General features: G+C 37.3%; 9 protein-coding genes and 2 long non-coding RNA genes across 18 annotated transcripts; 6 read left to right on the top strand and 5 right to left on the bottom strand.

Moving 5' to 3' along the window:
* The first annotated feature begins 12,747 nt into the window (after positions 1–12,747).
* Positions 12,748–16,823, top strand: LOC120467025 (uncharacterized). The gene has a single exon (XM_089119360.1). It carries the CDS (start codon positions 13,964–13,966, stop codon positions 16,076–16,078), a length of 2,115 nt encoding a protein of 704 aa, XP_088975486.1. The 5' UTR covers positions 12,748–13,963; the 3' UTR covers positions 16,079–16,823.
* A 4,415-nt stretch (positions 16,824–21,238) lies between these two features.
* On the top strand, positions 21,239–25,117 carry LOC120462141 (uncharacterized). 3 transcript variants are annotated; one of them, XR_016146456.1, is made up of 4 exons: positions 21,239–21,568; positions 21,877–21,938; positions 23,214–23,353; positions 24,879–25,117. It is a non-coding gene; the product is annotated as an uncharacterized LOC120462141 (long non-coding RNA). The 3 variants fall into 3 exon arrangements; XR_016146454.1 differs by having other exon boundaries at positions 21,243–21,568; positions 21,896–21,938; XR_016146455.1 differs by lacking the exon at positions 21,239–21,568 and adding an exon at positions 21,684–21,707 and having other exon boundaries at positions 21,896–21,938.
* An 8,783-nt stretch (positions 25,118–33,900) lies between these two features.
* Positions 33,901–40,530, bottom strand: LOC148973647 (serine/threonine-protein kinase pim-2-like). Its single transcript, XM_089119197.1, has 9 exons — positions 40,480–40,530; positions 37,508–37,664; positions 37,278–37,372; positions 36,971–37,018; positions 36,469–36,847; positions 36,129–36,305; positions 35,858–35,945; positions 34,321–34,393; positions 33,901–34,035 (listed from the first exon to the last, which is right to left on the bottom strand). Exons 1-9 carry the CDS (start codon positions 40,528–40,530, stop codon positions 33,901–33,903), a joined length of 1,203 nt encoding a protein of 400 aa, XP_088975323.1.
* Positions 40,531–47,543: 7,013 nt separating this feature from the next.
* On the bottom strand, positions 47,544–61,722 carry rer1 (retention in endoplasmic reticulum sorting receptor 1). Of its 4 annotated transcripts, none has more exons than XM_039669801.2 (8): positions 61,567–61,722; positions 59,158–59,243; positions 53,204–53,308; positions 52,880–52,979; positions 52,689–52,767; positions 49,304–49,439; positions 49,023–49,151; positions 47,544–48,058 (listed from the first exon to the last, which is right to left on the bottom strand). In XM_039669801.2, the coding sequence occupies exons 2-7, from the start codon at positions 59,236–59,238 to the stop codon at positions 49,062–49,064; spliced, it is 591 nt and encodes a 196-aa protein (XP_039525735.1). In that variant the 5' UTR covers positions 59,239–59,243; positions 61,567–61,722; the 3' UTR covers positions 47,544–48,058; positions 49,023–49,061. The 4 variants fall into 4 exon arrangements, with proteins under 4 accessions (XP_039525735.1, XP_039525737.1, XP_039525734.1 ...); XM_039669803.2 differs by having other exon boundaries at positions 49,097–49,151; XM_039669800.2 differs by having other exon boundaries at positions 47,544–49,151.
* Positions 61,723–63,906: 2,184 nt separating this feature from the next.
* On the top strand, positions 63,907–64,605 carry LOC148973646 (uncharacterized). The gene is made up of 2 exons (XR_016146418.1): positions 63,907–64,125; positions 64,237–64,605. It is a non-coding gene; the product is annotated as an uncharacterized LOC148973646 (long non-coding RNA).
* Positions 64,606–71,896: 7,291 nt separating this feature from the next.
* Positions 71,897–135,253, bottom strand: tp73 (tumor protein p73). The gene is made up of 14 exons (XM_039669857.2): positions 135,027–135,253; positions 130,535–130,630; positions 127,918–128,053; positions 122,638–122,883; positions 103,804–103,990; positions 100,049–100,164; positions 92,075–92,184; positions 91,676–91,818; positions 90,784–90,872; positions 87,627–87,751; positions 85,596–85,744; positions 83,050–83,182; positions 76,842–76,935; positions 71,897–74,200 (listed from the first exon to the last, which is right to left on the bottom strand). Exons 2-14 carry the CDS (start codon positions 130,591–130,593, stop codon positions 73,886–73,888), a joined length of 1,902 nt encoding a protein of 633 aa, XP_039525791.1. The 5' UTR covers positions 130,594–130,630; positions 135,027–135,253; the 3' UTR covers positions 71,897–73,885.
* Positions 135,254–137,434: 2,181 nt separating this feature from the next.
* On the top strand, positions 137,435–163,556 carry wrap73 (WD repeat containing, antisense to TP73). 2 transcript variants are annotated; one of them, XM_039669855.2, is made up of 13 exons: positions 137,435–137,590; positions 139,686–139,755; positions 139,890–140,042; positions 143,337–143,453; positions 147,499–147,571; positions 152,411–152,514; positions 154,503–154,589; positions 155,000–155,134; positions 155,226–155,303; positions 158,502–158,604; positions 159,629–159,754; positions 161,272–161,463; positions 162,935–163,556. In XM_039669855.2, the coding sequence occupies exons 2-13, from the start codon at positions 139,687–139,689 to the stop codon at positions 163,042–163,044; spliced, it is 1,347 nt and encodes a 448-aa protein (XP_039525789.2). In that variant the 5' UTR covers positions 137,435–137,590; position 139,686; the 3' UTR covers positions 163,045–163,556. The 2 variants fall into 2 exon arrangements, with proteins under 2 accessions (XP_039525789.2, XP_088975485.1); XM_089119359.1 differs by lacking the exon at positions 159,629–159,754.
* A 4,611-nt stretch (positions 163,557–168,167) lies between these two features.
* On the bottom strand, positions 168,168–178,915 carry tprg1l (tumor protein p63 regulated 1-like). The gene is made up of 6 exons (XM_089119358.1): positions 178,584–178,915; positions 177,120–177,211; positions 176,589–176,639; positions 176,377–176,502; positions 173,644–173,797; positions 168,168–168,502 (listed from the first exon to the last, which is right to left on the bottom strand). The coding sequence occupies exons 1-6, from the start codon at positions 178,782–178,784 to the stop codon at positions 168,308–168,310; spliced, it is 819 nt and encodes a 272-aa protein (XP_088975484.1). The 5' UTR covers positions 178,785–178,915; the 3' UTR covers positions 168,168–168,307.
* A 10,256-nt stretch (positions 178,916–189,171) lies between these two features.
* kiaa2013 (KIAA2013 ortholog) lies at positions 189,172–196,493 on the bottom strand. The gene is made up of 3 exons (XM_039669522.2): positions 194,978–196,493; positions 192,584–193,437; positions 189,172–190,217 (listed from the first exon to the last, which is right to left on the bottom strand). The coding sequence occupies exons 1-3, from the start codon at positions 195,963–195,965 to the stop codon at positions 190,200–190,202; spliced, it is 1,860 nt and encodes a 619-aa protein (XP_039525456.1). The 5' UTR covers positions 195,966–196,493; the 3' UTR covers positions 189,172–190,199.
* Positions 196,494–197,323: 830 nt separating this feature from the next.
* On the top strand, positions 197,324–221,220 carry plod1a (procollagen-lysine, 2-oxoglutarate 5-dioxygenase 1a). The gene is made up of 19 exons (XM_039669521.2): positions 197,324–197,555; positions 198,192–198,283; positions 198,376–198,509; positions 198,590–198,753; positions 202,594–202,706; positions 202,903–202,966; positions 205,381–205,478; positions 205,566–205,667; positions 207,203–207,334; positions 208,613–208,734; positions 208,891–208,995; positions 211,032–211,157; positions 211,371–211,512; positions 211,624–211,737; positions 211,864–211,929; positions 215,414–215,518; positions 215,614–215,760; positions 216,447–216,572; positions 220,581–221,220. Exons 1-19 carry the CDS (start codon positions 197,471–197,473, stop codon positions 220,734–220,736), a joined length of 2,193 nt encoding a protein of 730 aa, XP_039525455.2. The 5' UTR covers positions 197,324–197,470; the 3' UTR covers positions 220,737–221,220.
* A 512-nt stretch (positions 221,221–221,732) lies between these two features.
* On the top strand, positions 221,733–278,058 carry mfn2 (mitofusin 2). 2 transcript variants are annotated; one of them, XM_039669519.2, is made up of 18 exons: positions 221,733–222,119; positions 233,378–233,556; positions 238,950–239,085; positions 242,833–242,995; positions 256,047–256,171; positions 256,458–256,566; positions 257,784–257,891; positions 258,170–258,323; positions 260,443–260,510; positions 260,598–260,719; positions 265,503–265,629; positions 266,154–266,258; positions 266,573–266,675; positions 266,758–266,978; positions 269,301–269,456; positions 269,890–270,086; positions 273,015–273,149; positions 276,689–278,058. In XM_039669519.2, the coding sequence occupies exons 2-18, from the start codon at positions 233,382–233,384 to the stop codon at positions 276,756–276,758; spliced, it is 2,274 nt and encodes a 757-aa protein (XP_039525453.1). In that variant the 5' UTR covers positions 221,733–222,119; positions 233,378–233,381; the 3' UTR covers positions 276,759–278,058. The 2 variants fall into 2 exon arrangements, with proteins under 2 accessions (XP_039525453.1, XP_039525454.1); XM_039669520.2 differs by lacking the exon at positions 221,733–222,119 and adding an exon at positions 223,648–224,089.
* Positions 278,059–288,358: the final 10,300 nt, after the last annotated feature.

The following is a 288,358-nucleotide window of genomic DNA, read 5'->3' as shown; positions in this document are numbered from 1 at the left end:
TAGCCAACGTGAGATACCAAGGGACTCCACAATAGCTTCATACAGGAAACATAAATCTTACAATGTTGTACATTCTTACAGTTCATATCTCGACACAACAATCCATCTTTTGGGACCTTAACGTTACCCAGCAAAGCATCGGACTGATATACATTAACCACGATGAAGTTTAACAATTCATCCTCCACTATCACCTTCCCATTATCTGTTTTATAGATTGCAGGTTTTGTACGGGGACAAGCCGAGCCCCCATCAGCTGCACACGCCACCGCCGCCGTGACTAATTTCTGTTTATTAATTATTGTCATTAATGATTTATCAATAAATTATAACCGGAGGAAGAAGTGAAAACAAGGTTTTAGATGTACGGCAGAAGAAAAACTGTGCAGACTTTTGGTTGACACCAAGGTTGATCCACACAGGTCCACTGCTCCGCAGCACCTTTCCACTCTCGTTACAGTACCTACAGGACCACAATGCATGGAGCTAGTAGAAAAAATAAGTAGAAAAAAACAATGGTCAGGTCATGTACGGGACGTCCCATAGAGTGTGCACACCAATTATCTAACCATTTTACTGCAGCGTTTTGGAGATATAGGCCTCTCTTCTACTTTAGACACAAATAAAAACCTCATTTCTAATAAGTAGAAAAAAGCAATGGTCAGGTCATGTACGGGACGTCCCATAGAGTGTGCTCACCAAATATCTAACCATTTTACTGCAGCATTTTAGAGATAAACGTCACTATTCAAGTATAAACACCAATAAAAACCTTATTTCTAATAAGTAGCTATTAAAGCTATACTTTATCAACATGTATGGATTTGATTAAAATAGCTAATTTTGTTCAGATCAGCCAGAAAAAATACATCTTTTTTTAATTTTACCATTCCAAAAAAATTGTGCAAAGATTATTACTTCTTGATGATTTTACCAAAGATGTTATTATATAGCATTAAAAAAAATGCATCTGTTAATTTTATGAAGTCTTGTGATTTTATTAGGTACATTTCATATTCATAAAAGTAAAATTATTAAGTAATATTCTCTTTACAACAAAATTATGTATATATATGAAGAGTTCAGATGCAAAAGCCTCTAAGTGCCATTTGAAATTTTCTTCTAGAATGATCATTTTTATCAAGCTTGTATATTTAAGTTCAGTGATTTCACTTAAATGGCAATGATAATTACCTATTAATTGTTATTTAAGTGAAATTACTGAACTTAAATATACAAGTTTGATAAAAATCATCATTAAAGAAGAAAATTTCAAATGGCATTTAGAGGCTTTTGCCTCTGAACTCTTCATATATATATATATATATATATATATATATATATATATATATATATATATATATATAGTGTGTAACGAAGGGTCAGAGGCGTGCAGATCCATATGCAGTGTCTTTATTAAGAGTAGTCAAACAGGCAAGAGTCAACAATCAGCATCAAACATAGAACAGGCAGTCCAAGAACATAAACGATACCAGGCAGGGGTCAGGACAGGCGGCAATGATCGTGATCCAGAGGAAACAGGCAAGGGTCAGGGCAGGCAGCAAACAGAGAATCAAATCCAATAACAGTCAAGGGTCAATACACAGGGAATCCAGAATAATCGGTAGAGAAACACTCAGAAATGTCGCCGGGGCAAAACAAGACTTCGCACTGATGAAGAGTCAGCGGGCTGTTTATATAGAACCGGGAATGAGGTTCACCTGTGCCGGTAATCAGCGCTAGGTACGGGGCTTATGGGAAATGGAGTTTAATACTCAGGAGACGGAGCTCTGGGTTGAGCGGAGAGAGCCACAGAGGTGCGATTCATGAGAGAGCCCCCCTCCTGCGAGCGGCTCCTGAAGCGAGGATGCGTGCGACGCCGAGGTCTTCCACGGGGTCTCGGAGCAGGTCTGGTGGGGTGTTGCTGATGGAACTCAGAGATCAGTGTAGGATCAAGTATATCATGGGACTTTACCCAAGATCTCTCCTCAGGACCATACCCCTCCCAGTCGATGAGATACTGTAATTCCCTGCCTCGGCGTCTTGAGTCAAGAATCTCCTTCACACGGTATGCCTCCTCGCCCTCGATGATGATGGGAGGGGAGCTCGTCTCTGCGACCTCGTCCTGGTCCCTCTCTCCACTCGGAGCTCCGGCGGGTTTGAGTAATGAGACATGGAAAGTGGGAGATATGCGGTAAGTAGATGGTAGAGCAAGACGGTATGACACAGGGGTAATTTGTCTAAGAATTTTGAATGGACCCACGTACCTAGGACTCAGCTTCTTGCAGGGAAGACGGAGGCGTAGGTCCCTGGATGAAAGCCAGACCCACTGTCCTGGTTGATAGTTGGGCCCCTTTCTCCGATGACGGTCTGCTTGCTCTCTGAAACGTCGAACTGCACGTTGTAGATGCACATGAGCATTGTTCCAAGTCTCTTCACTTCTCTGTAGCCAAGCGTCAATGGCTGGAAGGTCCGTGGGCTCCCCTGACCAGGGAAATAGAGGCGGTTGATAACCCAGTATAGATTGGAAAGGAGTAAGACCAGTAGAAGGCTTCCGTAAGGAGTTCTGAGCGTATTCGGCCCATACCAGAAAATGTCTCCAATCCTGCTGGTTCTGGTTACAGTATGTCCGTAAGAAACGTGTGAGTTCTTGGTTAAGCCTCTCTACCTGCCCATTGGCCTGTGGGTGATATCCGGAAGTCAAACTGACATTAATGTTCAATCGTTCACAGAGAGCATGCCATACCCGAGAAGTGAACTGAGGACCCCTGTCCGACACGATATCCTCGGGTAATCCGTACATCCGGAACACTTGTTGCACCAAAGCTTCGGCTGTCTGTAGGGCTGTGGGAAGTTTGGCCAACGGAATGAACCTGCAAGCCTTCGAGAACCGGTCAACCACTGTGAGAATGGTGGTGAAATTCTGGGATGGGGGAAGATCAGTGATAAAATCAATGGCAGTATGGGACCATGGTCGTTGTGGTACTGGAAGTGGTTGGAGTAATCCGGCCGGTTTATGATGGGATGATTTGGAAATGTTACAGGCATTGCATTGATGTACAAAGGAGATTACGTCTGTTTGAAGTGTCGACCACCAAAACCGGTTGGCTACCAGATGAGTAGTGGCTGTGATCCCAGGATGACCTGCGCTGGGAGTATTATGCACCCATTCCAATACTCGGGTGCGAAGACGGGTAGGTACATAGGTGCGCTCTGATGGACACTCTGGTGGTGATGGTTCCTCGTGCTGTGCAGCCGAAATCTCCGTCATAATGTCCCACTGGATAGGAGCCACGATGAGAGTTGGAGGAAGAATGGGTTCTGATGTGCGAGGACCGATTGAGCTGTCAAACTGCCGTGAGAGAGAGTCAGCCTTGCCGTTCTTGGAACCTGGACGGTAAGTTACTTTGAAATTAAATCGGCTAAAGAAGAGGGACCACCTGGCCTGTCTGGGGTTCAGTCTCTTGGCGGTCTTGATGTACTCAAGGTTACGGTGATCAGTCAGAACGGTGAAAGGCAAATGAGCTCCCTCCAACCAGTGACGCCACTCCTCTAATGCTGCTTTCATAGCCAGTAGTTCCCGGTCACCCACGTCATAATTTCTCTCTGCAGCATTAAGCTTACGTGAGTAGAAAGCACAAGGACAAAGTTTTGCTGGATTCCCCTGCCGCTGTGACAGTATAGCCCCAATGCCTGTATCGGATGCATCTACCTCCACGATAAATTCCCGCTCAGGGTCTGGATGGTGCAGAATGGGAGCTGTGGTGAATCTCTCCTTTAACTGTTGAAAGGCAGAAACGCTTCTGGATGACCACTTTAACTGATGTCCACCTCCTTGCAGTAGGGACGTAAGTGGTGCTGCGATGATGCTGAAGTTTCTAATGAATCGTCGATAGAAGTTAGCAAAGCCCAGGAAACGTTGCAGTTGTTTGATGTTAGTGGGTTGTGGCCAGTTTACCACTGCTGCAACTTTACTGCTATCCATGGTGACCCCCTCAGCACTGATGATGTAACCTAGGAAGGCGATCTGCGTCTGATGAAACTCGCACTTGGGTGATTTGGCGTACAATTGGTTATCCATGAGCCGTTGTAATAACGCTCTCACATCTCACATGATCCTCAAAAGTCTCTGAGTATATCAGGATATCGTCAATGTAAACAATGAGGTTCTGATTTAGCATGTCACAGAAGATCTCATTGACAAAGGACTGGAATACTGAGGGACTGTTGGCTAATCCGAAGGGCATCACTGTATATTCATAGTGCCCCGTGGTGGTTGAGAAGGCTGTCTTCCATTCATCTCCCTCTCTGATCCGTATTAAGTTATAAGCATTTCTCAGATCAAGCTTGGTAAAATACTTGGCGGTACGGAGCTGTTCAAGAGCAGCGGGGACTAATGGCAATGGGTAGCGAAATTTCACGGTGATCTCGTTTAGACTGCGGTAATCAATACAGGGACGCAATCCTCCATCCTTTTTCTTCACGAAGAAAAACCCAGCTGAAGCAGGAGAAGTAGATGGTCTTATGAAGCCCTTAGACAGCTGTTGGATGCTCTCAGAATGAAGGGTACTGGTCTGTAACGTGACTTCCTGCGATATATACTGTATCTCACCACTCCCCAACGGGCGTCCATCTAACGCTGCTACTGCCATCCGAGATGTACATGGAATGAGAGAGATATGGTAAGTTTTGGCGAAAGATAAATCAATGAAATTTCCTGCCACCCCAGAATCTATCAGTGCTGTGGTATTAATCTTCTCCCCTCCAAAGTAAAGCGTAACCTCCATATCAAATACATTAGAGGAATTGACAGAACAACAACACCACTTTAGAATTTCTGGGGATGGGTTGCTTGGAGCATGTCACCCTCATGTGGCCAGCTTCACCGCAGTACAGACACAGTCTATTGCGAACTCTCCTCTCTCTTTCCTCTGGCGTTAGATGAGTACAGCCGATCTGCATGGGTTCGCTCTCTTGACTCACCGCTAGCGGTAGGTTGACTCTGTGACTCTGTGGAACTCTCCGAGCAAGTATTAGGTTATCCAGACGAATGGACAGGTCGATGAGTTGATGGAGTGATTTTCCCTCATCCCGACAAGCCAGTTCTCCTTGAAGCTCAGCATTTAGACCCTTTCGATATAACAACTTGGGTGGATCATCACCCCAGCCTGTTTGAGCAGCGAGGGTACGGAAAGATAACGCGTAATCAGCCGCTGAAGAGGCGCCCTGGCGTAAAGATAGCAGCTGTTCACCTGGTTCCTTCCCTCGGGCGGGGTGTTCGAAAACCTCCTTGAATTGCAGCAAAAAGTCGTGATAGGATGGAAAGGTTAAATTACTTCCCTCCCAAAGTGCTGTTGCCCACTCCAATGCTCTGCCGGTTAACAATGAGCATATAAATGAAACTCGACTCGCGTCAGTCTGATAAAATTGGGGTTGTTGATTAATGAAGATGGAGCATTGCATTAGAAAGCCTTTACACTTGGCGGGACTTCCATCATATTTCTCAGGAAGAGATAAACGGGGATTGATGGTTGCATTACCCGCTATTGGAGGAGAAGGTTCGGACTCTGCCGAGGGAATAGCCGCTGCACCAGAAGGAGGCGTGAGTAACTGAACGGACTTCACCAGCTGCTCGGTAAGTGTAGTCAGTTTGACCAGTTGCTGTTGGTGAGATGCCAGGATATTAGCTTGAGTGGATAGTTCTGACGCTAGATGATGCATGGCTGCTGGATCTTGTCTTGGCGAAGTCTTCTGTAACGAAGGGTCAGAGGCGTGCAGATCCATATGCAGTGTCTTTATTAAGAGTAGTCAAACAGGCAAGAGTCAACAATCAGCATCAAACATAGAACAGGCAGTCCAAGAACATAAATGATACCAGGCAGGGGTCAGGACAGGCGGCAATGATCGTGATCCAGAGGAAACAGGCAAGGGTCAGGGCAGGCAGCAAACAGAGAATCAAATCCAATAACAGTCAAGGGTCAATACACAGGGAATCCAGAATAATCGGTAGAGAAACGCTCAGAAATGTCGCCGGGGCACAACAAGACTTCGCACTGATGAAGAGTCAGCGGGCTGTTTATATAGAACGGGGAATGAGGTTCACCTGTGCCGGTAATAGTACGGGGCTTATGGGAAATGGAGTTTAATACTCAGGAGACGGAGCTCTGGGTTGAGCAGAGAGAGCCACAGAGGTGCGATTCATGACATAGTGGTGTGAATACGTTTTGACCCCCATGCTAAAGTTGCCTAAAAAGAGGAATAAAAAATCATCTTTTGGATGTTGATCTTAATGCCTTAATTAGAAAAATGAGGAAAAGTCCAACCTTTAAGGACACACATTTTCTTTGTGAATGAATGATGAATAAATGTTTTTCCTTAAAATACAGGGTGCATAAGTCAGGGCACCCCTATGTTAAATTCCCATAGAGTCAGGCAGATTTTTATTTTTAAAAGCCAGTTATTTCATGGATCCAGGATAATATGCATCCTGATAAAGTTCCCTTGGTCTTTGGAATTAAAATATCCCCACATCATCACACACCTTCCACCACACCTAGAGATTGGCATGGGGTACTTTCCATAAGATCATCTTTTAATGCAAATCATACCAGCTATTAGGCTAACTTAAGTAAAACCATGCCAATTTCTAGGTGTGGTGGAAGGTGTGTGATGATGTGGGTCTATATATTCCTGTATTGTAAACTGAATTCTTTTAGCTGTGTTATGTTTTTGTATGTCCGTTATAGCTAGTTATGAATGTTTTACTATGTCTTCATGTTACAGTTTTTCTCAATCGATTTGGTACATTTCTCCAAACTCAGGTAACTGCTCTCAAAACAGTTAGCACAGCAAACTAAACACACTCTTATGTTGGCGAAACAGCTAAGTATTCGCTGCACAATGAAACACAGCATTTTATTCTAGTAATGCATTTATTAAAAATCAATATTAACATCAAAACTAAAAGTGTGTTCTCTGTTGATTTTGAAGATTCACAATCTCATCATTTTAATGTTGTTTTTAGTTTTTTTATTGTTTTTATTAACAATTATAATCATTAGTATTATGCATGTGATTTACACTTTTCATATACATTTTTTATACTTTTCATATATATTCATAATCATTTATAATCTACATTTTTATGAATCAAACTTTTCTGAATTCTGTATGTGGAAGACTTTTAGAGTTTGGGGGACTTGGGGGGAAGTTGAGTGTATTATGTTTCTTTCCGTGGAGCAGAATATACATTTCGGTGATTGATTGAGAGCAGATGTTTCTGGAACAGCTATATACTGTGTAAGTTCTTTGTTTGGACAGAGAGGGGAGAAAATACAGAGAAGCACAAGGACGATCTTTGCTGGTCCATTCTACTCTCTCTCCCTTATGTCTTATATAAATTGGTAAAATAAATAACATATATTGGCAGAATGACTGGTGTCTTTTCATTAAATTAAATAACAAGGGGAAACGAAGATTTTAAATCTACATTTTTGGCGTCACGAACAGGATCGCATACCCAGGCATTCGTCTCAATCATTTCAGGTAAGACTTTTTTTCCTTTCTAAAAAGTTTTAAGTCTGCCTGATGATTAGAGACAGTGACTGAAATGCTGAAAAGAACTGTGTTATTTTAAGTACCAGTTGTTTTGCCAATGAATATGGGACATAAGGAAAAATTATATAAAAAATAATCAGATTAAATAATCAAATTGAATTAGGCTTATTTAAGGTTCTCTGAAAAGTAAACCTCAGACAATATTTGAAATGCTGGGATAGAGATGGATCTTTTTTAGAAAAAAGACCATCTAGTCAGAAATTTGGAATTAGCTGTAAAACGGTTAAGCTAGTAAAATTTGCTTGGTTATAACTGTGACGTGGTTGGATAGTGGCGGGACTGTTTAAAGAAGGCAGAGTAATCCCTAAAACATCCAGCACACCGAAGATTCGTTCTCAGTAGGAGACGAGGGAAGTTGTAACACAGGCGATACTTGATTGACCAAAGCGGTTAAATGTGGCGGGACTGTTTTAAAAATGATGGCAGAGTAATCCCTAAAACATTGTAACACGCTAGAGTTATACAAGTATAAAAGGCGCCCTTGTAACTAGCTAGGATCGTGGGCATTCTGAACCTGACCGTAAAGCTGTTCAAATATTTGAGGAGACTGATCCGAGTTAACTTTAAGGAAAAAATAAATACCAAAGAAATTAATCTGAGATAAAATCCAAAATATTTGGAAAGAGAAAAAAAAAAGAAACCATTTTGAGTTTTAAAAAGAAAACTAAAATACTGAAAAGCATTAGAGTTAACTTTTCTTTAAATTTTTCTTTTGTTCTGTGAGTGAGGGTCAGAGAAAGAGAGTGAAGCAGCCCCTCCCTTCAGAATTGCCCTGTACCTTCACACACACACATCCAGTTGGTGAGGGAGAGAGGCAGGGAGCCCCACACACACATACTTAGACACACACACATAGGCTGCAGCTCTGAGCACATACACATACATATACAGACAGCCTGCAGCTCTGAGCACACACACATACGCATCACATAGGCTGCAGTTTCTGAACATAGGCGCACATACATAGCCCCCCCCCCCCGTATAACACACACACACACACATATAGGCACACATACATTCCTGCTGTTCTGAGCAGAAACTTTGGACACTTTGAAAATGGCAGCAAGTGTCTGTACCAGCAGCACAATAGCTGAATGGTATCTTGAAAAGAAGAAGAACAAGAAACTAACTAAACTTCTGAAAAAAGGACTGGACATTAATGCATCTATGAATGAGCAGTTAAGCTGGTTCGAGTCCCAAAAAGACAAGATAAAATCAAAAGCATTTCCAATTTTAGCAGCTAATTGGATTGTGAAACAAGGTGGAATTTGTTGTGATTTGAATGGAGGTCCGGTACCGCTTGTTGAAGTTATGAGGCCTCAGCTTGAAGCATACCACAAATTAAACAAAATCATGTCCATCACATGTCCAGAGAAGGAAAACACGACCAGTGATGATTTATTTGATCCAGATTGGACAAATATAATAACTGAAGCTGAAAGGAAATATTCACAAGCACCAGTGAAATCCGCGACAACAATAACGCCTCCACCTTACAAACCAATTTATCCACCTTTGCCTGAACAATATACAAGTTCATCTAAACCTCTGACGCAGCCTCAAGCTTCAAGATCAAACGGAGGTCCAGTTGACAAAATGTATATTGCATCTGCACAAGCAGCTCCAATAATAACGAGATCTAAATCAGCCCAGCCAAGCAGAGACATGATGAGATGTACACCAGCTCATAATTATGGATCTGACTGGGGTGATGAGACAAGAGATGATGACGTGATTACAATTGACAAAATCGGTCCTGAATTTTCTTCACCTGTGATTAAAAGGGAAGAGTCGCAACCTGAGATGATGACCGAAGAAAGACCATTTACTCCGGGAGAACGACAAGCCATTCTCTCAGCCTTGCCTCCTCTGAAGAGACAAGATCCAAACACAGAGTTTTGGCGAGAATTAGACTCCCTGGTTGAAGCACATCAAATGACACTAAAAGACATTCACACCATTGTGAAAGCTAAAATCCCAAGAGACAGATGGGAACGCCTGCCAGCGTCGATAACAACAGCCCAATGGGTAGACTTGTGGGTTGATGGCCAAGGACGACCCCTGGGTCTTTGGCAAACATTAGATGTATTCCGAAAGGAAATCCAAGAAATCTTGGGAAGCGGTAAAATTCCATTCACTTCAGTGACATTGATTAAGCAAAAGGATGATGAATCTCCAGACGAATATGCTCTGCGTAAGTGGAACACTTATGAGAGATGGGCTCTCTGCGCTAAGAAACAACCTGACAGAGATGATGTACAATTCACTGACACACTTGTGGATGGCTTTAGCTCTAAATACCAACAAGCGTTATCACTTGGAGTCAATCCAGGCGAAACATATGACCAAATTATGCAATGGGCTGGCCGTCTAGAGATGGCGATGAGATCAAACAAGGAAGAAGGAAACAAGACAAATCGAAAAGGAGTGGCGACAGCTCAATACAACATGGATACAAAGAATAAGATTGTTGTTTGCGGCAACTGTGGAAAGCGTGGCCACTCAAGAAAAGACTGCTGGGCTAAAGGTGGTGGAGCAGAAGGTCAAGGTCCATCATTTAAACAAGTCACTGCGAAAAATCATGATGAAACCTCTCAAGGGAAGACATGGACGGACGCACAAGTCCGTCAACTCATAGAGGGGATTATGCGTCCGCAATAGGAATCAGCGGCCCCCTGTATTAGTAAGAAAAGAGACAATCGCCTTTTCATCAATGCATTAATAGGGGGCCACCCATGTGATATCCTGGTTGACACAGGAGCATCAATTTCAATAACAGATCTGAACCTACCTACAACAGATGAAACTATGGAAGTTGAAGGAGTTGGAGGAGGTATCACAACATTTCATAAAAGTATCCAAGTTCCACTACAAATACATGAAGATGAAGTCGTATGGACATCTTTCTGGGTGGGACCGAATTCACAAGGAAGCCTCATTGGCATGGACATACTTCCATTGTTGAATATGGTCATCTTCACTGACAGTCGTCAAATCGCTACAACAGCTGGGATAATACCACACGAAGATCGCACATGTAATTTGAGTTCAGTTGGTGCAGCAAAACCAATCATCAGAGACTGGACCAAAGACGGTGTGTGGGGTCTTCTGTGCAGTTTACATCCAGAAGTTTGGGCTAAACACAAATTTGATTGTGGCAAAGCCAACATTGACCCTGTTGTTATTGAAGGGCCGACACATGCCCCTCATAAACAATACCCTATCCGACCTGAAGCAAGACGAGCCGTGGAAGAGATAGTGGCAGACTTGGAAGCTGAAGGGATCATCAGACAAACTTCATCAACCACTAATAGTCCTGTCTGGCCTGTCAAGAAATCGGATAACTCATGGAGATTAACCATTGATTACACAAGACTCAACAGTGTAACACCAAAACCGCATCCTATTGTGGCCAATCCTGCCACCATTCTGAATGATATTCCAGGAGATGCTAAAATTTTCACAGTACTAGATGTACTGTCTGCTTTCTGGTCTATACCTATTGACGAAAAATCCCAAGAGAAACTTGCCTTCACAGTGGGTGCAAAACAGTATGTCTGGAACAGACTCCCACAAGGACTTAATATTTCTCCTGTGGTATTTCACAGAACTTTGGATCAGTTCTTAACGGAGCAAAAAGCTGAAATTGAGAGTTCAGGAAGTGTTTGCCTCCAATACGTGGATGACTTGTTAATTGCAAGCCCAGATGAAAACAGCCACATATTTGCTCTGAATATTGTCCTACAAGCCCTTAAGAAAGGAGGATTCAAAGTCAACCCCGACAAAGCACAGCTGGCCAAAACCAAGGTTATCTACTTGGGCCAAGAAATATCTGTCGAGGGAAGGAGACTGACAACAGAGCGTGTGGAGGCATTACGGCAACTTCCAAAACCTCTAACAGTTACAGGAATGAGGAAAGTGATGGGACTTTTCAACTATTGTCGTCAGTATATTCCTGATTTTGCCAGCATCACCAGTCCCCTCATTGACTTGTACAAGGGAGGAAAGCCTGGAATGGAACAGATAAACTGGACACCGGAAGCTGAGGAAGCATTTACTTCAATGAAAGAAAAACTGACTTCAGCCCCAGCCTTGGGACTTCCTGATGGACGATTGCCGTTTCATTTGTGGACCAGGGTGGGAGATGAGACGTACTCAGCAGTACTGTGTCAAAAACCAGGTGATCGATACAGACCTGTTGGATACTTTTCCACAAAGATTCCTGTTACAATGATTGGTCAACCACGATGTATACAAGCTCTCGATGGTGCCACATGGGCAGTGGATGCTGTGGAAAATTTGATAGGAGCACAAACAATCATATTGCATACTCCACACAGTATAGTGACGTTGCTGAACAACACAAACACCAAGACCATTACTGATGCAAGGAGAGCAAAATGGGAAGCAACTTTGTTGAACAAGGATTTGAGAGTGGAAATCATCAGAGACACATCCCTTAACCCTGCAACGATGATGATCGAACCACACGAGGGAACACCACATGAGTGTGAAAAACAAGTAGAAGAAGAAAGTCTTGGTCCTGTTAATCCAACACCTCTTGAAAATCCAGACAAGGAGTTATGGGTCGATGGATCCAGTTACTATGTTGATGGAAAACGACATACTGGATGGGCTGTAGTGGAAGCTGATGGAAATGTTGTGAAGAAAGGAGCTCTTTCTGGGCATTTTTCAGCACAAGTAGCTGAGCTCATAGCACTTGCAGAAGCTTTCGAATTATCGGAAGGACAACGAGTCAACATCTACACAGATAGTCGTTATGCTTTTGGAGTGGTCCATGACTACCTTGCCCTGTGGAAAAAACGTGGACTTATCACCAGCAATGGGAGCGAAATACAACATGCTTCCATAATTCGTCGTTTGATTGCAGCATGTCACCTACCCAGAGAAGCAGCCGTGATCAAAGTAAAATCACATCAATCTGACAAGTCCAAAGAAAGTCAAGGAAACACGGCAGCAGATGCAGCGGCCAGAGAAGCAGCACTACTTCCTCTTACTCCTGTTACCTTGGTAAAGGAAAACACCGAAGATAATCCTGAGCTCCGCCTTCTGTCATATCAAACTGAGACAGATGAAGAGAAAGAACAATGGATAAAAGCTGGAGCGAAAGAGGATGATCAAGGTATCTGGAGAATTCCAACAGGACAAGTGGTGATGCCTATCGGAACAAGAAGGGAACTAATGCAGCTGTATCATGGAAAAGTACATGCTGGAGCAAAAGCAATGAAAGCTCAAATCAGCGAGACGTGGTGGTGGCCACGAATGATGAGAGACATTGATGATTACTGTAGAAGATGCTTGATCTGTCTGAAAGCAAATGTTGGAAAATCTGTAAAGGTGCGGATGTCACATGCACCCAGACCAACAGGTCCATGGACACATCTCCAAATCGATTTCACAGGACCTTTGTCACCCAGTGGAGGGTACCAATACATTCTAGTAATCATGGACAGATTTACTAGATGGGTGGAAGCATTCCCAACAAAAACCTGCACTGCTGAAGCAGCCGCACGAGTGATGGTTGAACAAGTCTTTCCTCGCTGGGGTCTTCCATATGAACTTGATTCTGACAATGGAACTCACTTCACTGGAAAACTGATGAAGGAAGCAATGAAATTGATGGGGATTAAACAGAAGTTTCACATCCCATATAGACCTGAGTCTTCAGGCCTAGTGGAACGCATGAACAGATCGTTGAAAACCGCTCTTACCAAGGCCATTCTGCAAACTGGCCAAGGATGGCATAAGTTGTTACCCGCAATTTTGTGGAATCTGAGAGCAACCCCGAACAGAGTGACGGGACTGACTCCTTTTGAACTGATGACTGGAAGAGCAATGGTTCTGCCTCCTGATGCTCCGCCGCCTGCGGGAACAGGAGGAGACTCTACTTTGTTCCAAGAGAAGCTACGACGCTATCTTGCAATGCTGGACAAAGCAATCAAAGACAATAATAAGAAAGTGCGAGAAGCTCAACAGCAATGGGATGAAAAACATACCACTACTGACATTCCACACATTCCTGAGTTAGGCAGTTTTGTTATGGTCAAACGTATTCCCAGGAAAGGTTTAGAACCTAGGTGGGAGGGGCCATATGAGGTACTCTTAACAACAGATACAAGTGTCTGCCTAAAAGGGAAGGGTGTAGGAACAGATAGATGGTATCATTGGTCACAAGTTAAACCTTGCTTAGTGAATGAACAAAATGATGAAGGCTTAGGACCTGAGATTGAGCACTGTTCACTCATTAACTTTGGGAAAAAGGAGTGATGATTAATTATTTTTCTGCTTCCATTTCAGGAATCAATTCCATTGACATTGATTAGAGATGGTCGCAAGTTATTCTCGATACACAACGACAATGGTATGCTTGTTTTTAATTTTACTTGGCATTTACCAAGGAAGCCAAGCTTTATGGACTCCTCGAGTTCAAGATATTACTCGGAATGCAACCCTGAAATCTGGCCAACGTTTTACTCTACCCTTTATTTCCAGATGGGGATTATGGGATTGGGTGCCACGTAATGATAAAGACCTTGCTAAATATCGAGTGGGCATCTACGGTGGATGTAACTTTCACCACCAATGTTACAAAAGCAGAGTAATTTGGCCGGTGAAAGATGGGGGGTATACCGGTAGTGCTCAAAGACGAAAAATTTGTTCAAAAGAACAATGTGAAATTGTGGGGTTAAACCTCATAACATCTACTGATGTGGAAATTAATTTCATTTTGAATCGTACCCACATGCTTACAATATGGGATTCATTAGCCCTAGGCTGTATCTATCCCATAGTGTTACCATGCGAGGGGTTTCTATGGGATGCTACCTCCAGGACAACTAGATTCAAGGGAAATTACATACGAGTTTGGCATTCGGAAGATGCGAATGAATATTGTGAGACTGAATTAGAAACTGGGGAAATTGGACGGTGTTTTTATCTTTCTGCAGGAAAGACAAACAAAGCTAAAACATGCCCAAGTACAACTATTGCACCAGCTCATGGTATATTGTTAGCAAAGGAAACCAAAACCTTGATAAACGAAGCTCATATGGTGCGACAACGCATTAATTATAACTTGATGTCTCTTCTTACTGTTTATGATCAGTCCTATTGTGGAAATTTCACAAAAATTAGGAGCTGGTTGGAAAAAGAAATTAAATATTATACCTCTAAGGATCCTCTTGGAAGTCGAAATCGCAAACCTCGAAGTATATGGGGAGACATAGCGGGGGTATTTGGCTCTGTCAATTCAATTAGTAATACTGCTCAGCTGAACCAATTAAGTGAGTACTCTCAGTGGGTGGGAACAATGACCGGCAAAGGACTTACTGAGACTCTTCAAGGTTCTCTACATATTATAGCAGCGGGTCAGCATCTTAATGACGCAGCGAGGGAATTGGCAGATGCATTAGTGAAATCGTCTAATTTTGAGACACATCGTGCAGCGTGTTTATTTTTGGCTCAGAATTTGAAGGATCAAATGGTAGAGGATATTCAGGTTATTCGAATGGGTAAAGTTCCTGAGCGAATAGCGGAATCTTTGTTACTAGTTTTCGGAAAACAACTTAATTTGACTTCTGCTAAACATGCTCCATTAGTTAAAATTGCAATCAATGAAGATTTGTTGTCAGGTTCTGGAACATTACCTTTGATTATGGTCTGGCCTCAATATGGGAAACGCAATATTATGACAGTTAGACGATTCCAATCAATGGGGGTTAGACAAGGAAATTCAGTAATTAGATTGGGAAGGAATGGATATTGGGCTGAAGGTGAAACACCAATGATTTCTACTACAGACTGTTGTGTTGAGGAACATGAGTGGGTAATTTGCTCATGTTCTACAATGTTTAGTCTGTCTCTTAATGGATCTGCAGTTTGGGAAGTAGTTCCTTTAGATCAAGCCACAGGTGCATGGCAGGTGTCAGAAGCACAGTGGTGTATATTACATGACGGAATAAATGAAAATATGATATACGGAGGAAAGCTATGTCCAATTCCTTCTGATCCATTTTGCGTTGAGATTCTCTATCCTCTTCAATTGGGTGGAATTCATGTTCCACATGTACAATTGTTGCAGTTAGATCCACAGTGGTGGAATAATGATTTGGTGGAAGAGAGGAATTATGAACTCTTTGAAATGGTTAAGAGAGTTAAAGCAAGCGTTAAGGCAGCTCAAGAGGAGGGAATTCAAGCAATGGGTCATGTTATCGTAGCGAATGGAGTAGCTAAATTGATGTCTGAGAGGAAATTAGCTCGAATTCCAGGGAATTTAACATGGTTGGAATGGATAGTTTTGACTATGGTAGGAGTTTTTGTGTTTCTGTTAGTAATAAAACTTATCATATATGTGATAAGAAAGAGAAGTACCAAACCTTTTAGATTGGTTATTACTAACAAAATGGATAGAACCGAGAATGGAAAATTCGGAGTGAGATAGGAGATTTTATACACTACACTACTTACAAAACACAACCTCACAAACAATGAACACCCGCTTACTGATTTACAACCCCAAGGGATAGGACCCTTTTAACATCAACGTTTATTTTAATTTCTTATTTTGGCTCGGAACTGGAGGAGTTAATTAATTAACGAGTTAATTAATTAATGAGTCCAGGCACGGGCAGAAGACTTTTTTTAGTTTTTCTTTTCTTAGATGATTGGGGTTCATTTTAAAAGCATACACATAGATGTTAAATAACACATAGTATGCGGGGACATAACATGGGTTGGGTTTTTGTTTGTTATTTGTTTTCTTTCCTGTTTCAATTCTTTTGTCTTCTATGTCTATGTCTTGGTCTACTATTTCTCCTCACCACTATCACTTCAATAGGTTGGCCACCTGGAGATGATGGTGTGGAACTGACGGCCGTAGTTCCAGAGGAGGGACTGAAGATTCACAATCTCATCATTTTAATGTTGTTTTTAGTTTTTTTATTGTTTTTATTAACAATTATAATCATTAGTATTATGCATGTGATTTACACTTTTCATATACATTTTTTATACTTTTCATATATATTCATAATCATTTATAATCTACATTTTTATGAATCAAACTTTTCTGAATTCTGTATGTGGAAGACTTTTAGAGTTTGGGGGACTTGGGGGGAAGTTGAGTGTATTATGTTTCTTTCCGTGGAGCAGAATATACATTTCGGTGATTGATTGAGAGCAGATGTTTCTGGAACAGCTATATACTGTGTAAGTTCTTTGTTTGGACAGAGAGGGGAGAAAATACAGAGAAGCACAAGGACGATCTTTGCTGGTCCATTCTACTCTCTCTCCCTTATGTCTTATATAAATTGGTAAAATAAATAACATATATTGGCAGAATGACTGGTGTCTTTTCATTAAATTAAATAACAAGGGGAAACGAAGATTTTAAATCTACAATTTGATAACAAATTCAGCTGAAGATACACAAAGAAATAAATGGAAATACATGTTTTTCATTAAGTTCTTTAATGATGAGTCCATGTGTATTACAATGAGTTGTCTTGGGTTTGTGCCCCAATATCTCCACAGGCCTCTTCCATCACTTGAAGAAGACTTAGTTGTATTCTTGTTGGTAAGATTTCCTCAATTTGATTCACACCACAACATTTGCTCCTGATCACCCTGCGGAAAGAGGATTTCATTAAGGAGATTTTACAGTTTTTCTCAATCGATTTGGTACATTTCTCCAAACTCAGGTAACTGCTCTCAAAACAGTTAGCACAGCAAACTAAACACACTCTTATGTTGGCGAAACAGCTAAGTATTCGCTGCACAATGAAACACAGCATTTTATTCTAGTAATGCATTTATTAAAAATCAATATTAACATCAAAACTAAAAGTGTGTTCTCTGTTGATTTGATAACAAATTCAGCTGAAGATACACAAAGAAATAAATGGAAATACATGTTTTTCATTAAGTTCTTTAATGATGAGTCCATATGTATTACAATGAGTTGTCACCCCACAAATAAATAAATAAATAAAATAAATTATGCAAAGAAATACATAGGTTTAAAAAAATGCATTCATTGAATCAATTTATTTATCATGCCTCTCAATTACATCTGGCCAGAGAATTTCATCAACATCACAGCAAATGTTTTTTTTTTTCCTGCGAGTCATGCATCGCAGGAAAAAAAGCCTTGAATGCAGTAGCTATCCTAGACACGTTTGTGCCCCAATATCTCCACAGGCCTCTTCCATCACTTGAAGAAGACTTAGTTGTATTCTTGTTGGTAAGATTTCCTCAATTTGATTCACACCACACCATTTGCTCCTGATCACCCTGCGGAAAGAGGATTTCATTAAGGAGATTTTAAAAATGTAGGAGCCTTGCTGTGTTGAATGGTCAAAAGAGAGCATTGTGTGCCATAACACCAGTTGTAGAAATTGTGGCACAGAGAGTGATGTTGCCTCCGCACATGTCGCCGATCACATTTCTCCCTCTTCTCCTCTTCCTACATCCTCAGCCCTTCTTTCTCTTTCTCCGACATCCTCAGCTCTTCTTTTTCTTTCTCCTACATCCTCAGCTCTTCTTTTTCTTTCTCCTACATCCTCAGCTCTTCTTTCTCCGACATCCTCAGCTCTTCTTTTTCTTTCTCCTACATCCTCAGCTTTTCTTTCTCCTACATCCTCAGCTCTTCTTTCTCCGACATCCTCAGCTCTTCTTTTTCTTTCTCATACATCCTCAGCTCTTCTTTCTCATACATCCTCAGCTCTTCTTTCTCCTACATCCTCAGCTCTTCTTTCTCCGACATCCTCAGCTCTTCTTTTTCTTTCTCATACATCCTCAGCTCTTCTTTCTCCTACATCCTCAACTCCTTCTCCATCTCCTCTTCCTCTTCTTTTCCCTCTACCTTGTCCACCACCTCTCGCTCTTACACCTCTTCCTTTTCCACTGCTCATTCCCTTCTTTTTATTGTATTTTCTCATCATTCATGTTTGTTCTTCTTCTCTTCCCCTTTTGTAGTTGTTATAATTAAGACAGCTGTGTGAACAATTGGGAAATTGGCTTTTTCTGTGTTGAGGGGATTATTAACTCTTCAGATATCATTTCGGGGTTAATTGAGGACATAAGGTGTGCAACTGACTATTTTACAATTCATAGAGTTTTGTTTGTTGAGTTTTGAAAATGGTACAAAAATGTTTGTGATCTTTGTGAAGACCAATGAAAAAGTTGCAAAAGTTTTTCCTGATGTATTAAAGATTCGGTTGGGTGTATGAACTGCTGTGATAACATTAGGGAATTTTGTGCACAGTGTTTTGAGAAAATTATGCTTTTGATTTGTAATTTGTATGAAATGAAGGAGAATTTACTATCTGTTTAGGACCATTACGAAGTGTACAGATCACTGTGTTAAATGTTTTGAGAGCAGTGACCTGAGTTTGGAGAAATGTACCAAATCGATTGAGAAAAACTGTAAAAATGTAGGAGCCTTGCTGTGTTGAATGGTCAAAAGAGAGCATTGTGTGCCATAACACCAGTTGTAGAAATTGTGGCACAGAGAGTGATGTTGCCGCCGCACATGTCGCCGATCACATTTCTCCCTCTTCTCCTCTTCCTACATCCTCAGCCCTTCTTTCTCTTTCTACGACATCCTCAGCTCTTCTTTTTCTTTCTCCTACATCCTCAGCTTTTCTTTCTCCTACATCCTCAGCTCTTCTTTCTCCGACATCCTCAGCTCTTCTTTTTCTTTCTCCTACATCCTCAGCTTTTCTTTCTCCTACATCCTCAGCTCTTCTTTCTCCGACATCCTCAGCTCTTCTTTTTCTTTCTCATACATCCTCAGCTCTTCTTTCTCCTACATCCTCAGCTCTTCTTTCTCCGACATCCTCAGCTCTTCTTTCTCCGACATCCTCAGCTCTTCTTTTTCTTTCTCATACATCCTCAGCTCTTCTTTCTCCGACATCCTCAGCTCTTCTTTTTCTTTCTCATACATCCTCAGCTCTTCTTTCTCATACATCCTCAGCTCTTCTTTCTCCTACATCCTCAGCTCTTCTTTCTCCGACATCCTCAGCTCTTCTTTTTCTTTCTCCTACATCCTCAGCTCTTCTTTCTCCGACATCCTCAGCTCTTCTTTTTCTTTCTCCTACATCCTCAGCTCTTCTTTCTCCTACATCCTCAGCTCCTTCTCCATCTCCTCTTCCTCTTCTTTTCCCTCTACCTTGTCCACCACCTCTCGCTCTTACACCTCTTCCTTTTCCACTGCTCATTCCCTTCTTTTTATTGTATTTTCTCATCATTCATGTTTGTTCTTCTTCTCTTCCCCTTTTGTAGTTGTTATAATTAAGACAGCTGTGTGAACAATTGGGAAATTGGCTTTTTCTGTGTTGAGGGGATTATTAACTCGTCAGATATCAATTCGGGGTTAATTGAGGACATAAACTGACTATTTTACAATTCATAGAGTTTTGTTTGTTGAGTTTTGAAAATGATACAAAAATGTTTGTGACCTTTGTGAAGACCAATGAAAAAGTTGCAAAAGTTTTTCCTGATATATTAAAGATTCGGTTGGGTGTATGAACTGCTGTGATATCATTAGGGAATTTTGTGCACAGTGTTTTGAGAAAATTATGCTTTTAATTTGTAATTTGTATGAAATGAAGGAGAATTTACTATCTGTTTAGGACCATTACGAAGTGTACAGATCACTGTGTTAAATGTTTTGAGAGCAGTGACCTGAGTTTGGAGAAATGTACCAAATCGATTGAGAAAAACTGTAAAGTAAAGGAGCTCAACCAAGTAATCACTGTAGCTCGCACATCCCCTCTGTTGGTGAAAAAGGATCATAACTACACGAGTCACGACTGTTCTGACAACCAGCAGTCTGATACAAGTCTGGCTTTCTGCAGACTTGTATGTATGTATTTTTTGGTTTTGTTTGAAGGCGCTGTAAAATGCGGACATTTCCACTCCATTTGACCTCTGGTCTAACATGTAACACCATTATTATTTACATATTATTACACCATAGCCTATAGGCCATATATTTGTTTTATGCCTCACGTGATGCATTACTTGAAACCACGTGATCGGACCCGATTTCCGATCAATTGATCGGATCGGGACATGCCTACTTTTTTTGTTTTTGTTTACAGAAACACCAAAATGAAAGTTTTCATTGGCCAAAAAGCTACAACAACAATAGTTTAATAATCAATTACATTTATTTAATAATCAACACTCAAGTGCAAATGGAATTGTAGAATTAATTTAAACATTTAAACTGCACATAAGGCAGTTCTATATTAAAGGGGTGATGAACTGAGAAATCAAATTTTCCTTGAGCTTTTGACATGTAAGAGGTCATCATATTATAAGAATATCCTGTAAGTTTCAGAACTGAAAACGTCCTTGTTAGTCCAATAAAAGCTTTTATTGACACAGCCTCTAAAAAACGACTCGTTTTTAAAAGTGGGGAACTATGACGACAAAGAGGATAAAACACCACCCCCACAGAAGATGATCAACGCCTGTTTCACCACGGCAGGTTTAGCCCCGCCCACCGATTCGCGCATTACACACATAAGTATCAACATGTACATGCTTACCTCGTGATGACAAACTGGATCGCTACCCAGATAGCAGCTGACTCTGGGCCGGATCCGCCTCCAAACCGGCAGATCCGTGTAACAGTCACCCCCGTTTTACTGCCCCATTCCAGATACGGCCTGCATGTAGTCTGTGTACATCGGGAGTAGGCGTGAACATCCATCAGTCGGCGGAATCATAATAGTTCTGGCCCGGACTCGTCGGAACGAGCGCGCGAATTGTTTCCTTTTTTTTTTTTTTTAACCGGTTCATTCCAGATCAGAAGTCAGTCGGCGGAATCGTTGTTGTTCTGGCCCGGGGCCGTTGGAACGAGCGCGTGAACTGTTGGTCATTTGGATCTTCGGACTGCAAGCTCCGTGGAAAGTTTATAACGGTAAGTTGAACGATATCAAACAGTCAAACAGTTTAGTGTGCTTGTTTTTAATAGCGGTGTAATGTTTGTTATCAACATTTCGGAAAGTTTTGACCGGGTTTTAACTTCTTACGATGGCTATTGAAGAAGATTGGCTAACGTAACGTACTCTTTTTAGCTGGGTTAGCTGAATGAACTGATAGCTAAGCTAGCATTAATAAACAACTAGTTTGTGTGTAGCTAGCTTAAACATTAATGCTGTTTAACGTTAGTTAACTTACAATGATGTTGTACACGTAGTTTTGAACAGCACTAACGTTAATTAACAGCACCTGTCTTCCTTTTTAGATATTTTCTTCACCCCTGGCTGCGAGAGCCCCGGATTAATAGGGTAAGTTAACTAAAGTATTTTTTTCCGACTTTTTTTTTTTTTAAATCCTTATCCTGCTATGATAAAGCACAACATTATGAAGTTATGATAGGTAAAGTATTAAAAATCAAAGCTAGAAGAAATTAGAATTTTTATCTGACATTAATTATAAGTTAACGTTAATTCATAGGTGTAAATTAATTGTTTACTAAGTTCACTGTCAAATTATGACAAATATAAGGTCTATGGGCGGGAAAACGCATCTCTCCATTTCTTTTCGTTGACTTTGTATGAAATCCCGCCGTGGTATTATGGTTGAGCAGTGCCTGATTCATTTGGATATTTATTTGGGTTATGGCAAGCCACTTAACATTTAATCATTTTAACCTACTAATCTCTATTTTCATGCTACTAGTACTTATTTTTTAGATATTAGTATCTATTTCATTAAGTACTAGTACTTATTCAATAGCTACTAGTGTAATTCTTTAGATACTAGTGTTCATTCTTTAGATACTAGTGTTGATTCTTTAGGTACTAGAACCTTTTTAAAGATACTAGTACTTAGATACTAGTTCTTTTTTATTAGATACTAGTACTTATTCATTAGGTACTAGTACTTATTGCGATAGTGACTGACTATTCTTTTGTGACTAAATATTGTGACTTTTGTTGCCATTGACTTCCATGGGGATCTGTCATTCAGATATCAACTATTCAGTTCTGACTAGTATGTATTCCAATTGTGACTAGTACATATACATTAGATACTAGTAGTTATTCATTAGGTACTAGTACTTATTTTTTAGATACTAGTACCTATTAAATAGATACTAGTACTTGTTCATTAGATATTAGTACTTATTCATTAGATACTAGTACATATTTATTAGATACTAGTATTTATTCCAAATGTTACTAGTAAGAATTTTTATTTTACTAGTTTTACACTACTAATAATGCATAATAAGGGATGCAACTTTAAAGCCAAAAAAAATACTTTGATAGCAGTGCTGAAATAGATTGCAGTCATGACAGAACTGGTTACTCACATAATCACTTCCTCTTGAAAAGGTTGATTTAAGGATGATCCAATACAATCTAGTTGTGATTAGTTATTCATTTGTTTTGAGTTACTAAATGAAAGTCTACACAAAATTAGGTATTCTGCCACACCAACAATAGTAAACATGGGCAACATCTAAAGCTTTTCTCAAAACAGTGGGTTATTGGCTTGACTTAGAGGTAATTTTCAGAATTTGTACCCATCAACCAATTGACTTTCTCTCTTAACAGAGGCTGTACGGAAGAACCAAGTTGCTAGCAGCGCATCGGACAACGAGATTAACCAGCACGCCATCCGCTGGTTCAACCCGGCCTCTGACCGCGGAGGTGGCCGCAAAGAACGTGCCATGGCCAGAGATGCATTAACCATGGTAAATTGTAGATAAATCATTGTGCTAGTCTTTTGTAGAAACATTTGTTTTGTGTTTAACTTTGCAAATTGTTGTTAATAGCATTGCAGCTACGTAGTACGTATGTAGGAACAGTGACATATTTTTTCAGGGCTGTCCTGGGAACGATAGAAATATTCTGTAGGATGCATCTATAGGAAGAAAGGGATTGTGTAAGCCTATGTGTTTATTTATTACGATCACTTAGCAAATGACAAACTAAACCAACTGAGGTGAACTTTTTTCACCTCAAACCAACATACTTCCAGAGAAAACATCTATTAACTTGTTAATTTTAATGATTTTTGTTTGAAGTTTGAAAATGCAATACAGATACAGATTTAAAGGACAACTCCGGCGCAAAATGAACCTTTGGTCTAATTACACATTGCTACCTAGTCAACTGTTATCTGAGATTTGTTTTCATGATTGCCGAATGTAAATAGTTTTATCTCTGAAAACAGTTTAGCCTATAGTGCTAGTATAATGCTAGTATATAGGGCATAGAGTAATGACAAGTAAAAATTGCTTGTTATTACCACTAACAAGGCTCAAAATAGCCCCACACCAACACGACAGCATAACAAAGGTCCCTACATTCAAACCGAAGCATTGAGAACTTTGTCAGTGTCCATAGAGTTTAATAAGAAGATATTTTATACACACAGTCAACTTCGCGAATACAGGAAGAAGCCATCTTTGAAAATTAGTCTCTACCAGTCGATCTAAGAACGCCGATCCAAGTGCGCTGAACTGTGCAGAATCTTATATGGTCCGTTGTTTTCGGAAGAAACACAAACACGAACCGTTTTCTTCTCTTCAATATGTACACGTAGCCAACTGTTCGCGCTCACATTATCACCTTATTCACATCTCACCGGTGGACATGGATCGGCGTTCTTAGATCGACTGGTAGAGACTAATTTTCAAAGATGGCTTCTTCCTGTATTCACGAAGTTGACTGTGTGTATAAAATATCTTCTTATTAAACTGTATGGACACTGACAAAGTTCTCAATGCTTCGGTTTGAATGTAGGCACCCTTGTTATGCTGTCGTGTTAGTGTGGGGCTATTTTGAGCCTTGTTAGTGGTAATAACAAGCGATTTTTACTTGTCATTACTCTATGCCCTATATACTAGCATTATACTAGCGTTATAGGCTAAACTGTTTTTAGAGATAAAACTATTTACATTCGGCAATCATGAAAACAAATCTCAGATAACGGTTGACTAGGTAGCAATGTGTAATTAGACCAAAGGTTCATTTTGCGCCGGAGTTGTCCTTTAACTACAAAAAACACCCCAACTACAAGTTAAGCATGTTTGCGGTACAAGATAATCATTCATTAGTTGTAATTGTGGTAAAATGTTCTCTTAATCTGGATTTTGATTTTAGGTCAAATCTTCCAGCCTAGTCCCCTTTAATATTACCAATCTCAGTGGATTTTCATGTAATTTGTGATTGCCATTATCAATTGAGTTCTTACACTCTTTTTATACTTTGCAGGAATGAACGCATCAGCCATCCCACACTCTTCCATGATGGTTTGTTGGACGTTATGTGACGGTTGTTCCAACAGTTGTTCAAGACAGAAATTATCTGTAGAAATGTGTTTATTAGACTGATTTTTAGTTTGGCAATTATCTACTTTGTTTTAAGTTTCTGTCCTGTCTTTTTTATTTTAGACATTTTAAAATAAAATTTTAAAATGTGTATTTTAAATAAAATTTTAAATGTGTCACTCATCTGTTCTATCACTTTCTTTGTTGAAATTCTATGCAGGACAAATAGAAACAGTCTGTGTAACAGCTTTGACTATCCATGCTTTGTGCTCCAAGAAAGAAAAGTAATCGGGTTTAAAATGCTAGGAAAAAAAAAAAGCAAGTAAAACAAGAAATCGTAAGATGGTGGGGGAAGGGGATTACGGTAGTAATATTTACTCATTACAATTGACGACAACATTGCCCAGTACAATTGCTCTAAAAGTTGCTCTGTGAATCATCAGCTTTAGTGTACTTTGAAAATATACAAGTCATTATTTGTTACACTTCTCAGACAGAAATGGTATACCTTCACTGATATCTATTACTAGGACCCATAGTACAAGCTGAATCATGCACAACATCTAAAACAAACTAAACTGCCCCTTTAACTGAAAAAAATCTGTATTTTTGTATATGGTTTGTGGTATAGATCAAGGTTATGACAGATGCCAGAGGTGGTGTGATTCCGGGCCAGAACTAATAAATGGAGATGGCCCAGTGCCTGTCCAGATCTGGCCCGGATCCAGTATGGAACTGGTCCAGATCTGGCCCACCTTTGGGCCAAATAACTAAAATAATTCTCATCTGTTCTGGAGCTGGGCCAGTGCCGGCCCAGATGTGAAAACCGGATCCACACCGGCATTGGCCCGTTGTGCTAAAGGACACCGGCCCGGGTCCGTTTTACAGATCTGGCCCAGAACTTCTGAAGGTTCTGGGCCAGATCTGGCCCGCATGATTTTTGCTGTCTGGGTACGGAGCAATACAGAATATTGTGCAGTGCCTGGTTGTGCAAGACAGTCGCTGCATAAGCTTCCTGTGGATTCCAATAGGACTGCATGGATAAACTTTATTTTTAATGACGTTCCAGCTGATGAGGTAAAACATCGTCGTCTGTTCGCTTCATTTCACTGAGGATTGTTTTGTCAACAAGACTGGATTTGCAGACCGATTAAGAGTAAAGAACGGTGCTGTGCCGTCTATATTGGATCTGACAGGAATATTGTGCAACACACAGACTGGGTTGAACATGTATGGGCGAATCCGGTTGCCATTTGACAACATAGGACGTTTTCCCCCATGTACACCGACGGGTGAGTGAAACTCATTATAATATGCAAAACTGTTCTCCACTCGCAGCAGTGGGTGTTTACTTCCAAGTCTTCAGTGCGACACGCCCATAAAAACTGACTGTTTTTTAGGTAGGCTCACAACCAGGGTACAAAATAGCCTATTACTTGTTCATTTTGATGTTTTTGAATGCAAAAACCAAGCGAACGTTATAAGTTGACCTCAGACAACAATATAATAACATTTAAAAAGCCAGTTCATGGCCCTTTAACTATTTAATGATACGTTCTACTCTAATTCATTGTTGAAATGTAAACATTTAGACAGGGCTGTAATAACATGTTTTATTGGCAGATTTATTAAAACATACATTAAAGGGCTGCAACAACTAATCGATAAAATCGATTATAATCGATTATGAAAATCGTTGTCAACGAATGTCATTATCGATTACTTGGTCTGATTACGTCACGGGGATTGTTTACATGCAACATGCGCTTCTTACATGCGCTTCATGAGGCACACAAGCAGTCTCTCTCCCTCGCCGCTCTACCCTGTCTCGCGCGCGCAACACGGACGGTTTGGAGCACATTATCTTCTGTCTCGCATGCGCACTCTTGATTCCATGAGTTTGAACTAATTTGCGGGCATCAGGAAACCGCTATCAATATGCAGCATACACGAAAATCATTCACCTTTCGGCAAATTCGCCGTTTTGAAACTAAAATAGGTGACCTACGTTAATCGTATATACTTTATGAAGCCATACTATAGTATAATGTGAGATATAAATGTGTATTTAAGTCATTAAATTCAAGTTAAAGTCCCCGTGAAATCAAAATTGAACCTATTTACTTTGTTAGCGCATATTACTAGTCTTGTGGTGAACAATTAATCCGTGCAAGTAAATATATATTAAAAAAATTTTTTACCTTGGTAATCTTTAATCAAAATCTGAAAAGTTACTTCCGGTCTGGAACGGTTGATGACGTAGGTTTCACAGTTTGGGTGGGGAAACGCTTAACCACTCCCCTCAAACCGTTAGTTTGCTATGAGCGACAGATGGAGAGGAGGAGCGCTGGAGTAAAACCCTGCCCTCTGTTCAATATTCCGTTTCACTTGGAAATACGTCACAGCACGGGAGAAAAATCGTTTGCAACTTCCGGTTCACGGGGACTTTAACCTAAGCTTTTCCCTCCACTGCGGCTGTCAGTCATTCTCTATTCGGTGTTCAAACAGCGCGTCGCATTACAACAGTTAACATGATGAAACTCTTTCAACATGATTCAATGTTATTATTATAATTGATCCGTAGATAAATGTCTATGATAGTTTTTCTATCTTGCTAGACTTTTATTGCTGTAACTTAATCACTTTCTACTGAGTGTCTGTTAGATCACAACACTAGAGTCGGCGCACTATAATTGTTCTTCACCTGCACAGTAGCCTAACTGAAATTTAAAACTGTTAAAAGAAAAGGCTTAATAAACTATTGCATAGATACTGTATAATACACGTGACAGTCAGTATGTCTTTCTCTTTCCTGGGTGCTTTTAACTTTAAAGGAAAACTCCACCGTTTTTTGAAATACGGCTTATTCACATTCTTTCCTACATTTAGATATGTGTGCAAATGCATTTTTGTCTCAGTGCATGCATTGTTTTAGTTTGGCAGGGTCGGCGCTAGCTTAGCTTAGCACAATTAATGGATTCCTTTGTTGCCAGCTAGCATGTCCTGAGTAAAAGTGATTAAAAAAAAATAAACAAACCCACGTAATTACTTCTTGTGGCCTGCGTTTTCACAACGAGTACAAATAGTGACGCAGATTAACACTAGGCGATTTCCTAGGCAGATATTGACTTGGGACTATATTAGGGGGAAGCACAGGCGAAGCACTGCTGCTAAGGCGAATCACTGCTACTTGGGCGCAGAGACGTCACGCAACACATGAAATCCCACGACTTCCATAAACATACCGGTGTTCAGCGCGTAAAAAAAAAACAGAAGAAGAACATAGCGGCGCGACCTGCAACAAGTGTCTTCGCTTTAGGAGTATTTATTTTGAGAAGTTACAGCAAACATGGTAATTACCTGCATAGCAAAAGGTTGTGAGAACAAGCAAAGAACTACACGAATGTAATGTTTCACAGAAACTGAGAAATAAATGGCTAGCTGCTCTGAAGATCTGTAGCCTACATCAATGCCACTCGACAAAATAAAACAGTTTTGTTTGCGAAGAGCATTTTGCACCAGAGGACTAACGTTACCCTTGAAAAAAATGGAATATGTCCCCAGAAAGACGGTAAAGTTACTACGTCTGAAAGATACGGCCGTCCCATCTATTTTCAAAGTGCAGGCAGAACAAAGTAAGTTCTTTTATTACTCTCTTCCTTATGTTTATCTGTGTCTTTATTCTGTTGTAAGATCGATGCTGAGAAGCTTTATCTAGACTACGAACGTCATGTTGAATTCTACCTGTTTAGCATGAATAACCTGTTATCGTTATAACTTACCCCATATCCATTTGGTCCATTCGGCGTGGCGCGTTTTTTCCAGTTCACCTTATCACACCGGAAAAAAACGAGTACTGCAGGATGGATCAGGGTCAGTGCCGTGAAATCCTCAGTAACGTTAGCTGTGACACAACTGCGGGCACGCTCATCTTATCTGACGCTTTGAGCCTGGCCATCGGCCCCACTCGCCTCAGCACAGCACAGTCTCTGGGTCTTGACTGTCTGAGAAGTCACCCTCTTCGTCTCTCACAAAATCAGCCATGTTCATCGCCAGTCATGTACTGTAAGGAAAATAGTCAGGTAGCTACTATTCAAGCCGGTATGTTTACGGAAGTCGTGGGATTTCATGTGTTGCGTGACGTCTCTGCGCCCAAGTAGCAGTGATTCGCCTTAGCAGCAGTGCTTCGCCTGTGCTTCCCCCTAATATAGTCCCAAGTCAATATCTGCCTAGGAAATCGCCTAGTGTTAATCTGCGTCGCTATCTGTACTCGTTGTGAAAATGCAGGCCACAAGAAGTAATTACGTGGGTTTGTTTATTTTTTTTAATCACTTTTACTCAGGACATGCTAGCTGGCAACAAAGGAATCCATTCATTGTGCTAAGCTAAGCTAGCGCCGACCCTGTGTCAAACTAAAACAATGCATGCACTGAGACAAAAATGCATTTGCACACATATCTAAATGTAGGAAAGAATGTGAATAAGCCATATTTCAAAAAACGGTGGAGTTTTCCTTTAATGCGGCGGACACTGAAGAGCTGCGCGCCGCCCTGTGACTCCGAGTTGCTTCAAGCGCATCATTCAGCGCTCGCGATGCGCATAAGCACTTTGTGCAGCTCTTTCATGATCATGTCATAATACTTTTGCACAATGAAAGCTTATTAATAGCCTTTCTTGTTCTGTCCTATCCATTATATTTTGCTTCCTCACTAAACAGCAGTGCTTTACATTTAAAACAGTTGTGCATCTGATTTTTACGATGTTTTTCATGAATGTATAACAACAATACAAAGAGCAATGTGTAACGTTTTACAAGAGTTTGTGCTACACTTATTGTCTCTTATTTGTTCCCCACTAAGGAATGTTTTTTTTTTCACTAAATGTTCAGATTTTATAAAACTATTGTGCACTTGTGATATTTCTAGGCTAAGTTTTGCTGAGTTATCCAGTAATCTAGTTTACAATAGCATTTTTGTCATAGGTTATGGTCATATATTTTTTTTTATTTGTTGTTTTTCTTTATAATGAAGTTGTCTGTATTAAGTAGATTGTTTAACACACAAAAGACTGTGGTTTTTAGGGTTTTATTTAGTTATAATAAACAAATAAATGAAATATATTTTTTTATCCGATTAATCGATTAATCGAAAAAATAATCGTCCGATTAATTGATTATCAAAATAATCGTTAGTTGCAGGCAGCCCAGAATGATAAAGACAACAGTTTAAGTAAAAATATAATAAATATGAAATAGTGCATATATTTATCGAACTGCTCGTCTCTATGGAGTGCTGTGCGATATAGCTAAAAAAAATTATCACGTTATAATGTTTCATTTCTTTCTTTTTTTTAAAAAGAGAAGAAGAAAAGTTCTTTATGTGTTAAAAGGTATGTGTTAAAGAAACTCTTGAACTTAAAATGTTACAAAATGTGTGCAATAAAAAAAAAGTGTAAACGTAGAACAATGTCAAACTTTGAGGTAGATCAGCAACTGTAATAAGTAGGGGTGTAATGTTCACAAAATTCACAGTTCGGTTTGATAGGACACAGTGGTGTCGCGGTTTGGTTTGATAGGACACAGTGGTGACGCGGATCGTACGTTTTTGATACAGCAAAAAGAAAGAAATGCTAGAGACTTTTCCTTGATTTAAAAAATTATAATTTATTAAAAGAAAAATTAATTTTAAATAAGTGAGAGTCTTGAAACTTTTAGTTTAATGAATGGGGGTAACCTTTGAAGGATTAACAAATTATGATTTGGTCATTACATTAAAAATAACATGTAAATATGATAATATTTGAGTTTCGAAGTGCTGGAAAAGGCTGTTACACCTACTTGAAAGCATTTTACTATTTCTGCCAAACTTTTAATGGTTACAGTTAGTGTTACTACATTAAATCCATGGTGAATGTTGCTGATCTGTGGACTTAAAACCTATATCTAGATTATTCACTGCACAATGTTTCTCCTGGTTTCCACGCCAGCGCTGTTTGATCTAACAGAGATCTGCGGTTAATAACGGAGAAATACTTTTGTGGCGAATTCAAATGAACCAAGATCTACGGGCGAAGCGTGCACATTTTAATGAAAATATTGAGCGCTATATCGAACACTTTTATATCATTACCGACAATGGTTTACGTCTATAAATACCGATACAGCTTTAATCGCAGTTTTTTTCTTGAGTTTGTGGACATTTAATGATTTTCCTAAGATCACTAATGTTTCATTAAATTGTTTACAAGGTGTTTTGTATTGACGTTTTGTATTGAGCGATTAAAGCAGAACTAAGTAACTTTTTTTACCTTAATTGAACAGCTTTGGAGTCATTGTAATGTTTATATTACTGAATTCGTGTTGAATGGTGATCGTCTCGCACCCCCCTGGTGCCTGTGAGCCGCAAAACCACCCTTGCAACTTTGGGCCGGTGGCTCGCCGGCCTCAGTGTTAGGAAGTATCGTGAGATTTCAGGTCTCGCGAGGTAACGAATTGCTTTACGGCACTATACGAGCACACGCATGCGTACACGTCCCCATCCATCCAGTAGCCGGCTAGCTATAAGAAAAAGGTAACGCTAGATATTGAGTTCTTCAAGTTTTCGTGATGGCTGATGTAAAAGAAGAAGAAGAAAGCTCGGACGTGTTTATCAGAGGAACAAAGAAAGAGAAAGCGGACCGGCTTTTTCAGAATAGAGAGAACTGAAAGAAAGCGAAGCCTGCAAAACCGATGCTGACCTGGACTTGCTGTTGCACTTGTAAGTATCTTTATAATAAACTGTGTTTAATGTTTGTATTTCTTGTAATTGTGACCTCGTGAGTCGGGATGTTTGCTATTGTCTGTTTGTTTTTGTTTTTTTATGATGCTCGCTGTCTGTTACCGGCTTACTAGTACGTCAGATACTGTAACTTAGATGTTAGCATTTTCATTAGCAAACAAACTTGCTTGTTTTCTGTAAGTTAGTGTTTTGTCCGTTCCTCTATCAGGGTTTATTTGTGTTTCTCAGATCGCCTATAAATCGATATGAAATTCTACAAATTATGCATTAGTAGCTTGTCGTCAGCCTCAGAATTAGTAACGTTATATACTGTGCTGACTTGATATAAACCGACACGAGAGCTGCTAGCTAATAATGCAACTTTTTATATTTATTTAATCACATTTACACAAACAGAACTATAAGTAAACGAGAAATTGCATTGCAACTTCACACATGCAACTCTGTGCTAGTTTGACCTTGTGTATAAATGATGTTGATAAAAGATTGATACATTTTCTTTTTCCCTTTTAGCTACAAGCGTTGGCAAGTGTCATCAACTCCGAGTAAGGGGCACTCCAGACCACCAGTACCACCGGTCTCAAGCTTCAATAATAAAATAAACAAACTTGTAATAAACAAAACGTGTTTGACTTTCTTTGGTCAATCGTTACGATAGACAACTCGGATCACCAGAAAAATGATAGAAGAATGTAACGTAACATTTATTTTGATAATGCATAATCTAAGTAGCTATATAGGCTAAACTAAAAATAAATAAATAGCGTAAATATTTCTTATGGTATTGATTTTTAACCATAATGTTACTGATTACGTTTGGTAACACAATAAAAATATACACTATCTCAACATAATAATATTGTTCTGAGAATCATACATACCTCAGTGGACATTGCTCGGGCGTCAGTTTGGTTTGAAATGTGCTGGGGACAGAGACGCATTCGGAAGGGCATTTTCAAAAGTGCTGGGTAGGCTACAATAACGCATTCATTCTTTTTTTCTCTTTCGAGTGGGTCATGTTTTGAAAGACGATGTCCTGTAGCTTCCTGATGCACATAAATAAAAATAAGCACAATGTCCGAGTATAGTGAGTATATAGAAAATATACGCCCTTGATAGCATACAGTGATGGTCCGTCCAGACTCCAGAGGTAGAATTCTACACTCGAATAGTTTTTTTTTTGCCCCTCATCAAAACCAATAATTTTTATCAGTGGTTGAATTGATATAATGTTTATCAGTGGTTTTACATGTTTTGATGAGGGGGAAAAAATATACGAGAGCGGAATTAGAACCCATGAGAAAAAGGGACACGTTTGTGTGCATTTTGATTTCTGATTTCACCGGAAAGAATCTCCGCCACGGATTGAAGCGCGTTTCTGAGAGAAGGTAACACATTTCAGTGCTAGATCGCCTGTTATTTAACAAACAAATGAAACGAATGCTGTTAACTGGAGATGATCTATTTGCATTGGTACATCTGTGCCGCGAGATGTTTCAAAAGTGGTGGGGACAAAATCGACCCTGTCGTTCGCCTATGACGCCTATGTTCGCCGGCTTCTCTGAAAACAAATGCACATGGCCTGAACGAGATGGGAGGGGGGGAGTTGACAACGAGTTTGCGACAGTTTTCTCATATATATATATACTACGAAACTGTAGGGGGAGCTCGAGAGAGAAACCTGCGAGAAAACAGCAAAGAAGTTCCCAGTCTTACTGAGCGCTGCTTTAAATATCTTTTGATGTTTATATTGTGCTGTAACAAGTAGTAAAGTGGTGGAGATTCATTTTCAGTTTTGGACGAAATAGTTTTGTAGGGCCAAAATCAAGGACCATAGCGGTGACATTTCATTAGCGCTTCTCGCGGTGACACGTTTTAAAGGGATAGTTCACCCAAAAATCTGTCCAAAATCACTCGCCCTCGTGACGTCCCAAATAAAAGATCTTCAGAATAAAAGCCTAAATTCAAAGCGATTCAGTCTCTTCAGAAAAGTTTTGGACTAAACCGCTCATTAATCTCTTTATGGACTTTTTGAAGTGTCAAATTGGTAGTTGTGAATTTTAACTATTGGGTGAATTATCCCTTTAAATGTGTCAGGGTCTATTGTTGAATCCTGAATATTTTTGGTTGCCGACATTTCAGTGTCTCACTAAAAAATACTTCATTATCATGAAAGACAATCATGATGATTTAGTTTTCGTTCTTCAACAGATCATGACACGCCTCAAAGGAGATCTGATGGTTTCCAGCAAGTGACCGCATCATTGAGCCATCCTTCTCTCCATGGTCATCACCCGTAGTCCTCGTCCCCAGGTTCTGTGTGGACTATAGGAGACTTAACAGAGAGACCATACCTGAAGCTTATCCAATGCCGCTTATTCATGACATCCTGGAATCCATGGATGGCGCCACCTGGTTCAGCACATTGGATCTGTAGTCAGGTGGATCTGGAGGAAGAGAGTAAAGAGAAAACTGCATTTATCACCAACCAGGGGCTATTCCAATTCTGTTTCATGCCGGCTCAGAAATGCTGCAGCCACTTCCAGAGGCTTATGGAGAAGGTCCTGGCAAACTCTGTTGCAAGACCCACCTGTATTGATGCAGCCTGACCTCAACCAACCTCTTCAGGAGCATACAGGTGCCAGTGATGTGGGATTGGGAGATATTCTCACCCAGCAAACACCTGAGGGGGAAGGAGCAATAGCATATGTTTCAAGGACATTACGAGGAGCAGAACTAAATTACTCCACATCAGAAAAAGCGTGTCTGGCTGTGGTCTGGGTGGTGGAAAAATAGAAGAATTACCTTCATGGGAGGCAGTTTGATATCTACAGCGACCAATAGCCTTCAATAGTCCCCAAACCTCCTCTCAATTGACCCGGCAGACTCTTAGGTTGCAGCGGTTCATCTTGCTAGTATATCACTGGAAAGGATGTCTCAACCTGGGTCCCGATGACTCGGAGTCTGTGGAAGGAGACGATGTGCACTGTTTGTTTGTTCTGTTTTTTTATGATACAGAAGTGATCTTTGTGAAATTGAAGATCAAACCAAAGAATATCTAAAATGGGGAGAACTCCCATTATCAGTAAACTTCTGGGTCCTGAACTGGTTGCAGTTCGACATATGAGGGCGCTCACATGATGAAAATGGAGGTCTATGGAGTTATACCCCTCAAAATACACTTTTCTCTGGAAGGATATTATTTTTTGTCTAGTAATTTGAACGTTGTATTCGAAAGGAGATGCAAAGCAATTACACATTGCTGGGTGTTGGATTTTTTAGAGTCACTTTTTGTTTTAAAAAGTCTTTAAAGAGTAACTAAACACTTAACCAACTTTTTTTAGTTAATGATCTGTAAGAATGGATCTTTATTAATACCAGTCATTGATTCGAGTAACTTTTTTGGCATTTGTTTATAAAGTGTTCTATTTCTACAATATATGGTGTAAAAACGTCTTAGTGCTGCCCTCTTCAGGTTGAACGGTGGCTACTGCAGTTGAATTTTCCTATTGGATGTTTGCGGTGGTACGTGACACAGCGGTTGTTGGTGACGTAGCAAGTTCCATACAAAGCAATGAGTCTCAGGTGCATGCCCCCCTCCGCTGGGCTCTGCCCAGTTTTCCAGCATTTTTCAAATATTGCCAGTGGGTGGAGTCAGGCTCTGACCAGGGTTTAGTTACCCTTTAAAAATGTCAATGACATCATACACGTCGTACGACCAGACAAATCTTCAGGCGCCGCCATAATGCGGAGGGCAACTTTCCCATTCCTCTCTTAGCGGGAATTGAGAAAAATGCCTGTTTCGTGCGCTGCTTGGCCGGGCTGTGCAAATCGCCACACAATTGAAAACAGGTCGCGAGGAATTAACTTTCACAAACAAGACTGAACAATTGTTTCTGGTTGTATTTGGTCATGACGCAATTATTAATAGTAACGTTCAAAGGAGAAACTCTGTGAGATTTAAAATACTACAGTTATTGTCTCACGAAATTAAGTTTTAATAGATTTTCAGTCGACAATGCAGTTGTTTAAAAGTCAAATCTGTGGTTTATTTATAAAGAGTTTTTAAAAATCCTTAACAGCGGGTGGTAAGTCTTTCTGTAGAAGGTCTTCTGATCTTTCTTCATAAAATCTATATATGAAGTACTTAAACCACTTGTGGAGACAGACAACATCCAATTTAAGCTGCTTTGATGGGTGTCTTTGTAGGAGAGAGCAAAGTAATTTGCAGCATTCTGTGAAGAAAGAGAAGAGAAGTCCTATTATTACCTTAAACTCCACACTTGCTCTCTTTGATTAAGAGTCTAAGCTGAAATATCTAAATATTACTGCATTACCCACACAACCATTTATATTACTTTGTTCTACTTTATATGATTTAGAATTGCAAGTGATCTTTGCTGAAATGTAGATCTCACCTTGTGATACGCCATCTCTTGTCCAGATGTTGTCATTTAGCATATCCAAGTCTTCTGAAGTTGGAAATTCTCCACACACCAGTGTAAACATGAGGACCCCGAGTGACCACACTGTCGCTTGTTTCCCGTGATATAGGCCGAATAACTTATACTCAGGGGGGCAGTACTCTTCTGTGCCTGGAAAAAAGATAAAAAAAAGTATTAGCATGCAAGAAATGATTTGATGCTATTGATTCACAATGGTGGATCCCATTACATGATACTTTGTAAGACCTTGACGGCTTCTGGCCCGTCATCTAAGTTTGAGACCCACATTACAGCTCTGTGGAATAATACAAACCAGCAAAGGACGTGTATCCCCGATCGGTCAGGATTTCTCCGCATCCAAAGTCAATCAATTTGACATCCAGCGTCTCCGGGTTGATCAGGAGGTTTTCTAACTTTATGTCGCGATGCAACACACCACGTTGGCAGCATGTTTGAGCTGCGACTGCTGCCTGATGCATTATAACCTTTGCCACGTTCTCTTCGATGTAGTAGTCGTGCCGGTCTAGATATTCGATCAAGCTCTCGCAGGGTGTAGGGAACTCTAAAACCATAATGTATCGATTTGGCTCTTCGTCCCAGTCCAGAAGCTGGATGATCTGGGGAACCCTGGGGCCTTTGTTGGCGAGAATTAGCAGACCGATCTCTAGAGGAACGGGTTCAGGATTATCCTCCTAGAAGAAAGACAATTCTTATGATCTTACTGTACATGGAGAAAAGATGTAGAACACTACTAAACTACAGACAATAGCAGTTTGTCCATTGAAAAAATGAACTGAGAGAAACAGAGTACTTACAATGTTGATCCACTCAATACCCGCGGTATCAGCGAATTTCAGCGCCACCTAATCAACAAAACAAAAAATGGATTTGAGTTAGAATTATTTACAATGTGTGTGCAGTTCATATTTCAGCCATCAACCTTGAACAGACGTGTTCAGTTTCATGAATTTAAATTCTAATCATGTAGAGCATGTCTAACGATTTAAAAAGGTCTGAGAGGTCAGGTGCTCTAAGTAGTGAACATAAGATACACTGAGAATGCTTGAAAGAAGAGTTATTCTAATATACGCTGATAGATAATGCAAGTAAAATAAGTGATACCTTAAGGCCATCTTTCAAGCGAGTCCCAGCATAAACGCTTCCAAATCCTCCTTCACCGAGCTTCCTGCCGACTTCATAGCTGCAGCAACCGACGTCTGTTAAAAGAAACATAAGAAGAGTTGACATGAAAACTGCTTTTTGCCTGAGTTGACATGAGTAAAGACATATATAATATCACAACACAAGTTTGTCTGTATTGTGTTGTGTCGGAGTCATGACGGTCAACTTACAAATAATCTCATTCTCAGATACAGCGTCCCCTGTCGGTCCGACATGGGGGACATCATCTCCCCAGTCTGACGTGGCACAGACTGGAACTGGTAACGTTGTAACGTTAGTGACAGTCGTAAATCGCGGGCTGTTTATTCCAGTGGACGTAAGTTGCAACTAAAACAATAGGAGGCAATGGCGCAACGCTACCCAGCAACAGCTCAGTAATGGCGCCCCGCTTACTTCCGGTAGTTTCGCCGGATTCGTCTATATGCACGCATAAGTTCCGCATTTGACGCAAGGATGCTCGTCCATTTCCGGTTGTGTAGATTAAAGCGGAGGAGAACCGAGGAAAACGGGATTATGGCAGAGTCTTCAAAATTTACTGTCCTCCCGTCTTTGAAACGAAACGTACATACGTTTAGATGTAATTTTATATATAGTTATGTTTATTTAATATAATTTTAAAAAGAAGCATAAACACAACGAGGGGTGTCTGTTTTATTTGTTTTCTTTATTATAACCATGGACTATAAAATTCAATATAAATTCTCTGTATTGCATTGGACTCTATACGATCGGAAGTCATCGAGCATCCTTAATCCTTCACCGGAAATACCGCCGTGCATAGAGCCCATTGATCACATCTAACATAAAAGTTTGTGCTATATATATATATATATATATATATATGTGTGTGTGTGTGTGTGTGTGTGTGTGTCTGTCAGGTGTGTATAAACAGACACGCACTCACACATACCGGTATATTATATAAACACAAACTTTTATGTTATAGGCCTATGCGATTAATTGATTAGACAACACTAATGTTGATATAGCATTTCTTTCCTTATTTACTTGTTGTGTGTCCCAAAATGCCTGATAAACAAGTCCTGGTGTCCTCTATGTGGACATGTATGAAATCAATGCCCTGTTTTCATATTCTGATTTGAAACTCCATAAGGTTTTCCTGAGATGTTTATTTATGACGCTCAATTTAAAAAACGAGTCACATTTTTAATAATAATTTCAAATATCATAATATTTCCATAAGAGTGCTAAATTTGATAATTCAGTTAATGTCAATATTTTTTAAGGAGTGGAAGCTGTTGTTATGAAACCAAACAAATTCACTAAAATATCATGTTCTTTACAAAGGAAAAAAGTATAATATGGTCTCAGGAGTATAACATACCATCAAATTTGAATTCAAACATATTAGTAGAGAGGTTAAGTGACTTTTGACTTCAAGTCATGATGCAAAGGTCAACTTTGGTAAGGAAGTACCTTATGGCCATAGAAATAAATTTATCCTAAGACACAAGTGAGATCACATTTTGTTTCTTATATATGCACATTTTTTTTTAAAATGGCCACCAATCATACTTGAGAAGCCCACATCTTTGCTTCTGTTATAGCTATAATGAAAAATTTGGTATCAACGTGTACATTGTTGTGGTCAAGGAGTCCAATAAAGTAGGTTCCAAAACTAGAAAACAATAATGTTGCAACATGACATCATGACTTTTGCGTAAACATATACACCACTTTCGAGTCAGGTGGCTTGTTATCTCTACGCATTTTGAGCTATCCGCGTGTATGCGTATATGTCTACGCCATTACCCAGATAGCAAACTGACATTCAATCAACGTGGAAATATGACATCGAAACAACGTTGATCTGACATTGTTTTGCTCATCGAATTAACGTTGAACCAACGTCAGACGCGTCATTCTTTCAAAACTAACGGAAAATCAACTTGAAATCAACGCGTTGTTTCAACGTTATGAAAGCAAACCAATTTTCGATTTCATTTAGCTTTGAAGAATGCCGCGTCTGACGTTGGTTCAACGTTAATTCGATGAGCAAATCAACGTTGTTTCAATGTCATGAGAGACGTCGTTTCCACGTTGATTCAATGTCAGTTTGCTGTCTGGGTAACGTCTGCGTCATTCCGCGTGTCTGTACACACAGTCAAATCTCCAGTCATAAATGCCATTAACCCCAGTGACGGTTAAGTTTAGGGATGGGGTTGAGGTAAGTCATATCTTTTTTTTACCTAGGATGGTAAGGGAACAGTCATAAATGCCATTAACCCCAGTGATGGTTAGGTTTAGGGATGAGGTTGAGGTAACTCATATATTTATATAACGTTAAGTCAACGGCGTTCATAAACACGCTGAAAGGCGATTATGCGTCTTGATAGCACGCCAAAAATGGAAATACGAATTGGCGTGTCATACACACGCTACTTCATGAGATCAGTCTGAATGTTGTCCTTAATTGGAGGTGAAGTATACAATTTTTTTTATCAAAAAAAGCATGCCAAACACACAGTCCATTGACAACTTAAAGGGATAGAGGGATAGTTCACTTGGAAATTAATTTTTGATATGTTTTGGCTTACCTCAAGGGCATCCAAGATGTAGGTGTCTTTGTTTCCACAGTAGTTTAATTTTTTAGGTCAAACTGTTTGAGTCTATCAGTCATATGATGGAGGTCTATGGGGTCCACCTCAAAGAGCATGCACAGAGAAGTCCAAATAAAACATGATTTAATGACTCGTAAATGTAAGTACACATTGATGGCCAAAGACACGAAACGAGTGGTTTGTGTGAGAAAACGAACAGTATTTATATCGTTTTACCTCTTGTAACCACAGCCACGTCCAAGTGATCTGAGGGCGCAGGCGCTTTGTGGCTGTGGTAACGAGGTAAAAACAATATAAATACTGTTCGTTTTCTCACACAAACTGCTCGTTTCGATCATGTTTAATTTGGACTTCTCTGTGCATGCTTTTTGAGGTGGACTCCATAGACCTCCATTATATAACTGATAGACACAAATGGTTTGACCTAAAAATATAAAAAAATGAAACTACTGCGGAAATAAAAACACCTAAATTTTGGATGCACTTGAGATAATCTAAAACATAACAAAAATTAATTTCAAAGTGAACTATCCCTTTAATAATTTCTGCTTCGCCTTTACAGCCTTTACAGCACTGGCTGAAGATGCGGGTCCCGCGTTGAGCACGGGCATCTGGTCGTTTATGTCTCAAGGTAACTCAGAACTGTATCACAGCTCTGGAGCCCTGTGAGGCGGTCGACTGGTATCAGACAGGTGTAAACCTGGGGGTAATCTCGAAACTGAAAGTGGTTTCGACAGATGCCTCCAATTTGGGCTGGGACGCCCTCTACAATGGCAGACCGACTTTTGGCCTGTGGTCAAGACAAGATAAGAGCTTGCGCATAAACTGTCTAGAGATGAAGGCGGTTGAGAATACCTTGCGGTTCTTTCTTCCCCCTCTAAAGGGCCGCACGGACAACATGTCGGTGGTTTCCTACATAAATCGCCAGGGTGGTCTGAGATCACGGAACCTTCATGCACTGGCAGAACGCCTGCTTGTATGTGTTCAGCGCAACCTACTCTCGTTGAGAGCGGTGCGTGTGCCAGGCCATCTGAATGTGGGTCCAGACAAGCTGTCCAGGGACAACGTTCCCCTAGGGGAATGGTCTTTCCACCCTCAGACAGTTCAGCTGTTGTGGGACACCTTTGGTACAGCAGAAGTCGGCCTCTTTGTGTCTCAAGACAACACTTAGTGTCCAATATGCTTCACAAAGAACAAGGACGTGCTGGCCCATCACTGGCCCAGCGGCCCTCTCTATGCTTTCCCTGTGATCATGCTGTTACCACAGGTAATCAAGCATATCAGGGAGAATGGTTCCTCTGTGCTTCTAGTAGCACAGTTCTGGCCGAACCAAGTTTGGTTTCCGGAGCTGTTGCAGCTTCAGAGCTTGGCTGCGTGGCCTGTCCCATTGAGGAGAGATCTCCTCTCACAGGCCGTGGGGACGATTTGGCACGACTCGAGCTTTGGGCTCTGCATGTGTGGGCCATCAACGGGTACCCATGAGTCTCCCCGACGGTGTGTTAAACACGATTACGCAAGCTAGAGCGCCCTCTACTAGACGGCTTTATGCTTCCAAGTGGTCAGTGTTCTCAAGTTGGTGCTCAGCCCGCAACCCTGATCCACAAGATTGTGAATTATCGGAGGTTCTCTCCTTCCTACAGGAGCTCTTGGATAAGGGCAGATCCCCATCCATGCTCAAGGTAAATGTGGCGGCTATTGCTGCTCTTTTCAAACATTCGCATGGCCAGTCACTGGGTAGGAACGACCTTGTATAGTCCGCTTCCTCGGGGGAGCTAGAAGGATGAACCCTCCTCATCCCCCCCTCGGTTACCATATGGGACCTTTCCTTGGTCTTTAAGGCCATGAAGGGTGCCCCTTTCAACCCTCTACAGTCTGTGGACCTTACGTATCTCTCATTGAAAACCGCCTGGCTATCGCCTCAGTCAAGTGGGTGGGTGACTTACACGCACTTTCTGTTAGCGCATCGTGCCTTGAGTTTGGGCCTAATGACTACAAGGTCATCCTCAAACCAAGACTTGGTTGTGCTACCATCTGGTTTCGCTTCACTCGGTGAAAACCAAGGAGCATCCTATCAAGCTCTGGCTTATATAGGCATAAGCCACGCCCATTCGCACGGGACGGGCCCCGGCGCCCTCATTGGTGCTTACGTCACAAGCAGTCCCTCGATAGGTTGCAGCAGTTGCCGCAGAGTGGAGGGCTGCATTGGGATTGAGTCCCGCCGGGTCCCGCAGGACCCAACGCAAATCACGCGGGAGAGGGCACTTTGAACTTTGCTGCGGGTGGGAATGGGTGGCTAAAAAAAAACTGCGGGATCGGGAGGTAGCCTAGCGACATGATGGAGATGTCAATAAATGATGTGGAAAAGATCCTCAAACGAGGTATTTACAGCACAAAACCTAAGCAAGGCAAGTCTGACATTTGGACTACTATTCATCTTCCTGATCAGTGCGTCAGAATACATGCAGGCCAGGGTAACAAAAAAAACAACCCCATGATTCTCTTTAATAATAGCAATAGAAATACTGTGGGATGGGAGAAGACACAAAATCAATGCATCTCTATTATTGTGCGGGAATAAATTCTCAGAGTTTTGCGGGTGCAGACGGGAGTGGACATATTGCGGGAGCGGGTGGGAGTGGAGCACATACGTTGCGGGAGCGGGCGGTAATGGTCAGAAATTCAGCGGACGTGGGCGGGATGAAGAAAACAGTCCAGCGCAGGGCTCTACCGCAGAACATCCAATAGGCGCGCAAGCTGCCTTGCCTAGGTCTGCTAGCTGCAGCAAGTGCATTTAAATTAATACAAATTTAAAGGTTTTCTTCTCCATCCAATCTGATGGAGTTTTGGTTCCTTGCCACTGTCGCCTTGCTTTTGCCTTGCTTTTGGCTTGCATAGTCGGGGTTATTTATTTATTATTTAATATTAACAATATTATTGATCTGTGTTGTACTACTTTCATGTTATCACTGTGAAGCTGCTTTGATACAATCTGTATTGTGAAAAGCGCTATATAAATAAATGTGACTTGACTTGACAAATTATAAGGATCATTTTTGCCTTTAGTATTCTCGAGAAGAGGTTTTCCCTCTAAGGTTTTTTTTTTTCCATAGTGAACTATCTAGCGAGTTATTAGTTATCTAACATTAAAAACATTTTTCTATTTAACAAGAAAGTCATACGTACCTTAAAGTGTTAACCTGTCACCTCTGACCTTCAACAGCTGTCACAGCTCCTGGTGAAGATGGGATGTGTTGTTGCAGGAACTGATTTGCTATAGGCTACTCCTGACTGGTCGAAATCTCATGCTACTTAGGACAAATGTAATGTACAGAAGTAGCTGCACTGCTTAAATACAAAATTAAAGTCACACTGATGACATAATTTTTCAGTAGCACCACAATGCAGAACATGAGATCCACTCGGAGGAGTCGGATCACGATCCAAGGGGTGGAGATAGGTAGGATTAGGGGTGGGTTTAGAGATTAGGGGTCGGTTTAGGGATCAGGGGGCGGAGTTGGTTAGGTTTAGGTGTATGTAAGGTGGGAGGAGTTGGATCTGGATCCGACTCCTCCCTGTGGATTTCATGTTCCGCAGTGAGCACCATCTCTAATTTTTACGTGAAATGTGCATATTTACCCCCAATTGTCATGGTATGGGGAAAATTATTTTTTTTTTAAACTTGAAACCAATTGGATTCCTTGACCCCAAAAATGTACACTTTGACACTAAATTTGGCATTATAGCGTGAAGGAAAGATATGGGCTCTAGAGTATTTTCGGCGCATTGGCGGCCATTTTTGAACAAAAGTGTGATCTCACTTGTGTCTTAGGATACATTTATTTCTATGACCCTAAGGTACTTCCATACCAAAGGAGACCTTTGCATCATGACTTGAAGTCAAAGACCTATTTTTTGGGCTTAACCTCCCTACTATATAGCAAATGGTTAACCCTCAGGTGCTCTTCGTTTCGGAGTCACACTTGTTATCTTCCCGGTCAAAAGTGACCGGACACCTAAAAATGAAACTTTCTCCATCCCAGTAAAACCAATGCAATTTATTTTTGTTCTATAATATTTATTCTTTTTAATTTAGTATTTTGAGACAATTTAATTGAATTTATTAATATTTATGCAATATTTATGGTTTATTTTTGCCATGGAATGCAGTATTAATGCAGTATTTTAGTTTAATATAGAGTCTAGGCCTTCAGAAAAAAAATATTTTTTGAAGAAAATTAGCACCATCTGGTTACAGTATAGAGAAAAAGCATAGAATCATAGTGTAACCACTAGATGACATGTGTTTTTTTGGATTTGTGGATTTGTATATATAGTTGAAACAATCTCAAAAACTATTTCTTAGAAAAAATGACAAAAAACAAATATTCACAATTTTATTTTCATTTTTTTTTTTTTTACAATTTCCCATTCATTTCCTATGGGGTCATTTTTTGACCAAAGACCACAAGTGTGACTATTTTTTTTAAGACCACTTAGCATGCTCAGATCATGACCTCAATTTTTTTATGTGTTCACATACATAATGCCATAAAGGTCACCAAGTTTCGTAACATCGCGATGAAGCTGTGATTTTTAAAAATTCAAAACATACTTTTTGTAATCAAAATTTATTGGTGTGTATGTGTATAAAAGTGTGTTTGTATGGGTGTGTGTGTTGGTGGGTGTGTCTGTTTTGCACTCTGCAGTCATGGTCAAAATTAATGGCACCCCTGGTAAATATGATGAAAACTGGCTGTAAAAAATAATTCTGGATTGTTTATCCTTTTGATCTTCCATTCAAAAAAATGGCAAAATTCTAACCTTTCATTGAAGCAAAAGAATTGAAAGTGGGGGTAAATCACACTATGAAATAAATGTTTTTCTCCAAAACACTCTGGCCATAATTGTTGGCACCCCTAGAATTTTTTTATGAGAAAAATATCTCTGAAGTACATTCCCATTAATATTTATTTTTTTAAGCACATCAGGATGACTAGGAACATGAAATTGTCCAGCTATGACTTCTTGTTTCAAGGAGTTTAAATATTAGGAAGCACAAAGGTCAAATTCCCTGAATCATCCATCACAATGAATAAAACCAAAGAACATGGTTCTGATGTGCATCAAAAGATTGTTGAGCTTCACAAAATAGAAAGTGGATGTAAGAAAATAGCTAAAGAATTGAAAATTCCCATTTTGACCATCAGGGCAATAATTAAGAAGTTATAATCAACTAAAGATGTTATGATTCTGCCAGGAAGAGGACGTGTGTCTATTTTGCCTTAATGGATGGTGAGGATGAAAGTTTGAGTGTCCAAAGACACTTCAAGGATCACAGATGGAGAATTGCAGAGATTACTTGAGTCTTACGGTCAGAAAACCTAAAATAAAAAAATATCAAACAATCCCTACATCCCCACATGTTGTTTGAGAGGATTTTAAGAAAAATGCTCCTCGCTCATCCAAAAACAAACTCCAGTATATTCAGGTGTCAGACACGACTGGATCTTCAAAAGAGACCGGATTCTATGGTCAGATGAAACTAAAAAAGGGGCTTTTTGGCAGCAAACCCAGCAGATGTGTTTGGTGCAAACAGGGATGAAGAGTACCCCATGCCTACGGTTAAATATACTGCTGGATCTTGTATGTTGTGGGCCTATTTATTTGCTGGAGGTCCTGGACATCTTGTTCAGATACATGGTGTTATGGATTCTATCAAATACAAAGAGATAAAAAATAAAAACCTGACGCCTTCTCCTAGAAATCTTATAATGGGCCGTGGTTGGATTTTCCATCAGGACAACGATCCAAAACAAAAATCAAAATCAACACAAAAATTAGTTACGGAGCATAAAATGAAGCTTCTGCCATGACCATCCCAGACCCTGACCTGATGAGTGGAGTGAACTGAAGAGATGAAGCACCAACATGGATCTGGGAATCTGCAGGATCTGGAGAGAGCCTGTATGGAGGAATGGTCTCTGATCTCTGATCAGGTGTTCTCCAAACTCATCAGGAATTATAGGAGAAGACTCAGATCTGTTATCTTGGCAAAAGGAGGTTGCAAAAAGTTTTTAGTAACAAGGTGCCAATAATTATGGCCAGAGTGTTTTGGAGAAAAACATTTATTTCATAGTGTGATTTACCCCCACTTTCAATTTTTTGACTTCAATGAAAGGTTATAATTTTGCCAATTTTTTTTAATGGAAGATCAAAAGGATAAACAATGCAGAATTATTTTTTACAGCCAGTTTTCATCATATTTACCAGGGGTGCCATTAATTTTGACCATGACTGTAGATGTTGTAGAGTGTCACCCCTTTCCTGTGGTGTACTTTTTCTTTAGAATTGTGGCCGATTTGTAGATTGTAAATACAAAAATTCAGAGAATTTTTTTTTGGTCAATTTCCCATTCATTTCCTATGGGTCGTCATTTTTGACAGAAGAGCAAAAGTGACAAATTTTTTTACGACCACTTAAATTGCTGGAATCATGACCTCAATTTTTTTTGTGTTCACATACCCAATGCCATAAAAGTCACCAAGTTTCGTAATTTTCTGAAGAAGCTGTGATTTTTAAATATTCAAAACAGATTTCTTTAATCACAATTTATTGGTGTTTTTGTGTATAAAAGTGTGTGTGTATGTGTGTGTGTAGGGGTGGGTATGTCTGTTTTGCACTCTTGATGTTTTAGAGTGTCACCCCTTCAATGCTGAGCACTTTTTTTCTGCATCGTGGCCGATTTGTAGATTGTACACACAAAAATTCTCAAAGTTTTTGTGTTTTTGTCAATTTCCCATTCATTTCCTGTCAGTCATTTTTGACCGAAGAGCACATGACCTCAATTTTTTTTTGTTCACATACCCAATGCCATAAAAGTCACCAAGTTTTGTAACATTCCGATGAAGCTGTGATTTTTAAAATTTCAAAACAGAAAATTTTTTGTTTTGACCAAAGAGCACCTGAGGGTTAATGGGATAAAAGTTCGTATTACATGCGCTTGCCAGAACGACATTATGCCAGTAGGATTGCTGTAGGATTGAACCCAAGTGTCTCTTTGGGGCTTCTGTACTGTAAATGGAAATGCAAAATGTTGTAAGATCGTGTTTATCAAATTTTCATAGTACATACAGAATTATAATGCATCTAATACAATACACTTTATCTTTGATTCAGACTCAACCAAACACTCTTGCAAGTAGAATACAGAAATATGTTACTATTATTTTAAGGTGTCCTTGTTAAAGTGTAATTATAGCATTAAGTGCAGAGTAATATTAATTAACATAAGGTTAGGGTTTGGTTTAGTAATGAGTAACATTACATGAGTAACAAGGACAATAAAATAAAGTGTTACCAGAATTATCAACAGACTTCAATTGATTTATCACTAAATTTACACAAACACACACACACACACACACATATATATATATATATATATATATATATATATATATATATACTGTATATATATACACACACACACACACACACACATATATATATATATATATATATATATATATATACGTATACACACACACACACACATACATACATACATACATATATATATATATATATATATATATAACAATAAAAACAAAAAAGTAATAAGCAGTGAAGGGACACAGCCTTTTAATAGCATTTGAAGTGAAAAATGTACACTTGGTTATTAAAATCATCTTGTTTTCTCTTAACCAGCAGCACAAGAAAACCTAAAACATGCAATGTCTTTAATCAGGAATTAACAAAGCTATTATTTTGTTTTGATGAAGATTAATTTAATACATTAAAAATGGCATTTTCAAAAAAAAAAAACAAACAAAAAAAAAAAAAAAAAACATGCTAACCATTAAAAAAATTATACATTATACATTTTTTTATATATATATCTCCCCTCCAAAAAAAAAACCCTGCAATCTAATAGGAAAAATGTATCCTCATCTCAAATGCTTATTGAAGTTATTGAAGTTCTCTACAATTGCCCAAAAAATATAAAATATATACTAGTCATGGCCCAGCTCAAAAAAAAAAAAAAAAAAACAGAAAAGAAAAGAAAAAAAAAAACAAATTACAACCTTCAACCCTCGCCATCCATTTGTAATAGTTAAAGCACTCAACTTTATGTTTCCTCTGTAAAAGAAAAAAGAGAGACAGTTTTAATTGGGAATGCTTGAACGATAAAAACATACAGCCAGTATTTTTGTATCAACATTTTAATGGAATGCACGTTTGCTTTAAAAATCCTGACGTACAAAGTGAGGGGGTTTGAAACGGTTTACCTACTGAAGAATAACTTACAAACAGCACGACTGCATGTGAATAAGATGGACAACTATCTACAAAAATTAAATACAATGCTACAGCACATTAATAGATTTATAAAGGTTCATAAAAGGCAAATATTAACATGTGGCAAGATGGAACTCCACTAAGTTCCTATGATCAATAATGTCTCCTCTCTCTTCATGGAAGCTTCTTGCATTAGTCTGAATCCAATGTTATTATCTATGAAAGACATCAAATGTACCAGGGTTCGAATATTAAACTTCCCACTATTTTATATTATATATTTACCAGGTTTGTAAATAATCAGGAATAGTTCAACCAAAACTCGTTTCTCATCATGACTATTTTCATCAGTTAAACACACACTGCAGAATCTATGCTGCCATTTTCCATAAAATAAGGAGCATGTAAAAGAACAGCAGGGACATTCTGTAAAATCTTTCGTTTTATGTTCCATTGAGAAAAAGTTATACGGGTTTGAAATGACATGAGGACGAGTGAATGGTGATGAAATTAGATTTTCCTTTTTAAAAACAAACCGGAAAGGAGTATCAAATCCTCTATGTATGACGAAGAATGGGGACCACTGAGCAAAAAATCTGTCAAATCTCATACTTAGTTGTCCAAATATATTAAAATTTGCCAGTGTAGAAGCTCTCAACAGCATTTCTCAAAGGCCCAAACGCTTAAAGGCATCGTTACAGTTTCAATGTCGATCAAAAGTTTCAACAGGCTTGGCTTTTTCTTACTCAGAAAAAGCAAAAGAGAAAAAAAGAAAAGAAAAAAAACCTCAACCCCCGTTACGCACCATTCTTCATCAATAACTTTAATTTCAGGAAGGGGAATTTTAACTAGCAAAGGTTTTCGCAGTCTCTTCCTTGCCTCTGTAAGTCCTCTTCCCATGTGTGAAGGGCAGGTATCTATACTTGATCATGTGCTGTAGAGGAAACACAAACAGAGTCAAAACCTCAAGTTAACAACAGTTTAGTAGATTACATCACTGAAACTCTAATTTTAGAGAACACTGCTTTTAACAGCTCAGCTATATGAACCAGAAATCTCTCAAAAGAAAAGCTTCTGTTGACGAACCTTGATCTGCCGCTTCATGGTGATGCAGAACAGCATGATGAAATACATTACGAGGATGGGCCAGAACACCGGAACGTCAAAGGCGTCGAAGAATGTGCAAATCATAGCGATGACGATGCCCTTTGTCGCTGAATGCCTGAAACGTCAACCAAAAAAAAAAAAAAAAAAAAAAAACTAAACTGAATCACTTGAATGGAATATAATAATAAATTAATCAAATATGCAAAAAAACAACTTTACTGTGAACTTATTCTAACATTGAAAACAATAAAATTGAACAATATATGGTGGACAACTGATATATTAGCAAATCACAATAAATCTGCAGACGTTTGGTATTGTTCTCCTGTTTTGCCGATTTGTGTTGGAAGCAAAACCTATCCCAGCACAGATGCTCATGAGATTTAAAGGTGCAGTAAGTGCTGATATATTTAAAGGGTACATATCATGCTTTTAAATCATTCATTTTTACATATAAATCATACCGTTGTGGTCTATATAAGGCAAGGCAAGGCAAGGCAAGTTTATTTATATAGCACATTTCATACACAGTGGCAATTCAAAGTGCTTTACATGGAAGAAATTAAATAATGTAAAAATAAATATAAAACATAACTGCAATGCTTGGGTCTGAATTCCTCATTATTATAGCTCCACAAGCCCCTTTTCTGATGTGCTTCTTTGAGCGACCCGTTTCAATGCGTCCCCTTTAAATAAAAAGGAGATGCGTCATACCCCGCCCACTCTCCAGGTCGATGAGTTCACGGTCAGTTCAACTCCCCACGTTCGGCCATTATTGTAGTTTGATTAGAGATATACGATTATATACGATACCTTCAAAGAACATTTTTATTCACACGTTAATAAAATGTCAACAACAGAAGACTTGTCCATCAAGCCTTACATATTCGAGCCAGAGCGAGCGAGTTGATAAAGACGACGACGAACCTGCAGAACAACCTCTTCATGTATTGGTATGCGAGTTAACTGTTGTGTTATTAGTGAAAGTCGACTATTTCTCTTGTTAAAACAAGCACACTGACAAGATAAATGACTACGGTCTAATCTTACCACAAACAATCTGTATTGATAATATGATACATTTAGAAAAGCATCAGAAAAGCAGCTAAATGACCATTGATGAAACTCAAGAACAATAATACTGCAGACGTGTAGCTAACGTTACTTCAAAACAAAAACAAAGAAAGACAAAGGTACTGCTAAACCATGACCACCATGTGTTTTAAGAAAGTAAAGTACTTTTTTTTTTATTAACGATATTTACAGCTTATGCTCTGTTCGTCGTCTCCAAAGATAGAAGGAATTTAACGTTACCTCTCATTCAGACGAAGTCAATAGGCAAACCCTTCTGTATAACGTTACTGGCGGAGGTTGTTGAAGTGGGAATCCTTGAAGTGCTTCAGGTCACTAACGTACATCCAAAAACCGAACATTTTTACTTGCCCTCTCGTAACTTCTGCATCATTGAGCTCGGACTACAAAATCGGAGCGAGAAATAATAATGGCGGATTGCTCGAAGTTTTGGACCAGTAGTCAATGTCTTTATTTGGCAGTTCCACTGCAAATACGTGACGCTGTAGTTAAAAAAACGTCATAGAAAACAGAAAAATCTGAACCGGTTGAAAAATATGACCAAAACAGAATATAAAGATATAAATGAAGCACCTGAAGAGAATAATTTCATCTTTTCTGTACTTATAAACAATCCAAATATACAACAAAATGCATTTAAAGCCACAATATGTAATTTTTCTGCTTTAAAAATAGCAAAAATAACTGTATCTATGTTATATATTTCTATTAGATGTGTACTTACATTATCCCGACAGTTTCCACCAACTTTCAAATACGGAGAAACTTATAGTTTAATTCGAAGACACGGGACGTTTCTTTATTTCCGTTTCGTCGCCCGTGTATGGCGTCATATAACCTTTGACTCCTCTATTTTCTCTAACTTCCTTGCGGAACCAGACGAAACCGCCAAACACAAAGGGGAACACTGGACTACCGCCAATAAAGCAAAGAAAATGACGAAGAAAAAAAAGTAGTACGTATTTTTATGTGTGTAAATCACGTGCCCGCTCACGAGCGCTCACTCTTAACAGACACACTGTCCCCGGTGCTGCTCACGCATAAAGCGCTCCCCGTTCACAGTAACCGTGTCGTCTCATTCAAAACAGCCAACTGTTGCTGTTAGCGAGCCGCGCACATTGAATACTCATTATGAGTCAGGCTGCGAATGTACGTGCCCGCTTCAGCGCGCTCATGTTTACTAAATAAACGCCTCACCTTCGGCGCCGCGCACTCACTACATTCTCTTTAGCCTTTAGCACATAGTGGATGCATAACGCAAACCCAGTCAAACGTTTGACTGCAGTATCTTATGAGCTTTATAATCCGGTGCGCCCTATATATGAAAAATGTTCTAAAATAGGTCATTCATTGAAGGAGCATAATATAAATATTTATATTCGTCTGTATTGTTGTTATGGACCACGATTACGCTTTGCCTGCACGTTCTGCTGCTACAGCCAGCTCATTAGCTAAAGCTCAAACGTACGGGTGAAAAATATAACCCGAGAAGGGTTTGGGACAGGAGAAGCATGACACAGGTAAACATTGGCGTTGCATTTAAAGCTTCTTGACAAGCTAAATCTACAGAGAGATGCCGTATATCCGTATATTTTGTGAAACGATGATGTCATGTCATGAGCTGAGCTGGTTGTCATTGACAGCGACAGCAACTCCCGTGAGCCCACGCTCTTTCCCGACGTCATCAAAGTACGTCTTTTGTTATTATTTTAAACGAGTGACCCCTGGTGACCAAAGCAGGAAGGCCTGAAATCGGATGCTGAGGTTTTGTCGTTTCTGCTTCATGCGAGTAACATGCTTTTGCTGTTTCACAGAACCAAAATATGCCGTTGTTGTAATGCTAGCTTTAGTAACAGGACAGTTCTGAGTGTCATTGTTTGCCTAGATCTGTGTGTTGCTGTCAACTAACAAACTCTTGCTTGCATACTCTTGTCAGTGTTTCCCCTACAATGTATTCAGCAGTGGCACAGCGCTGCAAAATCTTCACATGATCAGTACTAACACGAATTGAATGAATTATGCATTCATAATTAAATTTCTTAAGTAGCTTTAAAAATGATAACATGTACAGCCTTACTTTTTATTCATACTAATTTTGTGACATTACGTATTATACACAATTACATTTTTATCACTGGATTCTGCTAGTGGAAATAATTGGGCTTTATTTCTGGTCATTTCTGTATGTCACTGGATCAAGACAAAAAATATTCTCTGGAGAAAACGGCACTCATCAAGCCATTCCATGGGCTCTTGAAATGCGACAACTCACCAGAATTTGAACTCTGGCAACCTCCTAATGAATGGCCGGAACTCTTCATTCTGTTTTGTGGGTAGTGCTGGACCCTCATCTAGTGAAGGGAGATATTGATTAAAAAAAAAAATAATAATAAAAAAAAAAATTCACCTCAGCGAAGCAAACATCACTGATGATAAGAAGATCATTTGAAAAGCATGTCTTACCTGGATCATCAAGCAATGACGGATCCACTTTTGGTGAGAGGAAAGCAATGAAGAGGTTAAGGTGGTAGATCCCGAGAGCATATGTGACTATGTACCAGCCCTAATAAAAGACAAATGATTCAGTGCATTTGATTGTTTTGTGATGAAAAATGCAACAGTTACTCATATCAAATTTGTAGACCTGCAAGACGCAATTACACAACAAGAACATTATGATAAGTCTACAATTGCATAATAACTCTTCCCTCATTGTCAAAACATAAATGAAATAGATAAAATTGAAGTATTTTGCAAACATTCCTAAACAGATGGCGTTGTTTATACCTGTAGAATATATACTCTGATCATATATATGGCTGTTAGAAGAAGAGTAGCTGCCCATCGGAATGCTGAGAACGGTGTTGACTTGTCCAACCATGACTGATAAATCTGCATTTAAAAGAGAAAAAGTAGTTCTCATTATCCAACAACACTCACTATGGGTGGACGATATACCAGTAGACATGATTAACAGGTTGAGATGATTCTGGACTATTGACTCAATTGCAGTTACACTCATGTGACGCTGCTGTAATGCATGGTTAGCTTCTAGTTTTTTTAATCAGTTCATTCTTGTTACGCAGCACGTTTGAGTTGACAAGAACCAATGAGGTTCATTATCGGGTGTTACGCAGCATGTTTGAGCTTCCACAAGAACCGATGAGGTTCATTTTCATGTTACGCATCACGTTTGAATTTCCTCAAGAACCAATGAGGATCATTCTCATGTTATGCAGCAGGTTTCAGCTTACACAAGAACCAATGAGGATCATTATCGTGTTACGCAGCACGTTTGAACTTCACCAAGAACCAATGTGGATCATTCTCGTGTTACGCAGCATGTTTGAGCTTCTACAAGAACCAACGAGGTTCATTCTCGTGTTATGCAGCACGTTTGAACTTGCTAAAGAACCAATGAGGTTCATTTTTGTGTTACGCAGCACGTTTGAACTTCCTCAAGAACCAATGAGGTTCATTCTCGTGTTATGCAGCACATTTGAACTTCCTCAAGAACCAATGAGGTTCATTCTCATGTTACGCAACACGTTTCAGCTTCCACAACAACCAACAAGGTTCATTCTCGTGTTATGCAGCACGTTTGAGCTTCCACAAGAACCAATGAGTTTCATTCTTGTGTTACGCAGCACGTTTAAGCTTCCTCAAGAACCAATGAGGTTCATTCTCGTGTTACGCAGCACGTTTAAGCTTCCTCAAGAACCAATGTGGATCATACTCATGTTACGCAGCACGTTTGAGCTTCCACAAGAAACAATGAGTTTCATTCTTGTGTTACGCAGCACGTTTAAGCTTCCTCAAGAACCAATGAGGTTCATTCTCGTGTTACGCAGCACGTTTGAGCTTCCACAAGAAACAATGAGTTTCATTCTCGTGTTACGCAGCAAGTTTGAGCTTCCACAAGAACCAACTGAAGTTCATTTCCGTGTTACGCAGCACGTTTGAGCTTCCACAAGAACCAATGAGGTTCATTCTCGTGTTACGCAGCAAGTTTCAGCTTCCACAAGAACCAATGAGGTTCATTCTCGTGTTACGCAGCACGTTTGAACTTCCTCAAGAACCAATGAGGTTCATTCTCGTGTTACGCAGCACGTTTGAACTTCACCAAGAACCAATGTGGATCATTCTCGTGTTACGCAGCATGTTTGAGCTTCTACAAGAACCAACGAGGTTCATTCTCGTGTTATGCAGCACGTTTGAACTTGCTAAAGAACCAATGAGGTTCATTTTTGTGTTACGCAGCACGTTTGAACTTCCTCAAGAACCAATGAGGTTCATTGTCGTGTTATGCAGCACGTTTGAACTTCCTCAAGAACCAATGAGGTTCATTCTCATGTTATGCAGCACGTTTGTGCTTCCTCAAGAACCAATGATATTAATTTTCGTGTTACGCAGCACGTTTGAACTTCCTCAAGAACCAATGAGGTTCATTCTCATGTTACGCAACACGTTTGAGCTTCCACAACAACCAACAAGGTTCATTCTCGTGTTATGCAGCACGTTTGAGCTTCCACAAGAACCAATGAGTTTCATTCTTGTGTTACGCAGCACGTTTAAGCTTCCTCAAGAACCAATGAGGTTCATTCTCGTGTTACGCAGCACGTTTAAGCTTCCACAACAACCAACAAGGTTCATTCTCATGTTATGCAGCACGTTTGAGCTTCCACAAGAACCAATGAGTTTCATTCTTGTGTTACGCAGCACGTTTAAGCTTCCTCAAGAACCAATGAGGTTCATTCTCGTGTTACGCAGCACGTTTAAGCTTCCTCAAGAACCAATGTGGATCATACTCATGTTACGCAGCACGTTTGAGCTTCCACAAGAAACAATGAGTTTCATTCTTGTGTTACGCAGCACGTTTAAGCTTCCTCAAGAACCAATGAGGTTCATTCTCGTGTTACGCAGCACGTTTGAGCTTCCACAAGAAACAATGAGTTTCATTCTTGTGTTACGCAGCAAGTTTGAGCTTCCACAAGAACCAACTGAAGTTCATTTCCGTGTTACGCAGCACGTTTGAGCTTCCACAAGAACCAATGAGGTTCATTCTCGTGTTACGCAGCAAGTTTGAGCTTCCACAAGAACCAACTGAAGTTCATTTCCGTGTTACGCAGCACGTTTGAGCTTCCACAAGAACCAATGAGGTTCATTCTCGTGTTACGCAGCAAGTTTCAGCTTCCACAAGAACCAATGAGGTTCATTCTCGTGTTACGCAGCACGTTTGAACTTCCTCAAGAACCAATGAGGTTCATTCTCGTGTTACGCAGCACGTTTGAACTTCAACAAGAACCAATGTGGATCATTCTCGTGTTACGCAGCACGTTTGAACTTCAACAAGAACCAATGTGGATCAATCTCGTGTTACGCAGCACGTTTGAGCTTCCACAAGAACCAATGAGGTTCATTTTCATGTTAAGCGGCACGTTTGAACTTCCTCAAGAACCAATGAGGTTCATTCTCGTGTTATGCAGCACGTTTAAACTTCCTCAAGAACCAATGAGGTTCATTCTCATGTTATGCAGCACGTTTGAGCTTCCTCAAGAACCAATGATGTTCATTTTCGTGTTATGCAGCACGTTTGAGCTTCCACAAGAACCAATGAGGTTCATTTTCATGTTAAGCGGCACGTTTGAACTTCCTCAAGAACCAATGAGGTTCATTCTCGTGTTATGCAGCACGTTTAAACTTCCTCAAGAACCAATGAGGTTCATTCTCATGTTATGCAGCACGTTTGAGCTTCCTCAAGAACCAATGATGTTCATTTTCGTGTTACGCAGCACGTTTGAGCTTCCACAAGAACCAATGAGGTTCATTCTCATGTTACGTGGTACGTTTGAACTTCCTCAAGAACCAATGAGTTTCATTCTCGTGTTATGCAGCACGTTTGTACTTCAACAAGAACCAATGAGTTTCATTCTCGTGTTACGCAGCACGTTTGAGCTTCCACAAGAAACAATAAGTTTCATTCTCGTGTTACGCAGCACGTTTGAGCTTCCACAAGAACCAATGAGTTTCATTCTTGTGTTACGCAGCACACTTGAGCTTCCTCAAGAACCAATGAGGTTCATTCTCATGTTACGCAGCACGTTTGAGCTTCCACAAGAACCAATGAGTTTCATTCTTGTGTTACGCAGCACGCTTGAGCTTCCTCAAGAACCAAAGAGGTTCATTCTCGTGTTACGCAGCACGTTTAAGCTTCATCAAGAACCAATGAGGTTAATTCTCCTGTTACGCAACACGTTTGAACTTCCTTAAGAACCAATGAGGTTCGTTCTTGTGTTACGCAGCACGTTTCAGCTTCCACAAGAACCAACGAGGTTCATTTTCGTGTTACGCAGCACATTTGAACTTCCTTAAAAACCAATGAGGTTCGTTCGTGTTATGGAGCACGTTTGAGCTTCCTCAAGAACCAGTGAGGTTCATTTTAGTTTTACGCAGCACGTTTGAGCTTCCACAAGAACCAACGAGGTTCATTCTCGTGTTATGCAGCACGGTTGAACTTCCTTAAGAACCAACGAGGTTCATTCTCGTGTTATGCAGCACGTTGTAACTTCCTTAAGAACCAACGAGGTTCATTCTCGTGTTATGCAGCACGTTTGAACTTCCTTAAGAATCAATGAGGTTAATTCTCGTGTTACGCAACACGTTTGAACTTCCTTAAGAACCAATGAGGTTCATTCTTGTGTTACGCAGCACGTTTCAGCTTCCACAAGAACCAACGAGGTTCATTTTTGTGTTACGCAGCACATTTGAACTTCCTTAAAAACCAATGAGGTTCATTTTCGTGTTACGCAGCACGTTTGAGCTTCCTCAAGAACCAGTGAGGTTCATTTTCGTTTTACGCAGCACGTTTGAGCTTCCACAAGAACCAATGAGGTTCATTCTTGTGTTACGCAGCACGTTTCAGCTTCCACAAGAACCAATGAGGTTAATTCTTGTGTTATGCAGCACGTTTGAACTTCCTCAAGAACCAATGAGGTTCATTCTCGTGTTACGCAGCACCTTTGAGCTTCCTCAAGAACCAATGAGGTTCATTCTCGTGTTACGCAGCACGTTTGAGCTTCTACAAGAACCAACGAGGTTCATTCTCGTGTTATGCAGCACGTTTGAACTTCCTCAAGAACCAATGAGGTTCATTCTCGTGTTACGCAGCCCGTTTGCACTTTCTTAAGAACCAATGAGGTTCATTCTCGTGTTACGCAGCCCGTTTGAACTTCCTTTAGAACCCATGATGTTAATTCTTGTGTTATGCAGCACGTTTGAACTTGCTAAAGAACCAATGAGGTTAATTTTCGTGTTACGCAGCACATTTGAACTTCCTTAAGAACCAATGAGGTTCATTCGTGTTACGGAGCACGTTTGAGCTTCCACAAGAACCAACAAGGTTCATTCTCTTTTTACGCAGCACGTTTGAGCTTCCTCAAGAACCAATGAGGTTCATTTTCGTGTTACGCAGCACGTTTGAACTTCCACAAGAACCAATGAGGTTCATTCTCATGTTACGCAGCCCGTTTGAACTTCCTCAAGGACAAATGAGGTTCATTCTCGTGTAATGCAGCCCGTTTGAACTTCCTTAAGAACCAATGAGGTTCATTCTCGTGTTACGCAGCCAGAGTATGTGAGCGCAGTGGAGTGGGAGCGGAGCGGCATGATTTTGAATGGAGCGCGGAGCGGATTTTTTAAAAGTAGGAGCGTCGTGGTTTTCACTCGCTCCGAGCGCGCTCCACTACCGCTCCATCACGAGGACAATTCATGCCAACGGCTCCTAGAACTGCATCTTTTGTAAGGATCCACGTGTTAAACACATTACGCTAGCATGATACAGATGGATCACTCAAATCATAAAAAAATGTGAAGGTTATGATGACGCCGATGGACATGAATGGCTGCGGGAGGTTATAGTTATCAAGCCTGTACTGAATATGATCGGGCACCACGGACTCATGAATGTGCGAATCTATTTATTTCTCGTGCCAATTATATGCCAAAAAAAATGTTTTTGTGTGCAAATGAAGCACACTAAATCCCTTGGTTAGGATGGGTGTGAAGTGCGTTCTTGCCAAGTGCGTATCGTAGGCTATGCACACGAGAAATAAAATATGTGTTATAGATAGCCTACACACTTTCATGAGATCGGGCTGGATCGGGTGAAACACATTTTAAACAGGTAACATTCACCAACGCAATCGATTTCTCACTAATGCATTGCATTCAAACAAATGTAAATCATACAGTAGACTATCTGTCAGTATTTGCTTTTAAATAAGCATGAATCTGTAAGAAATGTAGCGACCCGACCCGTAAATAAATAACTGATGAAAACGTAGTTATTTTCTTCTTTACAAACAAAATGTGCTCTGCAAAAAGCAGCAATGATATTTAATTTATAATGTTGATAACCTGTAATAAGCATAGCATGTCATAGGAAAAGTTTGCACACTATCCAAATCCAATAAACAACATTGCAACTATTCTCCTAACGTTGTTTTTTATTATTTTGTTATTTTATTATTTTGTTATCTTTCAATTCATTTCTTTGGTGAAAATTATCGATAGTTACATTTTTTGTTATGTAAAAACTATTTTAAATGCAAAAATCGTGATCAATATCGTTATCATGAAATAAAATCGTGATATAAGATCTTGGTCATATCGCCCACACCTAACACTGTTACAATCTTAAAATTGCTTAAATAGTTAGATAGTGGCATTTCCAAGAGCCTCACCTGCCCGAGCCGTTTAAAGAAGTTTCCGATCGCTGATGGTTTCCCATGGATGGATTCACCAGCACTGTCTCCTTCTGGCATTCTGTCTGTGAATGAGGGGTAACATAATGAGGGTACAGTGACAAAAAAAGGATTATTTTTGCATCGAAAGTAAACGACCCAGAAACAACACAATATGGAGAATTACAATCTGATGCACTCATTTCTAAGTTTAAGCAAATTTAGAGTGACTAAATTGAGCCTTAATTTAACCTAATAAAAATGCGATGTGAAAAGTTCTCATTTTGTTTTATCATTATTATTTTCTAATTTCCCCTGATTAAAAAGTCCTAAAATAGCTTTTTTAAAGCAATCCCTTCTTTTATTATAGATTCCTATAAATCCAATTGAGAGACCATATAAAACCCAACCAAAAAATGATCCTAGTGGAAAATCTGACATTCATTTAGGATATTTTATACTTATCTAATTTTTTTTACAGCCCTATTGCATTGTGTATGGTTTACTATATCTCTTCTGAATTTTCAAAAAGATTCACATAAAAAGATAAAACAACTGAGAAATAATATGAAAAAAGGAAGTAAACCCTATAAAAGTAAAATAAAAAAGTTAGATTTTTTTTTTTTTTGTTACTCTTTTGTATTTATTTATTTTTTTGTTTGGCACCGTGAGGACAGTCAGCTGTTCTTCCTGTCTCCCTGCAACACTGTCTTAGACATCTTAAATTACGGATAGTGCAGTTTATTGTTCTGTTATTTATATATATATGTGTGTGTATATATATATAATGTTTATATACAAATTTTCGCTAGATAAGACCCTTACTCCTTGGCTGGGGTCATGTAGAGCCCTCTGAAGCCGCACTGAAATTGTAATTTGGGCCTTCAAAAGTCCACTTTATGGAGAAATATAATATAAGAAATATAAACATGAATATCTTGAGTGACATGGGCTGGGGTGAATAAATTATCAGCAAATTTTAATTCTGAAGTGAACTAACTAACTAACTAACTAACAAGTACATGTGCAATAATTGTTTACGGTTCATTGAACAAGCATGAAAAACACTGTTCAAACACTTTCAAATAAAGATATGTAAAGCTTTGACAATGTTCATTAATATACTGTATTATAATACCCGCCTTCCAGAAATCCCAATAGGAATCTTTTGATATCTTTTTTTTTTCTTTCTCTGGATCACCTGATTTACTCTGTACTGGCTGAATGACATTTCACAGGCGAGGATATGGGTGGTGTTGTATTACGTTAAAGTTCGTAGGTTTTAAAATCTAAATTACTGTTGACTAAATCATCTATCTTGCAGATCAGTGCATTTCCCCGTTTCAGTCAATAATAATATACGATTCACTCACGAGCGCGTTTAAAGGAATTGATTTCCTGGTCGTAAAACAGGGGAAGCCTCCGAGTGATGATGATAACCTACAGATGTAATCTGAGGCAAAGTCCAAAAAACACCACGTCAATGAACAAGAGGTTCTTCGAGGAAAATAATCAACCTAAATCAAGATCACCTTTAGTATAACGGCGCATAAAATGAATGGTTTGGTGTCTATGCTAAAGGTAAAAGCAGCTAATTCCCTCATCTTTTAGTCACTGCTGTCGGCTACAGTGGAATCGAATGCCTCATTGTAGTGAATACTAACATGTGTATTTATTTGCTAAATAAACTATGCCAGAGCAGAACCTGCGATTCTTGATCCAGATACGTCTAGCATATTTCCTGACATCTGAACCTAACAGGACAGTGCATGCAAATGAACACTAGCTAGAGTTCCGGTAACGTTACAGATTTGTTCTCTGTCTGTTGTCATCAGCTAACCAGTGCGACAGATACTTACCTCAATGTTTATTTCATAAACTCACTGTTAATGTAACCACCTAACTAGAAGGCTAGTGGTCAGACCTTGAACGCTAATTTGCTATTTAGCATCGGTTTGTTAGCCATAGCTGATTCCTTTAAGACGTAAAGCATGCTGGTTAGTGTAGTTTCTAAAATAGATCTTCTGCGTTTGACGCAAAAGATGGACGGCGACTTATAAACTACACTTCCCATTCTACTGCACAACAAGGCGGAAACGCACGGGTTGTAGTTTTCGGTTTCGACTTTGTAATTGAAACTACCTTTGGAAGGTATCGAGAATTAACTACAAAGACCAGCAGACACGCATAAAAGTGGACAACTCACTTCCGGGGAAATCCGAACGCAGGCGAGTGGTAAACTTTGCTAGCACTGCCTTTTACTGATTCTTATAGAAAATCTAATTTTACAATTGTCATGCCACTTGAGTGAAAATAAAATCAGGCGGACAGTTATCTTATTCGTGGAGTCGGATCACCTGTCAGAGGTTTATAACAGGAGTGAGATGACAGGAAATCTGTTTCTCTTACCCGGTTGTGCCGCTGTGTCACTCTCGGCTGCCGATCCGCGCGTCGCGCTGCTTCTCTGTGAACACGTCAGTGCTTCTGTAGACTCAGCCAAGTCAGACCGCAGTAGCCGAGCGCAGACAACATCGCTCCCTGTTCAACATCAGCCGAGCGTAGATAACATCGATCCCTGTTCACCAGATTCAAACCCATGTCCAAACCTCTTTTACTGTCTATGGTCAAATTTGCTATGGTCCAAACCAGAGCCATATATTGAGAGAGTTACGACACGCTTTGATGTCGCCGCAAGGCTGTCACGTGGTTCATGGAAGCCCCAATAGTTCCAAAACATACGCGGGCTGTCATGTTCTTCAGTGGACAGATAGCAGCGATTGCATTATTAAACGGTAAATATAAAATAAAACACACACCAAAGTACTTTTTTAAGCTTTTATTGCATTTGGTTAATGTCAGTGTTGCATTTTGAGAGGCAGGGTGTCAACTTAGATACGTTTTTAGGCTATATTTTTGGAGGGAAAAGCCTGTGTTCATGTTCGCATTGGTAGTTGCACTGGCTTTAGCGGCTGTAACTTAACTTTTCCATGTCATTCATCTGATAATGGACGTCTCATGATATTTATTTTAGCACAACTGGGCTTTATTAGGTTATACGCCTTATTCACGGCAGCGCCATCTTTGATTTTTAATGAGAATGAAAGCGAGGCTGTGAGGGATAGACTTGCATCTCTTCAATGGGCTGTACTGTTATTTAATGTGTTTTCGGATTGTTCTGTTCATGAAACACTGGATAAATATCTTTTCAAGAAATGTCAGTTGACAAAAAACTCCCGACAATGTAAGCTGTGGAAAATTGTAAGTAATCTAGCCCCTTTATTCAGCTTTTTACAGCTGATGCCATTGGAAACACGGTAAGTCTATCCCTCACAGCCTCACTTTCATACCTGTCATGGCGCTGCTCTGAATAAGGCCTATTGATTCCCGTGATCCGATTACAAATTCCGATTCAGCCATTCAGCCTTCATCCTACCCTAATCATAGACTAAACCATTCATCAGAAAACACACACAATACATTTATACGAATTTATACGCCTACACGTTTCAATCACACATAATAACTAACCCTACCCCCCCCCCATATATATATATATATATATATATATATATATATATATATATATATGCATGTGAATTTATGTATGCCTATACATTACACAAACACATGCATAACCCTAAACCATTTAAATAAATTGTGTGTGTATGTATATCTAATATTATATATATATATATATACAGGAAAGCATGAAATTTGGTTACATAAAAAGAATCCAAAACCACACTCCCCTTTTTATATTATTTGGCCAGTTGTGTCCAATAAAGGAACAGAACAGGGACTGATGTATTCAAATATAGACTTTATTAAACACGAAAGGCAACAATGTGTTGGTTGGCAATCGAGAACAGCAAATGTTCCTGTAGGCAGCAATAGACTATTTACAATAAATAATCACAGTGAATAAAAGTATCATAATACATAAATATAAAGTGAATAAATAGATACTACACACATGCACTTCAACACTGCAATACACTTCACACTAGTGAAAATTGCAGACTGAACCCTGTCCCCACAGGAAATATTGCACACTGCCCAGAGGCCTATTATGATAATATATAGCAAACAAACAGATACAACAACACAGTCAACTTAGCTGGATATCATAGCCGTCTTCACGTGACAATGGTGGCAGATTTTTTTTTTCACACACACATACATTTACAGGAATGCAAATAAACCAAATTATCTCAGGAAAAACAGTGACTAGTTGGACAGACGAAGACAATCCTCGTTTTCCCGAACCCCTAGACAAATTGGTACGGTCTGCACTGCACCAATGATTACCGGTGTGGATTGCTAACGGCTGTGCGCACCCCCGCCAGCGTTGCTTATTGCTGCATCCCCGTATAGGAATTAATTATTGCTGTTATGCGATCTAACTTTCAGTAGACTCATGACCAGTGAATGATACACACAATTTCCATACGCACGCCCAGACGCCAGGCGGAGATTGCTGCACCCCCATATAACTCTCACTGTTATGCTGTAACAGCTTGCAGTTACATTTGTCTTATTAGCTCTCTGTACTGTGTAATACTCCGTTCTACCACTAGGGGGTACTCTAGTAAGGAAGGTTCCTAGTAGCATAAAATGGTAGAAGAAGTAGAGTAAGGAAGGAATCTGATCATCCTGAGGTTTGAGGAGCTCAGTGTAGAAGCTGGAGGAGCTGAACACGCAGCGTCAGCTGATACACGAGCTCTGATACTATGGGATGTTTTTTTTTTTTTTTCTTTTTTTTTTCTCCTCCTTCTTAATCAGATCCATTAATCATGTGCGTAAGGTATACAGTAGGTGGCGGTAATACTCCAAAGGAGTGAACGGCCATGAAACAAAAAGAAGAAGAAGTAAGGAAGGAAGGATGTGTTAAGCACATGGAGAAGCTTCCCTACTAGTGTGGTCATGTTTTTCCCTGATTTGAGGAACCTGTGGTTCTTATGCTCAAACGTAAGTGTTCAGTTTGTACTTTGTTTGTATGTGTAATGTTAGGTGATGTGTCAGCAAATGTGATGTAAATGTGTTATGGTGGCACTCAGTTTGTTTGTTTGTTTGATGCAGAGGGTTCATCGTGCAGGCATGAGGCAGCAACTCATCTATAACTAAACCCTTGACCAATATGGAATTAATTGTCTACAATCACACCTTTGGCATCTGCTGTTTGTGCCTTGAACTACAGTTTGTCCTAGTATCAACCGCTGCCTGGACACTTGGATTCAGACCATTGTGAACTCTTCCACTCTGCGCTTAAGTACAGTTTCTTGTTACTTGTGGGACTCTAAGGACTGAACTCTTGGCTACCAAAAGCATTATTGGGAAGAGCTGAATTAGCCCTATTGTCTTGTAAATGAATGCCTCATGTATATTTTGTATGGTTACTGCCTGAATGCTGATTTATGGTATAATACACATGGCTCATTGAAATGTGAAGTCTCTGGTCCCTCACTTTATTATGTAGCAATCTTTCTTAGCAAGCTTTCTTAAAAGTAGATGTTACAATGCGATCGAAGTTTCAGTAGACTTGTGACCAGTGAATGATCCACACAGTTCCCATACGCACGCACAGACGTCAGGCCGAGGTTTTCCCGTTTGCACAGCTGATGCTCCAAGAAGCTTATTCTTCAATTCACGCCACACTAATGTTCTATCCATTTCTCACAACACATTTAAAGGGACGCCTCACTTGTGCCACCTGCTCATAATCAGCGGCAGTGGGCGGGGCTTCACACTACACTTCTTATCTCAACCACCCTACCTGCTACATTCACCCACCCCGAAATGTCACCGTCTCGGTGACAGGTGGCAACAAATGATACAACGAATCCTGTTGCCCAGAAGTTGAAGGCAGCTGATCACCAGCTGCGGTAGGAACATAACTGATCTGCCCATCCAGGTTAGAAGTGTCTAGAGTTACCAATAGCGCAATATCATTTGCATTCGCGCTGCTGTTCAACTCCTCCGATACCAGATCGGAACAGTCCAAATTGGGTTCTACATTCATGAATGCAAACTGAGGTGGACCGGGGTCCACAGAAAAGGGGCGCAACTCTTGTCGATGAATGTTCTTTTCTGGTCCCTGCTGGCTCCTTGGTCTGATTTTATAAAGGGTGCCAACCTCATCCAAACAGCTCACCACTTCGTACTCTGCATGGTCCCAATGATCATGAATTTTATGACGACCAAGCGGATGACTCCGGCGGTACACTAGTGTTCCGGGTTGTAAAATGGGCAGAGGAATAGCTTGATGTTTTGCTCGCTGCCTGGCTGCAACCTCAAGATTGGTTCGGGCCTGCCGATAAACAGCAGGAAGATGTTCTTGATGTTCTCGAACCCACTCTTCTGTGGTCAATTCTGATGGAGGGTCGACTGTACCCAAGAGCAAATCAAGAGGGAGGGTGGGCTTCCGCCCAAACATTAGTTCATAAGGTGAAAACCCAGTGGACTGATGGACCGTCGTATTGTATGCAAACAACACACAAGACAAGTGTTGTGGCCACCTTTTCTTCTTTTATGGGGGCAAAGTACGGAGCAAATCACTGCGGCACCACCACCAGGGACATGGCTTTGCCAGTAAAGAACACCACCATGTTCCTGTATGTTGGCCCACTGACGCATAAGCTCTACCACCACCGGAGACTCTTTGGCCCTTTCCAATGCTGTGGGGGGTCTACCTCTTTTCCAATAAATTAGAAAGGCCTTCAGAACCGGATCATCTGACTGAAGGAGTTGGAGGTCAGCCCTAGTCCTTACTGGAGAGGCATCAATGGCCTGGATGTTAACCGGCCCGAGGGGATGGGTTACAAAAACACTTTTGATCTCAGTGGTGACAGAGAAAAAGTAATTGTTTATATTTCGTTCTGTTGGTCGCAACCCCCTATTCGCGTAAGCTACTGGCCGCCGCTGCCCCCCCACCCCCCTGCTCTTGGGACAAAACAGCACCCAGTCCAAGCCCACTTGCATCCACCTCGAGAACAAAAGGCTTGCTGAAGTCCTTTGCTGCATCCTTTGAAACTCAAAGAGACCAAATGGGGTGTAAATGCTGTTTTTGCCCTATCCTTTTTTGCCACAGGCACCTGATTATAACCACTTGCCAAATCAAGAGTAGAGAAAAGGCAAGCACCTGAAAGGGCATCCAAGGATTCCTCAATCCGAGGCAATGGAAAGGCATCTTTTCTTGTCTTCACATTCAATTGTCTATAATCAACGCTTAAACGTATAGACCCATCCTTCTTTTGAACTACAACAATGGGTGAAGAATAAGGACTGCAGCTAGGCTTTACCACTCCCTGTTTCAACAACTCTTGGATGTGTGTCTTCACAACATCATACTGCGACGGTGGCAGTCTACGGTAGCGTTGCCGCACTGGTATCTTGTCCACTAGCAGGATTTCGTGTTCAATAATGTTTGTACAACCCAACTCCCCTTCGTCCCGACTAAAGGCTGCACTAAGCTTTTGAAGTAAAGACTTGGCCTCTTGCTGCTCGCAATACGCCAAGTTAGGCCAGGTCGTATTGGCGAGACCAAGAAGATGAGAGGTAGTGATCTCCATAGACTGAATAAAAGCCACAGGGCCCTGGTTGATATCTTCTTCCTGAAAACAGATGGGCCTATTAGCAGAACATACCTCAATCATGTGTAATTGCCCCAAGGTGGTAAGATGATGCCATTTTCATCACTTGCCGCAACACGGTGACGGCGGACTCGCATCCTGCTGCCACGTCTAAACAGACTCTGTTGGCAGGTAACTAAAAGACAGACAGCCTAATCAGCCAATCACCCGGGGCTGGGATCAAGGTTATATCTAGAAACATGTGGCCTTATCCACCGATCTTCCGTTCCCACATTGACTAACGGCACATTGACCGTGCCATCACCTATGAAAAGTAAAGAACTAGGAATGAGCAAATCAGGTGGCAACTGCCATCCTACCTCTCCTGGTTCTATAAACGCTGAGGAAATCAAAGGGCAAAGCCCTTGCCTGCATAAAGCTGGAATTAACTTCATCGACCCAGAAGGCACAAGAATGGAAGAACCTGGGGGGGTGGAGACCTTACCCAAGAAACCAGAGTTCGATAAATCTTCAAAACTTTGACACGCCAACAGAGCCTGTTGCCAAACTGCAGGAACATCTGAGGAAGAAGCAAACAAACTCGTACCCCCTTGACAGAACATATCTCACAGACAGGAGCGAAGCACATTCATTCCAATAAGCCCTGGGACAGTATTTTTTTTCGACTTTGACCCAGAATCCGGTGGATCGTGAACCAGAATGCCCATAGAAGGAAGTACCTTACCCAAGATTTCTATATCAAACTCTAGATAGCCTCGATAGGGGATGTCCAACCCATTGGCTGCCCTTAACTACAGCCATCCACAAGAACGTAGTTGGTTTTGCCCCTGAACTTGAAAGTGTTCCTTAAAAAATGAGTCTTTAATGGTAGATACCATAGACCCAGTGTCGACAAGGCAAGTGATAGGCACTCCTCCGATTTTAACTTCGGCCACCGGGCACTGCCCTATAAGAACAGAATGAGAAGATGGAATGGGGAGAGAAGAACCTGAGCCTGTTAAGGCCCCATCTAGTACCTGGCTCCATACACTAGAGGGTACTAGTTTCCCTGTACCCCACTGGGTTGAACCTCGCCTATATTAACCACCATTTGCCCAGAGTCACTCCGTACCCGCTGTCCCTGCCGACGGACTGTTGAACAATCTCTGGCCATATGTCCAGCCTGGTCGCACCTCAAACAAATAGGTCGACCATCAGCTTCAAACCTATAATGCTGAGGTACATTACTTGGCCTACTGTTGGGATTAGAATTCACTGGTCCAAAAGATAAATGTTTTAGAATGTTGTCCAATTGAGTTTGTTGCCTACGCATGCAATCTTTAAGTTCAGCCAATTCATCGTTTGGTTTTGCAGCTACAGCCTGGGTCTCCGCTCTCCATTGCCCCACCACCCCGGAACTAACGTCACAAGAGAAAGCCCTAGCGTGCCCTGGGCAGGCACCCTCCCCATCATCAGCCCAACGAAATGATTCGTCCAAGAACTGTGATTCAGGATTGAGGCGAATAAATTGTTTTAATTCTCTGTGCAGCATTTTATCTCTAACATTTTCCACAAACTGGTCACAAAGGACTGAGTCAGGGTTAGAAATAGCATTTGAATTTTTACGCTGACAAATCTCCATTAGAACCATTAACGAATGGGAAAATTCACGCAACGTTTCTCCCTCACGTTGGCAGCATTGGAAAAACTTTTGTTGGGCTTCAATGTAAGAGTGTGCACAGCCAAAAGTCTCTAATAATATTGAAAAATTCTCTCAGGGTCAGCCCTATCAGTAGATGGACGAAGTTTAATCTCCAATAATTTAGCCTTCTCCTCAAGAAGGTCATATACAAAATATGCCTGTTCACTGAGGGACATGTGTCAAGCCTGTAAACATTTACGAACCTCTTCTACCCATTCCTCCACAGGGGGACATTCTGGACTTGAACTACCAGAAAACTTGGGGTATTTGCGTTCCGTTGGGACATAGACATACCTCATACTAGATGAACCTGGCACTGACCGACTCGGCTCTCCCTGATCTGTATTCACTGGGGACGCTATGCTTCCCTGCCGAAGTCTCTCATTGTCGGCTTGAAGTTGTTTAATCTGTTCAGTTAAAAGTCTGACCTGGTCTTCCATAACCTATAATATTTAGGCAAAAGCAAGAAAAAAAAAACAACAAACAAAAAAAGATAGTTAAATGGTAAACACGCCACTTATTTTTTACCGTGTCGTCCCGGATTTCTCAGCCACTGTTTTTCCTGTAATCAATCTAACCTTGGTTATTGCCACACAAAAAAAAAACACAAAAACAAACAAAGACAAAAAAAAATTATACAAGGTCAAACAAAGTCAATGACAGAAAGAAAAAAGTTCACAGGATACAAGTTTCACAGTTCTACACCAGTCCCAATCCTACCCTGCCGACTACGCCAAATGTGACCATCAGGGGGCGCTCTTAAGAATCCAAAACCACACTCCCCTTTTTTATATTATTTGGCCGGTTGTGTCCAATAAAGGAACAGAACTGGGACTGATGTATTCAAATATAGACTTTATTAAACACGAAAGGCAACAGTATGTTGGTTGGCAATCGACAACATCAAATGTTCCTGTAGGCAGCAATAGACAATTTACAATAAATAATCACAGTGAATAAAACTATCGTAATACATAAATATAAAGTGAATAAATAGATACTGCAGACTGAACGCTGTCCCCACAGGAAATATTGCACACTGCCCAGAGGCCTATTATGATAATATAAATATTGCAAACTAACAGATACAACACAGTCAACTTAGCAGGATATCATAGCCGTCTTCACATGACAATGGTGGCAGATTTTTTTTTCTTCAAGACACACACATACATTTACAGGAATGCAAATAAACCAAATTAACTCAGGAAAAACAGTGGCTAGTTGTACAGACGAAGACAATCCTCGTTTTACTGACCCCCTAGACAAATTGGTACGATCTGCACCGCACCAATGATGTCTTACCGGTGTGGATTACTAACGGCTGTGCACACCCCCGCCAGCGTTGCTTATTGCTGCATCCCTGTATAGGAATTAATTCTCACTGTTATACGATCGAACTTTCAGTAGACTCGTGACCAGTGAATGATACACACAATTCCCATACGCACGCCCAGACGCCAGGCCAAGATTGCTGCACCCCCATATAGGAATTAACTCTCGCTGTTATGCGATCAAAGTTTCAATAGACTCATGACCAGTGAATGATCCACACAGTTCCCATACGCACGCACAGACGTCAGGCCGAGGTTCTCCCGTTTGCACAGCTGATACTCCAAGAAGCGTATTCTTCAATTCACGTCACACTAATGTTCTATCCATTTCTCACAACACATTTAAAGGGTTACTTGTGCCACCTGCTCATAATCAGCGCCACTGGGCGGGGCTTCACGCTACTCTTCCCATCTCAACCACCCTACTTGCTACATATATATATATATATATATATATATATATATATATATATATATATATATTAATGATGTATATATGATGATCAGGTTACCATAAGTTAGCTAACAACGTTAGTGAAGTGTTGGTCAAGTAAGCTATAGCTGCAATTTACCTATTATCTTCCAATAAACATTTACTAGACCTGGCTACATAACATATAACTACAGACTAGATTCACTAGAGGTCGGCTAATGTGTGTAAGAGTAAAAAATACAATAATTTCATTAATTTACCAGCGAGCGTAGCACTGAAAATGAATGGGGTTCAATGCTGGAACTATCAGTGGTTGGAACTATTGGCGGCTCTACGATACGCATTACTTCCGCATTCCTGAATTACAATGGCGGTCTATGGGAGTGTCGGAACTCTCTCAATACATGGCTCTGGTCCAAACCAGTCTATGATCCAAACTCAACACCAGTTATACCAAACTTGTTTTTTTCCCAATATAATACCGATACTTTTTGTTACAGTTGTAACGATACCGATTACATTGATACTTTTTTTTAAATGGGTATGTGATATATTGATTTATTTTTTTAGAAAAAGAGAAGAATTATCTTAATGCCCATCATCCTCAACACAAATCCATATGAACGTGTTCAAAAATCCAAGCATGGTAAGAAAATTGGGAGAAGTTTAATTTCTTTAAGGCAAGAAGCTTTTCCACTTTTAAAACACACACACACACACACGCACACACGCACACACACACACACACACACACACACACACACACACACACATTATAGTGCTGTCAAAATAATGGCATCTAACATAAAAGTCTGTAAATGCATAATGTGTGTGTAGTTATGTGAAATTATGCATATACTATATATATATATATATATATATATATGTGTGTGTGTGTGTGTGTGTGTATATATATATATATATATATATACTGTATATAGCCAACACACACACACACACATACACGCACACACACACACAATATTTATGTATATATATATATATATATATATATACAAATAATTTTGACAGTACATTGTGTGTGTATACAAGTATTATATATTTTCAAACTTTTGTTAGATCAGATGCGATTTGATAGCACTAGATAATGTGCGTGTGTGTGTGTGTACATAACCAAGTATTATACATTTATAAACTTTTATGTTTGATGCCTTTAATTGAATTGATCGCACTATAATGTGTGTGTTTTAAAGTATTATATAATCAATTAAAAATTTGTTTTGGCAATTATTTAAACTTGATTGACAGACCAAGAAGTAAAAAAGATTAATCTGAAAAGTATGTAAATTATTCTATGTCTTAAAGCCCAGAGGCATATGAATATATACACATATTTAGTTGTCAATATTTTAATTAAATGTCAGTAATATTAACTAAAATTGAATAGCCTATTATGTTTTAATAAATAAAGATGTCTGAAATGTACTTTTAACCCACAAATGTGTAGGCATTTAATGATTGTTTACTGGGCATAACCAGTTTTACTAGTTTTACATGGTGATAAATGGGCCAAAGGCCGGAAAGAGCACATTCTTCTCTCAGATAATTGTCAAAAGCCAAGATCTCTTTTAGATGCTCTCCACTTTCGTCTCATCAATGGCCAATATGAAATGACTGAAGTCCAGCAGTAGTGGGTGATCCACAACCAATACTGACCTTACCTTAAATAATTAAAACACCCTCAGTTTTACACACTTTAGTATTTATTTGAAAAAGAAATCACTTTACATGATAATTCAAACATGGCGATATAAAAAAGAAACAGCATAACAGCTCTTTAATGAAAACACAAGATATTAACTCTTAAAAACATTTCTAAAATCTGTAGTTGTCAAAATGACACAGCGTGACATAATACTGACTGATATTTACTGCAAATATAACATAGTTTACAATATCCTAAAGCCATAAAGTGCTTGGATCGATATGATGGCATTTCACCATCATGGCCAATTTAAAATCCTCATTTTGTCCTCATTTTGAACCTCTTGAGTGGCATCCAATTTAAGATGTGCTGTTATCATGTGAATAATATAGTTAACACTAGTTATTTACAAATGCATTAGCTTGTTGAATAAAGGTTACAGATGTACCTTTAACTATACAATCCACCAAATTATTAATGTTCAAGACAGCTCTTAGTTCAGTTTTATACACAGACTGTAGGAGTAAGACATATAAATTCATTCCTTATTTTCCATAGAGGACAATGTTCCTTTGATGAAGACTGAAACTCATCTGAAACACGTTTCTGTATTACGAGCAGTGGTTTTTGATGGGATCTGGGATCATACCATGATACTTGTGTGGGTCAGCTGAACTAAAGTACTTCAGACTTTGTCTTAGAACTATAGTTCTAGTGATATTAAAGTAAATCTGGGTCTTAAAGAGAACATTCAAGATTTAGTTATTTTGTCTTGAGACAGGTGAATCACAAAATGAGGTTCAGGTCATTTTCAGCCGCAAAATAAAAAAAAACATAAAAAATAAATTAGAATTATATTTTGATTAAATGCCAAATTTAAAATTTTAAGGCAATTACAAATTGTAGCACCAAAATTCTTATTGGGGTAATGCACATAATATGAATGTATTTATACATCATGGTAGTATTTGTTGTGCTTTATGTTGATTTAAAAATGCATTACTATGATTTTTCAAATAATGGCACAATGTCAAAAATTAGAATAGCCCTAATGTCTATGCAAAATTATAATTTAAAATGTTTTCTTTTGAATTTTTTTTCTTTTGATTCTGGTATGAAATGTGACCAGGAATTGTGCTTGTAAGATTCACCTTAGTACCTTGATTGAGCCATAATTAACATCAATAACATCCTAAAATTAGAGACAATAAAATGATAACATTTAACATAAGGCATCTAAAAAAGTAAAAATAGACATGATAAATAAAACCTTGTCCTGCAAGGCTAAAACCACAAAACAGGTGAACTTTAAAAGTCTGATTGTAAAGGCATTGAAAAAAAAATGCTTCTGGTGATACAGTGTCTCCTTTCAACAACATAATACTTAAGAAAATACCACTTCAAAAGCAGTAAAAGATGTCCTGTTAAAAAAAAAAAAAACCTGTTACCTATAAATTTACCTGCACTTCTATGGTGCGGTCTTCATCACTGTCATTGTAAAACTTTGATAACGTACAAATAATAGTTATGGTATGCCAATGTAATGAGACAATAAATCAAATACAGAATGCCTTCTGACATAGCTATACATATATAGCTTTGTCAAAATAAGTGAATATAAAGTAGGATTTAGTGGGTCAAAGTATCCATGTTATCTACGGACTTTACTTTACACGTTTTTTTTTCCTTTTATCATACATGATTGCACAATTATAATTTACAACAAGCCAAAAAAAAATAAATAAGGCAATATTTTTAAATCATACACCACTTCTAACCATTCATAACTACATCCTATTAATATCATTCATTTTAGTAATTTTTTTTTGAGTGTGTGTGATGTAATATTAGCATAAGGCCATCTAATAAAATGATTCGCTTGAACCTCGGAGCTCATAAAAAAGGAATTTATACTCATCAAATCATTCGTTGTCAAACATGGAAGTGCGACTATATGGAAAATATAAACCGTCCATTGCAATTTTAAGAACCCAGTACGGACAATATAGAGATGGAAAACGGTTCTCAGCGAAGGTCGCTTTCTGCAAACTCCTCCTTGATGGAGTGCTTGTGTATCCTGCAGTCGGGCATATCGAAGCCGAAGTCGGCCCACTCGTCTCCCCCCGTGGCCCCGCTGCGGTTCGGGATGGTGATGGTGTGACGCACCCGGAAGTGCACAGCCTCCATGACGCGCTGGCGCTGCAGTTCTCCTCCGGGGCCGATGGCCATCGTGGCCATGTTACTGCTGGAGCGGATGTAGTCGTGGCCCTGCTTCATGTCCTGCAGGCCCCTCCAGATCGCCAGCCGGAACTGTTCAGGGATCTTCAGGGCCCCAAGATCCTGAGGAACACAAGATCACAGGTAGTAAGTACATCGTGCTCACAGTAAACATCATGCTATGAATGTTCATTGTAGAAAAAAACAGGCCTTTGAGAATCATATCTTACTATAGAGTGCAAGAGTCGGCTTCTGGAAGTTAAAACTCTTTTAATATTTTTAATGATAACTTAAAGGGTTAGTTCACCCAAAAATGAAAATTAAGTCATTAATTACTCACCCCCATGCTGTACCAACCCCGTAAGACCTTCGTTCGTCTTCGGAACACAAATGAAGATATTTTTGATTAAATTTGAGAGCTGTATAACTACCACATTGGCTCCTAAGGGACTGCCTCTTGACGGCCCAGAAAGTCAATGAAGAAAATGTTTAAATATCCCAAGTGACTACCGTGGCTCAACTATATGTTTATCAAGCGACGCGAATACTTTTTGTGCGAAAAAACAAACAAAAATAACGAGTTCATTCGACTATTTCTTTTCTTCCTTGTAGGCCAGAACGAGAATTCCTTAGATTTCCACGACGCATGCGCGAGATTTGCGATCTGCTTACGCCAGCTTACACTACTTCAGATCGCAATTCTCGCGCATGCGTCGTGGAAATCTATAAGGAAGTCTCGTTCTGGCCTACAAGGAAGAAAAGAAATAGTCGAATAAACTCATTATTTTTGTTTGTTTTTTCGCACAAAAAGTATTCGCGTCGCTTGATAAACATATAGTTGAACCACGGTAGTCACTTGGGATATTTAAACATTTTCTTCATTGACTTTTTGGGCCGTCAAGAGGCAGTCCCTTAGGAGCCAATGTGGTAGTTATACAGCTCTCAAATTTAATCAAAAATATCTTCATTTGTGTTCCGAAGACGAACGAAGGTCTTACGGGGTTGGTACAGCATGGGGGTGAGTAATTAATGACTTAATTTTCATTTTTGGGTGAACTAACCCTTTAAAGGGATACTCCGCTTTTTTTGGAAAAAGGCTCATTTTACCACTCCCCCAGAGTTAAACAGTTGAGTTTTACAGTTTTCGAATCCATTCAGCTGATTTCCGGATATTTGGAAGAATATCAGTAACCAGACAGTTTCTGGTCTCATTGACTCCCAAATCGGCTGAATGGATTCGAAAACTGTAAAACTCAATTGTTTAACTCTGGGGGAGTTGTAAAATGAGCCTATTTCAAAAAAAGTGGAGTATCCCTTTAAAGACAAAATTGCTGTGAGCTACAAGGTTGTTAACTTTTTCGCCAGCGTTTTTGAGAAAAATTGCCAGTCACCACCAGCATTTTTTGACATTTTCACAAAATATGTATGAATATCTGAATATGCAATTTATCTAAAGAACAAACAGATCCTCTGCTTTTAAATCCGTTTTATTCTAGCTTAAATATATATTTTTTTTTTCTTTTGTCAAGACTGCATCCAGATCGAATTCAAGAAATCAAAAATGATGATCAAAATATAGATGGAGTAGATTGGGGCAATCAACACCCCTAATGCTTCACAGTAGCTCGTTCTGGGTCGACATTTCATTCGGTAACATTAGGCAGTTTTGATTTAAATGCTGTTTAATATTGATGATCGTGTTATTTTACGTTACGTTATATTTGCGTGTGCTTATATATAAGCACAGGTGAAGAAGACGCAGAAACAAGCGATAGAATATATATATTCTATCGCTTGTTTCTGCTTCTTCTTCACCTGTGCTTTTATCAGGAGACTCAGTACTCATTCAGAAGATGTCTAACAGCGCCCCCTACCCAGCGAACAGTGAAAACACAGAAAGCCGGACATATTTGTCAATGGCTGGGAAAGAGTTAATTGAAAGTATTTGGTTCTGTTGAAGCCTTCAGACTGCATTATTTTAACTTGTTTTTTAAAATAATCATTTAACAGATTAACGGAAATTGTGGTGAAACACTACATTACCCATGATCCTCTACAGAAAAGTCCACCAATCAGAGAGTCATGATAATCAAACGCACCAAAAGAGCTCTTTACTCCGCCCACTTTAATGAAACACTGTAAATGACGTAATCGAGTCTCCACGCTTTCAAAATACTTAAATATTTCTCAATCGTGTTTAATTCAATTATTCTGTTCACAAAGCTTCATGGGATTGTAGTTCTTTAAAAAAGTGGATGGGCACTGTTGCACTCTATTACATGACATATCTATGTATCCCACTAAATTTTGTGTTGTTATACAAAAATATTTGTCCACAAAAGAGTCCTGACCAATCAGAATCAAGTATTTCAAATCTGATTTAACCAAGTGCAACATGTTCCTGCGGATCAACATCTTTGTTGATAATGGATAAACATTCCAATCATCCAATCAGATCTGACGGATAAGTTTACAGGTTATGTTAAGCTCAGGCTTACAACCAGGGTTAGATGCTTCAGCATCAGTGTTATTTACCTATCATTTCCCTCTGATTCATTTTAGGGATAAGTTGCAGGGTTAGGTTTAGGATTACATTTTCAGACAGGAATGTTGTTCCAGGATCAACAAAATATGTTGACCCTATAACTTGGCAAAATCACAGTGGCAAAAATTGGCTGGACAGTGGACACTAATGCAGTCTATAAGGATAAAACACAAATGATTCAAGAATGAAAACACCTTATAGGCAGAACTGCTGGTTTACCTCCATAGAAAGAGTCTGAAGGTGGTACACACTCTGGAGTCCCTGGGACGTGAAGTAGTCGATACAGTTTTGGCAGCCCAGGCTGGTTAAGAAACTGTTCAGAGACAAAAGGAACCCCACTAAGACCAAGCGGCTGCGTCCTGTGAATTACATATTCACCCATGGAGAACATAACAAGCAAAGCACCACGGCATTTGCATCTGCACAGGGATTATTATCAATTACTGATGGAATTAATAATGTGAGTGTATTTATACAAAATACTTATTTAAAATAAAGCATTTGTATTGTAATCATAATTATCATCAAATCTTTGATTATACAAACACCAGTTAAATATGATGAAATGTTCAGCAAAAATGAATGTAATATATGCTACCATTTAAATGTTCGGTAAAATTTATAAATGTTTTTTTAAAGAAGTCTCATATGCTCACCAAGGCTGCATTATTTGTTATATAAATACAGTAAAAACAGTAATATTGTGAAATATTATAACAATAATTTAAAATTCTTCTATTTTCATATTTTATATGTAATTTATTCCTGTGATCAAAGCTGAATTTTTAGCATCAGTCTTCAGTCACATTCTTAATTAAAAAAATTCTTTATATTATCAATGTTAAAACACTTGTGGTGCTTAATATTTCTGTGGAACATGTGATAGATTTTGATGAATAGAAAATACAAAAAAAAACAATCATTTAATTGAAAAAAATATATATATATATATATATATATTTAAGAATGTAAAAGTTTTAGCTGTCACTCTTAATTGAATGCATCTTTGTTGAATAAAATAATGAATTTCTTAAAAAAAAATTTTTTGAATGGTAGTTAAATGAAATGCTGCATGCAAATTTATTTTCAGAATTTGCATAGGATTTTGTTTTATTAAAAAATGCAATCAACATGCAATTACATTAATGATGCATAACAAGTTTTTCATTGTGTATTGATCTTTTTATTATAAATATAAAAAAGATTTGTTTGATACAATCAAAACAGCAAATGTAGCAAATTTAAAGCCGACAGAGTTATTTTTAAGGCTGAGCAAATAAAACAAACAAAACTACAAGAAAGTGAGTAAAGTATGTGTAGCAATTCAACATCTGACCGTAAAGTGTTTTGAAATGGCTTAATGATCACAGTATCTGATTTAATAAAGCAATTTTAGTCATTTTAAACTAAACATATGCATCTATAATTATGGCATAGTTGTCATAATTATATGCTGCCCTTAATATTCACCCTGATACATTGATAATTAAATGGAGATGGAACATTGATAGTAATAAATAAAAAAAAAATTGACAATGGAGTTCGTAAAATAATGCAATGTGCATGGAAAATTTTAAACTAAAACACATTTAGTTTAAAAAAAAATACCACTCTAGGTGCCAATATATAAGACTTATGGTTGGAAAAGTAGCACAAATGACAATGCTAGAAACTTAATTAATAATGTAAACTGGTTCTGGGTGGCAGTGGACTGAAAAACATAACAGGGTGAAAGTGAATCTCAAAAAAACTGAATGGATAACATCATACATGGTCATATATTTTAATCAAAAAAAAAAAAGAAAAAATGATAGTTTGCTTCATCAACTGCAATCGAGGATTTTTTTTTAAAACCGTGCACTCAAATTTAATCGAGGAATCGTGACAGCCCTAGTTATAATTAAAATGTGTAATATATTTTTTAAATAACATTAATTATAATAAATTATTATAACATCATAATATTTTCCTAATTTTTTATTGTAAAACTGTAATAAAAAAAGAAATGAGTTTAAATACAATTGTAGTATTTGATGAATGCTTATACTGTAGGGAGAATTTAATGAAAAATTATGAGAATTACAAAAATAAAGTCCAGATCTGTGACAGAAATGAGTATTTATGGAGAAAATGTGCTTAATTATCATGTAAATCTGTCACAATGCACAAACCATTAACAGTGCTTCACCCGAAAATGTCAATTCTGACAAGTAATTACGCACCCTCATGACGTTCCAAACCCGTAAAACTTTCGCTCTTCTTCGAAACATGAATTAAGATATTTTAATGCAATCTGAGAAATTTCTGTCCCCAGAGAGATTCTAAAGAGATTTATGTTTCTTATTCCCTCACATTGACAGTTACTAATTATTACAATATATGAAATGACATAGGCCTGTTTTCAATTCAAAATGGTGACATTAGAAAAAAGTTTGCCTGATTATTTTTGTCAGTCGTTTAACACTTTTATCCTAAAACCGCTGTCAAATATGAAATGTTTAGTTTAGCTACTTACATCTTATCTCACATTTTATCTTACATTTTATGACTGTTTACTGAAGGGTCAAGTTGTGCTGGAATTAGCGGTCAGCAGCTTCTGTGAACATTAAACCCGCCTACTTTGATTTGATTGGTCACCTCAAATATTTTGACATTGACGAGCGATGTTAGTCTGAAGCAGCTCAGATGAGAAGATCTTGGTGCTGTGCAAAAGCCTTGCACCATAAAAATAGTGATAATACTATATTAAGCAATTATGTCACAACATTTATTACATAGCCTACACCTCAGAAAAATATTAAGATCTGGACCTCATAGCTAGCTATTGCCAGCAGTAAACAGAAGCTCAAGCATTCTTTCTTGTGTGCAAAAACTAATGAGGTTCATTCTCATGTTACGCAGCACTTTTGAGCTTCTGCAAGAACCAATGAGGTTCATTCTTGTGTTACGCAGCACGTTTGAGCTTCAGCAAGAACCAATGAGGTTCATTCTCGTGTTACGCAACACATTTGGGCTTTAACACCAATGAGGTTAATTCTCGTTTCAGCATGTTTGAGCTTCAGCAAGAACCAATGAGGTTCAACAATTTATCTCGCCCATCAAGTGTCTCATCATGTTTGATCGTCTGTTTATTTTCACTGATCAATGTTTATATGTGAATAAAAGCCTAAATTAAATCTGTTCATCATAAAAAGTGATTTTTAGAAAATTTGGGCTAATCTGCTCAATTCATATGGATTAGTTTTATGATCGCTTAATGAACTTAGTAAACGCAACTACCACATTCAATATCAATAGAGGGACAGAAATCTCTCAGATTAAATTAAAAAGATCTTCATTTGTGTTCTGAATATGAACAAAAATCTTATGGGCTTAGAACAACATGAGGGTGAGTAACTGATTACAATTTCTTCATTTTTGGGTGAACTATCCGTTTAAAACAAATCAAGCCAAATGTATTTTTTTCTTTTTGATTTTGGGGTGTACCAGACATGTTTTTGTGAGATTCACCTGATGAAAACTGCACAGGCCATATAGGCACCTCACCACCCCCTACCAAGCCCAATGTGATAAATAAATAACTGCATGTAATCGGCTGTATGTATAATGATGTAAAATGTAAACACATAAAGTGTTTGAAATTTGAATATACATATTAATGAAAAGGTGTGATTTAAAGTCAAAATGTTTCTCTGGCCAGCAGAGAAATATTTTTAAAAAGATAATACTCTTATGTACAAGTCTGAAATAGGAACCTCTTTAAAAAAAAAAAAAATTCATTACAATCAAAATTCTCTTTTGTGCATTAGCACAAAAAAAAGGATCAGTATACTGTAACTCGACAGCTGTAACTATGTAAAGATAGAAGATGAAGTCGTGGTGAAATGGAGATGCATCTAAAGAGGCATTTTGAATGATTTAAGGTTGCTCTTTATCTCTAAATTACTTTTTACACCTGTTCACTTCATACATTTTTACTGATCGAATAGATATCTGATTTGTTAAAACGGTTCCATTTACACATGGCCACATAAATGTGTCTCCGCAAAACGGATATAAATCTGATCTTCAATTCCCGTGCTATATGCAAATTTAACGGAGTTCATGTCAATGAATGAAACAGATAAACGCTGCATTTTATTTATCAATAGAATCAATAGGACCGCAATAGGAGAAAGGGCGGCATCAGAATGCATGAAGTGACTAGGTGTAAAAAAGTCCTAGTGCACATGTGTCAAAGTTAATTCACTGTCCTGCAGAGTTAAGCTCCATCCAGCTCCAAACCACCAGTTTCTAGTACCCAAAAGACCTTGAATAGCTGATTTAGCTGTGTTTAATCCACAAGTTTCCGAGGGGCGCTCCTGTAAAAAATAAAGTGGGTGAAACTTCTGGTGAGGCGGCGGAAGTAGCATTCCAATGGTATTTTTTGTGTTAGTTAGCGAAGAGGCTAGCTGTTTTTCGGAGAATTATTTTACTATTTAAAGACGCAAATCTTTATGAGAGATGTCGTTACGGAGCTCAGGGACAACATGTGCTGTTCGTGGTTGTATGTATAACCGGACTAAACTAATTCAGTGGTTTAAAGGTATAGAGGAGGATTTTCTTTTTCCGGGTGGGTAGTCTATACTATTGGTCCACCTAAGTGTCAATCATTCTGGTGATATGTTTACGTAAGGCCGTCGTACGTGCTCATCCCTATGTAGTTTTCACTTTCAGGTGTATTATGTCGGAGTTGCGGTTTCAGCCATTCCTTTGAAAATGGCTGAGGGTCGAAACAGAAAAAAATTTATACGAAGTGTATGATAAGAAGAGAATATAGAAACAAGACCAGAGAGATTTTGGGTTAATATCACACGCTGGCGTGCGCTAAAAGCACAGGTTGGGCTTCTCACTGATGCCGCAGTCGCGAAGATTCTACTAGACAGGTAAAGTTTGTCATGCTATTTGGAGAAATCAATTTAAAATCACTAGTAAAAGTTAATGCAAGCTACTTAGCAATGCTAGCCCTGGCACAAGTCATGCACCGCATAGTCACGGTAAACATCTCAATTTGTCTAAAGTAGCCTTTTGACCAAATGATAAATGGTATCACCCTGAAATATTCTAAAACCTTGTGTGTTCATGTGTTCATATTCTAAAACCTTGTGTGTTTATACACAAATGCAACAAGCTACTTCTCCATTACATATGCAACTATGTATAAAAATAACGTATTATTAACAATGAGACATATTAGGTTAAGGACCAACGTAATAGCACTGCTTATATGTTGCCATGTAACGTAATTGCGATTTGCAAAATAGTTTCCTCAGAACGTATTTCGTGTGATACAGGGTTGCACATACCATGTCTTGAGTCCTCGGTCACTCAATCGATCAGTATAATAAGTAAATAAAACACGGAAGGGCATTTGACATGTTTTCTTTTTTATGAATGTTTTTGAGTTAGTTTATAATTTGCAACATAATTGTGTAAGGCGTAAGACGTTCCCTCTCGGGAGCAAGAGTGTTGTGTTTGTCCATGTGCATTTTTTTTTTTTTAAAAATTGGAGAGGGCGGGTCTTCTCTAAAATTCGGAAAGATCCTCCGCTATACCTTTAAACATGATTGTTTTGAACATAAGCTGAAAACGAAATCAGAGTGATCCTGCCAGAGCCCGTCTCTGATCCTGCCAACGACTGTAACGTTAGTTTCCATCAACTCCCAAAATACGACGAATTTTCCTGTGTACATTTGTTTAAATTCTTAATATTTTATAAACTCTATCAGCATGTGATTGGCTGTTCGCTACTGATGTTACAGCTAAACTCAGGATCAAAGCCTGTGTTGACAGAATACCAAATATGCCAGTTAATGTATTCAAGTAGCACATTCATTTATAATTTTGAACTCCAAAGCACAATGACTAAGTGTGTATTTTTTATTTTAATTGTTTGTCAGCTCGCACAACTGTCTGTCACCATGCCTTGATGAGTATTGATTATTAATAATGTTATTATAATACTCCCAATCAACTACTGCGGAGGGTAAAGGTACTGTTATTTTACCCTTTTTAATTTCGTTGAGGTTGTGTTCCCACATCGTTAGCTAGTTTGGATCGCTATAACTTGAATAACTGTCAACTGTTGAATGAACGAGTGTCAAGCATGTCAAGTCACGCTTTGTTTACTTCGCGCCCACTTTTGACGCAAGGCCTCATGGGGCGTAGGAAACTTGTGGATAAGGGTTGGAGCTGAGCTCTGCTGGCCCTCTAAAACTGAATCTGACACCTCTGCTCTATAGAATAAGACAACCTGAAGCCACTCTTGATGAGACACATGAGGCTAATTTCAGTCGCACTGCTGTAAGAATCCATATGAAAGAAGCTGAATATCATTTGTAGTCTGTGTACGCGTGTGTCAGGTTGGTGCTACTGCAGGGTGAAGTACCTGACGAGGCTGGGGTCGGGGTTGTAAGGTGGGGGAGGGGTACAGTGAGAGGTGGACACTATAGACTGTGACGGGTGAGCTCCATTCACGTCGCCGTTAGACTGCATGTGGTGTCCACCCAGCATGTTGGTTCCTGCATGAAAAAATCCACAACAGCCAATCGTCAAAACCTAAATGAACACTCACCAAGCATCAAATGAGCATCACATGGGATTTAGAGATCAAATAACACTTTGCTATTAGCCAAATGTCTGGTAGATTTGCTATGCAATGCAAATGTCATTGCTAGAACAATAGTCTCGCCTTCATTGAACGAAAGCAAATCAAAATACCCTTGTAAAAAAGAAGTGCGCTTGATTGTATTGAATGTGCAATTGTAGTGTACTTCAAATCTTAAAAACTACTTGCAGTTATTACTGAAATACAAAGGTCACTTCAGTCTAAGTGCACTTTGTAATAGTTTTAAATGAATGTATATTTTAAATGTATGTTTTAGTAATCTTTTGCCGAAGTACTTGATTAGAATTTTAACTAGTGTTATTTGAGATTAAATTTAAAGTTTATGGGCTCTATCTTGCACCCGGCGCAAATGACTTTATACACTGACACATTTATCATTCCTATTTTGCACGCGCGCAAAGCGGGTTTTTTTTTCCTCCACAGACGCACGTCGGTAAACTAGGAAATTAACTTGCGCTCCCTGGGCAGGTTGGCGCAAAAAGGAGGCGTGTGTCGGCACAAACAATTCCTAGTGCTATTTTGCAGTTCCAGAAAACAATTGCGCCAATGACCAGAAAAAAACCTGGTCTAAAGTCAGTGGCGCGTTGCGCGTTGTTCATAATGCTATTTTAAGCGCGCCTGCTTGGCCATAATACAGAGAGTGAACAACGCGCATACACTGTAGATGATTCTCTCATCTACACAGATGCATTTTACTTTTTGCAAATGATACATTATTATAAGAAAAAAAATATAAACATGAGGGAAATCATTGTTGTGTCCATGATGATGGGAAAAATAGGCATAAAACTTACACATTTACCCAAGTTATTATATGCATGTTTAACCGAAGCTAATTTGGGTGGGTTTGTCCCATTCCCAATGTCCCTTCTCTTTCTTTCACGGCCCTTACGAGAACATCGAACCGATGTGAACCGATTGTGAAGTGCGCCTGGTTAATGCGCCGTTAAAATAGAATTGCGCCATGGAACAAGCGCACCTCGTTCATCACGCTCTTAAAGGGAATGTGATATGACGCTCTTATTGGTTTATTTCCGTTACGCCCAAACCACTATGAATAATGAAGCTACTCCAGACCAACCCCTTTTAGATTTGCGCCAGGCGCAAGACGCATTTATCCCGCTGGGAAAATAGCAACAGCGCCGGGATCCGCCCACAAAGTTATAATATATTTTAATTGTACTAAATATATTTTAATTGTACTAAATTGCAACTACATTATCACACATGTGCAATTATGAATATATTTAAACACATGAAGTACAAGTTTCAAATTAAATTTTTTTTTTTTTTAGCCTTTATTTAACCAGGAAAAAAATCCCATTGAGATTACTAATCTCTTTTTCAAGGGAGTCCTGGCCAAGACAGCGGCACAGATCACAACAATTTAGTACACTACAGACAATTTTATAACAATTTCATAAGACTATTTAAAACATTCACAAACCATAGATTTAATTTCCAAACCTTTGAGCAAGTGTTTAAATTGGCCTATTGAAACCAGGTCCTTTTAATTTCCAGAAATTTTGTAAATTGTTCCATGTTGTGGGGGCAGAATAGTGAAATGCCACCTTACCAGCTTCTGTGCGGACATTTGGTACAGACAGTAGCAGTGAGTCCTGTGAGCATAAAGAATACAGTCCAGCCCCCTTTGGTTGAATGTATTCACACAAATATGAGGGGAGCAGACACAGAATACCCTTATAAATAAACATATACCAATAACTGAGTCTACGATTTTCCAGTGCTGGCCAGCCCACACGTGTGTAAAGTTCACAGTGGTGTGTGCGAGGCTTACAGTTTGTGATGAACCTCAATGCGGCATGATAAACAGAGTCCAGTAGTTTCAATAGTTGGATCGGGGCATTCATATAAATGAGGTCACCATAATCCAGAATGGGTGTAAATGTTGCAGCTACAAGTTTTTTTTTCTAAAGTAAAAGCCAATTTTTAGTCTTAGTTTCCTAACCAAATGTTCAACATGTCCTTTAAAACTAAGACTGTCATCAATTAAAATACCTAGATATTTAAAAGATTTAACTCTTTCAATTTCTGCCCCTTGAAGAGTGACAATTGTTCTACAATACACATTAAAGTGTATTGTAGTCTAAATGCTTGTCAGTACAGTTGGGAGTACACTATAACCACATTTTAAAGACAACAGAATTATGAAATTTTATACAAAGATGTACTTGTAATTACTACTTGAGTGGGTAAAAAAAATAACCTCCAAATAAAGTAGTTTTTAAACTTTAACTTTTTTTTAAAGAGTTGGTTGGAGATGAACTGGTTGTGGAGGAGCTTACCCATATGTGACATGGATGCAGAGGGTCCTGCGCTCTGCTGAGTCTGTTGTGTCACCAGCTGATTCACTGAGGGAAGCTTGCTGATGGACCCGTGCATCTTGTTCATGTTATTGAGTGTGCCATATGGAGACGGAGAGGTAATATGACTCCTGTGAATCACATGAGAGGAATCACATATTTTATAGATGCTGAAGAATAAGCTGAAAGAGGCCATTTCATGGACAGCTGAAAATGCTTTTGATACGTAGACATACTTGATTATTCACAGTGCAAAGCAGTGGTGTAGTCTACGTGATACACAGGTATACACCGTATACCCACAAGAAAATGTCAAAGAAAAAGAAAAAGTGTTAAGAAATTAGGACAAAAGTATTGTAATTTTCATAGTGTAATATAAAATTAAAATGTAATGTAGACTGAGACTCTATATCATAACTAAAAAGATGTTTGAGCCCTCTTTAGGTAGGCTACAAGTCGATGCTTTTTCGTTGTTCAATGTGCACAGGTCATGGGTCAAAGCCAGTTGAAGCTCTTAATTTTGAGCTCTCAACGTGCACCATATTGATGCATTTAACCTTACAGACAACATGCCCAAATTTAAATGACACATCCAACCCCCGGACATTTGAAAAGCTTGCTACGCCACTGTCCATATACCCACTTAAAAAAGCGTGAAGATTCGTAACAACATCGTTTTGTGAAAGAACTTTCATTCATAAATTCACCCGCCTCCTGTGTTTGCGCAGCAACACGGATCGAATCACGGAATCCAGTCACAAATGTAACTTTGCCTACTTTAAAGCGGAACGTCACGCAATTTGGCCATTTTTGAATGAATAAATCAAAAGTAGGGATGTACAATGAATCAAATCTCGATATGTACTAGTGTCTATGAATATTAAAGTAAAATATTAAATATTCACTACAAAAAACTAGACTACACCACTGGTGCAAAGCCCTCTCATCAGTTCACAAAGCCATGTACTGAAACTGAGCTGGCTTGTATGACATTTTATTTATGGCAGTTATGATATTACAATCAACAGCAAATCATAACAGAGGTCATTTACATACAGTTATTCATCTCTCATTGCAAATTATGTTTATTGGCAAAATTTACTGACTTTCAGCTGTTTGCAATGAACAAATCAAACAAAAGTAATTGTTTGAAAAAATAGCTAAAAAAAAATTGGTTTCCCAATTTCAACTGAAAATGCAACTTTTAATGACTTATGCTGTCTCAAAAGTTTTCAACTTCTTGACTCCCTCACAACAGCACAAATCTGCAAAACAGATGTTGTCTCAAGCACACCTGATGCCACTAATCAAGGGCTTCATTAGTAGCTCCAGACGTGCTTGAGCTAGAACACATTAAATATCTGAACTGGCTAGGTTTGTTGAGTGCCACTTTTTACTACATGTTAGAAATATGGCCAAAGAAGGGCCATAAGTCAAAAGAATGGTCACGAATGTAACTATATAGTGTGTCTTAAAGTTACAGTAGCAAAAATGCCTTTTTTGTGCAAAACTTGACTCAAAAAATATAAAATAAAACAGAGAAGTGTTGTATAAATATATATACAGTACTGTTCAAAGTTTGGGGGCGGTAAGATTTGAGGTTGGTAATGTAAAGTCACCTAGGCTGCATTTATTTGATCAAACATACAGTAAAACGGTAATTTTGTGAAATATTATAACAATTTAAAATAACTGTTTTCAATTTGAATATATTTTAAAATGCAATGTATTCCTGTGTTGAATTTTCAGCATCATTACTCCAGTTTTCAGTGTCATGTGTCAGTGATCCATCTTCAAATCCTTCTAATATGCTGATTTGCTGCTCAAGAAACATTTCTAACTATTATCAATGTTGAAAACAGTTGTGCTGCTCCATATTTTTGTGGAAACTATTTTTTTTTCTTCCCAGGATTCTTCCAGGAACGATTGTCAAATGATTGTCAAATGCTGATTGTCTGTCACTTGACTCTGAACTTTTAAATATATGCATATGATGCATAAATAAACACTCACTGTCTCTGTAGGAGCTGCTGTTGTTGTTGTCTGTATGAGTCCACTAACTGCTGTGGTACAAACTCCACAAGTTCCAGACTGTCCTTTATCTTCATCAGGATGTCAAAATTCTCCCGACCACGCACCTGCAAATCAATCCAAATATATTACAATCAAGGTCAAGGTCAAGGTCACTTTTATTTAAATAGTACCTTAAAACAGCATTACTGCTGACCAAGGTTCTTCACAGAACACTATAAATACAATTGTCATACAAATTACATATAAAATTTTGACTTACTAAGGCTACATATCCACAGTTATGAGTAGGCCTAAAAGAAAAGATGCATTTTCAGAGCTGACTTGAATACATGTAAAGAAGAAGCTAACCTAACAGATTGAGGTAACGAATTCCACAGCCTCGGATCAAAAACGGAGAAGGCTCTATCACCTTTAGATTTCAAGCAAGAGTGTGAGACAGTTAATAATTTGTCAGAGGACGATCTTATGGCTCGTTTCCACTGAGTGGTACGGTACAGTACAGTTCGGTTCGGTACGCAATTATTTGCGTTTCCACTGTCAAAAGTTGTGAATGGTACCAAAAAGCCGAACCGTACCGTACCACTTTTTAGGTACCCTTCCGTTGGGGTACCTAGCGCAGTGAAAGGGTACTAAAAGGTGGAGCTAGACTCACTGCAGAACGGTGATTGGTGGACAGAGTATCGTCACTCACGCGTGCTACAAGGGCATTAGAAGCATACAGTTGAAATTTAATTCTATTGTTATTGTGCCACGAAATGTAGTTTCTCAGGTGAGAAAGTAGTTTTTGAAAGCTCAAATCTGTGGTTTATTTATAGATTTATGATCATTTGACTGAGATCCATTCCAAGTGATCACCGGACGCTCGCGCTCGTGTCCCCCGCCTGGAACAGCCTTTCCTCGGCTAGTCGTTCTGATGTTTGCCGCTGTCTCGGACGTCTCTGTAGTGGTTAAACATGAGATATAATTCGTCTTCTATAAACCTAACAGGTGATCTTTGGTCTTGTGAATCTATAATTCGTTTCCTGGCCAATAGTATTGGCAGAAGGCTATGTGAAGTTTCATATCTTTGAGCGCTGAATTTGTATATTTGACTGACTGAATTGTTTCTTTATGTTATTTAAACTTTACTGTATATCTTTTTGTACCTTTTACTTATACTTTTATAATGGCTATTATTGATAAAAACTGAAATTCAACAAAAGAGATAGTTTTGTATTTTTTTTTTTTAATTTTATTACAAGATCATCTGTTGTTTATTGCAACATTTGTACCAATGCGATATGCAATACATTACATATTGCCTGGAATATGTTTAATATTTTTAAATTTAAACGAAAAGAGGCAGGGCTGTGTTTTATATTTAGTTTTGTTATATATAAAGTTACATACATGCAGTGAATATAATCAATAGGCTATGCATTGCCTGAACCACATTTTCGTGCTTTATAATGTTAAAAATGTATTGAAATTAAATCGAAAAGAAGCAGAGTGGTGTTTTATAAATATTTTGTTTTATTGTTGCCTAAAAGGAACATACAGAGATAACCGGAGTCGCAGAGCCAGAGAGAGCCGAGTGCCGCGTTCAAGAACGCGCTGTTCCATTAGCAGAATTACTGGACTCGCGTCCTCGGGATCATTCTCCTGAGTCGGACTTTGCGTTGGCTACTTGGTATTGAGAAACGCCTAATGCCAGCGCTTGTTTCTAGTGACAAACATGCCGAGAAGCAAGAACAAGATCTGCTTTCTGTCATCCATTGTTGTTTATATATCGCTTTCTTCGCGCGAAAATGATGTCGATCGCTTCTTTCCAGCTACACCATGCCTATCAAGTAAGGGTACTGTTGACGGTGGAAACGCAAGTAGGATCATGTTGTACCCGACCTGACCCGTACTGTACTGTACCGTACCGTACCCCTCAGTGGAAACGAGCCATTAGAGTTCTTGGTGGAGAGTATGGACAAATAAGGTCTGAGATATAAACTGAAGCAAGACCATGCAAGGCTTAAAATACAAAAGTCAAAACCTTGTACTCAATTCTGTACTTGACCGGTAACCATTGCAAATGTGATAAAATAGGGGTGATATGCCAACGCATTCTCATCCTTTAACGTCATATAGAACGCTATATGACAAAACGGCGCTATACTACGCACATGGCACCCGTTATCGTTAATATAACACGTGCTGTGAGGGCTAAGTTTAGGTGTGGGGTAGGGTGTGTGTGTGTCATATTCACGCTAAAGGATTTATAACGTCTTGGGTTCGCGTGTTATATTAACGATAAAGGGTGCCATGTGCGTAGTATAGCGCCGTTTTTGCATATAGCGTTCTATATGACGTTAAAGGATGAGAACGGGCTGGATATGCTCACGTTTTTTCTTCCCCATTAAGAAACGAGCTGCAGCATTTTGTACCAGTACATTGCAAGTGCATTAGTGAAAACTGGTTGATACCAGCATACAAAGTGTTGCAATAATCCATCTAGTGTTGCAATAAGTGTTTCAATTTCTGTAAACTCCTGAGCTGGAAAAAACTGCCTCTGACAACAGAGTTTATTTGCTTGTCAAATTTTAACTCAGAGTCGACAATGACACCCAGGTTTTTTTTACATTGAGTGCGAATATTGGCTTTCAGAGGTCCTAAATTAGAGGTCAGGCCATCTACTAAATGGGAGGTGTCAAATAAAATAACTTCAGTTTCATTTTCATTTAAAGCAGCTCTATGCAGTTTTTTTTTTTTTTTACCTTAACTGAATAGCTATTTTCGGGTTGAATGTTGTGCATCTCTCCCCCAAGTCTCTGAGTGCAGAGACATGTCTGCGTGAATGCTATTTACGACAGTACAAGTATTCCACAGCGACTCTAGGACTCTAGTTTGACAAAAACGGAATTCTTGCAAAGTGCTGCTTTAACTGAAGGAAATTATCACCCATCCAACTTTAAATGCCATTTACACAGGCTAATAAATCTGATAAGGACTAAGAACCAGATTTTATTGGTATGCACAACTGTATCATCCGGATAAATATGATAAGTAACCTGATGAGATTCAAAAATGTAATGAAGGAGCATATATAATGAAATAATAACTTGAGACATTTGTTATTGGACATAAAATTGCATGGTTCCACACTCACTGGTATGTAATACATCTCTTCTTCTCCATGTCGCCTCTTCTTGATGTTGATGGAAGGCCCCGTAATATTGGCTGGATTCTGCTTGAAGTCTGTAAATTCATAAACAGAATCTCCAGTTTTAACCAGAGATAAAATAACTAAGGGTATGTTCACACTTGCACTTTGGTTTTCTTTGTTCTATTAGTCCAAACCAAAAAATAAAATAACATATTTAGTCTTGGGTCATGTAGCATTCACACTGTAATTTTTAACAACAAACCTAAAGATGCCAAACAAAAAAAACCTCTTTTATGACGTGTATTTTGCTACGGACATCTTGTGCGTACATATGTATTTTTACCAGTTGAGAAGTCAAACCAGCAACAGGAATACCTCCGTTGCACTCAAATTAAGATCTGCTGCGAGGAGATTGTGTTTCTGATGCCTGTACCAAACTCTAATGGGCAACGTAGCTCCTATGACGAGAAAAATCAGGTATGCTTGAGCATTCTGCCATTTTTAAGGCATTCTGTCCTAAATCCATACATTCTTGAGCATTCTGTCAACAAACCCAAAACAGGATGATGTTGTGACATCACGTCCTGTTTTGGGTTCTTTTATATGTCTTTGATCCGTGTTGCGTTCATATTTCAGTCGGACCATGGCAGAGTTCTTTTGGAAGTGGACTGAGACTTTTCTTTTCAGGGATTTCAGTGTGCTTGTTTGGTGCGCACCAGGGTTCAGATGGCAGTGTTCACACTTATTCAAATGAACGGCACTAACAGAGCAATCACACCAGGGTACGTTTTAATCGAACCAAACCTGCCAAGTGTGAACACACTATGAGAACATTTAAAAGATTAGAAACTTATTTTAAATATGATATGAAGAAAGCAATGCATTCATGGCTTACTTCGTTTATTGGCATTTCCATTTTTGGCCACGCTATCATTTAGCGCCTGTTGCTCCCTGAAATGATCCTCATCTGCTTTGCGGTCACGACCCGGACACGCACAAATCCGGCCCTCAAACGAACGCCTACCGAGAACCTGTCCACTGTGGGAAAAGATGGTAGAGTTCAGCTTTAACTTTTGGCATCACCAAACTGAATCTACCCATTCAGTTTTCCAAGTCATGTTTATAATTCGCATGTTGTTGTCATGCAGTTCATAGTTAAGAATTCATAGTGCTCATTTTTAAGTACATTTTGTTGACTTCTGTTTGTCTGAAGCAAAATAGTTTTTCAGTTTTTCAGCATGTGACAAGCAAGTAGTATTCATTGCTGAGGAAAACAGAAAAGGCGTTCACTCACTCTCGTGTCTCCAGCGTGATGATGATGAGGATGGGTCTGCGGTTCATTCCACCGACACAGCTGCTGTTGCACATGAAATTATATAGAATGGTTGTGAACTCAGTCCCCACCTTTGAGAAAGAGAGACAAAGAGAAACATATTCAGTTTCTAGCATTGCATTATGGCAAATATAGCATATCGTATGGCATTGGAAAGTCAAATTCACTTTAATAATTGAATTTAGCTTCACTCAGCAACACTGAAATTAACCAGTTCAAAAAACTGATATACGTAGTGAGATATCAGTCAATAATGTTCAAGATGTCCTTTTTTTTTAAATGCAGTGTTTTTTAGTCAGTCAATGTTTTTGAACACTTAATTAATTCATTTAAATAAATGCTTAAAAAGAACCAGAAATGTATTTATTTAACAATAGCACTGACAAAACGTAAGAAATATGTACCTCTAGGTGGCGCCACCAACTTGCCATTAAACTCAAAACAGTCAACAGAGGAAGGAATAGAGGAATAACTACACAGGTATGGGCTCTATGCAAAACTGCACTACTTCCTGAACTTCAGCCAGCTCCTTGATTCCTGTCTGCCATTATTGGACAATTTGATTAATTCAGGTGTGCTTGACCTCAGTAGTCACGACAACAATAATCAGACACACCTGAATTAATCAATGTGTCTGCGCGTGACGTCACCGTCGGCCGGCGTGCCTGCAGTTCCTCACAGTGAGTGGCAAAAAGACTGAGCGGCTGTATATGTGTTCAGCGTGAATGCCGCGAAAAACAAACACAACACACACAAATAAATTGGGAAAGAGCTTTGCGATTGACTGTAGGCCCACAACTAGATTTGACAAAACATCGGAGGTATATTTTTACAGACTGCTATAGAAAGAGGAGCAAATGGATCGCTGCAATTCACAGAAACAACTGGACTCCAGTCAGCGAAAGGTGGATTTGCAGTTATCATTTTGTGTCAATATGCTGAATTTAGCTGTAAAACCATACCCATATATTTTGTATTGGTATATACATTAACAGCTCATCAATTAAATATTTATCATTGCATATTCTGAATTATATTTTTTTAATAAACACTGACCAAAAAACTTATAAAGTTTTAGGGCTGGACGATATGATATATATATATATATATATATAGCTATATATAGCCTATATATAGGCTATATAACACTGATATAAGTGATAACCCGGATTTAGACCTACCTATATTATATTTATATAAAGCGTTCACAGGCAAATGTGCTTTATGTTTAGGTCTATATTGCCTTTATTTCCCCGGTGTCGAAATCAGGCAATAAATGTCAGGCAAAACGATTCCTGGCTGCATGTCAATATCCATGGATCACTGGATCTTTAGTAAGTTGTAAGGAACACTATTTTGAGTCCAACATTTAGTTTAAATTGATAAAATTGTTCGATTTAGTTGCATTTCCGCAGTTTTCCCCTATTAAATCCAGTCACGCAGCAGATCTTTTGCCACTCGGTCAGGCTGAGGGGGGTTGTCACGCGGGAAAGTCACGTGTCAATGCATTCCCTCTATAATGCCAGACAGGAAACAAGAAGCTGGCTGAAGTTCGGGAAGTAGTGGAGCTGTGCATAGAGCCCATTGTTACTGAGAATAATCCTTTGGCTATTTATAGCCAGTCAGAACATGTTAATCGTCCTGAACCAAGAGATCATTGCATGGTTTCACACATTTTTAAACAATCAATCATGTATATGTGTAAATTTGTGCACGCTTGTTTCATGAGAGTATGTGCATGAATGCACAGTTTGTTTGTGTTCAGTATGTGTGCTTTTGTGACTGCACATAGAAAACCAAAGAAATGTTCTCTCTAAAGCATTAAGCACGCTAAACTTGTACTTCAAGCTGTTATACATTTACTGTAAACCAGTTTCTTGGGGCTTATTGCTTTAATGCATGATACGACACAAAAGAGTGTGTTACTATTGGCACGTCTGTAAATCTCCACACACACACACATACACACACACTTGTGCACACCAGAAAGCCGCTTCAGACAGCGCTTGAATGAACAAAAACACACAAATGTATGCCAAAATCGCTGTTTTGTAGAGTATCCTCACAAACACTGTTAAATTTAGTTAGTACATAATGTACGTAGAGTTGTGAGAAAAAAAGATCCCTGTCATATGCGTCAGGTCTTAAAGTGACAGCAGCCTATAAACCAGTGCTGTGATGTCTCTGATTAATGTTAATCAAAGAACAAAAGAGAGAAAAATCACTCTTGACTGAATAACATTTGTAGCTTTAAGAAGAATTTATCTATATTGAATTTATAATTAATACATTGAAGACTGTAAAGTGATGGATAACTTTATTCAATTTCTGTATATATCCTACCTTTTAGACCTACTTAAAAATCTTAAAGCACTGTTAACAAGGTTACATGGGTATAAATAGGGATGGGCACAAGTACTCGAGTACTCGGAACGTGACAGCGACGTTCGGTCGATCATGAAAAAGAAGACTTAAAAAAAAACCTGACTGGTTATTTCAGCATTTTGGGTGGTACCTGAGGTTAGCGTTAGACAGCACGCCTTGCAGACCGGTGAAATAAAGTGAAGTGGATTTGAAATGCATAGACCCCTAGATAAAGTTAAAGGGACACCAGGCAGGAATCCCGTTTTTGTCAAACAGCGACTCCTAGAGTCGCCGTGGAGTACTTGTATAGTACATTGTGTTTAATTTGTTGTTTAATGAGATCTAGTATTTGTTGTTAGTGGTGAGAATTTTCACGTGATTAAATACATAGATTCGACAATTATCCCCATGAACTTTAATGGTCCAGAACTTTTGCCAAGTGTGTCATCTGGGTTCAGGGTTCTAATCCTTGCTAGTAGTAGTTTATTTTAAAACTGATTTTTTATTAGTGATTGTATATCAAGCAGGGACACATTTTTTGTGGTTTTGTGATTTCACCATAACAAATATAGTCTCCCAGTCCCCGCAAACTGATTGAAGTGTGCGTCCGTGACTGTGCGCGTCACAACCAGACTGTAAAAAAAGATGGACGACGCCCCTTCGCTCTTTTCCATCAGAGAGAACTGAAGCCGCCAGTGTCTCGATATGACGCTGACATCTTGGAACTTGAGTCTGCGCACTTGCGTGTTTCGGGACCAGTCATGCGCAGTCGTGAGCAGGAAGTAAAGCCGCGAAATCAAGGCCGCGCCCTCCTTCGCGCTGAATCAAACGCAAGCACACGCCCCGCACTTTCATTAAGTGTCCTCTGTCTGCTTCGTTCTTCTCCAATGATGTCTGCTGATTGCCGAACCTCGTTAAAATAAGGTAAATACAACTACTAACCACATAATCAACATTATTAAAAAAAGTCCGCTGGTGCTTCAGTGACTACCTCGCACAGAGAACCTGTCAATCACAGCTGTTTATTATACAAACTTATTTTAAAAACGAACACTTGAAATTACATCAACGTGATAGAAACTACAGTAAATGACAGAAACTATCTTTGGAAAAAGAATATGTGAAGTGTAATTTAATTGTTTAGTTGGTCTCGCGTCCCATTGAATAACATGGGGAGGAGGGGGTTATGAGCTACACTAGGTCCGGTCACAGGGGGGCGATCGAGACGTTTTGGCTTCACTTTTGAGGGCTTGTGCGGCACGCTTGGTCACAACAGAACACTGGCCCTCATTTATCATTCTTGCGTAGAAACGGCCGTATATGTTGGCGTAAGATTATGCTTACACTCCTCTCACCGCCTGATTTATGAAGCTGTGCGTACCTTTGAAATTTACCCTTGATAAATCCCGCGGCCGAAAATGATCATCATTAGAATAACGCGCCCCTAAATATTCAAGTCTCTGCTCCCCCCACACCCTTATTTTACGGCATGGACACACGGAAGACGGCAAATAAGAGAAACTTCTCCGACGTGGAGCCGAAATGACCTATCACAATGCATTATTTCACAGCACGTCTGTTGAATCAATATTCAGTTTCGAATCACGTCACATGTATTATAGTGATGATGATGATGTGATGTGAAGTATCATTCATTCACATTAATAATTGCATGACAATTTGTAATATTCTTATTCTTATTATTGTTATTATGATTTGTATTAATGACGCTTATTGTTATTCATAAGAAGGATGCCGTTATTATTTGTATTATTATTATCATTTAAAAGAAGAAGAATGTATTTTTTATTATTTTGTCAGTCTGAATAATTTTTTGGTCATTGAAAGCCTTTCATTACCGAACCCAGTCCGTGCGCACCTGCCGGGATAATCGTCAGGGTAAAGCACACAAATCAAATGCTTTGGTAAAGTCACACAAATTAAACATTGAAGTCTACGTTGCACAAAAATAAACACTGAAGTTTATAATTACTATGTTGTCTTTTTGTTTTTTTTGTTTTTTAGAGTGGGTTATAATATATCATATCTTTTAGTTTGTCAGTGCGTTTTGTGGTGTTAGGAATTTTTCTGCGCATTCCCGCACTAACTCAAAACGTGCGTACACCACCTCCTGAGCTGGTGTAGGATTTGAGCGTGCCATACGCCAACGTCCATATTGATAAATCTCAAAGTCACCGTGGTTTTGGGTGTACGCAAGGTGTACACTGGACATTTGGTGTACGCACTTTTGATAAATGAGGGCCACTGTATCTGCGCCACTGATCACAACGGCAAGCACTTTGGACTTGATTTAAAAAACAACACATTTCAGATCGCCTCTTATTTAACAAACGAATTAAATGAATGCTCTACAAGAATTAACTGGAGATGTTTTATTTGTTTGTATTGGTACATCCGTGCCACGCAATATTTCAATGGGGACATATCACACCCGCAAATTACGCCTATGCTCGTGTCTGACTCCGCGCTCTGTCAGTCTGCCGTTTCCTCTTTCTCTGTTCCTCCGACAATGCTTTCCTGGCTTTCTGCATCTTATATGCCAGCTCAGCCATGATGATAGTGTGACAAACTCCATCCCTCTCTACCTTGTTCCTGGATGGGGTGTGTATGTGTGCAGTGCCGTAAAGGAATATGTTACATCGCGAGAGCTGATATCACGCGATACTTCCTGAAACTGAGGCCAGACCAAAGTTTTAAGTGAGATTTTTCCGCTCACAGGCACCAGGGGGGGGCGAGACGGCCACCATTCAACCCGAAAGAAGTCATAGAACCATTTCAATAACTGTGAAGCTGTTCAGTTAAGCTAAAAAACTCAGAATCCTTTCTAAGTGCAAGATGGGCAGCGCCAATCTGTCATATACATATCAGTGTTGTAGTCGAGACCACCTCACTCGAGTCCGAGTCGAGACCGAGACCAGAGAGAGTCGAGTCCGAGTCAAGACCGAGTCCATAGAGAGTCGAGTCCGAGTCGAGTCCGAGACCAGAGACGGTCGAGTCCGAGTCGAGACCGAGACCAGTGAGGGTTGATTACCTAATTTACTTTTATTTACTTAGAAAAATCCTTTTTTTTTTTTACTGAATTTACTTAGAGTTTAAAAAATATGATCAGTTTAGGGTAAAAAGGCCACATAGTAGGTGGTGTTAAAAGTAATTTTATTACAATTTGTCATGCGCAGTTGCGCACTAGAAAATCACCAATCACTGGGCGTGTCAATCAATTTAAAGAAATAGTTTATTAACATACATTAATAATCATGAAAAATATTTTGAATTGAACTCGAGTGGACTCGGGAATAAGTCCGAGTCCTAAAAAAAAAAATGTTCGAGTACGAGTCAATTCCGAGTCCAAATGCACACGAGTCCATGACAAGACCAAGACCATTAAAATATGGTCTCGAGACCGAGTCCGAGACGAGTCCGAGTCTCGAGTACTACAACACTGATATATCATTAAAATGAGAGCACGATTGTAATAGATTAGAATGTTGTCAATTCTTTATGCTTGACTTGACCGATATCAGCGCACTGTTAATCCACAACGAGAGTTACACGCAAATTGTTAGTCTTATTATGTTGTCTATCTCTGATTAATCTCATTCAGGACATGTTTGGTTTACTGGTGTTCATTCACCCTTCAGTTTCAGCTCAAATGTAATGCTCGACACTATTGACTATGGGTTATTTGAGATGTTGTTTTTAGAAAGATATTTCTTTTTCAAAATCATTGATGATATTACAGTTTTTCTGAATTGCTAAAACACTAAACCCCATTATCTGAACTAAATTCTCAATAGCCTAAACCAATTTGTTGAATAAGTCACTCTGTCTGTAAAACTTTAAACAAGTTCCAGTAGTTAAAACACATTTTTCAAATCTCATGAACTCTTTTTTTTTTTTTTTGCAAAACTCTGAACACAGACAGGCAAAAGTTAAATACTACAACACAGTGTCAGCGATTACACATGACTCAAAATTGTTCACACTTATACATTTTTTCTGTAACTGCATGCTTTGGACTCTGTGTTCTCCATTTTTTGATGTAGTGTGATGTGTTATAATAATAATAATAATAATTCATCACATTTATATAGCGCCTTTCTGGACACTCAAAGCGCTTCACATAGAGGGGGGAATCTCCTCAACCACCACCAGTGTGCAGCATCCACCTGGATGATGCGACGGCTGCCATAGTGCGCCAGAACGCTCACCACACACCAGCTTACTGGTGGAGAGGAGACAGTGATGAAGCCAATTGGTATAGATGGGGATGATTAGGAGGCCATGATGGACAGAGGCCACTGGGCAAATTTGGCCAGGATGCCGGGGTTACACCCCTACTCTTTCGAAAGACATCCTGGGATTTTTAATGACCACAGAGAGTCAGGACCTCGGTTTAACGTCTCATCCGAAGGACGGTGCTCTTTTGACAGTATAGTATCCCCATTACTATACTGGGGCGTTAGGACCCACACAGACCACAGGGTGAGCACCCCCTGCTGGCCTCACTAACACCTCTTCCAGCAGCAACCTGGCTTTCTCAGAAGGTCTCCCATCCAGGTACTAACCAGGCTCAGCCCTGCTTAGCTTCAGTGGGCAACCAGTCTTGGGCTACAGGGTGATATGGCTGCTGACAATAATATTGACTCGTGTGTATGATCTGTAAGCATTGTTTGATTTTGAGCAGATAAAATGGTTTTGAGGTAATTGTTTGATTTTGCCAGAAAAGTCAGAGATTCTCTGCATGTGGTTTGTAATTTGGTTTTGTGTTTAAGGCTTTGAGAAAGTGAGTGATGGTTTCAAGAAATATGTTTAAGCAATTAGCAGTATTATTTTGTTGTCATATTTTTTTATTTTTTTTATTTCTCATAACAGACTTGTTTTATTTAAAGTTGTTTCTCGTTATGGCTTATGCGAAAATGCTCAGTGATGACTGTAATCACTTTGATCATAAAAAATAAAATTAAATAAAATAAAAAGATTTGCAGCTACAATCTCCCATATACACAGCATTATAACGAGAACAAGATTGTAATAGAATGTTGAAAATTCTTTGTGCTTAAGTTGCTCTTAACAATTCTATATTCGATTAATCAGATATATCCCTAACTATTACAACTTACATCTGCACAAAAGGACGCGAATGCGCATGTGAACTTGACCATGCTAGTTTGAAAGGGTAACTTAAGGGTAATTGTTAACCACATTCAAGTGTTGATAAAAAAAGAATGCATGAAGCTAGAATAAAAAAGGTCCGTTCTTTCTGATGATATATTGCATGTTCAGATATATTTAACAACCAATATTCTGGGAGCCATGACATTTATTGTGAAATTTATTAAAAATACAGGGCGGGAAAGAGTTAAAAGCATCCTCCTTGTTTTTCACAAAGGGTAAGTGTGAGAAACGATATACATTTTGTACAATTTCTGATGGAAATGTGAGTGATTCACCCTGGTTGCCAGGGTGTTGCTGTGGGGTTGCAAATGTATTAGGTTTGAGAATTGTTTAACATTGTGTAAGACACTGTAGAACTGCAACTGTTCGACTAACCTGTGGATTCTCATAGGGAACTAGCACACTCTGTCGGCCTGTCACAGGGTCATCCACATACTGACTCAAATTATTGCCTTCCACCCGTATCAAGTGACTGGCAGGAGCTGTCTGACCTGGACAAAGAGCAGGAAAACAAAGCTTCTCAATTAGAGGAGACAAGAGGAATATGTGTTTGTCTGTTTGGCAATCTTTGGAATAATATACCAGGGAATAAAGGTGAATAATAAGAATGATGCACTGTCGCTGGATTTAAATAGTCAAATGCTTAAGAGTCTATGATTGGATCATTATTGAAATGATTATTATGCTTCTAGCATGTTATATGTTTGGTAACAGTTCTTCTAATCCTAATTGAAGGAGTGGGTAGCTTTTCATTTCTTAAACAACCATGTAGGAAGACACACCATGGTAATATTCCAGGATGACAATGTCAAAACTCATCCGGCTTAGTTTGTGAAAGAATGATTAAGAGGAACATGAAGAATCATTTAACACATGTCCAGATTTTGAATGCATTGAAAGTCTTTGGGATGTGCTGGAGGAGACTTTACAGAGTCCTGGACTCTTGCACAGTCAATACAATATCTGGAGCAAATATTGATGCGCCTCTTGATGGAAATAAATGTTGTGATGTTATTTCCATCAAGAGGTGCACTGCATACATTTTTGGTCAAGGTCTGTTGCCAAACATATAACATGCTAGAAACATAATAATCACTGCGATAATGATCAAATCATATACTCTTAAAGGAACACTCCGACTTTTTGGGACTTTAGCCTATTCACCTTATCCCCCAGAGTTAGATAAGTCCATACATACCTTTTTCATCTCCGTGCGTGCTATAAGTATGTTTGACGCACCCACCGCTAGCCTAGCTTAGCACAAAGACTGGATGTGAATGGTTGCAGCTTTCATACTAATCCAAATGAGTGACAAAATAACGCAAACGTTTTCCTATTTACATGTTGTGGTTTGAATAGTCACAGAGTGTACAAATAACAAAGTCAAATGAGACACAGAACCGTATAAAACCTGGGAACTATTCTCTGAAGGCGAAGCACTGCTACTTTGACGGAGTGATAACCGCATTACCTGAGACACGCCGTGGTGAGGAGCAGTGTTTGCTCAGAGTTTGGGTAACAATTTATAAATAGTAAAAGCGTAGTTTACAGTCATGGGTTTTCGCTCTATTGTAAATAGCTGCGACAGTAAACAGGGGAGGTAATACCATGTTTCACAGAATTCCAACTAAAAACGCTGACTGGATGAAGAAATGGCTAACTTACTTGCTCTGGATATTGATCCAAACACACCTAAAGAGATTATCAAGGGACATTATGTTTGCTCAGTACATTTCAATGAGGAATGTATATTTTGAAAAAAAAAAATAGAATTTGCCACACGAACCATAATGTGCTGAAGAGGATACGGCCATCCCATCGATAGCACAGACAGGACAAGTGCATAACCTGCGGCTGAGGTAAGTGTTCCGTTATGTTTTTAGATGACCTACTGTAACATGCCATTAGCCAGAGCTAATGTAACGTTAGTGACACTATTATATGATTAGGCTATGAATATGTTTTTATCTTGATGCGGCACGGACGCGCTTGGAAAAAAACGAGCACGTTGAACTTGCACCCTGCGCGCGGCGCGCCTAGCCTAAATTTGAAATAACCATGGAAATAACGAACTTGAGCGTGCAAAAGGGTACGATAGGCTGTGAGTTCATTGTGCAAAAACAATTTGTGCTATTACTTTCCCCTTATTCTATCCTATAGTAATGCAATACTGTAGGCTATATGCTGTTGAATACATTTGGTTCAGCTAATAAATTGCATTTAAAATATATTGATTCCTGTAATAATAATTATTTATTCATGTTCTGTGATATTTATAAATCTGGATGCGTTTTTGGTTGGAATTCAATGAAACATGGTACTACCTGGTCTCCCCTGTTTATTGTCACAGCTCATACAATAAAGCAAACACCCATGATAAACTATGCTTTTCTATCTAACGTTAGTAATTGCTGACTCTTTACTCCAACACTGAGCGAACTGCTCCTCGGTGCGTCTCAGGTGATGGTTCACTCTGCCCAAGTAGCAGTGCTTCACCTTCAGAAAATATAGTATTTATACGGTTAAAAGATGTCTATGTCTCATATGGCCTTGATATTTGTACAGTCTGTGACTATACAAACCACAACATGTAAATAGGAAAACGTTTGCGTTATTTTGTCACTCATTTGGATTAGTATGAAAGCTGCAACCATTCACATCCAGTCTTTGTGCTAAGCTAGGCTAGCGGTGGGTGCGTCAAACAGACTTATAGCACGCACGGAGATGAAAACGGTATGTATGGACTTATCTAACTCTGGGGGATAAGGTGAGTAGGCTAAAGTCCCAAAAAGTCGGAGTGTTCCTTTAAGCATTTGCCTATTTTAAGGGATACTTTAGGATTTAGCATTAAGCTTTGTATTAGTAGAAAACCTGTAGTATTTTCGAATTACTATGCTTTCCACCCTCATAACCCCCTGAGACGAGAGATTAATTTTTTTTGTCTGGAAAAAATCGTCATTTTGCGTCATCGGAGGATTTTTTGGCTAGAGGCTAAAGACTACAGTCCATCAACTGCAAGGGGCTGTCCCGCATGTTTTCAACTCACACATAGAGGGTGGGATCTCACTCACAGAATGTACACATAGTGTCAGACATTGTTTTTTTTTTTTGGAAGCTAAGCTAGCAGGCTCTTGTTCTGTGGAGAAAGCTGAGTAGTAGGGGTTACCATCCACTTTTTCCTGGACATGTCCAGGCATCGATGTCCGGGATTCAGCTTTTGCTTTCTGCAGTCGCCATTCATTGTTTACATGCACACCTTTTATTTCAATCTAACTGAATTCATTCCGATTGGTGAATCTGAATGTAGTGTTTACATGAACGCTAAACAAGTGATCGGTTGATGTGCGTTTTAACATTGCTAAGAAAATTCCCGGTCCTCTGTGAGAGATACGAGACCAGTGCGTCTCACAGGTGTCGCTCATCGGTAATCACGCCAACGGCCTCGCACCTTTCTCCCACGGCCCATATAGCCTTGTCCTGCTCGTAAGCCAAAAATACATTTTTTGGCTTTTCCCAGTCTAGAAAGCACCAAATTTTTAGAAAGCACCATTTCTTCTACTTAAATGACCCATTTTAAATACACATTCATCTTTCCTGAGGTGAAGCATCCCTTTAAATCCAAACAGCGACTTTTTTTGGCCAGGCAGTTTTTATATTAGAGTGAATAATGCTAATAATAAAAGATTTATTTAAATAGTTGTTCAAATTTCTTTGTTAACCAATTGGCTTTATGCCCAGCTGCACTACTTCCTGAACTTCAGCCAGCTCCTTGTTTCCTGTCTGTCATTATTGGCCAAATTGATTAATTCAGGTGTGTCTGATTATTGTTGCCATGACTACTGAGGTCAAGCACACCTGAATTAATCAATTTGACCAATAATGGCAGACAGGAAACAAGGAGTTGGCTGAAGTTCAGGAAGTAGTGCAGCTGGGCATAAAGCCCATTTGGTCCATTTTTCACTTCATAACAGATGTCATCACATCATATACAGAAAGAAAGCATATTTACATTTTATCCCACTAACATGAACAGTCAAGCAACAGAAAAAGTTATTGCATTTAAACAGTAAAATGTCACAATATCAAACAGTAAAATGTCACAATATCAAACAAAAATGGAGTTTACAAACTTTCATTGAAGTCCCGTCCAAGTTCATGGTTAGGACAGCGTTTGACCACCTCTGTGACGTGTTCAGCCTTCTTGTAGATGGGCATGGCTCGTATCACGCTGCCGTTTGGGGGCGAGGAAGCAAGCTTGATCTGAATCGGACAGGTCTTGGCAATCTGACAGTACAGTTTCTTCAGCAACGGAGAGTACTGCAGAAAAAAATGGAAATAAACAATGGGTTATGCATAAGCATTTGAATCAATAATACTGCTTTAAGAGTGAAGCCAAGACAAAATGTTAAAAATGCTCATTTTTAATGGTCCTTCGTCCATCTTGGCAAAATGTTGGTCTTTCATTACACTAAACTCACACACATACACACACACACATGCCAGAGCTTGTCTAAAACTATAAAGACATCCCAGATATTCCCTCAAAAACCAAATGTACAGGCCTGCTTTGTGCGGACTTGTAATAATGTGATTCAGATTTTATGAAAGGGAGATTGTACACCAGGTGCGGCAAAAGAACAAATGTGATGAGCACTGTTTGCTGAATGCTACTGATGTTGCAATCATACTCATATCTTTAACTCATGGAGTTCATAGAGTTGTACAATTATGAAACTTAAATAGTACAGATGACATCTAACGTCTTTAAACCTGTCCCAAGTGTCAAGAATTGAACAGAAACCGCATTGTAAAACCAAAATAGTTGACTGAACTTGAAAAAAAAATATATATATATATATTATTTTTACTTCGCTTTAGAGAAGTAAATAAGAAACATGTTATAAATAATTACATATATATGTAACACACATATGTATTACATATGTATTGATTTAGTAGTAAGTAATCAAAAAAGGCCGATTTACCCCACAAATAAAATGAATGTCAAAAAATACTTTCCTGAAGTCAATTATGACTAAAAGGAACTTTTTCTTTTTTATGTATATATATGTATATATATATATATATATATATATTTACATTTCTTACTTAGTTCACAACACATTTTCTGGTAGAGAAACATTAATTTTATCTAAATATTTTTTTCTTAGCATCATTTTAACTAAAATTCAATGCCGCCAACAAAGTCCAACCCAGATCTGCCAATTTCATATACTGAATGATGAATTGATAATCTCGTAATATTTTAGTTAATATCATAATAAATTATAATATTTATAATATAATAGATATGAGGCATATTTAGGGATAAGACTATTATAGAGATTTGAACTGGGTCGGAAAGCAACCACCCAGAAAACCCTAACACATAGCATAGTAAATTGTGGAATATTGTCATTATGAGTTTAATTGTTCAGACCTAAACAAAAACGAAAAAAAATTTTCACTTTAATTAAACAATTCATTGTGATTTCACACCATTGATTTATGTTTTCTCTTCGACCTGATTGCTTCGTGTTAAACTGACTTTTTGGCTTAATTTAATGTTTTCAAATTTCATTTTTGAAAATGATGTTTCAATCAAATAGGTCAAAAATGAGTAGGTCAGTTTACTTAAAGGGGTCATATAATGGTGCATTTACTTTTACAAGTTGATTGTACTGCAATGTGTGTTGTCAGTGCCTGTACACAACCATCATTTAATGATAAAAATCCATCCAGTGGTTTTGTTTTAATCTCCTTATATGTTTTACCCTGCCTCAAAGCGAGCCGTTCGACCGTGTGACGTCACACGGTTGCACGCCCCTCCCACGGATGTTGATTGACAGCAGTGTTTCAACACAGACCCGCCCTGAGCGAGCTGTCATCATAGACGATAGTCCTCATTGTTGATACACTGGAGCAGAATGGCGTCTAAGCGATTGTGTTGTTCTGTTCTTGGGTGCAATAACAAACACAGAAATCTTTCTGATGTTCCTAAATTTGAACCGCTGAAGACGCAGTAGCTGAGTTTTGTTTACGAAGGGAATATTCCCCACGATCAACGTCAATACTTTCTTGTTTGTGCGAATCATTTCTCACCAGACTGCTTTATAAACGAGGATCAGTATAAAGCTGGTTTTGCTAAGAAGCTGCTCCTGAAAAAACTAATCGGTACCAACTATTTATGTTCCCTCTGCACCTAGAGTTTTATTAATCTTTATATTAATCTTTGCAAATCGCGGGAAAAAGTTTTTCATGACGTCAATCTGTCAATGAACTTACGTATAATGTTACATCTGTAAACACAGCGTTCGTATCTCACTTCTCTACCCTGCCTGCCAGTGCATACAAAGATAAATCAAAGTGACATTAGGTTAACCAACCATTCAGAAATGTCCTCAAGCCTTAAGGCCCGTTCACACCGCCAGCGACACGCAGCGACAAAGCGACAAGATCCCATTCATTTCAATGGAGCGCTGGCGACATCAGGCGACACGAGCGACAGTGACCGTTGGCGACAGAATGTGGGCGTGTCAAGCGACAAGAGACAAGCGACAAAAGTTGAGAATTTTCAACTTTATGCAAATGAGAAGCGATTTTTGCGAGCGACAACCAATAGGAAAGAAGACTTTCAGTGGAGCTCACGTCACCGTCAGGCAAGACAGAAAGAGTTTGAGGACGATTTCACTGTTTTATATGATTTGACTGTAACCACATACATGGATAATAAAATGATGCATGGAAAAGAAACTGTCGAAAGTCTCAGTGAGTTTAATTCATACATTTAACATTATAGTTCGAGTGTTTTCATTTTGTGATGCACGTTTAGCACTGCTGCAGTTCATTTTACAATTTCCCCTGCATGTTGACTATTAGGCACAAGAAAATTGATTATTTGTCAAATTCAAATGACGTTTTTATAATTTGTGACAGTATGAGTGAGTTTAATTTGTTCATTGATCGATCGTTGATCTAGTAAATGATTTAATCCACTGAACACTGACGTGGTAATATAAAAACACTCTCCCAACAGCATACGGTTTCTTTTTAGCCTTAAAAGTAATTTATTCCCAGTCAAATTAAAATTATTTAGTTGTATATATATCACTTGTGATGGTATTTTGTATAGATATGGCCAGACGCGCAGTCTACCAATAACATCAGAGCGACAGCACTGTGAACGCCCACAAGCGACATCACAGTACAGAGCCTAGCGACACACAGTGACCAAGTCGCTGGCGGTGTGAACGGGGCTTTAATTGTAGAACTTCTTTGCGGCCGTCATCTTGTTCTGGTGCAACTCCGGTTCAAATTGATACGGTTGCACAGTTGTGTCCTCAGAGACCGACTCCCGCTGCCATTCTCTCTCCAAAACCTTCAACTCTTGTCAAGGCAACACTCCACGTGCGTTCACACCCGCAGAACAGAGGGGTGGGGTTTATTATTTAAAGGCATATGCACTGAAACGGAGTGCTGAAAACAGAGCTGATTTTGACCAGGTAAAATTGTGTTTTCTTAAAGGAGCAAAACGCAAGTATCTGAGTTTTTGCAGAACTACGCCCCCTCTGGTGACAAGCAAAACTGCGTGCGCGCTCACACACACATACACGCACGTTTGCACGAGCTGTTCATAACTAAAGGAGCATCATGCGGCACACATCTTTTGTTACAGTTATAATGAGGTATTACAGTTATAAATCTGCAGGTCATTTAAAATATATGAAAGGAAAGGCATTCGAGTACACACTTATGTGTGTGTGAGGGGAAAACAGGGGTAGTAGAAAACTTCGGTTTTTGTTTCCATCTATCTCCATATTGAACTGTTTTATGTGCTTACTGTATCCACGTATGATTGTATAATTATGGAAACACGTTCATGAACAATATAAGTTATTACTTTGTATAGGACCCGTTTGAGCCCTAGAGCAGACCGGAGATCTCTCCGTTTGTTGAAAGCCTTCCCGATGTTGACTCTCGTCTTATTCCGACGCCTGGCACTGGGCAGACAGAAGTTGTATTTTCTTTGTCTCACGTGGAGTTTGCGTTGGGGTTTGGAATGAACTACAAGCCGGTCTCTTTGGGGCTGTTTACACCTGGCCACAATGTGTTTTCTCAGATCGGATAGCTATCTTATTTATCAAAACGATTCCATTACACCTGGTCACATAAATGTGTTTTTGCAAAACTGATATAATCTGATCTTCAATTCCTGCGCTATAGACAACAGAATTCATGAAGTGCACGTCACCGAAAGCAACAGATATGAGCTGCATTTTATTAATCATCGGCTAATTTCAAAATCAGCAAAGACGGCAATAAGAGAGAGCGGCAACAGCCCGGGTTGCCTGGTAAGATCATTTCATTTCTTTACTTTTAATGAAGATGGTAGTGTTAAGCATCTGCGACTTACTTTCACTTTGATTTGCGATAGATTGCGGCGCGCTGGCTTTATGAATAGACGCTCAGCTGCTCATCTAAGGTGATGCGCGTCATCATATATGACTAAAATAACATGACATAACCTATAGCCTGCTTTCAACAACCAGATGCATTTACACTTGCACAGTTTTGTCTGGAATACGGCCCAGACCACGTCCTCAAGTGATTTGAGCGATCGGATTCAAATCAGTCTCGAATGCGTTTGGGAGGGCAACCTGGTCTTTTCACGATCGAATAGCTATCCGATCACAGAAAACGCATGAAGTGACCAGGTGTAGGCTAAACAGCTCCTTTGAATCCATCTTCTACTTTTGTGGAAAGTTGACTAAAGTTGTCTTCTCTGATACGGAGAATGGCGGCGAATACCTGCAAGACATAGGCACATAGCCAGGCGAGCGTGAACGCGCATGACGTCACGGCCAGTGTCAGATTCGAGCCCGAATCCCTCTTTTTTATTTTACTGTACAGGATTATAGAGGCGATCTCCGTGATCAGAGAAGGGCTCATTCAGCCCATCAGGCGATTGTTTAAGCATGTATGGGTTAGAAAACGGCTATTTTTAACATGAAATGTTGCGTAATGCACCTTTAATGAGAATTTTTAATAAAAGTATATTACAAAGTTTTCATTTAGACCCTAAACATTCATATTAGCTTGTACAAAAATGGCATTATATGACCCCTTAAAACTAGATAACCAACACATTATTTTCAATATGTTGTCACTTGTCACAACATAAACCACTTTGCTTAATCCATTTGAGATGTTATCACATATTTTGTGCCAGTGTAAACACAGCTTAAAATCACTTATGCAGAGACTGACTAAATGATTTTAGGCTGTTTACACTAGAACAAAATATCAGATTTTTTTACTCACATCTGACACAGATCAAAATTTTCCTCATTGTTTTCTGCTGTAAAGTTGGGCATTTTAACATGGAAAGTCTATGGGATTGACTCTCTTTTGCATCCAGTCTCTAGCGGCCAGACGTTATTTCTACTCAAATACTTGAGGTAGGATGAACTTGATTGAATCAATGTTTAAGTTTACTCAATTCAGTTAAGTTCATCACATAATGTATTTGAGTAAGGGTAACATGTTTCCATTATGAGTTATTTTTTTATTCTATTTCTTTATCTACAATTTCCATAATAATAAAACACACCACAAAGTGATTTTATTCCCCTGCTAACCTAATAAATATACAGTAAAAGTGACAGTCTCTTTTCTGTCCAGTATTTTTTTTAACTTTGCAGTTACTTTACTGTAAGATCAGGACAACTTTCACTGAGTGATTATGTAAATGAGTAACATAAACACACATACACACATAAGAGAGCCAATGTACAGATGTGTCAGCACAGGGAGATGTTTCAACAAGCCCATGTAACACACACACACACACCCTTAATCACATCATCTTGCCACTGTTTTACACTTAATCCATCTGCTTTGGACATACACCATTTATCATTTGAATTGAGTTGAAATTATTGTTGAGTTGAAAGAAGAGTGATAATTAAAAAGCAGACTGATTTAAAGATAAGAACATTAGTGTGCTAATACCACTAACTGAAAAAGAAACAAGAAGAGCTCAATTAGTGATGCTAATGGATAAAGGTCCCATAAAGGTGGGTTTCACAATGATACAGAAGAACCATTTTGGTAAAACTTTTAGTGAACAGTTAAATATAAAACAACCATATTTTCTTAGAAAAACATTTAAATTGTCAAAAAGTCATTTTGTGCAAATGAAATTTTTCTTCAATGAACACAATTCTTATCAAGAACCATTTTTTTCTGTATTGGGTTCTTGAGTTGCTAATCATTCTACTTTACATTATAGGTGCTCCATATCAATGTATTGGTTTCTGGATTCTTTCTTAAAGAACTTAAAGAACCAGATAATTAATAGTTATTGGCTGGAAAGCAAGAAATAAAGATTCCAAAAGGGGGGTTTCATAACAATGTCATAGAAGAACCATTTTGGGTTCCCAAAAGAACCACTAAGTTCTTAAAATAACCACTTTTCTAAGTGTAAAGAACATTTTAATAATTTGAAAAATCTTTTGTTACTATAAATGAACTTTTGTGAAATCGAAAGGTCCATGGATGTTAAAGGCTCTTCATGGAACCATAAAACGTTTTATTTTAAGAGTGTATTAGATATTCAGAACTATTTTTTTTTTCTTTTTAAGAGTGCTTCCACTTCAAGGATTTTGATTCAATGAAATCTGTGCAACATCCATTAAGGGTGTTATTGTTGAGGGATCAAAATCATTTGCAAAAGCTGGACTCAACTGTCTGAAATGCTCAGTGGTCAATGATTCAGCTAATTAGATAATTAGATTGAACTAATAGAAATAATATGATATAATATAATATAATGAAGTTATTTATTTGAAGAATTTACATGAATACATGAATTTTACATGAATAAAAATACCCATCTACACTTTAAGCTATGCAACTAACAAAAAAACACACAAAGCCATTTGCACTGCAGTGCAAGCACAAGAAACAAAGTACGAAATGTGCACTTTGTAGACATCTTGCTTGATTATAATGCAGCGCTGCATCGCTCGCCTGCAGTGTGGAGACGGTCTAAGTGATGTAAGGTAAAATAAGATGATGGGCTGAAGGAAGGTGAGCATTGGAAAGGCACAGGTTCGGGCAGGCTCGCGGGCCTAAGTGATAATGACGAGTCTGACAGCCTGATGGACATGTTTCAGCATGCCACCCGCAAATTCAGCCAACTCCCCATCTCCGTCGATAAATTCACAAATGTGCTGCCTATGCTAACGGCTGTGAAATTGCAGCCAGCATCACATACTGCTCCATTGTCCCTCCAAGGACATGCTTTGGAGAAATAGTTGCACTCCACAAATAAAGAAGTTTATTATATAGTAATAAAGACTTGCATTAGCAAGAAAAAACATACAGCATTAAAAAAAACTGTCATCATTTACTTTCTCTCATGTTGTCATGTTTTTTTTTATGTCTGATGTCCATTGTTGTTTTGTATGTTTCCCTGCATATCATGAATTAAGGATTTGTTCCCTCGGTTTAGTTAAATCGTGACCTGTTTCCTTTTTTTTTTAATCAAATGAGGAAACGAACTGCTAAAACAAGGGAACGAATTAATAAGTTGTGGGAATTCATTCTTAAATTATTAGAACGGTAATTTTTTTTAAATGTTTTTAAAGAATGTTTTGCTCACCAAGGCTTCACAGCAAACCCAGTAATATTGTGAAATATTTGTAAGATAACTATGCTATTTATTCCTGTGATCAAAGCTGATTTTTTAGCATCATTACTCCAGTCTTCAGTGTCACATGATCCTTCAGAAATCATTCTAATATGATGATTTGATGCTCAAGACACATTTATTGTTATTGTCAATGTTGAAAACAGTTGTGTGCGATTTTCTTTCAGGATTATTTGATGAATAGAAAGTTCAAAAGAACTGCATTTATTTGAAATAGAAAGCTTTTGTACCATTATCACCACATTTTTAAAAGTTTGGGGTCAGTAAGAGGTCTTTTTTTGGAAAGAAATGAAAGAAATTAATATTTTTATTAAGCAAGGATACATTAAATTGATCAAAAGGGACAGTATAGACATCTATTATGTTGCAAAAGCTGTCTTTTTCAGATAAATACTGTTCTTTTGAACTTTCTATTCATCAAAGAAGTAGAACAGAAATAGAAACAGATTTCTGAATAGAATAATAATAAATGTTTCTTGAGCAGCAAATCGGCATATTAAAATGATTTCTGAATGATCATTTGACACTTTAGACTGGAGTAATGATGCTGAAAGTTCAGCTTTGATCACAGATATAAATTGCATTTTAAATATATTCAAATAGAAAACAGTTAAATTGTAAAAATATTTCACAATATAGCTGTTTTTGCTGTATTTTGGATCAAATAAATGAAGCCTTGGTAAACAGAAGAGACTTCTTTTAAAACATTAAAAAATCTTACTGTTCTATTTCTAATAATTTTGGCCACCACTGTATATATATTTTTTTCTGCATGTCATGTGCAGGGGCAGGGCTTCAAATTTTTGGACCCCATTGATTTCATAGTATGGACAAAAGTAGTTCTAACATAATCCAGATGGTCTTGAATAAAAGGTGGTGTCAAGGAAATATCTCTAAAAATCACCTATAGTTTTTCTCCATGTCATATCAAAACTAATATCTGGCTTTTTACAGCACACTGATCACATTTTATTCTCAGGTTTTTCATATTCACTAAACGTCTATTTGAGCCTCGTCTGAGTTCAGAGCACTTAACTTATTATTTCCATATTTTTGGAGGGACTTATTTTGGAGTTGCTGTTTGCAGACATGTAGAAACAAGTATTCTTTCAAGGGAGGGGCAGACCTTTTTTTTTTCTCTTAAAACAGTAATTGTTTTGTTAAAATGTTCAACATAAGAAAAGCTGGGTAGATCACAAATAAATTTTTTTGGACAAAATTTTAGGTTACAGTAAAAGGTTAAAATAAAATAGGCTATAATTGCAAAAGGAAGTGTAAAAGTGAGAAATATATATTGTGGAGGATGCTACTGATATATTTAGCAGAATGTCCAAGACGTACTTTTCCATGCAATGAAAGTGAACAGCCATCCATTGTTGCCATTCAATTTCACTAAATGAAAAAAAACACCATGTACTGTACAATCTGCTACATTTCCTTTTTTGTGTTTTGTGCAAGAAAAAAAAAACTCATGCAGTTCGGAATAACAAAATTGAGTGCATGATTTTCCATATTTAGCTGAACTATCACTCTAGTTTCATTGCAAATAAGGCAAAAACAAACTAGAAGAATGATAAGCTGAGGTTACATCTAAAAATGAACAAAGTTTGACATAGTGCATGTGCAAATTTGTAGGAAATCTCATCATTTGTGTGTGCTGTTAGGTTTTGTCATTTGGAGAGGAAGGATGCGCTGGGCTTTGGGGCGTGTTTAGACCCGCTAGCTGACTATGAGGGTAAAAACTAAGAAGAGCGGCCTCAAATATTCCAGAAGCAAAAACATGCTCAGGCTTGCCCTACTTATATGCCAAACAATGAAAAAAAGTGTTGGGGTCTTTATTGGAAAAGCTGAGGTGTCAGAACTCATTTTCATCCCTTATGACAGCTCATGCTTTAAGCCTATAATGTGCGTTTGAGAGGGAGCTTTTAAATAGTTATCCCTAACACACAATTTGTTTTTATGATTCACTCAGTGATATCATACTTTAATTGGGACCTAAGAAGACAGAGACAACGGCCCAGGCAGAAACAGACATGATTCAGGAAGATAACATAAAATGACCCTAAAAAAACACCTTTAGGAGCTTGCACAAGGTCATTTGAGAAAGTTGAATGAACGGAATGGTTCAGAACCAAGGACAGGGACGTGGTCTCTGAACTCTGCACCAATCCGACTGTTACGCACAGGCCTTGACATTAACACCAGCCAACATTTTTCAATTAAGTCTTTAAAAAGGCATCTGAAATAATAAACTAAGTGCAATTTAGTGTTGTCAAAAAAACATATCGATACTAAAATATCTGTAACACTTCCATTACTCATTTTCCACAGAATAGATCCATGATACCAGCTGCACTTTCTTGCTCTCTCATCTCTCTGACAGCGAGTTGACACATATTTTATGCACCCAAAATGCGCGCAGATAAAAACGCCTCTCAGCACTAAATTGAGTTCTTTTTCGTTGCTTATTGTGCTTAAACAGACAAATACACACAAAATAATGAAAAAAATGTGAGTCTTGGCACGTAAACACAGTCAGTAATGTTTTAAGTGAACGTAAACAGTTGAGAAAGAAAACGCATAATGGATCCAAGCGTCAGGTCTTAAAGTGACTCCATCATCTGCCAAATTATGAGATATTATTAAAAATATCTATATGGCAGTTTTTTTCCCCATGTCAAAATTGTGGCTAGGGAACATGCTCAGTGGCTAGTAACTTTGGAAAACCACTAGCAACAGTGGCTGGTAAGCAAAAAATATCAAGTTGCAAATAATATCAAGTTGCAAATGTTAAAGTCAAGCCCAGGTAACACTGGTCCATTTTGAGCAATTCATTCCAATTCAAGCATTATTACTAGGGAATGGAAAGGAGAAAATATTTGAATGTATTTTTTTTTTTTCAAACAACAATTCTTCAACCTTAATTAATTCCAAACCTGAATGACTTTCTTTTTCATTCAACACAAACGTATAGTTGTTTTGGGGCATGTCTTGTGCCTGTTTCTAGGGGAGTGGGGTGGGGGGGGGGGATCTCTAAATAAAGTATCATAAATAATACTATATTCTGATATCCTCTAAAATTATGTGGAATGACCTGCCTATCTCAAATAGAGCAGCTGAGTCTTTAGCCTTGTTTTTCGTATGCACCTGACCAATTCATTTCACTAGTATTTACCTTTTCTTTTATATTTGTTGTTGTTTATATATATATATATATATATATATATATATATATATATATATATATATATATATATACATGTAAACTTGCTATGTGTACTGTGCTAGACAGACTGAGACTTGTTGCAGCACTTGCACACTGTTGCCCTCTTGTTGGTCTGAATGCTTCTGTTGTTCTACTCATTTGTAAGTCGCTTTGGATAAAAGCTTCTGATAAATGATTAAATGTAAATGTCATGTGATCCATGTACGATGAAATGACAAAAATGTAATTTGTTATTCGCTAAAAATATTCAAGGAATAAAGAATTAAACTCATGGTCGCTTCTAACCCAAACCATATTGTACAACTTCAGAGTACTTGGAATATAGTGCAAAATTGCATCGACTAAATTTAATGTACTTTTCCTTTTTTCTTTTCTTTTCTTTTCTTTTTTTTTTTTTGTTGTAATATTGGAAATTTTTAACTAACACTATTAAAAAGTATTTACATAACACAAAACAATTTCAAATAGAAAACTTAAGCAAACATTAGAAATGACCTGAAATAAAACAAATTTAAACTGAAGAACTGAAATTACTAAAACTAAAAGTAAAATAAGTTCAATTTAAACAGAATTTTTTTAAAGCTAAAAAAAAAAGAGTTAAAAAAAATACACACACTGTTCCAAAAATGGAAAAGAGGAGTCAAGACATTCTGCAAAGCATCTCCTTTTGCATATTTACACATGTCACTCACACACTCCTTTAAACACGTTGTGTTCAATTCCTAATCATGTGACATGGCTTAATTAAAACAATTAATACACGCATATTATTGGCAAACATCACAACCAGAGGAAACATTACCTCTAGAATTCTAACAGTCAATTGTGCAATACTCCAGATTTACAAATGGTTCATCCATGAGTTTGACTAAGAGGAATGTTGTTTCAGGTAGCGGTGAGAAGCCCACTGCGGATCAAGTAGATTACAGTCAAAATGCCCCCATGCCTCTCCCAAAGCATCCCGAGGCTACACAAATCCAAGAGCATCATGTCTTAACCCTTCAGTTCGACACACAATGAGTCACTTCCCACTTACACACTAATCTCAGATATCCTCATCCTCCAACCCTTTGTATTATGCCTGGAAATTCCCTGAATTTGAGGTTACATTGAGATTTCACATATCATGACAATAATCCCGAGTCATTTTTACCTTTCTCTGTTTCTTTTGGAGGATAAAGTAAAATGTTTACTGGTCTTTAGAGTGAGTGGTGGAGGAGTGAAACTGAAAGTTATTGCAAAAAAAAAAAAAAAAAAAAAAAGTACCAAGGCAAGCAGCTTCTTGTCTTCCTGACATTCACATCCACTAGAAGTTACAAAAAAAAGGTGTTTCAGTTACAAACAATAACGAGAAACTATTATTTATTTATTATTATTATAGATATTCATGAAACTATGTAAACCATGGGTCTTCAATCTGCGGTCCACAAACACTAGGGGGTACGCCGATTAATTTTTTAACAAAAAAAAAAGTTTGTGATTTGTGATCAAAAATTAAAACATGAGTAAAAAAATCACAAAGTTAAATTTAAATATTAGCGCCCTCAAGTGAAAGCATAACCTTCAATTGATACTGTAATAATATATCTCTGGCCAAACAGATTTGGCAAACGCGCAGTGTGGTTTTGTGTTTACGCTCTCGAGAACGTCAATGATTTTTTTGCAGCAATGAGACATGTATCCAATCACAGCCATGTTTGTTGATCTCTTGAATGCAATGGCCAATCAGAGGCATTTAATTTAATCAGAATCCACTCACCACTCAAAACACCGGAGTTTTTGTTCAGAGTTCTGTACGCTCACGAATAATCTAATTAACAAACAAAGACACAAGAGATTCATTATGCAGTTTACACATCTTTATTGATTTTAATGGAACTCTGTGAGATCACGTCTTTGCATGCTTTCATATGGGGTTTGAATTTGGTCACAATTCTGCGTGCGCAAGATCATATTTTGAGCGCACAAAAGGGCATTTCACACGTGCGTGAACTGAGTTTTGCGGAGAAATGTCTCGCAGATAAGAAAATATTTTGAGCGAACGAAAATCAATTTTGCATTTAAAATAAGTATTTGGATGAGCACAGACGTTTTCTTTCGCATGTGCAAAGTTTCACTTTCTTGCTCATCTCATACCAGCCTTAAGCGCTCTCGAAGCACAGACGACTCGCGTGCTCAACACAACCCAGCGTTACAATATGCCATAATTCCAGCCAATCAGAGATGAGGCTGCTAAATTCTGATTGGCTGGCTTAAAAAAACAATCACAAGACTCCCTGCATCAATGACTGTGGACGAGGAAAAATACATGGTGGAAGATATGTTTAATTTAAATTGAACACAATTTAAGTTCAAGTAAAAAAAAAACATTCACAGCATGTTCTGTAAAAACAACTATCATGCTAAAAAAATATATACAATATATAAAATATATATAAAATATACTTATATACTATATTAGAATGGATAGTGTGCATATTTGGATGCAGGATTTTTTCTCACTGCAAAAAGAAAGGCATGTGGGTAACAATGCAATCACTTATGCAAATATAACTGTGAAGTGAAAATTTTGGGTGTGTGACCCACAAAGACTTCTACAATATGCTTTCATATGGGGAAAATATGCTTTCATATTTCAATACTTGCATAATTTGAATTTTTTTTTTGCAGTGGGGGGAACAAGCCTGCATCCCAATGTGCACAGCATCCATCCTAAAAATAGTATATAAGAATATACACTATAATATATAGAATATTTTTTAGATATTTTTAGAATGATATTGTTTTAACAGAACATCTCTGCTGTGAATGTTTTTGTTTAAATAATTCCAAGGATATGAAGTAGATTGATTATTATTTTACCGTTATTACATTGCATTTCTACGTTTATTTAATGGCTTTTTTTATTCTGATGCGAGTGATGTACCGTTTTTTCACACTAATTTCTGGCCTGGGTTCTCCCAAGGTTTTTTCTCCATCCAATCTGATGGAGTTTTGGTTCCTTGCCACTGTCGCCTAGCTTTTGGCTTGCTTAGTTGGGGTTATTTAATATTTAACAATATTATTGATCTGTGTTGTACTACTTTCATTTTATCACTGTGAAGCTGCTTTGATACAATCTGTATTGTGAAAAGCGCTATATAAATAAATGTGACTTGACTTGACTTGACTAATTTCATTAAAAGGGAAAAGTCTGTCCATCTTCATTTCTGAAAATATGTAACATTTGAAACCCCAGTTCAGTCACATTCAAGTTTCACTAATGTTAATTACATAACTTGCAGTTCTGAAAGAAGTTAGAACTACTAGCAAACAACATGCCATTAGTACGATTTGATTTTGATGGAGGGGGGGGGGGGGGGGGAGATTTGCAGACACGAAAGAGAACGTCTGTGCACATCCAAATACTCATTTTAAATGCAAAGTTGATTTTCGTTCGCTCGAAATATTTTCTTATCTGTGCGATTATCGTTTCTCCGCAAAACTGTGCAAAATGTCCTTTTGCGCGCTCAAAATGTGATCTTGCACGCAACACTTGTGACCGAAATCTAATCCCATACTTTCAAAGCTATATATAATACATGAATAAAAGTTATGGGTCTTTTTTATGCTTCTAAAAGGAGCGCCGGCTGCAAAATTTCAGAAGAGACATCTAAATATAAATGTGTGATTCACTCTCGAAATTGCAACTGACATAGTGATAACACGGGACAAAATAGATGCGCACAATGTAAACGCAGACTAATAGATCAATAGAAAAATATTCATATCAATGTATTTTTGATATTCAGTTCCAATTATTTGTAAAAGTAATGACTAAAATAATCATACATGTCTCACTGTAGTCGGTGCCGATAGCCTTGTGGACAAGTGTGCCGACATGTAGCGTCGTTGTGCTTCGGGCAACCCGAGTTCGAGTTCCGGCTTGTGGGCCTTTCCCTATCCTGTCCCCCCTCTCTCTCCCCCACCTCACTTCCTGACTAGCTACTGTCCTATCCTAATAAAAGGCAAAAACGGCAAAAATAAATCTTTTTTTTTTTTTTATAAATTTAAAAAAATGTTTTTTTTAAATCGCTTTTAGCGGAGCCGTAGCGTACATATTGCATCTGCACTTTACTAGAGAACCCAAACTTACGTTCATCTTTGGGACACATATGAAGATATTTATAATATCTTGGTTCCCTCCATTGACAGCTACGCAACTGCCACTTTGATACTTTAAAAACTTCATAAAGAGATCATAAAGTAATCCACATGAACTAAGCGGTTTAGTTCCATATTCTCTGAAGAGATTGATTGCTTTATGATGAACAGATTAGTTTCTTTTTATATTTATCATCAACTCACCCATCAGTTTTGGTAGATGAAGATGAACAAAAGTCTAACAGGTTTGGAACAACATGAGGTTGAGTAAATGATGACGGTATTTTCTTTTATGTGTTTACTAACCCTTTAAGCGATAAAGTTTAGGTAAATATTTAAATGTCCATTTAACAGGTACAATTAATATACATGACTCTGCAAATCCATTAAAAATAATTACAACAACTGTGAACGATTAATGAATTGTGATTTTGTTATGATGCATAAATCTCAATTTTGTTTTTTTCTATTAATTTGGAAGGCTACGTGCTTAATATATAAATCTTTTAGACACTTTTTGTATCGGGTTCCCGGCCCTGAAAAACATTAAAGACCCCTGATATAAAGAATATTTCAAAAACAGATATGGTTTTAAATAACTTTTGTGCCATTTGTATGTATTTTAGATTTAAGGCCAAAACACTAATGTGCTAGTGTACTTCCACAAGATATTAAATATGTAATTTAAGTTTTAGCAGACACATACTCCAAATTTACAACCAGGAACACAGACTAAGAATAATAGTCAATCATCTTGCACTTATGATAGATATTTCTATATAATCAAATGCAAGAATGCCAACGTTCCTCCCCCTAACACTACCTTTAGATCTTATAGGAGAACCAATACAAGCCTGCATATATATACTGTAAATATACTTAAAGATACTTATTTGTGAAATTGTATGTGAACTTTTTTTTTCAAAGTAAATCATCAAATTTGCTTCAGTGTATGATATCAGCTAGATCAGCTAAATATATCCCCTTTTTGTTTTGCACATGATCATACAGCTGTCATCTTGGGCTTATACTGACAACTAGTGGCAAGGAGGATCATTTGCATGTAGCGTCACGAAGAAAAAAAAAACGTTTGCTGTTTAGATATGGATGCTAAAAAGATATGGATGCCATTGAAGTAATGCTATTTGCAGTCAGCCATTTTTCATTCTGTAAGAAAGTGTCCAATAACATGTCATCTATTTTACAACCTTTTTTCATATTTTGTTAAGTGCAAAACTGTTTACCGCTTGAAAAAGAGTGCATTTTTATAGGGATAGTTCACCCAAAAATGACAATTCTGTCATCGTTTACAGTACACACTCTCATGTAATTTTAAACCTGCATGACTGACTTTCTTGTGTAACACAAAAGATTTAAAAAAATAAATGAAAAATTAAGTAATTTTGGTCAACATTGACTTTCATTGTATAGACAAATACAAAAACATATTAATCAAAATATCTTGTATTCCAAAGAAGAAAGAAAGTTGTACAGGTTGGAATTGGTTAAGGTTCAGCTAATAACATTTCTAAAAGTGATTTCTATATTATAAAAACAAATGTCAAAGACGAACATATACATTTCATTTACTTAAAAACATGTTTGTTTTTTTTTTACTTTTGACTGAAAATTAATAACATTAATATTTAGATTCATGCACATTTAACACTCCAAAACATGAGGTGATAATTCAAAGTCCAGAGAAGTCTGATCAGGAATTTGTGAAACAAGATAGGCTGATGTTTCAAACAGGGAAGGAATATTCACACAGACTTCCACAGATTTAATATAAAGAAAACAAGACTAAAAGCATGCATATCAGTATCGTTATTTAGCCATGGTGGTAACTGAGGTACCAAACGCACACAAATTTAAAGCCTGCTTCTCTTACCCTGAAAGGTAAACAGCAATCTGTGCTGGAAACTCCACGTATGCCCATTTTGGAAGCTTATCCTCCTTTTATTGTTGTTCACAGAGACCTAGTCTTTGAGAATGAAGCGGAACGTGGCGCATCAAAGGTGACAGCCTTCACAGGCAGACACTGAGTGATGGCCATAGCACTCACCTTCCTGAAACCACTATCACCTTACACATCCACATCAAGTCAGAGACCAAGCCTCACGCTTGACTTCCTCCAACAAACAACCTAAGAGCCACCGACACAAGAAAGAGCCCATCTCCTGTTTCAGAGGGTCATCTTCATGACAGACTGATTTAGCACCTTTCCTCAGGGCGACACTGGACATTGGGGAAAACATTGACTGCTCTCATTTTTTATCACTGTGATTTCAGTGGATGGAATATATGTCCAATATGTATAAGAAAAAAAGTATGAGCGCTATCTCTTTCACTAAATATCTGAACTAACCACTTAACCTAAGTATTAAACTTTGATGCATAATTCTTCAAGCAACCAACCAGAACACTACAGTAACCATCTAGCAATGCTGTAGAAACCACTTAAAACACCCTAGCATCAGTTAAGCAGCATTTGCATAAGCAACTATTTCGGACATACAAGGTAAATGTTGAAGAAGATAAAAAAAGAAGATGAAATTCAGCTCCTAAGTTTTATTAGTCTCCTTAAAACTCAAGAAGAACCATGTGGAAATCGTAACAGAGCAGATCATGATATCGATCTTTATAGTTTGTGAATAACTTGCTTTGAGCTTGAACAATTTCTAAAATCCAAAAACACATGTTGGACTAAAGAACTAAAGAATTTAAACTTTATATTTCTGTAATTTAAAAAGGTTTACCAGGGAATCTAGAATATCAAAGAATTTTTTGATAAGACAAGCTTTGTTGAAACAGCTTTTTGAATGATTGTTCTCAGAGAGAGAGAGAGAGAGAGAGAGAGAGAGAGAGAGAGAGAGAGAGAGAGAGAGAGAGAGCAGTATATCAGGAACAGTCTACTTTAGCAGTTTACAGTGGCAGTTTACTTTCAAAACAATAATCAAAGTAAGAATCCTGATAGAGACTTAATTATTTAAAAAATAAACGTTCATGGATAGATGACAAATAACATATCAGATGTTAACGGGAAGGAATATATTGCAGGTTTTGTTACTTGTCATCATATTTTCAATTCTTCAAATTTTAAATTTTCACAATTTTTTTTTGCAGTTTGCTGCTTGCATTAAAAGTCATGTTGCATGACAAGTGTTTTAACATTTTTATGTAATGAAGTGCAAATATTCCAAAAATGTGGTCATAATACTGCATAGAAAAAATTAATTAATATTTTTATTCAGCAAAGATGGATTGAGCAAAATTAAAAGTGACAAAATTGTTATATTTTAATTAAATTCTGTTGAACTTTATATTTGTTAAACAATAACAAATTGTTTTTCTTAAGCAAGAAAAACATATTGCGGTTTTCACAGTTTCTGAAGAATCATGTGACACTGAAAGACTAGACTAATGGCTGCAAAAATGTTTAGCTTTGTCTTCACAGGAATGCACATACAATATTTCACAGTATTAATGTTTTTTTTTTTCTGTTTTTTTTTTTTTTAATTAAATAAATGCAGCCTTGGTGAGCATAATATCCTTTTTTTTTCAAAAACATGATCAAACATTTTAAAGGTAGTACAGACAATAAGGAGATTCATAGCATCACACCACATGACACTGTTGTCCCTGCTTATACCCATACAGATGTTTACTTAAAAAAAAAAAAACATATTTAAAAAACAAAAAGCAGGAATGCAGCCAACATGATAATCAATAAGAGAAGCCGACATCGAAGAAAGGGCAAAGGCAACCAAAGAAATGTAAAAGTTCTGCGTGCATTTTGAAATGAAGATCGACCGTTTAGTGTGGGAAAGGCATGTGTGCATGGGTTCATACAGAAACACATGAGACAGTTGCTCTACTCACCGTCCAGGTGGCTGACTTGGCGGTGCTAGACTGCTGGAAGGTGACCTCGAAGTTGTGCGGCCCAGGGTAGTCAGTGTTGGAGGGGATGGCCGGGGCTGGAGACATGGCTTCGAAGGTTGAGTTTGGCTGAGAGTAGGGTGACGGCGTTGGCACGTTGGAGGTGGTCTCTGAGCTGTAGGGACTGGTAGATGCTGGTCTGTTCCCCAAACCTTGTTCCATACTGCTGCTCAGTAGGCTGTACTGAGACTGAGTGAAAAGGCAGAAAGTGAAGGAGGGTAAGACAGGTAAAAGAGTGGGAGGGAGACAGGTGAAGGAGGTAGGCAAAAAAAAGTTGATATTGAAGGAAAGAGGGAGGAGATGAGACTCCCTCCACTCCACTTCTACAGCTCCGGTTACACCGTGTTGGGACGTACAAGAGGGTAGGTTGTGAAACACAACCATAATCTGTCCAATGTCTAATTGCCTGACATTCTCTTCTCTAACTTACTAACACAAAACTTACAGATCACACCCACCACTCATAAATTATGTTTCCATGTGTTGGGCTGTGATGAAAAATGTGAGGGATGAGAGGGAAAAAACTCACAGACTTGGAAGCCGGAGTCTAAGCTAAAAATTATCATTTCAACGAGACTTTGGGTGGGATCTTTTAACTTGGGCCAGTGAAGACCCACCAAAAAACAACCCACAACAACTTAGAAACACCCTCGCAACCAACCAGAACACTCTATCCACCACATTGCAATGTCCAAGAAACCACAACACTCTACCGTCATTGCAGAGGTTTTCACGGACAAGCACCACTTGCATTTTCCACAGAAATTAAATGTAAAATCTAAATTCCGCTATAATTATATAAATATGATATAAAATGATCTTCAAAACCTCAAAAAAAAAAAGAAAGAAAAAAGAAAATGCTGCCATTATCACTTGACTCATGCAGTCTTGATATAATGACTCAAAGCTCAGGAAAAAAGCACGATGGGTAATGATTCCCACAAAACCTCTAGACCAATCAGAGACCTGTGAAACTAGATAACCAAACTGCAACACAAGTCAAGCAAAGGGAAAAGTCTTTACCTTCTTTTCTCAGATAATACATTGTCCAAACCAACAGAATCACATATCCTCTGCAGTCAAATGACACACCGATGAACCCATAGAAACCATAGTGAGTAAATCACTCATCTCTCACAGTCAACTCAACCTGAGACTTTATCACCTGTTCTCGCTCTCTTCAAGAAATCTCCGCTATGGAGTCATGATCCTTGTGGGACATGGTGAAAGAGAGCAGGTGGAGTCCAAAGGGACGGAGGTCAGAAACCACATATTGTCCTAATTATGGCATATCGGACAACGCCTGTGCAAGAATATACTTGCCGGTATATACTTTCTCAAGACTCTGCCTGTGTGAATAACACCATTCAAGCATGCACATGAGAAAAGGGAACAAGAGAAACGATAAGCGAATGGTTCAAAGGTAGAGATGAGTTTTCATGCATACAATTAATTGAAAACTAGAACCAAGTCATGCTTCCTGTAAAAACTCTCCAATAAAAATCCTAGAGTGCTGCCAGGATGTCACTAAGTGGTTGCTAGGGTGTTCTGAGTTGTTATTTACTGGCCCAAACCAAAAAGCTCAGTCCAAAGATTTATATCCCTCCTTCAATGTAAGCCAATGGGACATTTCAAACTGTTTTATCATCCACCAGGAGGCAACTGTATCTGACCACCACAAGCCAAATCTCTCCTCAACAAGTAGCAAGATTTGAGAAATTATACATGCTTGTAGCACAAAAGGTGCAGTTACACGCTTAAGTTTAAAACTTTAAGGTTTGTTCAAATTCATAACCCTAAGTATGTTCAGTACTAATTGTGATATGATGTACAGTATATCCTATTCATCATCATAGTTTTCTGAATTTAGTTTTTGGCTTAAATATAGGGGGCTTTCCATAAGGATCTGTAAAAATGAACAAGAAAATGTGAGAAACGCTGTTTCAGAGTAAACCACACATACACACACACTCAGGTGTGCCTCATCAGTAAGTCTCAACATGTTCTGTGGCAAGTTGAAACAGAACAGAAGCATTTTTGTGTGTGTGCATGTTTGTGGGTGCGTGTGTGAATGAGAGAGAGAGAGAGAGAGAGAGAGAGAGAGAGAGAGAGAGAGACAGAGAGAGGGATGTGCTGCCTGTGTGTGAGTAAATTATTCAATGTTTCATTTTTGGCACACATGCAATGTCTCTCTCTCTCTCTCTCTCTCTCTCTCTCTCTCTCTCTCTCTCTCTCTCAATCTATATATGATGAATCAAATAATTGCCGATTAAACTATAGTCTATCAACATTATCATATTTTTATTAAATATTAGTACTTTTTATAAAACTGACAACCATACAAAATAAAACCAAACTGACATTCATTCAGACAAGATTCAACTTGATAATGAAGGCAAATTTTGACAGAAAACACACATTTGTTTAAAAAGTTACACATTATATTATATTTAATTTAGTAATTACATATTTATTTAATTTTATTAAACGTTTGTTGGTCAAAACAATGGTGTGTTGCATTTTGCATCTTTTCTTTTTCTTTGTTAATTTACTTTTAAATAAATTATATTTTGCTCTACTTTCCTCATACAGTGTGAGAACATGTGTTCCATGAACTATGTGACAACAAGACCATGTATATCTGTCAGATGTTGCAGTAACAGTAAGCAGAAGCAGATGTGTCTGTGGGAAATGTTTGTATGATGATAAAATGTAAAAACAGCACCCTCTGCTGAAAACAGAAATAATTACCATTATCCTAATGAACATTTTTTGGGGGGGATTCCGTAAACAGGTGAGAGATGACCACGCTAAACAGCAAAATATTACTAAAACCAAAACAATCAAATTCTGCATAACAAAATCTCTGAAATCCCTCAAAGACGAATCAACACAATACCAAAGTGCACATCAACAGGTGTCCATCTTACAGATGTGCTGAAACTACAGCATCAATATAGGTTTTCTATCAAGCAAGTATATATGTATATTCACCAATTATATTTAAATTATTATTTAAAAATCAATAACAGATAAGTTAAACTGAAGTAACTTACACTGAAGAGTGTTACCAAAGAATGACATCAATATATGGTGCAATAGAAGATTAACTTATACATTTAAGTTAATATAATGATTAATTAATAAGTCATCAATAAAATGAAATAAAATACAAAATAACAAAAAAAAATACAAAATTAAAAAGTGTTATTTTTAATTAAAAAAAAATATATATATATATAAAATTAAAAATACAATTAAATTAAAATAAAATAAAAATGACAGCGAGCAAAGAAACAACATTCGGATGGTTCAGGAACTGCTCACCTACCGTGCTGTAGTAATGAGGCAGGTCACCGACACACAGCATTGTCACGTTCCCGCAAGGCAGGCAAAAGACAGGGGAGATTCTCCCACTGGTCTGGTCATGTGACCTCACAGAATATACAGGTGAGTTCTGCACGTCTCACCTCTTCACTTTAGATGCTCTGAATGAAACTAATTTGAAACAACAACTCCAGGAAAGGTAAACGCACTGCGAGTAGCTTTTTCTGATTTTCCGCCAGTTCTCCTTGCCCTGTCAGCTTCTAGATGCAGCCAACAACAAATCTTTGGCCCTCCCACTTTTTGGCCTCATGACTATTCATTACCTAAAAAAGCAGGCCTAGACTTGCCCACTTGTCTTTTAGACTATACCATTTTTTGCAAGGGGTTAGGTTAGGCTTTCCAATTACAATTTTTGGGGGATATTTTTTAAATGAATGGTGAAATTAACTACTACATCTTTATTGCTAGACCTCACAAGAGAGATAACCAACTGGTTAGAGCAATTTTCAATAACGGCCAAGTGAAAAACAAACACTTGAAAATCAATACATTTTTGAAAATGCTTATACAAGTGTACAAGTCTAAAGCAAACAACCAAAGGAAATCCATATGCCCCAGAAGAGATATTTCACAGAATTCTGGAACCACTGATGGAAAAAAGCAGCACAAAACCAATGCACAATATATAATGGTTTCATCTCACAAAAACACCATATTTCACTTAAAATAAATAAAATAATTATATATAGCCTATATAATGCTATTAATGCTAAGTACAATTGCCATTTTTATGCATTACAATATTTTCATAAGCATATTTCCCCCATTCTCATTATGATAATGTAAACAAATCTCATCTTATTGTATAGTATTACTATATTATCAATTGTACTAATTGAAAATATTAAAGTTCAAATTATTTTATATTTTTTAATGAAATATTTTATGTATTTGTTGAACTACTTTAATTTTTGCTGATTTAATTAAAATTATTTTATGATCAATAATTATAAGAAACAGTAAGAAATATGATACAGTAATAAGAATGAGATTCACAACTTAGAATAATGAAAATTCCACACAAAAAAAAGTCAAATGTTCGCTATGCATTAATATGGTAATGAGAAATGTGGGAAATGTGCATAAATGTCATATAATTAAAGTCACAACAACCTAAAATATGTGTTATAAAATATGGGTCCTAATAGGTTTCCTTTTTTTAATGCCAAAAAAAACATTTTTCTTTCTTTTTCTTATTTATTTTGAGGTGAAATGTGACCTTGTGAGATTTCGCCACCTATCCATCTATCTCTCCCGGCACGTGCGGCCCAGATGGGAGGCAGTAGCAGGTGTCGTGTTCCTGGCTTGGCTTTTCTCTCTAATTAAGGCATCACAGCCTCCCACTACACCCTCCACTCACATACTCTAGTCTTCGAGCCCAAAGGGAGGGAAAAAACCGCGCAGGAGAGGGAAACTAGGGACTGAGGAGGGAATCCTGATGGATAAGGAGGGAAAACCAATAAAGTTCAGTATTAAAGCCTGATGTTGTGTGTGTGTGTGTGCGAGGTTGACTTTGCTATATTCTAACTAAAACTCTTTTTGATTTTTGTAATTCTTTTACAACTATTATATTTTCAGTTTTACGTCACCAAATTTAATCGACAGATTACATGGAATTAGTTCATATTAATTATATTTGCACAACTGCAAACAAGCAAAAAATCAAAAATAAAACACAAAAAAATAAAATGCTAACACATCCTGATCCTGTCAAGTTGGATTCACTTCTCTTTGATTGATTTTACTGAGAATGTATTGAATGTTTGAGAATTCATAGATTGTAGCTGTTTGCTTGACACAAATCTGTACTCATAGAATTTTCCACCGGCTTCTTACCATGACATTGTCGTTCATGTCTCTCATGTGGTAGACGTCCATGCAGACTTCAGCGCGGTTGCTGGGCAGGCTGCTAGAAGCCCGGTCCCCTGAGTGTCCTGCCTGAGGAAGCTCAAAATATGTGCTGTCTGGCTCACTGTAACAAAACACAGAGACCGTACGGGAATCAAAAATCGATTATATGAGCAGGTCCAGTTTATATTAAAAGGCCATGTAAAGATTTCCCATCGTGAATCTTTTTTTTAAATTTTTTGTACATGTAATTCAGAGAAAACAAATTGTAGTCTATCTCGAAATAGTACAAATGGATTGTTACTAATATCCAAACGTGCTGCTGATTTCACAGACATTGAATGATAAATGTCACCAGACATATGACTAAGGGATAGTCTGGGTTTGTTTTTGTTTTGGATGGATTTGTCAAGGGTTTTAGTTGTGTGTCCTAGTTTTCAGTTGTTTTTTTTTTTGTTGTTGTTTTAATGGTTCGATTCGCACCTGTTGTTAATTTTGTTGATTGGCTTGTCTGTGCATTTAAAGTCCCCCTGTGGTGAAAATCGAGTTTTTAATGTTGTTTATATGTCTATGGTGTTTTTAATAAGCTTTAAGACAAACCATGTACAAAAAAACCCCACCATTGCTGAGTATTTTCTCCAAACTCCAGTCAAACAAATACAGTCTCAAAAACGCAGTTTGAGATCACCGGTGTTTCTTACGTCACAAACTAACTTGAAACCAATCAACGTCAATGTGCGGGTCGGGCTTCAGTATTTCATTACTATAACCACTTTGAATCAGGGGAGTCTCAAGAGAAGCCAGGTTTTATTTTTTTTGTTGATATGAAAAATGAAAAGCAATATAATGGGTGAATTATGCATGTATATTACGATGTTATTTTGAACTATGCATTTCTTCACTGACGTTCTGATGATCAAAGCGAGGCTGAATTTTACAAGGCAGCTGTTTGAGATGGCAAACACATGGTTTACGTAAAATTAGCAACACATAATTTGCTGTTTTATAAGCAAGGCTAATCATATTAATTACTGTTATGTGTCTGACGTTGTAAAGAGCGATACCATTGTGCAGCGTTTACCTCAGTAAGTTGACAGAGCAGCGAGTGGATCTCTGAGCTGGTGTGAGTGAGTGGAGGCGGGGCTAATTAGCATATTCATGGTTTTGCATATACTAAATGAAGCAAGGGTGTAGTTACATGCAAGCTATTTTAAGGCATGAAGAAATGTTTTTCATTTTGTCAGTAAAGATGAGTTTTAAGGGACACAATTAACAGGAGAACTTTAAGCTCTGGGTTTCTTTCTGTATTTGAGTATTTTGTTTTGAGTTTTGTTAATAAATGTTATACTGCTGCATATAGATCTGTGTCCTTATCATTCACAACCAAAAGCTTACAAAGTTAGTTTTAAAAGTAAAAGTAATTCATTACAATTATGAGTTAACTTACTACCTAAAAATGTATCTAATTGTGTAACTTAGTTACTTTTTATGGAAAGTAATGTGTTGCGTTACTTTTTCTCTCCTGAGCTGGACTTGCTTGTTTATTTTTTAACTACAAACAAAAGTTATATTTTTGGAAAATGAAAGGAAAGGCAAATTCACGCCTGTACAGTAGAGGGCGCAGCTCAAACAAACATTTCAGCTGTGCTGCCATTCTGGGGTGCGTTTCCCGAAAGCATCGTTAGCCAACTATGGTCGCAAGTTGGTCGCAATTTCCATTGAACTCTATTGGCAACAACGGAACTTGCGACCATAGTTGACTAACGATGCTTTTAGGGAAACGCACCCCTGGATAGCAGAAGAATAGGAGGCAGGAGAAGAAAGTTCAACACTCTTACTTCAGCAATAAAAACAAAATAAAACACAAATGTGATTTAAGTCATTTTGCTTATTAGTATGGTTGAGTTGGATCATCAAAGGTCAGCAGCAAAGACATTGGTTAATAAAGTGAGATTAAATACATAAAGGATATTTGTGTGATTTAATATTTTTAATCATTACAGGTTTGCATAATATTCTGAGTTTGCTCTTTTTATTCAATTTGAGCAATACTGAATCTGTTTTTGTGCAAGATGAGTAAATGCTCACATTGCATGGGGACAGGAGAAGTGTCTGTCAATAAATGAGAAAACAAAGTAACTTTCGTTACTTATTTTAAAAAGTAGCTCATATATATATGAAGAGTTCAGATGCAAAAGCCTCTAAATGCCATTTGAAATTTTCTTCTTTAATGATGATTTTTATCAAATTTGTATATTTAAGTTCAGTAATTTCACTTAAATAACAATTAATAGGTAATCATCATTGCCATTTAAGTGAAATTACTGAACTTAAATATACAAGCTTGAAAAAAATGATCATTCTAGAAGAAAATTTCAAATGGCACTTAGAGGCTTTTGCATCTGAACTCTTCATATATATATATATATATATATATATATATATATATATAGTAAATTTAAACGTGATGCGTTACTTTAGTTACTTGAAAAAGTATCTAAAAGTATATAAATATGATTAGGTAGCTTACATTATTTGTAATATGTATCCCCCCAACACTGCATACAACACAACAAAAATGCATGTAACTGCTGGTTAAACTCACAGGGTACTCCACAAATGTTCAAAGGTTGTACCCTCATCAGCGGTGGATGACTGGGACATTTTGGATGTTGAACAATCCACCGCAGGGCAGATCACACTGAAAACCACATACCAAACAAGGGTTACAAGCATGCATAAAAAAAGTATTCGTAACAAACAAAATCATTAGTAAAATAACCTGCTGCAGTCAGTTACAGTTTACATGCAAAAAAAGCAAACTAGATATGCAATATAGCGCACATGGACTTCTATACTACACAGAAAACAAATGGAATTGGAATAAAACTGGTTTTAGTACAAAAATATTATTTAATATCGCTGAATCAACCTAAATTAAATCAACAAATTAAAACAGCTTTTAAGGTAACACATTCTGCACAGGTTACAAAATTTTACAGTGAAGTACATTTTTGTCTGGACAGGATCTTGACTGAATGAATCACCATCCACTGTGTATGGGGAAAAACATCTTGTGTTACATGAAAAAAGGAGGTTTGAAATGGCTTGAGGGTTAATAAATTATTACAGAATCTTGATTGAAAGTGGTCTGAATACTCTAAAAAAAAAGGTTAATTCAAATGTTTAAAATTTGAAATGATTACATATTAAATTAAAGCTGCAAGCAGCATTTATTGGTGTTCAAGCAGTTCAGGCCTTTAAGCACAAAAGCATCAAAAGGCATTCAATTTTATTTAACATGCATTTATCCACGGACATAATAGATGTAAAACACCATTTACAATCAATACAGGCAATTTAACATTGGAAATGCATGGTTTTAAAGCTTTTTAACAGTTATAGTGCCACCTATGGTCCGATCTCCTTGAAACTGTGCATGCTTCTTCGGCATGTTATGAGACATATGCTCATCAATTTTTGTGAAAATTTTGAGTTTTCCTTTAGGATTTATATGATTTTGGGTGCATTTTGTCCCATCCCTTTTGTAAACGACCCTGTTATAGCCAATCAAAAGCAAAAGTTCTACTTTTTTTCGATAATTATTTATCTAGAGAGTCCAGAGAATAGTATTGGGCAAAAAACCAGGGACTAGTTCGCAAAAGTGGGTTTTGGACAAAAACCGAAATAACTAATTTTTTTTTGCTCCAAATGGAAATCCGAGATATACATCTTGTCCGTCTTGAGCCAGGGATTATTACAGTGGTGTAAAAACATTGAAGCTAAGTCAAACGGTAGGAGTTATGAGCAATTTAGTACTTTTGGTTGCTGTAGCGCCACCTATGGGCCAATCGGACTCATGCTCTGATAGCTTCTCCACAATTTGAGGCCCTACCATCTGACAAAGTTTCAGAGCTCCAGCCCTTACGGTTTGGGCTGCACGATGCGTTTTAGGGGATTTTTTTTTTCTTTCTAGCAAATAGGTTTTCAGCACTTCGTGCTTGAACACCTAATAATGAGAGACCTTTTTGACGATTATAGCGCAACCTATGATCCGATCCTCACGAAACTTTGCATGCTTCCATGTTAGGACACATATGCTCATCGATTTTTGTGAAGTTGTGACTTTTTTGGGGGGGGATTTAGGGGCTTTTGGCTGAATTTTGCCACAGACCACTATCTAAATGACCCTGTTACAGCCAAGCAAATGCAAAATTTCAACTTTTTTTCGATAATTATTGATCTAGAGAGTTCAGAGAATAGGCCTAGACTGGTTTGGTCCCAATTGGGCAAAAAACCAGGGACTAGTTCGCAAAAGTAGGTTTTGGACAAAAACCGAAATAACAAAATTTTTTTTGCTCCAAATGGAAATCCGAGATATACATCTTGTCCGTCTTGAGCCAGGGATTACAGTGGTGTAAAAACATTGAAGCTAAGTCAAACAGTCTGAGTTATGAGCAATTTAGTACTTTTGGTTGCTGTAGCGCCACCTATGGGCCAATCGGACTCATGCTCTGATAGCTTCTCCACAATTTGAGGCCCTACCATCTGACAAAGTTTCAGAGCTCCAGCCCTTACGGTTTGGGCTGCACGATGCGTTTTAGGGGATTTTTTTTTCTTTCTAGCAAATACAATAGGTTTTCAGCACTTCGTGCTTGAACACCTAATAATGAGAGACTTTTTTGACGATTATAGCGCCACCTATGATCCGATCCTCACGAAACTTTGCATGCTTCCAAGCAAATGCAAAATTTCAACTTTTTTTCGATAATTATTGATCTAGAGAGTACAGAGAATAGGCCTAGACTGGTTTGGTCCGAATTGGGCAAAAAACCAGGGACTAGTTCGCAAAAGTGGGTTTTGGACAAAAAACGAAATAACAAATTTTTTTTGCTCCAAATGGAAACCTTACGGTTTGGGCTGCACGATGCGTTTTAGGGGATTTTTTTTTTCTTTCTAGCAAATACAATAGGTTTTCAGCACTTCGTGCTGAACACCTATAAAAAAATGTATAGTTCTCCAAATTATATTTAATTTCTATAAAATGATTGCATTTTAATCACAATCGTTATACATTAATGGACCCAGTAATTTTATAACCGTGATTAAGGAGCACACTAACTGCTCTGAAGTCATGCTCTGTAAAATAAATGAATCACTGTAGAAATTGAACACAGGATTCGATTTTAAAGTAATTTCCACCCTGCTGCCCAATGCATCATCTGAAGTTTGAATCCCAGCAGAATTTGAGGCTGGATGCACAGATTCAGAATAAAGATGCCAGGCTTGACGTGTCCAAACCTGCCTGGCACTGTTCCACAGTGACCACATACTTCCTCCATCATACTCACAGGAAATGAGGACTAGAAGAGTATCCTAACCACACAAGAGCAAGTCAACACAGAAAGTGAGTCTGTTGCAGTTTTGGACCATCAATGCTGTAACATATAACACACCCAATAGAAAAATATCAAATTGCAAAGACAACTAAGATCAGTGGTTATAGTTTATGCCATTTAATTAGCAATATATTGGTCAAGATTTTTGCAATCAAATTATTTATAGCCTACTAGCCAACCGCATTTGCCTATAATACTTAATTTTTTTTTTTAAAGAAAGATAAAGAGATAAAGGACCCAAATAACCATATTAAATGCCCATAAATATTTATTATTACAAAAAAATTCAACATTCCTTATATTGCGGATGATATTTAAAATAATTATTTGAAACATGATTAATTTCACGCATATTTATGTATATTAGATCAATTTGAAGATGACAATCACAATGTTATTCCCTTTTGATACATTGTTGTTTCCACATAGGTTTAAACTATATATATATATATATATATATATATATATATATATATTCATATAGGAACAAAGCAATCAATTAATTTTATTTTATTAATTTATTTATTTATTTTTTACTTCAGTTAATATTTCTAATTTATTTTTAAAATTCAGTTTTGGTATGGGCTAAAAAAGGGACTGAAGATTCCCAAAATTTTAGTCTAGGAAAAAAAATTGTTGTAAAGTAAGCTTAAGTTTATTAAACGCACTTTGACTTTGAACCTGCATTAAACAACCAAGGTTCTTTAGCAAAATCTCACTAACTAAACACACACACACACACACACAGAAGAAATGTGAGAGTAAACTTAGCCTAATCAATTGGATGTATAGCATGTATGTATATATAAAATAACTATAGGCCTATTTTTGTTGTGAGAAAAAGGTTTAAAATTTTAGTTAAATAGCCCTACTGACCTGTGGTTTTATTTTGTTCACTTGTTAGTTATTACAAAACAAAAAGATGATATTATAATTGTAATTTAGATCAATTAAATAATTTAAGACATTTTAGAAAGTTTTTCGAAACGTTCTGCTATTAGGAGAACACATTTAATATTTTACGCAAGATATTGAGACAATTCTTGTGACAATTAGCCCGGTGTCCTCTTAATTTAAAAGACAGGTTTCCTACCTAAATCTAAATGTGCTAATTTAAAAATAAAATAAAAAAGAATGCTAAAAAGAAAAAAATGCTTTCTAAGTTGCATGTTGCTGTGTTGCTCAACGCGCTGTTCCCTCGGTAACGGCGCGTGCAAAAGACGGTCAATTGGAAAAGTGCATAGCCTAAGCCAAATTAAGGTTTACTCAAACAAAACTCATTTAAAAAGGACCTCATAAAACCATCTTTTGTCCTATTTTGCTTTTTCGGCTTGGATTTTAATCCACTCTTCCTAATGTCGGATGTAACGTTAAATTAACTTTCAACAAATCAACAAATGACACTGTTCTCATTAGGCTAAAAGCAAAAATAAAAATAGTTTAGTTTTTAAATAGCTAAATAAATAAAACAAATTGGGATGAGTGGAGGTTTTCGTTTAGCCTACTACTGAAGTAGTTTTACGAACGAGGCAACATCGTGTTTACTAATTTTGACCTGTATTCCCGTGGTAGCTGCCACCTGGAGAGGAGTTAAAGCTCTGCCAGCAATTATACACACACAACAGGGATTCAAGCAGAGAATTGAATTATCACTTGACAAAGGCCTTGAATTTTAGAACTGATGAAGCTGTATCTTACCAATGTTCATACCGAACAGCCGCCCAAAAAATTATCAGCCATAGTCAGCACACTAGAATACATCACCGGTTAATGCGTCATGGACCAAAAGTGCAAAATTCTTCCTTTATACCGTTTAATTTTTCAGGCCAGATTTTAAAATATACCATATATTAAAACAGACAGCCTAAAAGGCATAGGACATTTTCCGAAAATATTCATAAAGACAGCAAATTTCCTTCGAGCGACCATTAGGCTATTCAGCGCAGTATCTGGACTAATACAACAGCAGCCTTGACAACGAATAGCCTACACAAAAGCCGTCACACATCACCTGCCTAACTTTACTTCTTGTAGGCTGCTTGCTGTTTAATTAAAATCGATGAAATTATATATAAACTCTAAAAAATGCAGAGTTGTTTTAACCCATGTCAAATATGGAAAACCAACGGTTGGGTTTAAAATGTACACTCTAAAAAATGCTGGGTTGTTTTAACCCAACTTTGGGTCAAATATGGACTAACCCAGCCATTGGGTTAAATTTTTACATTACATTTTTAACCCAACATTTCGGGTTTGTCCATATTTGACCCAAAATTGGGTTAAAACAACCCAGCATTTTTTAGAGTGTAGCCTAATTCAAATAAAAAATAAATTAACGGTCGGGTTTGTCCATATTTGACTCAAATATGGATTGAAACAACACCGTATTTTTATATGTATATTAATATTTGGTCTTTTAATGTATTTATTTCATTTTCAGTCTAGGCCCATTGTTTGAAAATAATGTTTAATATAATGTGTCAATATTTGACCCAACCGGGGGTTGAAACACCCAGCATTTTTTATTTAATAGCCTATTGTTTTTTTTTTTTAATGTATTTATTTTATTCTATTGTATTCACGTATGTAGGCCATTGTTTGGAAATAATATTTAATATTATCATTAGACCCAACCATGGGGTGAAACAACCCAGTATTTTTTAAGTGCATATAATAGGTCTATAATATAATATAATATAATATAATATAATATAATATAATATAATATAATATAATAGCCTATAATATAATAATATAATATAATATAATTAATATAAAACTAAGCTAATATGGCTAGATAAACAGAAACAGATAACAGTGGCTTGTGAAAAAAAAAACAATCCCTCTCTACAGAAATTCATGTTTCTTATCAAGCATAAGGTTAGGTCTACTGTAATATTGACAGACATTTATCATAGTGAACTCTGACCACTGCATCACCTTTGTAGGACACTCATCGATTTTTCTAACAGATATACAAAAAGGTACAAATTAAATCGCAACAGTAGCCTACACATAGGCTATTGTTCTGTGTTTTTATACTGTCTTAATAAATAATTAAATTAGGTTAACGTTAGATCATTTGAAAAATAAATCGATCAATCGAGTGATTTAAACATATTATTTATACATTTTAGCATTAACTTTATATAGCCTATATAACGTTAAAGAATTAGAATGCTACATTTAGAAACTATTGAAGTGGATGATGAAAACATGAGATTTTACTGTTCACTTAAAGTGGGTGGGTTTTGAATGCAAGCGTTCAATACTTCAGTTGAGATCAAACGAACCACAAATACTATATTTATAATAGATTTACTTACCGAACAAGTTATTTCCCTGGCTTGGAACAAACTGTGGCGATGTTCTTCCTCTGACTGGATCCCCAAATCACTTTCCTTGACCTGCAGCTGACCCTTGTAAACTACATGTCTTTATCATGTAGCAAATGAGCTCCGAATTAAGCCATTAAACAACATGACGCAACTTGAATCATTCCTTATACTTTATAAAAAAGCAAGACGAGAGAGAGGCAGATGAGGCTGATTATGCAGGTATAGCCTATAGGGTAAATAGGCTCGCGGAGTGTGTGAGTGCACTTGGCTGTGGAGGGTTGGGTTGGTGGAATTAGAGGGGGACGGGAGGAGGCGTTAGCCGCCGTTTGGGCTCACACGAGCGGGAAACACTCATATCACATGAAGAGGTTGCTAAAATGCGATTAATGCGTGACGTTTACATTCTCACTTAAATATGTGTGCTTAAGATGAGTCATTCTTGTAGAAAGACTTCAATTGTCCCAAATACAATCGTAGAAAACGACGATTTACGTAAATTCCCCGCCTCTCTTGACACCATAAATAAACACGTTTTAGCATTTGCTTTGAAATGCATAGCCTACGGTAATGATTAAGTCATTCAAAACAAACAAGTAATAAAACTACTCAGTATGAGCTCGGTAACCTATATTTATTGTTAATTCTAGTGCATACTAGAAAATAGACAAGGGGAAACTTCATTTCCCACAATTCCACTGCGACGCCTACAATAAAGCGCGGCGCTGATTGGTCGTCAGCACAACAAATCTGACGTTGTCGAAAACGTCACTTCCGAAACATTAAGGTGATTCGGTTGAGACCTCTTTAGCGCTCCTCGGCCGAGACAGTTGATTCTAATGAGTGGCTTTTTTGTTTTTATCCATAAAAGGTCTTTAATAACTGACCAACAAACTCTTCGGATCAGTACTTACAAAACTCTGGAAGGTAAATTGTTAAAACGCACATAACGAGTCTTCTGTTAACTTAGACGTTAGACGTGTAACCAGTGTTTAACTTTAGTAAGCAAACTGATACGGAGCCGTTAACCTTTCCTAAGGGCCGTTACATAGTCAACGCATCGGTACGCATACGCGTCCGCATGGCTATGCATCGCTACGCTTTGGCCGCCATTATGCGTCGATGCGTAGCCAAATGTGTCGTCCTAGTTTTTGATACGCGACGCACTGATGCGCGCAATACTATGCGTTATCGGTGGGGGCGACATTGCAAGAATTGTACATTAATTCAAATATATCATGTTAACAGAAGAAGAAGGTTTGAATACAATGGCGGGCGAGGAGGAAAAATTATACGAGCTTATCCCCGCATTTATATCATCCGCATTTATACGACAGAATTCACAATCACAATTAGTAACGTTAGGCTACACTCAAATAAAATTGCGTTGGAAAATGCCTGGAGAGAGGTTGCAATCGCGATGGGAAAGACAGAATCAGGTGAAAACGGACTGGAAAAGTGCCCGTGACAAATTTACCAGCCTGGTTATATGAATTAATGGTTTATGGATATGAATTAATTAATTAAAATACCAAATTAGTTAAAATGTGTAATGGTTTTTACATAATTTAAATAATACCAAATTATAAAAAAATGTGTAATGGTTTTCACATAAAACCAAATAAGTTAAAATGTGTAAAGTGTTAAATAATAATAAAAAACTCATGCTTCAAATCGAACTTTTATCAATTTATTTGTCAGTGCTACCCAATCGTAGCACACTGTAGCCTATTGAAACACGCCAGCATCTGATAAAAAGTAATCAGCCAGCTGCTCCCTGACAAGTGCCGCTCTCCCGGGAGGGTCTGCTGCTGCCGACCGAAAACCGTGGTCCGTCGACCATGTTCTGGTCCCCCACAACGTGCTGCCTCCACTCCACTTCAGTGGATGCCAGAAAGTTGTGGAGAGCCACGCACGCCTTCACGAGCTTCACCGCTTTTTCAGGTTTGCAGTGAAAAATCTACTACCCCCTGTTGCGTGACCGGTGTATTGCATTTTACGCATCGCCCGTGACGCTTGCGTCTGCTTTAACACTATGAAAGGGAGCGCGTTGCTCGCGTCACTCGCGTTGCTTTCTCGCGTAGCTCGCGTTGACTATGTAACGGCCCAAGCCTGACAAAAGATAATGAATGGATAATTATGCTAGTCGTTTCTAAAAATCCAACATCATTACGAAGTAATCAATATATTCACATCGGTAGTAAACTTGTAATGATCGAAAAGTAATAATAGGTTTTGTCTTAAAAAAATATTTAAAGCACAACCTTCCTACCAGCTGACGTTACCTGGGTGCATCTCAAGAATTACTATAACGTTAGCAGCTAGCCGTTATCAATACATAACCTATATTTAGAATAACGCAAAATGTTTTTACAATTAAGATTTGTTTTTTTATTGTGACATTTTAATGTGTCCCAACCACCCCCTATTATTAATAAAATATAATTTGCATTACTGTACCGTGAAAACACAAAACATGAACTATAGTACTTATATGCATAATGGTATTATTTGTAGTAACGTAGGCTACATTTAAAATATGTAGGTTCACTGCCTTTCTGTACTTTTATTGTGATTACTGATTGATTATAATAAAATGTCTGTCTGAACAGTTGATTGATGTTAGATTATAAATAGTTAATATAGTTTAGTAATGAGAATCTGATAAGAATCAATCACCATTGGGAGTAATTATCATTGCAAATAAAAGTAAAAACTTACATCTTAAAATCTTAATGCTCTCTAAATAGTTTTATTTATTTATTTATTTTTACTTAATGTATTATGTTTACTTTAATTAATTTGATTTTTGGTGAAGAATTAGGTCTTTTTCACTATGGTTTTTGGCACAGTCTTTGTGTCTCTGTGTGCAAACATAACGTTTGGGTTGTATGTTACTGTCAGCCTTTTAAAGTATGCAACAACACAGTAGTCAATATATTTATATTTCATTTATAGTTACATTTTCATATTTGTATTTCCAGTCATAGAGTAATCAGTAATTTATTGTTGTTTCCAATAGCATGAATTTCTCCGAGGTCTTCAAGCAATCCAATCAATTGTGCAAAGTTTCTCCTGATGGGAAATATTTGGTAAAGTTGTTTTTCTTACAGCTGTCAACATTATCAGATGATACATAAAAAAATATGACTATGATCTAAATAGCATACCACCTTACTGATCTTCCTGTTTCTTGTTAATTACCACATTTAATTTGGGCTTGTAGGCCACCTGTGTTCAGTACCGCCTGGTGGTGCGTGATATCAGCACCCTTCAGATCATGCACCTGTACACATGTCTGGACCAAGTGATGCACATGGAGTGGTCCTCTGACTCCCTCTTCATCCTTTGTGCCATGTACAAAAGAGGACTCGTGCAGGTATGTCAAGTTGCCATTGCATTTATTGATGCACTCTTTCCTTTACTTTTCAGTCTGGGTATGTGCAGTCTTTATCCAGAAGGTCTTTAAAAATTTAATTAAATTAACAAGTGTTCAACTGATCCAGGACCTACTTGGACACATTCAAAGTAGGAAGGCATCAAACCACGTCCGAATCCAATGTTAGTTTGAGTTAGTTTGAGATACCTTAATCTAATAGATTTTTGAAGGCAGCATAGATGTCTCTGTCGCTACCTTTGATATCCCACAATTCTGTGCTTTTCATTCTGTGACAGTTGAGCTAATAAAAAATAAAGATGGCGTCTAAAAGTTGCGGTTAGTCGTCAGTTTGTGTGTAAATGTACGTTCCACCTCTGATGTTATTTCTAGTGGTGAATATTGATTTACTATTGTAGTAAAAATATTATATATAATATTCACAGGGCAGCAAGGCAACAAGTCAGCAGCTCCCATTTTCGGACTCAGCCGTACGCTTAACTGCTAGAGAATACCCATAATGCACTGTGAGGGTCGTTCTGAATAAATTCTCAAGTCTCATCAGAAGATGGCGCCCGCTGCTGAATCATCATCCATCCATCCATCCATTTTCCAAACCGCTGGTTCAATGTGGATGCAGCATAATATCAATCATATATACATTCCTTTTTGATTTGATTATTAAATTGTTTAATTTAGGTTTATATTACATACTAGTTTTCATAACCGAGTTACATACTGTAGCTGCCAGTTTGCTAAGTTTCAAATGATTATTAAGCAGCAAGCACAAACAAATGTGGCATCTCTTCTGGTGCTTACAGTGTCTGAATTATTAAGGCAACGATTTCGACACATTTAGTGTTTTTGAACGAATCTCTTGAATGAATGATTCGATGACATGCATTTTAAACAGTCACTTGTCGCCGCCTACTGGCATAACAATGTAATTGATAAAATATGCATTTAAAGCATCTAGTTACTTTCAATAGGTATTTACTCCTGGGCCGGCCCGTGGCGTAGGCGGCATGGGCAAATGCTAGGGGCACCAAAATGAGTGATTTTTATTTATTGTTTTTTATTTTATTTATTTATTTATTTTACTAATACTATATTAAAACCATTAATTTGAAATATGGTAAATGGTAAATGGACTGCATTTATATAGCGCCTTCATAGACCTAATGGCCACCAAAGCGCTTTACATTTGCCTCACATTCACCCATTCATACACTCATTCATACACCGACGGCGGTATCAGCCATGCAAGGCGCCATCCAGCTCGTCGGGAGCAGCTGGGGTTAGGTGTCTTGCTCATGGACACCTCGACACTTGGTCAGGTGGAACCGAGGATTGAACCACCAACCTTTCGGTTCGTAGACAACCCACATGAACCACTGAGCCACTGCCGCCCCAGAAATACTACAAAATAAAGCAAAACAACTCTTAACTTAACTCCGGTCCGACGCATCAATCTTCCCCCGCCCAGCGAGTGTTTGAAGTGGATCAGAAACAGAGAGAGCACGCTCGATCAGTTTACTGTTAATTTGTTGTGTAGTGTCGGCCCTCACCGCATCCAATGTAGACAGCATTGCTTTCGTTTGAGGGCACTGTAGAAATGGGCCTGTCAGCTCGAGACAGGTGAAAGTTTCCTCATTGTGACGGATGGACGAATTTTCATGACACTTTTAAATTAGCATTTAAATTGGTCTGCGATAGATAAAGTGCCAAAAAGATGAGATGATGATAAAAGGGGATAAAGACAGAGGTAAAGTGATGAAATGAATGAACAGTTTATCTAATTGCATATTCGTAAGATACAATAATTTAATGGCAGTTATTTACCTTAAACTTTATTATTTTATTAGTTAAGTTAAGTGAGTTATTCAGAGCCCCCAATGCGATTTGTAACAATCATTTCAGTTTTTTTTAAACGCATTTACTATCACTTTTATTATTTAATGTTTTACTATACAGTTGTGCAGGGGGGGAATATATGGCTTTTTTTATTCATGTTAAAATTATTAACAATATTTATAGGCTACAGGTTTATTTAAAGTAGCAATGTTTTATGTAAAATTCACCTTAAAGAAGACATTTAGCAGTTTCATTCATGTTGACCAAACATGAAACATGCCATAATTAAGTGGAAGATTGCTGCCATCAACTCCCAAACAAACACTTTTGCTAGTGCTCAATGAATAGTTGTATGAATGACATTTGGTTGCTTGAATGACATTGAATGTGCATGAATGATATTTGGGTGATGACAGAGTGGCTGTATATAAATTAAATACATTTTTATATTTTTTTTTACAACAAAATAAACCATCTCTGAACATACTTAAGATGGAATATGACACTATTTTCTTCTAGATCTGCTGTACAGGAGAAGCAAACTTTGTTGCATTATTTTCCTGTTATCACTGTAAAGCTGCCTTGAAATAATCTGTATTGTAGGCTAAAAAGCACATATGAAAACAAAGGGGACTTAACTTGAATGCTAGGTGTAATACTCTTGCAATATATATATATATATATATATATATATATATATATATATATATATATATATATGACTAAATAATCACCAACACTGATGGGGTGAAATGGGCGGCAATGCATGGGGCACCAGGTAAAATCTTGCCTAGGGCAGCAAATTGGTCAGAGCCGGCCCATTTACTCTATGTTGATACTGCTACCGTGTTTATATCCAATCTATAAACTTTTATCCCAGTACTTTATTGTATTATTGTAACACAGAAATAATGATACTGTGTGGTTGTAAAGACTGTTTGTGTAGCGGTTTCATACCTATTGCCTACATGACAACTGCTGTCTCTGAATCAGCGGCAGCTCAAATGCAGATTTGAATGTTCGCTGTGTTTGTACTTGTAAAGACTAAATTTTGTTGTCATTTAGGAATAACATTGCATATGTGTTTGAATCGAAATCACAGTCTTTTAAACGAGACACATGATTTGAGGTATAATTCATATCTGGAGCAACAATGGTACAAGCTAGACGGCAATTTTGAATCTTGGGGTTTCAAATAACCCATACTTCAGCCTAAGAATTCCTCTAAAAACTTTGAAATATTAGGTTTAAAATTTTAATTTTAATTTTTTTTTTCAACAATTAGATCAAATTTCCTCTATAGTTTAATTTACACACTAAATTACCTTACCTTTGTAAAGGGAGCCAGCGCCAGTCCTTCATGTTGAGCTATTGAACAAGGCAACAGGACTCAGATATGTTTGTTAGTGAAGGGCCTTTGTGTTTCTCTCTATTCCCTTTCAGGTATGGTCTCTAGAGCAGCCGGACTGGCATTGTAAGATAGACGAGGGTTCAATTGGACTAGTCTCCTCACGCTGGAGTCCTGACGGGCGACACATACTCAACACCACTGAGTTCAATGTAAGTACGGCGGTAGGAGGAGTCGGTTATGAACCGTGTCAGCTGTTGCTGCCCATAAATGAAGACCTTTCATAACAGACAGTCCATGGACTGAGTTCATCTCTGTTGGTTAATTCTGTGAGGTGACAGTGAGAATACACTGTTCTTATGATCTGGTTAATAATGCAAAACCTGAGAAGCAAAATACAAAAAGAACAAACAAATTATACCACCATATTTTGAAAAAAAAAAAAAAAATACTACTATAGACAAATATCATGGTATGGTAAAAAATGGCCATGTTCACTATTGTTAAAAAATTGTAAAAACACATCTCAAAATTATTGCTACGGATCCCAAACATTTTAGGACATACAAAAGTTTTGGAGACTGTGTGTATATGTGATGGACACAATGTGAGATTGTATTTATTTTATAATGTGAAAAAATTTCGAACTCAGTGTGAACTCAGAACTCTGGACCTTTATAGTTACTCTAGTCTTGTCAAATGATCTTTCAAAAATCATTTTAATGTTGAATCATTATTATGTGTCTCATTATCAGTGTTGAAAACACTTGTGCTGCTTAATATTTTTATGGAAAACAAAAAACACACACACACAAAAAAAATAGGATACTTGAATAGAAATATTTAAATTTTTGAAATACGAATATTTGTAACAAATGTCTTAACTGATGCTTTTGATCAATGTAATGCATCCTTACTAAATAAAAGTATTAATTATTTAATTAAAAATACCTTACTGAACCCAAACTATTAAATGGTAGTGTAATATGTAATCTCTCTTTCTGTCCGTTTGTCCCGATTACGCTTGGGCTGAGTGCCAGCATAGTCGTCTGTTGCTTAAACTTGATTCCAAGAATTACTTACATGTGTTGAGATGATGGACATCTGTGTGTGTTCACCATGCACTTGGAATGAAGTGTCTGTCTGAAATTCTTGCTGTTTGTCTAGAGAGTGTGTGAGGGTGAATGATGGCTGGACACTTGTCTGTGTCTTCCGTCTGACGTCTCTGTTACAGTCTTCCATAAATAAACAGTACACTGTCTGTGTTAACACATGCAGTGTTTATAAAAGTCATTTTGCAACGTTCATTTTTAAAGCAGCTTATGAACTTGTGAAAGGGAATGGTACATATTAATGGCTGTTTGTTTGAAAATTTGACAGACTGAAATCACATAACTTCAAGTCAGCTTGCTTTTCTAGGGTGCCACCTAAAGGATTCCAACTGAAAAATATAAAGTTGGCAAGTAAATACTAGATTTCTAATACTGTATGTGCTGACTTTGAGCAGAGCTTTATTGTTCACGGCAGGCCAGTTTACTGATTTATGACAGAATTATCATTTTTTGGGTGAACTATACCTTTAAGTTGTTGGACTGTTCTTTGACAAAAAACACATTTGTATGGCTAATTGGGTATAAAATATTTGTAATTATGCACAGGTTTCATGACAAATTATTTTTTAGGGGTACAAGCGCATAGCATTGCATAACCCCATCATCATTGTTAAATTTTCCTAGGATCAGCATTCTCCCCTAAAAGTGATCGGGCAGACCAAACCGTGAGTCTTGAAGACTTGTGAGGGCTGCTAGTCCTCACACCTTCTACAATGTCACCAAGGCTTGCTCTGATTGGCTTGACTGGCACTACAGCAGTGAAAAGTACAAAATAACTCATAATAACTTATAAACCGTCAGGCGTAGGCTCTAGTGTCTGATTTTACCAGTGCAGTAAGATTTTCTGGAGTCTGATCATTACATATCAAAAAAAGTTAACATTTTGATTCATGGTCTCTAATGGTGCTTTTCCACTGCATGGTATGGTTCGGTACGGCTCATTTTGCCACTATTCCACTGAATGGTACGGTTCAGTACGGCTAGACTCACTTTAAATGGTACCACCTCTGTTGAGGTTCCAAGCGTACCGTACCGATCATAGACTGTAAAAAAAATTACGGGCCATAAGTAGAGTTATTACATTTTAAAAGGTAAAAAAAACAACTATATTTCACTGATAAATGGCCTGAAAGTGCAAAAAGTGCTGTTTTTCCACTCTGATGTTAGTCTTTTCCATCTATAATCAGAGAGGTTACATGCTTGCTAAAATGCTAATTAAAACATAATGGGACCTATCTTGCGCCCAGCGCAATTGACATACACAGACACATGTATCATTCATATTTTGCACCTGTGCAAAGCGGACTTTTCCCACCACAGACGCACGCCGGCAAACTAGGGAATGAACTGCAGCTCCCTGGGCGGTTCAGCGGAAAAAAGGAGGCGTGTTCCGGCGCAAACAATCCCTGGTACTATTTTGCAGTTCCAGAAAACAATTGTGCCACTGATCAGAAAATAAACCTAGTCAAACCAACATTCAGATGCTATTTTAAGCACACATACTTGGCCATAATACAGAGTGTGAACAATGCACATACACTGTAGATGATTTTGTATCTACACGGATGCATTTTACTTTTGGCAAATGATTCATTATTATAATGAAAAATATTAAAACACAAGGGAAATCATTGTTGTGTCCATGACAATGGGAAAAATAGGCCTAAATCTTACATATTTACCCAAATTATTATATGCATGTTTAACCAAAGCTAATTTGGGTGGGTTTGTCCCATCCCCAATGTCACTTCTTTTTCTTTTACAGCCCTGACGAGAACACCAATCTCCTAGGTTGTGAACCGAATCTGAAGTGCACCTGGTAAATGCGCCGTTATAATTGTATTGTGCCGTGGAACAAGCGCACTGCGTTCATCACGCTCTTAAAGGGAATGTGATATGACTCTCTTATTGATTTGTTTCCTGTTACGCCCAAACCACACCTATGAATAATGAAGCTATTTCAGACCCACCCCCTAGATTTGCATCAAACGCAAGAGTCATTTATCCTACCGGTTAAATAGCAATAGCGCCGAGATCTGCCCACAAATTTATTTGCGCTTTGCGCTTGACACTTGTGTTTTAGAGTGTTCAAATAGGGCCCAATATCTTTTTACTAAATGCTTAGACTAGCAGCTATACTTTTTTTTTTTTTTTTTAGCCAATTGCAAATTTTCATCTACAGTCCAGTGGCAGGTCACCATTAAACTTCTGACCCGACTTATGATGTAGGAGTTGTGTAAGGTTAGGTAAGAGTAGATGCCTCTCATGGTTCAAAGAAACAGGACTGGGCAACAAACTCCTCCATCATTTCTCCCTAAAAATACTTGTTTTAATTTGTGATCTGTGTTTTATTTTGCTCTATCCTCTCAGAGATAGCTCTATCGGGTCAGAGAGGTCACTCTTCCAGCAGAATTAGACTCGCATACGGCCATTACTGGAAGCCAGTGATTATAGTTTATAAAACGCATCGCTTCTCTTCAGAAGGCCTTCAAAAACCTAAGGCTCTATTCACTCCCAATATAATGCTTGAAAGAGCCAGGATTTTTTTTTTGGTAACACTTTATTTCGATAGTCCACTTTAGACATTCTACTAACTATAAGTAACTTTTCAACTACATGTCAACTAACTGTCATTAGAGTATTAGTAGGCTGTCAGCTTAATATCTTCTAACACTTTATTTTGTTGGTCCCCAAACAGACATTCAAATGACTTTAAGTAACTTGGCGACTACAAGTAAACTTATTCCCCTAACCCAAAGCCTAACACCTAACCATAACTTAACAGTCTACTGACAGTCTACTATAATATACTAATACTCTAATGACAGTTAGTTGACATGTAGTTGAAAAGTTACTTATAATTAGTAGAACGTCTAAAGTGACTATCAAAATAAAGTGTAACCTTTTTTATATATATATATAACTCTGATTGTGATTGGCTGAAAAAAGAAATATATACATCTAGGGTGGCTTAAGGGTGAGTACATTATGGAATTTTTTTGGGGGGTGAACTAACCCTATAAACTTGTACACCACTGAATTATGTTTTAATCTCAAGGTTGACAACTTGAAGGTGGAAAATGGGTTTGTATCATTCATTTTATATATTTACTTTTCTATACATCGTTTTGCTTTATCTTCACAGTTGAGAGTCACCGTCTGGTCCCTATGCACAAAATCCGTATCCTACATCAAGTATCCTAAAGCCTGCCAGAAAGGTGAGTGAATGCGAGTAAGTGCAGACATTGAGTGTCTGAACTAGTCTGGGGTATAGCTAGTTTTATAAACTGTTTGTGGGAGTGGAGATGTAAGGACAGGGTCACAGAAGCATTAATCATGTGAGAATATTTACCTGTAATATAAGTCTTGTCCCTGGACATCTAGCCAGGCGTGAGCTAAATGGCACAAAGTCCTCATAACACTTCAGGTTCATATAATGTATTACTGCCATAGTTTGTCATTTTCTGGCCAGCAGAGTGTGGATTCAGTCATCTGTCACCCTGTCGCTCGTGGATTGAGCTGTAACCTTCAGATCAGCTGATGGAAAACTTGTGTTGAAAGGTGCTTCTGTGCTAGCATTGTGTTGTCTGTCTACCAGAGTGAATTATGACAATTTTAGCCATGTGTGCAGTCATGGGTCAAAGTTATGGACCACAATTCCATTCATAACATAATTGACGTCCGTCCAGTGTAGGGGAAGCTATGTTGACAATGTAGCTCATGTAAAGTAGTTCAACAACAATCATGGTACTTTTTGAAAAAGGAGTTTGCTACACCACAAGCTACTTGCAAAAATGAGCTAACTACACTTAAACGGTTAGTTCACCCCATAATGTAAATTCTGTCAGTAATTACTCACCCTCATGTTGTTCCAACCCCGTAAGACTTTTGTTCATCTTCGGAACTCAAATTAAGATATGTTTGATTAAATCTGAGAGCTGGATGTATCACTTTTTAAAGGCTTTTAGACATATAACCCAGAAGCTTTGCACTGTTACACTACGTGAAATCTCGAGTAGAAAATGAATAGTTGAATAAAGTCGTTATTTTTATTTATTTATTTTTTTTGCGCACAAAAAGTATTCTTGTCGCTTGATAAACTTAAAGGGTTAGTTCGCGAGAATTGCGATCCGCTTACACTACTTCAGATCGCAATTCTCGCGCATGCGTCGTGGAAATCTAAGGAAGTCTCGTTTCTGGCCTACAAGGAAGAAAAGAAATAGTCGAATAAACTCGTTATTTTTGTTTGTTTTTTCGCACAAAAAGTATTTGCGTCGCTTGATAAACATATAGTTGAGCCACGGTAGTCACTTGGGATATTTAAACATTTTCTTCATTGACTTTCTGGGCCGTCAAGAGGCAGTCCCTTAGGCAGCCAATGTGGTAGTTATACAGCTCTCAAATTTAATCAAAAATATCTTCATTTGTGTTCCGAAGACGAACGAAGGTCTTACGGGGTTGGTACAGCATGGGGGTTAGGGTTGCCGCGGTGAGGAAAATTTCCCACCGGTTAATCGACGTGTGACAACACCGGTAATCCCGGTGTCACCGTGGAGGGCAGGGCGGGGGGGTTAAATAGCTTTTAAATGCGTGCGCGTTATACTTTCACTTTCGAAATAAGCGTCAATTGCTTGAATGGACAAAAAAACAACAACTCGCTGATAATAAAACTTTTATTTATAGACTTTTATTAGCATAACGAACGAATAAAAATAACCCCATGCATAGGCTGAAAAAAGTGAAAATCGGCAAAATGTGGGCCCAAACAAATAAGAACCATAAAACGTTTATTAACGAATAAGAAAATAAAATAGGCCTAAATAGATTACACAAAGTTTAAATGAGATAAAACTAATTAAAAAGAGACGAATATAAAATAAAAACTTCAAAACGGACCTTAGCCTACATAAATGACATACTTTCACTTTCGAAATAAGCGTCAATTGCAATTCAGCGTCAATTGCTGGAATGGACAAAAAAAAAAAAAAAAAAAAAAACTCGCTGACAATAAACTTTTATTTAGACAGCACTTTTATTAGAATAATAAACGAATAAAATATAGACAGAACTTTTATTAGCATAACGAACGAATAAAAATAAAGTGAAAATCGGCAAACTGTGGGCCCAAAAAATAATAATAAAACGTTTATTAACGAATAAGAAAACAAAATAGGCCTAAATAAATTAAACAAAGTTTAAATAAGATAAAACCAAATAAAAAGAGACGAATATAAAATAAAAACTTTAAAAAGGACCTTAGCCTACATAAATGACAGCACTCTAAAAAAAAAGTAAAACACTATAAATTGGCATTTATTAACATTAATATATATTGGCCAAAATATTGCCAAACAGGCGCTTTTGCATTGCGTTTTGACACCAAATCTTCCGCCATTATCTTGCTTTTCTGTAATTTGACTCGTTCTCGTCTCCACACGTGCTAAATGGAATCCTGATGCTTGCTGATCTGTGACGTGACGGCACGCGTTGCGCAGTTCATTTTTAATTATAATGCTCTCTTCAGAACTAAATAATTGAAAATTATTATTTTTAATTAATTCAAATAAATATTTTAGCAAAAACGAATACTTTAAAAAAAAAAAGTCAAGACATCGCGGTGTCACGGTGGGAAAGTGATGTCACCGGTGATGGGGCTTAAAACCGGTAACACCGTCAACACCGTCTATCGCGGCAAGCCTAATGGGGGTGAGTAATTAATGACTTAATTTTCATTTTTGGGTGAACTAACCCTTTAAGATTGAGCCACTGTAGTCACTCGGACTATATTAAAGATGTCTTTCATAACTTTTGGGCTGGCCAGTTTCGAACTCTTACAAGCCTATGGAGGAGTGATCCAGCTCTCAGATTTAATAATAAAATATGTTAATTTGTGTTCCGAAGATGATCGAAAGTCTTACGGGATTAGAACAACATGAGGGAGAGTAATTACTGACAGAATTTTCATTTTGGGGTGATCTAACCCTTTAAGACACGTTCAAATGTTTTGGTGAATAAAGTTTTTTGTCCAGTGTATTTGATTAATAATATAGTAATACTGTGAAATATTATTACATTTTAAAATTACTTGTCTGTTATATTTTAAGATGGGTGAATACATTTTAAAGGGACTATGTGTAGGAATTGCTGCCATCTAGCGGTGAAAATGTGTTTTGCATTCAGAGACGAAGATTGTGCTCTCCAGCGCCTTGCTTTTTGAAATGCGCGTTGCATCTACGCCACGGCAACTATTATGTACCAAAAAGCTATGACAGGATTAGCACTTTGTGGAGTGTTCCTTCAGGTGAACAGGTTTGTTATTTCAAACAAACAGCAACCTTACATAACGAGTTAACTAATATTTCAGTGTGAATTTCTGACTGTGAAAAACATGAACGATTGTTATAAGTAGTTAAGCCTTCTTTATTCGTTATATTTTAAGAAGTAGCCTACGTGCATTAGATATCATCATCAACTTTGAACTATAAATGTTCATCTGTCTATATAATAAAGCACACAACAAAACAATGAAAAAAAAGCTTGTAATTAAGACTCTTGAACTCTTTCTCCTGCATTAGCTCTATCACCTGGAAAGAGCTATCCTGGTATTAACCCCTGTTTTTTGTAATCTCCGGTCTCATTTCGTTTTTCAATCTATTTTTGGAATTTTTGTGGTGACGAGGATTTGCAATGCAGCCTTTTAAACTTTCCAGGACAGTGAAGCATCTCACACCGCTCTGCTCCCCTGCTTCTACTGCTTTCAGACAGTCGCGTTGGCTCTGAACGAAAACATGCTGTGGAAACGCGTTGGCCTTGTACTTTATGTTCCTCTCTGCTATTATAGTATAGTAAGATGGCAGAATGACATGGAAGCCTCTGTGGACTTACCCATCCCATGTATATAAAGATAATAAATTCTTCGTTCACGAGGATAAGTCAGATAATTGGCAGAGGCATTTGTACACCATTGTACACCAAAAATATTGATTTTAAATAATAAATTACATAAAAGAAATCTGAATTTTCAGCATCATTACTCCAGTCTTCAGTGTCGCATGATCCTTCAGAAATCATTCTAATATGCTGATCTGCTGCTCAAGAAACATTTCTCATTATTATCAATGTTGAAAACTGCTGTGCTGCTTCATATTTTGTGGTGCTTCATAAAACTTGAGCAGTTTTCAGGATTCTTTCATAGAATAGAAAAGTTCAAAGGAATGGCATTTATTTGAAATAGAATTGTTTTGTAACAATGTCTTTTCTGTCGCTTTTGATCAATTTAAACTAAAGCATCCTTGACCCCTTGCCGAATAAATATATTAATTTGTTTTTAAAGAATCTCATTGCACCCAGATTTTTGAATGGCAGTGTAACTGTCAAATTATGTATTTTTTGCTTTTACAGTAACTGAAACCAGGCTTTCCTTACAGTTTTCTACAGTAACAGTATAAAAAAGGACAACATAGCTGTATGTGCATTTGTGGTCTGCTTTCACAATTTAATTTACGATATATCCAATTAATAATTGACTGGAATGCTTAAAAAAATTCCTCACAAATGCTTTAAAAATGAATTGTTTCCCCTTTTCACTTGTAATCCCTATTAGCAGTGTTTACTGGAATGTTTCTAGAGCTAGTAAATGCTAAAGTTAATGAACATTTTTGATTAAGGTTATCTTCTTATATTTTACAATACGTACATTATACAGTTATATTTTAACACCTCCGCAATATTGCTGCAGAAATTACGTTTTTGGTGTTAAATCATGGTCTGCTTTTACACTTTTCCTTATAATGTTTGATGGTTGAAGGCTGAGTAGAATAATGTCGTCTTATTGTTCACAGTTTTTAAAAATCCTTATTATTGTGTTCATAGAGCAAACGTTTAGCTGATTGTTTACAGTTTAACGGAAGTGGCTCCCATAATTCGCACAAAGCGTCACGGAACGTAGGGAACTCTATACTATGGATACTTTAACAGTGCCCCGGTCAGTTCATGAAACACATCTATAGAATATATGGTTGAGTATTTTAGGCTTTAAATGCATAAATGTGTTTCAGGTATGGACTTCACTGCAGATGGCCGTTATATGGCTCTGGCGGAGAGACGGGAGTGTAAAGACTACATCAGTGTGTTTGTGTGTGATGACTGGCATCTTCTCAGAGTGAGTACAGTTGGTAGTTGTCTATGGTAGTTGTCAATTGTGTCAAAGCTGTGGCCTAATGGTTAGCACACTTGCTTCAGAAAACCAAGAGAAGCAGGTTTAAATGCAGCCTACAGCATGTGCTGATCTTTCACACCCATCTTTCTCCTAAAATCTCCTGCCGTTTTGTCTATTGTCTTCATTAGTAAAAGTGGCAAAATATCACTTCAGATGAAGATGAATGACTTGATTCTCAAATACTTAAACATTTCTGTAGCACTTCACAATAAGGTTTCTTTTGTTAACATTAGTTAACATGATCAAAGCAAACAATGAGCAATACTATTTCACCAATTATTAATCTTAGATTGCCAATCTGAACCTTTACTAATACATTTTTAAGATCAAAAGTTTTGTCTTAAAATGAGTTGAATGTATGGCTTTTCAATCTTTGTAATGATATATTTATTTATTTTATTTCTTTTGAAATGTTTGTACTGCTTTTCTTATTTTAATTTGTTTAAATCAAGTTTTATTTATGTAGTTTTATCAAATTGTATTTATTAATTTATTTTAATCAAATGTTTTAATTTGTATTTTTATTTAAAATAAAATAAAATATATTTTATTTTTATCAAATGTGTAATTTTTTTATACCGCTTTCTTTAAACCTCTCCAAGGACCCCCCCAAGCATTCCCTGGGGGCCCCCAGACCCCAGTTTGAAAACCCCTGAGTTAATACACATGTGACAATGAACATTTTTATTAAGAAACTAACTGTATAAAAACAACAAAAAAAACTGTATATTAATAGTTCATGTTAGTTAATGCATTAACTACTGAGACCTTATTGTAAAGTGTAACTAAACATTCTTGTAATGTTTTAAAAGAACTACCCTTTGTTTGGGGCACAATTATTTTAGCATTTACTACTTTTTGGTTCATATTAAGTTTTATTATTATTTTATTTTTTATCACTTTTTGTAAATCAACTTTTTGGATAGTCATGAAAACATTTAAATTTTAAATGACTATATATTTTATATTTTATAGTAAATACAGATTGTTTATTTAATTAAAATCAGCATAAAGCCAGTACAACAAATGTTACTTAAAGGTTGTATCAGCGATTGTGAGTGATGTCACTTCTGTTTGTGTTTGAAGCGAGATCCCAAACCAAACAAGTTAGCTCGCCCCTCCCTCGATCATGCACGCGCATTTCTTAAAGCCACAAAAACACACTATATTCAGATTGACAGGCTACCTCAAAAAAGTAACTTTTTTTTCTCTCAGATCATTTATTTTCTCACTTATAAAAAGACACAATCCTAGCTCCATACGTTGATAGCATAGAGTTAATAGACCCTGGCTTATTCTTCAGCTCCGACTTCACGAGCAGGAGCCGTGCATGAGCGCAAAAACAAATAACACCCGCCCCTGTCGGTGATTGGTTAGAACACTGTTTATTTAGATTTTGAGTGGTGGTTGTACCTATTTGTTTTTGTGTGCAGATCTCAGAGCCTAGGCTACCTAGAGACGCGTTTTTTGACAGCCTGCTTATGAATTTTTGTTTGGGCCTGAAATCGCTGATACAACCTTTAAAGGGTAACTAAACCCCTGGTCAGAGCCTGACTCCACCCACTGGCAATATTTGAAAAATGCTGGAAAAGTGGAGGGGGGCATGCACCTGAGACGCATCTCTTTGTATGGAACTTGCCTACGTCACCAACAACCGCTGTGTCACGTACCACCGCAAACATTCAATAGGAAAATTCAACTGCAGTAGCCACCGTTCAACCTGAAGAGGGCAGCACTAAGACGGTTTTACACCATATATTGTAGACATAGAACACTTTATAAACAAATGCCAAAAAAAGTTACTCGAATCAATGACTGGTATTAATAAAGATCCATTCTTACAGATCATTAACTTAAAAAAGTTGGTAAAGTGTTTAGTTACTCTTTAAACTTTACAATTATTGCAAAAACTTTTTCCATTTTGTCTGTAGCATTTTGAGAGCGAGACTCAAGATCTGGCAGGGCTGGAGTGGTCTCCGAACGGCTGTGTGCTTGCAGTGTGGGACAACAGTCTCGAGGTAAAGAAAATCAATGCTTTTGTTCACAAAAGATTTCTTTCACAGATTTTGGTCATTGACCATACTACATAACATTCATTATTATTTGTTGCCTGGATGTGCAGTTTTGTGCAGATTTACTTGTCATATATAATTATTATTTGGACTGATGTACTAATTAGATGTGAGCGCAATCTACGTAATTTGTGCCACGGAATTTTTGTTAAATCCAGCCACTCAAATTGGAGCTTAATTTTGGTAAGCGCAATAAGCATCAAATGCTCTGTAAACGACTCATACTCAAACTGTCATATACAGACACAGGGGTTTGAATGCCTCTCATCATTGATAAACAGAATTGGACTTTTTATCATTGAAGCAATTTAGTTTTATAAAAATCTGAAGTATTAACTATCGGTTTCTCTCCGCAGTATAAAATTGTATTATATTCGCTGGATGGCCGCTTGTTGTCTTCCTTCAGTGCGTACGAGTGGTCTCTAGGCATAAAGTCTGTCTCGTGGAGTCCCAGCAGCCAGTTCTTGGCTGTTGGCAGCTATGATGAAAAGGTAGGCAATCTATTAAAGAAACAGATGGAAAATATCTTGTTTAATATTATACAATGTGTATAAAAGAGAGTTTTGATGGGCTTTCCATCAGGTTCGGATCCTGAATCATATCACCTGGAAGAAGATCACAGAATTTGAGCATCCAGCCACCATCGTAAACACCAAAGCTGTAGGTGTTTTTCTCCTGAGTGTTTTTCATGTCTGAGGGTGGGGGGGCTGCTATATGAGAGGCTATATTTACTTTAAAGTGCTTCTAGTGTGCTTAGGGGTGTGACGATAACCGCATCACCGCAATATTGCGTTCGTCAGATGCCTACCGCGGTGTGAGGTCAAGTTACGGGAGTGCATATGGTTGGTGTGTGATATGAACTATAAAAACATAAATCTATACTTATAATTTACTGTATTCTGCAAGTCCTATGTTCAAGGGCTTCTGGAGAAAAAAAATGCTTCTTGCACAAGGGAGGGACTGTCCATTAAGCTTGTGCGCACGGTATGGAGGCGCGGACGAGAACACTTGTATTTACCTATCAACAGAGGAAACATCATTATCTACTCTATCATTTCTGGTCATACAGAAAATAATAATAATTATTCGCAACTACTTTTATTTGTGTGTAAACTCACAACAACAAGAAAACGTTGTGCTTTTGTCAAATAAAATAAAACAATCAGGCGAGGTTTCATGATCTCCGTGAACTGAAGTGCGAGAACTGAAACAAAATATCGACGAAGGCTAAAGCTGGAAATGTCCACTTTAAAACTAACAAATTTGAATAATACTAATTATGTGATCCGTATGAAACATGCATTTCTCTCTGGCGCATCCGTCTAACAGCGGAGATGGAGATATGTTTTCAGACATATTTATTAAATAACTCGCCTATATGTGGTTATATGGCTCTTCTCATTCAGCACTCATTCAATAATTCTATCTAATTTCCAGGTTCTAATTTGGATTTATAAAACCAGTTAATATTAATTTGTGAATATTTTAAAGGGATACTCCACTTTTTTGGAAATAGGCTTATTTTACAACTCCCCCAGAGTTAAACAGTTGAGTTTTACCATTTTCGAATCCATTGAGCCGATTTTCTGATATTTAGAATAATATCTGTAACCAGACAGTTTCTGGTCTCATTGACTACGATAGTATATTTTTTTTCTACTATGGAAGTCAATGAGACCAGAAACGGCCTGGTTAGTGATATTCTTCTAAATATCAGAAAATCGGCTAATTGATTCGAAAATGGTAAAACTCAACTGTTTAACTCTGAGGGAGTTGTAAAATGAGCCTATTTCCAAAAAAGTGGAGTATCCCTTAAAATGTTTAATAGAAGGGCAAAAGGTCAAACAAAAATCTGAAAATTTGTCGATATTTAGGCCTATGTTTTTGCACAGCATTTGGTGTGTAGCCTACAGGTCAAATTAAAAATTTATATATTCAACTATGCATGCACACAACAACCGTTCATTTTTCGTTTTGCAATTACTGGTTATATAAGGAAAAACGAATGGACACAAAAGTACACTGAAATGGACATAATAGCCTATGAGTTCTTTATTAAATTTATAAAATAAACAATAATTACTGGAATACTGGATTCTAAACCTCAAATAAATGCCACAATCAAGACCTCGGAGCAGAAATGAGGGAGAAAGGGAGCAAGGAAAAAAAGACGTTTTAGACGCATAACATCAGTTAAAGGGTTAGTTCACCCAAAAATGAAAATTCTGTGAGTATTTACTCACCCTCATGTTGTTCCAAACCTCTATGTGTTTATTTGTTCTGCTGAACACAAAGAAAGATATTTGGAAGAATGTTTTAATCAAACAGATCTCAATCCCCATTGACTACCATAGTATGCATTTGTTCCTACTATGGTAAACACATAGAGGTTTGGAACAATATGAGGGTGAGTAAATACTGACAGAATTTTCATTTTTGGGTGAACTAACCCTTTAGTTTAATGGAAAGGCCGTCATTTTGCAATCGTTTTTTATCGAAACAATGAACAATTGTTTGTTATATTTATTTGCTATAAAAATAGCAAAAGTTTTCTTACTTTTGAAAAAAAAAAAATCCCATAGTCTGTTGTGATTGGTCAACCACTTACATTGTGAATCAGAAAAAAAACGGCCATTACCATATTTTAATTTTAGCTCCAGAGACTTCCTCAGCACTTGATACACTGGCAAACAAACTGTAACAATGACGTCGATTTTACAGCATTATAATTATAATTATAATTTGCACTATAATTTGTGCAGTAGAATAAACGTGCATGTTAATTCGAGCCTGAGTCCTCAACCTTTTAAAATGCATGCAAAGGGGATTTGCTTTGGCAGCATGGAAGACAGTGTCTTCTCAACATTAACAACACGAACCAAACTCTTCCAGGCCTCAGCTACAACTACTGTGTTTGAGTAGACAACATTCACCGGCAGCTAATGAAAACCATAGGCTGGCATTATGCAAATATATCACAAACCTACAAAGGTTTCGCACAAGAATTAAGACTGGAATTACTGTTGACTCGTTTCAGGCAGTTCAGAAACGGTTCTTTCTTTTGAGCGACAGTAACGTAGCATGACAATTTGCAGACCTTTTACATTCACAAACAGCTATATTGAACAATGCATTACTAGTAATATCCAAAAAGATTTATTTTGGCACTTTAAACAGCACTTCTACAGGCTTAACCCATTGGAAAATGTCTCTGTCTATATTTTTTCATAACTTCATAAACACCTATAACTAGGTGCGGTTGATCGATTAAAAAAAGACTTATTTTCGTGTTCCTTGCACAATACTATGTTAAGACCTCAAAACACTTTTACCATAGTGCATGATTTTAATACATTTTAACATTTTGCATCACATAAGCAGCTTCAAATGTATGACTTTTCTGACATGGTAAACGTGTTTGCATTGAAACCAGGGGCGAAACTACCCAGTGTCAGAGGGGTATGCAGCAACAATTTTTTTTAATAAATAAATAAGTGTGCTATGTATTAACAAATGAGATAAAATAAGTGCAAAATTGTCGTTTATTAATAATTAACATATTAATTATGTTGTCAGAATTAACATATTAAAATGTTGCCAGATTCATGTGCACCTGTTTCGGATAAAACTGAACACACTTTTCGCGCACACTCACTGGACATTACACTTTGAAAGTGTCACAATACATGCAAAGCAATGTAATATAATTTTGTAGAACTGTCGCCACATGCTTATATTTTTTTTCAACAAGCCCTAGGTTGCACAAACTAGACCAAAAAAAGTCCAAAATGTATGCAAACTAGAAAAAAAATCTGTATTTTTTTCATAATCTAATACTTTTTCTTTTTTTTTTTCTAGGTGGTATTTAAGGAAGTGGAGAAAAGACCGGTTGTGGGCAGTGAAGATCTTTCCATTCATCAGCTGACTGTGGATAATTCGCTATTTTGCACACAGAGCAAGTGTAAGTTTCATTAATGTTGTGTACAGTTCTTGGTTACAGTTAAACTACAGTATGTTCCTAATGTAAGGAAGGTGTTTGCACTAATATTGCCTGCTGACAGCACTGGCTCGTGGGACACCAAATATTTAACTTGGTGCCAGGTCATTAAGAATAAGTAACTATTTCTATTGCTGGACCTGGATTATTGACAAAGGTCTGCAGTTACACTACATAAATCTTACCAATGTCATAGTAATGGAGATCTCATGTTACAATCATACTAAGCCCCCGAACTCTTTACTCTTTGAAATGAGTATGTTGTACTATGTGTAGACATGCTCTCAAATTCACAGTGCAAAGCTCTCTCCAGTACATTCTTGAACATTCATTGAAATGTTTTGTCATGTATCGTAAACTTGAGCAAATGAACATATGAATGTGCAGGGCTCAACGTTAACGCTTGTCAAGTGGGACAAGTGGATTTTTGAAGGGTCGAGTTAAAGAGAATTTTACTTGCCTAACTGAACAAGTAGCCCAATTAAACTGTCAAAAACAAAAAAAATTACTAGGAAAATGGTAATAAAAAATCAAGATATGCTGCATTGGGAGTAATGCATCACAAGTAGCGCAAGTTACGTAATCCGATTACTTTTTTCAAGTAACTAGTAAAGTAACACATAACTTTTAGATTTGCAACAAAATATCTGAGTTACTTTTTCAAACAAGTAATGCTTTGTTTTCCCATTTATTGACTGACACCTCTCCTGTACCCATGTTGAGAGAAATGGCATTACTTTCCATAAAAAAGTAACTAAGTACGCAATTAGTTACTGTTTTAGGGAGGAATGTGATATTGTAATAGACAACTTTTAAAAGCTTACTTTCCCCAACATTGAAGATATGTTGGTGTAAGAAACCTACAAAATTGTAAAATATGCTTTAAGCATTAATGCACATAAAAGTGACAGAGGTGGGGAAATACAAATAAACTGTGAAAATAATGCTATTACATTTTGATCAGATAGACTTCAATACCTTGTTACAGATGAGATCACACAACTGCCGACCCTGGTGCCAGTAATCAAGCCCGATCCGGACCGTGCCAACCCTAAAATCGGCATCTCTGCCATGGCTTTTAGTGCTGATAATCGCTACCTTGCTACGAAGAATGGTGAGGTTGTGTCTGTAATGTATTCATGAAGTCCTGAATGTGAATCAAGCAGGGATCCCATACAGATCGCATTTTAATACCAGGTGTAAATGGGGTCCTAGAGATTGGCATGGGGTACTTTCCATAAGATCATCTTTCAATGCAAATCAAACCAGCTATTAGGCTAACTGAAGTAAAACCATGCAATCTCAAGGCATGGTGGAAGGTGTGTGATGATGTTGGGATATTTTAATTCGAAAGGCCAAGGGAACTTTATCAGGATGCATATTATCCTGGATCCATGAAATAACTGGCTTTTAAAAATAAAAATCTTCCTGACTCTATGGGAATTTAACATAGGGGGGCCCTGACTTATGCACCCTGTATTTTAAGGAAAAACATTTATTTATTTATGATACATTATTCATCCACAAAGAAAATTTGTGTCCTTAAAGGTTGGAGTTTTCCTTATTTTTCTAATTAAGGCATTAAGATCAACATCCAAAAGATGATTTTTTTATTCCTCTTTTTTGGCAACTTTAGCATGGGTGTCAACTTATTCACACCACTGTATGTGTATGTGTGTGTGTGTGTATATATATATATATATATATATATATTCACAAACACATTTTAAAAGATAATTGTGGCTTTTTATCTTACAATTGCAAGTTTCAATTCTGAGAAAAAAAGATTGCGAGTTATCTCGAATTCTGACTTCTTTTCTCAGAATTGAGTTTATATCACACAATTTAGACTTTTTTCTCGCTATTGCAAGTTTATATCTCGCAATTATGACTTTATAACTTGCAATTATGACATATCACACAATTCTGAGATAAAAAGTCAGAACTGATATGTAATCTCGCAATTACAAGAAAAAAAGATTAAAATTAAAAAAATTTATTCTGTGGTGGAAATAAGCTTCCATAGTTATATGAACAAAGCACCGTGTAAAAACATTTAGAATGTAGAATTTGCTGTATGTAAGGACTACGGAAGTAGAGATTTCAGGCTCAGTGCAGCGGAAAAAAAGTTGAAAGCATATATTGTAATTTAAATGTACTGATGCAAACAGATAAAGTGTAATAGAATAAACACATACATGTTTATTTTGGATGTTTTCTTTTAACTAGTCTAAAAGAAGCAAAAAGCAAATCACAAAATTGACCAGTGACTGAAAAAAGTGGTTTTGCCTGTAGTGTCTTGCCTTAAAAAGGTTGGACTACTCATTGATTTCCATTACTTTTCCATGCCCAGAGACACTTTTATAATTCACAGAAACGTTTCCTTTCTATCTTTCTGTGTAGTTCATCTCGATCTTCATGCCCCTTGTTCCATTTGGCAACATAGCCATTATGAGAAGCATTACATTCTGCCAGTGCCAACCAGAATCGCATTTTCAGAACCATTTGGTGCCCTGGCATCCTGGGAAATTCCCCTGCATTAAACAGACTTTACTCTTCCTATTCAGATGTCCTAACAACTGTGCTTCATGTTGTTGTTGAGATGCTGACGCTGTGTCCATCCTCTGTCAGATAACATGCCTCAGAGCCTGTGGGTGTGGGACATGCAGAGACTCGGTCTGCTGGCCGTCCTGGAACAGACGGGTCCTGTGCGCTGCTTCGTCTGGGACCCACACAGACCCCGGCTGGCTCTCTGTACCGGAAACACCAAAGTGTATCTGTGGTCGCCAGCTGGCTGTGTGTCTGTGAATGTACCAGTTGAAGGTAAGGATCCAGTTTCGCCACAGTTCTTGACTCAACATTATTTTCAAACAAGCTTTTACACTATTGCTTAAACAACACTTACAGTTTTGTGTGTTATAATAAAGCAGATAGCACCTTTAGAAGCTCTATAATAGTTTATGCCAAACCTGCTAGTGTCAGTAAATTTGCCTGCTATAAATATATGTTTTACTGGCCATAAAACAGTTTTGCTGTATAAATGTATTTCAAAAAAATATATTCCTCCATGACCAGATTTATTTAGCAGTGTTTTTTCCCTATAATATTAGTGGCATTATGTCACAGCATCATAAACCAAACGAGTCTGTACTGCACCTGTCTATCATGATTTTTCATATTTCCGCTTTAAGTTTCTTCTTGTGATATATTTGACACGTCTCACCAGACATGTGAAATATAATAATAGGAGTTGTGGTTGAACATAGGATGGTAAATTTCCACTGACGCAAAAGATGCGGATATTTTTGCACATTAACCATGGAAAAATCAACCTCTCATTGCTTAATGCTTATTAAAATGCCAACAAAGCCAGCATGATGAAAATGTTCCATAATTTAATTTATTAATCATCAAAATCTATAAAAATGTTGATTAGTTGTTGTTTTTGTGTGTGTGTGTGTGTGTGTAATTTAATTGGTATCCATTTATTGATATTTAATCATGCATTCTTAATCTAAATTGTATTTTATTTTATTATATATATATATATATATATATATATAAAACTATTATTATTAGAATTTATCAGACTGATCTCATGAAGTAGCGTGTGTATGACACGCCAATTCATATTTCCATTTTTGCCGTGCTATCAACATGCATAATCGCTTTTCAGCGTGTTTATGAACGCCGTTAACTTAACGTTATTACTGTATATATAAATATATGACTTACCTCAACCCTTTCCCTTAACCTACCCGTCACTGGGGTTAATGGCATTTATGAGTGACACGCGGAATCACTCGGACATTAATGGCGTAGACATACACGCAAACACGCCATACACTTGACTCGAAAGTGGCGTGTACAGTATGTTTACGCAAAAGTCATAATGTCATGTTGGAATTTATTGACACTTTTAAATGTAATCTTTAAAGTAAATATCCATTTTTGTGATGCCTTCGTTTACTTGTAGAATTTCAGATGATTTTAATTTGTAGTGTTTAAACTATGCAGACAAAGTAGTTATTTTTTACATTTTATGTGTACTATATGCCATAACTTGATTATTATTTATGAAATTATCAGTTTTCGTATTGGACAGATTTTATTTATTTCAGTGCATACCTGAGCAATACATACACAGGTTTGAGTATAATCAGCCATTTTTACAACTTTTGATCATCATATATAGTTGTTTTTGGAAATGTTACCCCATAAGCTATACAGGAAGCTGCTTGCATAAAAGGAAGTTGTGTGGATAAGTCTAACTTCTTCCTCTGTTTCCTCACAGGCAGTTTCCAGGTCCAGTCTGTGTTTTGGCACTGCAGTGGCAGTTCACTCATCCTGCTCTCAAAAGAGCAGCTCTGCCTGTGTTACATGGAAACAGAGGACGAGAAATAAACCAAAGCCCTTCATCACACTCCTAAGAGTCTGTTTCTACAATATAAAAAAACTGAGACTGATCTCCAAAGAACTCTAGACAAAAACACTGTGTCTGCAATTATACCTCAGCACTTTTTAGTGGATTTCAGGTAGGTTTTTTATAACATTTTTATCTTGACACAAAATGTTGATTGTCTGAACAGCACATGTCAAATATTTACCAGATATGTGTGGTTCTACCACACCAACCTGGTGCAAATGAACTGCTTTCACTCTTTATGGCCTTAGACAAGCTAAATAGATATTACACACACTCTGTGAAGGACCAAGTATATCGTACAATCAAAAGTCTAACTTTAGATTTGCTGTGATTTTTAGATGAATGCGATTTGTTGTGAATGTGAAGCCTTTTGCTTCATGACAATAATGTCTGTTGTATTTCATTGTTTTTCCTGAAAATGTTTCAAAAGTAGAATTATTTTTTATAAAATTTAGATCTATTTGTAATAAAGTTTTCTACATTGATGTTCCCCATAATTGTTTTTCTTTCACAGAGATTACAGGCGAGTCTCAACACATGACAAGACATTTGACAAAAATGCTTATTACTTACATCTGGATGTTTGATGTTACATCTGATGTTACATCTGGAAACAAGAATTTAGTTAAAATCAGCAATACAGTAAATTCCACTAGCACTTTTATCAGGGTTCCCACGGGTTCTTGAAATCATTGAAAGTTTGTGAATCTGAAAAACAAAATTCAAGGACCTGGAAAGTTTTTGAAAATAGATACAGGTCCTTGAAAGTGCTTGAATTTATTTTGTGCAAGAGCTTTTCTGGAAAAAAAATCCATTTGGTCCACTAACGTGTTATTTCGCCAACACTTCGGGACACTTGAATATTAGCTCGCTTGATTTACGTCAGTTACTCATATTTACGCGTTACATTAAGTGTTTCCCGTGTGAGGTACTTATACGTTGCCATGACGTTCATGCGTGCACAAAACGGCTACGATGGTACCTCAACGTTTCACAAACACATCGTGAAACATTGCAAAAATATAGGCTGAGACCACTGAAACATGATGCCTGGAAAATGCAAGTTTCAAGATATTTGGAATATTTTATAATTTATTTGATCTACACTATGTTGTCCCCACATTAAGTCCTTGAATTTGAGGGTGTTGTACCTGGAAAGTCCTTGAATGGTCTTTGAACTTGAAGTTAACCGAGGTGTGGGAACCCTACATACAAATTTGGTTACACTTTATTTTATTAAACCCAAAAAAATGGGTTGCATTTTATTTTAAAGTGTCGTTTAAAGCTATTTTAAAAGTGACACTATTTTAAAGTGTCCGTGTTATAAAGTAATTATACATTTAAGTACTGATTTAGTAATAATTAACTGCATGTACTTATAGGGTCAGGATTGGTTGGTGTCAGGGTTAGTTGCATGTAATTATGCATAATTTATTGTACTACAGGATTTTTTTTTTCATCCTATTATTGACCATTTGTGTGGAATTGTGCCTAATTGTCATCAAAATCTTTTTTTTTTTCTTGCCAGGTTGAGTTTTAACAAAATTATTTTGAAAAAAAAATTAAAGACTCCCAACAAATGAAATGCGTTAAAATAACCATGATTTTACTTCAAGCATGTTTATTTTACATCAATTATATATATATATATATGTGTGTGTGTGTGTGTGTGTATCCAGAATGAATAAATGAAAAAAAATTAACAGAAACTCAGGGGAAGAGTTCAGAGCGAGGTTTTATTTAGGTGATAGAAACAGCATTTTAAAGTAGTAACATGGTTGAAATAATTTATCACTTTATCACACAAAAAAATGACATGCTTTAAACAGAGAAAAAAGTGCTTACATTTTGGTGAATTGAGACTATGATCTACAAATTTTACACCTATTAAGTTGCAGGCATAATCTTCATGCACAACTTTGCATTACATTAAAACAAAATATATACTGTATATGGTGCCCATTTAAAAACAAACAAGATATTTCATTTCAACAAGGATACCACTATTTCTTTATGCATAGCAAAAAAGCAAACAGACATTGGCCCAAAAAAAAGTGCATAAGCATGAAAAATACTCTTAACCCGTAATCGCTCAACCGCGGGAATCCTTCCACCATGTCATGCATCCTTATGCAAACTGTTTTTTTAAAGCCAATCTGTTGACCAACATCACCTGAGGATTTAACAGCTTATCTATTTGCCTTTAAAATTAAAAGCATAACTTTCATTTTAGCTTTAAATGTTGTTGCATCCAGTCACATCCATATTTTCTGTAACTTAAGAAGGGTACAAACAAATTGTCTACATTAAATTTATAGAAATAAGGCATGGATAATCAATAAAGCACACAAAAATGAGTGTAACATGTAACAGTAGTACATACAGCCACAATAAGACCGGAAATTCACTTTGAAATATGTAGCCACGGGACTTGAACATTTCGAGTGTGAAAATAAATGTCAGGCAGGTGCTTCCTGTGGACACATCCAAGCAGAATTAAATCAGAATTTTATGAAGAGACATTTCTGTTTGGAAAACCATGTTCTATCTTAATTTTAATTATTGTCCACATAGAATTATTTTCAATCATTTGTTACACATTACATTAGTGAGAATTGACCTTAACTGTGTCTGTATGCAAAACATTTCGTTTTTAAATATAATGAATTTCAAACCTGAACCAAACATTTTTATTCAAAGTTCAACAGTCTGTCATTAATCTTTAATCTGCCACAAAAAAACAAAAACAAAACAATATTAAAATCATGAACTCAAATTGTGAAAAAAACAAAAACAATGGCAGTTGTAACCGTGTAAATCAGACCTTTCGGGCTATAATCATTCATATTTTGAATGAAAATGAGCTAACAATGCATAAATTCACCCCTACGGTATCTTTGTTGACCTTCAAAAAAAGAAGAAAATAAGATGCCGCTGCCAATGAGCAGCCGGCAGGGGCTGCAGGACGACTCAACCTCCACGGACAGTTTTTAATGTTTTATTATCAGACAATAACTACTCAAAGTATAATTTTCGAGGACTGTCCCGAAGTCTCCAGGACGTCTGGTGATCCCCAAATCACCTTTATTCAAAGAGTTCCGCACCTTATCATAACACTGCAGTACAAAATAAAAAATGTGTTTTACATAATGCAAGCCTTAGTTTTAATTTGATAGTAGTGCTGTTCAGAAGGCGTGCAGTTTTTCTATGAAAAGCTTTCAAACCTGTTTGGTCACACTGGACCCCATTCATAAAATAAACAGAATGAATTTGAACTGTTTATGATCAACTGCGAACTTTTAATTAAATGTGTTAAGTTACATTAAAGTGAAAAGTAAAACTGATGACTCTCCAAACTCCAATAGTATTCAAATTTGAAATGAAAATTCACCCTATTCTCTAATGTTATAAACCTTATTGTAAACAATCCATTCATGCAATGTCAAAAAAAAAACACAACTGGACAAGTGAAAGTGAAAACGTATGCCGGATTATTAGATCATTTACACTGCGTCCGAAATCGAATACTTCTATTATATAATAGTATTGTCACGATACTGGAATTTCCAACTTTTATACAATACCTTGAAAAATATCAATGTTCGAGACCACTTGGAAATATACCCCCCATACCGACATTTTTTTCTAAATTTTTTGATAATTTTTTAAACATTATCAACAGGGAGGCTTTATTTGAATCGTTGAATTAGATTTATGGGGGAAAGACAAGTAAACGTCTCCGGTTACTTTCGTAACCTCGGTTCCCTGAAAGGCAGGGAACGAGACATTTACGTCGATGACGTAGTATGGGAACTCCTCCCCTTCTTCACTTCTGCTGAAATCTTATGGGCTAACGCCAGCTGGCGACAGCAGGCCAATTGACGCAAAATTGACTGCAACAATAAGTCAAATTATGTGCTATACAAGAACGATTTAACCGGAGTGAATGAGATGAGTCTGTGTGTCGCCAACTAAGAGAAGAGAGAGAGTGAGAACGTGCAGCTGGTATCGGTGTATCAATACATAATGAAATATCTAGATTTTTGACAATATTATATAGTGTGCGAAAAACAGTACCCCAACAGAGTAGTATGTCCAAATACATAGTATTCAAAAAACAGTAGGCGAAAAGAACACAGATGACCTACTACTTCCACTGAGATTCTGAAGAGCGCATTCGATGGACCCTTTACTGTCCCATGAGGCCAAGGGAGAGGATTTATGGCAGTGAAGCGACGCAAATGGGTTGCATGACAGTGAAAACTTACGATTTCATTCATATTATATTGAATGTATTTTGTTTATGCTTGCGAAGTAAGTTTCAAACCAGATGTAGTCTACTATACGGTATGCCATTTCGGACGCAGTGTCAGTCCGCCCCTTCAAACTCTAACTCATCTGCCTCTACTTTTAAGTGCCACACCCACATCTCAACATCCAATCAACAACCTATGCATAGAACCCGAGTCCCCTCCTTACATTTTTTCTTTTCGGTAATACATATCCATGTACGTCACAATATGAAAGAAAAGATCTGTTGCTATTCCCATTTCATCGCAACTGGAAATCCTATATTTAAAATTAAATGTTCAGAACTGCAACATCATGAACGCAACAAGTCTTAGCCCTAACCCTGAGGTCAAAGTTTTCATTTATATTTTTGGCGACAATGCTTTAATTAGCAAACTGTGCTTTAACTATTTGCTTGGTAAAACGCTTTTTTTTTAACTGCTCTATAGTTATTCACATGCATCGATGTCTTTGTTCGCATATTGTGTGTTAGCATACTTCTATGAGTATTGCGATTCATTCCAGTGCACACAGTCTAGGTGTTTTCCAATGCAAGAAAGTGTCTTATCTAAATGCCCCCTAAGAAAGTCAGCAGAGTGGGGTAAGGTGAACCCTCAACCTATCTAAATTGAGAAAGACTTCCTTTAGTCATTCAAACAACCTACAAACTAATCGGCTGCCACAATATTTGTTAAAAATATTAAATGGTCATCAAAGCATCCCATAAAACAGAAACTGCCTCTCCAAACCCTTCGACCACATTAGAAAGGCTGCTTTACTAAATTCATACTGTCGCAGTGACCATGTCTTGCTGCCTGGCACATTTCACACGCTATATATATCCAAACAATAAAACAAGCATGTACTCAACTCACATACTCAAGTGAAGCAGTATCACTCAAAAACAGCACTTGACTGGAAGATGACAGAGATGGAGAGAGATTTCAGTAGTTAAAAGCCTATTTTTCCCCTTGTCATGGCGTAGCCCAGTTTGGCTTCATTGTTGATGAAGGACATGATGCCCAGGTAAGTCTCAATAAGGAGTGGCCGCTCCAGTATCAGCACGCCATTGGCTCGTCCCGGGATGGGGAATTCTTTATGGGCCTTTTTCACAGCCTGGATGAGCTGGGTCTTGAAATTCTCAAGCTGAAATGTAAAAAAATAAATCTTGTATGAAGTATGAAGAGCATACTGAACGACTTAAGCATCTGAGATTAAGGGTACATTTACTCGACAATGATGTGCTAAAAACGGAAACATTTTTTTGTTTCTGTAATAAAGTGCAGCACTATTGTATGTGGTATGTTTGTTTTCATTCAGTATCCCTTACAAACTATCACTTTATTAATCGGACAGCGTGGTGGGCCAACCGAGTTATCTGTAAAATTCACTATCGGTCAACCTCTAATTTATTTAAAATACACTGAGGTGTGTGTCAGCTCGATATTGGAGAGAAAGTGAAAACGCAGCTGATATCAGTGTATCAATTAAAGGTCGACCGATTCATCGGTTTTGCTGATAAATCGGCATCAATAGTTGATTGGTGGAACTATTGTTATCAGCAAAAATCCAGAAGTGGTCAATAACCAGTACAAGAGTGTGAAGAAGAGACTGCCGGCAGTATTAACAAACTATCACTGGCTGAGTTGTTTACGTTAAAGGGATAGTTCACTTTTTGTAATTAATTTTTGATATGTTTTAGCTTACCTCAAGGGCATCCAAGATGTAGGTGTCTTTGTTTCCACAGTATTTTCAATTTTGACATTTTTCAGTCAAACCGTTGTTGTCTATCAGTCATACACTGGAGGCTAAGGGGGTCCACCAAAAAGCATGCACAGAGAAGTCAAAATTAAACATGATTTAATGACTCGTAAATGTAAGTACACATTGATGGCCTAAGACACGAAACGAGCGGGTTGTGTGAGAAAACGAACAGCGTTTATATCGTTTTCACCTCTTGTAATCATAGCCATGACAAAATGATCTGACGGCACGGGCGCTTCGGTCTGAAGTGATCGCTTGCGCACCTACGTCACTCTTTGTTTATACAGAGATTTCGGAAGTTTTACCTTTCACTAAACATATTAGATATACGGGAAACCGCAATGGAAAACGATTTTGGTATATCTAAATATCTTTAGTAAAAGGTAAAACTTCCGAAATCTCCGTGTAAATATTGAGTGACGTCACACGCAAGCGATCACTTCCGGCGTAACATTGAACTGATTCAGTTCGGTTCAGTTGGACATTGCACAACTGATTCAGACTTGGACGTCACTGTGATTACACAAGGTAAAAACGATATAAATACTGTTCGTTTTCTTACACAAACCGCTTGTTTCGTGTCTTAGGCCATCAATGTGTACTTACATTTACAAGTCATTAAATCTTGTTTAATTTTGACTTCTCTGTGCATGCTTTTTGGTGGACCCCCTTAGCCTCCAGTGTATGACAGATAGACAAGAACGGTTTGACTGAAAAATGTCAAAATTGAAAATACTGTGGAAACAAAGACACATACATCTTGGATGCCCTTGAGGTAAGCAAAAACAAATCAAAAATTAATTTCAAAGTGAACTATCCCTTTAACACGTGAGGCTGCGCGCAGCACGGAGAGAACAGCAGCACAGAGAGCGGTGACACTTCAGATGCACATTTAAAACACCGACAGCGAAACGGTGAGAATACATAACACTAAAGTACATATTGCCATTGTCATTATAAAGCAATACATTTGTTGACAAGATGCTGCATCAGCAGAGAAAGAACAGTAGTTTGCCGTCGAGGCTGTGAGGACTCTAACATTACCATTACTCTAACATTATAACAGTCAACCTGACCCAAATGTTTTATGGCGCAATTGTTGCCATCTATTTGCATTATTTTATTTCCGGCTGGTCACTTTTATGCATTCATTAGCCGACGAAGTTGCATATTTAAAACTAGTGATGTGATTTCTTTCTCAACATTGATAGGTTCATGCAGCCAACGGAAACGTAAAAGTCCGACTCAGCCAGAATGACTCCCGAGGCCACGAGTCCAGTAATTCGGCTAACGCCCGTTTCCCGCATACTCCGTGTGCAGTGCGTATGCGGTGTGTGTTGCGGAGCATAAACGTATACGGTACAGAAGTGCTTTGACATATGGTGCGTTTGTAGGGCGTAACTGATCCGCGGCTGTAGCCTACCACAAACACATACTCACTATATTTATTTCAAATTCAGAAGTTATGCAGCAACTTTTATTTTAAAAAAAAACATTGCGATTCTCTTTGTACACTTTTACAAACTTGAATAGATGTCTGCACGTTTAAAGACAATATAAACAACGTAGGCCTATAATTATATGCATTACTTCTATATATTAAGTTTCTAAAGGAAATGGTCAAATATTTAAGCATGTACTTATATTAAAATCGCAAACATTTTAAATTAAAACTTAGAATTGACAAAAACAGCCGACTATCATGCCTTTTCTTTTGCATTTAAATAAATTCAATTCAATTCAAAAAACTTTATTATCTATCAACCAGTGATAGAAAATTGTCTTTGGTTAAAAAGGCTAACATATACACATACAAAACACATACATCACAATTTAAAAAATTGTTACAAGGACAAAAAGTAGGCCTGCCTTACACTATACACATAACAATAGAGGCTCACGCCCAATATACTAGTGACACTTTTTAGTCTTATTTAAAATAGAAATAGCAGTGGGAATAAAAGAGTTCCTGTACGCCTTTTTTTTTGGCCAAAGGAGCTCTAAAGCGGCAACCCGATGGCATCAACTGAAACGAGCTGAACAAAGGATGAGAGGGGTCAGTAACGATGGAGTCTGCTTTCCTCTTCACTGCACAATTATATAAGTCTACTAGTCAAATCCCCAATAATTTTAGAAGCCTGTTTGATTACCCTAGATAATTTTTCCTTATTTTTAGCAGAAACAAATTTAAACCAAGATGCAATGTTGAAGGTCAACACTGATTCGACAAGAGCGCGATACACTGTTATCATGATCTTTTTCCTCACATTAAAACTCTTCAACCTTCTCTAAGCGCTGTTGAGATTTCTCATAGACTATGTTGTTCACATGTTGAGAAAAGGATAGATGCCTATCAATCTCATATAATTATATAAAGTAATGCATATATAATTATGCATTACTTTTATATATTAAGTTTCTCAAGGAAATAATATTTAAGCATGTACTTATATTAAAATCGGAAACATTTTAAATTCAAACTTAAAATTGACAAAAACAGCCGATTCTCATGCCTTTTCTTTTGCATTTAAATAAATGTGTCACAAAGAGCTTGTTTTTCCACCTCCAAAAATGAGACGAGTGTCATTATGTCCTTGTTGAGGTAAATTGTAGTTTTCCTTGATTAAAACCCTGGTCTTAAAGTAAAAAGACGAAAAGTAGCATTTAATTAGATACATTTATGGTGAGATTACTACATTGAATTAAATGCATTTATGGTGAAACTACTATATTTTCAGGTCGATCTTTGTTCATATATATACGCAGGTATACGCACTGCAACTGGAACGGATCGACAGACTGCACCCGCGTGCAGTGTGAAAGCGGCAGTGCCACAACTCCGGTTATCTCTGTACATTTTAGGCAACAATAAAACGAAATATGTTATAAAACACTACTCTGCTTCTTTTCGAATTCCTTTAAATACATTTTAAACATTATAAGCACACAAATGTTGTTCAGGCAACGCATATAGCCTATTGATTATATTCACTGCATGTATGTACGGTATATATTTATAACAAAATTAAATATAAAAAACAACCCTGCCTCTTTCGTTTAAATGTAAAAAATATTAAACATATTCCAGGTAATATGTAATGTTTTGCATATTGCATTGGTACAAATGTTGCAATAAACAACATTACAGATGATCTTGTAATAAATTTTTAAAAAATCTCTTTTTGTTAAATTTCAGTTTTATCAATAATAGCCATTATAAAAGAATAAGTAAAAGGTACACAAAGCTATACTGTACAGTAGAGCTTCAATAACATAAAGCAAACAATTCAGTCAAATATACAAATTCAGCGATCAAATGAAACTTCACTTAGCCTTCTGCCAAAACTATTGGGCAGGGAACGAATTATAGATTCACGAGACCAAAGATCGGCTGTTAGGTCTATACAAGACGAATCATATATGTTTAACCACTAAAGAGACATCAGAGTCAGCGGCAAACATCAGAATGACTAGCCAAGGAAAGGCTGTTCCAGGCGGGGTGCAAGAGCGCCGAGCACCCGGTGATTGCTTGGAAAGGATCTCAGCCAAATTATCCTAAATCTATAAATAAACCACAGATTTGAGCTTTAAAAAACTACATTCTCGCCTGAAAAACTCTTAAAACTACATTTCATGACACAATAACAGTAGTATTATATTTCAACTGTTTATAAAAATGGCGCTTCTAATGCCCTTGTAGCACGCGCAAGTGACAATACTCTGTCAACCAATCAATGTTCTGCAGTGAGTCTAGCTCCACATTTTTGTACCAAAAATCAGAACTGTTCGGCTTTTTGATACCATTCACAACTTTTGACAGTGGAAACGCAAATAATTGCGTACCCTACCGAATTGTACCGTACCGCTCAGTGGAAACGAGCCATAAGGTTAATACAAGTTGTAGAACAATTATTCATTGTTAGTTTGTTCATTTCAACATTTACTAATCCATTTGAAATGAAGTTAATTCTTATTTTATCTGTTATTACCTTAATGTACTATGAACTAACATGAATGATAAAGGTACAATTGTATTGCTCATATTAATACATGCAGTAAAAACGTATATTGCATAATGCATATAGTTCATGAAAGCTAGCTAATACATCCTTGTTTACAAATGGGACTTGCAATGTGTTACCTATGAAATGTACAGTACACGTTTCTAGGTTATAGCTAACGAAACCTGTAATATTTAAATTATTTTCTGTGTAAAGTTTTAATATATTCATATTTATACATGCATTTAATTTAGCCCATTTCAGTTCAGCACTGTTTTATTGTAGGTATTATGTTTGTTTTTAATCCAGTATCCATTTAAAAAAATTACGGTTGAATTATCGGTTATCAGCATGTACTGTCAAACCTAAATATCAGTATTGGTAAAATCCACAATTGGTCGACCTCTAGTATCAATAATGCGGAACAGGAGTATTAAAACCAATTCAAACATTTCAGTATTGGTATAGGGGAAAAAAAATAAATAAATAATTTTGACAGCACTAGTACTAAAACGCATTTACCTGGCAAAGGGAAGCCACCTTTTCATCTGCATGTGCCATGGGGTGTTTAGTGAAGGTGGCAAAGGGTATGTCAGTGGACCAGGGGTTCCAGCGATTTATGAACGAAGGTCTTGGTCGCTTATCCCACTGGACACGGATTCCCGTTCCCTCTCTCCTTCACACACGCACACACACACAGACACACACATCTGATCGTACTACTATTCTGCCGTATAATACTACCTAAATCTCATTTTGTTTTTGTTTTTTAATGTTTGTTACACACTGCCTGGCCAAAAAAAAATGTCACTGTTTAGATTTAAATAGGCAAATGCTTATGTCAAAAAGTAAATGATTGGATCATTTTTGTAGCGGTTATTGTGTTTCCAGCATGTTATATGTTTGGCAACAGTTCTTCCAACCCTAATTGCTTTTCACTTCTTAAAGGTCCCCTGACATGTTTTTTTTTAATTATTATTTTATAATGTTTTCTGGGTTGCCCTTATAAATGTTATTATCTTTTTTAGATCAAAAATAGTCATAATTTAGAATTAAAAGGCATTTTTCCTAGCTTGATTTTAGCCTCTGCTTAGAACGCTCTGTTTGAAGGGGCGTGTCTGCTATGGGATTCAATGTAACCGCCCATTGCTGTGATTGGCTGACATGCTTGCATATGAAATAGCTACATATTACATGTGAAACTCTATTGAATACTTTTACTACAATTATTATATGTTTTTACTATTACAGATATCGAGATTAATGAATCGTGAGAAGTTTTTGAAGTATTTAGATTCTCATCACATAAAATGTTGCTGTGATTGAGCATTGAGCAGCAGATGACAGTCTGTCGATCGCGAGAATGAAGATCTTATTGTATAACGCAGTTTCTGCTCTCTCTGCTTTCACCAATGCAGACACGATGATGTACAGTACATACAGTAAGAGCTTCGTTGTGCAGTGTAACGCAGTTACAACTCATTACACTCGCCACTCTCGTCAAGGTAAAAAGCTGCACTTGAACTCACAAGAGAAAGCAGCCGACTGTCAGCTATAATGTGCGTTCTGCGCCTGCGTTTAATAAGCCAACTGTCTATTTCTGCAGATATATTAGTCTATATTCGTCATTCAAAAAGGGGGACCAAATACAGTCAAGGGGAACTCATATTAATGTTAAAAAACCTCAGAAAATGAAAATTTCATGTCAGGGGACCTTTAAGCAACCATGAAGGAAGACACATCATGGCCATATTCCACTAAAAATTGACGCCGCACTTGCTGGAAATAAATGTTGTGATGTTTTTCCATCAAGAGGTGCACACATTTTTGGTCAAGATATTGAATTGACAATGCAAAAGTCCAGCACTCTGTAAAGTCTCTCAAAGAATTTCAATGAAAACTGGTCTGTCAGTGGCAATCATATAACATGCTAGAAACATAATAATCATTGCAATGTTTCATAAGCCATGTTTCCATCCACTTGTCAATCGAATTATCTGAAGTTCGGTTAAAAAACTCATGCGGATAAAGCTGGTGAAAGTGTGTTTCCGTCCAACGGCTTTAAAGCGAATAAAAACCTGTACGTAATGACGTCACATGCTGTTTTGCGATCAAATTTGTATATCGAATTGATTTCAGACATTTTAAGGTGTTTCCATTTATTTTCGCACTGAATCGAACAACATTCAAGCAAACTTTTGCGAACAAAGTTTTGTTAGACAAAACGGATCGCGCATCTACCAACAAATGATCAATATTTCACAAGTTGAAGCCTAATAATGCTTATGTGCCAGATGATAGCGACAAATGAATGGGATAATGTGTGCGAGGCGGTTGTTGAAGGGGTTGTATTCGCTAACCGCCTCGCTATATATTATCCTGCTTATTACATATAAATCAACCAAATAAATAAATAACTTAAAAACGAGTTTATTGATTTAAAAACGAGTATTGCTTCTGCTAAAGAAAATAGTCTGTTCCGTCTCTGAACTGCATCCATGGCAACGGTGTGCTATACTAGCAGCGCCGCAGTCTGTTAACAAGAAATAACAGACCACATTCTACATTAGAACTCAACCAAGCCACGTAAAAACAAGCAAAACTAACCTAAGAAAACAACGACGCTATAAACATTGCTATGATGATGCGATGCCGGTGCACGTATGGCCGACGACAGCGGAGGTGACTGTGGTGTGGGAACGACAGCGCTCCATCAGTTCTGAGAGATCGTGGTTCACGGAAACCCTTTGGAAGCATCTTTTTGCTTTGTCCACTTACATCTGTCTTTGTTGACATCCGCCATGTGTGCGCAAACAGACTGGCCGGAAATGAACTCGTCTTCTGGCGTGTTGCAACCATAAAAGGGCCTAAAACTTAATCGCAATTCATTATTTATTCGGCAAATAACGTTTCCATCAGCTTTTATCGCATTAGCAGTATATCGATCTAGATAAAATCCGATGAGACCGAACGTATTGCATTTGAGTCGATTTTCATGAAATTTCATCGAATTTTACTGTTTCCATAAGGCATTTTTCATTCGATATCACTTAATTCGGATAAAAACGTGTCGATGGAAACATGGCTATAGACTCTTAACCATTTGCCTATTTAAATCTAACTTTTTTTGTCTGGGCAGTATAGTATGTAACAATGTATGGGTAATTAAAAAATGTGGAGAAAACCCTCAGATATTTGTCTAGATGTTGAGCAGCTATAGTGGGCCAAAAATGCTTGAGAATGAAAGTGTCTTACTTGTTGAGGGATTTTGGAGGAAACTCAAACTCGCCGACAGAGATTGTGTCCACAGCGTTCAAGGAAATTCTGATGACCTGGTGACACTGGAGGTTTATGAAGTCATATTTGCACACCAACAAAGACCTAAGACAACAGAAGCAGCTCATTCAGGAATGGTTTCCAGCTACAAATCTATTAAACATAATTTTCAATGATGATGACATACTTACCTCTCTGTTATAAGAACCAATCTTTCCTTTTCATTATTCCAGTAATCAATTCTGTGGTAAAATATCAAAAAGGACATGGATCTGGTTGAATGGATATCTGTGAGTTTTCATCAAGAGGTAATTCTCATTCTGAAAGCCCAACACAACTGTCAAGCTCAAATTCTGCGGGATACCATATTGTAGTGGTACTATGAAACAATGATGTTATTAGATGGTAATATCACAGTATTTTGATGTATATTATAGTACTGGCAGATTATTACATTCATATTCTATTGTACTTACATAATACAGGGTTAATTACATTTACATTTTACACTGCATTTAACCCCGGGTTATTGTCGCTCTAAACCCTGCATATAACCCTGGGTAAAGAAACGTTGCACACTTGTAATTTAGAAGCGGGGTTTGCACCGCTTCTTACCCAAGGTTATGAAATATGTTTCCTGAGCAGGGTTAGCGCCGCTTTTGCTGTGTTGATATTATGCTTCAGTCAGTAGATGCCCTAAGAAAGAGCAGCAATAGACTCACTCTGCGAGCAGCCACACACTAAGAACCTCTCCGTCTTCTGAAGGCAAGGCAACTGTGCGGATATCATTGACTGCCTGCTCTATGGTTCCTGGCTGTGGCGAGAACAAACAGAGCAACTACTTTAGATGCTTGAAACAACATCAAATTAGCATGGATGTCAAAAAATATCAACACTCTTATAAGAAAGATACAACTCATACATTGTCTACCATGTAGTTAAAAGGGTTTTCCAACCTCTCTGATATATATTTATATTTAAATATATTTATAATATTTAAAACCCCAATATTAAAATATTTTAGAGCTTCCCAGATAGCAAACTGACATTGAATCAACGTGGAAATATGACATCGAAACAACGTTGATCTGACATTGTTTTGCTAATCGAATTAACGTTGAACCAACGTCAGATGCGTCATTCTTTCAAAACTAACGGAAAATCAACTTGAAATCAACGCGTTGTTTCAACGTTATGAAAGCAAACCAATTTTCGATTTCATTTAGCTTTGAAGAATGCCGCGTCTGACGTTGGTTCAACGTTAATTCGATGAGCAAATCAACGTTGTTTCAATGTCATGAGAGACGTCGTTTCCACGTTGATTCAATGTCAGTTTGCTGTCTAGGAAAATTTATTTAATAGGCCTAACTATTCCAGGTTTCATAATCTCACCTTCTAAATTCATGTTTTCTAAGACAATAGAATCCCAGTTCCTAGTGAATCCTAGAGTAACGTTTAGGGTCCTGTCCAAGGATGATGAAGCGAAACAAAGGTAGTTCAAAATAACACTATAACAGTTCATTAAAGCCAAAAACGGATAATAATCCAATGAGCAACGCAAAAGTGTGCATGACACATATGTGCGAAACAGAACTTAAATACACAATGATAGTAAAGTCAATTTTCATCAAGGGGTAATCCTCATTCTAAAAGTCTACCAAAAATCAAATAGTAGCCTATAGCTATAGCCTATGAAACTCTTTGCCTTTTTTTGGTTAAAAAAAAAAACTTTGAGAAAGCTAGTTACTTTTGTTGTTAGGTGGTTAAATTTAGTTTCATATTAAAGTTATAATGTCCCTGTATGTACAGCTTTTTTACTGCACTTCATTCCAGCTAAAAGAGACTGGGTCATTAATCGATGGTGGTGTCACAAAACATGCAGTTCTCCCTACGTACATCGCATTTTCGCGCAAAGGTGTATTATGGGCATTATGGCCATATAGGACCCGTTCTTGTGTTCTTAGAAGATCAAATTAAAAACAATGTAACGTCTAAACTATGAATTTTGTGACTGCACTCCGGATAAACGCAATCAGCGTGCCTATGACGTACATCCATGCTGTCTAGTTAGACAGCTTCCTAGGTTTTGACATACAACCCTGTCTGGTCAACACATTAACAAACAAATAATTTACACAGATTACAACCTAAGACGTTTTATAGCAAATACTGGTTTACTTACTCACCCTAAAGACGAAGTAGTCTTTGACTTTAGCTCGCATGGTTGGGTTGTGAACATGGAAAGGCGTGAGGGTCTGAAGCGGGGTACAGCAGGCCACTGAAGCTCCAGCTCGGGCCACCACCTCCAGCCCATCATCACAGTCCCCCGGGTGTAAGACAGCCGCACCCGGGCTCTCTGGATCTACACTGTCGTTCAGCTGAAGCATTTCACTAAAGCGTCGAGCAGAGCATAAGCTGAAAGTATCTGAGAGAAGTGAGGAGATTCCGCTTAGTTCCAGCAGCGCTGTGTTGCGCAGGGGAACGCCCACCTACTCCACACGGATTTAAAGGGACCCGTTCCGTTTATGAGTTAGCCGGGGATATTCTACGCTTAACGTGGCTTACTGCACGAAGACAGTGATATTAAAAGACCAAACTCAGTACACATCATATTAATAAACTAAACTACGTATAAAAAGATGACTACAAAATATGAACGCAACGGGTTTAATTCTTTTTTTTAATTACACGCTAAGCATTTTCTTCCCGTAGAAAACCGTTATAAGAAAACGCTTGGCTTACTGTACTAATTAGTGATATTAAAAGACCAAACTCAGTACACATCATATTAATAAACCATACTATGTATAAAAATTAAGATGAGTCCAAAATATGAAAGCAACGCGTTTAATTGAGCATTTTCTTCCAAAATCTTTATAAGAAAACCCTTAAACGTGGCTTACTGTACTAATGATACTGAAAGACCATCATATTAATAAACCATACTATGTATAAAGAGTCCAAAATATGAACACAACGCATTTTATTACACGTTAAGCATTTTCTTCCCATAGAAAACCGTTATAAGAAAACGCTTAACGTGGCTGACAGTGATATTAAAATACCAAACTCAGTACACATCATATTAATAAACCTATAGCCTACCTATGATTAGAAAATAAGATGAGTCCAAAATATTAACGCAATGTGTTTAATTACACGTTAAGCATTTTCTTGTCCTGCACCAAGCTTCGTCAAAATGCAAGAACTCTGTTATTAGTATGGAGGTTAAGCCCAAAAAATATAGGCCTTTGACTTCAAGTCATGATGCAAAGGTCGCCTTTGGTATGGAAGTATAGGGTCATACAAATAATTTTATCCTAAGACACAAGTGAGATCACACTTTGTAACAGAAATAAACATGTTTTTTCAAATACTCTAGACCCTTTGCTTCTGTCATCACTATAATGACGAATTGTGCATCACATGTACATTTGTGGGGTCAAGGAATCCAATAAAATTGATTTCAAGTTTTAAAAAATAATAATTTTCCCCATATCAATTTCCCCATGACAACTGGGGGTAAATATGCATATTTCACAAATTACAAATTGTGTCATCAGAGTGACTTTACTTATCTTTGCATTCAAAGCTTTAATTTTGTATTTAAGCAGTGCAGCTACAATACATTTGACATACAAGAGCTGACAGGGAGATGACTTGCGCTCTAAAAGGAGTGGCAAGTACTTTGGGGACATAACCATGTCTTGGTTTGAGGATGACCTTGGAGTCATTAGGCTCAAATTGAAGGCACGACGGGCTAACAGAAAGTGTAAGTCACCCTGAGAAAGCGGACTACAAGGTCATTCCTAACCAGTGACTGGCCATGCGAATGTTTGACAAACACAGCAATAGCTGCCACATACTGTATACCTTGAGCGTGGAATTCGTGGATGGGGATACCCTTATCCAAGTGCTCCTGTAGGAAGGAGAGAACCTCCGACACCCCACATTCTTGTGGATCCAGGTTGCGAGCTGAGCACCAACCTGAGAACACTGACCACTTGGAAGCATAAAGCCATCTAGTAGAGGGTGCTCTAGCTTGTGTAATCGTGTTTAACACTCCGTCGGGGAGACTGACAGGTAACCGTTGATGGCCCACATGTGCAGAGCCCAATGCTCGGGTCGTGGGTGCCAATTCATACCCCCGGCCTGTGAGAGGAGATCTCTCCTAAACGGGACAGGCCACGGAGCCAAGCTCTGAAGCTGCATCAGCTCCAGAAACCAAACTTGGTTCGGCCAGAAGCTACTTTACTATATACTACGGAGCTACTATAAGCACAGACGAATCGTTCTCCCTGATTCGACTTAAGCTCTGCCAAAGGTGTCCCACTGTAGCTGAACTGTCTGAGGGTGGAGGGATCATTCCCCTGGGGGAACGTTGTCCCTGGAAAGCCTGTCTAGACCCACATTCAGATGGCTTGGCACACGCTGATTGCTCTAAGATTGCCATTCAAGCAGGCGTTCTGCCAGGACATGAAGGTTCCGTGATCTCAGACCGCTCTGGCGATTTATGTAGGAAACCACCAACAACGGTACAGACCGTTTAATAAGAAGATACTTTATGAAGACAGTTCACTTCGCGTATACAGGCAGGAGCCATCTTAAAAAATAGTCTCGATAAGTCGATCCCCGAACGCCGTTCATACAGTTCAGAAGTTCGTTGAACTTCATAGAGTTCAGATCACTCAGCACGACGTTCGTGGTTTGACTTATCGAGCCTATTTTTTAAGATGGCTCCTGTCTGTATACGCGAAGTGGACTGTCTTCATAAAGTATCTTCTTATTAAACGGTCTGTACACTTACAAAGTTCTCAATGCTTCGTTTTGCATGAATGGAGCCTCATTATGTTACTGTGTTAGTGTGGGGCTATTTTGAGCCTTGTTAGTGGTATAAACTAGTGATTTCTTTTTACTTATTCAATGCCCCCATTACTAGCATTATACGCTAAACAGTTTTTAGAGATAAAACTCTTTGCATTCGATTATCATGAAAACAAATCCCAGAGAACGGTTGACTATGTACCGATGTTTTATTAGACCAAAGGTTCATTGTTCGCCGGAGTTCTCCTTTAAGTCGGAAGCAGTTCGTCCAGATAGGTGAACGATATTATGCTCTGATGGTACAGCAGGCAACCAACGTGTCATGTGGATGAAGGACAAACCCAATAGCAGACAGCAAGTAACTCAAAACAGGGATTTATTAATGACAAAAACAGAAAACAAAACCCACGAGGGGGCAAAACAGGACTGGAGCCAACTTCACCCTCAAACCCTACATATTTTTATATAGCATGTTAAAGTTGTCACTATTTGAGGGTTTGGCCCTCAAAAGGGTTTTCTGTTTGAATGCTTGCTTTCAGATTGCTGCAGAATTCCACAGAATTATTAATATCAGCTTGAAAACAAGTTCTATGCAGAAGTGGACAACCAGACTCCTCAACTAATTGCTGTTAAGCTGCTGAAGTACTGAGAAGCATCTTTAGTGCTGTTGATCTTGTGGTAAATGTTACATTTATAGTACAAGTTAATTGGTTAATGTGTACAAGTATTTTATCTGTTAATAGTTTAAACCTATAGCTTTGAACCTTTTTTTTGCTTCAAATTTCTTCCCCTCTTTCATCTGTACTTTTATCTTTTATTTCTCTTTCACCACTAAGACATTCTGGTCTTTTTCCAGGATCTCTATACGATATTGACAATAGACGTACAGCTGCACTTCAAATGGTGCGCTTAACATCCGAACGTTTTGATCATTAATAAGGCTGCATTTTAATTCACCTTAATCGGGTACATCAGTGTTGTAGTCGAGACCACCTCACTCGAGTCCGAGTCGACACCGAGACCAGAGAGAGTCGAGTCCGAGTCAAGACCGAGTCCATAGAGAGTCGAGTCCGAGACCAGAGACGGTCGAGTCCGAGTCGAGACCGAGACCAGTGAGGGTTGATTACCTAATTTACTTTTATTTACTTAGAGAAATAGAGTTTTAAATTACTTAGAGTTTTAAAAATATGATCAGTTTAGGGTAAAAAGGCCACATAGTAGGTGGTGTTAAAAGTAATTTTATTACAATTTGTCATGCGCAGTTGTGCACTAGAAAATCACCAATCGTGTCAATTCATTTAAAGAAATATTTTATTAACATACATTAATAATCATGAAAAATATTTTTAATTGAACTCGAGTGGACTCGGGAATAATTCCGAGTCCTAAAAAAAAAATGTTCGAGTACGAGTCAATTCCGAGTCCAAATGGACACGAGTCCGACAAGACCAAGACCATTAAAATATGGTCTCGAGACCGAGTTCGAGACGAGTCCGAGTCTCGAGTACTACAACACTGGGGTACATATTTAAACATTTTGAGCAGATCTGGTGATCGATGGCGGTCCTTCTCCAGTTTGAATATGATTTTTCCGAAGTGAACTAATTCGTTTTTTGTTGTCAAGCTTAATGTCGAACCATTTTCTTCTCACTTCTGGAACTGTTCGATTAACAGATGAAACTCCATTAACTTCATCTGTAATATGCTGCCAAGCTTCCTTTTTTAGGACCTGATAGGCCACTATGTACTCTTATGAAATGTAGCGTTTTGAATGAACTTCTGATCATAAAACTTCAATTTCTGCATCCGAGAAATCTTTCTTTTTCATTCGCATTCATCCACAGATGTCAGTATATATGGGCCATATAATGGGCCTGATTTAAGGTAATTTAGAATGAACGTGCAAGCGCATGCCATACGAGTGGTTTGAAGTACGAAGTATTTGTGAATCAGGAGAAGAGTTTTCAGGTCTCTTTACGCGCAAATCACTCTCATATTTACTCGAATGTGTCATGAATGAGACCCATTGAGTTTCTATTGCATGTGAAAAGATGAATGCTAAAGTTTGAGATAACTCACAATTGTACTCTAATACAATCACTCTTCCTCTACATGGACTGCTTGTTCCCGGAGGCGGGGTTTATGTACATTTTAGGGTTGGTGATGTTAGTAACCCTACCCTAGAGGAATGTTGTGTAGTCCCTACCAGCCATTTGTTGTAGTCCTTTTATTTGAAAGCAAATATCTTCCTTTGCTTTGGACTTTGCTTTTGAGCTTTTGTAACTTTGATAATGTTGTTTATGCTAAAACAGCAACATTACACAGTAACTAAAGTTAGAAAAGTGAAATCATACTTTACCACCCCTTTAATTTTTATAATTCCTCATAGGCTAAGTCACCCAATTGCTCTTTCAATGTGCATACTCATAATCCATTATACACTGATTTATAAGTATTAATTATCTGCATCCCGCTTTGCATTGTCCTTTGGTGATGTTAAGCTTGGATGCAGCTGCTCAGCCATGGAAACCCATTCCATGATGCTCTCTACGCACTGTTCTTGAGCTGATTGTGCGAGTGGAATATTGAATAAATTGGAAATTTCACTAATGGACTTATTACACAGGTGGCAACCTATCCCGGTAACATGCTTGAATTCACTGAGCTTCTACCCATTCTTTCAAAAAAATTTTGTTGAAACATCTACATGCCTAGGTCAATGATTCTATAACTGTTGCCAGGGACGTGATTGGGACACCTAAATACAAAATAGTCAAAACGTAAATAAAATGGCAGCCCTTAATGTACGACTGCTGCATAAAATAGAACTACTGTAAACTTAAAACCCAGGCCTAGTCATCTCCCATCTTTCATTGTTGTCCCTTCCTTCCTATCCTCCTGAAACTCCTCCGTGCGACTCGAGACCGGTGAAGCTCATTAGCAATCATGTCTGGCTGTGGTGATGGACACCCCTCGGTCAACGGCCCCCTGACTCCTCTGACCTCGGGCACCCGGCAGCGAATCTCCTGTTCCCTTCTCCTCCTCATCATGGTGTACTGCAGGCTCCGGCCTCAGGCAAACGGAGATGACTCCACTCGCTCTCAGATGGCAGCCGACCCTCCACAACCCAGGCGAACGGCAGCAAGTTCCTCCAGTCCACCGACACGAGAGACATGGGGAGAGATCCTTCTCAGTTCAATGGCATTGCGGAAATCCCACAGCGGTGATGGCTCTTTGACAGCACGCTCCTCCTTCCTCCAGGGTTTCGGCACCACTGTAGCAATGTTAAAGTCTCAGGAGGCGGGAATATTTATTTATGATCAGGCAGGCACGGGGGTATGGAGTACTTTGTAAAAGAAAAAACAAGTAAAAATATCAAGGATTAGGATTTTGGGGCCAAAGCAGGTGTCTGGGAATTTTATACAAAAACAATTTTGATAATATGTGGGGACTTATTCAACATTTAAATTTAGATGAATCAAGTCATTGGATGTCACAGGACAATTTCAAATAAATATTAAGTTATTATTTGCAGCTCAAGAGTATTTATGAAGTATTTATCTTTTAGGCCCTTTTTATTTTTTTATGTATGTAGCCGTTTAATCTTTTAAACTGTATTTGTGTGAATGGTTGTGTTTGAACTGCAATATGAAATATTTTGTAGAACTAAAACCAATTAAACAATTTAAGAAATCAATCAAGCCCGTTCTCATCCTTTAACATCATATAGAACGCTATATGCAAAAATGGCGCTATACTACGCACATGGCACCCTTTATCGTTAATATAACACGCAAACCCAAGGCGTTATAAATGCTTTAGCGTGAATATGACACGCACACCCTACCCCACACCTAAACTTAGCCCTCACAGCGCGTGTTATATTAACGATAACGGGTGCCATGTGCGTAGTATAGCGCCGTTTTGTCATATAGCGTTCTATATGACGTTAAAGGATGAGAATGCGTTGAATATTTTTAGTAGTAATTATAACATAATAATGGAATATACACCGAACAAATAACTGTAATATTACACTTAAGACAGCATATCAAGTGTAGGGAAACTTGGGGATATTCGTATTAGCTCAGATACAAGGAATATAATTTTAATAATCATGAATCATGATTGGTGAATCACCTACAAATTATAAAATTACCCATAAAGGGAAAAGTTACTGACTGTTATGATGCAGAAGACACAAGGGGATCCATTCGCAGCATTTTTCAAACAGGCAGGGATCAACAACAGCATACAGGGCAATGGAGACAAGGCAGAGACAAACCAGATACAAGTAAAGGGTCGAGGCAGGCAGAAAGAATCAGAGTCCAGTGAAACAGTCCAGGGTCAGGGCAGGCAGAGAAGGGTCAGCAACGATAAACAATCCACAGGTCAAACACAGGAATCAAACTCGGGAGGATAACGCTCAGAATTGCAACCAACAGTAAAACAAGACTTCGAAATAAGTGAATGTAAAAACCAGGTATTTATGGTGTGAACTAAACAAGATAATGAGAAACAGGTGAATGAGATGAGTGCTGATGAGTCCGGGCAGTGAGTTATGGGAAATGTACGTAGTTTGTGAGTGAAACATGATCGTCTGGTGTGGAGTGCCCTCTAGTGACTCTCAGGGGCTCTCCAGCTGGTGAGCGTTACACCGACACTGTTTGTTTGGACAGCCGAGCACAACGAATTATGATCAGTTCAGCGAAAATAGATCAATTCTACTATCAGTAATCAATCATAAGAATTATAATTAAACATTAATTATAATTGTCTAAAATAGATTGATTGCCAGGTTATAGAGACCAAATATGTCACATCCGATTTGGGTTACCCATAGTATGCACAGTCCGGAACATTAGGTCATTAGAGTTTGTCTGACACATCTAGAGAAGTCATGATTACACATGTAGTGATATATCGTATTCTTTTCAGAATTTGTCACGTTACAGATTTCAATGACGGAATGTCTGTTTATGTGCATGCGTTTTGGAGTGTGCCTCCTGGCACTGAGATAGCGGTCTGTTTGAGGCTTGACCCCTGGCTGTGTGTGTGTGTGTGTGTGTACACAACGTTTGGTTCTTGCCGGAAAGGGAAGGCTTTTGTTTTAACTCAGTTCACTATGAAAGTGTCAATGAACGCCATTAGGAACAGACTCCCTGGCGCTCGCTGGTGAATTACTAGCATGAAAGTCAAAGGTTAAAAGCTTTTCAACTGTGGATCTGAATGAGCCCCAACTCTCAGAGTCCTGATACTCTACATAAGAGTAAAGAAACCTAATAATTCTTGGGCTGCTGGAGTTTCTGAGCTGGTGTCAAGTTATATGAGAATCTAACTGACGCTAAAGGGTGCCTAAAGCGTTAGATATTGAAGCATGATCAAAATGCTTCGGGGGTGAGAATGGGCTGTTACTTATGTTTGCAGCTTAACACATGACACATTTGTTTTATTAATAATATACACTTGAAAAGGATCACAATGACTTGAAATTAATGAAAATTATATATCTCTTATTGATTTGTCATGTAATCATAATATCTTAAATATCATTCAGTCAAATATTATCAATCACATTTTAAGAAATAATTAGTTTCATCTTTTAACATTATAGGGGGGTTGTGTACACACACTGCCAACACACAGTTATGTTCAAACACTAAGAAAAAATGAATTTTGCATAATAGGTCCCCTTTAATTTGTAAAGGGGTCTTATAATGCCATTTTTATACAAGTTAATGATTCTTTTAGCCTGGCTGCGCCCTCCTACGCACTTCCGCTCAATTTCATTTTCCGTACAAATGAAATGTACTAGAGTCTGGTTGAACCAGGCTATGATTCTTTAGGGTCTAAATGAAAAGTTTGTAATATACTTTAATTAAAAATTCTCATTAGTATTGTAAAAAACATTAATTTTACCTGGTCAAAAACAGCTGTTTTCAGAACGCCATTTAAGTGCATGTGTCTTTAAATGATAATATGATTTGGTTACCCCACCCCTCTGTTCTGTGGGGGATTTGACACAACACATGTAAAGTGTTGCCTTGACAACAGTTGAGGGTATGTTTTGGAGAAAGGATGGATCCTGAGACGGGAAAACATAAGGAGATTTTTTTTTTTTTTTTTTTTTAAACATGATGGTTTATCATGAGGGTTGTGTCCAGGCACTGCTAACACACACACACAGTACAATCAACTTGTAAAAGTGCATGTACTATTATATGACCCTTTTAAGCACAATCCACTTAGCTATACAAATCATTTCAACTTAAATGACATTAAACTGACTAAACTGAAAACTGGGACTGCAATCACTTTCAAATTACTGCAGAATGTGTATTTATGATTAATCGAAATACATTTCTTGCATACAGCTCCTTTAAGAAATTAGTTGAATCTTGTATAAATTAAAAATAAAGTTTGTTTATTATTTAGTGAGGTAGTGTTGACTTGCAGTGTCCAAACCAGACAGCCAGCTTTAAAGTTGAGAGATGGAACACACACATATAAAGCACAGAACATTTGCTACGTCATCATAAATCAATGTTTATTTGCGATAATAATATTAACAGCAATATTAAGAAACTCCTGTTGTAAGAATAGCTAATGGGCTGAAGTACATCATGCTCCATTGTTAAGTAGCATTACAGACGATAATGTCACATTGCCTTTCATTCCTTCCTTCACGAAGTGCATTCAAAACGGCTAAATAATGACACACAAGTCCTCACTTCAAAGTATCTGCCCTTTGGAATGAGTAGGGCAAAGGGATACTCATTTCCAATTGGAATTTGCCCTGACATAAAATACTATAAATACACTGTTTTTAATGGATCCTCCAATTTTCAGTGCAGTTACAACACTGATGCAGCAAATATTATTTAGTACCAACACAAGGATTAAGTAAATTTATCAAGGAAGTGAACACAATAAATGGAGTCAAGACAAAATGCAAAATAATTGTTGCATTAGCTCATTTTAATAAAGTAAATTGATGAGCAAAAATCATCTTGAGTGAATGCCTTTTGTTTCAAGTCTGAATCATAAACAGTTTATTGCAACATGATCATGTCATTTTTTTATGAATGCATTTAATTTCACTTGGACTTACACAATATAATCATAGTCTCAAACATAAATACAGTAGTCAACATTTGAAGTGGATCAAAAAAGTAAATCAAAGTTGTCAAGACAAGAACGGGTCGGGTAGTGTTCAAACTTCATGCATAACTTTGATAACAGGTTTTGATCCACTTCAAATGTTGACTACTGTATATTAAACCCATTGTAAGCATATTGTTTTAGTTGTTTCAATAGAGCATCTTTCCTCTTTTTTCAGAGAGACATCAACGTTGCACAATTAAAATAATGCAATTTTTCATACCTGCAGTTTGAACAAAAAAAAAAGAAAAGGAAAAAGAAAAAGAGCCCTGTTATCCACCCAAATGATGAAGCATATTGTCTATATGCAAGTTGTGCAATTAAACTGGATGCAGCCTGCGACTGGGTGGGGAAGCCCATGGTTTATTTCTTCATAACCATTATTAACAGAATGATTGTGAATTCAAATATCACCAACAAGCATTGTGTCTCTATAGACTGTCTAAAAGGTGTTACTTAAGTTACAATGAAGTATAAAAGCATCTGCTTAATGACAAATAAAATTCCACATTTATTTTCTTGTAAACATTATTAATCAAAAGGCTTAAGTCCTGCTGATTTCACACAACAATCAGACATATACCAATATTATCTGCATGTAATGTGAGCACAACAGTGGTGGCCTGAAACTGTCATTGGATATTTACATCTAAAGTTGGATTTTCGCATAAAACATTTGTGAAAGCACCATGTCCTGTAAATGTGCTTCCATCGTAGTTTATGTGAATGTCTTCTTAAATAAGCGCATGTTTTCAAGACAAAATTTACTTGGCATTTCCATCCAGTGTTTTATTTTATTTATTTTATGCAATATCCCAAAATGCACGTATAGAAACATGGCTATTGTTCAAACATGCTTTTACCCTTCCATATTCACTGTCATTAAATCAGTGATGCTCAGAGATATTCTTTCAAATAAACATAACCCGGCTATTTTAGCATGGATCAGTATTTCTACTATAACCAGACAGATTCATTTACCATATTTTCAATTTATTAAATAGTATATATCTTATTGTGAATGATTCATCCATGTATATCAGAATTCTACAATAACTTAAATCTCACCCCTCCACAATCAACAGCTATCTCGCATTATTTTTAAAGGGATAGGTCACCCAAAAACGTAAATTGTGTCATAATTTACTCATCCTCAAGTTGTTCCAAACCTTTCTTCTGCTGAACACAAAAGAAGGAATTTTGGGGTAATATGGGTAACCAAACAGTTGATGGGCCCCATTGACTTCCATATGGGGGGAAAAAAAAGACTATACGGAAGTAGTTCTTCTTTTGTGTTCAACTATCGCAATAAGTGCAATGTCCACATCTTAAAATCCAATCAACAATCATTTTATTTCTGGATATAAACCTGTTTCACGTCATATTAGGGATGAAATAAATAATGGATGCTGTTGCTGCTTCCTTTTTGTCACAATTAAAAAATATATATTTGAGCTGAATTCACATAAAATCAATGCAGATTTGAACGCACGCTTAGGAGTTGCATATTTGTTTTAGTTTTCCATTAAGGTTTTATTATTGTGCTTGTAAGTTAAAAGAATTAATACAAGGCTTGTTTGGATCCTTCATAATTGATTATAATTTATCATTATGACTTAGCACCTCTAAATAGTCGTCATACTTTAACCATAACAACTTGTATAATTCTCAAAAAAAAAAAAAACCCGCTAATGATCATTATTAAATTCACACAGAAAAATGGAAAAACATATCTTTATCTTATATACACTGCTACATCCTGAGAGGACATCCAGAGATAGAGCCATATTTAATGTTTCTGCACACTGGATTAGGCTTCAGACAGTAACATCATCCTGTTGAAATAACAGATAAAGTGTAAATATGCATGTTTAAGGTGGAAAATACATTTGATGTGATGTGAACACAATTTGTGAGTTTCTAAACATTTGTAAATTTCAAAACATTAACTGTACCAACGGATGTGAACGGGAAAGTTTTAAGTTAGGTTTTATTATTATTTTTCATGGCATATTTTACACCTGTTGAAGTTTCTCCATCCTATGGATCTATTATCTGCTTTGCCCCTGATACATTATTATTGACAGCATCAGGGTTAGACGTGTTACAAAAGGTTTTCTCTGTGAAAAATGAATTGATTCATCCAAGTTGACTTTTCAAACCACAATCTTGTAATTTTGTCCCCATGTATTGTCAGGAACTAATACACAATTGAACAAAACTATGTATCTTGAGTATGTAACACATACTAGGAGACACATTTTAAGGCAACTCAGATGAGGCACTCATTTTACAGTAGTGATGAGTAAAGTTTCTCCGTATGGCCCCAGATTATGTAAAACTTAATGAATGTGAATGAAAGTCATGAATGAAAGAAGGTTGTCTAACTCTTGATTGCTAATTTAATCAAAACACAACATCATTCAAACAAATGCAACACAAAAAAGGGGAAAAAAAGATTCTTTTGTTCACTCTAACGTGGGAAAAAATGCTTTGAGACCCACACGGTAAACAATGCAGAGCAATAACAATAACAATGAAATAATAAATGGACAAACAGAAGAGATTTTTTGAGCTAGCGTATTAATAACTGTTGGCAGAGATCTAACGGAGTATGCAGCTCAATATCGGTGCATATGTGAACTTCATACCATGTTAAACTGAATTTGCCAACTTAAACATTTACAAGAGTAATACATATTTAATATTAAGCAAATAGTTTGTTTTAAATTGTCCCATCTCATCTGTTGTTAAATGTCAATCAGTCACACACCACTTACCATATGTCCTTATATAGGTTCCTGCAAATCATTTTCTTATATCACAAAAACTAAAGCCTAAGGTTTAGTAATTCCCATGACTGTAAATTGATTCTTTTTAGATTCTCCAAAAACAAACAAACAAACAAACAAACAAACACACACACACCCGGTAGAATGCAACAATCAGGTTCTGGAAGAAAAAACTCCATTCTTTTCATAAGAAAAAATATATATTGTAACAATAACTGACAAACCTTAAGACAACAGACCTACTGTGAGTTGAGGATGTTAATTGATGGTGTATGCTTTTGTTGAAGACATTTGTGCACATTATTTCTTTATATATATATATATATATAATTTTTGTGATTAACAGCTGAATTTGTGTGAAAAAACATATTAGCCATGATGTGGTGCAGAAAATCTCACCAGTCACTGCGAGCAAATTGCACCGAATTGCAATTGCAATTGCAAAAAAAAAAAAAAAAAAAAAGCTGGCAGGGAACGCACACCCTACCATGTAGCACAGACAATGATGTTAACAGCTATCAAGTATTTCACCCAAATGGCCATCAGTATTGACAATTTTCTGGGATGATGGATGGATGTGATCAATGAAAAAAAATTATGCATTTGGTTAAGATTTCTAAAGTAGCAACAGCTTCTCATACCAACAACTAGACATTGAAAATGAAACATGAGACCCATGTGTAAGAACAACCACATATGGCAAATAAACAAAACAAAGAAATTTGATTTTAAAGAAACAAAACCCCTTAAACCAGCTTGGAAGAAGAAAGACTTGAAGGCACCAGTGAAAAGTTTACTCACAAATTTAAGATTAAATAAAATTCAAAACCTCACCTGCTATCCAATAAAATAAAATTAAATTAAATACTCTAAACAGTTTTTCTTTTTAGCTGTAAAACTACATATAAAAGATGGGAAAGTCTGCTGAAAATCAAGAGATAAATTACATTCAAAAATTGTTCTTTAAATGGTTCTTCTGCAAAGCGGAATAGCATTCCATACATATTAATAAAATAAATATCTTCTTTTTTTTTTTCTTTCTTTGACACAAATCAGTTCCAATTGTGTCAGACTGAATGTGGGAAAAACAAAGCTCATCAAATAGTGTCTTTAGAGCACTGGTGCTTTCAGCTCATCAAAAGGTTCATAGAGAGAGAGAGAGAACACCCAAGCTAAGGATTGCAGGCAACTATTTCCAGCACACCCGACCCTCCAATTACAGCAGATTGAAAGTTTGATGGGTTACCCAAACCAATTATTGTCACTTAGTTTCCAGAGGTAAAAATATCTTGCAAGGCAGAATTTGAGTGTTGCACAAAATGAGAGCAAGAGGAAAAGGGGAGAAGAGATTCACATACACCACAGTTACAACCCCCCAAATTGGCTTGTCTTCATGTTGCAGTCTATACCTTACTCCTGAAGAGTGGCTTGGCTCCAGGCCCACAGTACTCATTGTAGATGAGTTTGAAGAGGAAGAGGTGGAAAAGCGTGATGAGAGATGCCACACTGAACCAGAAGAGGAAGGGCAGGCCAGGGTACTGTTTAGCCATGTGGTCCTCGTGAGCCAAGATGGCCTTGACGTGCATCGTGTGCCTCAGGTCTTGCAGGTGAGTGAGATCGGTGGAGATGTACAGTAGAGGCGTGATGGGTTGGGTGACCATCACAGGAAACGTGTGACCTCGCAGCTCTGAGGTCAGCTCCACAGGCTCGTTCATGCAGCCGGCCTCGCAGGCGTACAGCTTCACAGGTTTCTCCTGAGGCTTGACGGACACATGCAGGAAGGGTTTGCCTTCGACGTCCTGCAATACGGCCAGGTTGATGAGGTCTTTATTATAATGGATGCCCCTCAAAGAGTAGCTGTTGTGAAGGACATCGGGGTCTGCCTGGAACTGAAGGTGGTTCTCGGTGAACTGCAGACCTCCAAAACTGAGGACCATGCCTTGCATCATACCATGAGTGCCGGCTGCAACAAGTACCTTGCATCCTCTTTTTTGGAAAGTCAAATTCCAGAGATTCACAAGCTGCAGGATCTGAGCTACGTTGGTCAGACGCTCTGGCCACAGGTTCTCGGCATGCATGGTGGCGTGGCCGCTGAAGCAGTGGTCAGCGTAATTCAGACTGGACTCCAGTCGTTCGTGCTCTTCTGCTGTGAGACTCTGATCTAGCAGGGGTGCTGTGGAGGTGGACAGAATGTAGTATAGGGTGTTGTTGACTGTACGACTAGATGGAGTATGGGCATCTGTGATCTTTCTGATTTCCACACCTGTAAAGAAGAAAAAGACTATGAAAGATTTCATTTTAGCTTCTTAAAGCAAGTGAACACGAACAGAAAGCCTAAATGGGTCGTCATAAACTTTTTCCCTTTAGTCCACCAATATTTTTTATATTTAGGCATATATTTATTTTTTAGAATTAAACGGTACAATTTTTGCTGCTCTGCCTTTATCATTTCTATGCTCACATGTGAAATGGGAAACAGCATTTGGACAGCAGGTTTGCTTTTGGGCCTTATATTTGCATTGTCCCAAGCAACTCGTATATGTGTAACAAACAAAACATTAAATAATCAAGAAACTGTTTTAAATCTAAAATATCTTGAACTAAAATAATATGAACTGTGTTCCGAAGATGAACAGAAGTTTTACGGGCTTGGAACGACATGAGGGAGAGGCATTAATGACATAATTTTCATTTTTGGGTGAACTAACCCTTTAACAAATTGACTTCAAATGGTTATTAATGGAACAGCATTTTCCCCAATTTATCTTTTACCATTTTTGCTGTCTCTCAAATGCGCACACACTCTGTAAATCATCACATGGAACAAAACGATATCAAACCAGAAAGCAAGACAGCAGCATAACAGGAATTCACCCAAACCGTTTTCTTTTTTTGGCAAATTTTCTGTAAAAAACTGTCCAAACACTATTATCGCCATTTCTTCTTGTCCGTCATCCACCATGTTTGTTTACACTAAATTCATGTTTGACTGCGAGAGAGAGAGAGAGTAACTAGAGAGTTGATTACCCCATTGACTTCCATAGTAGGTAAAACAAATACTATGGAAGTCAATGGGGTACATTATTCTTCCAAGTTCCTTTTTTTGTGTTCAGAGGAAGAAAGAAATTGATACAGGTTTGAAACAACTTGAGGGTGAGTAAATGATGAGAGAATTTTCATTTAAGTGAACTATTCCTTTTAAGAAAAACAGCTTCTCAAACAAGAAAAAAATAGGGCGGGACTGATTGGATCATTGTTTGCCAATTGCTGTGATCTCGTGTGAGTGACAGGTTGCTGAGGGAGAGATGTTATTTTTATATGCAAAATGATGTGCACTAAATGTTCCATAAAAATACAAATTTTCAATTTTGATTTCATGGTAACTTTAAGCTCAACAGTTCACACATGCATCTCAGACCTCATCAGCTTTTCCTTCATCTCATTCCTCAAAATAAAATCTAAACAGCAGAGGCTGGTAGATAAGGTCAATTTACACAGCACTCAATGCTCATATTTGGCTATATGGTTTCCAGTTTTCAAAATGAACTTGTTTACTTTTTTATGTATAAGGTTTTGAGTTAAAAGTAAAATATTCTGTTTTTTTTTGTTTTGCTTTTTCATATCATGTTAAACACTTTGGAAAAAAAAAGTTAATATATTGATTTGTCATGAAATGATTTTGTAAGGATTCATTAATTAGGAATTCTACAAAATACATTTTAGGAGCAAACCTGAAATGTATATACTGATATTATTTACAATTAATAATAATTATGTCAGTAGACTGTACTCGGTCAACTTGCCAGATATGAAGAGATCCACCCATGCTTGCTGGTGATCCTGCATTAATTCTTCCACATTAGCTCGGAGGACATCTACCATCTCTCTTTTGACTCCTTCTCTGAGTTTGCTGAGAGTCTCGTCCAGTTTCCCACTCTCGGTGGGCTCTGACGTGTGAATCACACTCACCAGGTTTTCTGAGTATTCAGATTTTGGAGGAACCTGGATCTTGGTGCCCAGTCTCTTTGTGGCCACCACCACTAACACAGTGTCCTTCTTTTCCGTGAGCACCCTACCCGAGGACAGTATGAATTCTTTGTCCTCCATCTTCTCGATGGTGCTCCTAAATGAAAGAGTCTCCATGACCACGTCAATCGAAACCACATGGTCTGTAGGGTTTGACACGTGAATCCTCTGAATATAAACATTGGGTCGGCTGCGATGCGCAACAAATTCCTCGCGTAAGACTATACAGTCATGAGAAGACTGAGAATTAGTTGTCAGGAAGCACCGAGAGGACAGCACAGAGCCTTTTCTGTACCACAGCATCAGTCCCCGAGCTTCAGAGAGCGTTCCTGGCACCTGCAACCGCACTATCGGGCTGTAGTCTGTTTGGTGAACCGGTGCGGACCCAGGCTGTGAAGATGAAGCTACCCAGAGTTTGTTAGAGTCCACATCCACCAGAAAATGTCCATTACCGACCACAACTGGAACTGATTCTTTGGTTTGGGGGTTAAGAACCACTCCCTCCCCTCTGTCAACAAGCGAAACCCACCTGTGAAGATCAGTCTGCAAACACACCCCCGCAGCTCCCCCAGGCTCCCTAGACATGTTTAGAAACTTCAGGAGCCCATCTGAACTCAAATACCAGTAGAAGATGAGGAAGAGCAGTAATCCAACCAAAACACGGCGGGCCCAGCTGCTCGAAAGCAAACCAGGCAGCCCCTTTAACCTCTGCTGAAGCCACATGATGTGCCTTTTGCTCCAAATGCTCTTTGACGGTTTAAACATAAACTACTGCTTTTGTCTTCAGTTGAGGCTGGGAGATATATATGCTATGGCATCAGTGACTTCCTGACAACAATAAAAGCTGGGAGTGGCAAACAGCTTTGGCAGGCATACTTAGTAGCTATCAAACTTAACTTGAGGAGGAAAACGCTAAAGCACACATATTTTTCAAGAACTTGGTCTTGCAGTTATTTTCCGCTAAAATACACGCAAAATTAACTCCAGACATTTGTCAAACGAGCCACTTCTGTCAACAGAGAGTTTGCATTAATTCCAGTTGGTGTTATCAGGCTAGTCAGCTGACCAGTCAACACATTTCTGCTCACCCAGTTCGCGTTCACTCTTCAAGATTTACTTTATCGCGTCGAAGCAATATTTGCCTCACGTACTTATGTGTGTCTGCAAGAGTGTATATCCCCGTTGTTTGTTTGCTGTATCATGTTGTAAAGTGTACATGTCATGTCTTAGCCAACACCTCTCTGTTTGTGGAAGGAAACCTGGCTGCCGTAAAAATACCGGAAATGTCGCAGTCCATAATCTGTCGTAGTTCAGGGCGCTTCAAATCGCTGTTCTACAATCAGCTGTTGGGAGCCTGCGTTACGTCATTGCAAAGTAGCAGTGGAAGACGAAACTGATCCTGGACCAGTACATAATAGTGACCTGGAAACCTCTAAACGGCTTTACGGTACTATGACTGCTGTCTTTCCTGTGATAGAAGATATTTTGCAATATAAAGAAATTGTACATAAAAGCAGATTTTAGATACCTTTATGGGGCTGTATTCAGGTTGATCGGGACACTTTTTCTCAGTAACCTCAATGGCAAAAAGTGTCCCAAACAACCTGAATTCAAACCAAGAACTACACACAAATAATACATAAAATAATTTTCTGAATTTTAATAATAGATTCTTATAATTAGATCTGAACCACTAAAGGTAATTTATTGCTGTTTTTTTTGTTTTTTTTTTGTAATGAATTTATCTATCTGGCTACATCTACTTTAATATTTTGAATTACTGTGTATTTTTGTGACAAATTAATTTCAAGTTTACTACAGAGAAAGGAATTCAGTATAACATTTAAATAATTTATCAATTTTAATAATAGTATTCTTACAATATTTCCTGAACCACTAAATGTTTATTAATTTATTGATGTTTTTTATTTAATTTTTGTAATGTATTTATTTCATCTCTTTTAATATTTTGAATTACTGTACATTTTAGTGATTCGAGTATAATGAAGAGACATTTCAACGAAGTCCCTAAATGTCAGGTCAGGGCAAGTTGTCACATTTTTTAGGCAAGCTCATGTGTTTGAATTCAGGGATTGTTGAGCTTTTTCTTCCTCTGCTAGTGTGCTCAGGGATCGAGGGGTGGAGAAAGACAGAAGTGGGCAGGCTGTGTGTGTTTTTACGGGAATATAACTAACTTTCTCTCGAGGAAAGGCCTTATTCCCTCGGTCGCCGTTACTACAGGAGAGGTTTAAAGAATAACGGACCTGAACATGAGAGAAGTTCTGCTCTTTCTCGTGTGTTTGTTTGCGTCCTTTTCTCCGCTTCACTGCAGTCAGCAGGGCTTGATCCCCGAGGGTAAGGCTATGATTTCAGCTTATAGATAACCACACTTCTGTACATGATAATGTAACTGGCTACAATTTCACCATGATTCATTGTAAGGGATCGTTGCAAACCTGACTTGCTAGGTAAAGTTAGCCAGGCGTTACGGACACACGCCGCTGACGTGGACCCTTCGTGCAGATATCAGTGAGTTTATGAGGATAAATTACGTTACAACAAAATTGCATTACACTAAAACAGTGCAAACAGTTTACTTCTTGTCTCAAACTGTAGTTGTGCGCAACATGAGTGCAATGAGTGCATGTATTACATTGTAGCTACCTAGTTTTCTCGTAACAGATTTATTGTCTAGGCAAACATGAATTTGCTTGTAAATTGCACTGCAAAAGAAAAGAAAAAATCACACATTAGCCAACATATGATTAAAAAGAAACGTATTTGTATAAATAAATGTCACTTTTGCGGCAGACCTGCTTTCTTGCGGCTGGATTAAACACTGAATATTCCAGCTGTGCACGGAGTTCCTCACGGGAGAAGATGTGGGAAACCCATTAGGATGTGCTCTTCCAGCACGTAGGCAGGAGAACTGAGCAGCTGTGGACGTTTGACGGAGTTATTCTCTCTGAAAAGTGTTTTTTTCTTTCTCAGGAGATCTTCTAGTGCTCACTGTCGCCACGAAGGAGACTGACGGCTTCAGACGGTTTTTGAGATCCGCGAAACAGTTCAATTACTCCATCAAGGTACTCCATTTTTTTTATTCCGTGGCAGAAAACAAGCATCCATAATAGTCTGCAGACAGATGCCTGACATTCTTTTGCCTTTTTGTGTGTAGGTTCTCGGAAGGGGTGAAACATGGAAAGGTGGAGATTACATGTCACCTCCAGGTGGAGGGCAGAAAGTACGCCTGCTGAAGTCTGCCCTGGAGGAGAAACACGAGGAGAACAAAGTCATTCTTTTTGTGGACAGGTAGTTATGTCCATTATAAATACATATGCAAGATATATGTTGATGCATGTACTCTTTCAAGCACTTAATTTTCTCCACAGCTATGATGTAATCTTTTCCTCTGGTCCAAAAGAGCTGCTGAAGAAGTTTCAGCAGGCCAAACACAAAGTTGTGTTTTCCGCCGAGACTCTAATCTGGCCAGATCGTCATCTGGAAGACAAACATCCTCATGTCAGGGAAGGGAAGAGGTTCCTTGGAGCAGGAGGCATGTTTTTCTCTTTTTTCGATTATCATTGTAGAGCTTTAGATGTACTGAATGCTCTGTCTGCATTTTGTATAGTTTTAGATGCTAAATGAATTTGGATGCAAAAAAATCAGTCCTCCTGGGAAGTTTGTATTAACGAGTTGGAAATGCGTATTTACAACGTCATATGTGTTCAATTTCAAATCACCTTAGTTGAAATAAGATGTCAACGTCTTTATACGTTTATAAAATAGCAATTTTTTTTACCCTATAATCAAGAATGCACATTAGGTGTGTTTTTGCTTTTTAAATGTTTTTATGTAGGTACTGCAACCTTAATTGTTATATATTCAATTGAATTTGTAAATTAAATTTATCGAGTTTAAATATGTATATATACACACAGCCCGGCCAAAAAAAGTTGTGGTTTGGATTTAAATAGGCAAATGCATAAGTCTATGATTGGATAATTATTGAAGTGATTATGTTTCTAGCATGTTATATGTTTGGTTAAGTTCTTCTAATCCTCGATCAATCGGGATTAGAAGAACTTAACCAAACATATAACATGCTAGAAACATAATAATCACTCTTAGAAAAAAGGGTTCATTGGGGTTCTATATATGAAACATAGGGTTCTTTACTCAAGAACCTTTTATGCTAAAAAGGTCCCATAATGACAAGAAAGAATCCTTTTGGCACAAAGGTTCTTTATAGGCTATTATTCATTCATATATTACATAATTCTGCAACATTTTGTAGTTGTAATTAAATTATTGTTTATTAAACTGCTGTAGTAACTTAATATCACATTTTAATCATGCTGATTTTTGGATGAGAAAAACTGAAATGGCACCATATATGTTCCATATAGAACCCTTTTCCTGGTTACAAAAAAACCTTAAAGGGTTCTTATTATTGAACCTTTAAAAAAGGGTTCTGTGTAGAACCTTTTATGGGTTCCAAATACGTAGCGCTGATAGAACCTTTTCTTCTAAGAGTGTAGTTTTTCATTACTTCACATCATGGCCATATTCCAGGATGCTAATATCAAGACTCATCAGGCTTGGATTGTGAAAGAATGATTGTGAGGAACATGACGAATCATTTTCACACATGAATCGGCTCCTCTGAATCCAGACTTTAAAGGGCACCTATTATGGAAAATGTACTTTTACAAGGTGTTTGGACATAAATGTCTGTTGGCAGTGTGTGAGCAAAACCACCCTAGAATGATAAAAATCCACCCAGTGGTTTTTTTACAATCTCAATAAATCAGTCTCAGAACAAGCTATTCTAAGATTCAGCGCTTTGTGACGTATAATTGAGCAAGAAGATTGATTGACAGTGTGGTTGTGGCATAGACCCCGCCCTCGGTGATCTGTACACCAGAATCTGTCTCCTAGAATCATAAGTGTTCTGTTGTGGGATAATCCTGTTGTGGGTTAAAAGTTAATTCTCAACTGTGGATCGTCGTCTACTGTTTGCGGTCCACCGTCACCTCCAGTAAGTGTATTTTATGGTTTTTGAGCAAATAGTCTTTTCAGTCGATGTCAGCCAATTCAACAACAAATGCGTCTATGCGTCATATTGCGACAATGTTAGTGTTTGTGTGTGTCTGTGTGTGTGTGTTGCACATCCATCATTTCAAAGGGGACGCGATTACAACAAATAACCATACCGAGACGTACTGGTCCATTCTCATTTGTGTTTATTCTTCCGTTCGTCATCTTGGTCTGATCAGAGACTTTATATATTCCGATTCAAACATGTATGCTGAATGACATTCAAAATAGCGGTCTCTCTCACTCTCTCAGCCAGTCTGCTTAGAGTGACTGCCATAGGTATTCTCCTATGTAATTTACGCCCTTATCCAATGGCAGGGCGGGGATATGCAGCTCATTTGCATTTAAGGTGGTATACACCAAAACAGGTCATTTTTAAAGTCCCTGTAAAGTCAAAATTAAGTATGTGTTCTGAGTTTGTCACACCACAGAAAAATGTGTAATTAGCCACCCAGCCAAATTTGAATGATAAAAAAAGTCGGGAAGTACATAAAATAAGCTATCAAAATCATGAAAAAATTAGCAGATTCTCTGCTCTCAAACGGTGGGGGCGTGTCCGCTGGCTGTGCTGAAACCACGGCCACTCACGGGAAAGCTGTTGACGGTGATATTAGCTGATTAGCTTTTGGAGACGGGAGGATGAACACTGAGGCGGGAGATCGTCGTTTCGGCCCCGTTCACCAGTAACAGCGGATTATCAGTGAATTATCAGTGAATCCAAGTTGTCTCTGAGGAAAGTTTATAAAACGATCCAGTGTAAAATGATCACTACAGAGGCGGGTGTTGCTGTCGGTGATCCTCAGCTCGTCATCAAGGTAACGTTAGGCTCTCTAAAAACCTCTTCTTGATGTGATCGTTTTTAAGGGAATTTAAATGAAGATACTGATCTGTTTTGTACATGATCGCATCCAGGTAGTAGCCCATGCATGTCCGTGTCGAAGGCATAGCTAGCTAGAAAACCGTAGGCTCAGCTGTAGTAACTAATAGTACTGACAGTCACTCACGATTGAGCCGTGAATGCGAATGTGCTCGGGGAGTGTGTGTGGAGAGGGGGAGATCAGACTCAGTGCGTCATCAAATAGGGGGGTGTCCAGCAGCTCATGGGTTCCAGTGCGTCACGGAGCCCTGTTTTAGCCCCGCCCAATTAATCCGTAAAATTGCAATGGTGAAAAACTGTTTAACGGTCTAACTCCACATTTCAGTACTTCACAGTTCACAGACTTTGTAATATGTTTTAGCAATACATATCTGTAACATTTATAATGTGTTTAGAACTTTTTTTGTAGAATTGACTTTACAGGGACTTTAAACAGGCCCCAAAAATGACTTTTTCAAATGGTTATAATAAATTAACTATGGGGTATTTTGAGCTAAAACTTCACAAATACATGCTGGGGACACCAGACACCAATATTACATCTTGTAAAAAGGGGCATAATAGGTGCCTTTTAAATTCATTGAAAGGATGTGCTGGAGGAGACTTTACAGAGTGCTGGACTTTTACATTGTCAATACAAGAGCTTGACCAAAAATGTATGCACCTCTTGATGAAAATAACATAACAACATTTATTTCCAGAAACTACATTCATTGTATCCGCCATGTTTTCTAACTGACAAACAGTCAGGGCTGAAAGAAAAAAAAGAGTTTCCAACTCTTAATTACAACTTTGTTCTGCCATTCATGTGCATTCAACTAGTAAATGTGATCTTTCCAACATACCATACTGTATATTTCACCACACCATATATTTGTCCACACAATTGAAGGAGTAAATTGTCTCTTTTTAGTACCATTATGATTGCATTTGTGTGACCATTAACCACCACTCATTCTCATTAATGTAAAGCTGCATTGTACTTTACAGTTCTGATTACAGTAAGAAGAATGACTTGTTCAGAATACTGTACGCTGCATCTAACAATGTTTACCTTATTATTCAGTGGTTGAAAATAATTGTGATTACCTCATTTGTAGAGAGTTTCATTAAGGAAGAATTGCATATTAAGAAGTTTGAGGCTTCTTCCTTTTTTAATTTCCTTTTTCACAGTCCCTGAGAACGTTCCAGAAACATTCATATTTATATGATGTCAGAGATTAACAGCTGTGGAATTTAATCAGGACATCTGTATTGTCATCTGTGACCTCTCTGAAAATTCATTCACTTCTTTATTTGCATAATAGTTAAAAGATAAGTTTAAATCACCCAGTTTCACATCTAAACCAGATAATAACAAGTTGTGTGTCTATTTATAGGCATTTCTCATTCTAACGCTGGGCCTTTTCTTTTTCCCAGGCTTCATTGGCTATGCACCCAACCTTAAAGAGATGCTTTCTGAATGGTCAGGAGCTGATAGTGACAGTGACCAGCTCTTTTTCACCAAGATATATATCAACCCAGAGAAAAGAGTAAGTGTTTTGGTATAGTTTAGATTTTAAGTGGTGACAACCATGGTGTGGTTTCCTAAAACTTTATTGCTCTGTTTTAGGATATTTTGCCTTGTTTACAGAATTCACATTCAAGTTCACAGTTTTCAGTAATGACACATATTAAATGTGTGTAAGCTGCGTTTTGAGGTTTTCTTCCCTGTCATTTCATCTTTAGAAGTCCATAAATATAACTGTGGACAACAAGTGCAGATTGTTCCAGAATCTTAATGGAGCTCTTGGTAAGTGTATCATTTTGTGTCCTTACAGCCTGCTTTAGAAACGTAACCGTTATAAGATTTTAATTGGAGAGAAGTTCCAACATAAAATCTGTTGAGACTTTAAAGATGCTTCTGCAAAATTCTCACTAGCATCAGCTCTCTGAAGGAAAACATCCTGTTTTATGCTTTACAAAAGTGCAGCGTCAGTAGAGTTCTTGCTCTCTGATACCTGCTGGGAAGTTTCCTCTTTCTGTAACCTTTCAGTTTATTGAGGAATGGCTAATGAAATGCTTTGCTGAGGGTCTCAAATGCTGATTGGTTTCATGTGAACTGAAGCTCTTGTGTTTGAGTTAAAAGCTGTTTTCTGCTCGACTGGCAGCTGTAGTTTTGGCTCACTGCCAGATTGTGGGTGGAGAGTGAGTTTCCCAGTTGCCTGTAATGGTATTTGTGGCTGGAATGCTAGAGCTAACGGTTAGATGTGCTTGTGGACACGTACACCATCTCAGCAGAATGTTACAACCCAGGTGTGCGACACTGCAGCTACTGTAGTTGGGCTTAAAGAATACACAGTACATTTTGTTTTGGAAAAGGCTTAATAAGTTAAGTACCATAAATATTTAATAACAATAAAGTAACCATAATTTAATAACCATAAATTGAGATTCATTTTAAAATTCATAACAAATTTCTATATTTTTTTTCTATATTTTTTTTCTTTTCTTTTTTTCTCATTTCTCAGTGGTTCTTGCTGAAGATCAAATGTGCTGCGTAACACGTGAGAATGAACTTCACTGGTTCTCGCTGAAGCTCAAATGTGCTGCGTAACACGTGAGAATGAACTTCATTGGTTCTTGCTGAAGATCAAATGTGCTGCATAACACATGAGAATGAACCTCATGGGTTCTTGTTAAAGCTCAAACGTGCTGCGTATCACATGAGAATGAACCTTATTGGTTCTTACTAAAGCTCAAATGTGCTGTGTAACACATGAGAATGAACCTCATTGGTTTTTGCTGAAGTTCAAATGTGCTTCCTAACATGAGAATGAACCTCATTGGTTCTTGCTGAAGCTCGAACATGCTGCGTAACATGTGAGAATGAACCTCATTGGTTCTTGCTGAAGCTCAAATGTGCTTCCTAACATGAGAATGAACCTCATTGGTTCTTGCTGAAGCTCTAACGTGCTGCGTAACACGTGAGAATGAACCTCATTGGTTCTTGTTGAAGCTATAACCTGCTGTGTAACATGAGAATGAACCTCATTGGTTCTTGCAGAAGCTCAAACGTGCTGCGTAACACACGAGAATAAACCTCATTGGTTCTTGTTGAAGCTATAACCTGCTGCGTAACATGAGAATGAACCTCATTGGTTCTTGCAGAAGCTCAAATGTGCTTTTTAACTTGAGAATGAACCTCATTGGTTCTTGCAGAAGCTCAAATGTGCTTTTTAACATGAGAATGAACCTCATTGGTTCTTGTTGAAGCTCAAATTTGCTTCGTAACACAAGAATTAACCTCATTGGTTCCTGCACGTCAAGCGAAAATGCTTGAGCTTTCGTTGAAACATTGATGAATGTTTCTATGGGAATAAAATCCTATATTCAATCTGTTCATCATGTAAAAGCGATCAAAACTCTTTAGAAAATTTTAAACAAACTGCTCAATTCATATGGATTTGTTTTACAATCTCTTCTTGAACTTTTTGAAGCGTCAAAGTGGTAGTTGCGTAGCTGTCAATGGAGGGACAAAAATCACTCAGATTTCATCAAAAAGATCTTCATTTGATCTTCCAAAAATGAACGAAATTCTTACGGGTCTTGGTGAACTAACCATTTAATGCCTGTCCCCGAATACCTGTGTAATTTTTTAATCAATCTAAGAGTATGTTGTGATCTATAGTTGAACACAGCACTAAGATCTAAGCATTAAGTCATTTGTAATTTTGATAAGAAATCCTGACTGAATTTTTTTATAGATATATTTTTTTGCAAGAAAGAACACAGCTGAGTGTACACAATGTTTTCTAGAATTTACATAAATATTGGAAAAAAAAAGAAGAGCATTAAGAAACTGTAAAGAAAGGAAACATTAAATTGTGAATTTTGCTATGAATTGCTCATTTATCCTAATGGTAATATCATGTCCATTGGAATTCATGTGAACAGTGAAAAGCTCACTGTTTAAGCTTCAAAAGGCTGTTTCAAAAGCCTTTTTACTCTTTCAATATCAGAGTATCCATTACAGAGACCCAAGAGAGATTCATCCAAACATTTGTGGAGGAAATTAAATAGACCAGTGGATATTTATGGCTATTTATCTACAGTGATTCAAACAGAATTCATGATTTAATAGATAACTGTAGAACTGAATGATTATATAGAATATTAATCTGAATATTAATATCTTTGAATAATGTTTTTTTATTGCATGAACAGATGAAGTTGTGCTGAAGTTTGAAGATGGACGTGTGCGAGCCAGAAATGTACTTTATGACACGCTACCCGTTATTATCCATGGCAATGGACCCACCAAAGTAAATCAATTTTCTGTCATGATCCAAATAACTAAGCTATCTATCTTCTTTGGTTTAATCATCTTTATTTCATATGGTTTCTTTCAGCTTCAGATAAACTACCTAGGGAACTATATCCCAAATTTGTGGACATTTGAAACTGGCTGCACAATTTGTAATGAGGATCTGCGTCCGCTTTCTGGACTCCAGGTGGGTCTTGCATTTACTACTATTATCACAATTTCCCATTAGTGTTTTTAAAATATTATTATTATTATTAAAATAATCCTGAATCTTATTTTTAATGGCTAATTAAAGTGCTGCGGGGATGACGTTAGAACCATGAAGACTAATTTGCCACTGGTTCCTTCGAGAATTTCCTATAGGTTTTTAAAATGCTGTTTTTTCGATGTATGAGTAAAATAAAGTCTGTGGTAAACATAACTCAACTATACTTTGACGTTTTGTTCTTGTTGCATTCATAAAAGGTATTGCTGTTTTTAGATTGTGTTATTAAATGATTTTAAGTCCACTTTTACAGATTCCCACATGACATGAAGGGAAAGAAAAAGATATTGTGGTGAGCCACAAATTAAAGGGATAGTTCACCCAAAAATGAAAATGACCCCATGATTTACTCACCCTCAAGCCATCCTAGGTGTATATGACATTCTTCTGTTGGAGTTATATTAAAAAAATGTCCTGGCTCTTCCAAGCTTTATAATGGCAGTAAATGGTTTTGAAGGAATGGACAGTTCACTTCTGTTTTGAAGTCCATAAAAGTGCATCCATCCATGATAAAAGTAATTCACACAGCTCTGCAGGGGTTAAAGGCCTTCTGAAGTGAATCATTGTGTAGAAAAACATCCACATGTAAAACATTATCGACTAAAATAACTATCTTCCAGCAGACGTCCTACGCAAGTTGACTTGCTCCACGAGAGTAACCTGTGACGCATGTATGACGCAGGATGTAGGACTAGCGTAAGCTTTGACTCCTCTCGCAAATTCAAGCTCCTCCAACATTTCTCTTTAAAATTTGTCGTTTTAGACTTTTAATTTGTGACTGGTGTTTTGTTTTGCTCTATCCTCTGCGCTTATGCGTTCGCCAGTGCGTCAGGTCAAGCATCACTCTTTCACCCTAAAATAGTTGCGTTCTGCCATCTGCCGGAACGGAAGCTAGATATTTTAGTCGATTAAGTTTTAAATATGGATATTTTTCTTATATGACCGTGTCACTTTGCCTTTGCCAGAAGGCCTTTATTAACCCACCGGAGCTGCTTGGAAAACTTTTTAATTGGCCTTATAAAGCTTGGAAGAGCCAGGACATTTTTTTTTATATAACTCCGATTGTATTCGTCTGACAGAAGAATGTCATATACAGCTAGGATGACTTGTGGGTGAGTAAATTTTGGTGTTAATTTTCATTTTTGGGTTAACTATCCCTTTAAGAATTCGTTCCCTTGACTGATTAATTAGTTCCCTTGTTTTAATGTGGCCACAAATGATTAAGGAATACAGTTAAATAAACATGATCATAATATAACATTTATACTGTGTAGTTGTTACATTAAAGAGTTGTTTATTCCTGATCTGGCCCTTAAAAAGAACTGGTGTTACATGCTTTAGTCACATTAAATGTTATTGTTGATATTGATATCATTTCAATTTAAATGAAGCTTTAGCTGAATAATTGTTTGGTGTATTAATTGTTTGCCTGTTTGTTTGTTATTTTTCATCTTCAGGAGAGTAAATATCCTGTAGTGGTCATTGGGGTCTTCATCCAGCAGCCCACGCCCTTCGTCACGGTGTTCTTTGAGCGCTTACTTGCTCTCAAATACCCTAAAAACCGGCTCAGATTATTCATTTACAATCAGGTAAAATATTTGAAAAAATGCTGTATGCACTTTTTAACAGTTAAACAGTAACACTTTACAATAAAGTTTCATTTGTTAACATTAATGAACTATATTACTTAACATGAACCAATAACTAACAACTTTTACTAATATTATTTTAAAATCAAATGTTGTAATTGTTAATTAGTCATTAGTTAATGAACTTACATTAATACATATTTTATTAATGCATTAAAATGATTTTGTTTATTGCTAGTTATTTACGAATATTAATAGCTGAGCTCTTGAAATTTGACAGTCTTTATTGGAATCTATCTTACGAGACATAATGTGCTAATTCTATATAAAATATACAGTATAATTTAAATACAAACTTACTTGCAATCACATCAGTTCATTGGTTCCTGCTGTAAAAGTAGCCAATGAGCTTGCATGCTCAAACATTTGCTGTAGCAGTGTAGAAACCCACTTTTAGAAACCCTCCATCTTCCTCAGCTCCACCTGTATAGATCTGCTATGAGGAAAGGCCCTGATGTACTATATACCTGATATGACCAGCGATATACTGTTATCGAACATCCAACGCCGCCCACAAAGGAAAGCTAGGTTCGCTTTCCTCTCAACAACAAAATAAACACACAATAAAATTGAGAAAACAGCGAGCATTTTTTTAAAAAGCATAAGAAAACCATCTGATCATAGCAACATGGATATGTTTGCACAAGCTCTCCACGTTTATTTATATAGCACTTATTCAATAGATTGCTTAAAGGACAACTCCGGCGCAAAATGAACCTTTGGTCTAATAAAACATTGGTACCTAGTCAACCCTTTTCTGAGATTTGTTTTCTTGATAATCAAATGTAAAGAGTTTTATCTCTAAAAACTGTTTAGCGTATACGCTAGTACTGGGGGCATTTACTAAGTAAAAAGAAATCGCTAGTTTATAACACTAACAAGGCTCAAAATAGCCCCACACTAACACAGTAACATAATGAGGCTCCATACATGCAAAACAAAGCATTGAGAACTTTGTAAGTGTACAGACCGTTTAATAAGAAGATACTTTATAAAGACAAGGCACACCTACCTATTATGTAAACGCCACAGACCAATGGTTGTACAAGGTGTTTACCAGCATAATCACAGTTTGAGTATCATAATCACAGCAGTTTATTTTATTTTATTTGTTAATGAATCAGATTGTCTTCGTTGACGTTCATTATTGTCATTGCTCTTTTTTTAATTCAGTACATAATAATGGGGGACAATACTTCTGAATAATTTCTTTTGCAGGAATCACACCATGAACAACAGGTGCGTACATTTCTAGAGCATCACGAGTCGGAATACCAGGGTGTGAAGCTGATTGGACCAGAGGAGGATATAGATCCTGTGACCTCACGTAATATTGGCTTGTGAGTGTGCTTTTTAAATTCAGTATTTATTTTTTACAAAGAGTTCATTAAATATGGTGCACCTAAACACCACATGGAACCTGGGAAACAGTTGTACAAATAGCTCCTCAATGCTTTGACCATCCCATTCATTTCTTTTTTATGTTTTTGTTACAGCGACATGTGTCGAGACGACATTGACTGTGAATACTTCTTCAGCATAGACGTGGATGTGGTTCTAAAGAATGAAGACACACTTAGAATCCTAATTGAGCTCAATAAGTAAGTGAATAAGTAAGACGTAAATGGATTTGACAACTGAAAATGATCAATTTAAAAGTAATGTGTTTCTCATTACCTGAAAAAAGTAATCTGATCGCGTAACTTACGTTACTTGCAATGCATTACTCTAGATCGACTACACAATTACACTGGTGTTCAAGGACAAGCATTAAGCTGGTTCAGGTCATACTTATCTGACCGCTATCATTTCGTCTACTTAAAGGGTTAGTTCACCCAAAAATGAAAATTCTGTCAGTATTTACTCACCCTCATGTTGTTCCAAACCTCTATGTGTTTATTTGTTCTGCTGAACACAAAGGAAGATATTTGGAAGAATGTTTTAAACAAACAGATCTCATTCCCCATTGACTACCATAGTATGAAAAAATACATACTATGGTAGTCAATGGGGAATGAGATCTGTTTGATTAAAACATTCCCCCAAATATCTTCCTTTGTGTTCAGCAGAACAAATAAACACATAGAGGTTTGGAATAACATGAGGGTGAGTAAATACTGGCAGAATTTTCATTTTTGGTTGAACTAACCCTTTAAATGGAGAAAAATCGATTATAACTTCGGCAAACTATGGAGTGCCGAAGGGATCTGTGTTAGGCCCTTTATTATTCTCAATATATATGCTGCCAGTTGGTAATATAAGGAAACATGGAATTAGTTTCCATTGTTATGCTGATGACACTCAAATATATATTTCATCACGGCCAGATGAATACGCTCAATTATCCAAATTGACAGACTGTGTTAAAGATATAAAAGATTGGATGACGCGTAATTTTATTTTATTAAATCCAGACAAGACAGAGGTAATACTTATCGGTTCTAAAAACCGTCCACAAAACCTTTCACAGCACAACTTTAACATATTAGGATGCCCTGTTACTTTATCCGCTACAGTAATAGCGTACAGTACAGTGTTACATTAGACTGCAACCTGTCTTTTGAAAAGCATATTTCATATGTTACAAAAACAGCCTTTTTCCACCTTAGAAACATTGCTAAGCTACGTAACATGCTATCTGTCTCTGATGCAGAAAAGTTAGTTCATGCATTCATGACTTCGAGACTAGATTACTGTAATGCTTTATTAGCCGGTTGTCCTGCATCCTCAATAAACAAGCTACAGTTAGTACAAAATGCAGCTGCTAGAGTTCTTACTAGATCTAGAAAATATGATCATATAACACCGATTCTATCATCACTTCATTGGTTACCTATAAAGTTCCGTATTAATTACAAGGTATTGCTTTTGACTTATAAAGCTCTAAATGGTTTAGCTCCAGTCTATTTAACGGATCTTCTATCGCCCTACAATCCATCACGCTCTTTATGATCACTAAATTCGAGGCTTCTGGTCATTCCTAGGATATCCAGATCCACCAAAGGAGGGAGAGCATTTTCACATTTAGCTCCGAAGCTCTGGAATAGCCTTCCGGATATTGTTCGTTGCTCAGACTCGCTCTCCCAGTTTAAAACTAGACTAAAGACGCATCTCTTCAGCCAGGCATTCATATACATTTTTTATCTCACAGTTGCTGTAAATTTAGCCTCTGCCTCGACTGAGCCTGGGTTCTGCCAAGGTTTTTTTTTCTCCATTGGGTCATCCGATGGAGTTTTAGGACACCATCGGGTCACTTGATGGAGTTTTTCAGTTCCTTGCCACTGTTGCCTTTGGCTTGCTCAGTTGGGGATATTCAAATTAAATGACCCATCATACCATTGACCTGCTCTACCAAACTTGGATGTCTTTTTTCCTGTAATAAACAAACACTGTTAAGTTGTTTTGATTGATACTGTGAAACAGCTTTGATACAATCTGTATTGTGAAAAGCGCTATAAATATATTTGACTTGACTTGACTCTCACTGTGTATTGTATTACTCATTAAAATGCTAAAATGTATTTGAGTTGTAGAGCTGTCTAAATGCTTTCTAGATGGAGAAACTTCTAGTTAGCACACTCATTTTTATGGGTCTTTTTTTCTTTAATTATAATCATTATTTTTATGAACCTCACAGGCCTTTCATTGCACCAATGTTGACCAAGCCTGAGCGACTGTGGACTAACTTCTGGGGTGCGCTCAGTGCAGACGGTTACTACGCCAGGTCAGAGGATTACGTGGACATCGTTCAAGGAAACCGCGTGTAAGTTGATGTTTAAGATGATTTTAAACGGTCATTTGATAATAGAAAATCCACAAAAATGTATGTATATGTGCATGTTTTTTTTATCTCAGTTATTTCATTTTCTTTAGTATTCTTTAGCATGATGATGCTCTTAAAATATGAAGAAGTCTTTGAAATTCATCAAACCAGGATAAATGGCAAAAATGTCATCATTCTCTGGTGCCTCCACAGGGGTTTGTGGAATGTGCCATACGTCTCTAACATATTTCTGGTAAAAGCGGATACATTGAGGACTGACCTCAAAGCTCCTGACCTGTTTGAATCCGCAACGCTTGATCCAGATATGGCCTTCTGCGCTAATGTTCGGAACAAGGTCAGACAAGAAATATTGCACAAATCACCATAAGAAATCACTTAGGTACAAGTGTAATAAACTACCAATTACTTTGCTGCCATTGATTGATATTTTTGCTTTCATTCCTAGGGCATCTTCATGTTTGTAACAAACATGCAGACTTACGGTCGAGTTTTATCAACTGAAAATTACCAGACAAATTATTTGCACAATGATCTCTGGCAGATCTTTGAAAATCCTGTGGTAAGATAAAATATAATTTCAGAGAATATTTAATCAAGTGTTATTTATACAAGACATTGCTTTTTTGTTAAATTATCTGCTGTTTGTTTTTGCATTAATGTTCGTAATTCTTTTTCCGTGGAACAGGAATGGGAGGAAAGATACATTCATGAGAATTATTCCAAAATTTTGAGAGATGGGCTTATTGAAATGGTGAGTATTCACACGAAGCATACAATAATAGCAGTGTTTTCTGAAAATTTTAACATTAAATACTGTATAAGATTATTATTCTGTCCATGACAAGGTATAAAATTACTGTTCAAAGGTTTGGGGTATTAAGATTGTCAACATTGATAATAACAAGAAATGTTTTTTGAGCAGCAAATCAGCATTTTAGAAGGATTTCTGAAGGATCGTGTGACACTGAACACTGGAGTAATGATGCTGAACATTCAGCTTTGATCACAGGAATACATTTGAAAATATATTAAAACAGAAAACAGGTATATTACTGTCTTTCTTATCAAACATTAGAGGCTTATTAAAAACATTTAAAATTCTTTCTGACCACAAACTTTTGAATGGTAGTGTCTATTTTGGTAGCTTTTATTTGGAAGGTCCACTTTATATATTCTACTAACTATAAGTAACTTGGCAACTACATGTCAACTTAATCTATCCCTACCAGTCTATTTATTTAATTTATTGTTCATTTGAATAGGGACAGATAGAAAAAAAAACATAGATTATTACATAAAGAACAATCCGATGCTTGTTGTATCACAGTGTTTATAGCCAAGGCTAATTCGCAACACCTGTCCCTAGAAGGGCTTTTAACAGTTAATAAAGGAGTAAAACAATAGCTGCATTTACATGGACCCTTATAATCGGATTGACGGCTCAATCGGACTAAAAAAACCTTCATGTAAACACCTTAATCGATCCGATTGAGCTCGATCCGACTAGAATTTCGATCGGATTGAAAGGGGTGGTTTACTCCTTTTGTAATCCGACCGAGAGAACATGTAAACACTTAAGCGGATTGAAAACCGAAACTAAAAGGACTGCGCATGTGCAATGACGTTGAAATAGCGTAATGACATATGACGCATGGAACGAGCTGTTCTTCCTGTTGAATAAAGTGTCATATAAATGAGTGTTCTGTTATTAAAAAAAATCTCATTTCATTCAGTGTCTATGAAGTGGAGCAGGACAACGTCCCACCAGTTTTTGTTTTAGATTCTCATCCACACAAGACTTTTGGGCGCGGGGTTTTACTGCGCACGGTTCATGCTCATCGTCTTCAAATCATGACCAGAGACGGATAAAAATTAAGTCTGTTGTTTAAAACAAATACAGAACCAATTGGGGTGAATAGTTATGCGCGAACAGTGGCATATTCGTGCAGTGTGCGCATGTCAAAGAATCAATTCCGATTTGAGTCTTGTGAAATATAAACGCGCACATCAACCCGATCACTTTATTTATCATTCATGTAAACACCTTGATGGGATTCATCAATCGTATTGATTTCATTCCGATTGTGTCCATGTAAACGTAGCTAATGACAGTGAATACAATAAAATGTCCAGAAACCAGTTAGCACCAATAAAAATGAGTAAATAAACACATTCACTCAAACTCATACGATGCACACCTCATATAAACAAGGATATACATTTCATACGGCGTGATCACACTGCTGGTGCTGTATGAACCAGGCTTTTGTTAGTTTTTTGATGGTGGACAATTTAGTTATTTGTAGGAATCCAGTTCCAGATATTGGCTCCTTTCGCAGAAAAAAACATTTTGGGCTAAAGAAGTTTTAAAAAATGGAACTTTATAGTCTCCACGTGTAGCAGCTCTTGTTGATCTGGAGGGTTCCAGCCTGTTCACAAATTTACAAAGTGGCTCAGGTGCAAGTCCAGTTAAACATTTAAAAAACAACTTAATGTATCTGATATTAACAAAATTGACAAAATTTTAAGATTTTATTTGTACTTAAAATATAACAGTGATGGAATTGAAAGGGCTTTTCATCTAAAATATTTAAGGCATGGTTATAAAGCCTCTCAATAGGCTTTAGGGTAGTTTGGCCGGTCTGGGACCAAACGGTGGTGCAGCATGACAGGTGGGACAGGATCATAGTGTTCAGAAATACATGAGCACATTCAAATGTTAGACAGCTCCTGGTCATTCTGAAACAGTTCATACTGGCCTTCATTTTTCTTGAGATGTTTTTGATAAGACTTTTAAAATTTAGCTGAGAATCTAAAATCACTCCTAAATATATTTCTTGTTCTACCTAATCGATTAGTTCGCCATTCATTTTAATGTTAAGGTCATTTATTGTCCGAGCTCTTATCGAAAAACACATAGACTTAGTTTTCCTCAGATTAAGTGTTAAACATGATTTGTTTAGCCAATTAAACACGTTCTCAAGACTTTTGGTCAGTGTACTGCCGATAACAGCAGGGCTTTTGCCGGACACATAAACCACAGTGTCATCGGCATACATCTGAAGACCAACTTCAGGACACACTTCAGGCAGCTCGTTCACATACAGGCTGAAGAGAATAGGCCCCAGTATGGTTCCCTGGGGGATTCTGGTTTTAATTTTACATTGGGCAGATTTTACATGATCAATAACTACACATTGTTCTCGTCCCTGTAAGTATGGCTTGAACCATGATAGTGGCTGGTGTGATGTGATATAGGATGGCAGTTTTGAGATAAGACGGCTATGGTTTACTGTATCGAATGCCCTCTGTAAGTCCAGGAATACTGCACGCCTATGTTTCCTTTATCAAGCGGCTGCACAATATTTTCCAATAATGTGCAGATAGCTGATTCAGTGGAATGGTTCTGTCTGAAACCATACTGTTGAGGGTGTATATACTGATGTGTTTCTAAATATTAGGTGTTCTGAAACTATTTTTTCTAGTATTTTTGACATTACCGACTTATTGGTCGGTAGTTACTAACGTCTGTGGTACTCCCGGACTTAAAGATGGGTTTAACCAGTGCCTTTTTCCAAGCATCTGGAAATATTCCCGTTTTAATAGAGAAATTTATAATATGGGTCAAAGGTTGAATGATAATTTGAGAATATTTTTTGAGGAAAGTTGCGTCCATGTTGTAGTTGTCTTTGGAAAAGTTGGCATTCAGGTCTGAAATGGCTTTCAATACCACCGCCTGATCCACTTCTCTAATTTTAAAAGAATTCTCATTTGCGGATCAATATATTTAAGTTTCTACTATTGCACTCGTCATCTAAAAAATTAGAAGCAAGATCTTCAACAGATTTGATGAAATTTTTTTTTAAAAACTTTAGCAACTTGGACAGGGTCTGATATGTTTTTTCCTTCACCTTTTAGTTCATTTGAATTATTTATATTTGCATTAGGTTTAATTGGACTGTTTATTTGTTTGCATATTGCTTTACAATTTCCTTTAGTTTCAGTAAGAATTTTCATATAATAGTTCGTTTTTAAGTTGCGCAATTCTTTTACTACTTGATTTCGAAAACCTTTAAATAACATCAGATCTGTGTCATATCTGGTTTTAAGATCATAATCTCTTTTGATTTCTTAGTTTTTTCCTCACTGTGCATATGACAATAAATGTTTTGACCTTTGACCTTTTGTAAAGTCATTGTAATTAAAACTTTGCTTATTTGCAATTCTCTGTGTAGCCGTGCCCTGATGTGTTCTGGTTCCCTGTTTTCACCAACGTGGCCTGCGATCATTTTGTTGAAGAGATGGAACATTTTGGCCAGTGGTCAGGAGGTGGAAATCAGGTACGTTGTTTTTCGTTGTGTTTCATCCCCATGCTATTTTGCCTTACCATAGTATTTCTTTGAGCAAACAGTTTTTTGTTTTTTTTTACTACTAGGACAATAGAATCCAAGGTGGGTATGAAAATGTCCCCACTATTGATATCCACATGAATCAAGTGGGCTACGAGAAACACTGGCAGAAGTTCCTTTTGGATTATGTAGCACCGGTCACAGAGAAAATGTTTCCAGGGTACTTCACAACGGTAAGCCTTTCTTTGTTCTCCTTCTACTAATTATTATATTTGTATTAAAGTACACTAGTGGGCAAAAGTTAAAAATAATTAAGATTGTGTTAAAAAAGATGTCTTTCCAACTTTCTATCCAAATTATCCATGTTTCAACAAACATATTAAGCAGCAAAATCTGTTTTTAAAATTGATAATAAAAAGAACTATTATTAATAATTGATGATGAATGAACATCAAATCGGTATATTAGAATGATTTCTGAATGATCATGTGAGACTGACGATGGAGCTTTGCCATCAAAGGGAATTAATTTTATTTAAAAAATAATAAAATAGAAAACAGTTCTGTTAAATTGTAACAATATTTCACAATTTTACTATTTTGATCAAATAAATACAGCCTTGGTGAGCGCAAGAGGTGTCATTCAAATACATAAAACATCTTAATTATGAACTTTTGAACAGTTGTGTAAATATTAGACGGTCCACATTAGTCATTATTCAGTTGGGTTATTGTTGGGTCAGTATGAAGCGGTGTTGTTCATAATCTATTTTATCGCCATACATGCAACATATTTGTGGTGAAACAAGATATTGGAGAACTCAGGATATAATAAGTTCCAGAATGGAGGTCTTTGTGTTTGTTTCTTCCAGCTGATCTGTGAATGACTCTGCATCTGTCTGTATGATTGTCTCTTTCAGGCTCAGTTTGATCTGGCCTTTGTAGTTAGATATAAGCCTGATGAACAACCTTCATTAAGACCACATCATGACGCTTCCACTTTCACCATTAATATAGCTCTTAATCAAGTGGGGATTGATTATCAGGTGAGTAAAATATGAGCTATGATGTTTGGCTGTGCTGTACTTTTGTGCTGCTCGTGTGGCGGTCTAAAATTAAGATTTTACGATTTAAATAATATAAATGTTCCATATTTTAGTTCAATAATATTTTTTGTTTCATATTTTTAGTGGATTTTATGGTACTAAATTATATTTTTGGAATAGTTATAATCTATTTATTACCTGTTAATTACTATTTAAGCATAGACCTTCATAGGCTACGTTCACACTGCTCGCTGAAACGACCCAATTCTGTTTTTGTTTTGTTTTTTTTGCCCTTGTGCGACCTGTATCTGATCTTTTCATGACAGTCTGAACGACACAGATCCAATCTTTATAAATGCAGCCATAACGATTTGGAGCACAGACAAAATGGTCTCACTTGGCAGAGTATTGCTGTTTAAAAAGTTACAACTAAATAGTTAAAAAGTGAAACTATTTCTATTTTTATATTTATACAAAATATATATCTTCCAAAACATGTTTAACTGACATAAACAAGTTTCAAATTTGAGATTGATATCATAAAAAATTAGCTTTCAGTAAGATTTTGTTTTTTCCACTTTTTTTTCCACTAAATTCGCTTCCCATTAGTTTCCAATGCAGAAATTTTTTAACTGCAAACTCGAAGTATGACTATATTGTGTGGACCATTGAACCTATTCAAATCATGCCCATGATTTTTTTTTTTGTGTTCACATAGCAGGTGACAAAACCTTTACCGTTCCGATGAAGTAAAAAAAAAAAAAAATACTAAAAAAATATACTGAACAGCACAAGAGGGTTAAATACTTGCAACTCTTAAAGGAGAACTCCGGCGAACAATGAACCTTTGGTCTAATAAAACATCGGTACCTAGTCAATAGTTCTCTGAGATTTGTTTTCATGATAATCGAATGTAAAGAGTTTTACTTCTAAAAACTGTTTAGCGTATACGCTAGTACTGGGGGCATTTACTAAGTAAAAAGAAATCGCTAGTTTATAACACTAACAAGGCTCAAAATAGCCCCACACTAACGCAGTAACATAATGAGGCTCCATACATGCAAAACGAAGCATTGAGAACTTTGTAAGTGTGCAGACCGTTTAATAAGAACATACTTTATAAAGACAGTTCACTTTGCGTATATACAGACAGGAGCCATCTTAGAAAATAGTCTCGATAAGTCGATCCCCGAACACCGTTCATACAGTTCAGAAGTTCGCTGAACTTCATACAGTTCAGATCACTCAGCACGACGTTCGTGGTTTGACTTAACGAGACTATTTTCTAAGATGGCTCCTGCCTGTATACGCGAAGTGAACTGTCTTTATAAAGTATCTTCTTATTAAACGGTCTGTACACTTACAAAGTTCTCAATGCTTCGTTTTGCATGTAGGGATCATCATTATGTTACTGTGTTAGTGTGGGGCTATTTTGAGCCTTGTTAGTGGTATAAACTTGGGATTTCTTTTTACTTAGTAAATGCCCCCATTACTAGCATTATACGCTAAACGGTTTTTAGAGATAAAACTCTTTACATTCGATTATCATGAAAACAAATCTCAGAGAACGGTTGACTAGGTACCGATGTTTTATTAGACCAAAGGTTCATTTTGCGCTGGAGTTCTCCTTTAAATATGATCTTTCTGACATGACATGAACATACCATGAGTTTACCTGTTCGGCTGATGACGTTTAATTTCCACGACAACCTCCAATTTAGCAACCAATTAGCTTGTTAGCAACCACCTTTTACAAGACAAGTAAAAGCTTAAAAGAATCACAAGAGGGTATTACTGATGTGTTTTATATTGTACAATAGAACGTGTGAATATCTTGAGCTTTTGTTCACCACAGTCCGCCGTCGGTGTGTGAATGAGTGAGTGAATGGGTTATTAATATGATCTTTTTATTCAGTGATGTGAAAAACACAAACACACCCACTCATACTCAGTTTTGATATCTTTGTGGGGACTCCTTTGTGGGGATGCCTGTCCGTGTCGAAATCATAGCTAGCTAGAAAACCGTAGGCTCAGCTGTAGTAACTAATAGTACCGACAGTTACTCGCGATTGAGCCGTGAATGCTAATGTGCTCGGGGAGTGTGTGTGGAGACGAGAGGGAGAGATCAGACTCAGTGCGTCATCAAATAGGGGGGGTGTGTCCACTCCAGCAGCTCATGGGTTCCAGTGCGTCACGGAGCCCTGTTTTAGCCCCGCCCAATTAATCCGTAAAATAGGGCATTTCAGAATGTTTGTAAACAATAGGCACCGCGATACTTCCGGGTGGCAGAATGCGAGCGGCTTCCATTGACTAACTGAAGAGATCCAGCCGGCAACTGAACAGTTACACAGTTAAAATCATTGTTGTTGATCAAAGTTGAATCTATGGCGAAAATATGTTGTGTTTGGGGTTGCGCCACCAGATATACAGCAAAAGGTGTAGGTTTTTTTTATCGATTTCCTTCAGAAAAAAAGTAAATCTATCCAGCAGAACCTGTGGGTGAGGAGGTTAAAGCTAGTGGACGTCGTCAAAAGTGCATGTCGTCTTCTAATTATGAGCCTGAGCCCAATTTAAACCCAACCATTTTTAATACGTGGGTCGATAACTGACGTTCTCAACTAACTTAGTTATTTCTATTACTTTCTATGTTACTTTCTTTTGAGCGGTGAGTAAATGCTTCTTCATCGTAAATGCTTCTGATTGGCCAATGTGTTCAATAAATCAACACATATGTCTGTGATTGGCTACATCGCTCATCGCTGCAGTCACGTAATAAAAAGAAACTCTGCCATGTAAGTCATTTCTATTTTGTTTTAGTTGTTCTTGTTGCTTTTCTGAAAACAGCTGATGAATACAAATGTATTAGTTTTTATTTGTTTTATTCATAGATATTTCTACCCAGACAGCAAACTGACATTGAATCAACGTGGAAACGACGTATCTCATGACATTGAAACAACGTTGATTTTGCTCATCGAATTAACGTCGAACCAACGTCAGACGTGGCATTCTTCAAAGCTAAATGAAAATCGAAAATTGGTTTGCTTTCATAACGTTGAAACAACACGTTGATTTTCCGTTAGTTTTGAAAGAATGACGCGTCTGACGTTGGTTCAACGTTAATTCGATGAGCAAAACTATGTCAGATCAACGTTGTTTCTATGTCATATTTCCACGTTGATTCAATGTCAGTTTGCTATCTGGGTAGTTTGCGGGAGTCCTGTCAATCGTTTTATTCTCCTGCAATCCGCACACACAGAGTGAATGCACTACCGCCCGCACTCGGCCATCAGATCTAGTCCCGCGCCGCGGTCTAGTGCGTTGGGAGTGCACGTTTCTAGATCAAAGAATCTAAGCTCTAATGATCATGTTAACTATGTCTGAATTTCCACCACGTCTGTTTTTGAATCAACTGTTGAAATGTAGATTAGGCTTCTGCCGGCGGTGTGTCTCCCTCCATGCAATTTACTAGTGTTGCCATAGGGACGCTTCGGCTTTTGCCACCCGGAAGAACGTCTATTATTGTTGTGACGTCATGGTGAATTGTCGTATTGCAATAGTGAAAAACTGTTTAACGGTCTAACTCCACATTTCAGTACTTCACAGTTCACAGACTTTGTAATATGTTTTAGCAATACATATGTAACATTTATAATGTGTTTAGAACTTTTTTGTAGAATTGACTTTACAGGGACTTTAAGGTATGCCAACTGTTGGTCTGTAACATGTTCATGTTGTAACTCATTAGCATGTCTTGACCTGCAGCTCTCCCGAAAGCTTGAGATGTGGAGACATGCAGAAACTTGCTCTTGTGTTAGGTCTCTGGCATGGGATTGGCTTTCATTCTAAATTTTTGGAATGTAAATTATTATAGGATTTTTATATGTCTTGTTTCTATCCTTTTCTCATGTTTGTAAAGTGAAATAGCTAACTTTTGTTTCTGCTGTTTTGAAGCAGGTTGATAAAGCAAGAGCACATTGTATTAACGATCAGTGACTTTCTGTTCAGGGTGGCGGCTGTCGGTTCTTGAGGTACAACTGCTCTGTGACAGCTCCCAGGAAAGGCTGGGCACTCATGCACCCTGGACGCCTCACTCACTACCACGAGGGTCTGCCCACCTTAGAGGGGGTCAGATACATCTCTGTCTCATTTGTGGATCCTTGAACTTGAATTTGCTTTGATTTCAGAAGACTCGGGGCTAGAAAAATATTCAACAAGAACATTTTGACACAGTGCCTTACATTGTAAACAAGTCAGTGTATATATATTTTCCACATTTTTTGTTACATAAAGGCATCTTTTAATAATGATCGATGAATGTTGACAGCAGTTTGACATCACTATGCAATATGTCATTCATATGCAATGGCATTTTACTCATTTATTTATTGTCATTTATTGAAGGGTTTATTCCATATAGATGACGTGGATTTCAATAATGTATCTGTCCTTGCTTTGACATTCACAAGAGTTGTTTTCATTATTGATGCCCCTAAAGTAATCGGTGCTGCTGTTTGAAAATAATCAGACACATGGTTATTGGTTAGTTTTATTTCTGTTTAGTGTTGCTTGTTCTTGTCTTGTTTATGAATCAGTCATGCCATGAATTTTGGAAGAAAACAATAAAAAAAGAGAGAAAATTACATAATGATTTGGTACAAATATGCCCACCCCCTATGAAAATTCTGTCATCATTTTTCTCATAATCTCTGTCATGCTCTTTTCTCATTTCACAAGGAACGTTCATCTGAAAATAAGAAACTATTATTTTTAACTCTATTATCAAAAATTGAATCTTCTCATATTACCGACATTTTTTAGGTAAACACTGAGTTCACTTTCTTGGACACTTCTAGAAAATGCGTTGGGTTTACCCTAGTCACGTGAGACCTGTGACTTTTCACTTCGCTGATCACAGTTGTTTTGATGACTGGATTTAAAAAAAAAATATTATATTATAAATATTATATTAATATTAAAGTATTTTAAGTGGATTTGTGTTTGTATCTCATATACAAAACATTTCAGTGAATAAAATCGGAATGTGCGTCCATGAAGGATTGGCTTTTATCATAGACAGTAAAAGCTTTTATATGCCACTGAGCGCCCCCGCGCGGAAAGAAAATGCTGTTGTCAAATGAAAACCGTCGCACGTACATGACGTAAAACATTTAACAAACGTTAGAAGCTAAGATAATGGCGACCAAGCTGAGCTGTTAGATAAGGAATTCATTATTAAAACGCATATTTATCTTTAACGTCAAGCTAAAAACAACATAATGATGATGTCAAATATAATATGCCTCAGCTTTTTTGTCAGGATAGCGTTGCTTTAGTGCTCAATAGTCTGATGTGCCGTGAACATTTATTTAGTTTATTACAGATCTTGTTTCAGTTTCGTTCAGTCTGTAGTGTATCAACAGCAGTCTTTGGGAAAGCACTTCCAGTAGAGGATTTTTGAGATTATTAACGTTACGAGGACATCGCTGGATCAACATCATGCTTGAGGACTGTTGACTAACAGATATAATCACTTCGCCCTTGATGGTAAGCATTTGATTAGAAAATAATATGCAAAAACATGACTATAATAATAATATATCATGCTATATATAGACACGCATGATATAGTATGTGGACAAAAAATTAAAACTCAACAAATAGACAAATGGATAGCATATGTGGAAAGACCTGGGTACCCCCTTTACAAAAAAAAAAAAAAAGGTAAATATGTCAAGTATGAAGAAAGTTACAACATTTTATAGTTCAGTAATCAGCGCCTATTTTTGTCTCATTTCTAAGGTGAAAACAATATAATAGTGTGACCGAAAACAAGTTGTTTTTTTCACAAAAATGCTCATAACTTTCTCAATATTCAAGATATCTTAATGAAATTTTCTGTGGAGATGGGTTTCATATAGTTATTTGGATCTAACGTGGGTTTCATGTAGTTATTTGGATCAATACTTGATTTTAACACACGTAAAGACTGATTAGGCCTATCTTTTATAGTATTTTTCTGACGAGCAGTTGTTGAAAATACAAATAATTGAATGGAAAACAACAATTCAAGGAAAATTATATATCCTTAATTTAAAAGATGGATTTTGGTTGATTCATGCTATTTCCAGTTGTGTAAGAATATAGAGTTAACAATACTAATGCTGGTGGAGGAAAGAAAGTGGAGGAGACCACACAAATGTTGAGTGTAGCCTACACGACGTGCTGCATTTTGACAGCTTTTCTGCAGGTAACGTTCAGTGGCAGTAGTCAAAAAAAAAGAGGGGGAGTTTAAATGGCCACGAAATTTTGTACAGCACACCACAAACATATGTTCTTCATGTCTACCTTCCTCTGGAAAGTGTCCAAAGTGGGTAAAAATAATTTCTTGACAGTTGAATTCTTCCGTATTGTTTGAAATCGTCTTTCAGGAGGAAAATGCAGCCTGACTAGAATAAATGTAAAACAAATGTGCAGTCGAAAACGCTAACGATGTGATTGGCTAAAAATAATCAAGGATTCCCACAGCAAGTCAATGAAAACAGCGCATTTTAGGAGACCCGCTCAGAGTGATAAGGGAAAATCCGGCACAGAGATTTGGAACACAATGGCGGCCGCTATTTTTTGAAATGTCCACATACCTACAAGTATATATATATATATATATTAGAAATATAATTCAAAATATACAAATATCAAAGAAAAATTCACATATGTCTCTAATATGACAGCCAGTCTCCATGGCAAGAAAGAGACGGGCTCTGGTCAAGTGTAGGCGGACCGGCCCGCCCTTTCTCAACCAATAGGAATCATTTGCCCTGTCAATTATTTTGCACTTTCCGAAATGCTTACATGGGATTGGCTGACATATATATGGGGGCGGAGTTTTGTACTGAGGGGTTTGTGGTTTATGTGGTGGTTAGAATTGAAATCGCTATATTTTATATTTTATTATTCTATTACTAATATAAATATATTATTATTATGATTATATAGTTTATTATATATTTCCGCGATATTTTACACATTCATGCTTGTTGAGTCAGTCCATGCAAAATTCAATCACGTGATTATTACGGCGCTTGGTCTGTTGGAGGAGTGGAGGATTGGAGTCGCGTGCTGCTGTATTTTCACATTGAGCTCGTAAAAATACTCTTCATTGGAACTATGACTCGAATATCAGTCTGTCTGATCCTGTGAGAGCCGAACTGAAGACATAGAAGGTGCTGCGGGTGTTTGTTTCGGGATATTTAACGTGCTTTAGACACATTTAACCCGTGCTGATTTCAGTCTCGTGGAGGAGTGGATTGGAGTCGTCGCGCGCTGCTGTCAGTGACATTGGTCTTGTGAAAGTCGTGACTCTGATATAATTGTATGTTATGGCTTCCAAAAGGATCATTGCATTTATCAAGACTGCTATTTGGCTTTAAATCACTGGAAGAGCAAATGCTGGGGAGCTGATACAGCTTATTTGATCGTCACTGTTTTATATAAACTCGTCTTACACGCACTGTCAGGTAAGACTATGTTGTTATATCAGTAGAAACTTATGTTTTTATTCTTGTTTTAGCAATTGTGACCTGGTGAAATGTGTGTGTTTTCTTTAACATGTTTACAACGTTCAGCAGAACAAATCTCTCAATCAGTTCATCATTACCAGCAGTATCCAAATTATGTTAGTAACTTGGACATTGTGTAAATGAATGGATATTGTTTGAACGTTTGAGAATTTCAACGTGGGTGTGCACTTGTAAGAATGATTGCAAAATATAAAGGGAGTGTGTATGGGAGCGTCTCCTCTGCTTATCAAGATCTTGATAAAGGCCATATTGTGTGAAATGCACACTATCTGTATTAGTTATAGAGTTTTGGCAGATACTGTTGTTGCCATAGTTCAGTTAAAGGAACAGCCCTTATTGAAGGTGTGCTGGCCTAGTTGTAATTCAAGCAAATCCTTTCATTTGGGAAGTTGGCATGATATTACAAACTTTGTCTTTTAGAATGACATGCCATACCTTAGTTGTAATTCAAGCAAATCCTTTCATTTGGGAAGTTGGCATGATATTACAAACTTTGTCTTTTAAAATGACATGCCATACCTTTTTTTTAATAATTTTTTTTCTAATTCCAGTGTATTTATTATATGATGCATTGCAGATCCCATATTACTTGAGAGAAACATGGAATATTTCAACCCGGTCTCATCCCAAATCGTCATATAACTGACGTTTTGGGACGTCTTTTGAGGGCCCCCTTAAACGTCGGTAGATGAGGTTATGGGATCCTAACTCTACCCCATACCTAAACTTAACCCTAAACCTAACCCGTCACCTAACTGACGTTAAAGGTAAAGCGTCAGTTGTATGACGGCCCGGGATCGCCATCTACCGACGTTTAAGGGGGCCCTAAAAAGGCGGATATTGACGTATGGTCAAAATACGTCCCAAAACGTCAGTTATATGACGATTTGGGATGAGACTGTGTTAAATATTTCACTATGAAAAAAAAGTCTTTGACACTGCATAGGTAAACCGTCTTATTAGAATATGGTGATTTTGTTTTTAATATTCATAATCAACATAACCAACCTTTTATGTAACTTGTGTGTCTGTAACATAACCAATCTGGACTGCACAAATAGAATGCTGTTTTCTACACACAGCAGACAGTGTCCAGATTACTGGCATGCGGTGGAGGTTTGCTGGTAGAGATAGATCAGGTAAAGTCAGCTTCTGATGTCTGGTTACCTTATTGTAAGTGCAGACAGCTGGACGCTTTACTGATGTTACATTTGCCTTCCTCTGTTCATTGAAGGTGACTTTCCAGGGCACACGAACGCTCCATGTTGCACGTATTTGCCAACTGCAGTTCCAGACTCTTTAATACGACACCGCTCAGTTGTTCAAAAGAACTCTGGCATTATCAGCACTGAATGTTAATAGTTTACAGCTGAGGCTATGCTCAGAAACTGATGGCCAAATGTGGATTGTTTTGAGGAAGTAATGTGGTCTCAATGGAATACAAGAAAACTCTCCTTCTGCATCCATGAATAAAGAGAGAATAACATTTGTGGTAGACTGATATATTGGGGCGGTCTGTGCGATATGACAATATTATTGGATATCAACGATGTCTCGCAAGGATCACATTGTCGATTATAACAGTCAGTTACCAGACGCAATTGGCAATAGCACCAGTAGTTATATATTCATGTGCAATAGCATGAATGAAATATTTTTTATATAGTTGCTAGGGTTGAGAATAGAAAATCAAATCCAATTCTGGAATTGGGTACTTAAAGTCAGGAATACTTGTAATAAAATAAAAATTTGAATTTTGATGATTGATTCCTGTGTGTGCATTTTAATGTGATTTTAAACCATTCTTTAAGCTCAAGAAGAGTACTTCAATTCTCAATTCTGTACTTCAGCACTGTTTTCTGTGCAGCAAGTACAGAGAAACCCCGTGAACACAGTTGGTTTTGTTGAGAAAGAAACAGTTGCGTGTAACAGTTGCCTATATTGGGTTCCGAGCATTAAAGGTGCTGTGTTCGATTTTTAGCAGCCTCTAGCGGTGATGTTTCAGAATGCAACAAGAGCGCTCGTGCTCATGTGCGTGCTAGATCTCAAGAGCGAGCAGTCACTACCGGCCACACGGAGACTTTCAACGCAACGGCGAAATAATCACACAACATGCTGGAAATGAATGTAAACTCCCATTGCAGGTACAATAATAGCCTACTTTTATCAGCTTGACGTTGAACTAATGCTCTGTGCTCGTACCATGATAATGTTACAATAAACTGCATTTAGCTGACACGTGATGTTATAATCCATTTCACTAACTATTTTCGTGTATCTTTCACAATCAGCAATGTCAACACAGGTGAATGTACAATATGATAACTAGGGCTGGGTATTGTTAGGTATTTCACAATTCGATTCGATTTCAATTCTTGAGGCTTCGATTCGATTTCGATTCAATGTTGACTTATTAGCTTCGATATCGATTCAATAATAATAAATACACAAGTAATTAAGTGCCTGAGTATATTTTTAAGTAATGTGCGCAGTTTTACCAATGTTAAAGAACAAATTGACCCCAGCATGTTTGTTTCCTGTCATGGTTTATTCAGCAGAATAAAAATGTACAATATTGTATGCAGTGTTGGTCAAGTTTCTTGGAAATAGTAATTAGTTACTGATTACTGATTACTTCTCCAAGAAAGTAATCCAATTACTTTACTGATTACTTATTTTCAAAAGTAATTAGTTACTTTACTAGTTACTTTACTAAGTTACTTTTCAAAAACATAATGCACGACCTGAATACGCTAAAGCATAGACCTTTCAGCCTAATTGTATTCTTTCTGCATATTCCATCATCTAAAATGTAATCAAATTAAACATTCTCTTTTTTTAAACTTGTTTTATTTGTTTCAATATTTTAACTTTATGCACATTGCATCAAGCAAAAATTAAAATAAATGCAACAGTCTCAGACTAGAAGAAAACTGTTGTTTTTCTTCTAAGAAAAACAACTAGAAGAAAACTGTTGTTTAGATATTTTCTGCACATTCCACCATTTTAATGAAAAAGACAGCCCGTCTTCTGTTAATATAAATTTCTACATATTCCAGCATATAAAATAAATATATTTTGTAAAATCCTTCATTTGAATAGATGTAAAAATAAAATAAAATCATGAAAGTCGCTCCTGACTATATTACAGTGTATTAACACTTACGTCTTTTAACAGTAAATTGCAGAGAGGAGTAAAAATTAGTTGATCAAAACAGAAAATGCTGTTGCATGCCGTATTTTGGCTTTTTTCTGGGTTTTTTTTTCTTTTTCTTTCGGAGTTAAACAGTCAGCATGTAGCCGCAGCGGTCATGTCAGACGGGGGAGTTTCACATTCCTGTACCGGCTTGCTGCTTTACGTGTGAGACTGTTTCGTGACATGCTTGCTCAGATTTGAGGTAGAATTTTGACATTCTCCAACGGGGGTCCTGTTTCCAGATCAGGATGCTCTCTGCATAGTACGCAAGTCTCTCTTGCTCTCCTTGTCTTGCGCGCGCGCGATACGAAGTTTGGACTTTGGAACACAGTCTCGCATGCACGCTCGCTCTAGATTCCGGGAGATTTTAACTAATTTGCGGTATAACTAGTCAATCATAAATGTGGCTCAACGGTTAGATTTATAGATAAACTCATCTTTCAGGCATTTGACCGACGGGATTGACACTTCAGCGCGAGAAATCAGGGGTGTGTTGTGTGAGCGTGTGTTGGCAGCTCGACTGCTCTCTCCCGCGCTCTAGTTGTCTCTCACTGATGTCGCGGCGCTCATACATCATTTTTATTCACGCACGACTCATGTCACGAGACAGTCTGACTAAACAAAATCACGGTCAACTAACGCAATAACGCAGGCTGTTTACAGGGAAGTAACGGTAATCTAATTACTGTTTTTTCAATTGTAATCCCTTACTTTACTCGTTACTAGAAAAAAGTAATTGGATTACAGTAACGCCTTACTTCTAACGCGTTACTGCCCATCAGTGATTGTATGTGTTGAATTCAAACACAACTGTGACAAGCTCTGTACAGTGCTTTAACCACACCCCTAAAGTGCAAGTAACTAAGTAGTAGAAAAAGTATATTTCTTTCTTCCTATACAAGTTATAAAAGAAATGTAAACAGAAGCACAAAATGTGCATACTCAAAAAAGTGCAATATTATATTCTAATTATAATTTTCTAAACAATAACACTTAATAGCTGATCACACTTAACAGCAATTGTGAGTTATCAGGCCAATTCTAAGGGGGAAAAATACTAACCTTTTTCCCTCTCAGAAGTTTACATCTCATAGACTTTATATCATGCATTTCTGACTTTATATCACGCAATTCTGACTTTATATCATGCATTTCTGACTTTATAACACCCAATTGCGACTTTATATCATGCAATTGTGACTTTATATCTTGCAATTCTGAGAAATAAAGTCAGAATTGCGAGAGGTAAACTCCCAATTGTGAGAAAAAAAAAAAGTCAGAATTGTGAGATAAAAAAGTCGCAATTACCTTTTTTATTTTCCATTCTGTGGCGGAAACAAGCTTCCATAGTTCCCGGCTTACAGTGGAATCCAAAATGAGCCCAAACGTCGGCTTTTAATGTTTGCGGTGCAGGCTTGAAATCAGGCTTGAACGGAGTGCAGCTGCTGTCCGTCATCGCGCTGTTTTGCTAAGGGCTAAAGCGCGACTTGTACAACGCTGAACGCTCTCACTAGAGTGTAGCCCACACAGCGCCGCCACTGGCCTGGGTGGCTGAATCGATTCATAGGATTTGATGAATCGATATTGAATTGAGAAGCAAAAAATTGCAATGCATTGATGAATCGATATTTTTACCCAGCCCTAATGATAACGAAAACGGTTAGTGAACTAAACTGAACACTTTCAGTGTATCAGCAAGATCGTAGGAAGTAACATTACTGTACTGAACGTGTCTGGAAATGTGTATTATAAACAATATGATAGTAGTGGGATGAGTGACGTTAGTCAGTAGATCTAGTAAATAAAATAAGTTACATCCTAAAGCACCGACTTTTTGTTATCCTGGAACATTCTTTTGTATTCATGTCATGTTTCATGTAGTTTACCTTGCTATTTCACTAGAGTTTACTATGTTGATCCGCGTTTTCGTCCGGAGTCGATCAGCTTCACGTTTTGCCTTACGAGCTTGGGCAGATAAAACTTTTTTGTTTTTTATATTTATGTGGAGTTTGTGTTGGAGTCTGTGTTGTGCTGGAGGCAGGACGTTTTGGGCTGTTATCAGACTCCATGTCGTCAGCTGAAGTGCCGTTGGTCGCATGGTTGATTGTATAGAGACATGGTTGACTGGATAGAGAGGCTCGGGAGCGCGCATGCACGTCACATCTGATAGATTTCGCAGGAAATCCGACCCGGAGACCTCACTTATAAATATGAATATTGGCCTTCAGAGGTAATAGCAAAACCCGAAATTGCAATGTGTGATTACAACCCCTTCAAACACAGGCAATAAAAAAAGGTTTCATTTTACAAAAAAAGTTACATATAGAACCTTTAATAGCAGCCTACTATTCCTATTGCCACCTGTCATAAATGTTAATTTAAGAACAAAAGAAAAAAAAAACTCATTGATCTTGACTGAATTACTTGTAATTTTAATTAGCCTAATCTATATTTTATTTGCCTGTTGTTCAGAGCTGACTGCCGTAACTGCAACATGTGTCAGTGTGTGCGACTATGCTTTGTAGATACGTTCCCTGTAAACATAATTTATCCTTATTTTCTTAATTTTGTCAAATATTGCTTTTTGATTGCACATCTTGATTTGATGTTCTTTTTTCATTCCATATTTAACAGTGCTATTAATTTCTATGCAATTTATTTATTTCTTTAGATGAAAAAATGGAAGCAAATACTTTTGAAGCAAACAGATTAAGAAATTATGGCGCTCTGAATATCTTATTCAAGCACACGTTCACAGTTTCCAATGTTGGTCGCTTCATATAATGTGTTGGGAGTGTTATTCTTTTGCTGTAATCAAAAAAATAAATAAATAATGATAAATTGTAGCCATGGAACAGGTTTACGGGAAATGTCAGTTTTGTCCCTCAGCAAGGTGGGGCTATTTTTTAAGGTGATTATCAATAGGATGTTTTTAACATATCACTGATAAAGTACACAAAGTACAAACAAACTCGTCTAGAAACTGTTGTAAGCGCATTTAGAACAGCTTGTGCATAATGTGTTGTTGACACTCTGCTCTAAATTGGGCGACACAGCATTTCCCATCAACACATAGGGCTTAAACAATAGCTCTGAGCAATGCTGTTAGACAAAAACATAGCTGAATGTTTTTTTCTCTGAGTAGTTCTTAGGGAGTGTGGTGTTTGCATGTGACAGAGTGTATCCAAGTTTTTGTATTGCGTATTTTGTGTGTTCATTTGCAAAATGTGTCTTGTGGGTGTATAATCCCTTTGTTTCACCTCTTTACAAGATTAAATGGTCAGAATGTGCGAACATTAAATCCTTCATCCCTTAATAAGGAATAGACGAATCCGACGAGTGTTCTGTGTAGGCTGCCATCTTGTGGCGACGCCATTACTGAGCTGTTACACAGGCATATAGACATATGCACCGGTATGTAAACAAACCTCGGTGATAACGCGAACTCACCCTCGATGACAGCTACAGCCAGGCAGAATGACTTGTTGGTTTGATCTGTGACTGCAGTGGCCTCCAGTCACAGATGAAGGTACAAACGATCTTACAGATTAACGTTATTTATGAAAATAGCTTGGCAAGCTAGCTAGGCTAACGTTTGCTAACGAGGAAACTATAAAAAGATCTGTCCATTTGGCAACAATAAATAAATAAATGAATGAAATCAAATAAACAAATTCATGTTTTTCATTTGTGTCCATTATTTATCTCATTTTCACATTGCAACAGGCAAGGGTAAGGTAACGTTACAGCTAGAAAGTATACATAATATCGACCAATTAGTGTTTTTAAACCATGGAAAGAGGTCAATATAACAGCGGGAGAACAATTATGTCACATAACGTTACATTTAGCTCAGGAAAGCCATTTAATGACCATAGCATGTTAATTGAATTAGGGCTGCAACTAACGATTATTTTGATAATCGATTAATCGGACGATTATTTTTTCGATTAATCGATTAATCGGATAAAAATGTATTTCATTTTTTTGTTTATTATAACTAAATAAAACCCTAAAACCCTAAAAACCACACTCTTTTGTGTGTTAAGCAATCTACTTAATACAGACAACTTCATTATAAAGAAAAACAACAAATAAAAAAAAAATATATATATGACCATAACCTATGACAAAAATGCTATTGTAAACTAGATTAGTGGATAACTCAGAAAAACTTAGCCTAAAAATATCACAAGTGCACAATAATTTTATAAAATCTGAACATTTAGTGAAAAAAAATTCCTTAGTGGGGAACAAATAAGAGACAATAAGTGTAGCACTAACTCTGGTAAAACGTACACATTGCTCTTTGTATTGTTGTTATACATTCATGAAAAACATGTAAAAATCAGATGCACAGCTGTTTTAAATGTAAAGCACAGTTGTTTAGTGAGGAAGCAAAATATAATAGATAGGACAGAACAAGAAAGGCTATTAATAAGCTTTTATTGCGCAAACGTATTATGACATGATCATGAAAGAGCTGCACAAAGTGCGTATGCGCATCGCGAGCGCTGAATGATGCGCTTGAAGCAACACGGAGTCACAGGGCGGCGCGCAGCTCTTCAGTGTCCGCCGCATTAAAGTTAAAAGCACCAAGGAAAGAGAAAGACATATTGACTGTGTATTATACAGTATCTTTGCAATAGTTTATTAAGCCTTTTCTTTTAACAGTTTTAAATTTCAGTTAGGCTACTGTGCACGTGAAGAACAATTATACTGCGCCGAGTCTACTAGTGTTGTGATCTAACAGACACTCAGCAGAAAGTGATTAAGTTACAGCAATAAAAGTCTAGCAAGATAGTCATTATATTACGAAACCATAGACCTTTATCTACGGATCAATTATAATAATAACATTGAATCATCTTGGAAAGAGTTTCATCATGTTAACTGTTGTAACCGAACGCGACGAGCTGTTTGAACACCGAATAGAGAATGACTGACAGCCGCAGTGGAGGGAAAATCTTTGGTTAACTTTAATTTAATTACTTAAATATACATTTCTATTTCACATTATACTATAGTATGGCTTCATAAAGTATACACGATTAACATAGGTCACCTATTTTGGTTTCAAAACGGCGTATTTGCCGAAAGGTGAATGATTTTCGTGTATGCTGCATATTGATAGCGGTTTCCTGATGCCCGCAAATTAGTTCAAACTCACGGAATCAAGAGCGTGCGTGCGAGACAGAAGATAATGTGCTCCAAACCGTCCGTGTTGCGCACGCGAAACAGTCGGTGTTGCGCGTGCGAGACAGGGTAGAGCGGTGAGGGAGAGAGACTGCGTGTGTGCCCCATGAAGCGCATGTAAGAAGCGCATGTAGCATGTAAACAATCCCCGTGACGTAATCAGACCAACTAATCGATAATGACATTCGTTGACAACGATTTTCATAATCGATTGTAATCGATTTTATCGATTAGTTGTTGCAGCCCTAAATTGAATAGAAAAAATAGCAAGAGAGGAGATTTTGCTGATCACTATATCACATATTTATTATATATTTTTTACTTATGTCATTAAATAATTGTTATTATACACGAATGTCCACGTCTTGTACTCGCCCAGGAAATCAGTAAACCGTACGGCACCAGACAGGGGCAGTCGACCCGGGGTATTCACAGTGTTTTCTCTTCAAAATTGAAATTTTACTGCCACCATTGAAACAATTTATAACGGAAACTGTTTACCCACTCGACATTATACAAGGGCTAACGTTGTAACTTTAGTGACAGTCGTAAATCGCGGGCTGTTTATTCCAGTGGACGCAAGTTGCAACTAAAACAATAGGAGGCAATGGCGCAACGCTACCCAGCAACAGCTCAGTAATGGCGCCCCGCTTACTTCCGGTAGTTTCGCCGGATTCGTCTATATGAGCAGCATTATAACATATGTTTAATGTTTTCATTATTAAAGATGTCTTAATGCCACCAGAAGGGATTTAGAGAAAGTTTTAAGCAAAGACCCATAACACCTCATCAGTGTGGCAGGTTTTTCATCTTTTTTCATTTGTCTTTTCTAGTGAGATGTCTTTGGTTTTCCCACGACCCAATACCAGTGTGATCGGCAAGAAGGACAAGCGACTGATGGCTGAGGTGAACGCTTCCCCGCTCAAACACTTTGTCACCGCCAAAAAGAAGATCAACGGCATCTTTGAACAGCTGGGGGCTTACATCAAAGAAAGCTCAGCCTTTCTGGAAGGTGTCTGCTTTCATTTCCCTTGGCAATTCATTCCACTCCTTGTTTCAGGAACTCAAAAGCACACTGTTGCATGCTGTACATCTGTCAAGCTGATAAGAGAAACAGGTTTCAGTCTGACTTATATAAAAAAAAGACAGGTTACGTAACAAGCTGGGAGACAGCTGAAGGCTCAGAGAAAGGCATGGCCTAGTTAACGTGACTTTCTTCTATGAACACCTCAAGTTATCTTCTTACAAATAATGACCCTAAAGTAACTTCTTACGAATCTACCCTGGCAGTTGTTTCAGTAGTCTGCCAAGCGTTTTACTGGAAGGATTTTGGAGGATTTTATATTAGGTTTATTTGAGGTCAGTCATATTTTTGCCAAAGTTGTCAAGTAGATATAGCATAAATTGTTAAATAGGTTTGGACATGCAAGTAAAAAGGTATCTGTCCTACAGAGTTTTTGCACTTCACCAATATAAAAATGAGAATATACAATAATTAAAAGCAAGTGAAGGGAAGAAACGTTTGTAATGCCCTGCAAAATGGGATATTGTTAAATTTGCAGAAAATCGTGCGACCAGATCAGCTGACAAATGGCTTAAATCTATGGGATCATGTACCTCTCTCATTCCTCATAAAACCAAACGTTTCCATGGTTGCGATGTAACATTTAATTGCTTACCTATTATTTATTTTGTAAACAAAGCTTTGAGCTTCTCTCATGCTGAAATATTAATATAAATTAGCATTCACAGACAAAATAATGTTTTGTCGGTGGGGCTGAAAACCAGATCTATTCGTTTCCTTGAGATGTTAACTTCATTATTTGTGTGCTGCTTGTTGAGGAGAAGTTTGCTATTGTTTTTCTTAGTGATCTGACATTTAATTTTTTTTAAACTGGTTTACATTGAAGGAGGGACCCGAGCCATATCTTGAGACGAGGCGCTTGATTGACAATAATCTTCTTAAGAAAGAAGTTAAGAAATTTCTCAAGATAAATTCTAAGAAATTCATAAGAATGTTCTGCAAGGCTAGAAGCTTACGCTACTATTTTGAACCAGTAATCTGAACAAAAAGCAGTTGAAGGATGATGTGCATAGTTCAGTTATTTATCTGACTCCTATGTAATTTATATGATTCCAAAGTTCCAGTTATTCTTTAACCTCTTATTCTTTAAAAGTAAAGGTCTTTTTGATAGGATAACGTAAGATTTAACCTGAATGTTTAGATAACGAAAGTTGTAATCACTTTAGCTTTCAACATCATCAATGATAAAAGGAAAGATTCTTAAAGCCTTTAAAGCATGCAAAGTTATTTATCAAGTTACATGTTTAAATATACAGACAGTAGATTGGAACAACATGATATGCTGCGTCCCAATTCGCATACTATCCGTCCTAAATAGTATTCGAAAATAGAATTAGTACGTCCCAAATCGTAGTATGTTGAAATGAGTGTTTCAAAGATACCCGAATGGTCTACTTTTTCCGGCCAGAATCCGAAGTGTAGATCGATGCACACTCTAACGGCTGATATTGCCCACAAACCATTGTGCGTTGGACGAGGATTCGGTTAGAACCTACAAACACGAGTAAAAAGTGTTAAACTACAGACACGTAGTCGATATGGAGGACGATATGGTTGTGTAGAGAGGTTTAGACAAAGAGCTTTGCGTGATTAATTATCAGTATCTAACCTGACAAATGAATTTATTCAATGTTGTCCACATTATATTGCATTTGCAGCAGCATTGTGAACTTTTGTAAAAACACGTTTAGCCATTACGTTTTAAATGCATCATTATATTCAAATTGCAAACACGAGGAGAGCATGAAAGACCCACAACTGGCAGATGAACGTGCTCTCCGAAACGGTAGGAAATAAAATTAGATAGAATGGAGGTGACAAGATGATTGACAGGGCAGTTTACGGTGACAGGATGCATGCAGCACGCGACAGAGCTGTCCGTTAAAGATGACGTGATAGTATGTCCCAAAGCTTGCCTTCTCTTTTGCTACACACTCAAAAGTATGTACTTTTTCCTCACAAAAAGAGTACATACTTTTAGGACATAGTATAAGTAAGCGAATTGGGACGCAGCAATACTGTATAGAAAACTTGGTTGTAACAAAATGCACTGCTGTGCAGAAGAGTTCATAAAAAGCCTTTCTTGTAGTATGAGGTTGCGCACTGCTGTGCGGGAGTGCATTCATTTACAGCATAAACAGTTACCTTTCCTTTTTATACCCTGAACAAAGCATTGTTAAACAAGACTGGAATACCAACACCAAAACCGACCGACAGGAAACCAAAAGATATGGCAATTGGGTGGTGATCAAGAGGGGGAGAAGTACATTAATTTCTCATTTACATTAAGCTCATTTTTTTTGTACATTTGGAGTGCAGTCAGTACAGACAAAAACGACAAAAATCAGTGTTGTCTTACACCGTTATCGTCTTTTTAAAATTCGCACCCTGTTGACTTCAATGGGGCATGTCCTAAACCTAAGCCTCTTAACATCCTTGATTTGTCATTACTAGTGCACAGCCATGTGAGTGGTGTTATTAAGAGTAGGGCTGTATTCAACCAAAGAAATCCTTAGTCGACCAAAGTCGAGTCCTGCGCAACGATTAGTCGACTAAAAAAAAAAAACCTGATGTTTTGATTAAACATTTTTTAAACAATTGTCATTGAGCATTTATAAAACAACAACGAAAAAACATCACAAATAAATAAAACTATAATAATAATACAATTCTTTGAAAATTAAGTGATTTTTTAACTGCAAAAAGTGAAGAGCTCTGTCCTCGGTCTATAGTAACAGTCACCTCACCACACCACACGCTGCAAAAAATATAACTGCTATCTGCCACATAATGAAAAATCCCAACAAAAGCTCTCGTTTATACAGGCTTTATATTCTTCTTTACTTTCAAAGCTATGGGTTAACTTTAGTCCTGACGATCAAGGCGTTTTAAACAACACACAAAAAACCCAAATAACTTAAAAACAATCCATATAATAGGCTGTAGGACCGCGTATAGATTTATTTTCGTTGTGTTGCATTATTTAGGCTATTTTCAAATGTGTCAAGTGTACAAATAAAAACGAAAACATTAAGAAAACACAATATATTGAGTCAGCGTGATATAGCCGTTAAAAGGCTGCTCACTCTTTTGCGCGCTCAAGTTCGATTTCAAATGTAGGCGCGCGACTTGCGCGCTCATAATGGAGCAACGATCGCCTCCCTCCACAGTCTTGTCGTCTTTGTTTTAAAATGCAGCCAGACAAAAGATTTAGATTTCCTGGACATTTTGTCGACTAAAGCCAAAACAAGCAGCGTTCTAACTGAATGAATACAGCATCCCTTACCGAGCGCGAGCAGCAGCGCAGCCAGCCACAGGTGCGGTTCCCGAGTGTATTATGTGCGCTAAACTGTGGCGCAGTTACAAAAATAGCCTAAATTAAAGCATTTTAAAGTTGGGGACAAAACATAGGCTAATTATATTTAGAATACAGTAATAAATAACTGCTTATAAATGAATAAATATCAAGGAGTAAATCGTTGAAAAATTCTTTCTATTGGTAAAAAAAAAAAAAAAAAATGCAACTGGTCGACCAATAAGAATGTCAGTCGACCAAGACGGCATCGACCGATTAGTCGACTAAACGACTAAAGTTGACAGCCCTAATTAAGAGTGACCACGGTCAATCTGACTGCAGTAGATGTGAAAGATATGAATAAAAATGATGCTAATTCAGCCAGCTCACATACCTCTATTTGCTTCCTGTTTTCGGTCGAAGCCCACAGTAGTCGATTGTCGATCTCACGCACTTGATCATTAGTGAATATCATGTCAAACCTCCTCTGTGTTCAATATCTGATTCGGATGAAATATCCATTTGAGCTGATATTCTCAGAACACCACACAGTGTTTAAGCAATAGTATCTTATTGTACTTTAGGATACTTAAATATCTCTATTAAGTTCACCACCTTTCAGTTCAGATTATAAGCTCTCAGATGAGACCAAACATAACATGTCATAGTTACATGTTAGAACACACTAGTAGGTAAATATTCTGTTGCGGAAAGCATGTGTGTTGTGAAGCAAATGGTACAGATGCGTCATTGAGGTGCAATCGATTCTTGTCTTCCCAGAGACCATCCAGTGCCAGTCCTCAATCCGCATTGATGAATCCCTTGCATTAGATAAGCATTAGCATACTGTGATGAAGGCTATTGTGCCACGTATAATTCACATGTATACTTTTAAAAGGGATTTCTGAAGTACTAGGACAGTAAAGAGTTCTACCCATATTCGCTTAGCCCTATAGTTCAATTCGTAAGAAACTGCAATTCTGTAAAAACAAAGGAGTTTTTTTTTCCTCAAGAAAATAACGGGTTTTGGCATTACCTGATTTTTTGAGCAATAATGTCGTAATTGTAAAATTAAAAACGAGGCCCCTATTTTTGTAGAGTTCTTTCTGAATTTCACTGGTGTCACTTCAGAATACTTGTCCACATGCTGTATATAATATAATGCATACAATTACTAATGCTTAGGATGTACATAATGTAAATAATGCTATGCTGTAATGCTTAATATTGAAAGAACCCAATAAATTACCTTTGGGGATTTAAGTTGGAGGCTATCCTAACCTTAAGAAGTTTTTTGCGAAGATTTTAAGGACATTCTTTTCAGGAAAAGTAATGAAAGTTTTGTCTTAAGAATATATGTGAGTGCAGAAACCTGACTCACTAGCTTAGGACTTCAAAGTTCTTTTGTACTCAACACAAAACGTTCGCGAATAAAAGTCTTGAATCCAAAGTTCTTCGTTTGCCTATTTAATTATGAATTTCAAAAACATAAAATAAAATAAAAACTTAGAATCTTTACTTTTCTTACAATTTAACTATTTCGTGTAGGTCAAAAGACTGTGTTGCTCCAAAGTCCAGTGGCTTCTGACTGCTTCGCAGTATACTATTTCTTTCATACTAAATCTAACAACCAATCAAATTACATTATACTAGATCACTGGGCACCTGCTTACATTCAAATTTATATGTTTGCAACACAGGTATTCTCAGATTTTACTAAATAAACTCAAAATATTATTATTAGTTCCATTGAAATGGCTTCAACAATATATATTAACGTTTTTCATCTTAAAGTTCTAAAGGAATTTATTGTTAGGGTAGATATCAAGTAGAAAATAGCACTTTAGAGGAATTTATTCTGAAGAATATTCCTATTCCAGAATGTCACAGAGACTTTAGGGTGGACTCTTCTTGTGTGGGATACGAATTCATAGCTAAAACTGACAAACATGACTCTTGAGTTCTTAATGTTGGTAAAGTATTTAAAATATCAAGTGTTGTTGAACTGGTCTCTTTTCTATGTCAGAAACTTACAGCAATGAAGAACTGGATCCTGTTACCACAGAGGAGCAGGTGGCGGAGGTGCGGGGATACCTGTCCAAAGTGGCAGGGATTGGGGAAGTCTTGTCCCGGAGACACATGAAGGTGGTCTTCTTTGGCAGGTACAGTGTATATGAATTGCCCCTCACTGCATGAACGCAACGTTTGTGTCGTGTTCAGAGTAGCACTAAAGCCCAAAGTATATTTTCATTTTTATGTGAACGCTAGGGTGTGCTTACAGGGCGCAGCCATTTGTTAGTAGATTTTGCGCAGCCATATTTTCTTACAGTGCATACTCTGTATGCTCAGCTTGCATATAAATGCCTTGACATTTTTTGCGCTAATTCGTTTGTGTAGAAGGTGGCAACACTGCCCCTAGGGGTGTGCAAAAAAATCGATTCACATTTGAATCGCGATTCAATCTTTACCGATTCAGAATCGATTAATAGAATTCCAAAAATCGATTCATAGGCTATATTTTTTAATGGCGTGCAGGGGCGGAGTGGCAATCGGGTGAGTCGGGACTTTTACCGGTGGTCCGGTAGTGTTTCTATGGTTTCGAGGCTGCGAGGGCCGGTCTGATAAATAGTTATTGCAAGTTCTTGCCGCCCGCTGGTCAAACTGTGCAGCCACTCTGCTCAACCCGTAAATAAATGCATCGATCCGCAGATCTTATGTTTGAGTTCTGTAGATCTTTTGCCAAGCGTGTCAGAGGTTAGGGGTTCTAAACCGCACTCGTATAGTTTTTTCTCTCTCTCATCAAAACCGAATATGTTCATCACGTTTGTGTGCATTTTATTTTGTGATTTCACCGGAGTCTCCACAACGGAGATAGATTGAAGCGCGCGTCCGAGAGAAGACTGCGCGAGCCACAGAGAACACTGTATCCATGACACTGATCGCAGCGGACACGAGCGCTCAGCTTGATTTCAAAAACAAAAGGTCTCTTATTTAATAGCGAACTAAATGATTGCTCTGCTAGTTAACTGGAGATACCCGCAAATTACAGCGCCTATGAACGACTTCACTGGATCTAAACAAATCAATCTAACCATAGATGTTACCAGTAGCGGTGGCTTTTTTAAATCTATTTAAAATATTTTCGCAAGGGTTCTATGAAATTAGTAGCCTATATATTTTTAGGAAGTTCAATGTGCCCAGTCGAGTTCATTTCAACAGTCAACCTGGTAGCTAAAGTAGGCCTACTCCTTAAACCACATTTAGCATAATTGTTTGTTTGATCTGACTACAGCACTTTAAAGCTAAATGTAAAAGCTTTTTATTTAAGTTTTATTTTAAACTTGAATTAAATGTATTTAAAAGCTGGCCAAAGCTTGGCACTTCGCACATTTTAGTTGCAAAAGTTTTTATTTTTGTATGAAGACGTATAAAGTAATATCAAACTTTTCTTTTAAATTATGTCTACTGCAATCAATCACATAGGAAAAAGTAAACTACATTTATATAGACCTGCGAATCGTTTTTTGAATCGAGAATCGTTTTTGAATCGAAAATCGATTTTGAATCGAATCTCGAGACAAAAAATCGGTATCGAATCGAATCGTGACATTTTCTGAATCGTGCACCCCTAACTGCCCCGGTCAATGGTTTCATAGTCGAAAAAGAAACAACTAAAAACAAGCTGTCCACACTGATGAGGGAGTTAAGAGATACATGCAACTCTAGTGTAAACTAGTACAAAGACATTTTTTTATTTGTGATAACTTCTGGGGACATAGTTTACACTTCTAGTGTACTTTTGTTGACCACCCACATTCGCCACTTATCCACGAATTCTATTATTCCCCACGAATTCTGTGAAATGCTGTGCACAAAAATATCAGGTATACTTAATTGTCCATGTTCCGCTTAATCCACCGCACAGTTGATCTTGTAATAGGATGCATGATATTGGATTTTTGCCAATATGCTCATTTTGGCCAATAGCCGATGCTGATATACATATCTTTTTTTTCTACATATGGAAGCAACAGTCTCTCGTGAGCAGGAATTATAAATGAATTGTTTTTCGTTTCAGTTAGTACTGAGCAAAAACTGTATTTGTTACTTGTTAGAGCTAAATAAATGTTAATGAAGTTTATTTATAGTAAAAGTACAATGAAAGCTTTGAAAATAACAATAATAAAATAAATCACAGATGGGATTTTTTTCCCCCTATACAGATGCAGTTGTACTCACACATGCGGTGTTGCACAAGTACATGCGGTCACAAATATCAGGGTGCATGCAGACATCAAAGGACTTTAGGGCTCCAGACTGCAACCAAATGGTAGCATTTTGCAGCCTTATGTCTTGCCGGTGCAACTACATTTAGTTAGATGTTGCATTGGTGTCACCACCACGTTGTCTTACTAATAAGAGCTGCCATCTGTTGCATATGAAAAACATCAAACGGCAAACAAAATGAAACCGCTCTTCTCTTTTGAGTTGCGTAGCGTGGACAGTTTATAAGCTCAGACCAACATTTGACAGCACAGCACAAGCTCAGAACATTACTGTCTGTGGCTCAGAACAGATTTACTTGATCCATTCTTGATCACAAGACACGTTACTACACAGCGGTGGGCGATCAATTGAGAAAGTGTTTGAATTTGGCGCAGTATTAATAACATCTAGATCTTGTGAGAAGCATTCAAGTTTAGCACAGAATTCTTTTAAAAACCATAAATATCAGATCTAGCAGCGCTGACATGGAAACCAGGAGAAACATTGTGCCATGAATAGGGTTGGGTATCGAGAATCGAGTATCAATTGGAACCGAGACTAACTTTTCGTTTTTCCCGGAATCGTTCAAAAGTTAAAATTTCGACTCCTAGTTTCGATATTCACAGTCCGCCGAGCGGAAAAAGAAACCGCTGAACAACACCAACGAAGAAGCGTCTACCGGAAGTGTTGGCATAACCACGCGAGTCGAACATGAGTATCTTACGTCGGCGATCCAAAGTGTGGCTTCACTTTTCTAAAAATAATGAAATCTCGGCAAAATGCAAAATTTGTGACAAAAGGAGTATTTTTACAGGAGTATTTCCTTCAGAAAGGATTATTTCCTTCAGAAAGGCTGTTGGTTAGCAAGGTTAGCTAAACTTTTTTGACCCTGCCTCTTAAAAGAATCGGAATCGAGAATCGTTAGGAAGCGGAATCGAAACAAGGAATCGGAATCGGAATCAGAATCGTTCAAATTCAAACGATACCCAACCCTAGCCATGAAGTTATTTTTCATTCCACAAATCATCAACATTCACGGTGTATTATATACAGGGGCTCTAATGCTAACTGTAACCATGGTATTTTGGGAGAAATAGTCTTATGTTTTACATTATTCTTTTGAGGGTTCGTGCAACCTTTTGAGAGTGAGATTTAAGCACTTTTCAAGGACATGCAAAAGTACTTCAAAGCTCTAAATATTATCTAATTTAAATGTTATTTTTGATGTGATGATCAAAAGTAAAAATATGTTAATTGTTACCTTTAAAAGTTAGGGTTTTACATGTAACTGTTGTTAATACAAATTTATTTGATCTGCATCTCAACTCAAGCACAGTGCTTGACTGTCAAATGTGCATTATTATTAGTTACTGCACTTATTAATTCCAAACAATGGTAATTTTATGAATAAATTACCTTTCTGATTAAAAATCCCCCCACTCCCCAGTGCTACTGCTCTCAAATGTTAGTTAGTTAGTTAGTTAGTTTGTTAGTTAGTTAGTTAGTTTGTAATGTTAGTTAGTGCTGATGACTAAAATGGCTTCACACGGACTGAATGCAAGCTAGAGCAGAACGCGTTCAAGAATGTTTTCAGCAATGTTCATGAATTACTTTGGGTTAAATCACACCCTTTGCATTTACAGAACCAGTAACGGGAAGAGCTCCGTCATTAACGCCATGCTCTGGGACAAAGTGCTGCCATCTGGAATCGGACACACCACCAACTGCTTCTTACGGGTGGAAGGCACCGATGGCAATGAGGCTTTCCTGCTCACCGAAGGATCGGATGAAAGAAAAAGTGTTAAAGTAAAAACTTTTCCTTCTTATTGTCATAAAGCCATTCTTAAGTGATTTTGGATCTCTTTTGTTTGAGTCATTGGGTGTGTCTAACATGTTCAGTCAGATAAGACCCATGCAATGGGATTGGGAATGGAAATTGGCCTCTTGCATAACATAGTGAATCTTTCTATAGTAACCATAAATAATAATAATTCATTACATTTATATAGCGCTTTACATGGAAGGAGCAATCTCCTCAACCACCACCAATGTGCAGCATCCACCTGGATAATGCGACTGCAGCCACACTGCCCCAGAACGCCCACCACATAGTAGTAGCCACACAACAAATAAGCTTGTTAATGATGGTGTAATCTCTTCAGTCTGACAAGTGAGACGACACCCTGTAGAGCTAAACTTGTTCTTACAGTTTTCATGAACATTGAGACTAAAATTGAAGCCATGTAGTGTTGCAATATTGGCAAAGCTGATACCGTATACTTATTCTTAGTAAACCTACGGTGTACACTACACACATGCTCTGTTCCAAAACGTTGTGGGCTGTCTATGAAGGCAGCATCTTAAGGCATCATAGGTGTGCTTCTAGCTCAAAGGCTGGTCTTAAATCAAGTGTCAAGTTAATAGTATCAAGTGTCCTTCGTGAAGGAGACAATGCCAGATTGCTTTACGACGAGCTTAGTATGTACAGTACTTTAACTAAAAACAAAAGTAAATTTACTGTTTGAATTTTGTGCCTTCTAATGTTGTGCCAATTTTTCACTATTAATAAAAATGGGAAATAATGTTGATATTTTTCAAGGTATTGTATTGAATTTAGAAATTCCAGTATCGTGACAACAATTGGTTGACTCAGTTTTGTTTTATGCTGCAGGAGTTTGGGGATTTGAAGAGGTTTTTGATTGTAATTCTGTTCAAAATCGTGCTTTAAGATGTTTTCTTGGGGTACATAAATATGCAGCGAAGGTAGCTATGAATGGAGATGCAGGATGGGATCCATGTATTGTAAAACAAAGGTGTGAAATGGTGCGATTGTGGAACCGTCTTGTTAGTCTGCCAGAGGAAAGGCTAACTAAGAAAATTTTTAACTGGGAAAGAGCAAATCATCGCCCCTGGTCTGGAGAAGTTTTGGCAATATTGTCTGTGTCTGACTTGCATATAAAGTACTATAATAAGCTTCAATGTAACATAAAGGTTGTCAGACAAAGACTGTTTTATGAAGTAAATATGAATATCAGTGGAAACAAGAAATATGGAAGAAGCCAAAACTTAGAAATTATGTTCAGTTTAAGAATGATTTTGTTACAGAACCTTATATTATTTTCCTTAATTTAAAGAGAAGGCAGAGGTCCCTCTGTGCGCAATTGAGAACTAGTACCTTACCTCTGGCAGTGGAAGTGGGTCGATTTAAGGGTATACCTGAACATCTACGTTTGTGTGAATTCTGTGATCTCAAGGTTGTGGAAGATGAATTTCACTTTGTTTTTTATTGCCCTTTATACTATGATTTAAGGAACTCTCTTTTTGAATTAGTTCAGTTAAAAAATCCTGATATATTTTGGAAATATGAAGGGGAGATTTTGGGCTGGCTGTTTGGTAATCATGTTTTTGCTCTGGCAAAATTTATAGAAAAAGCCTGGTGTTTACGGCAAAGTATTCTGTATCCCGTATGATATGCCGTATGTCATCTCTGTTTGTATGTATATTTATTTTTATGGTTTAGTTATAGTATGCTGGAGATTCTGCCTTATATCACGTGGCTATTTTGGCGATATGTGTGAAGCTGTTGTGTCTAATAAGCCCATGAGGGCTGGGCACCATAAAAGGTGTTTGACACGTAAATAAACAATCAATCAATCAATCAATCAATCAATCAATCTTGTCTTGATAATGCATGCGGCGGTTGCGGTGCGACACTGGTGGCTTGTGTTGCCAGATTGCATGTTCTTTATGGTACTTAAGGCCTGTTTTACGCGTGTTTTATTTAGGTTTTCGCCTGGAAGGCTCTTTAGAAATCTGGCGCCTTATATTGAACGAAGTTAAACTGAGAGAATGTGCGCTCTCAGACACCAGAATGAACGCGTTCGCAGTAACGTTCATCAGGCAGTAATGCAATACTTTCAGTTCACGTTTGCATAAAATACGAACAAGCTCATGAACTATCGTTCAATGAATGCATTCAGGCACAACACTGCGCACAGTATAATTTATACACAAAAGAAAAAGTACACATTTCAAACTAAAATAAACATACCTCTGAAATTAAGATACATACTTAGTTTCACAAATAAGATAACAGCGTAATTAAAATTACATTGTGCTAATATTACTGTCTAAGGCTGCATTTACATGGTTCAAGTGCCCTATTTCCGATGTTTTCCTTCCATGTGGCACAGATCGGATATGACCCACAAACGCGAAAGCAGGAAAAAAAAACACATGGATTCTGTTACTATAAGTTCAGTTTCAGGCCTCTATCAAATGTGGAAATAAATCTGATATGAATCGGATACGTGCATTTGCATCTGCCCATGTAAGTGGAAAGATCGGATATTCCCGTCAATGCGAGTCATACGTCATTTTAAATGTGACGGTGGCGAATGACGTCAACTCAGGTGGACACAAACCTCGATCAAATTACTCTTTTCAATTGTGGATGAAGGCTCAACCCAATGTTTTGCTGACCTTTAAAGATGGTGCGGAAAGCAAAATTTGTATTATCATTCCATTGTAACTGGCACCATTTTTACTTTCTTTTCAGATATTCTCGGTCAGTGCGCCTATCTTGGGTTGTTTCGTGTGTATAGGGTAGGGTAAATGCAGATATCGGATATGGGTCACTTTTAAAAGATGATGTGAGCTGGTCTGCAAAACAATTGGCTATAGTCAACAAATCGGATCTGCAAAACAATTGGCTATAGTCAACAAATCGGAATTGGGCATCAAGACCTGCAATGTAAATCCGTCCTAAAAGTGTGATATGTTTAGAGAAAATTGATTTCTAACTGCTTGTTTGAGAAAATCAGTAAGAAATTAGAAGGAAAAAATAAAACATTACTCAGTATTTTTATATTTTGAGGTATTTAAATTAATATGAAATATTAGTTATGTTTGTGCAAGCTTTTTTGTTAATTACTCTTTTATGCACGTACATGCCTCATTTAGATGTGTAAATGGCAATACTGATACTGTCATTAATATATTGTGCTTACATTTTTGTGATAAAATTGGAAAACATTGTGGTGTGTGATGGGCAATAAGGCAAAAGCTTGTGTGCTGCTAAATGGATGTCTATAGATCTTGGCTGACTGTACATGAGCTCTAGTCTATAATTAAACCCACATGAGTCAGGGGTCTTTTCCTGCCAGCTGTCACAAGGTCACACGTTTTTGTCATTTAGGACCCGTCTCATGACCTTTCCTCTGCATTGATATATTACAGTGCTGAGGAAATGTGCATGCTAAACCTAAAACCACATTGTTTACTGTAGAAGAATGCTGGGAATGAGTATGTCACTGTACTTAGCAGTTTATCAGAGGTGCATGAAAAGGAGAAAGACACAATTAGACTAATATTTACGGCAAAGATTTATTTATTTTAATTCTTGCATTTAAACATGTAGAGATGAGACTAATCAAATGTATAGTATAGCATGGCAGCATTTATTATATTGTTTCATCTGTGCACTCTTGTCTTCATTTGCGCATGGGATGATGATGGGAAATGGTGCTTTTTTTGCAATTGTACCACAAGGGTGTTGAATGCTTGGTTTTGATTGGTTGATATAACATTCTAAGGAGTGCAGTTATTTTCCAGTAAACGTACAGCTATGAAGTAGTTTCAGGTCTGTTGACCGCAGGATAGGGTTGCCGCGGTGAGGAAAATTTCCCACCGGTTAATCGACGTGTGACAACACCGGTAATCCCGGTGTCACCGTGGAGGGCAGGGCGGGGGGGTTAAATAGCTTTTAAATGCGTGCGCGTTATACTTTCACTTTCGAAATAAGCGTCAATTGCTTGAATGGACAAAAAAAAAAACAACTCGCTGATAATAAAACTTTTATTTATAGACTTTTATTAGCATAACGAACGAATAAAAATAACCCCATGCATAGGCTGAAAAAAGTGAAAATCGGCAAAATGTGGGCCCAAACAAATAAGAACCATAAAACGTTTATTAACGAATAAGAAAATAAAATAGGCCTAAATAAATTACACAAAGTTTAAATGAGATAAAACCAATTAAAAAGAGACGAATATAAAATAAAAACTTCAAAACGGACCTTAGCCTACATAAATGACATACTTTCACTTTCGAAATAAGCGTCAATTGCAATTCAGCGTCAATTGCTGGAATGGACAAAAAAAACAAAAAAAAAAAACAACTCGCTGACAATAAACTTTTATTTAGACAGCACTTTTATTAGAATAATAAACGAATAAAATAGAGACAGAACTTTTATTAGCATAACGAACGAATAAAAATAACCCCATGCATAGGCTGAAAAAAGTGAAAATCGGCAAACTGTGGGCCCAAAAAAAATAAAACGTTTATTAACGAATAAGAAAACAAAATAGGCCTAAATAAATTAAACAAAGTTTAAATAAGATAAAACCAAATAAAAAGAGACGAATATAAAATAAAAACTTTAAAAAGGACCTTAGCCTACATAAATGACAGCACTCTAAAAAAAAGTAAAACACTATAAATTGGCATTTATTAACATTAATATATATTGGCCAAAATATTGCCAAACAGGCGCTTTTGCATTGCGTTTTGACACCAAATCTTCCGCCATTATCTTGCTTTTCTGTAATTTGACTCGTTCTCGTCTCCACACGTGCTAAATGGAATCCTGATGCTTGCTGATCTGTGACGTGACGGCACGCGTTGCGCAGTTCATTTTTAATTATAATGCTCTCTTCAGAACTAAATAATTGAAAATTATTATTTTTAATTAATTCAAATAAATATTTTAGCAAAAACGAATACTTTAAAAAAAAAGTCAAGACATCGCGGTGTCACGGTGGGAAAGTGATGTCACCGGTGATGGGGCTTAAAACCGGTAACACCGTCAACACCGTCTATCGCGGCAAGCCTACCGCAGGACAGTTCCATATCACGTCGCACTTTATTTGACTTATTACAAAGGTCCTTACAGCCTACAACAATAAATGAAGCAGAACCATAGTATAAAGGCCAATTCACATAGCACAGACAATTGCCAACAAACACGTTTGTTGAGTTTTGTCGGATCATTGTGTTACCCGTTGGCGTTGGTCGGGGTTTGTTTTTACCCGACTGAACATACATACAGAACAATGGTTACTAGCTTAATTTTGTCCAATTAGCCTACAGACAATGTGAATATAGCATCTGGATGATAGATGCTTGTGTGTTTGTGTGTAGTATACATGTGTATACACTCTTCAGGATGTGGGACACAGTCGTTCTCTTAATGCTTTTCGCAGTGTCTGAAATGTTGCAATGTAATTTCTGTTCTGTCTGAGTACATGAACACACATGATGACTTAAACAAATGCACTCCATCCCAAGAGTGGGCCAAAGGTCATACGGTTCCCCAAGTCTTCTAGCTTTATTACTTGTGATCCTTTACTCTCTGGTGTATGCTTGCAACTAGTGTTGTGTGCAATGCTCCATAGTCATATCGGTCTATCGTCAGCCTGTGAGATTGGCGATAAACACTATTATCAGGCGGGAGGATTTAAAAGTGTACTTGAGTCATTAGTTTACTTGTGTGTGTGTCTATATATATATATATATATTAGGGGTGTAACGGTACATGTATTCGTATTGAACCGTTTCGGTTCGAGGCTTCCGGTTCGGTACGCATACAAACCGAACGATTGCTTGGACCATTTTTCCTGCCGGCAAAATTCGTGCTGACGCGGCCAACACAACGTTGCGCAACATCAAATGGCAAGCGTAATGAAAGCAGAACGAAACTGCGCTACTCGTTATGTGCTTCACGGATCGTTTATCAGTTCGGACCAGCAACATCTGTGCAGCGCGAGCCGATCTCGATCAAGCAACACTGTTACTACACAGCGCTACGAGATCCGGTAAAGAACACATTTGAATTCGCCACTGAGGTAATAACATCGCTGCGAGATCTAGTGAGAAGCATTCACATTTCTCCGTTATTAACCGTAGATCTCTATTAGATCAAACAGCGCTGTCATGGAAACCAGGAGAAACATTGTGCCGTGAATGAACTAGTAATACTTTCGTCCACAGACCAGCAACATTCACCATGGATTTAATATAGTAACACTAACTGGAACCAGTTTGGCTGGAATGGTGAAATGCTTTCAAGTACTTCACACATCTTTTTCCAGCTCTTCAAAATTCAAATATTATATAAATAAATATATATTTAAATGTTATTTTTAATGTGATGACCAAAACATTATTTGTTCATCCTTCAAAGATGACCCCCATTTATAAACCTGAAAGTTTCAAGATCTAGGAAAACTCACACTTATTTAAAAATATTTTTTCTTTAAACAAATAGGAAATTTCTCTGGCATTTCTTTCTTTTTGCTGTATCGAAAACGTACCAAACCGTGACTTTAAAACCGAGGTACGTACCGAACCGTGATTTTTGTGTACTGTTACACCCCTAATATATATATATATATATATATATATATATATATATATATATATATACAAACCGAATTCCATAAAAGTTGGGACAGTGTACAAATTGTGAATAAAAACAGAATGCAATGATGTGGAAGTTTCAAATTTCAATATTATATTTAGAATACAACATAGATGACATATCAAATGTTTAAACTGAGAAAATGCATAATTTTAAGGGAAACATAAGTTGATTTTAAATTTCATGGCATCAACACATCTCAAAAAAGTTGGGACAAGGCCATTTTTACCACTGTGTGGCATCCCCTCTTCTTTTAATAACAGTCTGCAAACGTCTGGGGACTGAGGAGACAAGTTGCTCAAGTTTAGGAATAGGAATGTTGTCCCATTCTTGTCTAATAAAGGCTTCTAGCTGCTCAACTGTCTTAGGTCTTCTTTGTTGCATCTTCCTCTTTATGATGCGCCAAATGTTTTCTATGGGTGAAAGATCTGGACTGCAGGCTGGCCATTTCAGTACCCGGATCCTTATTCTACGCAGCCATGATGTTGTAATTGATGCAGTATGTGGTTTGGCATTGTCTTGTTGGTAAATACAAGGTCTTCCCTGAAAGAGACAATGTCTGGATGGGAGCATATGTTGTTCTAGAACTTGGATATACCTTTCAGCATTGATGGTGCCTTTCCAGATGTGTAAGCTGCCCATGCCACACGCACTCATGCAACCCCATACCATTAGATGCAGGCTTCTGAACTGAGCGCTGATAACAACTTGGGTTGTCCTTGTCCTCTTTAGTCCGGATGACATGGCGTCCCAGTTTTCCAAAAAGAACTTCAAATTTTGATTCGTCTGACCACAGAACAGTTTTCCACTTTGCTAGAGTCCACTTTAAATGAGCCTTGGCCCAGAGAAAACGCCTGCGCTTCTGGTTCCCGTTTAGATATGGCTTCTTTTTTGACCTATAGAGTTTTAGCCGGCAATGGTGAATGGCACGGTGGATTGTGTTCACTGATAATGTTTTCTGGAAATATTCTTGAGCCCATGTTGTGATTTCCATTACAGTAGCATTCCTGTGTGTGATGCAGTGCCGTCTAAGGGCCCGAAGATCACGGGCATTCCGTATGGTTTGACCCTTACGCACAGAGATTGTTCCAGATTCTCTGAATCTTTGGATAATATAATGCACTTTAGATGATGATAACTTCAAACTCTTTGCAATTTTTCTCTGAGAAACTCCTTTCTGATATTGCTCCACTATTTTTTGCCTCAGCATTGGGGGAATTGGTGATCCTCTGCCCATCTTGACTTCTGAGAGACACTGCCACTCTGAGAGGCTCTTTTTATACCCAATCATGTTGCCAATTGACCTAATAAGTTGCAAATTGGTCCTCCAGCTGTTCCTTATATGTACATTTAACTTTTTTGGCCTCTTATTGCTACCTGTCCCAACTTTTTTGGAATTTGTAGCTCTCATGAAATCCAAAAGGAGTCAATATTTGGCATGGCTATTCAAAATGTCTCACTTTCAACATTTGATATGTCATTTATATTATATTGTGAATAAAATATAAGTTTATGAGATTTCTAAATTATTCCATTCTTTTTTTACTCACAATTTGTACAGTGTCCCAACTTTTTTGGAACCGGGTTTGTATATATATATATATATATATATATATTAGGGGTGTCCCCGACTAAGGATTTACACATTCGAATCAGAATTTTCTAATCTTTCTATAGTCGACTGATAGTCGAATCATCTATGTGTGTGTGTGAATGTGTTGGGAGGGGCACGACACTAGGTAGTCAGCAGGAGGGTAAAACTATTTTTATTTTATTTTACACACTGCACACAGCAACAACTTTTAATAAAGCGACCAAAACTGCCTGCCAATGACAATGGCTTTCTTATTTACGTTTAATAAAAGGTAATGTGGTGGATAAACATTCGTAAAACGTTCTCTCATAACAGTTTAAAGCCGCGATCGAAATACAGAACATCACACAAATATCTAAAAGAACATTTTGATAAATAAACCTAAAAAAAATACCTCCCTAGATCGGAAAAGAACACACTGACTGCAGACAGGATTAGCATTTCACATTTTGCGAAATTAAATTAAATCGGCAAAATTGCCTGTGCTAGCATGCTTTCAGTGCAGCGCAACATCGACACAACGAAAAGCAAAAAAAAGCATTAATTTACAGAATTAAATTAGAACAGAATATATATTTCTTATAATAAAAAATAAATAAAAACGAAATAGTCAGAATCAAGTCACAGGGAGCATAATAAATGTGTGCAAAATGCCAAAGTACAGGGGAACACATATTTAAAAAAAATACAAGTTAAATTAAGTAACCCTGAGTGATCATCAATAAATAAAATTAAAATAAATAAATTATTAAAACAACGAAAGTTTAGCCAGAATTGTGAACCTTCTCCTTTTAACTGCCAAAATAACAATAAACGCCAAACTGGCAGTTTTTTTTTAGCTAAACATGTTCACAGCAAATTAAAATTAGAAACGGCTGAAATGTTTGAAAACACTTGTACCCTACCCGATCGAAAAAAATCCAGTCTTTCACTCTGCTTGTGCACGTTTGAGTCTTTTTAAGTTGTGTGCGAGGAAAACCAACTTGTTGACGTTGGCCGGCAGCAGTGCGCTCCTGGTTTTACTGATAATAAATCCAGCCTTGGAGAAAATTCTTTCTGATGGTGTGGAAGTAGATGGGATGCTGAGGAATCTCTTTGCGGCCCTGGACAGCTTTGGGTATCTCTCCTCATTCTTTTGCCACCATTCCAGTGGTCCTGTACTGCTTCTTGTAGTGTCCTTTAAATAAGCCCTCATTTCACTGTCCCCTGGCTGTTGCTCCTCTTCATCGCTGGACAACAGCATCGACATCACTTGGTCTTTCTCTTTTTCTTGTCTTGAAGGGCCTGCAATATCACGCTCCTCCACCAATTTACTGTCATCACCTACCTCCTGTACAGGCCTGGCAGCTAAACTCTCAGCCAGATTTTCCACCACAGCATACGCCTCATTCCTTTGCTCATCATCAGTGAAAAAGGAAAGCTTCTTAAAACGTGGGTCAAGAATTGCAGCCTTGATATAAATACTGCTCTCCAAAAGACGGCCTTTAAGCTCCCATCGTCTGTCAATATCCTCGGTCAGGGTAATCTTGAGGGTCTTAGTAACAGCGCTGTCGTCTTCATGTACCACCAAGTGTCGTTTCTTAATGTTCATAAGCATCGGAACAGTGGCAGACAGAGATGCGTTCATATCTTGTGACAAAAGCTCTGTCAGTTTGATCATTGGCTTGAGAACATTGACTATGTCCTCTGCCATTCTCCACTGGGATGTTGTGAGCTCTAGATCACGGTCGGACCGTTTGCTGACACTTGAATCCGTCAGCACGGCTGAAACTGCACCCCTTTGTTCTAACAGGCGATCGAGCATAAGATAGACAGAATTCCATCGAGTGGCAACATCTTGTACAAGTTTATGCTCTGCAACATTCAGTTCTCTTTGTTTTTCTGCAAGTGCTGTTGTGGCCTTGGCGCTTTTTTTGAAGTGTGAAACAAGGCGCCTTGCAGCAGCGACAGTGCGACACACGGGATCTTTCTTTAATGCGCTGTTAATGCACAATTGCAGTGTATGCCCCGCACAACGGACTCCCTGTACAGTTCCCCACGATGGGTCTTGGGCCAGTTGATTGGTGCATGCAACCATATTCGTTGCATTGTCATGGACAACAGAAACGATCTTAGTGCCTGGAATGTCCCAATCAGAAATGACTTCTTTCAGTGTTTGTGAAATATGTTCTGCTGTATGACTTTCCTCCATTTTTTTTGTTGCCAACACAAAATTTTCCAGTCGCCAGGCTTCAGTAATAAAGTGGGCTGTAACTGTAAGATATGCCTCCATTTGCAGCGAGGTCCAAATATCTGTGGTGAGGCTGACTGCTTTGCAATTGCTTATTAACATGTAAACCTCCGCGCGTATGGACGCGTATTTCGCATCCACCGCATGCATAACCGTCTCTCTTTTGGGAACTGTGTATCCTGGCTCAAGTGTGTGCATTAATTCTTTAAAACCTTCACCGTCCACAACATTCACTGGCCTCATGTCGAGCGCAATAAACTCTGCAATTTTGCCCGTAATTTCTCTTTTCCTTTTCTCGGACAATGGCGGTCTCAAATCTAGCTTTCTTTGAGTTAGTTTTGGCGCAGCTCCGGTACTACTAGATGAACTGCCATCGTTAGTCTGATACTGTGGGTGGATCTAGAAAAAAGACGAACATATTCTAAGTCCCAACATATGATATTGCTATAAATTAAAAGCGCCAGTTAAAGAGTGAACCATCCTTATTGGAAGCTTAGCTTCTGAAGCTAAGAAACTTACCCGTTTTAAGTGGAAAGCCATATTTGTTGTTGATGAGTGGTAGGACATAAGCTGTTGGCACAACTTGCATTTTACTTTTTTTGGATCATCTTTAACCATTTCAAAGTGCATCCACACTTTAGATTTTTTTGTTCCAGACATTGTAATCCCTGCCGTCAAGATGCTCCTCGTCTGTCACGGATCAGGGAAAGTGAAACTTAAATCTGTCACAGCGGTGAGCGGTGGTTGGATTTATTAACACACACAAACGTCAAAAATATTTATTGAACGCTTCTTTCTTTTCACGTTTTTTTTTTTTTTTACAGCATTATCATAATTAAAGGCTGTATATAACTTACTATAACCGTACAAAATCAGTAATTCTGTGTGAAATTAGACATTGAGCACCCCCATATTGCCAAAATGGTATGATCCACGTTTCATAAATCCCGCGAACGAAGATTCGACTGTGAGATCAGTGGTCGAATCAGGCTCCGCATATCGATGCATCGAATCTTCGACTATTCGGGGTCACCCCTAATATATATATGAAGAGTTCAGATGCAAAAGCCTCTAAGTTATCATTTTCTTCTAGAATGATAATTTTTATCAAGGTTGTATATTTAAGTTCAGTGATTTCACTTAAATGATTTTTATGAATTAAATGAATTACCTATTAATTGTTATTTAAGTGAAATTACTGAACTTAAATATACAAGTTTGATAAAAATCATCATTAAAGAAGAAAATTTCAAATGGCATTTAGAGGCTTTTGCATCTGAACTCTTCATATATATATATATATATATATATATATATACTGTATATATATATATATATGCATGTGTGTATATATATATATGTGTGTGTGTGTGTGTTTATTTATATATATATATATATACTAATTTAATTAATACAAATTTTACTTAGTTCGTTGTCTATCATTAAAGATATATATATATACATATATACGTTTGTCTATACGGAATGACAAACGAAGACATTAAAGTGTCTTTTTCACATTTATTAAGTTCAGTTCTCAGGGAAGTGCCTTTCATCAAAAACATTATCTGCTTCTCAATTGCTACTCATCAGTAGCTAGCTATAAAATAAGTTGGAACAAAAATAAAGTGCTTCTTCATAATACAAAATGGTTGAATATAGATGCATTTCCCAGGAAAGTTGCAGTTTACCACAAATATCATGTAGAACACAACCAGTGAAGACAAAAAAAAACATCTATAAAACAAAAACATCTAAAAACATCAGCTCTGAGCAATGTGGCTCTAAATTATTTGAGAACTGTGCCTCCCTTTAAAAGTGCAGGAAGCGTAACAAACGTACACCCCTCCCTTCATTGCTCCGCCTCAAAAATGTATGAACACACAATGCAAGATTGGAAGTCTCTTTATCATAACTGAAGGAAAGCAAAATAATGCTTCACGAAAAGTAAAGCGAAGATAATGAACAAATGACAAGGAAGAACAAAAATTAACATGCAGTACACAAGAGTATGCAAACAAGTACGTAGTTAGTCGCCAGAAACACACCAGCTCCAGACAAACAATGACACTCAGAACTGTCCTGTTACTGAATTTAACTTTACAACAACAGCATGTGTTGGTTCTGTGATACACAGCAAAAGCATGTTACTCACATGGAGCAGAAACAACAAAACCCTCAGCATCTGATTTCAGGCCTTCCTGCTTTGGTCTCTCTAATGCAGGAAAGCTTTTCTAAAACCCCTTTTTTTCCCCACTAATATTCCTCTGACCTTTTCTCTTTTGTAATATCTCTCAGCCATCTCTCTTTCTAGTCTTTCTTCAAATCTCCCTCTTGCTAAGTCACTTTGTATCTAGGGACCTCTGTTTTGATTGGCTAACCTCTGTGCTTGTGACTTCTGCACAGTATGTCATGTGTATTTGAAAAGAGTGAGTAAAATAATGTTTTCCATGACAGGACTCCTTAAATTTCAGTTAATTTTAAAATAGTCTGATTAAAAAAATGTGCTAATGCTAATGTGTGTTTGTACATGTGTGTGTGTTGGCAGACGGTGAACCAGTTGGCCCATGCATTACATCAGGATGAGGATTTGGATGCTGGCAGTCTTGTGTGTGTCATGTGGCCTAAAGCAAAGTGTGCATTGCTCCGTGATGACCTGGTACTTGTGGACAGGTAAACCGGACAGTTTGGCCTGAGACATACTGCCATATTTTTAGGAAATAATGTATTATCAGAAATTTTGTCATTTAACATAATACATTGCCTTTAAGATCATTCATTTCTTGCATGTATTTTTTTGTGGCTTTTCTGGATCCTTTTTTTAATATAAATATGATGTTTTAAGGATACCAATGCAATGACATTATATGCCTACTGCATTATATAACTAATTTAGTGCATAAGAAGTCACATTTGTAATATCTGTGTCTGAAACGTATATGAAATCTTCCTTTTCCAGCCCTGGTATCGATGTCACAACAGAGTTGGACAGCTGGATTGACAAATTCTGCCTTGATGCTGATGTTTTTGTGCTGGTGGCAAATTCAGAGTCAACTTTAATGCAAACGGTGAGTTTGATACGAACTTCAGTTGGTAAGGCTAATTAAATGTGGGAGCATAAGCTTTACACAATAATTTCTATATATTACAGCATTATGAACACTGTTAAAGGATTAGTTCACTTTTGAAAAAACTTTTGCTGATAATGTACTCACCCCCATGTCATCCAAGATGTCCATGTCTTTCTTTCCTCAGCCGAAAAGAAATTTAGGTTTTTTATGAAAACATTCCAGGATTTTTCTCCATATAATGGACTTCAATGGGAACCGGATGGTTCAGGTCCAAAAGATAGTGTTAATAACAGTTTCAGGTGCAGCTTCAAATGTCTTTAAACGACACCAGACGATGAATAAGGGTCTTATCATGCGAAACGATCGGTTATTTCAAAACTTATTCCAAAAATGTAACTTTTCTAAGGACAAATGCTAGCCTTGATATATTCTCTGAGGCGCGTTTGTAACGTCACGTAATACGTAATTACGTTCAAAAGGTCACGGGCGACGTAGCCGGAAGTACAGAATCAAAATCGTCCGACATCGTTGTTTTTCCTTTTAATTCCTTTTTTTGTAAACAGTGTTTGAGCTAGTTTGCACGTTCAACCTATGCGTTCAACTTGTAAACACTGACTCTGTACTTTCGGCTACGTCGCCCGTGACCTTTTGAACGTAATTACGTAATATGTGACGTTGCAAACGCGCCTCACAGAATAGAGCAAGGCTAGCATTTGTCCTTAAAAAAGTTAAATTTTTGGAATAAGTTTTGAAATAACCGATCGTTTCGCATGATAAGACCCTTATTCATCGTCTGATATCGTTTAAAGACATTTGAAGCTGCATCTGAAACAGTTATAAACTGTCTTTTGGACCTTGAACCATCCGGTTCCCATTGAAGTCCATTATATGGAGAAAAATCCTGGAATGTTTTCATCAAAAACCTTAATTTCTTTTCGACTGAGGAAAGAAAGACATGGACATCTTGGATGACATGGGGGTGAGTAAATTATCAGCAAAAGTTTTTTCAAAAGTGAACTAATCCTTTAAAGTGCAGTAGTATTCACACTGATTTCATGTGTGGTTAAGATTTGTGTATTAATCTTCATTGCAATGCAAAAGGACTTGTCAAGCATGATTAACTTTTATTTTTCTCCAGTCTTTGTGAGGTTGTCAAGTAATTTTAAAGTGGACTCACTGGTGTCAAAATATGTCTCTCCTCTGCCCTCTTAAAGGAAAAATCATTCTTTCACAAAGTGAACGAGCGTCTCTCCAGTCCCAATATCTTCATCCTGAACAACCGCTGGGACGCCTCAGCCAGCGAGCCTGAGTACATGGAAGAGGTGTGACTTACATGACACATTCGCTTAGTCTGTTTACCCTGAAATGTTTTAAACCGTTAGCATTCCTGATATTGATGAACCTAATACTGTAAGCATGATTTTTTTTTTTTTTTTTTTTTACAAAATAAAGTACAAGGTGAAGATTTAGGTTTTTTGTGTCTGTTTTACACATTAAATCAAGCAAACAAATTGGACCTTCGAGTAGCCTTTTTAGAAACCAAGGGTGAATGATACATGGTGTTTTTGCACTTTTATAAGGAAACTTGTGTGTTTGTCAGGTGAGACGGCAGCACATGGACCGCTGCTCTAGTTTTTTAGTGGATGAGCTGCGGGTGGTGGATCGCGCTCAGGCCAGTGATCGGATCTTCTTCGTCTCTGCTAAAGAAGTTCTGCAGGCACGTGTCCAGAAAGCCCAGGGAATGCCTGAAGCAGGTAGATTTGTTACAAACTTTTTCATCAGCTAAACCTGTTAGATGTTAAGTATTTACAACATAAAGTATTTTTGTGTTAATATTAGGGCTGTGCAAAAGTTAATTGCGATTAATCGCATCCAAGATAAAAGTCTCTGTTTACATAGTATATTTGTGTGTGCTGTATATAATTATTTTGTATATATTAGTGTTGTCAAAAAACGCGGTACTTCGGTACCAAGTCGGTACTAAAAAAAAAAAAATGTTACGGTACCAGCTTTTCTAGGTACCGAGTACCAGGTTAATCCAGTTCTGTTCTAGATGCGATGTCTGAAAGGTGCACTGTTGCGTCCTCTTCATAACGCTGATATGGCTCTCTCTCTGAATCCACTTGTTGACACGAAAGGAGGAAAGAGCCACATATGGAAATATTTTGGATTAGGCTAATGTCACGTTGCCATAAGAGGCCGATTACATGCAAATTCGCAATTTCAAATATAGTCGTATATATATATACGATTCAAGCGCGCTCATAATAAAAACTCGTTGGCGTTGCGCATAGCAACGACAGACGCCGCGTGAGAGCAAGCGCTTTGGAAAGAATAAGCACGCGCAAAAATATAATTAAAAAACACGCGCGACATGTGAACGGCCTCTAAAGTGCTTTCGGGGTAGTTTTACGAGTACATGAGCACAGTAGTATCCACCCGACACCAGAGTAGGCTACTGGTATTAGTAGCCTATTGTCATTTAATGTCAGTGCCAGTCGCGTATTCTTGCCTTTATAACTCAGCAGGTTTAAAAAGCCTTTTTAAAATTAAATATAAATATGCAGTTTTAGATTAAATGAAAGGACAGTCAAGTCAAATAAAACATGTTTTATGGTAATGCTACAAAGATACCATTCATCAACATTACTTAGTTATCAACACATTGAGTGAACAATATATTTTTACAACATTAATTAATGTTTGAAAATGTTATTTATTACAAACACCTGATTGTCCATGTTTGTTCACTTAATTCATTGTGCATTAAATAAATAATGGATTAAAACTTTACAAACAACTTTGAAAATGTGTTTGTGTATACTATTGTTTATTTTAGGTCATTTTATCTAATCTTTTTCTAAAGTGTTTATAATACAAATGTACAGTTTCCATACTTGTAACCGTGATAAACACCTAAATATATGTAAATTTAAACTAAGCTTTGGTACCGAAATTGGTACCGAGAACCGTGAATTTTAACTGGTATTGGTACCGAATACTGAAATTTTGGTACCGTGACAACACTAGTATATATAAATACACACACATGCATGTATGTGTTTAAGAAAATGTGTTATTCCTATATAAAATATTTATATTTGTATAATATAGATTATGTATTTATATATATATATATACAGAATTTAAGCGCAAATAATTCTTAAATATATACATGCATGCATAGGTATTTATATATACAAAATAATTATATACAGCACACTCAAATATATTATGTAAAACAGACTTTTATTTTGGATGCGATTAATCGCAATTAAGTTTTGCACAGCCCTAGTTAATATTTGATTTTTGAATGTTTTTATTTTAAAATTCTTTATATATAGGGCTGCACAACAAAACACTATACAGTATTGTGATTTTAACTGCGATATGATGTAAATGAACATTAAAGAGGACTCAGTACATTCACACTGGTTTTTAAGGAGTCCAATACAATTAAATAGTTTTTATTATTAGTTTTAATTCAATAAATAATATTATAATAACATTTTTATTTGACACTTTGGTAGTGATATTACTAATATTTATGTCTTCAAAACCTAAAGTCTTAATAAATCTCAGCATTCAGTTTTATTTCCGTTAATTTTGCAGCCCCATTTATTTGAATGTTTCATTTGATGTAATTAATAAATATTCGTTTTTCATCATTAAACCCAGGCTTTTGCGAACCCACATTTTGGGAAAATCTGCATTACAATTGTTCAGTCAAATATTCTTTAATGTGATAATTTCAATGTTGTAAACTTTAATGTATATGTATATTTAAGGATCAAACTCTTCTTTTGAAAGAGCAAGACAAGTCTTCTTTTCCATGACATGACCCCTGTAAAGCCATTCTTGTTGGATTTTCAGGTGGTGCTCTAGCTGAAGGTTTTCAAGCGAGAATGTTTGAGTTTCAGAACTTTGAAAGACGTTTTGAGGTGAGTGTTGTTGGGTTTCGGGAGTGTGATTTGTTTCAATGTGTTGGTGTGTTTGTCTAACTGTCATATATGCATGTATGCTTACAGGAGTGCATCTCCCAGTCAGCAGTGAAGACTAAGTTTGAGCAGCACACAATGAGAGCCAAGCAGATATCTGAATCTCTGCGTCTGATCATGGACTCTGTGCACATTGCAGCTCAAGAGCAGAGGTGAGCGCAAAGACGCCTGCTTTTCTTAGCAGTAATCCATTACACTAAATACTGATCCACTGGTGACATTGACATTAGCTTAGTGCCTGAGTGTGCCGTTACAATCTGAGGAAGTGATATAAATAGTCAGATTAGAGTCAGATTTTGAAATTAGTGATGATATCCATTAGGGATGGGTATTTCGAGCACTGATAGATCTAAAAAAAAAAAAAATAGGGGCTTGGCATGTCCGTCATGGCGATAATAAAAATATTTGAATTAAAACCGTTACTTTAATGTACATAAAAATATTACATGCCTATCAAATTCTGACTTGAAAAATAACACTGCTAGATTATCAATAATGCATTAATATTTTCAACAACAACAAAAAAAAGCTGCATGAGTTGAAGCTAAAGAGTGTGTAAACAACATGTGAACTGTACAATGACACCTCCTAAATAAGATTAATCAGATATCCTTGATACTAGGGGTGCACGATTCAGAAAATGTCACGATTCGATACCGATTTTTTGTCTCGTATACTAATTTCATATATATACTAATTTCATAGAACCCTTGCGAAAATATTTTAAATAGATTTAAAAAAGCCACCGCTACTGGTAACATCTATGGTTAGATTGATTTGTTTAGATCCAGTGAAGTCGTTCATAGGCGCGTAATTTGCGGGTATCTCCAGTTAACTAGCAGAGCAATCATTTAGTTCGCTATTAAATAAGAGACCTTTTGTTTTTGAAATCAAGCTGAGCGCTCGTGTCCGCTGCGATCAGTGTCATGGATACAGTGTTCTCTGTGGCTCGCGCAGTCTTCTCTCGGACGCGCGCTTCAATCTATCGCCGTTGTGGAGACTCCGGTGAAATCACAAAATAAAATGCACACAAACGTGATGAACATATTCGGCTTTGGTGAGAGAGAGAAAAAACTATATGAGTGCGGTTTAGAACCCGTAACCTCTGACACGCTTGGCAAAAGATCTACAGAACTCAAACATAAGATCTGCGGATCGATGCATTTATTTACGGGTTGAGTAGAGTGGTTGCACAGTTTGACCAGCGGGCGGCAAGAACTTGCAATAACTATTTATCAGACCAGTGGCGGATCTAGAAAATTTTACATGGGGGGGGGCAAAGGGGTGGCAAGAGGTCTTGGCAGGGTGGCAGGGGTAGACGGTATGGCAATCCCTATATGTGAATTGCTTTAACAAAACAAACATAAAAACACTTTTAAAGTAGATATTGTTTAATCGTGTCCTTACACACTACAAAGGTTTTAAATTCACAACAGGTATAAGCCCAGTGCAGTGTTCAAACAAAATTGTGCATTCAAAAAAAAGTAAAAGTATAAAAAGCTAAATGAAAATTTATTTTAAAAAGTACAATATTTGTGTCCAAGATGCAGAGGACAGGTATAAAACAGCGGACAATACTCCAGTTCTTATTATAATTGAAAAGGTATAATTACAGTCCACAAATGACCCTCCTGGTCTCTCCAGTTTACTGCCTTTCATTTCCCCCACGCTCTTCCTCCTGTGTACTACTTTTGATTTTTTTTTTTTTTCACAAAAAAGCTGGCAATATCCCCACTTTTAGCCTTCCTTTTCATGGTTAGGCTCCAGCTACTTTCTTCAACTACTCCCATGCAAAAGTCAATACTGTATGTGAAATCTCTGGTTATCATTACATTACACTGCAGGGCCATGTAGCTTCTAAGTAGCTTACAACAAATATAAAATCAGAATTAGGCCTCAAAAGTACGATTCATCTTGGAGAATAATAATAATAATAAACAGAGCAATTCCAAGAGGGTCCTCTCACCATTGGTGCTCGGGCCCGAAAGATTTATCACATGCACACACCAGTTACTGTATGTTTAGACTACTTAATCCTATTGTATTTGTTATTTCCCCAGTTATAACCTGGTTTCATTGATTGATATCTGAGAGGAATTGGATTTATAGAACTGCTTAGCTCAGAGGTCAGGTACCTTTTTTGACCAAAGAGACATTTTCTTTTATTATTTATGGTTAATGCATTTTTTCAAAAGAGCCTCAGTAAAAGATATACTTGTCAAAAGTTTTAGATCAGTAAGATTTTTTATGTTTTTAAATGAAGTTTCTTCTGCTCACCAAGGCTGCTTTATTTGATGAAAAAAAAAAATGACAAACAGTAATATTGTGAAATATTATGACAATTTAAAATATCTGTTTTCTATTTTAATATATTTTAAAATGTAATTTGAAAGTTGAATTTTTAACATCATTACTGTTGCTGATTACACATCAGTTTTCAGTGTCACATGATCCTTCAGAAATCATTCTAATATGCTGATTTTATGCTCAAGAAAAAGCATTTTCTAATTTCTTTCCCCCAAAAATAAAAAAATAAATTCTTACTGACACCAAACTTTTGAATGGGTTAGGGTTAGTGATTAATGTTACAAAAGCTTTCCATTTCAGATCAATTCTGTTCTTTTGAACTTTCTATATGAAATAAAAATGTAAAAAACTGTTTTCAACATGGATAATAATCATAAATGTTTCTTGAGCATCATATTATAATAATTTCTGTAGGATCATGTGACACTGAAGACTGGAGTAATGATGCTGTAAATTCAGCTTTGATCACAGGAATAAATTACACTTCACTATATATTCACATAGAAAACTGCTGTTTTAAATTGTAGTAATATTTCACAATATTACTGTTTTTTTGTATTTGTTATCAAATAATTGCAGCCTTGGTGAGCCCAAGAGACTTCTTTTAAAAACATAAAAAATCTTAGTAGTGTATATAATAATATTATTAAAAACATGCGTTTTTCAATGAAATTTCAACAGTATTAGGATAATTATTAGGTCCATAGACAACTAAAAACAAACAAATATTTAGCAAACAAAGTTTCAATATTAATTGTGAAGGGCTTTCACAATTAGGGGAGTTATCAACTGAGCATAGTTTCTCATACTTACAGTACTTACAGTTACACAGTAGCTACTTCTACTGTGTTTACGTGAATACTCGACTTGGCATTTTCATATATTTATGTATTCATTTGGCCATTTAGGCGCGCAACCGAAAAGCGAATCAAATGACCGTTCTCCTAACTGGCGATGTGTGTTGTAACGTAACAGCGGAGATCATCAGTTAAACGTTATGGATACAAACAATATTTTATATTTTATTAAGCTGTTCTTGTCTTTACTAAAATCGAAATTAGATAATCAAAGGGAAGAGTGCTCTTAAAGATCACGAGGGAGCAATTTGACCGATGATTTTGGCTAAGGTAATAGACTCGCTGTTTTTGCTGATGCTGAATCGTCTTTAGCATACAATACATTCATTAAATGTAACTAAGTTAAACGTGTGTTTAAACTACACCTGGGGAAACTCACTTCACCTTCAGAGGCTCTGGGGCAGCTCAGTCTCTCCAGTCGGGTTGCAGGGCCACTCCACCGCCCCACAGCAGACTCGCTGTGTCTGTGCGTGTGTGTGTGTGTGTGAGAGCCAGACTGAGCGAACGCCGCTCTCTGCTGCACGTTGAATCAGGGGGAGGGGCTAATAATAGGCTACATTTAAAATGACAAAATTAAATTGTTCACTTTTGGTAAATGTATTGTTTATTTCACTATTTTGAGAAGCGTGTGGAGTGGCAGGTTATTTTTACAAGTACACCCCCTTGCCCCCCTGTAGAACCGCCCCTGCGGCCCTCGCAGCCTCGAAACCATAGAAACACTACCGGACCACCGGTAAAAGTCCCGACTCACCCGATTGCCACTCCGCCCCTGCACGCCATTAAAAATATAGCCTATATATGTGAATCGATTTTTGGAATTCTATGAATCGATTCTGAATCGGTAAAGATTGAATCGCGATTCAAATGTGAATCGATTTTTTTGCACACCCCTACTTGATACACAACATAAACGTCACAACTTGTATCTGCACAAAAGGACGAAAATGCTTGTGGACTTTTAGTTACATGCTAGCCAGAAAGTATAAGTGGATGTGCTCTTCCCGTAACAACTCGCTGGAACACAGGCAACTAAAGCACAAAGAATTTACAACATTCTTTTACAATCATGTTCTCATTATAATGTTATGTATATGCATTGGCGTAATTTGTGGATGGGACATGTCCCCACCACTTTTTGCCAGGGTCGATATTGTCCCCACCTCTTTTTAAAACATCTCATGGTACCTGAGGTCTGATTGCTTAGCGTCCAGACTGGCAAAATAAAGTGCAACTACAGTGCTTAGCATAAGTGAATACACCAATGCTAAAGTCGACTAAAAAGAGGAATAAAAAAAAATCATCTTTTGGAAATTGATCTTAATGCCTTAATTGAAAAAAAGCGAGGAAATACTCAAACTTTAAGGACACCGATTTTCTTTGTGATAAATTATGTATCGTAAATACAGGGGGCAAGTCAGGACACCCCTATGTTGAATTCCCATAGAGGCAGCAGATTTTTATTTTTAAAGGCCAGTTATTTCATGGATCCAGGACACTAGGCATCCTGATAAAGTTCCCTTGGCCTTTGAAATTAAAATATCCCCACATCATCACACACCCTTCACCATACCTAGAGATTCTTATGGGGTCCTTTCTCTCAATGCTTATCAAACCAGCTATTAGGCTAAATGAAATAAAACCATGCCAATCTCTTGGTATGGTGGATCAGTCTAAGATCAGTGTTATTAAAAATAATTTGGTTTGTTATATTTGAATGATAGTTGACTATGCATGGACTGAAATTAATGTTTTTTTTTTGTGTTTTGTTCAGGATTCATTGTTTAGAGATGAAGGAGGAGAGGGAGGACAGGCTGGAGTTTATTGATAAACAGCTGGATCTGCTCACACTGGACTGCAAGAGCAAAATCAAAAAGATTACAGAGGAGGTCGAGAAACAGGTGATGCTCCCTTTATGACTCGCTTGTTTTTCTGTCTTTCTCAGAAATCTTTGCTATTGCCTATTTTGTGTCTAGGGCTGGGCAAACAGAGTATACAAAGTTAGATTGGGCTGTGTGTGTACAGTATGAACTCACTGTGTATAAGTGCACTGTACACATACCCTAGTGTATGCATAAAAAACGAAATGCACTTTGGGCATTTAAAAAATCAGTAATTTCTGTTTTGGACTAAATTGGCTCCATGATATTTTTAAAAGACACATTTTTGTTTTTAGTTTGGTTGAAATCAAACATTTAAGCTTCATGTAAACATTTAATGTCTAATATAGTACATTTATCAAATTACCCCATCATTGTAGAATATTAGACTGAGTAGATTTGTATGATGTGCCAAACAAAGTTAAAGTATAGTTGTTCATAGAAATGTACTTTTTTTTTTTTTTTACAATTTAAGCTTCAAGCATAGTAAAACTGGCATTTGCAAGGTTGTTTCCACCTTTTAACCTGCTCATCTGGATGTGTAGGTATCTAATGCTATGGCCGAGGAGATCCGGAGACTGGCTGTACTAGTGGATGACTACCACATGGACTTTCATCCTTCACAAGTGGTGCTCAAAGTATACAAGAATGTGAGTTGGACTTGATGTCCACCCATGTCTTCTCTTTATTTGTATGCTGCTTTATCCGCTCTTGGTTAATGTTTAGTGTCAACATGTAACTCTCCGCATGGAAATCCCCCAGCTACCCAAAAATGTAATTTGAGCTTATCTATGGGACGAGGACACGTCCTTGTTAATTTTCAGTTTTACACAGGGCTGTATATGGATAAAAGCAGTTAATAGAGATTAATCAACGGATTTATTTTCTAGTTAATATTGTCTTTGGTAGCTCTCGTTTTTTTTCTTTATTTTTCCTCATGTTTTGCTGGACTGATTGATTTTAGGAGCTCCACAGGCACATAGAGGATGGTCTTGGCAGGAATATGTCAGAGAGATGCTCCAGTGCGATAACTGCAGCGTTGCAAACCACACAGACTGAAATGATAGGTCAGTATCTCTCTCATTTGGCTTTCAAGCAGCTCATACCAGTAATAGCAGCAGGCTAACGAGATGCCTGTGATCGTTCCAGAGGGTCTGAAGCCTCTGCTGCCCATTGGCATTCGAGAACAGGTGGACAAGATTGTGCCAAGACAGTGCTTCGCCCTCAGCTATGACCTCAACTGTGACAAACTCTGCAGTGACTTCCAGGAAGACATCAGCTTTCACTTCTCCCTGGGGTGGACCATGCTGGTCAACCGCTTCCTGGGTCCCAAAAACACACGCCGCGCCCTCATGGGCTACAATGACCAGGTAGCACATGTTCATTTTGGATGGTCCTTGCTTTTGTCAAGTCAGTTCACCTTTAAATATATAGCGCTTTTTACAAACGGATCGTTTCAATGCAATCTTTTTAAATAAGTGTAAATATTTTTCCATCAAAAAATGTCGGATTGTTGTCGGTTAACCACCAAACCCCGCTAGATTTGTTGCTTCTTCACGGCGCTAAGAAAAAATCCCATAACTTCACAGCCCTAGTCTTGAAATGCAATATCACAACAATGTACTAAAAGTTTAACAAAAAATTGCATTTTAAAAATGGCTTTGTTTAATGGTTTATTATATATATATATATATATATATATATATATCTATCAGGGCTGAACGATTTTGGAAAATAATCTAATTGCGATTTTTTTAACCAATATTGCGATTGCGATTTAATATGCGATTTAAATAAAAAAGTTATTTACCTTCTGTATTAGTCGACAAAGACAAGCAATAAATCATTGTACAGTAGGGATGGGAACCTTTAGATAGCTCATGATCCGATCTACTTTTTTTCTTATTAATTAATCTTAATAACTCTTAAAATATGTATTTAATTACATGTGTAAAAACACATACTTTAAAAAAATAAATATAAAAATGTTTTTTTAATTAAACCAATTAGTTAAATAGGCTATATAAAATAAAATATCTTCTAAATATAAAAGCTAGTAAATAAAGAGAAACAAAAACAAACATTACAAGCAATAAACAAAGAGTGGTCTCAGTATTTAAAAGTAGGATGTCTGAATGTTTTTCATTCAAGAGCTGGAGTGATTTCCCCTCAGTTTAGATACGATAAGCTGCATTCACACTAATGTATATATCTCTTTTGAAATTGTAAATGTGGTTTGTCCTGTTGGTTTAAGATATAACTGACCGTGTTTACATTAATTTCGCCTCATAAAAGCATTTTGACATGCAAGTACATTTACCAATGAGTCACTCACGGCCGCATGCACGAGCGCTCTTCACAAAGCACGCGTTAGTATTTTAAAATGAAAGCAGCCTTCTCAGTGATTTTCATGGTTTTAATATATAAGCCAACTGCATTCCAAAAGACATAAATAATGCCTCTGTGAAGCATTTGTAAAGAAAATTCCCGCGGGAGAGAACGCGCACTGCAAGTGTAACGTTATAACATCAAGCAAAGCGGCAAAACCTGTTCAATGAAGTCCGCGAATGTCCTTGTAATTCGGTTCAATCCCGAACTTTATGAAATAACGTTACTATGTTTTGGAAGGTTCGAGCGGTGTCGTGTGTGTGAGTGAGGAAGAGAGAGAGTGAGAGAGAGAGAAAATAGAAGCAAGCAGATTCAGAACACGGTTTGTTTCTGAAGCACGCGCAGTGTCATCACGCATCTGTGTTTAAAAACTAAGCTCAGACTCGATTCTGAAATTCTCTGAATCGATCCAGGATTGTTGAGGAGAGAATAAATAACACAATATCACATACATTAAACACAAACTGTTCTTTTCTGAACGCCAGAACGCGTAGCGTGGCAAATTGATGCTTTATCTTGCAGACTGATTTTCTCTCGCGTGTCACGTGACCAGTGTAATCGCAGCTCTTGCGATTACAAAATCGCGTTTCATCATATCGCGATTTTATCGCAAATGCAATTAATCGTTCAGCCCTAATATATATAGGGCCCTAAAAAGGGCCCTATGAAATGTTTTATTTTTTCAGACATTCTGTGTTGTCTCTTAATTTATCTGGATGTTATGCACACATGCAGGTTTATTATCAGAAATTGGTTACTAAATGAATATTTACAGATGTTTACATTTAAATAAAACATGGAGGGAAAAGTGTGTTATATCCTTAGAAAATAAAGTTTTATTATTATTACTTTGAGAAATACATACTACTGTACAATAATAATATATATTTCTGTAATGTCTTCAATTTAAACAGACTTTCAGGACAGAACAGGTTAAACAAGAGTCAGGACAGGTTGTCATTAAGACCTTTGAGTTTTTGAGTTATGATGATGATAGTTTTTTAATCAAACGAAATGGTGAAATACTGCGAACTCTTAGCGCTGCTTTGGAGATAAAGTTCATGTGTTCATGCCCTCATATAGTGAGATGAGAGACACGAGTGTCACATGCTTGAGTATGTGTAATAGATGAAACTGCACTGCTTATTCACTCTGAAACTCACAGAACATGCAGACTTCACATTTTTAAATAGCAGTCTTTTTGTGCTTTAATATTTTCAGACACTGTAGTCCATATCGCATTGATTTGGTGTTCAGCCCTAGCTTTGTTTCTAATTGATAAAGGATATGTGCTGTATTGGCAGGTTCCCAGGCCTCTGGCCATCACTCCGGTCAGCACCAGTATGCCTCCTTTCCCTCAAGGATCCATGACCCAGGAAGAGCTTATGGTTTCTATGGTAACAGGATTGGCATCACTCACCTCTCGGACATCAATGGGCATTATAGTTGTTGGAGGAGTGGTAAGAAGATACCAAATATCTCTAACACACCAAAATGCATGTGTTCCTACAATATATACACTGCTACCAAGGCTGCATGATTTGATCAAAAATACACAAAAAACTGTAATATTGTGAAATATAAGTGGGGTTGGTACAGCATGGCGGTGAGTAATTAATGACTTAATTTTCCATTTTTGGGTGAACTAACCCTTTAATAATATTTCACAATATTACTGTTTTTATTGCATGTTTGATTCAATAAATGCAGCTGTGGTGAGCATAAGGGCTTGAAATCTTCAATCTTTGAACTGTTTTTTATAGTTAATCTGCAAATATATATTTTGTCATAAATTTCTCACCTTCATGTCATCTGCTTGTCTAATAACTTCAGTCATTATAATTGTTGTAGTATTTGCTGAAATGTATGTGTGATTGTATTTCTCTGTCTCAGATCTGGAAAGCAGTGGGCTGGAGGCTCATTGCTCTGTCTGTGGGTCTCTATGGACTGCTGTACGTGTATGAGAGACTCACATGGACCACTAGGGCCAAAGAGAGAGCGTTTAAAAGACAGTTTGTGGACTACGCCAGCGAGAAACTACAGCTCATCGTCAGCTACACGGGGTCCAACTGCAGCCATCAGGTTCAGCAGTGAGTCTCAACCTACCTCTACTCTAGCCAATTGTTGGCCAATCATATGATTCCATCCGTTTTATAAATTGTTCCAGAAGTCGTCAAATCAAGGACTTTCTTTTTGTTTGGTGCCATCAAACTGTTTTTTTTTTTTTAATTATTATTATTTATTAATAGCACTAAAATTGGAATATTCTTATTTTATTATGCCTTTTAAAATTTGTTGTCAGTAAGATTTTATGTTTATGAAAGAGGTCAATTATGCTCACCAATGCTACATTGTGATCACATTGTCATATTGTGAAATATTACAATTTAACCCTAAAACTGTATTCTGGACAAATGTGGGCAAAATAGTTTTAAAAAACCCCCCTCTTTAATCTTGTATTTGGGTCAAAAATGGGCACCCATAGAAATGAATGGGAAAAACTAATTTGGAGCATTCCAAAATAAGCCAAAATAAGACACCAGGTGAGAGCAAAGTCACTTCATCTTTAGGTTTTAGCTCTAAGAACTTATTGGAATGATATTTTAATGTAGTTAAAAAAAAAAAAAAACCATAAAAATAAGCATAATTTACACAGAAAATATGGTACTTTTTGAAGTAAATAAATTCAAAAATACCCCCAAAATAAATAAAAAAACCACCATAAATGGATAGACAACTTTATTGAAGACAGTGATATACCATTCATAATAAATAAAAATTAGGATCACACCTGAGTCCTCTGTGCCCACATTTTTCCACAATTACAGGATTAAACGACAACTCCGGTGCAAAATGAACCTTTGGTCTAATTACACATTGCTACCTAGTCAACCATTATCTGAGATTTGTTTTCATGATTGCCAAATGTAAATAGTTTTATCTCTAAAAACAGTTTAGCCTATAACGCTAGTATAATGCTAGTATATAGGGCATAGAGTAATGACAAATTAAAATCGCTTGTTATTACCACTAACAAGGCTCAAAATAGCCCCACACCAACACGACAGCATAACAAGGGTCCCTACATTCAAACCGAAGCATTGAGAACTTTGTCAGTGTCCATACAGTTTAATAAGAAGATATTTTATACACACAGTAAACTTCGCGAATACAGGAAGAAGCCATCTTTGAAAAATAGTCTCTACCAGTCGATCTACGAGCGCCGATCCAAGTGCGCTGAACTGTGCAGAATCTCATATGGTCCGTTGTTTCCAGAAGAAACACAAACACAAACCGTTTACTTGTCTTCAATATGTACACGTAGCCTACTGTTCGCGCTCACCTTATTCACATCTCACCAGCGCACTTGGATCTGCGTTCGTAGATCGACTGGTAGAGACTATTTTTCCAAGATGGCTTCTTCCTGAAATTTACTGTGTGTATAAAATATCTGCTTATTAAACTGTATGGACACTGACAAAGTTCTCAATGCTTCGGTTTGAATGTAGGGACCCTTGTTATGCTGTCGTGTTAGTGTGGGGCTATTTTGAGCCTTGTTAGTGGTAATAACAAGCGATTTTTATTTGTCATTACTCTATGCCCTATATACTAGCATTATACTAGCGTTATAGGCTGAACTGTTTTTAGAGATAAAACTATTTACATTCGGCAATCATGAAAACAAATCTCAGATAACGGTTGACTAGGTAACAATGTGTAATTACACTAAAGGTTCATTTTGCGCCGGAGTTGTCCTTTAAGGGCTTTAAAGTGAATCCGGTTTGAGGGCTACAATAACTGTTCTATTTTAATATTTGTAAAAATAAATAAATAAATCTGTCACAGCATCATTACTCCCCCAAGAGTCAATCATTTTATCCCTTAAAACTCATCTTTGATCCCCAAAATTACGTATTTAAAAAATATGTAACTCAGAAACATCAATATGTTAATTATCCCCGCCTCCGCTCACTCACACCAGCTCAGAGATACACTCGGTCAACTTACTGAGGTAAACACAATGGTATCGCTCTTTACAGCGTCGGACACATAACAGTAATTAATATGATTAGCATTTTACTTCACTATGTTATCAAACAGTTAATAATGTGTTGCTAGTGTTATTCAATCTCAGAGTCAGACAGCTGCCTTCTAACAATTACCAGAAACACTTTAAACATCAGAATGTCAGTTGGGAAGAAAGGTTATAGTTATAGGTTATAGAGAGAGTTCATCATATCATCGTTATATACTTCATACACCCGCTATATTGCTAAATCTACCCGATTATTCATATCAACAAAAAATATACCAGTATAACGTGGCATCTCTTGAGACCCCTGATAGTTCGCTATTAATGATATGCTAAATCCCGCCAGCACGTTGTCGCGATTGGTTACGGGTTCTTTGGTTCACTGTAGTTTTAAAGAGAAAATACTCTTAATTTACACATGGTCAGTCTTAAAGCACATAAAAAACATACTTCTAAACAACATTAAAAGCTCAATTTTCACCCCAGGGGGACTTCAATATTTTTATGAAAACACATGAATAGAATGATCGAAATAACAGCATTTAATTGAAGCCTTTACTGTCCGTTTTGATCAGTTGAATTAATCTTGTTGTAATGTTGAGTAAAAGCATTTATTCCTTAAAGAAAAAAATACTGACCTCAGACTTAAGAATGTTGGTGACATTGATCTCACCTAAATCCATCAAACAAAGAAATCCCATCATGGAAGATAATAAAATAGATGTCTTACATTCTGTGTGAAAGTCTTTTTAAAAACATACAAATCTGTTTGATCCAGTATTATTCTGAGTGTAGGTAGATTGATAGAACTGGAGTTAATCTGAACCGTGATGTCAAACGTTGTGTTATTTAGACAATTCTTCAGCACTGCCCTCTGGTGGATAAAATTAATATATGAACAATTTATGAAGTACGATATTTGCTCTCTGTAGTTGTGTTCACAGAAATGCATTTTTAAACATTGTTGAATCCTTGTTTGATACAGGGAGCTGGCCAGCACCTTCTCTCAGCTGTGTCAGCAGGTGGACGTTACCAGACAGCAGCTGGAGGATGAAATCCGGGATCTGAACAGCAAGATCGAACAGCTGGACTCCCTGCAGAGTAAAGCTAAACTGCTCAGGTGAGAGTCTGTGTGACATGTTCAGTAACTGTAATGTGTTTGAATGAGCATTTGATGTTTAGCAGCAGTGGAATTAGTTTATATGTAGTCTTGTTCAGGGGCCTGGACCATGATGGTGTTTGAACAAACTCAGGGTTGCAGGATTAGTGTCGAGTTGACAAAACCAAACCAATCTAACCAGGATTCGTTGGTACCATGATGCTGATCACCAACTTTCTCTGTCAACTCAGGCTTTGATCCTGAGTTTAGGTGTGACGTGAGTAGCGAACAGCCAATCACATGCTGAGAAAGAGTGAAACTCATTCAAAACTCATTGAAATTAATTTCTGGCGAGAGAAGTAGCGCAATTCACTTATTAAATAAAAGTATTAAAATATTAAGAATTTAAACAAATTTACACAGCAAGATGAAAATAGCTGTCTATGAAAGAGGACAACTTAAAGAAAGTCTCGTTACTGTTTATCAGTGCAAGTAAAAGTTGTGAATTTAGTTTAAACCGTTGATAAAGGTATAGAGAGAATTGAACATTTAAGCTCATATGTAGGGCTGGGTAATATGTTCGATTTCGATTCGCAAGCTCTCAATTCGATTTCGATTCTCGATTCGATTTTGATTCTCGATTCCTGATTTGATTCTCGATTCGACTATAATGAAAGTAGATGTAATACGAAAAAGAACAGTGGACATAAGTTTACTAGTGGTTAATTAATACAAAGAAATTAAGAGCCACAAACCTGTATATAAAACTCTTTTTATTTTAGGTACACTATACACTAAATGCTTACAATGAATACTGTAGACAGGATTTTGATGCAAGATGCAAAATTATACAAGTCAGACTCAGAACAGTCGCATGCCTTCATCAAACAGGATCAGGTTATTTTATGTTTAAGAAAGATATAAATAAATATTTAGACTTTTTTTGATCTCACCTAAATGTTTTTACAATGGGGTAATTTTTATTAAGAGTTTATGCAACACATGGAAGCTTGATTTCAATCTTTGAATTAAATTGAAAAAAGTAGCACAAATAAATATACAATCGAATAAAGAGACAAAAATAAAAAAGTTTTTGGGTAGGTCAGAAATACTACCGAAACTAAATAAAGTAATCCAGGATAGTCTTTTAGTCCTGACTGAATTAAATACATAGGCTATTAATTCTAATTGCTTACAATTAATGCTATATTATGTTGTTATGACAACAGAATTAATGACAGATACATATGGCTGCGTTCACTTAAAGAACTAGTGCACGGATCCATTACTGTTTCATTATAACTTTCTGTCACACAAGAAATAACCGACTGTCTTTACGGGGTTATTCACCAAGACCAGAGTTTTGTCCCGATTCCTAAACGCGAGTGTGTATCGACGCCTGCAGCGCTTGGCGCTTGCCTTGTGCAGAGAGAGAAGAGCCACAAACCTGTATATAAAACAGGCGGGCAGCTTTTTCCATACTGCCCGCCCTCTATATGGAAAAATCGATTCGTGGCCGTTGAGAATCGATTTTGAATCGACCACATTATTAAAAAACGATTAATCAAAAAATCTATTTTTTTGCCCAGCCCTACTCGTATGTAGTCATTTTATAGCTTCATTTATTGATTCTAAAGCATATTTAAATTACCTTTATATACCTCTATATATATATAAAATCTCTGTAATAATAATTGATGAACTGAAATTGTACATGTGAGATAATTTAAGGGTATAATAATTACAGAAATAATTTTTTAAATCATAAAAATGTATTTACTAAAAGCCGTGATTTTGTCTTTTAAAATCATTTGCTATGTAGTGAGTGACCTTTAATTTGGAGTGGAAACAGGGGGAGTGACATTTTCGCGTCGGACGTGTCACTTAGCTCACAGCTGATTGTTCCAAGTTCGTTTTGCAACATCTTACCTGGAACATAACCTGCCCTGAACCAGGTTAGCTGTGTAGCATGAGTTACTATGGTGATGAACACTGCTAAAAGCCAAACCACTTTCATGGTGCCTAAAACCCAGGGTTTGCGCAAACTAAACTGAAACATAGCTGGCTAGCCACCTAAACTGGCTTCATGGTACAGGCCCCAAGAATGGATCTTACTGTGACAACATATACATTACAATTCAAAAGTTTGGGGTTGATAACATTTAAAAAAAAATAAAATAATAATAATACACTTGATTTTTAATTTGATCAAAAGTGATAGTACAGACTAGGGGTGGAACGGTACACTGAAGTCACGTCCCAGTTCATACCTCGGTTCAGACATCACGGTTCGGTACGATTTCGGTACAATGGAGGAAAAAGTAAAACAAAAATACAGAAGGCATTGTATTTTCTAAATAAGTTTTATTAATAAAGGCATAGAACCAGTTTATTTGTAGTGCACTGACAATAGTTTTATATAATTAGTTTATAATTAAATGAATAAAAAGACAAAAAGACCTTGCAATATGTTTGGTAATTGTACCTGAATTAATTTAAAATGATTTTGCTATATTTCAGATTAATGTATTTGTTTTCCTGTTAACAATTATAAATTATAATTATAAATAATTGATTTCTGTATAAAATAATATTACCATTAAAAACACATTCGGTTTTCTTTTTTAATCAATGTATTTTAATCTTACACTTTAAGAATGAGTAAGATTAGTGCTCCGAGGAATATGACGAATGCCCAAAAGATGGGACCCACAGACTGTTTTGAAATGGAGATGGATAAATATGTTTTGCTTTTGTGTGTGTGTGTGTGTGTGTGTGATTTTGGTTGGGTGACAGTTGTAAGTTACAGTTTGTCAGGGGTTTACAGTGTGACAAAAGCACAATGTTGTGTTTTATTGCGAGTGTACACAAATATAAGAAGAGTTTTTATATTTCCACTGTTCTATCGTGCCTTTCTCTCTCTCTCTATCTCTCTCACACACACACACACACACACTCCAGCATTGCAATCTTGACATCGCAGCCTGTTCATTATGCGGTCACACCAAACGCGAATAGAGCGCCAAATTCGCATCTATGCGCGTCTAGTTTGACGCTAGTCCAAAGCGAGGGTGCGCGTATAAAGCCAACGTTTGAAGTGAACGCGTTCAGAGCATAGACGGTTCAGAGCTAGCCGATGGTACAGATTATGTGTCCCTAAAAAACCCGCGTATCTAACAATAGTTCCGCATTACATTAATTAATATGCACGCGAGTTTTATTTGTTTTTTTATACCGTGTATTCTCCGTGTAAATTCGTGCACCGAACTGTGACGCCCGTACCGTTTCGGTTCTTTGCGAATACATGGACCGTTCCACAGACATATTCATCAAATAATCCTGAAATCTGGAGTAATGACTGCTGAAAACCAGCTTTGCCATCATAGGAATAAATGATATAAAATAAATATATTAAATGGTAAATGGACTGCATTTATAAATCTTTTATCAACCCCAAACGTTTGAAATGCATCAGAAGAACCATTCCAACTTAGCACATTAAAATCATTTCAATTATTCATGTTCATTTGACTTTTGTTAACATGTGATTTCTTCCACAGGAATAAAGCTGGCTGGTTGGACAGTGAACTAAACATGTTTACCCAGCAGTATCTTCAACAAGGCCGATAGAGAGAGAGTGTGTAGAGCAGCTCATCTCCCCACTGCTGCACTTTTAATATCTAACACTAAGACATGCTTTCAACCATTTATTTGAGCATACCAAATATTGGTCATTTCATGTTTGTTTGTTAGTTTTTTGCCTTTGAGAGTAGTGACATGCACCACTTTGAAGAGAGCTCCCTTTTGTTTTTGTACAAACTCTTTCTTTTGTATTTAATACAGGGTTAATTATTTATTCTTGACATGCGGTCGTGTAAAGTGGTTGATCTCTTAGATTGTGTTAAAGATTCCCATACAGATTTTCTTGGCATGCCATAGCAAGTTGCAAAAAGTGAGATGTCCATTTTAAACGGTCTCTCGCATGCCTTGTATTTAGTCTGACAGTGTGCTGTAAGGCCATGAATTTAACGTGGAATTCTCCTCTTTGGTCTTTGTCACAACTCTACTAGGTTTGACATATGTAACGTTAAGCAAGCGTTCCACTCTGAGTGTTTGATGGTGTGTGGCGGATTGTCACCGGGATGCTGTAAGGAGGTTGATCTCACTCAGTGAATTCAGTGAAAATGAAAACTATTCATGGCTAGAATTACACGTAAATTATAAGTTATATTTTTTGTCACCCTGTTCTAAATGTATTGATCTGGCTGACACTTTTGGGAACATGTTCAAAAAATGAAGTTTGAATATATGCCCATTTTCTAGACAACTATGTTTTTTTTTAAGTTAAGTATTTTTTTGTGAGAAATGTGACTTAATGAAATCAGCAATATTTTGGTGCCTCTTCGATCTGTTCCCCTCATAACTGCACTGTTTTACTACAAATCATTTGTTTGTTCAGATAATTTACTAGCAAAATAGGATAAATGAGTATTAGTACAACATGGTATGTATGAATTGGAAAGAAAAACTAGCTTCATGTAAACCTGGACACCAGTTAGGCTAAGCATATAATTAAAAGTTCGTCATACATTTATTCCACCTGACGTCCATATCTGGAATCTAATCTGCAAGATCAGACTGTCAATGTGTGTGATCCATTACTAACATGTTAGTCGCTCATATATCTATGGTAACCTGTTTTATGATGTGTGCCAAGTGTTAAAGAATGTGATCTGGAAAGCTCTTGTGATGTGCACTTTATATTTTGCTGCTTTTTGTCTTTATTTCCAGCAGGTTTATTAGAAAGAGAATGGTACACTGAGCTTATGTCAACTTTAATGTATAGATGAGCATGCGGACCGTTGTAATTTATTGTCATTCACTATTACTGTTAGAGGAAATAATAAAGTGACACTGTTGATAAAATGAACGATTGCCTGATTTTTCTCTGTAAAAGCTGTGGAAAATGTTGATTTTTCTTTCTAAAACGATGCTTAAAGAAACATGAGTGGCTGTTACATTCTTTTAATGGCCAAACATTTTATTAAATTGGGGAAATACGTTTTTTTTTTTTTTTTTTTTGCAGTTCATATTAATATATAATAATAACCTATTTATTTACAGACGCACACATTCAACAGTTTTTCAGTGAGTGGCTAATATCCCAATTAACAGTCAGGGTTTCCACAGTCATGGAAAACTTAGAAATATTAGAGAATTATATATATATTAGGGCTGTGCAAAAGTTATTTGCGATTCATCGCATACAAAATAAAAGTCTGTTTTACATAATATATTTGAGTGTGCTGTATATAATTATTTTGTATATATAAATACCTATGCATGCATGTATATATTTAAGAATTATTTGCGCTGAAATTCTGTATATATATATATATATAAATACATAATCTATATTATATAAATATAAATATTTTATATAGGAATAACACATTTTCTTAAACATATACATGCATGTGTGTGTATTTATATATACAAAATAATTATATACAGCACACACAAATATACTATGTAAACACAGACTTTTATTTTGGATGCGATTAATCGCAATTAACTTTTGCACAGCCCTAATATATATATATATATATATATATATATATGGAAATCAATACATTTTAAAAAGTCCACATCAATCAATGTACACTGTATATTGCCGCCGATGTATAATTTTATAACATTTTGTATAAAGTTTTGAGTATTTTTTGTAAATCTAAAATTCATTCACTTTATTTTACAGTCCTGGTCCGCATATACCTATTATATACTTATTATTAATTACAATAAATTGGTAATAATAGGTATTAACCCTGATCCTACCACTAAACCTAACCTTAACCCATGTAGTTACCTTACCCAGTCTTTTCTTAGGAAAGTACATGTACTGTAAAAATAAAGTGCAACCAGAATTTATTTTAATTACAATTGAGCTGTTGTACAGTAATGAAGATTTCTTTTGGATTTATTTCTTCTTCTCCACCAGTAGATATGCTCCCATGGCTAGTTGATGCATGAAATTAAATCCCATGGTCATATATTATTATAATGGTACAATGACTTCACTCTCTGACAGGCACCATACATTTTAATGTGCTAGTTAATTAAAGGAAACTAATTAAAAGTCCTTTGAGTTAGACATTAATATGCCAAGGCTGAAAGTTGCAATTTGTTGTTTAATTAATCAAATTAAGATAGTTCTGCCATTTAAAAAAAAACATTTTTGAAAACTAGAAGTTTGAATATCTGGGGTAGCCTACTCAAAAGTCTCATTGGGCAGTGATTGAGTTCATTAAAAAAAAATGTACAGAACTTAACGATTTATTTTTACACACTTTATGACTTAGAAACCTGTGACGCAAAAGCAAAACTCTTTAATCGTTGAAAAACTCCAAAACAAGACTTCTAAGAGTGTCCCTAATTATTATCCGACCCATTGCATGAGAAAACTCAATTTATAACCCTGATGTTTCAGTTTTCAAACAGTAATTAAGGCCTTAATGAACGAAGCACTGCTGCCCCTCCCTCACATCCCTGAGCTCATTTGCATGTTAATTATCATTAGCGTCATGGGGGGAAAGGGCCCATAACAGCTAAATTAGCAGCTCAATCATATTTTTGGCTACCCAGAATGCCACTGGAGCACAACAGGACATATTATTCTAGTCTCTCTCTCTCTCTCTCTCTCTCTCTCTCTCTCTCTCTCTCTCTCTCTCTCTCTCTCTCTCTCTCTCTCTCTCTCTCTCTCTCTCTCTCTCTCTCTCTCTCTCTCTCTCTCTCACCTTTTCCCTGCCTTTAGCCTTTCAAACAAAGGACAGGCATTGAATGGTTAACACACAAACAAATGTCACACCTGACCAGTAAAAATGGGAGATTTTACGGTGGTTTTAAAACTTTTTAAACGCTCCGTTATTTTTACCAAATCGCGATCAAATAATAGTCTACTAAGCTTATATATTATATGATAATATCGCATGTCAAATGAAATAAATAGTTCAGTCGTGTTGCTGAGAGGTGGATCTCCCCTGTCTCACCAAAAGAGGGCGACAAAACCTCACATTTCAGACAGAAACGCAACGCTCAGCACGCACAGCTAAATTAAACCTTGACGTTCCAGAGGAAATCCCGCTTTACTCGTAAAATCAGCGTGTGCAATACTAATATGCATATTAAAATAAATTATTCGTTTGTTTATTTATTTAAACAAGTGGGACATTTTGATGTTAAGTTGTTTGTTGCAAATCGTGTAGGCTAAAACCATCATTTTTGTGTGTTTAAATTAAGTAGGCTATAGGCTGTCTCTTTTTATCATCAGACTTTTCCCTGGTTTCAGATTAACAAGAAAAGACAGGATTCTTCTGTTGAATAAATAATAAACGTGTATTTAACGTCATCATGTTTTATTGACGTTATGGGTCCAATAAAGATTATTCTGCATCTTTCGTCATATTTTTAGCCTGTGTAAAGATATTAATTAATTGGAGCTCACTTTCAACGAAAATAAGACACTTATATTGTTTTATAATGCATCTTTGTTGATATTTACCAAACCAATGTAGCGTTGTCTCAGTATACAGATTGTGCCATATATAGCGGGCCCTATAGCTATATGAAATGGGAGATTATTTGAAGAGTTGAGATGCAAAAGCCTCTAAATGCCATTTGAAATTTTCTTCTTTAATGATGATTTTTTTTTTATCAAACTTGTATATTTAAGTTCAGTAATTTCACTTAAATAACAATTAATAGGTTATCATTGCCATTTAAGTGAAATCACTGAACTTAAATATACAAGCTTGATAAAAATGATCATTCTAGAAGAAAATTTCAAATGGCACTTAGAGGCTTTTGCATCTGAACTCTTCATTTTAAAACTGGGCATCCCCTATGCTCGAGACGCCAGAAAATGAATGACTGCATGTCTGATGTTTTAGAAATATGATTTGGATGTATTTGATTTTGCAGCAGCATGCAGGTTTCTCCATGTCCCGAGAGACCTGAGTCCGAGCATCGAAGAAACACACAGAATATAAGGACAAGCAACGAACATGTAGACTTCGTGAAGACAGTTACATTTACTCTTATATTAAGATTGTCTTAATAATTAGTTTGACCCCTATCAGTTAGACACAAGAGGTAATCATTTTAAATTAGACCAATCTACCTTTTATGTAACTGACTTTATAAAGTTGGGACCAGTCTTGAGGAAAACAATTTGATGACTAACTTTTAAGCAGTTTATGCAATATGCCACTCTTGAAAAAAGGGTTCTACAAATGCATAGGGTTCTTTACTCAACTCCAAAGGACATTTTATGCTAAAAAAAAAAGGTTCTAATGACAAGAAAGAACACTTTTGGCACAAAAGTTCTTTATAGGCTATTATTCATTCATATATTACATTATTCTGCAACATTTTAGTTGTAATTAAATTATTGTTCATTAAACTGTTGTAGTAACTTAATATCACATTTTAATCATGCAGATTTTTGGAGCATAAAAACTGGCACTCGTTGTGTGAAATTGATTAATTAAATTTTTTACCCCCATATCTTGAATTTTGTGATCATTCACATGCATTGCATTTTAGGGGTTCCAAATATAGAGCTTTAGAACCTTTAAGGTTCTATATAGAACCTTTTCTTCTAAGAGTACACTGGCTTTTTAACATACTTTTTGTGCTATCTTGTGATTTTAGATTTGAGAGTACACCTAAATTACTATGGACATTTCATGCTAATCATTTTGTGGTTGAAGATACTCTTGCACCTATAGAAGTTATAAACTGCACTTCTGACCATAATACTTAGTCTACAGATATCTGACCTTGTGAAAAAGATGCCTTTATTTTTTTTTATTTTTTTTTTAATAAAAACTGTAGATAATATTACTGAAATACCAATAAGTGTGGCTATAAAGAGAGAGACACTTTAATATTATGCTATTTGGATGTGTTGATGTATAGACCATTTTGCAAGATGTAAACAACACTGGTCCAGAAACACTTCCTGTTTCAGTTTGTAACTGTTTTCTTTATTTCACATGTAAAGAAAACATCTTAAAGATGTTGTTTAACTTTTTGTTTCAGTTTTATATGTTCTGTTGGTTGTATTTTATCCCAGCTTTTGTGTAGTGTTAAAAAACTGAAACAGGAAGTGTTGTTTACAACTTGCAAAATGGTCTATACTTGATTATATGTTTAATACAATAGTGTTATTTGATATAAAGTTATATATTTGAAATGTACTAAATTTCAATTTCATCTTAACAAATATGAAACATCAACAGAAATTACATTACAAGTATATTGTAGTTACTATACATGCTTGTCAGTATATTCAACACAAGACATTTATGTATGAAATTAAATGGTAAGACTTAATAAGGTTCATTAGTTAATATTAGTTAATTAACATGAACTAACAATGAACTGCACGTATGCATTTATTAATCTTTGTTAATGATAATTTCAACATTTACTAATACTTTATTAAAATCGTGTTAACATTATTTAATGCACTGTGAACTAAAATGAACTAACAGTGAACAGTTCTATTATTATTAACAAAGATTAACAAATACACTATGGATTGCTCATGGTTAGTTCATGTGAGTTATTACATTAACTAATGTTAACAAATGATCCTTATTGTAAAATATTACCAATTCAATATATAAAAGATATTAAGTCCTACATAAATTGGTCAAAAAAGCTCTCTTAAGTTTTACTTATTTAATATAAATGAAATATATATGTCTAAAACATTACATTCAGTATATTCTTCTACCGTAGCATATTTCCATAATAAGTAGGCTACTGTTTTTAAAAGTATAGTGCACTTCTTTATCATAGATGAATGAAAATGCTATAGTGCTGTTGAGGAAGATCAGGCAACCAGCAAACCAGTGTTATAGCATTGACTTATTTATTTCTAATAAATTTGCAACCTAACTGAAAAGATCAATTCATAAAATGGACAAATGCTAGCAGCTGATGTTTTCCTTTTTTTTTAACAATAGAAATTGCTTCATATGTTATGCTTATCAAAGTTGCCACTCTAGACTTACTCTAAAATATTATCTCATTGGTGCATCACCATCATCATCATTATTAAAATTGTTTCAACTTTTGTCTTAGCCTATTTTTTTCTGCAGAAGCAGTTTCAGCATAAGTCTTTCGATCAAAATGTTTTTAAGATCACGATAAACGTAAAGTTGACTGTATCAGACAGTTTTGACTTTTCAATAGTTTATAAACACCATTTTTTACCCCTTGTTTAACATGCAGTCCTAAAATGAAATCCTAAATCTTAAAAATATACATCCTGTTTTATTAAAAAAAATTTAATAACAAAATCGAAATAGTGAGTCAATACATCATTAATCCTTTTTTTTCTTCCAAAAAACCTGTTTTTATCTCGCACTGATTCACTATGATAACCCTATAATAAATGTTTATATCTGATTGTTTTCGCGGAAAATTGCGTAGGCCTACATACGTCACACGCCAGTTAACGACTCTCGTCATATCCGTAAATAGAATCGAAGTTGCTCCGGCTACTTTGACGCATGTATGATAAGATGTGGGATTAATGACACAGAGGATTCGAAATGTTGCAAACGCGGCGCTGAGTTTGTGTTTTCATAACTCAACAGGTGAGTAAGGCATTTTACTGAACAGATAAATTGCCATTGTAGCTCTCTAACACAGTTCATTGTAAAGCACTAGCAGCTATATAGACCATTTTGCAAGATGTAAACAACACTGGTCCAGAAGCACTTCCTGTTTCAGTTTTTTTAAAACTATATAAAAGCTGGGATAAAATACAACCAACAGAATATATAAAACTGAATTAAAAAGTTAAAAAATCTTTAAGATGTTCTGAAATAAAGAAAAAACTGAAACAGGAAGTGTTTCTGGACCAGTGTTGTTTACATCTTGCAAAATGGTCTATATTGTGAAGAGTCATATTCATACACAGTACAGAGATGAAGCACAACCAAAACAATGTTTTTCTTTTGTGGTATATTTGGTATTCATACTGGAATGGAAAACCCAGGGAGATGAACCTATGAAACCCATTTTCACACCTAATTAAATGGGATTCACATGAAATGAGTGTAATTTAGTCCTGGGCTTTGTTAAATCTATGACCCCTGTGGAACATGACTGTGGATGTTGACGCAGCTCACCAAACCCACGCTTGACACTCCTCCGTTCTGGATTCCACTGGACGGATGAATAGATGGAAGACGGGGAAATTTGATTTGGAATAAGAGCATGTCTTCCTGGAGCGAGATGTGCGTATACACAGCTGTGCAAATAACCGAGTTTATCCTCAGTCACCTGCAAGCAATGAAAGCAGCACTTCAGCATTCTGCTCAGAGAAGGTCTGATGCCAACCTGAGTGAGCCAGAGCATTAAATGGTCATATAACTGCACACTCCTTTAGTTACTCATAACAATAATCATCAATTCAAATGAAACAATAATTCTCAAATTATAGTTCTGTCATGACAACTCTTGGACTGTTTGGCATGGTAATGGATATGACAATAATTTTATCTTTGGTCTTGGAAGAATAGATCTGCTACGCTTCTGCTGCTGTTATTGCCACAATCTAGCGTTCTTGAATTACCCATTGCAGATCTACACAGGTGGAGCTGGGGAAGGTAGAGGGTTTCTGAAAGTGTGCTACGTTCTACAGCAGCTGACCAAAGTACTTGAAAGTTAAGCAGCGAGCTCATTGGCTACTGATACAGCAGGAACCAATCAGCTGTGCCATATAGAGAATGATGTGATTGTAAGCAGATTGAACAGACCTATCAGCCCGTGCCATGTGGAGTTTCATGACAGAACTTTTTATTAAACACTGTCAATAAGTATGCTTATTAACAATGTTTGCTTAGGTTACCTATGGAAGCTTGTTTCCGCCACTGAATAAAAAAATATAATAAATAATTGTGACTTTTTATCTCACAATTCTGAGTTTATTTCTCAGAATTGCGTGATATAAAGTCGCAATTGCGAGTTGTAAAGTCAGAATTGTGTGTTATAAAGTCAGAATTGCGAGATATAAAGTCAAAATTGCGTGATATAAAGTCAGAATTGTGTGATATAAAGTCAGAATTGCGAGATATAAAGTCAGAATTGTGTGATATAAAGTCGCAATTCTGAGAAAAAAAGACAGAAGTGTGACTTTTTTTCTCACAATTGCGAGTTTACATCTCGCAATTCTGACTTTATAACACATAATTGCGAGTTTATATGTCGAAATTCTGACATCTTTTCTCAGAATTGTGAGAAATAAACTCGCAATTGCGACTTATTAGGCCAATTCTAAGGGGGGAAAAAAAGACTAACTTTTTCCCCCCCTCAGAATAGTTTAAATCTCGCAATTCTGACTTTATAACACGCAATTGCGACTTTATATCTCGCAATTCTGACTTTATAACTCGCAATTCTGACTTTATATCTCGCAATTGCGACTTTATATCTCGCAATTCTGACTTTATAACTCGCAATTCTGACTTCATATCTCGCAATTCTGACTTTATATCACGCAATTCTGACTTTATATCTCGCAATTCTGACTTCATATCTCGCAATTCTGACTTTATATCACGCAATTCTGACTTTATATCTCGCAATTCTGACTTTATATCACGCAATTCTGACTTTATATCACGCAATTCGGACTCTTTATCTCGCAATTGTGAGAAAAAAAGTCAGAATTGTGAGATAAAAAGTCGCAATTATTTACTTTATTTTTTTATTCAGTGGCGGAAACAAGCTTCCATAGTTACCATCAGTATTTTAACGATTTTTATATTTTGGATCATAAACCAGGTGGACAAATCCCATAGACTTGCACTGGAGGAGGGACCAGAGCCATATAAAGGTAGGCTTTTTTGACTTGGTACAGTAAACACCTGAGAACTGCACCTTAGCAACTACATAACAACGCTCTGACAACCGCACCTTAGCAACTGCATAACAAAGCTCTGAAAATCTTTTTCAGCATTACTTTGCTACAATTTTTTTTTAAATAAATGGTGTTTTTTTTTTTTTTAAATAAATGGTGGTTTTTTTTTACTTTTTTTTTTTACAGAAAAAAAGCATTACGATTCCCACAAAGCATCCTGTGTTTTAAATCCGCATATTAGAATGATTTCTGAAGGATCATGTGACACTGAAGACTGAATGCCTGCTGAATATGTATTAAAATTACTTACACAGAAAATATATTAGAATAGAAAATAGTTGAAATATTTCACAATATTTCTGTTTATACTGTAGGTTACAACTTTGGTTATAAGAGGCTTATTTCACAAACAGAAGAATAAATTACTGATGAAATAAGTTACAGACCCCAAACTTATCGTATAACTATTATTATAACTATCATTCCTATTATCATGTATTGCCCTGTTTATTTTTTATTATTACTTAAGTCAAGTCAAGTCACATTTATTTATATAGCGCTTTTCACAATACAGATTGTATCAAAGCAGCTTCACAGTGATAACATGAAAGTAGTACAACATAGATCAATAATATTGTTAAGTATTAAATAACCCCTAAGCAAGGCAAAAGCAAGGCGACTTATTTGTTTTCTGATTAGCTGATTTGAGTTGCAGTTCTGCTTTCCCTTTCTCTTGCTCCTTTGTACTAAATTATATTATATCATAGTTAAATTTGTCTGTCAAATTTATTTCTAAGAAGTGTAACAAGCATTATAAGAACCCAGTTTCAGAGTTTTGAGAGTGCACAGACCTGGGGCAGGGGTGAAATCGTATTCCGGGGTGGGGGGTGTCCCACTCAGTCGAAATTACTGAAAGGACACTTTACTATTAGCTAAGAAAAGTGGGATTTTTTTTTTATAGTGGGATTCAATTCAATTCAAATTTATTTGTCTAGCGTTTTTCACAATACATATTGTTTCAAAGCAGCTTTACAGAAAGTGCATTACAGAAAAGTACATGGAAAAATACATTTAGTTAATCATGTAATAATTTAGGGCATAACTTATCGCCGGCTTTGAGTCCTCTCTTCACAGGCGTCGAGTCGTCTCTTCACAGGCGTTTAGTCGTCTCATCGCAGGTGTTGGGGGCATCTGAAGTCTCTGTGAGAGGCTGGATACAAACTGGAGCTGACGAACTTGATGTTTTTTAACATCTTTTTAACATGATGGAGAAAAAAAAAAAAAACACAATTTCACAATCCCTCCGCAACCCAACCATACGCGCCAACCCGTTTGACTAAGGCTGTTGAGCCCCACTGGTGGTTAAAGCAGTTTCAGTGGCAACGGTTCCGTATGGCATACCTCCTACCGCAAAACACAATATCTGCCCAACCACCTGTCATTCACACAATATACACAGGAAAGTAATGACTGTAAATACTATGCAAACAAATAACCTACAGACTCTTCAAGTTTTAAATGCATTCGATCTGATTCAACAGTGGAATAAAAGGTAAGCATTATGTGGATGCTTGGCTAAAGAGATGCGTCTTTAATCTAGTTTTAAACTGGGACAGCGAGTCAGAGCCTTGAACCATAATGGGAAGGCTATTCCAGAGTTTACGAGCTAAATGCGAGAACACCCTCCCTCCTTTAGTGGACTTAGATATCCTAGGAATGACCAGAAGCCTCGAATTTAGTGATCTTAAAGAACGTGATGGATTGGAGGGCGAAAGAAGGTCCATTAAATACACAGGAGCTAAACCATTTAGGGCTTTATAGGTCAGTAGTAGTACTTTGTAATTGATATGGAACGTAATAGGTAACCAGTGTAGAGATGATAAAATCGGTGTTATATGATCATATTTTCTTGACCTAGTAAGAACTCTAGCAGCTGCATTTTGTACTAACTGTAGCTTGTTTATTGAGGATGCAGGACAACCAGCTAATAATGCATTACAGTAATCTAGCCTTGAGGTCATGAATGCTAATTTTTCTGCATCAGAAACAGATAGCATGTTACGTAGCTTAGCAATGTTTCTAAGTTGGAAAGGCTGTTCTTGTAACATATGACATATTATTTTTGAAAGACAACTTGTAATCTAGTATAACACCCAGGTCTTTTACTGTAGTGGATAAAGTAACAGGACATCATTCTATATAAAGTTGTATTGTAAGAGGTTTTGTGGGTAGTTTTTTGGACCAATAAGTAATACCTCCGTTTTATCTGAATTTAATTGCAGGAAATTAC

Source organism: Pimephales promelas, chromosome 14 (assembly GCF_988280905.1).
Source record: "Pimephales promelas chromosome 14, fPimPro1.hap1.1, whole genome shotgun sequence".
In the NCBI taxonomy this organism is placed as follows: domain Eukaryota; kingdom Metazoa; phylum Chordata; class Actinopteri; order Cypriniformes; family Leuciscidae; genus Pimephales; species Pimephales promelas.
The sequence above is the reverse complement of the archived record's forward strand: the minus strand, read 5'-3'. Positions and strand labels throughout refer to the sequence as shown.

What these genes read in the sequence shown, in the direction of transcription:
- LOC120467025 (XM_089119360.1), top strand. Translation starts at nt 13,964, where the DNA reads ATGGTCGCAAGTTATTCTCGATACACAACGACAATGGTATGCTTGTTT.
- kiaa2013 (XM_039669522.2), bottom strand. Translation starts at nt 195,965, where the DNA reads ATGTTTAAACCGTCAAAGAGCATTTGGAGCAAAAGGCACATCATGTGG. An exon ending in GGTGGATCTCTTCATATCTG is followed by an intron (nt 193,438 to 194,977) that starts GCAAGTTGACCG and finishes TCTTCTTTACAG; the next exon opens with GTGTGGAAATCAGAAAGATC.
- plod1a (XM_039669521.2), top strand. Translation starts at nt 197,471, where the DNA reads ATGAGAGAAGTTCTGCTCTTTCTCGTGTGTTTGTTTGCGTCCTTTTCT. An exon ending in GTCCGCTTTCTGGACTCCAG is followed by an intron (nt 205,668 to 207,202) that starts GTGGGTCTTGCA and finishes TTTCATCTTCAG; the next exon opens with GAGAGTAAATATCCTGTAGT. An exon ending in GAGATGGGCTTATTGAAATG is followed by an intron (nt 211,930 to 215,413) that starts GTGAGTATTCAC and finishes TTCTCTGTGTAG; the next exon opens with CCGTGCCCTGATGTGTTCTG.
- mfn2 (XM_039669519.2), top strand. Translation starts at nt 233,382, where the DNA reads ATGTCTTTGGTTTTCCCACGACCCAATACCAGTGTGATCGGCAAGAAG. An exon ending in AAGCTCAGCCTTTCTGGAAG is followed by an intron (nt 233,557 to 238,949) that starts GTGTCTGCTTTC and finishes TTTCTATGTCAG; the next exon opens with AAACTTACAGCAATGAAGAA. An exon ending in CCAGGGAATGCCTGAAGCAG is followed by an intron (nt 258,324 to 260,442) that starts GTAGATTTGTTA and finishes TTGGATTTTCAG; the next exon opens with GTGGTGCTCTAGCTGAAGGT.
- rer1 (XM_039669800.2), bottom strand. Translation starts at nt 59,238, where the DNA reads ATGCCAGAAGGAGACAGTGCTGGTGAATCCATCCATGGGAAACCATCA. An exon ending in TCTTTAAACGGCTCGGGCAG is followed by an intron (nt 53,309 to 59,157) that starts GTGAGGCTCTTG and finishes TTTTAAATGCAG; the next exon opens with ATTTATCAGTCATGGTTGGA. An exon ending in GTCATTGCTTGATGATCCAG is followed by an intron (nt 52,768 to 52,879) that starts GTAAGACATGCT and finishes TCCCTTCACTAG; the next exon opens with ATGAGGGTCCAGCACTACCC.
- tprg1l (XM_089119358.1), bottom strand. Translation starts at nt 178,784, where the DNA reads ATGCTTCAGCTGAACGACAGTGTAGATCCAGAGAGCCCGGGTGCGGCT. An exon ending in AGTGTGTGGCTGCTCGCAGA is followed by an intron (nt 176,640 to 177,119) that starts GTGAGTCTATTG and finishes ATTTTACCACAG; the next exon opens with AATTGATTACTGGAATAATG. An exon ending in CCTCCAAAATCCCTCAACAA is followed by an intron (nt 173,798 to 176,376) that starts GTAAGACACTTT and finishes GCGTGTGTGAAG; the next exon opens with GAGAGAGGGAACGGGAATCC.
- LOC148973647 (XM_089119197.1), bottom strand. Translation starts at nt 40,530, where the DNA reads ATGCCCGTGCTCAACGCGGGACCCGCATCTTCAGCCAGTGCTGTAAAG. An exon ending in TGTCTCCACAAGTGGTTTAA is followed by an intron (nt 34,394 to 35,857) that starts GTACTTCATATA and finishes CTTCCCCCTCAG; the next exon opens with GTGTTTGCTGGGTGAGAATA. An exon ending in TCCTGAAGAGGTTGGTTGAG is followed by an intron (nt 34,036 to 34,320) that starts GTCAGGCTGCAT and finishes AGTCTCCTATAG; the next exon opens with TCCACACAGAACCTGGGGAC.
- wrap73 (XM_039669855.2), top strand. Translation starts at nt 139,687, where the DNA reads ATGAATTTCTCCGAGGTCTTCAAGCAATCCAATCAATTGTGCAAAGTT. An exon ending in CCATCGTAAACACCAAAGCT is followed by an intron (nt 155,304 to 158,501) that starts GTAGGTGTTTTT and finishes TTTTTTTTCTAG; the next exon opens with GTGGTATTTAAGGAAGTGGA. An exon ending in TGTGAATGTACCAGTTGAAG is followed by an intron (nt 161,464 to 162,934) that starts GTAAGGATCCAG and finishes GTTTCCTCACAG; the next exon opens with GCAGTTTCCAGGTCCAGTCT.
- tp73 (XM_039669857.2), bottom strand. Translation starts at nt 130,593, where the DNA reads ATGTCCCAGTCATCCACCGCTGATGAGGGTACAACCTTTGAACATTTG. An exon ending in GAACATTTGTGGAGTACCCT is followed by an intron (nt 128,054 to 130,534) that starts GTGAGTTTAACC and finishes GTTTTGTTACAG; the next exon opens with TGAGCCAGACAGCACATATT. An exon ending in ACATGAACGACAATGTCATG is followed by an intron (nt 122,884 to 127,917) that starts GTAAGAAGCCGG and finishes CTTTTCACTCAG; the next exon opens with TCTCAGTACAGCCTACTGAG.